This window comes from Cervus elaphus, chromosome 21 (genome assembly GCF_910594005.1).
Source record: "Cervus elaphus chromosome 21, mCerEla1.1, whole genome shotgun sequence".
Classification (NCBI taxonomy): Eukaryota; Metazoa; Chordata; class Mammalia; order Artiodactyla; family Cervidae; genus Cervus; species Cervus elaphus.
The window spans coordinates 46803118-47086489 of record NC_057835.1 but is presented as its reverse complement, the minus strand read 5'-3'; the positions used below and the strand labels follow the sequence as shown (position 1 = coordinate 47086489).

The 283372-nt window shown below is 41.1% G+C and overlaps 1 protein-coding gene across 5 annotated transcripts; it reads left to right on the top strand.

The window, feature by feature from the left end:
• Positions 1–119870: 119870 nt before the first annotated feature.
• PAG1 (phosphoprotein membrane anchor with glycosphingolipid microdomains 1) lies at positions 119871–281426 on the top strand. 5 transcript variants are annotated; one of them, XM_043879129.1, is made up of 10 exons: positions 119871–119992; positions 169538–169608; positions 208858–208928; positions 211177–211274; positions 252912–253119; positions 254729–254780; positions 257922–258018; positions 260116–260717; positions 265501–265560; positions 271932–281426. In XM_043879129.1, exons 5-10 carry the CDS (start codon positions 252995–252997, stop codon positions 272301–272303), a joined length of 1308 nt encoding a protein of 435 aa, XP_043735064.1. In that variant the 5' UTR covers positions 119871–119992; positions 169538–169608; positions 208858–208928; positions 211177–211274; positions 252912–252994; the 3' UTR covers positions 272304–281426. The 5 variants fall into 5 exon arrangements, with proteins under 5 accessions (XP_043735064.1, XP_043735065.1, XP_043735063.1 ...); XM_043879130.1 differs by lacking the exon at positions 208858–208928 and adding an exon at positions 174429–174531; XM_043879128.1 differs by lacking the exon at positions 208858–208928.
• The last annotated feature ends 1946 nt before the right edge of the window (positions 281427–283372 follow it).

Below are 283372 nucleotides of genomic sequence, written 5' to 3'. Positions count from 1 at the left end.
CTCACTATGAAAAGAAAAGCAATAGGGATTTTACTTCTGGGACTCATAAAAGCAAATAATCCTAGCCAAAGAAAACCTTTATGCCCAAAGATATACTTTGTGTTATTACAACTTAACAGCCAAAAAAAAAAAATATATAAACAAGCTAAATGCCTGAAATATTATGATGTTAAGTATACTTTGGCACTTTTATTAAGTGAGATTCTGCTTTTTCAAATGATGATGCCTTTAATGTGCAAATAGTTTAATGGGAAAATATTTTTAATATGCTAAATTTAAAAATCAGGGCATATAAATGCAAATAAACAAGGATCACAGCTACGTAATGAAAGCATTGTATAGGCAAAATATTGAAAAATATATCAAATATTAATAATATTTGGGTAGTAGAGGGTTTTTTTTGCTTTTTGGTAATTTCAAAATGTTGTTTAATAAAAATCTATTATTATTGTTATAAATATTACTTAATTTTTAATCCCAAAGCATATTATGAAGGACTAACCCTGCCAACTCAGACCAATAAGCCAATTTAGTCCAATATACATGAGAAGATTCTAAGAGTCATTCAGTCTTCTCAAAAAGTTGCTCTAAGTATTCACTTGCCAAACTATGATTTCAATTCAGCAACCTTCTTTGGAGCACCTATTGTGTGAAGTCTTTGTGTTACACATTGGGTTGGGCGAGAGAAAATGCAAAGAAAACACATAAGACCTCACAGCAAGCACTTCACACTCTAGTTGTGGGGCTGCATGCGCCCGGTTCCCAGCTCTCCCCAGCAGTTTGTCTGTGTCAAACGCTCTAATAGAGATGAGAATAAAGGGCTGCATGAGATTTAACCCTGCAGCAGCACTAAGGAGTATGTACAGGAAGCTGCCCTTTGAGTTAGTAGTTGTGAAGTGTAAAGATGTGAGAGAGGATAGCCCAGAAAGAGGAAAAAAGGCATTAAAATGTGAGCAGAGTATTGAGTTGTCTGCTGTGATGGAGACATTCAACATGAGATGGATAAAGATTTGGGAATGAGGCTAGAATAATTGCAATAATGCATTTGTTGGCAGTGTACACAAAACACCTAAATAAACTTGATTCTCTTCCAGGCTTCAAATATTATGCATGCATGCTAAGTCGCTTCAATCTTGTCTGATTCTTTGCAACCCTATGGACTATAGCCCACCAAACTTCTCTATCTGTTGCATTCTCCAGGCAAGAACACTGGAGTCGGTTGCTATGCCCTCCTCGGGGGGATCTTCCTGACCCAGGGACCAAACCTGTGTCTCCTTATGTCTTTTGCATTGTCAGACAAGTTCTTTACCACCTAGGAAGCCCGTAAATACTATAGACTTAATGTATTCTGAAATACTCATATATCCATAACTTGATTTCTTATGCTTTGGCATATTTTTGTTTTCATATTTAGACTTGCATAATTTTGATTATAATAATAAGAAATATAATAACAGCATCAAACCTTTATTCAGAATTTACCCTGTGCCTAGGCACTCTGATTGGCATTTTCCATATATTATCTTACATGAATCTCATGAAAATCATAGGAGTAAGCCCTTATCCCCATTCTACAGATGAATAAACTGAGTCTCAGAAATATTAAATAATTTTCCCAAGGTCACACACATAGTAGGTAGAAATGAATAAGCACGAAGGCCCAAACTAATCACATAATTCATTAAATGAAAATTCTCTGGGCTTGAGCAGGCCAGACTTGGCCATGTCCTACCGATGTAGTTTGCCAGGGTGGTCGCTAGATGGCAGAACCGGCCCGGTTTGGACAGATCTTGGACTGGGCACTGTCGAATCTTGGAAGCCTTTATGGGATTTTAGCACTTGTTAGAAGTAACTGTTTCTCTTCAAATTAAGCAGATTGGGGCAGGAATAGTAAGTCTCGCTCCGTAGTTAAGCTGTGAAAGGAAATTTTTTACTTTGCAAAAGGGAGAATCACAATCAAAATCATTTCCCACATATTTGGAAATGCGTAGTCTACAAAATAAAATTTAAAAGGATGCACATCTTCTCAGTTCTTCCTTCACAGAGAAGGGGGATGCTGTGAGCTGACCGTTTTAGACGAAGCTCTCTCTGGTTTCAGGTTACCATGCCTTTGTCTGCTACAGTAAATCTAGATAAACATCTCATTTTAGAGAATGAAGGATCGTGAGGGACTGAGCCAGATCCTTAATATCCCCCGAGGTCTGACTTGGGCACCACGTGTCTACCTGGAGTGGACTTTTGTATATTACTCCACCCGGTCAGATTTGCAACTATAATAGGTACAAGTATTTAACAGGGATGATTAAAGAGAAACAACGTCCAGAAAACGAATTTAAGAGGCCAAACCTAATTTTTATCTTTTGTCATCTGTTTTTCAGGTTGAAATCAAAACTCAAGCGGGCTTTACCCAAAGACCTAAAATAGTCATATCTATGAATGGCACTGACTCTAAGGAAATTCACTCATAGAAGTGCCCAACCTCTTGGTGGGAATAGATCTAGGGACCTCCTACAATCCTTGAGATAACATAGGCTCCACCCAAATCATCATAGTCTGGGGCTTTTATGACAACTAAGGGTTTACAATAGAAATACTCTAAGTACGTGATGGATATATCAGATCAAGTCACATCAAGTTCACATGACAGCTCAGCTACAAACCATGAAAATCCTAGACTACCAATTTCCTGTTTTCTAGAAACAGCACAGGCCTGCAGCCACTCACTCCCCTTCCAGGCCCCCTGTCCAGGCCCCAGGGGGCTTAAAAGAAAAAAATTTTAAAACCTCCTCAGAAAACATGTCACGGAAGAACACAAAGAAGAATTTGTAATTGCCAAATATGAAATGAGAGGAACTATTCAAAGCCATGTTGGGTGAAGCAGAAAGTATGTCTCCCATTGTACTTTTGCTAGAACGAGCCCCAGAGGCATTTCTCATAAATGGGAACAAAAAGTCTACCGTTTTCCCCCTTCTTCAAAAGAAATAAATACTAATATCTTTGTATCAGATTCCAGGGTATTTCTAGGGGCATGTTTTTAGTAGATATTTAATCAACTTTATTGAGGTATGACTCATATAAAATAAAATTCAGAAGTTTTAAAGGTATACTTTGATGAGTTTTAGCAAATGTATACAGCTGTGTATCCACAACCACCACTGTGAACGTTTCTTGTGACCAAAAATTAGATGTTGTCCTGCGCAACCAACCCCTTCCTCCCACCCCTCTCCCAGCTCCTCAGCGCCTACTTTCTGTCCCTCTAGTGTTTCTTTTTCTGAATTATCAGAAGATAAAATCATATAGCATGTAGTCTTTTTTTCCTGGCTTATTTGACTGAATACAATGTTTCTAATATTCATCCATGATATCCTATGTATCAGTGGAGGGTTTCCTATGAAGGCATAGTTGATTTACAAATATTGTGTTAGTTTCGGTGATTTAGTATTTTTGCAGATTGAAGACTCGAGAGTCCCTTGGACAGCAAGGAGATCAAACCAGTCAATCCTAAAGGAAATCAACCCTGAATATTCATTGGAAGGACTGATGCTGAAGCTGAAGCTCCAATACTTTGGCCACCTAGTGCAAAGAGCCATCTCATTAGAGAAGACCCTGATACTGGGAAAGGCTGAGGGCAGGAGGAGAGGAGGGTGACAGAGGATGAGATGGGTGGAGGGCATCACCAACGCAATGGACATTAGTTTGAGCAAACTCCAGGAGATGGTGAAGGACAGGGAAGCCAGGCATGCTGCAGTCAGTCCATGGGATCACAAAGAGTCAGACATGACTTAGTGACCGAGTAGTGAACAAATATTCCGTTACAGGTTATTACAAGATAATGGGTATACTTCCCTCTGCTAAGTAAATCCTTGTTGCTTATCAATTTTGTGTATAATAGTTTATATCTGTTAATGTGTAGTTAGTTGCTCAGTCGTGTCTGACTCTTTGCAACCCTGTGGACTGCACCCCGCCAGGCTCCTCTATCCATGGGATTTTCCCAGCAAGAGTACTGGAATAGGTTGCCATTTCCTCCTCCAGGGGATCTTCCTTACCCATGAATCAAACCTGCTTCTCCTTGTCTCCTGTATTGCAGGCATATTCTTTACAACTGAGCCACTGGGCTCACCCTAATTTATCCCTCCTCACTTCCTTCTCCCCTTTGGTAATCAAAAGTTGTTATGTCTATAAATCTGTTTCTGTTTTGTATATACATTATTTTGTATCTATGTATTCATATATACATACAAATATACATTTGTATTATTCTTTAGATTAATGGGTTTTTTCTTTTTTTTTTTTTAGCTGAGTAACATTACATTGCATACTTTACAGTTTATCTATTTATCAGTGCCAAAATTTCCTGATCTTTAGCTTTCACTGTCATGAATATAGCCACTAGGAACATTCAAATACAAGTCTTTGTGCGAACAGGCTTTTCATTTATCTTGGGTAAATTTTTAGGAGAGGGATTGCTAGGTCTTCTGGTAAATGTATATTTAATTTTTTGGATAGGAATTTATCTACTGTGTGTAGTTCCTTCTACATCCTGTGTCTGGAATAGTAAGGGAGCAAAGGGTCTTTACCATAGCAAAGATGCGGAGACAACATCTTCTCCGGAGTTTCAGATGATCGCTATCGCTTGTATCTTGCTCTTGGACAGGGAGTGATAAAATACCAAGATTTTTATCCTAGCCTGGGAAGATAGAGCTGTCAGGCCAGTGCTGTCTCCCTCACATGTCTTAGGCAGGGGTGGACACTACTTGCTCTAGTGCATTTTACTAGCAACCCTGCATTGGGATCTGAACCACTCATAATAAAGCTGTCCTCAGTTCTTTGTCAGTGTTTCTCTGCGTGTGCTCCTCCCAGGGGAATGCCAAGGGAGAAGAAGAGCTAGTATACTAAATCCCCTGGCCTAATGCTCTCCAGTTGCTCCCCTGTGGACCTTCATAGCCAGCATCTATATATAGAAGTATCTGATGTGTAAATGCTAATGTTGACTGTTGTTCTATTATCAAAAATCAGGTTTTGTAGTAGCTCAGGCTAAGTTTAGAATTTGGAGACCAGAATTTGGAATATCTAGGACTGAAAAGAGAAATTAACAATAAAATAAATGTATAAGACTTCCCCGGTCACGCAGATGGCCAAGAATCTACCTGCAATGCGGAAGACCCAAGTTTGATCCCTGGAGAGGAAAGATCCCCTGGAGAAAGGCATGGCAACCCACTCCAGTAGTCTTGCCTGGAGAATTCCATGCACAGAGGAGCCTGGCAGGCTACGGTCCATGGGGCCGCAAAGAGTTGGGATACAACTGAAGCGGCTGAGCACACACAACGCACAGTGGGTTATCTCAGAACTGGGCACTGGGTATGTACCAGCAAACAAGGAAGACAAGATCTTGTTTTCATGGAGCTTATTTTTTAACGGGATGGGAAGATAACCTGTTCATCAATGAATGGGCAAACACACACACACACAACAAGGAAAACATCAACACCAGGCAAAGAATAAAATCAGGATGATGTGCTAACAGGGATCTGGGGAAGCCTCTCTGAAAAAGCCACACCTATGTGGATCACGAAAAGTGCATGCATAGGTCAAAGAAGCAAGTAATGCAAAGGTTCAGGGTAGAACAACCCTGAGGAACAGAAAGAAAGCTGCTGTGGCAGAGCCTGGTGGGGGTGGAGCGGGGGAAGGGGAGGGCGTGCTTGAGGGAGAGAAGGCAGGAGGTAAAGGCTTGAGATTTTATACAATAGAGAACTCTATACTCTGCCTCCAAGTTGAAGGATTATTTTACCTCACAGATAAGTGACCTAAGAAGAATATTAAGATTAAAGGAATTGAAGTTAAGAATGAATTTATAAAAGTCTAATAGATTTTTTTTTCAGTTCAATGAACAAAAAATAAAACAGATCAAGAACACCTATCCTGTCTTCTAAAGACATCAGCGTTCTTTCTCCCTTCTTTGGCACTACTCCTCAATTTTATTATCCAACCACTTTCTCATAGTCTTAAAGATTTTCCTCCAGGTTTTTAATCTTATTTTATTTACAGTTGTGATGGAGTAGCTCATGAATTTTGGTCTGTGCGCCAATATTATGCAAATTTATGCAAATGAATGATTATGTTTTTGAAAAGTTGTATCCCTGAATGACACACAAAAACAATATGTGCTATTTAAGCACTAAATCACTACAGAAGCAGCATGAAGATCATTTATTTTCATGAGGTAGCAAAACTGTGACAGATTATGTACAGCACAGCCAAGGGGCAGAGAAGTAGAGAAGCCAATTGCTTGTCAGTCTCCCTGACACTGAGCAAAGCAGGCTGCTCGGATGTGGCTGATTTTAGTTTACAATCTGGAACTGCCAGCAACTTGCACATATTTAATACGAAATTGTTATGGTTCACATGTGGTAGGCAAGTGAAGTCACTCAGTCATGTTCAACTCTTTGCAACCCCATGGACTGTACGGTCCATGGAATTCTCCAGGCCAGAAACTAGAGTGGGTAGCCGTCCCCTTCTCCAGGGGATCTTTCCAACCCAGGGATTGAACCCAGGTCTCCTGCAGTGCAGGCCGATTCTTTACCAGCTGAGCCACCCTCATATGTGGTACACTGAAGTAAATCTGCATACTGTAGTAGGGAGTTTTCTGGTTAGAAAGGACTTACTTGGTTGAAATTCTTGGTAAAGAAAATTGAAAGATAGCATTTCAAAAGATTTTGTAATTAAAAGATAATTGAGTCTATAAGATTGTAGTTTATTTCTTATTAATTCCAATTAATTATAATAGTGATTGACTATCAATTTATTTGGTCAAGCACTATACTAGAAATTCGTTGGTTTGCTTATTTATAACCTCATTTAATTCTCCCAACAATCTTATGCAAAAATTGTCACTTAGGAATGTGAATTAACTTGTCCAATCTCACACTTGCCAGTGATTCCATGGCCAGAGTTTTAATCTAAGTCTGTCAAAGTTCAGAGCCTCAACTCTTAACCTCTACATACTATGGTCCCAGAATGAGGAAGAAACAGAAAATCATTCTGGCCATGAAGACCAGATGTCATAAGGACTACTGAAGCTATTTAAAAATAAATTATATCTTTTGAGTGGGCTTCCCTGGTGACTAAGATGGTAAAGAATCTACATGCAATGCAGGAGACCCAAGTTCAACCCCTGGGTCAGGAAAATCCCCTGAAGAAGGGAATGGCTACCCACTCCAGTATTCTTGCCTGGAGAGAATACTCCATGGACAGAGGGGCCTGGTGGGCTACAGTCCATGGGGTTGGCTAGAGATACATTTCCATATTTCTGTTCACTCATTCATTCAGCAAGTATTTGTTGATTACTTATTATTGGCCAGTATGGGATGGGCCCTGTTCTCTGCATGGAAAACTACAGCAATGAACAAAATACAGTCACTTCTCTCCAGGAGTTTACATTTCAGAAGGGAAGATGTGTTGATTTCCTTGGGCCATCATAACAAATTAGCACAAAATGGATGGCTTGCACCCACAGAAATTTATGTTCTCACAGGTCTGGAGACAAGAAATGAAGGTGTTAGCAGAGCCATGCTCCTTCTAAAGGCCCTTGTGGAGAATTCTTGGCTGGCTACATAACCTCAGTCTCTGCCTCCTTCACACGGCCTTTCCTGTGTGTCTTCTTCTTCGTTATCTCTTACAAGGACACTTCTAATTGAGTTAGAACCCACCAAGTTAAACCCACAGTCTCAAAATCCTTAGCTTTTCACCAACTGTACAAGGGTTCCCTTCTCTTCACATCATCACCAACATTTGTTATTTGTGGTCTTTTCGATGATAACCATTCTGAAAGGTGTGAGGTGATGTCTCACTGTGGTTTTGATTTGCATTTCCTTGATTCTCAGTAATTCTGAGCATCTTCTAATATGCTGTTAGCCAGCTGTATATCTTCTTTGGAAAAGTGTCTGTTCCCATCTTCTGCCCATTTTTTGATTGGTTGCTTGGTTTTTATTTTGTTTTGTTTTGATATTAAGTTGTATGAGCTGTTTATATCCTTTGGGTATCAACTCCTTGTCAGTCATACAATTTGCAAATATTTTCTCCCATTCAGTAGATTGACAGTTTCCTTTCCTGTGCAAAAGTTTTTAAGTTTAATTAGGTCCTATTTGCTTATTTTTGCTTTTGTTTTCTTTGCTTTAGGAGACAGACCCCAAAAAATATTGCTGTAGTTTATGTAAAAGAGTGTTCTGCGTATGTTTTCTTCTAGGAGTTTTGTGGTTTCCAGTTTTACATTCAGGTATTTAATACATCTGAGTTTATTTTTTAATATGTTGTGGGTATATCTGAAAGAAACAAAAGTATTAATTTGAAAAGATACATGCATCCCAGTATATATATAGCAGCATTATTTACAATAGCTAAGATATGAAAACAACCTAAGAGTTCATCAACAGATGAATTAATAAAGAAAATGCAGTATATATGCCAAGGAATATTACTCAGCCATAAAAAGGATGAGATTTTGACATTTTCAACATCATGGATTGATTTGGAGGATATTATGCTCCGTGAAGTAAGTCAAACAGGGACAAATACTCTATCTTATTGTTCATATGTACAATCTTAAAAATAAAACAAAAGAATATAATAAAACAGAAACATACTCACAGATATAGAAACAAACGAGTGGCTGCCAGTGGGGAGAGGGGACGAGCAAGGGGCAAGATAGGACTAGAGGATAAAGAAATACAAACTACTATTTGTGAAATGAACAAGCTATAAAGGCATATTGTACAGCACAGGGAAGACAGCCAATTAATTTCTAAGAACTTTAAAAGTAGGATATTCTATAAAAGTATCAAATCACTATGTTGCACATCTAAAATATAATACAATATTGCATAATATTTTAAATATTGTAAACCAACTAAACCTCAATAAATAAAATAAAAATAAGAATAAAATAGATGCCAGTCACACACTAAGAAGGATTACCGATGACAGCTTTTAAATTGTATTTAACTGTATTTACTTGTTTATTTTTGGCTACACTGGGTCTCCGCTGCTGTGCCTGGGCTCTCTCTGGTTGTGGTGAACAGGGGCTACTCTCTAATTGTGTCACATGGGCTTAGCTGCTCCTCTGCATGTGGGATCTTCCGGGACCAGAGATGGAACCCATGTCCCCTGTGTTGGCAAGCAGATTCTTTACCACTGGACCACCAGAGAAGTTCCCGATGACAGTTTTTTCATGTTGATTGCAAACAGAGTGTTTCCTTCCTGATGTGACTAAAGATTAGCTTTCTGGCAAAAAAAAAAAAAAAAAATTCTTAATTACATCTACCCAGATCCTTTATCCAAATAAAGTCACATTCCCAGGTTCTAGAAATTAGAACATGGTAGTGGGGAGATGGAGACTACAGTTCAACTCACTACAGATAAACAATTTTTTAACAAGTAACAGATGTATAGTGACAATAAAGTCCTACAGAGAAAGAGAAAAGAAGGAAGAGGAACAGTGAGTATGAGGATGCGGTGTTGCATTGACAAGGACTGGAAGGTCTCACTGAGGAGGTTATATTTTGGAAGAGACCTAGAGAGTCTGACAGAAATCGGATGGTAACTAGAGTGTGGCAGAGATGTTAGCCACTCACCAGAACCTTTCCCTTCCTGGCTCGCACTGAACATTTCCCAGCCCCCTTCTGTCAGATGTGGCAGTGGGACTGAGCTCTAGTGAAGCCCCAGGAGTGGATGCGTTCACCAGAACATGCAACCTGTCCTGGAAAAGCTCTGCCATGAACTCCTTTGAGCCCTTCTCATCTTCCAGTTCGCTATAAAGGAGTGCCCTCCAGAGCAACTCAGGAAGCCTCATGTCCAACTTGGCAGAACTTCCTTTAGCCTGGGTTCCAGAGTGATAACATGGAAGGACAATAGATGAGAAAGAAAATATTCACAGTGTTTGAGCCACTATAGAATTTTGGATCTGCTCATTGCAGCAGGTGTTCATTAAGAAATACACAGTGGGAAGAGCATTAAAAGAAGAAGGTGAAAATGCCCCGGGCATGGGCATGTTTGATCTGCTTAAAGAGAAGTAAGGCCGCCAGAGTGGCGGGAACAGTGGGCAATGAGGAAACTGTGGAAGATGAGGTCAGAGAGGCCCACCTTGTGTACCACAACAGCCCTCTAGAGAACGCGGTAAATTTGGAAGCCATTGCAGAACCTTACATCACAATGATTCCCATGGCTGCTATAAGGAAAGGAGGGTGCGGCGAGCATGCACCAAAGCAGGGAGCCCAGGTACGAAGCTACTGCAGAAATCAAACTCGGGCTGATGGCGGCTGGGTCTAGGCTTGCAGCCGTCCAGGTGAGAGGAGTAGAGAGGTGATAGATGTGTTTGAAAAGTAAAGTTGTCATGATTTCCTGAGAGGTTGGGTATAGAGTATAAAAGGATGAGAGAACATGTGGATGATGCTAGGACTTTTGGACTGGTCAAGTGAAAGGATGGTTTGCCGTGTGATCTGTTTTGATAAAGACAGCCCTGATGTCAATATCTCATGTACACTGACAGTAATAATGATGCAGTCTGCCCAGAGCCAAGGAAATATCTGATTAAGGATTCTTGAAGAACAATAACAGGGCTCAACAAGGTACTGCATCCCCTCTTTGGAATGCTCTCTGAGTGTGCATCCACCCTCCCACACGAAGGATGCTATTTTCCTTTTAAATGAACCATCTGTTTTATCTTTGATACTTTTGTGATTTTACCGTGTTATTTTCAAGTTCACATTAGCAGCTTCTGTCTACCTAAAGAATAGGTTTACAAAACGTAGGAACCATTTCCATTTGAGTACTTATATACTGTCTACTCAGGTACCTAATACAATAAGTGAGGAACTTAAATATTTTTTTTGAAAACTGAGCACATCACCATCTTGATGTGTTAAAAAAAAGTGTCCTGATATAGATAGCCCACCCAGTCCAAAGAATGGTCCTTCAAGAAACAAAAGGATTCAGAAGGTGATGATGAATTCTTTAGTATGAAAAGATTCTAGAAATAATCATAGAAGATAATTTCCTTTCTATTCCCAGAAAGTGCACATTCTTTGAAGAGAAAGACTAAGTTTCATGTATATTTCATAATTCAAGAATCCTTTTCTCCTGCTTCCTAGCTGGGACTTTCCAGGTGGCAATAGTGATAAAGAATCTGCCTGCCAATTCAGGAGACATAACAGACACTAGTTTGATCCCTGGGTCAGGAAGATCCCACGGAAGAGGGCAAGGCAACCCACTCCAGTTTTCTAATTGGAGAATCCCCATGGACAAGGGAGCCTGGCAGGCTACAGTCCATAGGGTCACAAAGAGTTGGACATGACTGAAGTGACTTAGCATACAAGCAACCTTTTCTTACCACTAAATAACAGCATCTTTTAGACTGCAACAGAAGAAAATTATTCAGAAATGAAATATTGACAGGTGAATTCACTTATGCAAAAGTTCCTTTGCAACAGGAACTTTTTGCAATAGCCAACTACAACTGAAAAGAATTCTTTTTAATGGAATAACTCCAATCATTTTTGGACACAAGTCTGAATGGGGTATGGACTCCTGGTCTATCACTGAAGCAAGCACAGGAGAAGAATCTGGAGAGTAATACCAATTATTTCAGCAAATCTGTACCAAGAACCTAATAATACAAGGCAATCTGCCTAATATTCAAAGACAAAGACCTAGACCCTCTCCTCAATGGAGACAGCAGACCTCAAAACTAGACTTTAATTTCCTGTTTTCCACCTGTGATATTTAGGGTAGGCTTATTGCATTACAAACAAATCCATAAGTGTAATGCCTCCAAACAATAGTTGTGTTTTCTCTAAATTTACAATCCAGTGTTGGGGTTTTTTTCACATCACCCTCTGTACATGGTGAGCCCAATTGTGGGCCAAGCCTCTCCTGTGGCTCCTCCCTTCCCTCTCTTCTCCAGTCGGTCCTGGGAGAGGAAAGAGTGACGGCAAATTTGTGGGTGAGTTTTCATGACAGTCTTAGAGAAAGAACATATCTGTACCCAAATTTCATTAGTTAAAACTCAGTCACATGCCCACAGTTAGCAGCAGAGGGTGTACAAAGTAGCCGCATGCCTAGGAGGAAAAGGAAATGAGTTATAGAGAACACATCACAGTTTCATTTGTTATTTCAAAACATGGAAATTGCCCCTGCTGTTGGTAGAATCTTGGCGATAAGCCTTTACATATTACTGTTGGCTTTGTTGATTTATTTATGAGGAAACGTCACCCAGCCAAAGATAATAAAAAGAAACAGAAAAATATCTTGAGGCAATCAGAAGAATGTTTGAAACGGGATCTTTGAATTCGTTTGTCCATTTCTCATTATTTATTATGTTAAGGAAAAGTTAAGCATCCCTTATATTCTCTTTTAAATATTACTTTTCTGGGGCCTCCCAGTTAGTTTTTCTGGATTTTGTGTACGTTCATCATCTTTAGTCTTTCCTGGCTCTTGACTCTTCATAGGAAATCAGTCATCCTAGAGAACAAAGCAGAAAGAAATCTAAGTGTGTTATAATGAAGTAGGAGGTTCATCAGCCAGATTATCTTAATTGAGTGTCTCCAAAAACGAGACTGCTGGGACAAACCATTGTCTGGAACTTGAGTGAATAATACGCCTTACATAGGTATACTGGCTTTATTTTGTTGAATTTTTCCCTTCAAATTTATGTAGATAATCTTAAGATTAGTTAGAGGCAAATTCAATTCAAAGGTTTGATTATGAATTTTCAGTTGAATAATAAAATTCTTTAATTTATCTTGTATTAAAAAGAAAGTCATTGTATTCAATAAGACTGGAAATGAAAGCTTCATTTCATGTTTTAGGGGCAAAAAAGGAAAGTAAGAAGCCCATTGCAATACAATTCCACTCAGCTCAGGGTGGCGGCCCCCAAGGGCACACAATTAGCATCCTCGCAAAACATGAACAGAGGCTAGCACAACATCACCACCCCTACCCCCGCTGCCCACCGCCTGATAAATCATCCTTTTTGACCATGTCCACAGCACATGGAGGCCTGTACCCTCCTCTGTCACCACCACCCAAAAATATATTTCAAAGTAAAATTGGGACCAGTCATTCTTCAGTCATTCTTCAGCTTAGGAAAGTTCTAGCAGAGGAATAAAAGGCAAACTGGTATATTTTAATCTGGAAGGTGTATTTTGTGTCCCAGTGTTTTGCTCAGTTCCCTTGGGTACAAGGAAGTAGCTCAGGCCTGGAGGATGCCATGGACCTGTGTGCCAACCCATAGCATTAACTCAGACAGTAAAGTGTGATGTAGTGGAGGTCTATAAATATGCTATTCAAAGCATGGTGCCTCCTGCTTGTTAGAAAAACCTCAGTCCCCACCCAAAAGTAATTGTATCAAAATCTGTGTTTTGACAAGTTTTCCAGGTGATCTTCACACACATAAAATATGGGAATCACTGTTCTACAGGGTTCTGTGATCTCTTTGCCACCATTTCATCTCTTATTAATTTCTTAACATGATCATCATGTGAAAGCTCAATTGTGTTTTCTTGATTAGCTCTTTATTAGCTTCACTAAGAGGAGCACATCACTCGTTACACAATCTAGCTTGGTGAAATACGCCTATTAATTAGGGCACAAATGCTTCATCTAGGATTAAACTGTTAATAGTGGATTTCTTTGGGGGAGAAACGTATAATACTTACACACTTTACAAAGGATGAAGGATTGTGACGGTGGGGAGGAGGGGCAAAGCCAGTAATCCTGATTTTCTTCAAATCTACTTGTCCTAAATATTTTTAAATCTTTTATTAATACTACTCAATAATTATAGTCAGCAAAATGAAATTTTATCTTGTTGCTAAAAGTTAACACTCAATTATTAAAGTTATGAAAGCAAAATTATAAACAATTCCAGCATGCATATTTATTTATTTGATTGGGAAATCCTACAGAATGCAGGGTAAATACCATTTCCAAGAAGAATCAATAAAAACTCTACAAGTTACAATCCAATCCAGTGTTCTTGCTTGGAGAAACCCAGGGACAGAGAAGCCTGGTGGGCTGCCGTCTATGGGGTTGCACAGAGTCGGCCACGACTGAAGTGACTTAGCAGTAGCAGCAGCAGCTACAAGTTACATATGCATTTATGCAAACCAATTTATAAATGCCAAGACTAGCAAAACACATTAAAATTTTTTTTAATATTTTGTTGTGACATTTCATAGATAGCATTATTCAAAAATTATTGAATTTTTAAAATTTTAGTTGGCAAAGGTTATAACCACAACTATTGTCCTCTTTTCTACCTCTGGAAGTACAAACCTACAATTAGTATGAATGGATTCTACTCTTTAAAAAATGTGAGAGCAATTATTCTCATGACCGATGAGATCCCGAATGACCTTAAGTATCCCCACAATGTATCAAGGACATTTCATCTGCTGAAAGTGCCAAGAACTTTTCCAAGAATGTCTTATGAAAAAGAGAATTTTCCCACAGTAGAACAGAGGAAATGCATGCTGAAAGGCAAGTACTAATACGCAATATAAAGCATGTGACCTACTTAATTATGTGCCCTTGGGACATGCAATGTGTTTGCAAAGCAACCAAGGCCTTCAAGGTCACATTTGAGGAACACAAATCAGATGTAAGAAGGACGAGGAAGGAATCCCAGTTACGTGGCATCTTAATGAGATGAAACATCCTCACATTTTTATAGTTTATGGCTATTGACTGTGACTACAAACCCCCAAGGGAAGGGACAGAAATGCTTATTAAAACAGTGAGAAGCAGGCTGCAGGCACAAATGAAGTATGCTGCCATTGAGCGATGTTAGCAAAGAATGGAATTGGGCTGTTTTTTCCCCTTAGATTATAAATTTATAAGTAAAATGAAATTACATTTTTCTAATCTAATGTTTTCCGATTACAATCTTCAGGCCCACTTTGTGGAAAAAGACACAAGGATCATAGCTCCTTGACAAATTACATTCTTGAAATAAGTGTTCACAAAATAAAATTCTTAAAAATCTCCTTCATGTAAATAATTATGTGGAGACTCACAGATCCCCAAGGATCCCCCATGGGTACTGATCCTCTCTGTGTCTCTGATGGCACAAAATAATGTGGGCAAAATAGTTGCTTTCTCACAAGTTCAGTGTCTGTATCTCTAACATGGCATTTCCCAAAATGAGTGTGTGCTTTTAATGAATTACAAATGCACATGCACATACGAAAGATGTGTTCTGTGAAGGCAACCCCACAATTATAAATGGAACAAGTATAATGACTGTCAAAGTCAGCCCAAAGCTCATGAAATAATAATACCCTGCACTTTGTATTTTTCTCTGAGGAGCCTAGCATACTTTACATGCCTGGAAATGTTTCTCTTTTTAGTAAAAGAGTCCTTTAAAGGCTATTCCTGAGCATTGAGCGAGATAAATTACACTCATTTCAGCAAACTATTGTGCAATTCTCAGTATTCTATTCACACTGTATCAAACCATTCTTCCAAGTGCATTTTTTTATGAAGATGAAGTGAGAACATTTCCTGTTTTTTTTCCAGGCGGTCTTAATTCATCTTGGACTTCTTATATTTAATTAAAATATTCTTTTGTAAGTTTTACATTGATCAAAGAGACCAGACAAGGAAACAGATGCTACAGTTGAATTTTAATGCATGAAATATAATCGCAAAGATTTACACCTATATGGGATTTCCACTCTTCTATATTAAGAAGCCAAATTTTCTAGAGAAATATTACATTTGCAAAGCTGGACAGACCTTTGTTTAAATCACGTGCTTTGTACTTGTTTGGGGTGGAGGCTTAAATCAGATTCACTTTATACATAATGAAATTTTTCTTTTTAAGATCAATGAATTTTTATTAATGTGTTTGTAGTTATGTCATCACTACCACAAACAAAATATGTAGTACTTTTATTATCCCAGAATGTTCCTTCATGTCCCTATGTAGCCACAGTCCCCCACTCTCAGACCCTGGCAATACTGATCTATTTTCCACTATTATAGTTTTGCATTTTTTAGAATATCATATGAGATCATAAAATATGTGGTCATTTGAATCTGGTTTCTTCCACTGAGCATAATGTTTTTGAAATTTTCTTATATTGTTGCAGGTATCAATTCATTCCTTCTTGAGTGGTATTTCATTGTACATATGTACCACACTTTGTTTCTCCATGCAACAGTTGATGGGTTGTTTTCAATTTGAGTGATTATGAATAAAATTGCTGTAAACATTCATATCCAGATCTTAGTTGTGACACATATATTTATTTTTCTTGGATAAATACATAGGAATGGGATTGCCAGGTCACGTGTTAAGCAGATGTTTAACTTAAAAGTAACTGGTCAACCCATCACCCAGCATGGTTATGCCATTTTGTATTTGCACCAGCAATGTTTGAGAATCACAGTTGCTCCCATTTTTGTTCACACTTAACACTATCAATTTTTTATTAAGACCATTTTAGGTATGTAGTAGGATCTCACTTCACATATTTTATTGATATTTAAGAATTATAGGTAGTCTGAATACAAATCCTTTATCAGACATAGGTTTGTAAATATTTGCTCCCAGTTGGAGGCTTTTTTCAATTTTCCTGATAATTTTTTAGAAGAACAGAAACTTTAATTTGATGAAATTTAATTTATTAATGTTTCCTCTAATGATCTATGCTTTCTGCACTCTTTTTCACTTCCATATGCTCTCAATATTTAAAGACTATCTCCTGAATATTAGCTAAAATAAAACAACCATTATATGTTTCCCTTTCTATTTTCAAGTCATCTCATGTCAGGCATGTATTAGCTTCTTATTGCTGTGATAACATAAACCTATGAATTTTTTTGGCTTATAACACACATTTAATATCATATAATTCTTAATGTATAATTCTCATCACTTAATGGCAAATAGATGGGGAAACAGTGGCAGACTTTATTTTTGGGGGGCTCCAAAATCACTGCAGAGAGTGATTGCAGCCATGAAATTAAAAGATGCTTACTCCTTGGAAGAAAAGTTATGACCAACCTAGATAGCATATTAAAAAGCAGAGCCATTACTTTGCCAACAAATGTCTGTCTAGTCAAGGCTATGGCTTTTCCACTAGTCATGTATGGATGTGAGAGTTAGACTATAAAGAAAGCTGAGTGCCAAAGAATTGATGCTTTTGAACTGTGGTGTTGGAGAAGGCTCTTGAAAGTCCCTTGGACTACAAGGAGATCCAACCTACCATCCTAAAGAAAATCACTCCTGAATATTCATTGGAAGGACTGATGCTGAGGCTGAAACTCCAATACTTTGGCCACCTGATGCAAAGAGCTGACTCATTGGAAAAGACCCTGATGCTGGGAAAGATTGAAGGTGGGAGGAGAAGGGGACAACAGAGGATGAGATGGTTGGACGGCATCACCAACTCAATGGACATGAGTTTGAGTAAACTCCAGGAGTTGGTGATAGACAGGGAAGCCTGGCGTACTGCAGTCCAGGGGTCGCAAAGCGTCGGACATGACTGAACAACTGAACTGAACTGAATTCTTGTCAGAAATCCAAAACAACTAGGCTAAAATCAAGGTGTCAACAGGGCTATGTTCCTTTCTGGAAACTCTAAGAAGGAATCCATTTCATTGTCTTTTACAGCTTCTAGGGACTCTCCACGTGCCTTTGTTGGTGGCCCCTTCCTCCATCGTCAAAGCCAGTAAAAATCTGCCTAGTCCTTTTCACATCGACTCGCTCTGACCTTCTCTTTTATTCCATTTTTAAGGAGCTGTGACTATACTGGTTAGTAATCCTGAATTACCTCCCTGCCTTAAGATCAGCTGATAAACCACCTTAGCTCTGTTCATATCCTTAATTTCCTCTTGCCGTGTAATATAGTCAGAGGTTCTGGAGCTTTTAACAAGACATCTTTGTGGGCCATTATCCTTCCTCCCTCAGGCAACTTGGTAAGAAATCAGACTAAAAGCATCTGTGCTACCATAACTTCTAACCTGTCTTCTTACAGTACTTAAGAGACACATTGCACTGCCCCAATCCATTTGTCTGTCTGCCTTCAATCCTTAAATTGTGAGCTCTTTGAGGAAAGGGACTGGATTTTTTTTTTAATCTCTGCAGCCCTTACAGAGATAGGCCTGCTATATAAAAGATAGTCAAAAAATATTTAATAGTTAATAAATGAGTGAATTAATGAATGAATAAATGAGTGAATGAAATTTCTTCACATTAACCTGCTAGTCTTTCTCCCATCTGTTTTCATCATGAGGCTTTGTGCTGAATGGGTTAAACCTTAGATCTATTGCTTATTTGCTCCATAACTTTGAGTTTCTGGATTCGATTTCTGCTGCAGCTGTAACAGATTACCACAAATTTAGCAACTTAAAAGGACGCCCATTTATTATTCCACAGTTCTGTAGTTCAGAAGTCCGGAGTGGCTCAGTGGGACTCTCGGCTTCAGGTCTCACAAGGCCAAAACCCAGGTGTCGGCCAGGCTCTCATCTGAAGAGGCCGGGGGAATTCATTTCCTCTTGGTTGTTGGATTGAGGTCCTGGTTGCTGGCTCTCCACCAGGGTCCACTCTCTGCTCATCGGGGCTGCCCACACACATGGGGCCCCTCTATCTTTAAAGCTGCAGAAGCAAGCCTGAGTCCTCACCCCTCAATTCTCTCTGGATTTTGGAATCTGCCCTTTGGAGACACATGTGATTAGATCAGGTCCATCTGGATAATCTCCATGTCTTAAGGTCAGCTGACTTGGGGTTTTAATTACAGCTGAGAAATCCCTTCACAGCACTACCTAGATTAGTGTCTGATTAAATAACCAGGGAATTGGAATCACGGATGCGGTGGGGCAAGGTGGGGGAGAATATAAAGATTTCTGTCTACCTGGCTTCTGACTTAACTGAACTATACTTTCCTTCCCTTTTATAAAAAGTGAGGGTAGGACTTACCCCTACCTTGTTTATTGCTATGGGAATTAAATACCATAATCCATGTAATATGCCTCACACAGATCCTAGACCAAAGTTGAAATTTATAATGTATTCATTTTGCAATGTACAACACAATTAACATCATTAGCACTGCTACATGTTATATATGAAAGATGAGTAAATCCTTAATTCACATCACAAGAGAAATGTTTTTCTTTTATTTTGCCTTTATATGAGATGATGTTCGCTAGACTTGTAATTATTTCATGATGTAAGTCAAATCATTATGCTGTACACCTTAAATTTATGCAAAGTGGTTTATCGATTATATATCAATAAAACTGGAAGGAAAATATATATTCATTTTCTTACAAAAGTATATTCATTTCCACAAATATCTACATTATTTTTCTATCATTCTAGAAGCTTTCTGAAAAATGTGTGCAAAAATAAACTTGCCTATTTTTAATCTTTAAAATTGAGTTTATGCTCTGAAAAACTATATTTTGAATGAAAAATAAAGAAGTTTTCCATATAAATTTAGATGTGGTGTTTTACATATCATTTTTTACATATTTGCAAACTTTGAATAAAGTGTTCTAGGCATAATTTTTAAAAAATCAAATAGTCTTACATGTTTTAGCACCAGTAACAGATTTTCTAGGAAACTTCACTGCTCCAATTCATTTTTATCATTTTGTACTTTCATTATAGGGAAACTACTGTTGTGGTATGCATTTTCTTTATACCAGGAACTAATTTGAACTAACTTAATCTCTTTAATAATTCCATAATTTATTGAAGAATCTTTCTAGGTCTTTGATGTGGAAAGACAAATGATCAACAGCTGTTCTCACCAGAGAGTTCCTAACCTCTGACATGGGCTGAGTGAGTTAATCTATAAAGCTGTTGACCTTTTGATAGCTAGTTTGAGGGCTTTTAATAGGTAAAACAGTTCTAAAGGAATGAATCCGTTATTTCCATCTGCAAAAATTGCCTCCTGTTCTCCTTAGGCCTTTGGTTCCTTACTGACTTTGTCTTCCACATAAAATGAGAAGACAGATTTATAACAAGATAGCTGTGGTTTTTGGTTATTCCCAGTATTCTTCCAATGTCCTATTATATGAAATGAGTTTTTCAATAGTAAAAAATTCTACTTACATATTAACAGAGAAAAATTCATTTAACTCTATATTTATGTAAAAATATTCAAGTTAATGCAGAACAAAAATCCTAATATCTCACCTAGAGTCCTTTTTTCCTTTTCTTATTTTCATATTTGTTGTTTTGTTTTTAGAAGGACATTTGGTCTACTTACATTCATACAGTTTTTAAGACAATTTTCCATTATTTCATTTGGTCTTTAACCACAGCCCCTTTGAGAGGTCAGATGACTGTTATTATCCCTCTTTACCAGTGAGGAAATGGGCTTAGAGAGGATAATTGACTTGGTTATTTTCATGTTAGCTGGTAAGAAGCCGAGCTCATTCTCTGATTTTTCATCTTGCATTCTTTCCTTGATGCAGTGCAGCAATTATATTTGAAACATCTCTCAGCTGACAGACTCCCCTTTAGGTGTAAATTATTTAGCCACATGTTAAGCTTTGCTAATTTGTTTCAGCACACTCCATTCTAAAAAACATTAAAAGTTAGGACTCATACTACAGAAAACCTAAAATTTTGTGCATAAAAGTGAAATTTAAAAATTATATTGTGAGATATGTTATCATTAAAAATGCATTCATTGTTATTATCTTCTCATGGTAAACTGCAATAACTGTTCTCTAAATGCTATGTTTTAATTCTAATTTATACAATTCTAATTTTGAAAATCTCATTTTTCACCCAAAGTTCACAGAGCTATCTTAGCTATACTAAGTAGTATCATGTTTTTGTGGGGGAAGTTAATAAAAACTAGACTGACTATATAATTTATCATCCAAACAAAGACACTTTTGAGAGGGAAAGAGATGCTATCAATAATTATGTTGGGAAAAGAGGTATAAACCAGGTTGGGCCCAAGAACACCAGGATATGTGGTCACTCTAATAATAACCCACATAGCCTCCTGATCTCAAAGGTTTTTAGTGTCTTGAGTGCTAACAACCCTTTTCTTCATTACCTTCCTATGTAGGTGCCTACATTCAAAACTGGGCCTTTCACCTTGTCATCACCCAATAGTTTCATTTCCAAAATTTTGAAATCCAAAATTTTCCTTTCCTCCTTCCCCTCTCACTGCCTCACTGTTACTGATTCTGCCTTTTGTCCTCCAATTCCTGGACCACCTCTGCGCTTACCACCCATCCGCCAGACAGCAGACTTGTTTGTCTTCAACCCAGTCATGCCCTATGGGGAGACACTGCAGTGAAGCTCTCACTGGAAACTTTGATCTCTTCTACACTGTGTCCTTCCAATGAACCCAACTTTCCAGTTCTTCATTCTGAATTATGAAGGATGAAGGATAATAACTTCATATTATCTCCTCCCTTCATATCATGAGGCTGGGGGGCATAGCCGAAGAAAGTTCCCAAACCAAACTCATTTGTTTGGGTTTTTGTTTTTCAAATGCATCCTGTCTGTTAGCACTGACCCTTTTCCCCATGTAACAATCCTTTCATTTATCATTAATTAACGTATTTTCTTCCATGCTCCTCAGGAATAAATCAGACATAATTTCTGCCTTCCAGGAGGATAAAAATAGTAGAACAGTCAGTCATAGGTTCAAAAAGTGCAATTAAGAATTACAGACATAAAGATGGCAGTATGTTGGATCATAAAGAAAGAACATAAATAGAGAATAGGATGAAACGAGCCAGGAAAGATTTCACAGAGGGTTTCTGATTGAATTAAGACTTGAAAAGTGAATAGGCATTCTCAAGAGGCAAGGGAGTAAGATGAAAGAATATTCCAGGCAGAAAGAGCTTCATGATCAAAGACAGGAAGATATGAAATTGCCTAATGTACTTAGAGGATGGAAGGCACATCTGAATGGCAAACTGTGGAATTCAGATGAGGCTGGAGAAGAGTGGTCACTATACAGAGGACAGTGGGGTCCACTGACTAAACAGGAGACTGGTGTGGTCAGTTTTACATTAGAGACAGATCACTTGGAGGTGAAGTGACGGATAGACAGGAAGGAAGGATGCAAGACGTGAGCCTGCAGTAGCAAGGAAGTGACTATTGCAGATGTTTAGGTGAGAGATGATATGTCTGCATTAGGACCCTGACCACAAGGTGGGCAAAGAGGAAAAGGAAAAATGAAAAATTAAGAGTGGAGAGAGTTGAGTTTTGGATTAGCTGCTAAGGAGGATTTAGTGGGGAGACTTGATGACCCCTTAGCATCTGATGTGGGTTACTAGACAGAAGAGCAATTAAACAAATGTAAGAAAGGCAAGAGAAGTAAAACATTTATTGAAAAGATAATAGAGTTTTTACCCATTCCAGCATTGTTGCCTGGAGAATTCCATGGGCAGAGGAGCCTGACAGGCTACAGTCCATGGAGTCGCAAAGAGTTGGAGGCTAATGAGCGACTAATGCACATAGGCACATTAGGTGCCTGTATAATGAATTTTGTACTGAGCTGCCCAAATTCCCCTTCAGTGTTGCAGGATTTACCCTCTGCACTGCTGGGTATGAGCGGCTTCTCATCTTAGTCAACATATAGATTCACACATCACAGTGCTGTATTCCTTTTTAGTTACTGCCCTAATGCTGAGGGCAGCCAGCCTTCCATGCTGGTCAGTGCAGGAGTATAGAGGTCCAGCCCCTTCCTCCCAACTAGAGACACTACTGGAAGACCATCTCAGCGTCAGAGCTCCCTGGCTTTCTGAATGCATTACAACGTAACTTCTACTTCCCTCCAAAGTGCTTCTTTCTTTCACCTTCTAACGATATGATTCTCAAGAGAATTTCCTAAATTTCCTAAATGGGTACATGCAAATTTTTAGTGTGAATTGTCAGAGACTCTGACCTACAATATTGCCTTAAATTGATGGGACTAGAAGTGTCCTATAGCGCCTGAGCCAGAACAGATGATGAGTTTGGGAGATGTTAACTGAGCCCATTGGATGGAATGAGCTCACTCAGGAGGCACACCCAGTGAATAAGTAGGAGAGTCAGGGAACCTTGAGGTGTAACAGTTTTTAAATAAGTTGTTAGAAAAAAAGCTAAGAGAGAGAAATGATGCTTTGAGGGGTCATAGAATTAAGAGAGGGTACTATTTAGGAAGTCAAAGGTGGAATAAAGTGGTCCACAGTCTTAGATGCAAAGAAGATCAAATAAAATCAAGGCTTGCAAAGACTCTAGGGGTAGTTACAATTAGGGAACCAGTTGTCACTTGGATGGAGCCATTCACACAATGGTAAGGGCAAACCAGTCTATATTGGCTGCAGAGTGTTCATGATTTAAAAGAGTGAGCTTAATTATGAGGAGAGAAGAATCACAGCAGTAACCAAAAGGTATGCACGTTGTGATGTGTGAATAAGAGAGAGGGTATCTATGGAACTCAAAGGCTGAAACAGAGCCAGGCTTGGGGGTTTGGAAGATGAGGAAGAAAACCTTAAGGCATCACTTGCTCAGGGTTTTAGCCCTCTGGATCCAAGTGATTCTTCTTCCTTGATTCATACTTCCTCCTAAAAGGATTAGCTTTCACTGTTTCTTTATGCACACGAATGCCTCACAACTGTTGGCTTTCTGTGTTCCCAGCTCAAGGGACCAGCCTAGGTTGAGACCAGTACAGGTGGTACAGTGGTAATGAGTCTGCCTGCCAAGGCAGGAGATGCAAGAAACACATTCAATCCCCGCATGGGAAATATCCCCTGGAGTAGTGAATGGCAACTCACTCCAGTATTCTTGCCTGGAAAATCCCATTAACAGAGGAGCCTGGCGGGCTACAGTCTGTGGGGTCAGAAAGAGTCGGACATGACTGAACACACACAAACAGTCTGTTTCAGTACAGGAGACAGTTGCTCTTCACCTTCTCTAGGAAACTGTCTTTAATCTCTCTGCTAATAGGTATTCCTCCCTCCTCTGACTCCTAAGATTTCACCTGTCCTTTTCTCATGTTCTTGTAATTTTCTTGCTTGTATAATGTTCATGAACAGGGCTTTCATGCACTTTATTAGTCTGTAACTCTTTTGGGAAAAAATTCAGGAAGAAATTACCTTGGAATAGGTAAAACTATCTTGAATGCCCTACATAGTAGTACTTAAGAGTGGGTGCACAATACTTTAAAGAAAAGATACCAAATAACAAAATCAAGAGAGCGGGAATGTGCTGAGTCATTGAGGTGCCCTCCATTCTCACTAATATCTCATTTTGGAGAAATAGAAAAAGAAATTATTGTCATCTGCAAATAAAATAAGCTTATGGAACCAAGAGCTAGTTAATATTGAGTCAGATAGGCTTGAGAATGTTGCTTCTAAACTAAACTAGCTCTTTGGGGCAGAAATAAGACATCTAGTTAAGGATGTCAGTTAATCTCCTTAAGGTGCCAATGAATGCAGCAATGTGATATACACTAAAGCATTTCATAGCTTGGTGTCCAACAGTACTAAGAGTTGTCAAGATGTTAGTTTCATTAGGAAATATATTTCCTAATGGGCTTCCCTGGTGACTCAGATGTTAAAGAATGGCCCTGTAATGCAGAAAACCCAGATTTGATCCCTGGGTCAGAAAGATCCCTGGGAGAAGGGAATAGCAACCCACTCCAGTATTCTTGCCTGGAGAATTTCATGGACAGAGGAGCCTCACAGACTACAGTTCACGGAGTCACAAAGAGTTGGACACAACTGAGTGACGAACACACACCCAATGAACTAACACCTGAGAATTCATCCAAGAAGGTTAGATTTATTTACTACAATTTTCCTAAACCACACCAATTCTTTAGTATAGGTTTTGGTTAGAAAAATTATAGGGTGGAACTCAGAGAATAATTGTGACTCTAGCATTCAGTCCAGCCTCTTAATATTTCTTTTCAAAAGTGAGTTCCAAATGACTAGGTAGGAGAAAGTAGAAGAAAGAGAAAATCCATATTCAGTTTCTGAAAGCTGTGAGTGAGTGAACCAGAGCAGGGTTAGATCAGCAGTACCTCTGTTGTTTTACTGAAGTCTTTTCAATTGCTTCATCTCACATACGCACACTCTTACACACACACACACACATACTCTTCAGGGAAATTAACATTTTCTGTAGGTGGGTTTTCCTTTTCACTTTCCTGCTAATGGAAGTACATTTAGGCAGATCTTGCAAATTCTGGAATATTTCACATAGAGTTATCTTATTGGTGTTCAAGTTTCCTTCTAGATTTGATCCTTCTGTGGGAAACAAAAATTTATAAAACCCATTATATGTACATATCTCCTAGCCGGGCTAACCCAAGAGGCTCAGTGGTAAAGAATCTGCCTGCAATGCAGGGGCTGCAGGAGACATGGGTTCAATCCCTGGGTCAGGAAGATCCCCTGGAGGAGGGCATGGCACCCCACTCTAGTATTCTTGCCTGGAGAATCCCATGGACAGAGGAGACTGGTGGGCTACAATCCACGGGGTCGCACAGAGTCGGACATGATTGAAGTGACTTAGCACACACACACGCATCTCCTAGCCAAAACATTTTTTTTAATTTTGAAATTCTCTTATCTGGACCTTTCCCTAAAAGGGATCGTTGGCTTCAGAATCAAAACAAGCATTTCCAATTGGTGAAACAAGAGTAATATTTGAAGTAATCAGTTGTGACAAGCCATAGATATTATAATTTAGGCAGTTAAGATGTGGAAAAGATATTAGGTAGATAGAATACTCAGAGATACACAATTGGAGTGGCAATTTTCAAATAAAATGAACTATTTTGCCAAATAGACTTAGAAAATTTTTAAAGTTCCTTGAATATAAACTAGAGCCATTTTAAGAATAAAGACCAATACAGTATACTAACACATATACATGGAATTTAGAAAGATGGTAACGATAAGCCTATATGCAAAACAGAAAAAGAGACACAGATGTACAGAACAGAATTTTGGACTCTGTGGGAGAAGGCGAGGGTGGGGTGTTTCGAGAGATCAGCATCGAAACGTGTATATTATCAAGGGTGAAAAGGATCACCAGCCCAGGTTGGATGCATGAGACAAGTGCTCGGGGCTGGTGCACTGGGAAGACCCAGAGGGACTGGGTGGAGAGGGAGGTAGGAGGGGGGATCAGGATGGGGAATACATGTAAATCCATGGCTGATTCATGTCAATGTATGACAAAAACCACTACAATATTTTAAAGTAATTATCCTCCAACTAAGAAAAATAAATGGGAAAAAAAAAAGAATTAACAACCTAAACCAAGATTTATAATGTTAATTTTATGATAGAGAACACTAATGAAGTCAGAAATGATTAAAAGTTATGTTTTGGGGTCGGGGGAAAAGTTATACGCTGAAATTTATTTGAATTAAAATATTTATGAAGAGTATAAAGCTTGGAATGCATAAAATTTAGCTGTAAGATATAGCTGCATATTATACAGCAAGAAATATGTAAAAAACATTCAGTAAATTCCAGAAAGAAGATACACTTGGTATTGTTTTATTTATGAGAAGACTTTACTGTAATAAATTAGTTATTTTGAAGACATGTTATCAGTTTATGACAAAATTTCATATGCTCTGAGACTCAGTGCAAACTGAAAGTCACTCAGTCAGGTCTGACTCTTTGCAACCCCATGAACTATACAGTCATGGAATTCTTCAGGCCAGAATACTGGAGTGGGCAGCCTATCCCTTCTCCAGGGGATCTTCCTGACCCAGGATTCAAACTGGGATCTCCTGCATTGCAGGTGGATTCTTTACCAGCTGAGCAGTTAGTTATTCAAAGGACCCTGAGTCACACCTACTTGCTGATTTGGGAGGGCCTTCTGGAGAGGCAGGAAGTAACTGGGACTCCCACTGCAGACATAGACCTTGGCAGCAGCCATTTTTGGAAACTCACCCTAACTCAAGGACACCGGTGCTGGCAAGAACCATTTTGGAGTCCTCTCACTGGGCTTCCCCGGTCACTCAGCTGGTAAAGAATCTGCCTTCAATGCAGGAGACCTGGGTTCAATCCCTAGTTGGGGATGGTTGCCTGGAGCAGGGAATGGCAACCCACTCCAATATTCTTGCTTGGAGAATTCCATGGACAGAGGAAACTGGTGGGCTACTGTCTAAGGGAATCACAAAGAGTCATGCACGCTCACACACACACACACACACACACACACTCCAGCCTATAAGCACTGGGGACATATCTGCCAACCTTAAGCTGTCACACTCCTGGTGCCCCCAAAGCCCCACAACCATCTGTTTGGGTACCTGGACCCACCCACCAGTCGTACTAGCATTACCCTGGGCCCCCTCACACCCCACAGCCAGTTGCCTTGAGACCCAGCTCCACCCATCAGTGGGCCAGGAAACAGTGGACACAAGATAGACCTGGCAGCCCACCAGGCTACGAGCCAGCCCCACCCACCAGCACATCTACAGTACTCAGCCCCACCAGAACAGAAGGGCTCATATAGAACACATAGGGGACACTCCTAGAGCATATAGCTCTGATGAACATAAGGGAATGTGTTGCTGGCCCTACAGGACATCATATAAGGCTACTCCTCAAAGATTGGTAAATATAACTGACCTACCTAATACATAGAACTAAACACAGAGAATTAGATAAAATGAGGAAACAGATGGATATGTTCCAGACATAGGAACAAAACAAAACCTCAGGAAACTGAATGAAGTAAAGAAAAGAAATTCACCTGATAAGTGATCAGGAAGATACTCAGTGAACCTGGGAGAAGAATGGATGAACTTAGTGAAAACTTAAAGAAAATATATAGCAGAAACAGAGCTAAGGAATACAATAACTGAAACATAGAAGTATGCTAAAATAAATCAGTACTATTGAGATGATACAAAGTAACACATCAGTGAAATGGACACAAAGTAGTGGAAACCACTCAAATCAAGCAGGAAAAAAATAATTTTAAAAAATGAGGAAAGTTTAAGAGACCTCTAAGACAGCATCAAGAATACCAACATTCACATTTAAGGAGTCTCAGAAGGAAATAGAGAAAGAAAGGGATGGAAAACATATTTGAAAAAATAATACCTGGAAACTTCCCTAACCTGGGGAATGAAACAGACATCCAGATCCCAGAAGCGTGGAGAGTCCCGAACAAAATGAAAACGAAGTTATCCATACCAAGACATTATAATTAAAATGGTAAAAAATAAAATAAAGAGAGAATATTAAAACCAGCAAGGAAAAAGCAACAAGTTACATACAAGTGAGCTTCTCTTTCTGCAGAAACTTATCAGACCAAAAGAAATTGGCAAGATACATTCAAAGTGATGAAAGAAAAAAACTACATCCAAGAATACTCTACCTGGCAAGGCTATCATTCAGATCTGAAAGAAGAGTTTTACAGACAAGTAAAAACTAAGATTTCAATACCACCAAAACAACTTTATAGGAAACATTAGAGGGACTTATCCTATCAAAAAACAAAAGACTATAACTAGAAATATGAAAATTACAAAAGGAAAAATCTCATTGATCAAGGCAAACATATGATAAATGTAGCAGGTTAACTACTTATATATCTAGTAGAAAGGTTAGAAGATAAAAGTAGCAAAATCATCTATATCCACAATAAGCGACTAAGGAAAACACAAAGGAAAGATGTGAGATAAGATATCAAAGTATAAAATGTTTGCAGGGGTGAAATGCATCCAAATTGAAAAAAATATCCATTTAAGTAAATCATACACACACACCCCTCATGGTAACCACAAACCAAAAACTTATTTTAGATGCACTCAAAAAAGAGATTAAAAAGTGAATACTGAACATGACATTAAAGATAGTCATCAAGTTGCAAAGAAAGATTGCAAAAGAAGAAAGCACAAAAAAGACAAAATAATGAGAAAAAATAATTTTAAAAAATGAGGAAAGCTTAAGAGACCTCTAAGACAGCATCAAGAATACCAACATTCACATTTAAGGAGTCTCAGAAGGAAATAGAGAAAGAAAGGGATGGAAAACATATTTGAAAAAATAATACCTGGAAACTTCCAAACTTCCAAAACATCAAAATGGCAAAAGTATATACCTATCAATATCAATACAGTTGCTTCAAATGGACTAAATGATCTTATGAAAACATAGAATAAGCAAATCAATACAAAAACAAGATCCACATACATGTTGCCTAAACAGATTCACTTCAGATCTAAAGGAACATATAGACTGAAAATGAAAGGATAGGGAAAAGTATTCCATGCAAATAGAAATCAAAAGAAAGCTAGGATAATGTAATTATACCAGACAAAATAAACTTTAAAATAGAAGACTGTGACAAGAAACACAAAAAAGCATTACCTAGTGAAAAAGGATCAATCCAGTAAGAAGATATAACAATTGTAAATGCATGTGAATCCAACATTGGAGCATCTAAATGCATAAAACAAATATTAACAGAAATAAAGTGATAATTTAACAGTAACACAGTAATAGAAAAGAATATTAGCACCTGCATATTATCAATGGAGAGATCATCTGGACATAAAATCAATATAGAAACACTGGGTTAAATAACTTATTAAACAAGATAAACTTAATAGATATATGTAGAACATTCCATTCCAAAGCAGCAGAATATATTCTTTTCAACTGCACGTGGAACATGCTGTTGGATAGATCACTTGTTTTTGTTTTGTGCTAGGCCACAAAACAAGCCTCAGTAAATTTAAGAAAACTGAAATCATTTCAAGTATCTTTGCCTACAATGATATGGGACTAGAAGTTAGCTGTAAGAAAAAAAAAGTGGCAAAACTCACACATGTGTGGAGGCTAAGCAATATGCTACTAAACAACCAATTGTTCACTGAATAAATCAAGGAGGAAATAAAAACATACATGAAAACAAATGAAAATAGAAACACAATGATCCAAAATCTATAAGATGAAACAAAACAGTTCTAAGAAGGAAGTTTATAGCAATACAAAAGTACCTAAGAAAATACAAAAAAAAATTTCATATGAGCAACCTAATCTTATACCTAAAGGAACCAGAAAGAGAAGAACAAAGAAAATCCAAACTTAGGAAAAACAAATCATAAATATAAGAGTAGAAAAAATTAAAATAGAAACTAAAAGAAAAAACTAGTAGAAAAGATTTAGGACCCTAAGAGTCAGTTCTTTGAAAAAGTAAACAAAATTGCTAAACCTTTAGCCAGAACCATCAAGAGAAAAAGAGAAAGCTTGAATAAATAAAATCAGAAATGAAAGGGCAGTTACAACTGGTACAACAGAAATGTTAATACAAAGGATCATAAGACATTGTGATAAATAATTATATACCAATAAATGGGCAACCTGGAGGAAATGGATAACTTCCTGGAAACAGTCTCCCAAGACAGAACTAGAAAGAAACAAAAATATAACAGACAAATTATCAGTAATGGAATTGAATCAGTAATAAGAAAAATTCTGAGCAAACAAACCTCAGAAACAGATGGCTTTAAGAGCAAATTCCACAAAACATTTAAAGAAGAGTTAACATCTATTCATCTCAAACTATGGCAAAAATTTTTAAAGGAAGGGATGGTCCAACTCATCCTATGAGGCTAGCATTACTCTGATACCAAAACCAGACAAAGAGACCACAAAGAGGGAAAATTGCAGACCAACACCACTGAAGAACACAGATGCAAAAATCCTCAGCAAAACATTTCCAAACCAAATTCAGGACTACTTTAAAAAAGGATCATACATCATGATCCAGTGAGATTTTCCCAGGGATTAACGTATGATTCAATATATAAAAATCAATCAATGTGGCACACCATCTTAAAGTGAAGAGTAAAAATCATACTATTATTTCACTAGATGTAGAAATAGACTTAACAAAATACAACATCATTTATGATAAAAATTTTTAATAAAGAGGGTATTGAGGGAATATACCTCAACATAATAAAGGCCATATATGATAAACCCACAGAAAACATTATACTCAATGCTGAAAAGCTAAAAGTATTTCCTAAGATCAGAAACAAAACGAGTATGCTCACTCTCACCACTTCTATTCCCAGAGTATTGAAAATCTTAGCCACAGCAATCAGATAAGAAAAGGAGATTAAAAGAATCCAAATGGGAAAGAAAGAAGTAAAACTGTCACTGTTTGCAAAGGACATGATACTATATATAGAAAATCCTAAAGATGCCTCCCAAAACTTTTAAAACTAATAAATGAATCCTACAAAGTTGCAAATACAAACTTAATATACAAAAATCTGTTGCATTTCTATATACTAACAGCAGGCTATCAGAAAGAGAAGTTAAGAAAATAATCCCATTTACAATCGTATTGAAAAGAATAAAAGACCAAGGAATAAATCTAACCAAAACTATAAGATACTGATGAAAGAAATTGGAGGCAACACAAGCAAATGGTAAGATACACCTTGCTTATAAAGTGAAAGAATTAGTCTTATTAAAATGGCCATACTCTCCAAGGCAATCTAAAGATTAAATGCAATCTCTATCAAAATACCAATGTATTAAAAAAAAACTAGAACAAATAATTCTAAAATTAACTCAGAAACACCAAAGGCTTTGACTAGCCAAAGAAGTCTTGGAAAGAAGAAGAAAGCTGGGGGTATTATGCTCCTTGATTTCAAACTACACTACAAAGCTACAGTAATCAAAGAAGAATGGCAGTGACACAAAAACAGATACATAGATCAATGGAACAGAATATACAGTCCAAAAATAAACCCACACATTTAAGGTCAGTTAATCTATGACAATGGAGGCAAGAAAATACAATGGGGAAAAAACAATCTTTTCAATAAATGGTGCTGAGTAAACTGGACAGCCACATACAAAAGGATCAGAGTGGACCACTTTTCTCACATTATACATAAGGATAAACTCAAAGTGAATTAATGATCTAAATGTAAGACCTGAAACCATAAAATCCTTAGGAGAAAAAATGTAAAGGCAGTATACTCTTTGACATTGGTTTTAGCAATATTTTTTTTTGCATATATCTCCTCAAGCAAAGCAAAAAAAAAAGACTAAACCAAACTGAAAAGATTTTGTACAGCAAATGAAACTATCAATAAAATGAAAAGGCAGCCTACAAAACGGCAGATATTTACAAATGATATATCTGATAAGGGGTTAATATCTAAAATATAAAAATAACTCATTGTACCCATCATCAGAAACCAAACAGCACAATTAAAAAGTGGGCAGAGAAGCTGAGTAGACATTTTTGCAAAGAAGACATAGAGTTAACCAACAGGTACATCAAAGAAAGCTCAACACCATCAATCATCATGGAAATGCAAAGCAAAACCACTGAGACACCATCTCACCATCTCATCATGTCTGAATGGCTATCATCGAAAAGACATCAAATAGCAAGACAAAGGTTGTGGAGAAAAGAGAACCCTCTTGTGATGTTTGTGGGATAATAAATTGTTGGAACTGTTACAGAAAATAACATGGATGTTCCTAAAAAAAAATACTGAAGAACTATCATATGATCCAGTGATTTCACTTCTGGATATTTATACAAAGAAAACAAAAACACTAAGTCAAAAAACTATACGGACTTCGATGTTCATTGCAGCATTCTCTACAACAGCCAGGGAATAGAAGCAACCTAAGTGTCCACTGATAGAGAGATCGATTAAGAAGATGTTCTTTATCACACAATAAAATAGTACTCAGTCATTAAGCAAAATGAAATCCTTCCATTTGTGGCAACGTGGATAGATTGAGAAGGCATTATGCTAAGTGAAATGTCAGATATAGAAAGATGTAAACCACATGATCTCACTTATATACAGAATCTGAAATACTAAACAAACAAACAAATAGAAGAAAGACAGACTCATAGATACAGAGAACAAACAGATGATTGCCAGAAGACAGGGAATTGTCGAGGAAGACAAAATATATGAAGGAGATTAAGATATAAATCTAGAGTTATATAATAAATAAGTCACAAGGATGTAACATATAGTGTAAGGAAAATGTTCTCTAATATTATAATACTTTATTTGGGGACAATGATTACTATTAATAGATTTATTGTGGTGATTATTTTTATTTCATAATATATGCAGAAGTAATATTATATATTGTACATCAACTGTATTTCAATAAAAAATAACATACCAGAGAGAAAACAAAAACATGTGATTTTTTTTCCCAATTCTATCACAATATTTATTTTCTTGACTTTCTATATTCCAGTTGAGTCCATTTAAGCAATATATAGTTTATTCAAAATTAAAATTTCATTAATACTTCAATGTTATTATTATCATCAAAGTTTTTTTTTTCTATATCCAAGCTAGTCACATAATCCTTTTACTTTTATAGGGAATCAAATTATGAATTTATTTATTAATTTGGACAGTTTGTGGTTTTATTAATTTTTTATTATTACTTAACTCTTTCTCAATGCTTCTTAAATTTAAATTCTTTTTTTTTTTCATTCACTATTTTTATTTTATTTTATTTTATTTTATTTTTTTATTATTATTATTTTTTTTCCAGTGGGTTTTGTTATACATTGATATGAATCAGCCATGAATTTACATGTATTCCCAATCCCGATCCCCCCTCCCACCTCCCTCTCCACCTGATTCCTCTGGCTCTTCCCAGTGCACCAGGCCGGAGCACTTGTCTCATGCATCCCACCTGGGCTGGTGATCTGTTTCACCATAGATAGTATACATGCTGTTCTTTTGAAATATCCCACCCTCACATTCTCCCACAGAGTTCAAAAGTCTGTTCTATATTTCTGTGTCTCTTTTTCTGTTTTGCATATAGGGTTATCGTTATCACCTTTCTAAATTCCATATATATGTGTTAGTATGCTGTAATGTTCTTTATCTTTCTGGCTTACTTCACTCTGTATAATGGGCTCCAGCTTCATCCATCTCATTAGAACTGGTTCAAATGAATTCTTTTTAATGGCTGAGTAATATTCCATGGTGTATATGTACCACAGCTTCCTTATCCATTCATCTGCTGATGGGCATCTAGGTTGCTTCCATGTCCTGGCTATTATAAACAGTGCTGCGATGAACATTGGGGTGCATGTGTCTCTTTCAGATCTGGTTTCCTCAGTGTGTATGCCCAGAAGTGGGATTGCTGGGTCATATGGCAGTTCTATTTCCAGTTTTTTAAGAAATCTCCACACTGTTTTCCATAGCGGCTGTACTAGTTTGCATTCCCACCAACAGTGTAAGAGGGTTCCCTTTTCTCCACACCCTCTCCAGCATTTATTGCTTGTAGACTTTTGGATAGCAGCCATCCTGACTGGCGTGTAATGGTACCTCATTGTGGTTTTGATTTGCATTTCTCTAATAATGAGTGATGTTGAGTTTAAATTCTTAAACTGAGTTGAAAGCTAAATTGAGTGTTTCCTAAACCACTCAGAAGTGCATTACTCTGAGATGTTAAGTATAATACAAAAACAGTTTTCTGTGATCAAATAGTAGGGAAACAATGAACACTGTATCTCCTCTTAAGAGTTTTACAGTGCTCATTATCATGTTAAAGACACTGAGGAATTCTCAAGCTAAGAAATGTATAGTGGACTTCCCCAGTGGTAACAGTAGATGGGAACTGCCTCCCAATGTAGGAGATCCAGTGTAGTTCAACCCCTGGTCTGTGTAGATTTCACATGCCGTGAAGCAGCTGAGCCCGCAAGCTATGACTGCCGAGCCTGTGTGCTGCAGCTGCTGAAGGCCATGGGCCTAGAGCCTGCGCTCCCCAGCAAGAGAAGCCGCTGCAATGAGAGGCCCGTGCACCCAACCAAGAGTAGCCCCCTCTTGCTGCAACTGAAGAGTGCCTGCGTGCAGCAACAAAGACCCAGAACAAAAAAAAATAAATAAAAGTTAAAAAAGAAAATATATAGTTTTTAACACAGCCTTTTCCAAATAACTTTGACCACAGAAACACTTTCTATAGTATAGTGTACTGTAGCATAGTGAAGAATAGAATAGTACAGTATAGGGTAGTATGTATATACTTTCCCTAGTTTAGTATAGTTTCTGTAGTACAGTATACTTCCTATTTGTTGTTGTTTAATCGCTAAGTCATGTCCAACTCTAACATTTTGTGACATGATAATGTTCAGGACACCAGTTTGGGAAATTCTAGCCTTAGGTCTTTTAATAAGGGCATTTAATTTTGAGTTGATTATTACAACTAATAGCTTTCATACTACTCTTTTAGTCTAATTCTGTGCCATTGGCTACTTTAAAGCTTTTAAGAACATACTTAACCAAATTCTTCACATTATCAAATCTAAGAATAAAATTTCCCCCATTCCACTCCTACCTCCCTATATTTGTAGTTTTTTTTTTTTTTTCATTTATTTTTATTAGTTGGAGGCTAATTACTTTACAATATTGTAGTGGTTTTTGCCATACATTGACATGAATCAGCCATGGATTTACATGTGTTCCCCATCCTGATCCCCCCTCCCACCTCCCTCTCCACCCGATTCCTCTGGGTCTTCCCAGTGCACCAGGCCCGAGCACTTGTCTCATACCTCCAGCCTGGGCTGGTGATCTGTTTCACCATAGATAATATACATGTTTCAATGCTGTTCTCTTGAAACATCCCACCCTCGCCTTCTCCCACAGAGTCCAAAAGCCTGTTCTGTACATCTGTGTCTCTTTTTCTGTTTTGCATATAGGGTTATCGTTACCATCTTTCTAAATTCCATATATATGCGTTAGTATACTGTATTGGTCTTTATCTTTCTGGCTTACTTCACTCTGCATAATGGGCTCCAGTTTCATCCATATGACCCAGCAATCCCACTTCTGAGCATACACACCGAGGAAACCAGATCTGAAAGAGACACGTGCACCCCAATGTTCATCACAGCACTGTTTATAATAGCCAGGACATGGAAGCAACCTAGATGCCCATCAGCAGATGAATGGATAAGGAAGCTGTGGTACATATACACCACGGAATATTACTCAGCCATTAAAAAGAATACATTTGAATCAGTTCTAATGAGATGGATGAAACTGCAGCCCATTATACAGAGTGAAGTAAGCCAGAAAGATAAAGACCAATACAGTATATTTGTAGTTTTAATAAGTGAAATATGTGATTCTAGACCAATTTTTTTCAATAAATTGTTCTATATGATTCATCGTCTACTTTAATGATTTTTACTATTTTGTACTTGTGCATATCTTTTTGCTTGCTTGAATGAAAAATGAACATTTTGTAAATTGCTCCCAGGAAGAAAATCTACAGCCAATAATAAAGAAGCTAAATCACACTTGTGATAGTCTGGGGAATCCAGAAAGAGAATCAGAGATTGGAGCTTAGACTTGGTTGAAACACCTCTCCTCAGTTGCCAGACTGTTAGCACTAAGGATTGAGATGAGGAAAAAGCTGGAACTCCTCAGTAGTTGTGGCTGGGGGCGGGGGTGGCGTGGGGTAGAGGGCGCGCAGTGTAGGGATTGACCACTCAAATGGCACTTGGCTTTACCTCTTAAAGTGAAGTAGCAGCAAAGGGCTGTCTCCCCAACCACAACACGTGGAGACTTATCAGCCAATATTTACTCTGAACACAGACGCCACACTTAGAAATTGCAGTTAGGAATGCATATTATTAATACATTACATGCTGAAACTCAATCCAAATGCTGCTGATATTTCAAGGTAAGCTGCTCACCCCTCACTGTTTTCCAAGATTCAACAAAAACGTCTCCTTTCTCAGATAAAGCTCTGTCAAGGCTCAGCCGCATAGAGAGGAAGATGGAGCTATTCCAAAAGGAATAACCAAACCATCCTGTTCCCAGGCTGATGCTTCCAGTTCTTGGGGAAAGATTCTTTGCTCTATCCAGATAGTTTCCTATATGGAGGGAGACTTACCTTGTGTTGGGGAGCCTGCCTCAAGACAGAGACCCACGATGGCTAAGCTTAAGACTATATGCCATCATGGCTCATGGAGGAAATTTGGGAGAAAATTTTCTTTCCCAGTTTGTGAAGACTTCTTAGGGGGAAAATAGGACAAGATAACTTGTTCACATATTAATCTTTAAATTAATACACTTTACTTTTTATATGAGAAATTTTCTGTTTCTCATATTGAATTTGCTTTATGATGATCTGACAATAAGCTATGATTAAGTCTAAGGAGCCTAACCCAGACCTAGCATACACAAAGACCTCAATAAATATCATTGACTGATTTTCCAGACTTTCTCAAAGGCTACCTTTTAAGAATTAATTGTTAAAAATTTGATGTCAACCTTACATGTGAAACTGTTATCTCTGGAATTTGTGATCTGCCAGACCTAAGTTTTGCTCCACAGGGATATGATTAACCATCAAGTTCTATTAGGAGCTTGTACCAAATTAGTCTATTATATCCAAATGGAGGCCTGATTTGGCATTTCCATACCACATACCACTCTTCTCTTGACATTATGTCAATACAAATCTTCCTGTATGCTTTCTTTAACTCAGTTGGGTCCTGTGCTGACATTAGCATAATTGACCTAGAAATTATAGATAATAGAAGCAAGAAAAGGTTTTAACAGCTTAGACAGTATTATTTAGTCTTTTTCCACATGCCCTTTTTATTACTGTTATTTCACTCTCTTTTTTCTATTTACCTCCCCTTGTTGAAGCAGTGAGGCCTAAGAGCCTACTGTGAAGCACCCTTTTCCTCAGACTAGCCTTCTTAAGATATCATCAGTCTTAACAACAAACTTCAAGGTCAGTTCCTTACTAATTTAATGTTGTGAAGAGAAATAGGAGACTCTAGGTTAAACAGGGGCTTCCTGGTGGCTCAGGCGGTGAAGCGTCTGTCTGCAATGCTGAAGACCCAGGTTCGACCCCTGGGTCGGGAAGATCCCCTGGAGAAGGGAATGGCAACCCACTTCAGTACTCGTGCCTGGAAAATCCCATGGACAGAGGAGCCTGGTAGGCTACAGTCCATGGGGTCGCAAAGAGTCGGACACGACTGAGTGACTTTACCTTTACCTTTACCTAGGTTAAATGCCCTTCCCAGACTAATCAGGAGCACCACTGTGGTCAAAACTCTTGCCCTCTGGCTCCGGTTAAATCAGCTAGAAAAACAGTGCATTCCCCTGCCACACCCTTGCTGGGACTGCTACCAGGACCACTCAAAAGGTGTAATATAGTGTTCCAATTGTGGGCCTGTATTTTAACTATAAAAAATGTGAACCCACACTCCTTCCCAGGTGGGACCGAAACCCAGATGCACCTCAGACTGGGACTTGAACTCATGATCTCTGACTTCGGAGAGGACTCAATCCCACTGTCTTTTAATTGAAACTGCTCACCGGGTGTCAGGATTTACTGAAGCCCAGGTTCTTTTGTCTCATCACAGGAAGAATTCAGCATGAGCCAAAGTGGCAGGTGAAGAGCAAATTTACTAGCATTGAATGCTTATGAGAGATTTAAGCAAGCCAGTAAGGGAGCATAGACCTGAGAACAAAGAGGGCTACATTTTTATAATCAAAGAAAAAGAAGGAAGGGGAGAAGACCACTCCTTCCTCATTCTTGGTTATACGTCAATGCTAACATCATTAGTTCCTCCTTTGGCCCTATGTGGTCTAACCGGGACTGCAGTGGTACTATTTAAATCACATGTATATTAGCAGGAGTGTGGTAACATATACTAAAATATGGTAATTCATCTCAGGTTTCAGTATAGTGTCCCCTTTTACCTAGTTTCTTTCCCCTTTCACCTATATTCCTGACTTGGCTACATCCGGAAATGCTCCTCTTCAAAGACCATAAATTCCCTGGCTTTGTGGAATAAGATTCAGACTCTATAGCTAGTGTCTTGTATATTAACTATCAGGGTTTTTTGCTTGAATGTGGTGCTTGAATGTTCCTGGTCTTTCTTCAAGGTAGAGTAGATTGTTGCAAGGTTATTGGATTCTTTTCTTGAGTGGTCATTAGCCTACAACAGTCTCCCAAACTCCCTTAAAATTCCCTTTCCATCTTTAATTCCCTATTGGGATTTCTAAACTATTTAATTATCCTACTCTATCCCTATCGAATGAGCTTCCCTGGTGGCTCAGATGGTAAAGTGTCTGCCCGCAATGCGGGAGACCCGGGTTTGATCCCTGGGTTGGGAAGATCTCCTGGAGAAGGAAATCGCAACTCACTCCAGTATTCTTGCCTGGAGAATCCCATCACCTTTTAGGTGACCAATCACTGGGCCTTGATCTTTCAACTTAACTACTAAGGTTTACATCAGGATTGAATCCTGGGCACTGCTTGAAATTGCAATAACAAAAACCTTTTGATCAGAAGCTTTCAATCAGCCTTACTGTTGAAAACTCAAAAAGCACACTTCTTGCCATATACAGAGCGGGATAACCTACTTAATGAACATGGAGCCTGTTCTGCTGGCATATATGCCTCTCTGGCTCTAGTCCCATCAAATCTTAGCAACTATCCAAGGTCAAGTTTTGTCAACACTTAGATGGAAGTCATCCAGAGAACAACCCAGGTGTGGCAGGAGATATGTTGATGATTCAGTAGTTGACATTCTCCCTTCTGAGTCAATAATTTACCCCAGCATGCTATTATTGGCAATCTGAAGACTTCTGTAATTTGCATGGCTTAAAAATTAGACTCAGTAGAAACTATTGTCGGTAACAGTAGTCAAGGAAAGCACCAAGCCTGAGTGTAACTACATTTCAGAACAAATTGACTACATAAGTTTTCTCAAGATCTTCAGGATTTTCTGTAGAGAAATTTTTGCCTTCATTTAACCATAAAGTTATAATTTCCTAGGAAAAGTTACTGTGGAAAAGACAGCCATGAAGTAGCATCCTGACAGAGTTGTGGGAATAGTTTCCTCATGCCAGAGAATTGCTTGAGTTTCCCCAATAAAAGATGGCCCTATGTGAGTTGCTTGCAGTTGAGCAGTGAGACTACAGAGACCCTTCTCTTCAGGAAAAGGTATGTATTTGAAGAAACAGTAGCTGAAATATTCATGCCTTTTTATTCCAGTCATTTTCACTTATATGAAGAATGTAGATACTTAAGTTTCATAATTATATCTTCCTTTCATTGAACCATAAATTCCTGACGTTTCGGAGCAATAGTCTCACTACTCCTCTTACATAAAGGATTAACAGGACAGCCATACTAGCAACAACAGAACATACAGCCTGGATTTCTTCCTGGTTCATAGTCCAGATGATACATTCTAGGTTAACATTTTCATGATGGTAAAATGTTCAAGCAGCTTAAGAAAATCACTTTCAATAAAGACTTCTGAGGAAAAGAGACTAACCTAAAGGAAGCATGAGGAGGTGTAATTGATCCAGACATACTGACTCTACCAAGAAATATTTTTTTATGAAAGGCCACCAGAATTTGACATAGCTGGTAAACAACTAAATTAAGAGGCCACTTAGAAGCCAAAATAGTAAATATATAAATATTAAAATTTCTCTCATAAGCTCAATAATTTTTAAAAATTTCACCTCTATTGAGGGATAACTGACATAAAAAAATTGTAAGATATTTAAAGTGTACAGTGTGGTGATTTGATATTCATATGCATTGTGAAGATTCTAACAATTAAGATTTGGCACACTCATCCCCGAACATTTTATATTTTCTGTTTTTTGGTGGAACCATTTGAGTTCTACTCTCTTAACAAATTTAAGTTACACAATACAGTGCTATTAATGATTGTCACAGTGTTTAACATTAAATATTAGATCCTCACCACTTTCTTGGTGGCTCAGATGGGAAAGAATCTGCCCACAGTGCGGGAGACCTGGGTTCGATCCCTGAGTCGGGAAAATCCCCTGAAGAAGGGAATGACAACCCATCCCAGTATTCTTGCCTGGAAAATTCCATGGACAGAGGAGCCTGGCAGGCTACTGTCCATGGGATTGCAAAGAATCGGACACAACTGAGTGGACGAACACTTTCACTTCCACTTTGATTAGATCCTCAGACCTTATTCGTCTTACAGCTGAAAGTTTGTACAGTTTCAACAACCTCGCACTATTTCCCCAGCCCCAGTCCCTAGAAATTAGTTTTCTACTCTCTTTAACTATGAGTTTAACTTCAGTTTTGGGGTTTGAGGGAGGGGGTTAATTTTTAGATTCCACGTGTAGATGATACCATACTCGTCTGTCTGGCTTACTCACTTAGCGTAATACACTCAAGGTTCATCTAAATTGTCACAAGCAGCAAGGATTTCCTTCTTTTTAAAGGCTGAACAGTAGTCCATTCTCTCTCTCTCTCTCTCTCTATCTATCTATATATGTATATATATATATTTATGTCTATATATATATATTTATATATCTCCATTCATGTATCTATGGACATTTAGACTGTTTCAATATCTTGCCTATTATAAACAATGCTGCAATGAACATGGGATTACAGCTATCTCTTCAATTTCCTGCTTTTACATCCTTTGGGTACATACATAGAAACAGGACTGTTGAATCATATAACAGTACTGTTTTTAAGTTTTTGAGAAACCATCATACTGTTTTCCATAGCCCGTACACATTACTACTAACAGGGCACAAGTATTCTCTTTTCTCCACATCATTGCTAACTCATCATCTTTTATCATTTCAGCAATAGCCATTCTAACAGGTGTGAGTGATATCTCGTTATGCTTTTAATTTGCATTTCCCTGATGATTAGAGATATGGAGCATCTTTTCATGTACCTATTGACCATTTGTGCATCTTCCTTGGAAAAATGTTCAGTTTCTCTGGCTGTTTTTTAATCATATTGTTTGGTTTTTCACTATTGAGTTTTATGAATTCTTTGTATATTTTGGATATTAACCTCTTATCAGATATGTAATTAGCAAACATTTCCTCCCATTTCGTAGGCTGCTTTTTCTCTTTGTTGACAGTTTCCTTTGCTGTGCAGAACCTTTTTAGTTCGATGTATTCCCACTTACTTCTTTTGTTTTTTTGTTTTGCCTTTACTTCTGGTGTCAAACTCAAAAAAATTATTGCCAAGACTAATATCAAGGAGCATATCCTTTGAGTTTTCTCCTAAGAGTTTTACAGTTTCAGGACTTATGTTCAAGGCTTTAACCATTTTGACTTGATTCTTGTGTGTGGTATAGGATAGGGGTTCAATTTTGTGTTTTCACGTGTGGTTATTCAGTTTTCCTGACACCATTTCCTGAAGAAACTACCTTTCTTTATTATATATTAACTGGCTATATATTTATATGTTTGTTATATAATATATGTTTGTTACATATTAACTGACTATATGTTCATAGGCTTATTTCTGGACTCTGTTCCTTTGATCTATGTGCCTGCTTTTGTGTCAATATCACACTGTTTTGATTGCCATACCGATTTAATATAGTTTGAAATCAGAAAGTATGATGCCTCCAACTTTGTTCTTTCACAAGATGGCTTTGGCTACTCAAAGTCTTTCGTGGTTTCACATAAATTTTAAGGTTGTTTGTTCTATTTTTGTGAAAAATGCCATTAGAATTTTCATAGGAATTGCATTGAATCTGTGTGTTGCTTTGGATAGTATAGACTTTTTCACAATATCAGTTCCTCCAATCCATGAGTACGGAATATTTTTCTGTTTGTGTCTCCTTTTTCTTTAATAACTTATAGCTTTCTTATAGTTTTCAGTGTACAAATTTTCATTTCCTTAGGTAAATTTATTCCCTGGTGTCATTCTTTCTGATGTAATTGCAAATGCAATTGCTTTCTCAATTTCTCTTGATAATAGCTTGCTGTTAGTATATAGAAATACAACTTATTTTTATATATTGATTTTGTATTCAGCAACTTTACTGAATTTATTAGTATGAATTCATTGGCTCTAATAGCTTTTTGGTGGAGTCTCTAGGGTGTTTACATATAACATTACATCATCTGCACATTGAGATAGTTTTACTTCTTTTCCAATTTGGATGACTTTTATTTTCCTTATCTTGCTTAATTGCTCTAATTGTTTAATTCCAGTAGTATGTTAAATAAAAGTTGTGAAAGTGGGTATTTTTGTCTTGTTTCTGATCTTAGCTTTCAAAATTAGATATGATGCTAACTGTGGGCATGTCACATATAGACTTTATTCTGTTGAAGTATGTTCCTCCTGTACACAGTTTGTTGAAAGTTTCTATCATAATTGGATGTCAATTTTTATTCAATGATTTTTTCTGCATATATTGAGCTGATCAGACGATTTTCATCCTTTATTTTGAATGTGGTGTATCACATTGGTTCTGGGTGTTACATCTACATCATCCTTGCATTCCTGGAATAAATCCCTCTTTGTAAAAAATATTTATTTGTTTAGGTCTTGGTTGTGGCTCATGGGATCTTCCACTGAAGCGGGTGGAGTCTCTAGTTGTGGTGCACAGGTTCAGTTGTTCTGAGACTTGTGGAATCCTAGTTCCATGACCAAGGATCAAACCTACATCCCCTGCATTGCAAGATAGGTTCTTAACCACTGCACCATGAGGGAAGTCCCTGGAATAAATCCCTTTTGGTCACGGTGTGTGATTATTTTAATGTACCATTGAATTTGGCTAGCTGATATGTTGTTGAAAAAGTTTTTACATCTAAGTTTATCAGGAATATTGAACTGTAATTTTTCTTTTGAAGCACTAGATATTAAGTCCAAACCCTTTGCTACTCAAGGAGAAGCTGGGAGTCATGAATTGCCTCCCAGTAGTCTGTCATTGTGCCAGTGACAGGAATTACAGTGAGACTGTGTCTCGGACTTTCTTATGCATTTTGATGTGGCTGTCTTCTCTTTAACCCAATGTGTAAGAGTCACTCAGCTAGCGTCTGGCTTTCTCTCAGAAGCAATTGCTCCATGTGGAGTTGTAGATTAGGTGCATCCACGGGAGGAAATGAATCCAGGAGTCTCCTACATCACCATCTTGAACCAGAACTAAATTGTTTTTTAAAAAATTTTAATTTAAGAGCTGGAAGGGGTCTTAGAGATTAGTTCATACTTGAAGTATAAAATTAGTAAAGTAGAATGTGTGTATATTCCTGACAACTCTAAGCAAAATGAGGCAGTGAAGGAGATTTATTCAGAGATCATAGCCAGCCTCTTGGTAGTCAGGACTTCTTCCAATTCTAAGGCTCTCTCTTCAACTTTTTCCACTGTAACATCCTTTTCCAGACTATGCTTATCTGAATATTTTACAATGTACCTCCCTGGAAAAGTGCCTGCTTTAGCTCCACTTCCCCTCAGTACTGGATAGAAAGTGGATAATCTAATAGACTCACTATGAAAAAAAAAATCTATCAATTGTCAATAATAATGTAATATGTTATCTTCTTAATGTTATATTTTGAAAACTGCTACCCATGCTCTAACCCACTGCTTTTTAAATTAACTAGAAAATTTTAAAAATGTTTTAATGTTTTCTGATTCATGTCCTTTCGATACATGGGTGATGACTAGTGACAGCATGAAAGGCTTACATTTTACTTCTGTTTTGGGACAAGTGAATTTGAAAAACTGAGGTATTCATTTTAAAACAACCATTTTTAGAAACCATAATGCATTCACTGGTCTTATTTTTTAAAAAAAAGCAAGAGAATTAGGAGGTGGAATAATATGAGTGGAAAGGAGTAAGGAGATTCATTAGGAAGGAAGTACTGAATAAGAACAAGGAACAGTGCCATTAGAAAAGGACAAAATAATTATATATAGTGGAAGCAGAATGCTGTTCTTGTCAAATGAGAAGGAACATATAAATGCTTGCCTGAAATTAAGAGACTTAGTTAAAATTAGTAAAATATTCTTGAAAAAAAATAACCACTTCTGAAATTATGCTGGCAATTTAGTGCTGTTTTATGTGTTACTTGTAGTAACCTAGAAAAAGAATTTTGGCTAAGAAGGGACTCTAAAAAGTGATTAATATAAGTCCCTTGCTTACACGTATAGAAACTGAAGCACAGAGAATTTAAATGACTTGCTCAAGATTGAACAGCAGTAGAATTGACATGTGAGTAAATAGCCCCTAATATAGTGCTCGAGCTTCCCCTGTAATTCAATTGGTAAAGAATCTGCCTGCAATGCAGGAGACCTGGGTTCGATTTCTCGGTCAGGAAGATCGCCTGGAGAAGGAAATGGCAACCCACTCCAGTATTATTGCCTGGAGAATCCCATGAACAGAGGACCCTGGCAGGCTACCGTTCATGGGGCCACAAGAGTCAGACGCGACTTAGAGACTAAACCACCACCATAATGCTCAGTGGTAGGTTGAATAATGGCCACTCAAAGATGTCCACATCATAGTTCCCAGAACCTGTGACGTGTCACCTTAAATGTTGAAAAAAAAACAAAAAACTTTACAGATGTGATTAAGGATTATGAGGATTATGAGCTAGGGAGATTATCCTGGTTTATCTTGGATCCAGTGTAATTACAAGGGTCCTTATAAGGCAAAAACAGATGGGTCAATGGGTCAGAAGCAGAAAAGAGATGTGATTGTGGAAGCAAAGCTCAGAGTGATGTCTTTTGAAAATGGAGGAAGGGGCCACAGTAAAGGAATACAAGTGGCCTTGAGAAGCTGGAAACTCCACTAAAGCCCCCAGCAGGAATGAAGCCCTGCCAACACTGTGATTTTAATCCATAAAACCCAATTCAGATTTCTGACCTCTAGAAATGTAAGATAATAAATTTGTGTTATTTCCAACCACTAGGGTCATGTGAATTTGTTATAACAGCAATAAGAAACTAATAATAGGAAACTAATACACTTTCCATTTAAATAGCTTACTTCCTTCCTTAAAATAATCATGAGTGTTATTGAAAGGAACAGCAAAATGCAGGAACTTTACTGAAAGTTCAAATTTCCGTTACCAGATAAGCTGTGATACAGTCAGATGAACCAACTGGCTAGTTTCCCACAGGCTAACATATGAACTAGACACCATTTTAAATTAAAAAACAGTAATAGCAAAGTTTAAAACAAGGTCCAAAATATGATAAAAGGGTTTTAAAATAACATGGAAGAATCACTTTGTTAAAAATCATTTGGTTACAAGGAAACAAATTAACTCTGGCTAGCCTGAATACAATGGAAACTAGAGGCTGGAAGGGAAGCCAAACGATAGAAGGAACAGGGAATCTTGTAAGAATCATGGTCACCACTTTTTCTATCTTTCTGTCTCTCTCTGCATAGTCCTTTGGTATTTCCTCTCTTTGTGCGCAGGCTTACCAGAAGTCTACCTCTTCTCATTCCAGGCAAGCATGACCACCCAATTTTGACTTTTTCTTATATCCCAATTGCAATCTAACAGATATTGATTGAAGTCACTTCCTTCAAATCTGATCTTCTGATCTTCAAGGAGAGAAAAATCTGATTAGTCCACTTGGTCAGATGCCCATCACTCCAATTAGTTGGGACTGGTTGAGTCCCATGGGGACCAATCATGGAATTGTAGGGTTCTATGTTTCAGCTCATTAGCAAGTTCACGGGCACAGGATCAGAAAAGGGGAATATGCAGCATAGATCAAATGACCAATATGTCAATCACATCTGTAAACAAGTACAGTGGAGCCGGATTCAGACAGAAATTTATAATATTAACCACAATTATTGTTTTAAAAAGAAGATATATATGAATTGAAATTCTCATTAAATATGTAAAAGGATTCACATTCAAACAAAGCAGTGTAAAACAGAACACATCAATAAAAAACAGACAAAATGTAGAATCAATCACCTAAAGTATACGCTCAAAATTTTTTATGGAATGAACCAAATGAAAAGGCAAACCTCATTAAGTCAAATGAAGAAAGAGCAAATGGCCAACAGAAGTACATAACACTACAAATAAGAAATAAAATACAACCACAGATACCCAGAAGAATTAGAAAAATAAGAGCATACCATGTACAACAGATGGAAAAAGGGTGAAATTTATTTAGAAAATGATAAAATATTACTCCAGTTCAAATAGAAAACCAGTATTTCAGAATTTTTTAAATGTAAATGATAGCTCTCTTCCCATATTTTTTCTTGTCTGCTACCCAGTAGACAAAAAATACCTCATAATGTCTTTAGATCAAAGGCCACTATGATTTGACAGAACTTACTCCATATTGTCATTTAGCCATTATCTATTCCCTACTCACTCACTTCCAGCTCACAAAATAAGAAAGCCTTCCTTAATCAATGGTTTGTTTAAGCCCTCTAAAAGAATGATGTTTTCATAAACTACTGTAGAATATACCGGATTCTGCACCCACTTTTTTCCTTTCCTTGAAGTTATTGCTCTTCTGAAATTTTAATGTCTTAACCAGATAAGTTTCCCTGGTACCTCAACAGGGTTGGAAATTGGACTGGACAGAAATCCTTCCCCAAATAACAGAAATCCTTCTAAATAACATCAAAGAAACTGCAGAAAAATTATCAAGGCTGAACAATTAAATAATGATGAGTTCTTTGCTGCTGTCTTCCACTGAGGATTTCCTGGCAAATTCTAGATTTTACCTTGTTTCCTGGAAGGTGCAGAATAGTAAGTCAACAGCACATGTTATCTACATTTAGCAGATGGTAGAGATGAGATTCTGCAGAAAAGCTGATATGCTCAGCTTCTCACATCAGTGGTAGAAAGGAGGAATAGTGTTCAGAACCTCGGAATCCAACTACATGACTCATTACCTGGACTATCCTTTCTCTTTGAGTATTAAAAATATCATATTGCAATTGAATACCAAAAAATTATATTCCTTTAGAAAATCTGACCTCAGTTGGAGTTGGAAAAGTAGGTAACATTATAGTTTTTAAAATATTCAGCCACCTCACTACCTCTGTAGAAACAGTAGCCTCCCCTGTCTCTAGACTTAGGGCTTGCCACACAACTTGCTTTGACCAATGAGCTGTTGGCAGATCTGATGTCAGCAAGAGCTTGAAATGTGTTTGTGCAGTTATCTTCATGTGCCTCTGCACTTCCCATAAAAAGAGATTTCTCTGTGTATGTGTTTGTCCCAAAATAAAGACAAGAGGAGCCAACCAAAGCCAAGCCTGCAGCTCAAAGCAGAGCCATCCAGCTGAGTCTAGATCTGCCAACAAGCAGACCCATAAAAAAATTGTTGAGTGGCACTGGGATTTTATGGTTGCACAGTAAAAAGTGACCAGACGTGAGAGTCGTATGGTCTATAATCTAGGGTCTGGAGAGGGTTGACTGCTTTTCAATTCTGTTGCCTGAGTTACTTTTCCTAATTTTAACTCAGGAGCTTTAATTTCCCCAGGCTAAATTGATTTGCTCCAGCTCCCAGCCATTTCTTTAATTTTGCACTCAGCTTTGTTGTCAATACTACTGCTCCAATATTTACAGCTTCAATGACCATCAGCTCTGGGTTGCTTGTTGATTGACTTTGACTGCTGTTGCTGAGAGCAATTCACAGAATCCCAGGGAACGCTGAAGGTATTTACAGATTTGGTGTCTGCATACTTTGTTTTAATCTTCCACTATAGTTATAAAAAGGGATTCTCTGGTGGCTCAAACAGAATTTGCCTGCAATGTGGAAGACCTGGGTTTGATCCCTGGGTAGGGAAGATATCCTGGAGAATGGGATGGCTACCCACTCCAGGATTCTTGCCTGGAGAATCCCATGGACAAAGGATCCTGGAAAGCTGCAGTTCATGGGGTCGCAAAGAGTTGGACACGAGTGAGAGACTTTCACTTTCTTTCTTAGTTATCAAAAAAGATGGTCCTAAGGTCACTATTTGTTCAGGATGGTTTTCATCACTGTGAAAACCTTCTTTTCACATAACATTTAGAAAGTAAATATTTGTTAAATGATAGAGTCTGGGTAGAACCCCATATGAGTAAAGCCAATAGGATATAAAAATTGCTTTATTATGTTATAGTTCAACTTGTGTAACCATCTATTGAAGTACATAAGAGAATGTAATTCAGACTTTCAAATTGCTGAGTTCTCAATCTCAGCACTATTGACATTTGGGGCCAGACACTCTGTGTTAGGAGTGGCTGTCCTGTGCCTTGTTTAACTGCATCCCTGGCCTCTATCCACCAGATACCAGTAACACCCCCTCCCTAGCTATATCAGCCAAAGACATCTCTGTGTATTTCTAAATGCCCTTGGGAAAAATGATCCCAGTTGAACGTGTGAGTCTCTCAGTTGTGTACAACTCTTTGTGACCCCGTGGACTGTGGCCTCTGTCTATGGAATTCTCCAGGCAAGAATGCTGGAGTGGGTAGCCATTCCCCTCTCCAGGGGATCTTTCTAATCCAGGGATTGAACCCAGATCTCCCACATTGCAAGCAGATTCTTTACCATCTGAGCCACCAGGGAAACCCAGGTGACAGCTGCTGAATTAAAAGATACTCTATTTTCATTTATCAGCTAAAGATACCTAACTCAGAAATTACTCCAATTTCCCACTTCTCCCCCAATGACTGTGCTAATCTGACTGGTCTCTATACTCTCACAAAACGAAAAGGCAGTCAGTCTTTCTTCATACCTGTCAAAGTTTAAAAAAATGTTCCATAGCACTGAAGTCCAGTTACAAGGCCATGATTAATGTCAAAGCAACTTTCATGCAGATAAATTCTTAAATAGGCAGGACCTGGTGAACATAGCATCATTTATGCTAACTTTATATTGAAACCAGATCAACAGAATATTATAACTATGGGTCATATATAAAAAACCTGCACATAGTCTTACTAAAGAGATCTGGGAATTACTATAATATTCATTAAAGTGATATATTACCTGTATTTCATTGTCCTCAATTGTACAAAGTCAAATTTCTCTACTGATTTAAAGCTTTGCACTCCAAAATAGCTACAACTAGTCTGATTCTTATAATTAGACTGTATAAGATTTTTGCATGCAAACACCATAATCATATTTTGCTTTCAATAAAAAGCCATCTGTTTTCTAAAGGATGCACTCCCAGGCATGCAATATTTCATTTAGACATTATAGTGTTGCTGTAGTTTTCCTTGCCATGTGAATCATAGTCATTGCAAGTGTAAAGTCCACAAAGCTTGTTACAATAAGGTTATCTCCTTTTCCAGTGTTAGTTTTGAGGCAGCGTGTCAATATTTTATGCCTAGACTGACATAGCAAATATGGGAGTAATTAAAGCAGTTCAGTGGAGAGCCAGCTACACTGGCAGATGGTGAAAGCCTCTTCACCAACCATTTTTAAGCAGAGGCTATTAAGTCAAGGATGTTTTCTTTGAGAGAGCATTGGCTAATCTAATCTTCACCATTCCCTGAGTCTAATATTATTAAACTATTCTTATTTTTAAACACTTTGATTTCATTCAATGAACCATTGAACTATTCTTGGGAACTAGGTGCTAGGAGAGGTAACGCCTAATATTTATCACATACATTATCTCTTTTTATCCTCTTATAGGATGAGTATTGTTGTCTCCATTTTACAGATGGAAAAATTGAGGCTTAAAAAGATTAAGTGCCTCCTTCCAACTCAGTGTCAAAGTAGAGATTTAAGCCCAGATCCGATCTGGCTATACGACCACTACCCTGAAGTGATAGACTAGAGGTCAGAGTCATGATTGTATGATGAGTCTGTCCAAATCATAATGTACAAGCCACAGATGTTTTCCACACACAGCACTCTCTATATTTCTTAAAATCCTGTGCCTTATATCACTTGTGATAAGGTTCTATACTAAATAAAAACTGATCAGGCGATGAAGAGAAGAGTGTTACTAAGTGTCCTGTGACAAACGAAGCTTTGTTCTCTAGTTTTTAAATAATCATATTGGTTCAAAAATATAATTACATGCTCTGTGCAAAAACTCAGTTAAAAGGGAAGAATAAAACCTTATCATTTTAATTTTGTTATTTCCTTTAAAACTGCATATGCCAATTTAGTGAAATGGTTTGTGTGTGTAATTTGCATGTGTGTATATAATTTTTAAGAAGTTAAGTCTTGAGTCTTAGGTTTCATGTTTATGCCATTCCTTTCCACATCTGTACAAAGACTTGTAAAGAAACACAACTAAAAATAGATCGAGAACCTTGTTTATGGTACAACTTTTTTCCTGAGGGAAGTCAGAAAACTATAAAATGAGACAGTTTATTGTAGTGTATATATTATTTTAGAGTAAGATGAGGAAACATAATGTTAAAACCATGCACTAGAAATGCTATTTCTGTATAAAAATAATGAAATGTCAGGATCAAAAGGAATCCCATAAATCACTATTATTCACTTCTGCTCCTTACTTTATTACATGAAATGCATGCAGCTATGAATCTGAGACCTTTTCTCCTATTAAACTAACAATCAACTAAATTGACACAATTCCACACTCTCATTAATAAAAAAGCCATCCTATCCAAATTACATGATTTAGTTTTATCCATTATTTGACCTCTCCTTATCTCGTATTTCTTGTTTATAGCTTCAAGCTTTGAAAGCTGGCTTGATTTATAAAAATATTTTCCTCACAGCAAAGAAAATAAAGCAAGACAATTCCCACAGAGCACTTTATTGTATTTGTATCTCATCTTGTTCCAAAAGATATTTGAGAGGACTTACAAAGTGATGGTACTAATATGACAACATTAAAAGAGATAAAAAGTCAGAGCCAAATAAGAACAAGAGGGAAAACTTTATAATGTGATTTACATAAAAAGTGAAAGTGGTTGACCACTGAATTGCTATTATTTAATATTATAAACAAACGAACCAACTGCAGGTGTATGTGCTTCACTGGTTGTACTTTGCTTTTCTCTCTTCTTATGGTCCACTCTTGGGGCTTCCCAGGTGGCTCTAGCAGTAAAGTAGCCACCTGCTAATGCAGGAGACATAAGAGACTCAGGTTCGATCCCTGGTTTGGGAAGATCCCCTGAAGGAGGACACGGCAACACACGCCAGTATTCTTGCCTGAGAATCCCGTGGACAGAGGAGCCTGGCAGGCCATGGCCGATGGGGTCGTAGAGAGTCGGACACAGCTGAAGCAACTAAGCGTGCTTCGCAATATCTTTACAATTGTCTGCCTCTCTTCATTCCTATTACCTGACTTACTGCCAGATCCTTGTAGGCTGATAGTTACAATAACCCCAAGAGGTGATAATTGAAGTAACCAGCCTATATACTCTTCTGGTCTCCAGCATTTCTTCACTTCCATCCATCATCCATGCGACTGTCAAATTAATCTTTCTAGACACCACATCCATTCCTCTTGCATGTACAAATTGTTGATGGCAATTCCTTGTCTTTAATTTACCTTCCAACCCCTGGTATAATTACTGCATTACTTTAATACTCCCCAATGAGCTGAAATTTTATTACCATCTTAACATACCAACACAGTTCCTCCTCCATACACTTTGCCCAATCCATTCCTCATTCGCTCATGACCTTCTGAGTCTCTGCATATTTATAATATTCAAATCCTTGTCATGCATCACAACCCAGCTCAAGACTATATTCCTGATATCTTTGATTCACAAAATGTTGCCAGATTAAGATGTTCACAGTACATTGCACAATGAATAAAAAGGCAATATCAGTCTGGAATTAAAAGGAAAAGAAGCTATCCATAAAAGATTTCTGAACTACTATGACATTTAATACTTGTTACATTCATCTAGAAATAAATAGTATATATCTTTGTCTTTTCCACCAATTAGAATATTTCTCTATAGGAATTAGCTGAAATAGAATGCCATTACCAGAAACCTCTGGAAATTCCATCTGGAATTGTGAATGAAGGTGGGTCATTAATAAACCAGCTCTAATCAGATCATGCCAAGATAATTGGGCCAGAGTAAATGTGCTGTAATTTAAAATAGAAAGAGAGTGGCGCTACCTGCAGTTTGTTTTTCTTGCCATTGTTCAATACTATAATGCTTAATTGATTAAGGTATATTTTCAATATAACACTTCACTAATAAGAGCAAGCACAGCTATCTTTCACTTAAAATAATTTTATATGTCCTTGAAAGCTCTTAAATGCTAGCCCTAAGGGCCAAGCCCACATAATGGTACTTTTCTAATTGCACACACATAGAGCAAAGTCCAAAGAGCACCTCATAAAGTCATTTATGATTTGTTCAACCCAAAGACTGGTAACAATATCACGAAACTTTTTCATGTTTATGAGTTTCTTATCCCTCTTTAATTTGATTGCCTCTTGAAGTCAGAAACCAGGTCAAATCACACATTCAATAAGTATTATTCAACATTTGTTCATGAGGATTCATTGGAAGATATGAAGCTAAAATGTATGAAGTATTCAGAGTTTAGAGCTGTAAGCAACAGAAACGAACCCTGGCCAATTTCAGGAGAAAAGGAAAACAATATATTAAAAAGCCATTGGGTGGCACACATACAATCATGTGGAAGACTGGTGAACCAAGAACAGAGAACAGGCAGGAAGGAAAGCCATACAACTGACTGGGCAAGAATATTGATGCCCTACATCTGACCATGGGACATGGCAACTTTGGACTCTGGAGGCCACTCCTAGCACTTTACCTGGGAGACTGGATGTTGCTGTCACTTGTTGATTTAGATTCAGATTCTATAGTAGGCATGTCTGTTTGGACCCATAACCTGGGTTATGGATGTGCACCCAGCTGCAAGAGGCTGGCAAAACCCTGACAATTCTTTTGAGTGTCAATAGCAAGAGGTGAAACAGGCTGATTGTAAGAGTAAGATCCAGATGTCAGAGATCAAAAGTTACTTTTTTTCAAAACAGTATGTATCCACTACCATGTATCTTGATCATTTGCTCTCTAGAAAGATCACCCTAGTGGGAATGTTCAGAACAGATTACAGAAGCAAAACCCAAGTTTCAATTTGAAGTTGCATGCAAAACATTATGAAGCTACGAGGAGACTGAGGAAGAAAGGAATTTGAGAGAAAATGAACCGATCACCTTGACAGAACCTGGAGACCAGTTGAACCTGATAAGCGAAGGATAGTTGTTGATAATTTCTGATTTGGGGAACCAGATGAGTTAAAACAGAAAATTCAAGAATATCAGCAAATTTAGGGAAGATAATAAATATTAGTTGGGGGCAGATCAAGTATAAGATGCATGTGACAGTTTTATTCAGAGGCTGGACTCAGCTGGAATTGTCCACTGAAGTATCTGCACGCTCACAGTGTCTCCATCCAGCTTGGTCTTCCACGATGGGTTTTATATAAGCAAGAAATGAAACTTTGCTGTGCTAAACCACTAACACTTTGGGATTTATTATTGTATCAGATCTGGGCTTACCCTGGCCTGACACAATGATTTCCAAATATATAGCTACATCATGGTTGTTCAGTCGCTAAGTCGTGTCCGACCCTGCAACCCCATGGACTGCAGCATGCCAGGCTTCCCTGTCCTTCACTCAAAGGAGAGGCTCCCAGAGTTTGCTCAAACTCATGTCCATTGAGTCACTGATGCCATCCAATCATCTCACCCTGTGTCACCCCCTTCTCTTCCTGCCAGCAATCTTTCCCATCATCAAGGTCTTTTCCAGTGAGTCAGCTCTTCACATCAAGTGGCCAAAGTATTGGAGCTTCAGCTTCAGCATCAGTCCTTCCAATGAATATTCAGGGTTGATTTCCGTTAGGACTGACAAGTTTGACCTCCTTGCTCCCCAAGGGACTCTCAAGAGTCCCCTCCAGCACCACAATTGGAAAGTATCAATTCTTCGATGCTTAGCCAGTTACATCATATAATGAAATACACCTTCATTTACCTTGTCTTCTTGTACCTGTTAGCCTAGAGGCCAGTCTGAGGGATGTTCTTCTGTTCCACCATTAGCAATCTGGAAAGTGAGCTTCTGCTCAGTGTGGTACATGAAATACACATGATATGGGCCTGGGCGCCAATCCTGTCACACTATCTATGAATAGTGGAGCCTTGGATAAGTTAGAGAATATTTCTGGGCCTCAGTTTTCTCATCTGCATAAAAAGAATAATGATCATAGTACTTGTCTCAGGATTGTCGTGAGAGTTAAACAAGATGAGATATCAATTATGTGGCAGGTGGAAAAAATATGGCCAGAAATTTTCTTAGCAAGACATGGAGCCTATTTCCCCATTCCTTGAAATAAACCTGTTCTAACGATTCAGTTTGACTGATAATAGAATGTGGCAGAAGTGACAATACTGGCAAATCTCAGAGGCAAGCGGTCTTGTAGTTTCTGTTTTCACCCTCTTGGAACATCGTCATCACCTTGTGAAGAAGCTCAAGCTAACCTCCTGAGGACAAGAGATCACATAGAGAAAGATAGATCCAGCCATTCTAGTATTCTCTGCTGAGGTTGCAGATATGTGAATGAGGCCATTCAAGACCAGCCAACTGCAGCCACCTAAGTGATTCCAGGCAAGACTGGAAGAACCACTCAGTTGAAACCTGCCTAGATTGCAGAATCATGAGCAAGTAAATTATCGTTTGTTAAAGATACTACATTTTACAACGGTTTATTATACAGCAAGAGAACTGATATATTGCCCATAGAATATCCAGAGCAAATGTCCATCTGGGAGTGGGATATGAATCTAGAGCACATAGGAGAGATAATATGATCATCATCATGACAGTCAATGCCAAGAACTGCATGCGATAATCCAGCGTGAAGTCATATGGTTTTAGTCATGGGCAAAGGTGATCCTTTAAACTAACATTTAAGATATGAGTAGAGAAAAGAAATTAGTGAAGGAAATTATAAAGAAGCAGCCAGTGATAAGTCAAGCAAATCCATTAGATTAAACAAGTAGGAAGTGACTTCGGTGGAAATAATGTTTTTTGAGTTGGTATGAAAACCAGGTGGAGACAGGTTGAGACATCAATAGGAAGTAAAGAAAGACACACTAACAGATATTTTTTGTAAATATTTTCTTATGACTAATAACAAACAATAGGGTAGAAGTTGAAGTGTTGTTTTTTTTCCCCCAAAGATGAAAAAAGATATTAGCTTGCTTATAAAATGGCATGAAATTTTTTAAAAATATATTCAAATTATTCAAAGGTTTCAACGAGATGTAAGGTCCCCAAGGAAAAAGTAGGAGATGGGAATAGGCACAAGGGTGAAGAGAAGAGCCTTTTTCAGGAAGAAGAGCTATAAATTCGTTGACCCTGGCGTGAAGAGAAAAAGAACAGGTATCAGAAAGGCTGATTCCTGGGAATGGTGCCAAGGCCTGGGGAAGGGGAGGGGACAGACCCTATCTACTGTAAATTAAGTGCCAGGAGGCAGCAGGAAAGAAACATCATTTATGCCTAAGATCCGCTGTTTTCTCTGTAAGGTTAGAGATCATTTACCTTCCAAAAATGGAGATATATGAAGTGCTAAAAGACCCAAGGGACATGGCAAAGATTTGAAGAGGCAATGGGACATAGTGTCTGTGGTAATTTAAATGTGGCTGTGAATTCCTGGCAGTTCTTAGCAAGAGCTGGAGTCTGTCTCCCCAGCCCTTGAAATCCAGTCAATCTTATGACTTGCTTTCACAGACACAGTCCAGTTCAGTTCAGTCACTCAGTTGTGACCAACTCTTTGTGACCCCATGGACTGCAGCACGCCAGGCCTCCCTGTCCATCACCAGCTCCCGGAGTTTACCCAAACTCATAACCATCGAGTTGGTGATGCCATCCAACCATCTCATCCTCTATCATCCCCTTCTCCTCCCACCTTCAATCTTTCCCAGCATCAGGATCTTTTCCAGTGAGTCAGCTCTTCGCATCAGGTGGCCAAAGTATTGGTGTTTCAGCTTTAGCATCAGTCCTTCCAATGAACACCCAGGACTGCTATCCTTTAGGATGGACTGATCTCCTTTAGGATGGACTGGTTGGATCTCCTTGCTATCCAAGGGACTCTCAAGAGTCTTCTCCAGCACCACAGTTCAAAAGCATCAATTCTTCAGCACTCAGTTTTCTTTATAGTCCAACTCTCACATCCATACATGACCACTGGTAAAACAATAACCTTGACTAGATGGACCTTTGTTGGCAAAGTAATGTCTCTGATTTTTAATATGCTGTCTAGGTTGGTCATAACTTTCCTTCCAAGGAGTAAGCTTCTTTTAATTTCATGGTTGCAGTCACCATCTACAGTGATTTGGGAGCCCAAAAAATACAAGGGGGCTGAAATAAATGTGACTGACAAGTTGGTTTAAATGCAAGCTCTGCCACTTTGAGATGTGAGACCCATGGTAAGTGTATTCATTCATTCATTCATTCAGCACATATTTGTTTGATAACAGACTCTCTCATATGTGCCAGGTAGTAGGCAAAGTGTTAGATATATAGCAGTGAAAAAAAAGGCAGGGGTTAACAACAGAGTCACTACCTGCTATGGTCTGAATGATCATGTCCCCTCAAAATTCACTGCTGTATGTGAAAGCCTAATGCCCAATGTGATGGTATGAGTAAGTGTGGCTTTTGGAAGATGCTGACGTCATGAGGGTGGAGCTTTTATGAGTGGGATTAGTGCTCTTTTGAAAGAGTTCCCTAGCTCCGTCCACCATGGGCAGATCCAGAGAGAAACTGACAATGCATAAGCCAGAGGGGTCCTTCACCAGAACCCCATCATGCTGACACCGATTTTGGACTTCCATCCTCCAGAACTGTGAGAAGTAAAGTTTTGTTAATTATGAGCCATTGTTGTAGCCCCGCATTCCGGGAAACAAACTCACTCAGAAGGACAATGTAGATAGTGGAGTGCAGTTTATTACACCAGCGTGCCCAAGGCAGAGTTCCTCTTAGCCAAGGACCCTGACCAGTTTTTGTGAAAACCTTATATACCCTAAGTGTACGTGCTGAAACACACCTCCCCAAATTCTCTGAAACTAGTCTGAACAAAGGAAAAGAAAGATACAATCAAAGTTAACCCATGATTCGTATGCCTTAAGCCTAGGTAGTTAACAGTGGACAATTATCAACAGGCCTGTGGTCATACCCCAATAAGCATAAAAGAGTTTATGATTCTATTTGGTTACACAGATAATTAGGATATTCTTTTAGGTGATGGAGAGTCTAGGTACGAGCCCAGGGGCTCTTCCATGGTGGGGCGGGGGTCTGGTTTTCCAGTTGGTAAGTCGTTTCCATAGATACTGGGCATAAAGCTCAAAGTCCACGGTCCGGCCGAAGATGGAGTCCTGCTTTCAAGATGGAGCCTGTTCTGTCTGTTTCCTCCTTCACCATCCGTTTGTGCTGTTTTGTTATAGCAGCCAGAACAGACTAAGACACTGTCTTTATGCAATTTACAGTCCTTGGAAATTACTTACTCTGTGTCTCATTTGTCTTTTCTGGAAAATGTGTCTTAAAAATGTAACTGATGGTAGCTAGCACTTAGTGACCATTAAACTATGTGTATAACACCACTCTCACCTTTAATTGTGCTATTTTTTTCTATTCTCCCAACAGCACTAAGAATTAGGTACTTTTATTTTTCCCATTTTGTAGATGAAAAAACTGAGATCAAGAGATTAAATAACTTTTCCTAAAGTTAAACATCCGGTAAGTCATGGAGCTGGATTTCAAATGCAAGCAAACTGATTCCAAAATCTCCCTTCCTATCAGGAAATTTCATATAAACTAATCAGTTAATGTTAGTGAAGAAAGGAAAAGAAGAACAAGGGGAAAATGAAAGACTCACCAGAAAGAAATTGCCAAGGAGCAGAAAAAATTGTGACCAAATATTTAAGGGTGCATTAAAGAGGGGGGTAGGAGGGAGGGAGCCTAACAAAACAATCACTACTATGAAACAAATGCATAAGACAGAAATGCAGGAACTCAGAAAAGAGATGGTTGCCTGCTAAGCAGGAGACGCAGGTTCAACCCCTGGGTCAGGAAGATCCCCTGGAGAAGGAAACGTCAACCCACTCCAGCATTCTTGCCTGGGAAATCCCAGCACAGAGGAGTCTAGTGACAGGCTGCAGTCCATGGGGTCGCAAAAAGTCAGACACGACTTAGCAACTAAACAAAACCAAGAAGATGACAGGAAAGGATGAATTATGAGCTAGAGGAACTTAGGAATACAGTAGGAGAAAAATATAATAACAGAAATAAATGTAAAATTTGGAGGGGATTCAAGGGAAATGAATATTGATGGAAGTCCCATGATAAAGGCAGAAATTAAAATTTCACAAATAAGCAAAATGAAACAGAAATAGTTACTCAAGAAAATTTTTTGGAAATAATGATTTTACATATATTGAAAACCAACCATTCCCCAGAGTAGATTTACCCAGAATGATACATGCTGAGAAATACACTCATAAACCTAATAAATTTTAAAAGAAAGAAAATATTCAAGACATGCAGAAAAACCCATCTTAGGTTGGTTTCAGACTTTTTTACACATTTCAACATCAGAACACAAGGGAGGAAAACCTACAAAATCTTCAAGGAAAAATTGTGACTTTAGCATTTTGTATTCAATTTAATTGCCGTTCAGTTGTAAGGACAACAGACAAATTGTCTTGAACGTTCAGGGAATATTGTTCCCAAAATTCCTTATTAAGGAATCAACTAGAGGAAAGACTTCAGCCAACCACTGGCAGTGAGAATTGCAACTAAATGACTAAAACTGAGACTAGAATAAATACAGAAATAGAGCGATAAACTGGAAAATTTTTAATTTCTGACAAATTATAAAAGGCATAATGAAAAAAAGAGTAAGAGGGGAAAGTTTAGATATAGAAAAAGTACCTGAGCCTGGGTTCCCTAGAAAGTGGAACTTGCAACAAAGGCTTTTGTGTGTTTATTGGAGAGTGTGATCTAAAGAGTGGAGAGAGGAATAGAAAAGGAACAGAAGGGGAATGAGCCCATACAGGAGAACAGCATCGAAACATGTGTATTATCTATAGTGAAACAGATCACCAGCCCAGGTTGGATGCATGAGACCAGTGCTCGGGCCTGGTGCACTGGGAAGACCCAGAGGGATTAGGTAGAGAGGGAGGTGGCAGGGGGGATCGGGATGGGGAATACATGTAAATCCATGGCTGATTCATGTCAACGTATGACAAGACCCACTGAGGTATTGTAAAGTGATTAGCCTCCAACTAATAAAAATAAATGAAGAAAAAAAAGTGTGTTACTGTGTTATAGATTGTTACAGATCCCATCAACTGATCCAACATGGTTCATTGAAAAGTCTACCTTCACCCTACCGATGTGGCCTGCTGCCCTTTTAATATGCTAAATCCTTTTATTTTAGACCTATTTCTTGTTTTTCAGCTCAGGAACTTGTACCAAATTGTTTTTATTTTTGATGATGTAAAATATGCTTGAATACGCGGAAGCACTGATCCTTCTCACAACTCCTCCAGATTTTTCTTATCTATTCTTGTCTTACTTTTCAATTTGAACTTTAATACCAGCCTGTCTGACTCCAAAATAAAAATGCTGTTGCTATTTTTATTGAATCACATCTTTATGATGTGGGTTTTTTTTCATCCAAGAAATGATACACCTTTCCATACGTAGTTTCAGTAGCATTTTAAAATCTTAAGTAGATCTTTATATAGACCTCACTCTTATTCCTCAGAGAAGGCAATGGCACCCCACTCCAGTACTCTTGCCTGGAAAATTCCATGGACGGAGGAGCCTGGTAGGCTGCAGTCCATGGGGTAGCTAAGAGTCAGACATGACTGAGCGACTTCGCTTTCACTTTTCACTTTCATACATTGGAGAAAGGAATGGCAACCAACTCCAGTATTCTTGCCTTGAGAATCCCAGGGACGGGGGAGCCTGGTGGGCTGCCATCTATGGGGTTGCACAGAGTCAGACACGACTGAAGCGACTTAGCAGCAGCAGCAGCACTCTTATTTCTAAACATTTTAATTTTTTGTTTTTGAATAGAGTTTTTCTTCCCTTATATCAAATATGTAGACTGTTTATTCACAACCTTGCATGCATGTGTGCTAAGTCGCTTCAGTCATATCTGAATATTTGCAACCCTCTGGACTGTAGCCCCCCAGGCTCTTCTGTCCTTGGGATTCTCCAGGCAAGAATACAGGAGTGGATTGCCATGCCCTCCTCCAGGGTACCTTCCCAACCCAGGTATGGAACCTGAGTCTCCTATGTCTCCTGCATTGGCGGGAAGTTTCTTTATTACTAGTCCCACCTCGGAAGTCCATTCACCACCTTATTAAGCAATCTTAGTTTGACTGGTCTCTGAGTTTTTGTTAAAGAATCCAAACTACGTCTATATTGATTCAACTTTGATAGATATAATGTGTCTTGAAGTCAAGAGCAGCAGCAATCCTTTGTATTTGACAAATGATAGTATTTGAACTCAGATCACATCTTCTATGAAGGCATTATTCATCCTAGTTTAGGTATATAATGTTATGATTGCTATTGATTTGTTTGCTTTTCTTCAAAATTGAAAACAATACTCAGTTGCTATTTTTTATCATCATTAAGTAATCCATGAGTATTCTGGGAACATATTTACTATAATGTAGAACTTTATCTCAAGAGGAAATATGTGGCTTTTACCTTTAAAATGTTTCAATTATTCTGAGCTATGTCTTCTCTCTTATCATGAAACATCCAACTGATTTTCCACACGTGCCTCAAGCTATACCAAATCCTTCTTGAGCAGCAGGAATCAGAAGCATCGACTCTTTGGAGCCGGGAATGTAAAGGATCAAGCAACTATCACTGATCAGAGCTAGGTGAATTGTTGCATGTATAAATCACAATAGTCAGAAACCAAGCAAATAGATAGTAGTCCAGGGTGAAAGGGCAGTATTGAATGGAGAATGAGAAAAATCAATGGCAGAAAGACTAGGCAGAAGCATCATATATAACTCATGAATGAAGAAAAACAAATTGTCCAACAGAAAAGGAAGAACAATCAATAAATGTGATGGGCTGTTATGCAGCTGTTAAAATGACAATTCTGGTAATTGGTTAGAAACACTGAAATGCCGTGATTCTAAATGAATAAAATACAGGACACTGACATGTTCAGTATTGTTGTTTTAATAAAAAAAAAATCAACTACACGTGGACAAAATTTGTAAGTAAATATGAAGAAATAAATATTAGAGAGTTAGAATTATGGTTAGATTAAGAAAATAAACTTTTCGTTGGCTTGACAATAATTTTTAAATTCTGTTACTAATATATGGATTTAAGAGAATGTGAAAAGTGATGGCAGCAAGAAGACCTTTTACCAAGGCAGGCATCTGCCTCAGTCAAGATATTTTATATATTTCCTGTTAGTAAGAATGAATGCTTTTTAACCATCTCCTGTATACTAAGTCTTTCAAGCAAAAGTCAGTTCTTAACCACGGTTAAGTCATATTAAGTATACAAAGAGGAGATCTGACTATGAAAAGCCTTAAAAACAATTCTTGAGAGTTAGGACTAAAAGCTGAAAGTGAAAAGAAAGAAACCATTATAGGACTTTACAGAGAAACATGATAAAAATTGTCTTTTGGGAAAATTGACCTGGCAACAGTATAAAAGATGAATCAGAAAAAGGAGAGAATAAAAAAATGTAGATTAACTAGAAGACTGCCAGTAATTAGATGTGCACTCAAGAGAGGACAATTGTAAGGGGAGAACATGAGGAGATTGAGATTCTTCCAAAGAAAACATGGCAGAACATTTCCTCACTGAAAGCCCTTGGTTGCATGTAACTGAAACTGGCTTAAACAACAATGAAAAATATGGACTCCCATTGCTGGATATCAAAAGAAGTGCACCCTTTCAGAGGAACTTAATCCAGTTTCCTTAACTCCATTTCCTCGAGAATCATTGACTCAGCACTCATCCACATGTTGGATTCACTCCCAAAGTGATATTAACATAATGACCTCCTTTCCAAATGTCACATCCATACATGAATATATCCTGAGAAAAAGCAGGAGAAAAAAAAAAGATAATCACTTTCGAAAGTTCTCCTGGAAGAGTAAGAAAGAATTTCCCCAGAACCCCTAACAAATCTGTCCCTGAATCTCAGGAAACTGAACTGGTTTATATGACAATTGCTGATGCATTTGGGCAAGAGGAAAAAATTCTCCTTAGATCATTCTGGTGCATTCCTGGGCTTGGGGCATGGCAACCCACTCCAGTATTCTTGGCTGAAGAATCCCATGGACAGAGGAGCCTGGCAGACTACAGTCCATGGGGTGGCAAAGAGTTGGACAGGACTGAAGCAACAGCATGCACGCACACATGTGGGCTACCTGGGAGAAGATTAGCTGGTGGGTTAATCAAATGGACAGTCAGCAATGATCCTGGGGCCTAGGGAAAATATCAGAGCTGGAAACAGAAATTTAGCTGTCACCCTTATAGAAGGGAATGAGCTCACCAAGAGAGTAAATATAAAAAAGGAAATATGACAATTCTTGCTCTCATATTAGAGAAAGGAAAAAGAGATACTAGTGGATCTGAAAGAAAAAAGAGCTGTCAGATCAAAGGAGTAGTAAATGCAGTATAATCATAGAAGTTTAAAAGAGAAAAAAAACTCAGGAAGAAAATGTCAAATGGTCCAAAGAAATATGAAGAGGAGGGCTGATAAAGCCAGGCTTGTGGCTAGAGAGGTATGAGGAGTATATGAGGAGGTTATTTAAATATTCATGAAAGATTTCCAAAGAGTATCTAAGGCTGAATTCAAGTTCTCAGTGTAAATTTGCAATAGGTCAGGTAAGTTGGGTTTCTCTCACAAACCGGTATGACTTCTGCACAGACAACAGCAACAAAAGGATGATTCCATCATCAGGGATGTGTTATTGGGTTTGGGGAAAGATAAGTAGTGAGAGAGTTTAGAGTCCTGATAAAGCAATATTAGGGAAGGGCTTCCCAGGTGGCGCTAGTGGTAAAGAACCCACCTGCCAATGCAGGAGACATAACAGACTCAGGTTCGATCCCTGGGTCGGGAAGATCCCCATGGAGGAGGGCATGGTAACCCACTCCAGTCTTCTTGCCTGAAGAATTCCATGGGCAGAGGAGCCTAGTGGCCTACAGTCCAAAGGGTTGCAAAGAGTCAGACACGACTGAAGTGACAGCATGTACTCACGCGAGGCAATATTAAATAGTTGACCATGGGACTTAAAGCGGAAAGGGCATTGTAAGCCAAAGGGTGCTGATGGACAGATTTCCCTTGTTATCAGGTGACACAGACAGTGTTAGGTTCCATTTAATTGAATTTGCACTATAACAGAGTAGACTTGAGAAACCTATATGCAGGTCAGGAAGCAACAGTCAGAACTGGACATGGAACAACAGACTGGTTCCAAATAGGAAAAGGAGTACATCACGGCAGTATATTGTCACCCTGCTTATTTAACTTATATGCAGAGTACATCATGAGAAATGCTGGGCTGGAAGAAGCACAAGCTGGAATCAAGATTGCTGGGAGAAATATCAATAACCTCAGATATGCAGATGACACCACCCTTATGGCAGAAAGTGAAGAAGAACTAAACAGCCTCTTGATGAAAGTGAAAGAAGAGAGTGAAAAAGTTGGCTTAAAGCTCAACATTCAGAAAACTAAGATCATGGCATCTGGTCCCATCACCTCATGGGAAATAGGTGGGGAGACAGTGGAAACAGTGTCAGACTTCATTATTTTGGGCTCCAAAATCACTGTGACTGCAGCCATGAAATTAAAAGACACTTACTCCTTGGAAGGAAAGTTATGACCAACCTACATAGCATATTTAAAAACAGAGACATTACTTTGCCAACAAAGGTCCATCTGGTCAAGGCTATGGTTTTTCCAGTGGTCATGTATGGATGTGAGAGTTGGACTGTGAAGAGAGCTGAGAACCGAAAAATTGATGCTTTTGAACTGTGGTGTTGGAGAAGACTCTTGAGAGTCCCTTGACTGCAAGGAGATCCAACCAGTCCATCCTAAAGGAGATCAGTCCTGGGTGTTCACTGGAAGGACTGATGCTGAAGCTGAAACTCCAATACTTTGGCCACCTCATGTGAAGAGTTGACTCATTGGAAAAGACCCTGATGCTGGGAGGGATTGGGGGCAGGAGGAGAAGGGGGCGACAGAGGATGAGATGGCTGGATGGCATCACCGACTCGATGGGCAAGAGTTTGAGTAAACTCCAGGAGTTGGTGATGGACAGGGAGGCCTGGCGTGCTGCGATTCATGGGGTCGCAAAGAGTCGGACACGACTGAGCAACTGAACTAAACTGAGAGTAGACTCGCTAGCTTTGTGTTTTACTTTGAGTTACTGTGAAAGTACAGCTTGAATAGGAACTTGGGTCCAGGTAGTTTTTTCAGAGGCAAGTCTAGGAAGAAGAGAGAGTCCAAGGAGTGAGACAGAGAAGTGATTCAAAACCCATAGCTTATTGTTACTGATTTCAACCAGCTTTAGCAGACAGTTCAGTATAGATACCAACATCCCACCTCAAGCCTCAGTGGTGCTGTCTCAAAGTTTCTAACCCAAATCTTTCTCTGAAGCCCAGCAACAGAGGTAAAATGGCAGAGGTTTTGGCAAACCTAGGGCAACCCTCAGCCAGCGGGAAGTGGGACTGGGTCAGTCAATACCACTGGGTTGGTCAGGGTCTGTTGTACCCCTTGGTTACCAATGTAGGCAACTGATTTGATCCCTGGGTCGGGAAAGATCCCCTGGAGGAGGGCATGGCAATCCACTCCAGTGTTCTGGCCTGGAGGATCTCACAGACAGAAGAGCCTGGGGGGCTACAGTTCACGGGGTCACCAAGAGTCAGCCATGGGTGAAACGACATGCGGGTAGGCAACTGAGACTCAGTCCATCTGGTTCATGCACAAAAACTCTGTGGAAGGCCCCCAGCTACCCCATCACCCTGCACACTGATAGAGGATTGCCTCCAGATGCTCACTCCTGGCCGTTCGGGCGGCACCTGCACTGGTGATTCAGAGAAAGCCCCAAGGCAGAAAAGCAGAGTCACAACTTCAGGTTCTGGTAGGAGGTTGGCCAAGGCAGACCGCAGTCCACCACAGCTGCGCTGAGATCAGTCACGGGGGGAGCTGTGACACGGCCATCACATGCAGCTGTCACCCTGGGGTGGGGCTTCTTACCCGCATCACTGGTGATACTTTGGACCAGTGAGAATTCTTTGTTATGGGGGCTTCCCTGTGCATTGTAAGATGTTTAGCAGCATCTCTGGCCTTTCCTCCTTAGATACCAGTTCCCCCCTGCCCAGCTGTTACAACTTAAAATGCCTCTAGACATTGCTAAATGTCCCTAGGGAGGCAAAATCCCCTTTTGTGGAGAACCAGTGTGCAACACTGTAATTTTGGGCAAGTTTCTTCACTTCTCTAAGTCTCAGTTTCTCATCTATAAATTGGGGGTAATAGAGGACCAACCTCAGGGGCCCTGTGTGTGCATGTGTTCAGTCGAGTCTGACTGTTGGTAACCCTGTGGACCATAGTCCACCAGGCTCCTCTGTCTGTGGGATTCTCCAGGCAAGAATACTGGAGTGTTTGGGGGAAGGATCAAATGACATGGAGAACATTCATTACAGAGCAGAGTATCTGCTCCACAGTACATGTTAACAACAACAATAATGCAGAAAACTTCTGTACTTGACAGTAGTGAATTTTTATGTCTAGAATTCAAGGTTTATTTTCCCCTTCTCTGATTAAAAATAATGATAATGAAATACTTATTCCTAATATCTGTTTCTGCAAATGGAGCAAAGGCTGAATTTCAATGTGAGTAAATCAGTAAAAAGTCAGGATCACTTTTGATCTTCTTTCATTACCAAACACCAATTAATGCTCCTAAGTTAACATGACTATGTGCCATTTGTTGTGGTTAAGTGAATGCAGGATGTAAAGGAAATAAAAGAACTCGGCTTAAGAAGTGACCAGTCCAAGTTCCGTGAATGAAACAGGGCACTCAAAGCCGGTGCTCTGGGACAACCCAGAGGGATGGGATGGGGAGGGTGGTGGGAGAGGGATTCGGGATGGGGGACACATGTACACCCATGGCTGATTCGTGTCAATGTATGGCAAAAACCGCCACAATATTGTAAAGTAATTAGCCTCCAATTAAAATAAATAAATAAAATTTTTTTCAAAAGAAGTGAATAGAAAATTAGAATATCCTACTCAAGAATCATCTTGCAGTGTTTACACCTCAGTATTTTGCAAAATGCAGATTTAAAATGTACATTTACTGAAACCAATTTTTCTAACAGAGTCGGCAACCTCAGGCTTAAAGGCATGAATATTTCAGGTTTATTAGCATAAACTGAATACCAGCATACAAACACTGAAATGAATTTATGGAAATTGTTAATGATTCATTACATAGAATAATTAGATTTTTGTATGATCTGAGCAAATGCATTAGCAAAAACAATTATGCACTGATACAATGAAAAACCACTCTCAGGGAAAAAGCCATTAGTGTAACAAAAAGGACATTTTGCAGGGGCTCCTCCTGTACTTTCTTTGACTCAGTCCCAGGCAGCTGTTGCCATCTGCCAGGAAGAGCCCTTGGCAGAGATATCTGACCAACTTCTGCTAAATCCTTCTCTGTTGAAAACGTCTACCCCAAAACTCTCAGAGGCCCAAGATCTATGAGAAGTAGTGAACGAATACCCAATGAGCTGACTTATCTCATTCTAAAGGATTGTAAAAGAAAAACGAAACAACGTAAGAATGAAAAGTATATTCATGGGAAATTGCTTGTGGTTTCTGAGTCTGTCTCTCTCAAACTTTTAGCGGGTGTGTCTTTTTGCCCACAGTGGACTCACTGTTCAAACTTGTTGCTTCATTTTGTAACTCTTTTTTTTCTTTTATTTTATAGGTTATTACAAAAATTGAGTATAGTTCCCTGTACTATACAGTAAGTCCTTGTTGATTATCTATTTTATATATAGTAGTTTGTATTTTAAAACCCAAACTGCTAATTTGTCCTTCCCCAACACTTTCTCCTTTGGTAACTATTTGTTTTCTATGTCGGTGGGTCTATTTCTGTTGTTTGCATAAGTTCATTTGTATCATTTTTTAAATATTTCACATGTAAGTGATATTATCTGATATTTGTCTTTGGCCTACTTCACTTAGCGTGATAATCTCTGGGTGCATTCATGTTGCTGCAAATGGCATTATTTCGTTCTTTTTTATGGCTGAATAATATTCTATTGTATATATACACCACATCTTCTGATCTATCCCTTTGTTGATGATATTAAGTTTATGTCCATGTTTTGGTTATTGTATATAGTGCTGCAATGAACATTGGGGTGCACATATCTTTTCAAATTATGGTTTTCTCTGAATATATCCCCAGGAGTGGGATTGCTGAATCATATGGTAGCTCTATTTTTAGTTTTTTGTAGTAGCAGTTTTCTAGCTGTATGTTGCCACCCTGTTTGTTTAATCTATACGCTGAGTACATCATGAGAAATGCCGGGCTGGATCAGTTACAAGCTGGAATCAAGATAGGTGGGAGAAACATCAATAACCTCAGATATGTGGATGCTGCTACTAAGTCACGTCAGTCGTGTCCAACTCTGTGCGACCCCATAGATGGCAGCCCACCAGGCTCCTGTCCCTGGGATTCTCCAGGCAAGAATATTGGAGTGGGTTGCCATTTCCTTCTCTGATATGTGGATGCTACCACCCTAATGGCAGAAAGCGAAGAGGAACTAAAGAGCCTCTTGATGAGGGTGAAGGAGCAGAGTGAGAGAGCAGGCTTAAAACTAAATATTAAAAAAACTAAGATCTGGCCCCATTACTGCATGACAACTAGAGGGGGGAAAGGTGGAAGTAGTGACGAATTTCCTCTTCTTGGGCTCTAAAATCACTGTTGTTGGTGGCTGCAGCCATGAAATCAGAAGATATTTGCTTCCTGGCAGGAAAGCTATGACAAACCTAGATGGTGTGTTAAAAAGCATCTGCCAACAAAGATCCACATAGTCAAGGTTATGGTCTTCCCAGTGGTCATGTATGATTGTGAGAACTGGACCATAAAGAAGGCAGGGCACTGAAAAATTGATGCCTTTGAACTGTGGTGCTGGAGAAGACTCCTGAGAGTCCCTTGGACTGCAAGGAGATCCAACCAGTCAATCTTAAGAGAAATCAACCCTGAATACTCATTGCAAGGACTGATGCTGAAGTTGAAACTCCAGTATTTTGGTCACCTAATGCGAACAGCTGACTCATTGGAAAGGTCCCTGTTGCTGGGAAAGATTGAGGGCAGGAGAAGAGGGCATGAGAGGTTGAGATGGCTTGATGGCATCACCAGCACAATGGACATGAATTTGGGCAAACTTCGGGAGATGGTGAGGGACAGAGAGGCCTGGCATGCTGCAGTCCATGGGGTCACAAAGAGTCAGACAGGACTGGATGACTAAACAACAAGTTTTCTATTAGTAGTTTGTAACCACTTTCTAATGTGACTTCAAACAAAGTGCTGGCATCTAGAGATTGTCCTATTTATATTCTGGGGCCCTGGCACAGAGCACTCAGTAGATAATGAATAAGTGAATGAATGAATAAAAATGTCAGTTAGTCCAACTCACCATGACTGGTGAAACAGGCCCTAACATCAGTTAAGAACTTAAAATATCTAAGTGTTCACAGGGATATCTCTGTAAGTACTATACCTCAGAACCACCCAGCCTTCCTATCATGGCTTATCCTTCCTAGAATAGATACAGTCTGGGGCAGCAGGAAATGAGGCAATCATGTGTAGACACTGAACGCTCAGAGCCCTGTGACATGAACGAGATCTACACCCCTCCACCCCTGCCAAGAAAAGAAGTTAGGCGATCTTCCCGATCACTGAAACAGACAAAGATGTCTGCCAGGAATTGCCAGTTAACTCAGGCTAAGTAGGTTTTTTTTTTTTTTCTGCTCAAATTAATAGTATAATTGCCTTAATTCTCCATTTGTCTATTCATGTGCAGGCATAGCTTCAGATAAAATAATTTGAGGTGGCGAGTCCTGGGGGAATAAAAGGGAAGGAGCCCAGAGACAAAGGAGGAACTTTCAAAACTAGCTCAGCTGTGTCACAGAAGAGGCTGACTGCATCCAGGTGGCAGTCTGGAAATTATGAAGCGAAACTGGATCTACACAAATGATTAGGAAAGGCTTTTTTGAATTTTACAAGTAAGAATTATAGCGATTTTCATACTGTGAACCATTTGATTTTACCTGAATCTATCAACATTTCAAAAGTAAATCCCTGTGTCAGTTGTTTCTATCTGACTGCAAGGAACCTTTCCTGTAAGAATTCAACCTGGAAAGCTTCAAACAAACAGTGGTAAGGATAAGATGGTTTGAAAAACTAAACTTAAATAATTCTACCTGTTTCCCAGGAAGTAACTCTGAATAATAAAAAATCAAATTAAGTACAGTAGAGTCTCACATTGATGTCATCTTGGAAGTCTTGGCTCTGAGACTGTGCTAGAGATGGACAAGTATTTTAACGAGCGTTCTGGCTTTTCATTACTAATCCTGGTTATATTTCATCCAAGGTAATGCACCCTCTACTGCCTTCGTTGTGTTGATAACCAGTCACGAACTTCAGACTGTGAACAATCACAGCATAGTTTAAAATCTGACAGAAAAATAAGCAGGCACCATATAAATTACAATGAGATAATCTATGAGAAAACTTTGTGAACCGCAGCACACCATGCAAATCTGAGTTATTATGGCATGGAAGGCTCACTGGAGTATTTTTTTTCTTTTAGTAAAATGATGTGACTAATTAGAAGGACAAAACCTCATTAAATTGTTTAACCTGATTTTCCTTTTTAATTATTGGAAGCTTATCTACTTTCTTCGAGCAGATTTCTTTTCTGAATGGAGATCTCTCCTGCTGTGATTAGATTTCACAGAGACCATGAGATACATCACCTCTGGAACTGTTTGAGTCAAAGGAATATAGGATTAGTCTACCTGTATTAATTTTAATTCACCGTGGAGACTGTAGACCAGGAAAAAAGTGAATGAGAAAAAGGTAAATCCAAATTACTGACTCTTAAACCCAGGTAGTTCAAATTATGGCTAAGATCTCCTTGCTTATTTGAGATTCTATTCCTGGGCCTTGAAAAGAATTCACAGACATACTGTAGTCAGATTTGGGGCATAACATGAAATGACTGTTATTGTCAGCTAAATGATCTGAAAAAGTATTTTTTTTCCTGAAGCCTCAATAATTTCTTTTCCAGACCTAATGGTTTAAAAATGATTTGTGAAGTTGACATATATTTTAAAGCAAAATACATAAATGTTCATGCATTTAAAAAAATAGACTTAAGGAATCATAAGACCTTGGTGAATAACATTATAAACCAAATAGTGATTTTCTTTGTTTTAACTTTCTTTTTCATTCTTTAGGACATTTTTTTTTTTCTCTGCAAAGTTTTCTACTCTGAGAGGGAAGAGTATGCTTTTAAATGTCTCATCAGATTAAATATGTTTAATGGGAAATTCTTTTGAAAAATTTGTCCACATACTTTTGAATTCTCTCACCAGTTTTTTTTAAATGAACCTGTCCCCAATTGACCTATGTTAAAACATTCATAAAAATAGATATTTTAAAGATGTTTTAACAAAAATATTTCATCCTAAGAAGAGATAATTAACCATTACCTTGCTATTTATTTTCTTTTCCTTCACTGTGCCCTGGGCCTTACATTGCTTCTTAAATTGCTTCTGGTTGCCTCTGTTGCTACTCTGAGTCCCAGCTGGGAGATACTGATACTCAGAACACATTATGATACAGTTTGCAGCAATGCTGTTTCAGTAGAGTTCAGTTTTTCTAAGACCTAGTTCAAATTCAGTTCAAATAACATCTCATGGGTTAATCAAATTATCTTAACTAAAATTTTTTAGAATTAATATTCTGTAAAATGACTGGTCTCTTATCATACATTTAAATTGCTTTGTTCAGAAATTTGGGTCACAATATTGGTCCGGTAAAGTATACTTGGGAATATCTATTTTTATTCTTACCAGTTTCACTTTCTTTTAGGTTTTGAAGAAAATAAACAGGAAGATTTAAAAAAAAAAACAAAAAACTCGCTGTGGTGTTGACTCTGATGCTACCGTTCCCTATATGTGGCATCTTAAAAAAAAAAAAAAATGATACAAATGCACTTATTTACAAAACAGAAACAGACTCACAGACATAGAAAACAAACTTATGGTTACCAAAAGGGAAAGGAGGCAAGGGGGAATAAATTTGGGGTTTGGGATTAACAGATACACATTCCTATATATATAAAGTAGATAACAACAAGGACCTACTGTAAAGTACAGGAAGTTATATTCAGTACCTTATAATAACCTAAAATGGAAAAGAATCTGAATCCCTTTGCTATACACTTGAAGCTAACACAACATTGTAAATCAACTATACTTCAAAAATTAAAAAATAAAATTAAATAAGAAATAAAATACTTGAAATCATACTTAATAAAAAAGTTTACTCAGATATGTCTAAATACGTAGATATTATATGTTACTACAGGAGGAAATAGTAAGGGAAAATTACATTTCCAAATGATTCTGAATGATCACACAGGCACACACATCCATGACTTTTTTCCAAAGCCTAACCAAGAGCCTATAGTAGACTGAGGCCCTAAAATTAAATTATCTTAATAAGTGCAGAGGATTAGAATGAGCTCTTCCAGTCACACTGATTCAAACCCAAGTGCAGTCTGACAATGGATTCTATTCTTGCACTCAAAATTCAGACTATGAGTTTAAAAATCAAATAAAAATAGTGTTTAGAATCATATAGTCATTACCATGTAATCCACATCAGACATGGTTTTCCTTTCCGTAGATAATCAAGAGTTGGACATGTATTCTATTTTTGACCATATTTCTGATCCAGTTAAGTTGGTCATAATAGAGGAAAATTCAATTAATGCTTTTCAAGGCTTAGCCCTTTTTATTTAATGGATTATCAATGCTTGAGTAACAGCTGAATGAGGAAGGGGCCTTGGATACTAGTGTCCTAATGAGAGGAAGGAAATACATTCTATCGAATGTTCAGATGTACCTATTCTTAGGTTTTATTCTAATTCAGTAATATTAAAAATTAATCTTTTCCACTCTTTAGAAAAGTGAAAATTTTAGATGGGAGATTAGAGAAAAGATTTATGAACATATTATAATTATTTATGCCTGTAGATGCTCCTAGAGTTATAAATCAGTGCACACAGAGCTTGGTGCTTTGTGATAGTGAAGAAGAGGTTTTAAGAATCTGCAATGGGGTGCTGTAAAGCATAGGTATTACCCAACATCTTTATGGTAAGCAGTTTCCTAGGGCAAAGGGAAGCCATTCTTCTAAGGGTGGGTACCGTATTTCACAAATTTTTGCTACAGCCAGTTTCATAATTTATTGCACCAGCTTTGTTCCTAACACACCAAATATTTCCCACCCTCCTTGCTAAGCAACCCCCACAGACTGAGAAAGAAATAATCAAGGGAGATATGTCTCTTCTTTGATTTCATCTGCTCCTCACCTGCCTGCTTCCCCAGCTCACCTCCTCTTTGAAGACCACTTACTACTGACACCTAACTGCTGGTATCCTTTATGACCTTAGAAAGACCCCATGGCAAAGCAGAAGGCTCTCAAAAGTACAGACAGGTCTGAGAACCTTGAATATGGCCTTCACCTACTGAGCTTCAGAAAACCCCCATATACACCATGATCACAGCTTAACTCCCAGAGGTTCCATGATAGTATTTTATCTTTCTGAAAATCTTTTCAGGATTTAAGTGAATTTCTCACAGGCAAGTAAAGAAATTGACATGAGGGTAACCAACTGGGGACTAGAAACCAGAAGTACGTTTGGATTAGGAAGATTCTAGCCACTGACAGGAGCCAAACTGAATTCTCAACTGTTCTAAGAAAATGACGAAAAAGAAAGGTCATCGAGATGAATGATTTGTGAGCATGAAGTAGGTGCTCTCTTTATTGGCAGACAGACACTTGTATCATGCTTTCTCTTTCTCCCTTCCTCCACGTTCCTCTTTAGGAGTGAAGACTGAGGCGGCGGAAAAGGCAGAGATCGAGTGGCAAAGGGGCAGAGCCTGGGACTCCACATGAAAATGCTAAGATTTCAGGTCTCCAGGAGTCAACTTCCTGTGTTTCAGTCATCTTACCTCCCAACATACTTCTCTATTTTCTATAAGGCTGAATGAACTGGAACACTCTCTGGAGGAGCTTTGCCTATTTCACAGGTTCTCTCTATTAACAGAAAACCACTTCATCATCATCAAAGAAAGAAATCACCAAATGATTATGCTCTGACTCTCCTTAATTTAAGTGTTGTCAGTTTCTAGCGGGCATTGTAACACCTCCTCCAGTTGCCTCCCTGGATTTCATTTGCTTTCTTTGTAGTAGTTGCTGTTTTTCATCAGGCCACAGGGAGATCATCCTCCCTATTCATGATCCAAAGAAAAAACTAACTGATGGCCTATTTATAGCTGACAATTGGTGCCCTGTAGAAGAATGAGGAGGGAGGGTGTCTTAGGCCAAGGCCTTGCATCCAAGCAGGAGAGAACGGTGTGTCAGTGATTCCAAGGCGGCGTTGCTCCATCTCTAATTACCCTGATTCACCAGCTGTTAATTCTATCAGGAATTTTTGACAGAAAACCAACATATCAGAGACAAAACTGAAGGCATTAATTCTGGTCTTTTAAGCCTAAGAATATTAACATAGCAACCAATCTGATGGAGGGGACCTTGCTGAGGGGGAGGGGAGGGAACCACAGCTGCACAATTGTGTGTTGTAATCACTGCCGTTATCTTCTGGGCTTTATATTCAACAGTTCTCTGATAGTTCTCTGTGCTGATCACTGCACACTGATTTGGAGAAAAAGAAATGAGTTTCTGAACACATAAGGCCTTTCTGGTATACTTAGAACAATTCACTTCCCTTTTTTTCTTTTCTGATGCATTTTCTGACTTCAAAGATCACGTGACTTGCTTATTTTTAACTTTTTTTTTTAACATAATTTACCAGGCAGGACGTTGGATGGGGTAAAGCATGCAAAATAAATTTTAAATTGAATTAGAAATGAATTTCTTCTTAATAAGAGCCCCATTCAAAGGTTCACATTTAAATGTTCTGAGATGGTGTGCGGGATATTTATGTAAATCATCCTACTCAGACATCTAAAAGGTACATGAGGGCATAGATTATGTTAAAAAGGCAGCACTTTGACTCCAACATGAGGCTGTATAGCTGGAAGCCTCAATGGTCTCCAACAGGAGATCTCAGGTTGTCAGCAGGCCCTGCTGACTGTCACTCATGCCCCCCTGGCATTTCTGTCCCTGGTTGCAGACACAGGAAATGTATGCTTTAATGAGGGTGACTGGGATGCTCACTGTCCATGGAGAGGGCCCGCGAGCAAGGAGCACCTGTCTTGAGGGCAGCATCACAGAGCCCGGCCCTCCGTCTAATATAACCGAGCTTAAAAAGAGCGCCCTAAGTGCTAAATTCTCTCCTCTGAGATGATGAAAGTTAGCTTGCATTGTTGAGTGCTAAGTGTACCAGGCATAATGTCATACACTTGACTTAAGAAGCTAATTTAATCCTGAAACAACCCTGAGAGGTGGGTTTTAATATTAGCCCCATTTTAGAGATGAGGAACCTGAGGCTTAGGAAGATAAAATTACTAACCCAAACTCCCTGGGCCAGAAAGAAGTAACAATGAGATTCTAACTGATGCTCCTAACCAGACATAACCATCACTGCTCTGGACTCTTCCCCTGGCTGTCTCCCAACATGCTGCCATTGTGCTGAGCAGGAGTTCATGTCTCGAGAGATGACCCCAGGATCTGTGGTCAGACAACCTTCATTCACACACCTGTGCTGCCTCTTTCTAGTGCATGTCCAGGGTGTGGGGCTGTTCCCTACCCCTTGCCAGTAGCATGGGGGAAATTAGACCTATTGCAAAGGACTGCTGTAAGAATTAAATTCCTTTTCCAATTTGATAGGGGCTCAATTAATGGTTATTGAGTCTGATTCTTTAATTCTATAAAGAAAAATATATTTGTATATTTTATGTAGCTTCTCATTACATAGCAACCAGATAACCATCTCAGTTCCTCTCTCACGGTAACTTGATAAACCCTCTGTTTATCTTTGAGAACATAATTCTCCACTTTATTCTTATCTGTACATGGAGAACCATACATTTGCCCAGGCTTCAGCTTCCACATTTAGAGCTCACTTTCTCAGCAAAACGTTCACGCATATGTCAGGAAGATGCAAGCACTTGGCTCAGAGCCCCACAGAAGGGACTCAGGGACATGTTGTTGAACCGAATCTCAAGCTTGTCAGTGAACTCTGCCCAAGCTTGTATTTACACACACCCATTTCCTGACCTGATCTCTTTGACCACGCAGGGTTCCTGCTCTTGATTGTTTGCACCTCCTCCCAGCTTACAGCCCACAGAACTTCACTGTCCCCACCTCAAGAAGGAGGAGGTGTTCCTAGCAGTGTAGCTGGGGTAAGAAGAAAAGTTGCACAGGGTGACAGAAAGAGAGACCAAGAGCCAAGGAGCAAGAGGAGATGCAGCATACAAGGATGACTGCCTTCCTGGAGATGATGACATGGCTTAGACGGGATGGAGGGAGGGGTGCCGGCGTGCTGTGAGATAGAGTGATCATGAGAATACTCCCAGCCTTTGTGACAACGGAAAGATCGGCACAGAACTGTAGATCTCAGGACCTTTGCACAAGTTCTCTGGAAATCCTTTCACTCCAGGCTATGCAGCCAGTGTCTTCTCCACAGGAGCCTACTGTGACTTCTCTATTGAAAGCAGTCATTAACACCCCCATGATATTGTGTCATCTTTGTAGCTCCTTATCATGATGTGAAATTAAAGTGTTTATTGAGTTATTTGTTTTCTGATTTGTCTCCCTCTTCTAGAGCGCAAACTTCTTACTGCTGCCTCCCCAATGTCTAGAATGACTCAGTGCATATTTGTACAATGAATGGGTTTTACCGCTGACTTTTCATCCCCTTTAAAGCTATTGATTTCCTTTATTTTAGGAGATCTCCACTCAGATATCCCATTTTTATTCAAAACCAAGCCTCAAAATTGAGCTATAAATCCTCCTTTCAGTCACCCAAAGAACCAAGATGTGTTCTGTCTCAGCTTTTGCTTGTTGTTCCCTGTGCCTGCAACCTCCTCACTTCTTTTCTTCCCACAGAAAATGCTCTGCCCTGAGGATGGTTGTCTTTGATTTTCATCAAATTCAATGCTATTTCTCAGAAGTGGGTGAGTGAGTAAAGTCGCTCAGTCGTGTCTGACTCTTTGCGACAACATGGACTGTAGCCTACAAGGCTCCTCTGTCCATGGAATTTTCCAGGCAAGAGTACTGGAGTGGGTTGCCATTTCCTTCTCCAATTTCTCAGAAAGAGCTTCCCAATTCACCGTGATCAACCAGTCTGTCATTATTTTCTGTCAGAACAATCTGGATTTTTTTTTTTATTAGTTTCAGATGTACAACATAATGTATCAATATATGTATATACTGTGAAATGATCCCAGTAAGTCTAGTTAACAATCATAATAGCCTAGTTACAAACTTTTTCTAACAAAAGGTGCAAACTTCCAGTTATAAAATAAATAAATCCTGGGGATGTAATGTACAGCATGATAATTATAGTTAATAATACTGTATTGGATATTTGAAAGTCCCTAAAAGAAATAGGTCTTAAAAGTTCTCATCACAAGAAAAAAATGGATTTCTTTTGTTTATTTTTTTTAATTCAATTGCTTATTTATTTGTTTGTTTCTTATCTATGTCCCTCACTGGGCTTTAAGTTTTACCAGGGCAGAAACTGTGAATATTTCATTTTATAATTCATGCTTAAAATATAGCACAATGCCTAGAACAGAGTGGATACTAAGCCAATTGTTGAATGTATGAATAATCTTAAGTCTGTCCACTTTTGAATTAGAAGGCAAACCTTACTTCCAAATTTACTAATACTTGAACCCCTTACTTCTTTCAATGTCTACATAAACTATTCCTTTGCAAAAGTGAAGTCGCTCAGTTGTGTTCGGCTCTTTGCAACCCCACGGACTGTAGCCTACCAGGCTCCTCAGTCTATGGAATTCTCCAGGCAAGAGTACTGGAGTGGGTTGCCATTGAAAGGACAAGTTAAAATTCTACTTTGTCCATGGAACTTCACTGAATTATTCCAGCTGCTCTCACCTTTCCCTTAGCCAGACTCGATTTAATTTATAAACTGGTGCTCAGGTCTGTAAGGGATAGAAAGATACATCCGATAGGGTTCCTGACCTCAAAGAGGTTTAAATATTTATCACACACTTTTGGACTTCAGTGTAATGCGTATGTGTCGAATGAATAAATAGATGAGCTTAATTATAGCTTTGTTGACCTCTTAAATCATTTTTCATGATACTGAACACAAAGACTCAGCTTCTTCCCATAATTTTTGTAGGAAGGCTCAAGAAAGATCATACTTACAGAAGAATTGAGAAAGTGGCCTATTTGCAGTGAAGAATCAGTGGTAGAAAATAAAGTAGCTTTCTAGCATCTCCTAAGTCCTATTTATACCCTTTTAATTCATTATATTTAAATGAACTTCCTGGAAACCACACCCTCATGTGCCAAGTGCCAAGTCACTTCAGTTGTGTCCAACTCTTTGCAATCCCATGGACTCTAGCCCACCAGGCTCCTCTGTCCATGGGATTCTCCAGGCAAGAATACTGGAGCCCTCCTCCAAGGGATCTACCCCACCCAGGCACAACCTCATATTTAAATGCAAACTTGAAAACATTTTCCAAGCCAAAGGTAAAGATTTTTAATTATTAATATATTTGCTGTGCCCACCGATTTGAAACCAAGTTTGAAATCAAATCCAGATTTTTTTCCCCTTGCTTCATCCATTACATCCAATCCTTGAAGAAAGTTTTCTATCTGTAATATTAAAAAAAACTAGCTAAAATGTGTGTGTGTGCACGCACTCAGTCTTGTCCAACTCTTTGTGACCCCATGGATTGTAGCCCACCAGACTCCTCTATCCATGGAATTTTCCAAGCAAGAATATTGGAATGGGCTGCCATTTCCTCCTCCAGGGGATCTTCTCGACCCAAGGATGGAATCCTTGTTTCTATGTCTCCTGCATTGGCAGATGGCTTCTTTACCACTAGTGCCACCTGGGAAGCTCTAAAATGTGGGAAATGCAGTCAGTCTGTTGGCTACTTTGTCTATGTGAAGCTCCACTCATGGGTAAATGACTTTTCTCTGCATTTGATTAATGGAGCAGTTGTTTCGGCAGCGTCTTGGCACGATTGTTGGGCTACCAATTTCCTTTAACGTTTCTCGGGGTTTTTTTCTTTCCAGTGTCATTTTTTAAAATCACTCTCAACTGCAGGCTGCTTGGGCTTCCCTCATAGCTCAGTTGGTAAAGAATTTGCCTGCAATGCAGAAGACCTGAGTTCGATTCCTGGGTCGGGAAGATCCCTTGGAGAAGGAAATGGCAATCCACTCCAGTATTCTTGCCTGGAAAATCCCATGGACCGAGGAGCCTGGCGGTACAGTCCATGGGGTCGCAAGAGTCAGACACGACTTAGCGGGCTGCTTAAATGACCTCTCGTCCTAGTTTCTCTTACTCCTTTCTGCCCCACCCATCTCAGCCACAGTGATCAAATTCCAGTATCCTATCTGTGTAACTTCCAGATTACTCCTCCTCACTAGCTCATCGATTCAAACTTCCAAAGACCAGACCTTGGGAAGCTCATCGTTAGTCCTTACCTCCTATAATGTCCTGGTGATATTTTCTACTTAACTAAAACCAACCCGTTTGGTACGCTCTGCTGTCCACTCAGTGTTAATCTCCTCATTAAATGCTTCTTCAAGGCCTGTCCGTTCCCCCCACCAGTACAGCCTTAGTCAAAGCTGCTATCACTTCTCTCCTCCACTTGGACAAGGCCTTCCTGGCCCTCCTTCATCACCACCTTCTGCAGAATAAACGTGAACAACTCTGCAAACTCACTTTCTGAGACATAAATCAGGTTATGTCATTCCCCTGCTGTAAGTGTGCTAGTGTCTTCCCCTTGTATCCAGGATAAAAGTTGGCCTTTTCAGTCCTTCACCCCTTGCTCTGTAAATTCATTCTGGACATACTGGCCTGTTTGACTCTCGACAATTCCCTTCTTAGGACCTGAACTTGCTCTTTCTTCCCCTTGATGATCTCTTTCATTGTATCAGCATGTGGCTTCCTGGGCCTCACAATCTCATATCAATTCCAATGTCACCATCTCAGAGAGGTCTTTCCTGTCCTCTTAGTTAAGCAACATCCCTCTTCTCCCTCTATGACATCTCCTCTTCTGTTGTATCATTAGCACCCATCTGTGTGTGAAATCATCACACTTCTTTGTGTATTGTCTACCTCTCCCCTCTTAGAAGGCAAGCTGCCTATGGTCAGGTTGACTGTGAGTATTATTCACCATTGTTTGTCTAGCATCTAACACAGAATCTGGCACATAGCTGCCATGCCTTTCATTCACTCAACAAAGGCTTATTTGGCAATGCCTATATGACAACTATGGTCCCAGGCACTAGGATATAGCTGTGAATAAAATTGAAAAGTGCCTATTCTCAGAGGGTCTATGTAATATTTTGATGTGGCTAATGCACACGGTCAAAAAAAAAAAACCAGTTAATAAACAACATGTACTATATCACGTGATAGGCAGTACTCTAAAGAAAGTGAGTAGGAAAGGGAAGTAGGGGGTATCTTAGGGAACATCCCCCACTCCAAAATAAACAGGGTGAATTTCTCCTGCCTTTATTTCCATAGCATCTTTGATACAGTTTTTTCCCCACATTTATCACATTCATCCTAGTTACATGCTTACATTGACTTTCTTCATGTTAACTCATCTGACCGTGTGTTCTAAAGTTAGTAATGACGTTATACCTATAATTCTTTCTGCCTGGCATATAAGTAAGTAAGTGAAGTCGCTCAGTCGTGTCCGACTCTTTGCAACCCCATGGACTGTAGCCCACCAGGTTCCTCATCCATGGGATTTTCCAGGCAAGAGTACTGGAGTGGGTGGCTATTTCCTTCTCCAGGGGATCTTCCCAACCCAGCGATCAAACCTGGGTCTCCAGCATTGCAGACAGATGCTTTACCATCTGAGACACCAGGGAAGTCCCATAGGAAGACTCAATTCAGACTTCAGTTCAGTTGCTCAGTCATGTCCAACTCTTTGTGACACCATGGACTGCAGCACACCAGGCTTCCCTGTCCATCACCAATGCCTGGAGCCTGCTCAAACTCATGTCCATCAGGTCAGTGATGCCATCCAACCATCTCATCCTCTGTCATCCCCTTCTTCTCCTGCCTTCAATTTTTGCCAGAATCAGGGTTGGTGCTGACAAGAGCTGATGCAAAGAGCTGACTCTTCACATCAGGTGCCCAAAGTATTGGAGTTTCAGCTTCAACATCAGTCCTTCCAATGAATATTCAGGACTGATTTCCTTTAGGATTGACTGGTTTGATCTCCTCGCAGTCCAAGGGACTCTCAAGAGTCTTCTTCAACACCACAGTTCAAAAGCATCAATTCTTTGGCACTCAGCTTTCTTTATGATCCAACTTTCACATCCATACATGACACTGAAAAAACCATAGCTTTGATTATACAGACCTTTGTTGGCAAAGTAATGTCTCTGCTTTTAATATACTATCTAGGTTGGTCATAGCTTTTCTTCCAAGGAGCAAGTGTCTTTTAATTTCATGGATGCAATCACCATCTGCAGTGATTTTGGAGCCCAAGAAAATAAAGTCTGACACTGTTTCCACTGCTTCCCCATCTATTTGCCATGAAGTGATGAGACTGGATGCCATGATCTTAGTTTTTTGAATGCTGAGTTTTAAGGAAGACTCATAAATGCAATTATATAAAAGAATTAAAGAATTGCTGTTTATGTTTTCTTCTCTTACCCTCTAGAATATCTTCCATGTACAACTTCATGAAACAGCATCCCTAGGAGACCTGGAGAAAATATTTATGATATTCAAGCACACAGTCAGTGCCACATGTGCGGCCTCTGTGTTTCATCTACTGTCTCTGTGTTTCATTTATTTACTGTCTCTGTGGATCAGTGAATGGAAGGAAAACCTTGTAACTGCTGTGTATTTTTTTTCAATTTTTTCCCATTTTCTTTTTTGTAATTAGTTTATCTTAATTGGAGGATAATTACTTTACAATATCGTGATGGTTTTTTCCATACATCAACCAACATGAATCAGCCACAGGTATACATCTGTCCCTTCGTCCTGAACCCCACTCCACCTCCCTCCCCATCCTATTGTTAAAGCATTCTCTGATCACGGATGGACAAAGGTCCATCCTCCTTTCCTTCAGGCCATAGTGCTAGGGCTCATGTTCATTTACCCTTTATATGGCACAGACTGAATGTGTGCCCATATGGATTTCCCTTGTGGTCCAGGGGCTAAGAATCAGCCTGCCAATGAAGGGACATAGGTTCGATCCCTGGTCTGGGAAGATTCCACATGCCACAGGGTATCTTCTAAGCCATGCACTGCAACTACTGAGGCTGTGTGCCGCAATCACTGAAGGCCCTGTGCTCTGCAACAAGAGAAGTCACCAAAATGAGAAGCCTGCGCACTGCAGCTAGAGAGTGGCCCCTGCTCGACCTAACTAGGGGAAGTCTACAAGCAGCAGTCAAGTCTCAGCACAGCCAAAAATAAAGAAATAAAATTTAAAGATAAATAAATAAATGTGCGCCCATTAAGGACATACATAATACATATCATGCGCTCATTTGGCTTCCTTTGTTGCAGAGAAATTCATCACAGAGCAGAAACTGTGTATTTTGTACTTCTAATCTAGGTCCTTGGCACACAGCCACGCATCAAGGATAAGTCCAATTTTCCTGCAGAAATGTTGTGATGGATCCAAGGTCCTTCTTCAATGACATTACACTGCTTTCCTAGACAAGCAAAAGCAAATGTCTTTTTTCTGTGCTTCCAATGTATTTTAATATTAGAAGCAATCAAAGGCCTCAAGCCCTTTTTTATTTTTCGAGAATTGGTTCCCAGGTTGCCTCTTTGATATGGCTAAGGAAACTATATATAAAAAAATAATGAAATCTGACTCTATATCCAATGAGGGATAATAAAAGGAAAATTGAGTTTTCTCTAAGAATCTGAGTGGTTGGAAAGCACATCAGGAAAGCAAATGCTTCATTACCAGCCAAGCAGTTCATTTCATTATAAAGACTCCTCATATACCCCTATGAACAAGAGAAAATCAGCCTATTTCTCTTGTAAAAGAATATAGTAGTCACTATATGGTGTGGGATAGAGAAGAGGAAGAGATAATTTTGATGCATATTATACCGGATTTCAAAATACATGTGGTTTCCTGCTAGAAACTTAATTTCTAGCCCTGTCTCCAAGCAGTTTAGGCTGAGTTGTTTCAGATTTCCTGTGTCCCTCTCTGATAATATATTTATAAAAATAGAAAATGAGAAGTAAACATTTCTCAGCCAATATATATCATATCGTGTTTCAAGTGTCAGGTAAGAGACTAAAAGACTACACTGTTAGTTAAATCTCTTGTACACATTCAGCTTTTATGCCCTTCAGACTATCTTCCTAACAGCAATTGGTATGAAATACCAGAGACTCTTGGATTGAGAACCTATTTGGCAAGTGTGATCCAAGCATCTGGAGAAGATCTGTGTTTTACCAAATAGCCAGGGAAAAATCAATGCAAGTATGCATGCAATCTCTATGGAAAATAGTATGGAATCATTTTTGTTTCAGGTGCTATAAATGAATGACCATTTCATGAAGCCTGGAAATGTGGGTCTTTCATGCCAGTCTGCCACTGGTATGAACCACTAATAGATCCAACTAATCATCTTCTAGCTGGCTCATGGATGGGATCCTTAGGAATACTCAGCAAATAAAGCTTCCTTTATTCATCCATCTTTGACTAGCCATTCTACACAGTTCACATCTTGTTTGCTAGGCCTGTGAAAAGAAGTTCTGAATGATGAACACTATTGTCAAGGATTTTCCATATATTTAGAGTTTTAATTACTACAGGTATTGGGTGAAAGAACTTCTCAGATGCGGTCAATTATTCTGCCACTCTGTAGGTTAGAGAGGGATGCACACATGTTAAATAAAATTGCTTCAACTCAGATTGGGATGTTTTGACAGCAAGAGACAGCAAAAGGTTATGCTGGTATTACAAAGCAGTGAAGCATAACAAGTGATTTACGATGGCAGCACAGGCACAAACAGAATCACAATGAATAGAGCAAGCTGGTGGTTAAAAATATAGAGTAGTTAATAAAACTGCATTTCATTAAATGAAAATGCGGGGGATCCTCTCTAATGGATCATGGATAATGGTTCTAATAAAGTCAAGTGGATTTTTAAATTTTTATTTATAATACCCGCTCTTTGATGAACCTTCCAGGAATATGTACAGTAGTTCAGCAGAATTCAAATATGTCAAATTGTGAAGAGAATCCAAGTCCATTTTTATCAGAAAAATCCTGATTTAACAGATGTGCTTCGTGTAATGCCATGAAGGACAACATTTTCTGAGTCTAAAGAAAGCAGAATTCCAGAGACTTTCATTTCCTTATAAAACTCTTCTATTCCCAATCCTTAACTAAAAGACAGTTCAGTAAATTCTCAATTTTGACTTTAGAACAATACATCTTTTCCCTAAGCCTAAAGATAATTGAATGGCATCCAGGAGAATGGCAAATATATGTGATTTTTGCTATTTAAAAAAACTTTATACAAGACCCAGGAAAGGAGTATGTGGGTGGATATGAAATGGGTTAGATCAGATTAAGAGGATGTCATGGATGAAACAAAAAATAAATAAACAGAATCTGTGATCAGACTGTGGGGTAATAATGTTTTCTAGTTTTTTTAACATTATGTTCAGGAAGCATGAACTAATTTACGGAGGACAAAGAGAGTGATGGATCCTATTTTGGAAAATGTGTTTATTTTTTAGTACGTGTTTTAAAATTTTTAGCGCAGCAGTTGCACCATTAGCACACAAAACTGAAATCTCCCAGTTGTTGCAGCCCAACATTGCAACATTAAGAATTAATAGGAATCGCTATGCTTCATCTTTTTTTATACATCCTCTTAAAAATATTTATTAATTTATGTGGCTGTGTCGGGTCTCAGTTGTAGCATGAGGGGACGCCGTTGCATCATTCGGGATCTTTCATTGTGGTGCACAGACTCTCTAGTTCAGTGCCGGCTTAGTTGCTCCAAGGCGCGTGGAATCTTAGTTCCCAGACCAGGGGGAGAACTCATGTCCCCTGCACTGCAAAGCAAATTTTAAACCACTGGACCACTAGGGAAGCCCTGAAACCACTATTCTTCTTGATGCTACATGTAGACATTCCATTCTAAGAGTCAAGTGGGAAATATTAGGAATAAGCCTTTTTATTGTTTTTATTGAAGTTTAGTGAATTTATAACGTTGCATTAGTTTCAGATGCACAGCATGATGACTCGGTATTTTGTAGATTACATTCCATTATAGGTTATTAAAAGATATTGTGTATAATTCCCTATGCTCTGCAGTAAATCTGGTTGCTTATCTATTTTATGTATAGTGGTTTGTATCTGTTAATCCCATACCGCGAATTTGTCCTTTCCCCACCCTCCCCTTTGGTAAGCATACATTTGTTTTCTATGTCTGTGAGTCTGTTTCTGTTCTGTGTATAAATTCATTTGTATTATTTTTTTAGATTCCACATGTAAGTAATACCATATAAGATGTCTTTGTCTGATTTATTTTACTAAGCATAATATTATCTAAGTCCATCCATGTTGCTATAAATGGCAATATTTCATTCTTTTTATGGCTGAGTAGTATTTCTGTGTCTGTGTCTGTGTATGACATCTTCTTAAGCCAATCTCTGTTTCTTTTTTAATTAGTATCTTTGTTTTTTCTGGATATATAGCCAGGTGTGGAATTGTTAAATCATACAGTAGTTCTATTTTTAGTTTTCTGAGAAATCTGCATACCATTGTCCATGGTGGCTGCACCAATTTACATTTCCACCAACAGTGTACCAGCACTCTCTTTCTCCACATCCTCTCCAGCATTTGTTATTTTTAGACTCTTTGATGATAGCCATTCTGACTGATGTGTGGTGCTATCCCACTGAGGTTTTGGTTTGCATTTCCCTATTCAAGTCGAATAAGTGCTTTTTTAAAGTGGCAGAAATTTTCATTCTTTTTTTTTCCTGAACAAGCAATATGTTATATGATTGTTCAAGCAATATTTCTCTCAGAAGCACATGAGTTTTGTTAATTTTCTTGGGAGTTAGTAACCATGTGATACTCTCAATTGCAGCAAAAAAAAAAAAATAATCTCCAGATATAATGAAATAGTCCATCTTATTGCAATAAAAAGCAAGAAAACCAGGGCACTGAGACTTGCTTTCTGTAGTTTATGTCCCTGAAGACCTCTGGAGGTAATAATCATTCCATCTTCCATTTCCATAGTGCCTGATGTTTTGCAAAGTACTTTCATATGTATTATTTCATTCAAGGAAAAAATGCATATTCTATAAGGTCCATTCCTGAAAGAAAATAAAATGTCAAGAAAATGAAAACTACTCTTTGACTGAATAATTCAGGGAGCTGCTCTGTCAACACAGTGAACCACTTCATGCGAAATAGGGGAGCCAAAAAATAAAATCAAATCATCATCATGAGTATAACTATGAAATATATGGGCCTTGTTAAATGTTTCTCATTTTGTTCATGATTCATGGGCTGTAATTTTTCCAGATTTGTTGAAATTAGGAAAAAGATGATAGACATCCTAGATCTTAGTTGCATTGTGGAATTGTAATGCTTTGCCCCCTGAGGCAAAATGTATATGTATTGTTTAGTGGTAATGACCTTCCTTCCTGTCCCTCTGATTCCATCCAGAGTCCACTCTCTGATGTGATACATGCTCCACCCTCACCTCTGTGTACCTTCTGCTCCATCCAGGCCAGAATGTTCCCTTTGACAAAAATGTGCACATTCCAGCCCCACACAATTCTTCACATCTAAAACCATCTTTCTCCCTCCAAGAATGTTCCCATGCTACTCTGAGCTACACTCTCCTTTTTTTGTCTTCCAGTAGTTCATATTTTTCATTCATTCAAAGAACTATTTAAAGAGGACCCACCACACAAAAGGCATAAACTAGGAAATGGAATAATGAATGAAAAAGAAAAGGACAAATAAGATCTCTACTCAGGGAGCTGACATTCTCTTCGAGAAGAACAGACAACAAACATATACACAATAAAAGATTATTTTAGATGCTTTTAAGTGTTATGAAGATCCACATTGGGGTGGTACGAGACAGTGGCTGAAGGAGTTGGCTCAAACCGTAAAGAGTCTGTCTGTGACGTAGGAGACCTGGGTTCAATCCCTGGGTCGGGAAGATCCCTTGGAGAAGGAAATGGCAACCCACTCCATAAATCTTTCCTGGAGAATCCCATGGACAGAAGAGCCTGACAGGCTACAGTCCATTGGGTCACAAAGAGTTGGACACAACTGAGCGACTAACACACACACACACTAAATGGAATGAAAGGAGCCAGCCCTTCAAAGTTAGGGTGCAAAGTTTTCCAGGCAAAATGGATATCTGCAAAGGCCCCAAGAGGGACCGAACATGGAAGTTTCCAGAAGGAAAAAAGAAGGGAGGTATGGTCAGAGTAGCGAATGATGGGAAGCTTGGCAGAGATGGAGCTGAGAGGCAGGCTAGTGCTGGATCACGTAGGAACTTAGCGTTTCAACTGAATGCATCCAGAAACCATGAAGAGGGCTTTAGGCAGGAGATGACAAGACAGGATTTGTGTTTTTTGAAAGCTCTCCATGGCTACTGTGCAGAGTGGACCCCAAGAGAAAAAATTCGAGTGAGGGTCATTAGTAAGGAGATTGTTGCAGGTCCAAGGGGTACAAGTGAGGTAGACTAAGATTGTATGTGAAGATGGAGAAAAGTTGACAGACTTGAAATCTATTTTGCAGCTTAAGCCATCAGGACTTATGAGTAAATTAAATGCAGAAGGAAAAAGAAACTCAAATTCATACCCTACCATGTCTTAATTAAGCTATTTAATGTGTTTGTACATGTGTTCAAAACAAGACTATGAATACTTTGCAGCCAGAAATTACTTCTATCCTTCTTTTTGTCTCAATCACAGAAATGAGGATGGCTCTGTGTAAAGAGGAGCACCCGAGAAAGGCTTAACTTGGATCCAATGAATATTTTTATCTCTTCTGTGGGCCCAAAATAATCCGATCCAACTGACCACTGCAAAGCAAAGTGTCTGCCTCCATTTTTTTTCTGCATGCTGCCATCCATACCTTCACCTCATGCTACATTTTCGGTATCTGTAATTCTCTCTGTGATTTCTTGGCACCCACTGTCTACTGATGAGATCTCTGCCTTAGTCAGAGTGCCCACTTCCTTGCTTACTGCACACAGCTCTGATGCGGCTCACTGCAGCCAGTGACTCTGCACTCACTCTCTGCCATGCCCTCGGCAGGTGATGGGAACCCAAAGATAACCAAGAAGAGGCATGAGAAACCTTGCCATCTAGTCGTCGCTAAGAACTAAGTGGGAGAATTCTGGACTACACGGGTACATATAAGAAAGAAAGAATTATATAAGAAAATACAAACATGAGTCTCTCTAAGGGTCGCATGACATCATCAAGTGACTCAGCGGTAAAGAATCCACCTGCCAATGCAGGAGACACAGGTTCGACTCCTGGGTCAGGAAGATCCCCTGGAGAAGGAAATGGCAACCCACTCCCGCATTCTTGTCTGGGAAATCCCACAGAGTAGCCTGGAGGGCTATAGTCCACCGGGTCACAGAGAGTCAGACGTGACTGAGCAAGCAAGCAAGCAAGCAAGGGCTGCATAAAAAGGAAGCTCCAAGTGCTTCCCCATCCCTTAGCTCTTTTGTAAACACAACATGATTTTAGTTCCAGGAAATGGAATCTTGAATCTCTCCACAAGAGGTAAAGAGGATGCAGTGAACCTGTGTGCAGAATTGTCTTTGAGGTTGCTGAGATAACTCCATTCATTCCCCCATCCTCTCTTCTCAAAAACAAGTGTCCTTTCTTGTATTGGAGTTAGTTTCTTTTCAATATATATTTATCAAATTACAAATAACATACACAAGACCCCAGAAGGGTCCTAGAAACATAGTCCTTGTCCACTAAACCTTTGAAGAAAATACGTAAAACAAAGTATAAAAGAAATGTATGGCAAGTAAGCAACTGCATAGATGTTTGGCACAAGGGAAAGGTGTAAAAGACCACAGACTGCTCAATACAGACAGGGCAGAAGGGGGAGGTATAAAAGAAGAGAAGGGAACACTTGATGACAAAGAACATGTTTGCTTGATCATCTACATCCTGAATGGATGATTCAAGAAAGATGCTTCAGAGGAGAAGGAGTCGGTGTGGATGTGGAAAGGTGAGTACTATTGTGAGCAGTTGAGAAGAAGAGTATGCAGGTAGAAGACCAGCTGGAGCAAATCTCAGAGACATCACACTGCTTTGGAACACCGAGGAATGGTGTGGAGTTGTCTGACTGGAGAACAGGAATCAGGGTGAGGTATGCTAAAAGTAGACAAGGTGAATGAATCCCATACCAGGGTTGCATGTTGGACATTATTCTGTAGCCCACAGGGAGTTCTCACTGACTTTCAGATTGGGACGCACCATGAGCTGGTCCAGAATAAGGATGATAATTCTGGGGCAGCCACAGGAATGCCCCTCTCAGGTCTCCACTTAAGAAAATTTCTTAGGCATAGAAGATAATTTTATGGTTATCAAAGGGAAAAGGGGGAAGGATTATTGAGAGTATGGGATTAAGAGGTGCACACTACCAGGTGTAAAAAAAAATAACAAGGATTTACTGTATAGTGCAGGGAGCTATATTTATATTACAGCTATAGTCCTGTAATAAACTATAATGAAAAAGAATTGAGAATAAAGACTATATGTAACTGAATCACTGCTGTACATTTGAAACTAACAAAATACTGTAAACTATGAAAAGTAAGTGAAAGTGTTAGTCTCTCTGTGGTATCCAACTCTTTGAGACCCCATGGACTGTAGCTCGTCAGGCTCCTCTGTCCAGGGGATTTTTCAGGCAAGAGTACTAGAGTGGATTGCCAATCCCTTCTCCAAGAGATCTTCCTGACCCAGGGATAGAACCCAGTCTCCCACATTGCAGGCAGATTCTTTATCATCTGAACTAGCCAGGAAGCCCCACCAGTATAGTTGATTAAAGTCAACTATACATCAACTTTAAAAAAATAAGAGAAAGAAAATCTCCTGGGGAGCAGAGATGAATGATAGTCTCCAGAAGTCACTCCTTTGAGCTCACCCCAGTGGTGAACACCCTAAAGCTGCCCATCCTGATCACAAGGAAGCTCTTCAATGGGAAACTTTGTCTCAGCTATTTCGCATCATTCTGACGGAGACTGTCTCCGTGCTGGCTGTTCTCTGGTTCTGGGTACCAATTCTTCCTCCTCCTTTTCCATTCACAGCTGTCAGGGCTGCATGGCAGTTAGAGGCTCCCCCACCCTGCATCTGTTCCCACTCTGTCTCCTTGTTTTCCCCACAGACAACACCCCAAATAAACCTCTTGCACCCTTGCCATTGGCTCCCCAGAAGACCAAGCTGACACAGCTGCTGACATATGAAGGATGAGCAATACTGATCCACACATTTTGGGGGTAATAGCTAAAGGACCACAGATAGGTCGGTACTGACAGGGCAGAAGGGAGAAGTAGAAGCGAAGTGAAAGAGAAGGGAATACTTGATAACAAAGAAGAACGTGGGTGCTTGATCATCTCCAATGACCTTGTGGGAGGGAGATCGCTATTTTGAAATCACTCAGTCGTCGATGTATTTTTCAACTATGGTGGGAATGGATAAATATTTGTATTTTTGTCACTGGTGAGTCACTGCCTGTTCCCTCTCCACCATTTATGTCCCTGACCCTGTAACTCCGCCTTTAGTGTGGGATTGACTTAGTAACTTGGATCGAATGTAAGTAAGAAAATGTTTGTTATCGAAAGCTTTAACATTTATGCTCTTTTTATTAATATCAATAGCAACACGAACTAACAATTTAGATAATAAAATTTTCCTAATTAAAGAATACTACTACCATTTATTCATATGCTATGGGGCATAATCCTGAAGAGGGTTTATAAAGAATACAGTTAGACTTTCTACTTTCACAGAAGAAATCATAGCTTTACAAAAGTGTTTAGTTGAAAAAAGAAATAGCCTATTTAAGAAACGAATTTTATTTTCTTATTCCAAACTATTTTTAATGTTTAACAAGAGAAGACTAATTATAATACATAAAGCCAATTTAGTGATTTCCAAACATTTTCTTTAAGTTTTTACCAGATTACTTTTCAAATTTAATTAGGTAGATTTCATTGTGGACTTTCTATTTCATTTTCTATGTTTCCATTTGTTTCTCTACTAAATAGATACATATCAATATTCAGAGTGAAAAAATTTGAACGTATTGAAAAACTAAATGGAGTAGTAGTTCTCAACTACTCTGATTTGATGAGAACAAAGATTACTTCACAATTAAGAAACACTATGTAGGACCATGAAAACTATGGAATATTTGAGCTGACCATATGACCACCTAATTAAAGATGTTTTAAAATCCAAAACAACTTGACAGTAATTGTACAGTCAGTCAGTCAGTTCAGTAGCACAGTCATGTCCAGCTCTTTGCAACCCCATGGACTGCAGCACGCCAGGCTTCCCTGTCCATCACCAACTCCCGGAGCTTGCTCAAATGCATGTCCATCGAGTCGGTGATGCCATCCAACCATCTCATCTTCTGTCATCCCTTTCTTCTCCTGCCTTCAATCTTTCCCAGCATCAGGGTCTTTTCCAGTGAGTCAGCTCTTCGCATCAGGTGGCCAAAGTATTGGAGCTTCAGCATCAGTCCTTCCAGTGAATATTCAGGACTGATTTCCTTTAGGATTGACTGATTTGATCGCCTTGCAGTCCAAGGGACTCTCAAGAGTCTTAACCAACACCGCAGTTCAAAAGCATCAATTCTTCGGCGCTCAGCTTTCTTTATGGTCCAATTCTCACATCCATACATGACTACTGGAAAAACCATAGCTTTGACTAGACTGACCTTTGTTGGCAAAGTAATCTTTCTGCTTTTTAACATGCTGTCTAGGTTGGTCATAACTTTTCTTCCAAGGAGCAAGCATGTTTTCATTTCATGGCAGCAGTCACCATCTGCGGTGATTTTGGAGCCCAAGAAAATAAAGTCTCTCACTGTTTTCATTGTTTCCCCATTTATACTCGTGTGTAAATATGGAATTTTTAACTAAAAGAGAATTATTTGTTCACCCCATATGATTCTTCCTAAATTGTCACATATAAACTGGTTTAATAACTTGTTTTCATCTCCACATCCTGTGAAGTACTTTTGTTTATAATATTCTTTTTGAAGTAAAGGAAAGCCTTGCAGATGAAAAGAGATAAAACAAGCTCGTACTTTCATATCATAAAGTAAATAAGTTGAGTTGTTCATCTGATCAGTAGCTGTCACTTTGAAATAATTTTCCACTGAGTCCAAAGTCTTGGAATTCTTTGGGAGAGAGGAGTCACTCCTAGCAACCTTTATAAACCACAGGGACAACTGAGTGGTTGACTGCCTTTGGCATATGAAGAAATTCATATTTCAATAGTATGTCAACATTTAACCTTCAAAATCTAATCCACATGGATTATACTGCATTTATAGTTAATACGAAATATTGGCTATATTCCCTATGTTGAATGATATAGTCTCTCCGTTTATTTATTTTATACATAGCACTGTGTATCTCTAAATCCCACACCCCTATCTTCCTCCCCCACCTTCCCTTTCCCATTGGTAACCCCTAGTTTGTTCTCTGTACCTGTAAATCTGTTTCTGTTTTGCTATATACGTGTGTTTGTTTTATTTTTTAGATTCCACATATAAGCGATGTCATACAGTATTTGTCTTTCTCTGTCTGATTTATTTCACAGAGTATAATATTCTCTAGATTCATCCTCATTGCTGCAAATGGCAAAATTTCATTTTTTTTTTTATGACTGGGTACTACCCCACAAGAATTTTTTCCTCCAAAAGTCTGCTCATCAAAATGGCTCAGCTCAAATGAGAAAATTTCCCTGAACTCATCAGTCCCCCACCATGTCCCCTTAATGCTTTGCACTAGTCTCATGTTAACTGAGCAGGCCAAGGGATCCTTGAGGAAAGGACTCAATTACTATTATTTGAATTATTCCAATATCATTATACTGTCCCCAGTAGATAACACAGTACCAGAAGCACTGGGACAAATGTTTCGTATTTGTTAAATCTTACATTTTCAAAACCACTTTAGGAGATAATCTTGATCCGATCTCAGTTTTCTTCATTGAAAGGATTTTTCCTTTTGTTTTAACTGAAGTCATAGTCCTTCTCCACCTGACACTCCCAGATTAAGCTATATATAGATATAGCAACAGTCTTTCTGAAGGACAGTTTACAGCAACAGCTATAACTTTAAATGTATATAATTAAAATTTTAAACATACATAATTTTTATTCTAAGAATTCCAATTCTAGAAAGTTAGCCTAGAGATATATCATATAACTGGCCAAAGACATCTGCACCTAGATATGGATTAGAGCATTGCTTATAACAGCAAACTGGACGCTCTATAAAGTGACATGTTAAATAAATTATGGCACATCCACTTAAAAAGAGAATACTGTGCTACTCTTTAAACAAACAAGAAAATCTATGTATGGTGACACGTAAGGACTGCCAACATATATCACTAAGTAAGATAATTCAGTTGTACAAGAGTACATTTTTATCTCTTTTCAGTAAAAAATACATACATTGAAATAATCAAGATAAATAAACTGTAACTTATAAATCATGATTAGTTCTAAGGTTGGGATGTACTATCTTAGATTTAGATGTTGGTATTGAATGGATTTCTGTAAGCCATATGTATACATTATCTATGATCAGAAACACATTACTAGAGAAACAGATCTTCGGTATTTGTTCTCAATAATGGGAGGAGGCCAAGAGCATTTGCAAGGGAGCTGTCTCTATGCAGAAAAGAATAAGCAGGGTGAGTTTGAAATGCAGGATAGAGAAGGGCTGGAAATGGGCAGTAAGGTTGGAGGTCCAGGGAAGGAGAATATATGATGAGAACTGTCCAAAAATGGAGCAAATTGCATTGTTAAGTAGTGAGCTCCCCAGCCATCCAACTCTGTAAGCAAGAAAGACCTCACAATGTTCCTTTATGCCTTTCTCTCCCTTCTTTCTCAAGATTCACTTAACACAGACACTTCTCCCCATAGCTTTCAACATTACTTTTGTCCTGATAATCAACTTCTCTTGCATGAACTATTAGAATAACTTTCTAACTGGTATCCCTATATCAAGTGTAGAGATTACAGTACTCAGTCTCTAAGCTGTGTCCAACCCTTTGCAACCCCATGAACTGTAGTTCCACCAGGCTCCTCTGTCCATGGGATTTCCCAGGCAAGAATACTGGAGAGAGTTGCCACTTCCTCCTCCAGGGGATCTTCCCAACCGAGGGATCAAACTTGTGTCTCCTGCATTGGCAGGAGGATTCTTTACCACTGAGCTACCTGAAAATATCAAGTGTAGTAGGCAGAATTTGGGCCATGACCTTTGTCCCAATGTCATGACTGTAAATAACTTTTGTGCTCAGTTGTATCCGACTCTGCAACCCCATGGACTGTATAGTCTGCCAGGCTCCTCTGTTCTTGGGGATTCAATTTATATTACATGGCAAATGGCCTCTGCAAATGTAATGAAAGTTATTAATGAGCTTGGCTTTAAAATAGAGAGAGTATCCTGGATTATCCAAGTGAACTCAACATCATCACATGCACCCTTTCAAGTGGAGCTTCCCACCAGCCCAAGACAGAGGAGGAAATAAGAGAGAGGTAGAGGAAGGGGAAGTTGGAAAGATTGGACTTGACCTGGGGGAATTATTGGCTCAAAGACCAGAGGGGTTTGGAGGTGAGAAAGAGACAAATTCCAACAACCTGTGAGCTTGCGATGAGAACCTCAGCCGCGCCGAAACTTTGATCCCTATCTGGTGAGATCCTGAACAGAGAACTCCTCTAAACCTTGCTGGGCCCAACCTCCAACCTACAAAAAATGTGATACAGTTTTAAATGCCTAATTTGTGATCATTTCTTTCAGCAGCCATAGAAAACTAATACACCAACCCTGGCCCATCTCTGGTCAATTCTTCTGAATGCAATGAGACTGATTTCTTTTTTCTCAAAGTACAGCGCTGGTCATGACATGCTCATTTACAATCATTATTTGCTCTTCAGAAACCCTGTGAATCCTAATTCAAACCTTAATCCCTCACACAGCCTTCAAGACTTGTGTGGTTTTTAGCTCACATGAACCTCTCCAGCCTCATATTCTATCAGCCCCAACTCTGAGATTCAGCCATTCACAGACTGAATGCATGCAGGGCCTTCACAAAAGCTGTTCCCTCTGCCTAGAATGTTTTTCTCTCTTCTCTCTCTATTCATCTTCTGGCCACTACAACTCATTCTTTGTTTTTTGTTAGGCTTTTCTTCATTTTGATATTTGAAAATATTCATTTTTTTTCCTTTTTGAATACAACTAAAATGCTTTTGAACTGTGGTGTTGGTGAAGACTCTTGAGAGTCCCTTGGACTGCAAGGAGATCCAACCAGTCCATCCTAAAGGAGGTCAGTCCTGGATGTTCATTGGAAGGACTGATGTTGAAGCTGAAACTCCAATGCTTTGGCCACCTGATGTGAAGAGCTGACTCATTGGAAAAGACCCTGATACTGGGAGGGATTGGGGGCAGGAGGAGAAGGGGATAATAGAGGATGAGATGGCTGGATGGCATCACCGATTCGATGGACATGAGTTTGAGTAAACTCCGAGAGTTGGTGACGGACAGAGAGGCCTGGCATGCTGCGATTCACGGGGTCACAAAGAGACACGACTGAGCGACTGAACTGAACTGAATACCTTTTTATTTTGGAATAGTTTAAGATTCACAGAAGTTGCAAAAACAGCAGTTATTACATTACCTTCCCCTCTAGCGATAATAGCATATTCTTTTTGAATTGCCAAAAAAGAACTACTTAACATATTCTGCCGCTGCTGCTGCTGCTAAGTCACTTCAGTCGTGTCCGACTCTGTGCGACCCCATAGATGGCAGCCCACCAGGCTCCCCCGTCCCTGGGATTCTCCAGGCAAGAACACTGGAGTGGGTTGCCATTGCCTTCTCCAGTGCATGAAAGTGAAAAGTGAAAATGAAGTTGTTCAGTCGTGCCCGACTCTCAGCGACCCCATGGACTGAAGCCCACCAGGCTCCTCCATCCATGGGATTTTCCAGGCAAGAGTACTGGAGTGAGTTGCCATTGCCTTCTCCTACTTAACATATTCATTACTTTTAAATACTTTTTACCTATCCAAGTTCACAGCCAATTCAGAAGGTAATCATATCACAATTGTATTTTTTTGTGTGGTTTAATGTTTTATTTTTTAATTTATTTTAAAATTTTTATTGGAGTATAGTAGCTTTACAAAGTTGTGCTAATTTCTACTGTACAGCATTCGTCCTTTGAATTTAAGTCCACACACCTTCTGCTCAGAGAAGTCTCTCATGACCTCTCTGACTAAACCAAACACAGAAGTTACAGGCTCCTGTAGAATTACATATCTTTTCTTCCCAGCAATTATCATAATTACAATAGTTTGTGTGATTATGTGACAATTTGTTGTTGTTGTTTAATAGCTAAGTCGTGTCCAACTCTTTGCAACCCCATGGACTGCAGCATGCCAGGCCTCCCTGTCCATCACCAACTCCCGGAGTTTGCTCAAACTCATGTCCATTGAGTCAGTGATGCCGTCCAACCATCTCATCCTCTGTTGTCCCCTTGTCCTCCTGCCTTCAATCTTTCCCAACATCAGGGTCTTTTCAAATGAGTCAGTTCTTTGCATCAGGTGGCCAAAGTACTGGAGCTTTGGCTTCAGAATCAGTCTTTCCAATGATATTCATGGTTGATTTCCTTTAGGATTGACTGGTGATCTCTTTGCAGTCCAAGGGACTCTCAAGAGTCTTCTCCAGCACCACAGTTTGAAAGTATCACCACACTGTAAACTCCAAAAGGACAGGGAGTGGTTTGTCTTTCCTTACCATAATCAACAACTCTTAGTAGAGTGTCCGAAGCATAGTCAGTTCTCAAACTATATTTCCCACCTGAATTACTGAATCAATGAGGCACACTGAATCGATGAATTGGTGTTCTAGGATAGAATATGAGAACATAAACACCAGCCACAAGTAGAAGGTTGAATCAGTGACCACATATTATCCTACTGACTCTAAGACTGCACGATATTTAGTACTTTGTGGCTGTGCAAAGTGTAACTGCCATTTAATTTTACCTTTCACAGGGAACCTTGGTTTTTCTAATGAAAATAGCTGTCAAAACATCACTTTATCACCAGTGTATGTCCTGACTCACCAAATAAACTTAACAAATATTTAATGGGGAATGACCAAGTAAAAGACACAATATGTGTCCCAAATGATGTAACATGCCCTTGACTATTGATGTGTTCATCTTATTTATTGAATTTCAAATTCATAAAATACAATTTTGCAAATAGCATCTCCTTTAATCCTCACAATAACTTTGTAAAGGCTTAGCTTGTGGGGTTTTTTTGTTTGTTTGTTTTAAGCTTTTTTCAGTTCAGCACAGATCAAATCAGAGATTCACCGCTCAGAGGTTAATTGACATGTTCAAGTTTAGTAAAACCAGAATTCCATCTCAGGTCTTCCTGCTCCATGGCCAGGTTTTAACAGCATAGATTTTCCATTTAGGATCTAAAGCCTTGCATTTTCCTGTGTGTTTCATTTCTCTCCGTCACCACTTGCTGGTGCTCAGCCCAAGTGCCTCAGAAGTGGTCTGGGCATCCATCGACCACACCTGGTGTTATTTCTATTTACATCTGCCCCTGCACTTCCCAGAAATGAGAAGAGGAACCATAGTGGGCAATCAATAGTGTTTACCAAATGGATTGTCTGCTTTATCCTCACAATTCACACTCACACAGTAAGCAATTATTCAAGCTTTAAGCTTCTTAGTGAATATAAATTTTTTACACAGGAAGCATTCTCATTATTGATTATTTTTGGGTTGACTTTAGAGCATGCCTCTTCTTAAACAGCTATATTAATTTCTGAGGGGTGTGTTTTTTTTTCCTATGAATTTATATCATGATATCATAGATCAATGTGGAGTGGGCCTTACCTAGAATGACTGGAACTGGAACATAGAAATGAGCTCAAAGATAAACTTCTACTTTACTGAAGTGGATAGAAGATTTCAATAGTCCTGTTGAATGCACAGAAAAATCCAAAAATAAGTTACAGAAAAACAGTTTTAAATAATTCTGAAATAAGGGTATAGTGTTACCTCATATTTACTTTTTAAAAGAAATTATTCTTATTTGGATTCTCCTCATATGTTCTATTTTCAGCAAGAAACTTAAGATTGGAATTAAGTCATAGGGCACAAACATCTGCTGCTGCTGTTGCTGCTAAGTCACTTCAGTTTTGTCCGACACTATGTGACCCCATAGACAGCAGCCCACTAGGCTCCTCTGTCCCTGGGATTTTCCAGGCAAGAATATTAGAGTGGGTTGCCATTTCCTTCTCCAAAGCATGAAAGTGAAAAGTGAAAGTGAAGTCGCTCAGTTGTGCCCGACTCTTCGCGACCCCATGGACTGCAGCCTACCAGGCTCCTCCGCCCATGGGATTTTCCAGGCAAGAGTACTGGAAAATGGGGTGCCATTGCCTTCTCCGAAACATCTTCTATATAATTGCATTTCTTTCTGATTGTTACATTAATGCATGTTTCTGTAGAAAATATAGAAAATATATAATAGTGTGCAGAGGGAGAGAAAATCTTACTTATAATGATCATTATTCTATCCTGAGGCAAATAAATCCTATTTATTTTTCTTAGTCTAGATGTAGTCTATTTTTTTTCCTACTTAACATTGCTTTTTCACAATATTTTTTCAATGTTTTTCATTTGGGTCAATGCTTTTAATTAAAACTGCTACTCCTCTGAATTACAACTCAAAAGTTTGCCCAGCTGATGTGTTAAAAATTTGGTATGCACATCCCTTACTTGGGCTTCCTAGTTGACGCAGCTGGTGAAGAATCTGCCTGCCAGTGCAAGAGACATGGGTTTGATCACTGGGTTGGGAAGATGCTCTGGAGAAGGAAATGGCAACCACTCCAGTATTCTTGCCTGGAGAATTCCATGGACAGAGAAGCCTGGCAGACTACAGTCCATGGGGGTCGCAAAGAGTTGGACACAACTGAGCACACACTTCTTCTTTACTTATTTCTTTGTTAAACTATTAATAACATGTACAATAGACATATGAATACCACTGGTCCCACTGTTTTAATTTTAGAAAAATGGAATTGTACATATAACTAATTTTTCTTAATATCATTACATTTTTCCAATCTCTTCAAATACATCTATCTCATTCCATCAAATAACTGCACAATATTCCATAGAGTAAAAGTATAATAATTTATGAAACCATTTCCTGTTGATGAAAGCTCATGATTTTTTTCTTATTTTTTTCCTATTGTAAGAAACAAAGCAATAAAAATCATAGCACATATATTTAAATAATGGCACTTTTAATTTTAGAAAATATTTCTTTGCTAACAATTACAAATTTTACTAACAAGTGTAGTTGGGTTCTTTCCATTGTTTTCCATGATGCTATGACCCATATTTATTCAGTTCATTACTCTTTTGCCCAAACAGAACATAGAGCATATAGAACATATAGAAGCTTGAGTCAAGTAAATATTTGCCCAATTGAACTGAACAGATGATATTATTGTGGGAGTCCTGAATTTAAAAGTGGTCAAGATGTGAGCGGTGCTGTATGATGTTTAGGTAGGACATTGTGGGCTTACCCAGTACATTCAAAACCCCCATCTACATCCAACTTGGCCATCAATGGGCAGTATGTCTTTGAACTTGGTCTCCATCCACTTCATCTTTTCTTTATTATAAATTGGTTAACTGGCATGTATCTCTTGTTGCATAGACTTGTTCTACTTTAATACTCATTTTATTCTTATCAGATGTCTGATGACAATGTAATGTAACAAGTTCCTTTAGCATTAAAGTAATAAGTTAAAATAATACATTTGTAGTTATGAGCATACTCAATGACATCTCTTTATAGCACATTTCACATGCAGAGGATGAAATGATGATTAAATTAAATTCTTCCCACTCATTGACTGAGCTTTAACATATTCAAAGTCTATGTGAGAGTCAGCTCCTTTAGTCCACAATCACCCTGAAAAATGGAGAAGGCAACCCACTCCAGTACTCTTGCCTGGGAAATCCCATGGACAGAGGAGCCTGGTAGGCTACAGTCCATGGGGTCTCGAAGAGTTGGACACGACTGAGCGACTTCACTTTCATTTTTCACTTTCATGCACTGGAGAAGGAAATGGCAACCCACTCCAGTGTTCATGCCTGGAGAATCCCAGGGACGGGAGCCTGGTGGGCTGCCGTCTATGGGGTCACACAGAGTCAGACACGACTGAAGCAACTTAGCAGCAGCAGCACCCTGAAAAATAATGGACCATTAGAGGATGATGAGAGAATGATGTGAATGAATCAGTATAAACTCATCAATTTCAGCAGGAAAATCAGAGGGCCCTTGGGGAAGAGTTAACATCTTCTTGAAAGTCAGAAATCAGAGGTACTCAATAATGAATGTCTTTTTTTTCCTCACTTGAAGTGCAAATAAACTAAGACATAGATAGAGAAGTTAGGGAGATAGAGGCCACAAGAAAGATTCCCTGGAGGAGGGCACAGCACTCCAGTATTCCTGCCTGGAGAATCCTATGGACAGAGGAAGGACATCACAGTCAGATATGGACTGGTGGGCTACAGTCCATGGGGTCACAAACAGTCGGACAAGACTGAAGCAACTTAGCATGCACCAATAAGGATGTTAACAGAGGAGGTGACTTAACAGCAGTGTGACGGAAGGCATTCTGACATAGCAGGTTTGCCATCTCCAGAATTAGAAGCATCTCTGCCCTGTTGCAGGTGTGGGGGTGGGGGGAGGGGTAGACTCCCAGAGCAGATCTGTCTCATCATACAACCCAGAGAGGAGGACCGAAGAGGGCTCACTTCTCAGCAGCTTCCACCTAAAAGAGAAGAAGAAGAGGTAGGCTATACACTTCCTGTTTCTTCTTCCAACCTCACCAGTTAGAAAGCCACTGAGCTCTTCTGGCTACTATTTTTCCTTGACCTTGAGAATCATACAAATGAAAAGTGACTTGTCATGGATTACCCTGGTTTACCAATAGGGAGGGATAACTGCTGCTTCTCCTCAAACAAAAGAGCTGAGACAATGGAGGTCATGTGTCATGGAGTTGGAAAGACTTACAGGAAGGAAAATAACAATAATAAGGCATCGCATTTATTTATTAGATAAGCAGCAGAAAATCGTGGTTGAATTCATGGACTCTGGAGCCATAGGACTTGGCTTAAAATGAGTGGTGGTGATCTGCTGCTTACCAGCTGTGTGATCTTGAACAAACCACTTAGTCTGTACTTGCCTCAGTTTCTTCATCTATAAGATGGGAATGCAGTAATTCATACAGGAAAATTAAATGAGTTACATATATAAAATGCACAGACCTCACCCAGCAACACCAGTACTTTCTGGTTGTTATCTGAGCACTTCCTAGGTTTCAGAGACTGCCAGAAGTTTAAAAACCATTATTTCATTGATCATGTAATTAAATAGTAATTAAGAAAAGCCATTGCTACATTTTGCAAATGAGAAATCTTGAGAGAGTGAGAGTAAAAGCAACTTGAAGAGTCTAGTACATGTCAGTGGGGACTTCCCAGTTGGTTCAGCGGTAAAGAATCCACCTGCTAATGCAGGAGATGCAGGTTCAATCCCTGGGTTAGGAAGATCATCTAGAGAAGGAAATGGCAATCCACTCCAGTATCCTTGCCTGGAGAATCCCATGGACAGAGGAGCCTGGTGGGCCACCGTGTGTGGGGTTGCAAAGAGTCAGACACGACTAAGCAACTGAGCATGCACACACATGTCAGTGGAGGCCTACAAATCAGGGTTACCTACCCCCAGAGCCCACCCTCCTAACCACTGTGCTGGTGGCTGAATTACTGGTTCTCTCTTTCCCACAAAAAAAGAGAAAAACTGCTTTGGGGTCCACACTGCCACAGGCACAAGGATGCCTTTTTTCTACAACAGATCACTTTTTTTCTAACCAAGCTTCCATCATTTCTCCTGTGGCTCCAGGAGGGTGGACCTACAGCAGGCCATATCATTCCTGAATTAGAAGAGTCTAGATTGGTCTAGACAGTGAATTCTGGAATTTTGGAATGGCTCTAAGTGGGTCTCAAAAGATAACTGTACTAAACTCCCCTGGAATTAAATACTGTTGATGTAATCAAAATCAGGCCAATCTCTGAGGCCTTCTCTTAAACACTCAAGTTTCCAAGTCCTCCATACCAAAGCTTACATGGAACAGACATCCCTTCTTATCCAGGAGCCTTCTGGAAAGGAAGGACCATGGACTTTCTCTTAATTGCAATGTCCATGCTTAGTCACTCAATCATGCCCAACTGTTTGCCACCCTTTAGACTGAGAAGGCAAGAGACCCTTCCCAGGCAAGAATACTGGAGTGGGTTGCCATTTCCTCCTCCAGGAAATCTTCCCAACCCAAGGATCAAACCCAAATCTCCTGGGTCTCTTGCATTGCAGATGGATTCTCCACCCACTGAGCCATCAGTTGCTTAACTGCAAAATTTTCACAAAAATCATCTGCTTTGACTCAAAGAAAGCCTCACAAGTATGTCTAAACTTGAGACTCCAGGAAACAATCCTTTCTGTCCATGTTTGCCATTTTAGATAAAACTCTTAGGGAAATGTGCTGAGAATCAGCCTGTTCATGCAAGTTTATTATCAAGCTTGTAAGTTCTCAGCACTAGGTTAAATAAACCTTGATGCTTCCTACCACACTTTTGAGGGCAATTTAAAGCTCTTAATGGACATAATTGCATGTTGTCAAATGGAATGTTACAGTAATGACTATTCCTTAACTCCAGTTGCTGTCATTTTCAGAGATTCTGTTAGTAATAAAGTAAAAGTTTGGTGTATTAGAAAAGCAAGTGATTAATTCTGAAGAGTAACATTAAATCAGATAAATTAAAGCAGTATGTCTTTTCTCTTTCCTGAAATAAATTGTTAGTTGGTATCCCTCAAAGTCATTAGAAACTCCTCTGGCTTCAAAGTTATTGTTTCAGTTCTGATATAAAATATGAAGAAGACTCAAAGAGTGAGTCTAGCTACAATTCAATAGAGCTAACTAAATTTTAACCTGCTAGAGAGGCAATACAGTTATTTCTATATACACAAGATTTTTTTTGAAGTGTTTCTGTTTTGTCAATGCTTGAAGTCTATTTCTTTTCCTTTTTAAAAGTGTATGTCTTAAGTTAGATTCTTAACATTTCCTATCAGTATAAGTGACTCACCAACTTAATTTGGCAAAATGAGTTTAATTACTAGCATAAACATAAGGCTAAATGAACAATTCAAAAATGAATAACAAGCTCACTATGAATAGTAGAATCTGTTTCTGAACTTCAATGGCTATATCACTGTCTATTATCATTCATAGAATTATTGGAACTAAGAAAGACCAATAGCTTTTAATACTTAAGGAGGCTGTGATAAGCTAAGTCACAAATGAAGCCCAAATGGGGTGGACTTTTAATTTCAGGTCTGGTCCTGACTTACTCTGAGATTTTAGGAAAGAGGCTTATCTAGGGATTATCTTTTCCTATTTGTGAAATAAGGAAAGGAAAAAAAAATAAAAGTAATATCTGTAGAAACAAGATTGTTAAGTAGGCATGAAATGAAAAATGAATATTATAATTAATAAGCACTTATTTGTACATCATCATATCAACCATAAAGTGTGTCATTAGCACTTAGAATTTTTTAAGATAATTCACGAAGCATGGTTTGAAATATAAAGATAAAGGTGATGTGGACTTGACTTCCACAAGCACACAATCCAGCTGGGGAGACAGAATGCTCATACTAAAACGTATTGATTACTTCACTGACCACCAATCAACTTGATCAGATTGACTGGTGTGGACATGAACATACTGCTATAATTGCTCTCTTCCTCATCTTGAGATGCTGATGTCATTTCTGCTCGATGATAATCAACACTATAAATAAGACAACACAAAAATATTGTGTGTATTTTAATTACACAGGGTAATTCTGTGTTCTGACGACAATTCCCTGACACCAACTGGGAGTCCTACAGTTCAATTCAATTCTAATAATAACTGCAGTTAGCATCAGATACTATAAGCTAAAGTGCAAAGTCCCTAACAGATTTCCCTTACATCAGATGCCAGCTGCCAATGGGGTCTCCAGGCTACCTACACCCTGTCTGACTTGGCTACAAATTCAGAGGTTCCTACGATGCTACTTCAGATTCAATAATTGGCTAGGATGACTCAGAGAACTTAGGAAAATATATTTAAGATTATCAGTTTAGTATCACCTTTTTAAGGTTCTGAGATTATTCTCATTATATTTTGGTTAAAACCCAAAATAAGCATAAAATAGGACAGAACAACCAGGGCAAGGTATTCAATATGGTAATGTATAGGAACACCTATCCCTGTGAGGTCAGGTGCATGACCCTCTGAGGCATCAGTATATGTACCAACCAGGAAGTTCCTCAAGCCTTGCTGCCTTGAACTTTTCTTTTTTTTAATTGAGGTTTCATTGCACAGACATGCCTGGTTAAATCATTGGTCATTTTATAGAACTCAATCTCCACCTCTTCTCCCTCCCCTTGCCAGGGTCAGGGAGTGGGGCTGAGAGTTCCAACTTCTAAGCACATGGCTGTTTTTTCTCCATATCTTACTGCCATAAACTCAAGCATGGCCCAAAGAGGTTCATTCTGTATATCATAAGGCACTCTTATCACTCAAGAAAGTCTAAGGGTTTTTGAAGGTCTGTGCTAGGAACCAGGGAGAATTTGGAATTAGTGCCATGTGGATGATATAGACAGTAGGTATTATAGATGCCCACAGGAGTAGAGATATCTCCAGCAAGCAAGCCAGGATGATCAAGGTCAACTACATGGACATGCGGAGACATGTATTAGGCATTCAAGTATGGCTAGTATTTGAAAGACAAGAGGTTGGAAAGGAGAACTTGAGTAAACCACAATAGTAAAGAAATAAAATATATTTAAAAAAACTCAAAACACATGTGAAGGTTAAGCATTATGCTGGTAAATAAATGGGTCACTGAAGGAATCAAGGAAGAAATTTTTTAAAAAAATTAAAAAAAAAAAAAAATGGAGACAAATGAAAGTGGAAACACAATGACTCAAAACCCATAGTAAACAGCAAAAGCAGTTCTATAAGGGAAAAGTGAAAGTGAAAGTCACTCATTCAGATCTGACTCTTTGTGACCCTATGGATTATACAGCCCATGAAACTCTCCAGGCCAGAATACTAGAGTGGGTAGCCTTTCCCTTCTTCAGGGGACCTTCCCAACACAAGGACCGAACCCAGGTCTCCCACACTGCAGGCAGATTCTTTTTCAGCTAAGCCACAAAGGAAGCCCAAGAATACTGGAGTGGGTAGCCTATCCCTTCTCCAGCAGATCTTCCTGACCCAGGAATCAAACTGGGGTCTCTGCATTGCAGGTGGATTCTTTACCAACTGAGCTATCAGTTTACGCAAAAAAGCTACCTCGGGAAAGAAGAAAAATCTCAAAAACAACCTAAGCTTAAGCTTACACCTAAAGGAACTAGAAAAAGAAGAACTGACAAAACTCAAACTTAGTATAAAGCAAAGAAATCATAAAGATCAGAGCAGAAAAAAATGAAATAAAGACTTTAAAAAGTAGTGCAAAAGATGAGTAAAATCAAGAGCTTGTTCTTTTAAAAGATAAACAAAATTGATAAAACTTTAGCCAGATTCACCAAGAAGAAAAAGAGAAAGCTCATATAAGTAAAATCAGAAATGAAGGAGAAGTTACACCCCTAACCACAGAAATACAAAGGATCATAAAAGATTATTATAAAATGAGCAACTTAGAAGAAATGGATAAATTCTTAAAAATGTACAATCACCCAAGATTGAATCAGAAAACTAGAAAATATAAACAGATTGATTAAATTGAGTCAACATTTTTTTAAAAATTCCTAAAAAACAAAAGTCCAGAACCAGAGAGCTTTAATGGTGAATTCCACCAAACATTTAAGGAGCTAATACCACCTTTCTCAAATCATCCCCCAAAATTGCAGAGGAAATAACATTTTTGAACTTATTCTATGAGGTCAGTATCATCCTGGTGCCAAAGTCAGTCAACAATCACACAAAGAAAAAAGGAAAACTATAGGACAGTATCACTGATGGACATAGAGGCAAAAACCCTTAACAAGATATTAACAAACCAAATTTAAGAATACATTAAAAGAATCATACACCATGATTAAGTGGGATTTATTCCAAGGATACAAGGAGGGTTCAATTCCTGCAAATTAATCAGTGTGGTATACCCATTAGTAAATTGAATAAAAAAAATCGTATGATCATCTCAATAGATGCAGAAAAAGATTATGACAAAATTCAACATTATTTATGATAAAAAAAAAACTTCTAACAAAAGTGGGTACTGAGAGATTATACCTCAACATAACAAAGGCCATATATGACAAACCTAGTCAACATTAAACTCAATGGTGGAAAGCTGAAAGCATTTCTCCTAAGATCAGGAAACAAAACAAATGTGCCCACTGTTGCCACTTTTATTCAATGACAACCAGATAAGAAAAAATTAAATAAAAAGAGTCCAAATTGGAAAGGAACAAGTAAAACCATCACTGTTTTCAGACTACATGACAGTAAAGAAAACACTATCACCAAAAAACTATTGCAAGATACAAAAGTAATACACAGAAATCTGTTGCATTTCTATACTCTAACAACTAATGTACTCAGAGATTATAAGACATTGATGAAAGAAGTTGAAGACAAGAAAACAAATGGAAAGATGTTCGTAGACTGGAAGAATTAATAGTTAAAACAATCATACTCCCTAAGGCAATCCACAGATTCAATGCAATCCTTATTTTAAAACTAGAGGCATTTCTCAGAACTAGAACAAATAATTCTAAACTCTGTGTGTGTGCTTAGTCACTCAGTCATGTCCAACTCTCTGCGACCCTATGGACTGCCAGGCTTCTCTGTCTGTGGGGATTCTCCAGGCAAGAATAATGGAGTGGGTTCCCATGCCCTCCTCCAGGAGATCTTCCCAACCCAGTGGTCAAACCCAGGTCTCCCACATTGCAGGCAAATTCTCCACCTTCTGAGCCACCAGGCAAGCCCCAAAAATTTGTGTGGAAACTCAAGATTTCAAATAGCCAAAGTGATCTTCAGAAAGAAGAGCAAAGTTGGAGGTATCAAGCTCCCTGATTTCAAATTATACTACAAAGTTACAGTGGTCAAAACAATATGATACTGGCACAAAAACAGATATATAGCTCAATGGAACAGAATAGAGAGCCCTCAAATGAAGCTACACTCTATGGATGATTAATCTATGACAAAGGAAGTCAGGAATTACAATGGGGAAGAGACTGCCTTTTCAATAACGATACTGGGAAAATTGGGCAGCTACATGCAAAAGAATCAAACCAGACCACTATCCCACACCATGTACAAAAATAAACTAAAAAAGAATAAAGATTTAAATGTAAGACTTGAATCCAAAAAATACATAGGAAAAAAACATAGCCAGTACATTATCAACATAGGTCTTAGCAATATTTTTTTTTTTTGGATATGCGTCCTCAGGCAAGGAAAACAAAAGCAAAATAAACAAATAGGACTACATCAAACTAAAAATTTTTTGCACAGCAAATGAAACTCTCAACAAAATGAAAAGACAGCCTAATGAATGGGAGAGGTATTTGCAAATGATATCTCTGATAGGGGATTAGTACCCAAAATATACAAAGAACCCATAAAAATAAACATCAAGAAACACACACACAAAAAAAAACAGATTAAAAAATGAGCAGAGGACCTGAATAGACAATTATTAACATGATAACAAATAAAAAGTGTTTGCAAGGATGTAGAGAAAAAGGAACTCTTGTGTGACATTTGTGGGAATGCAAATTGATATGACTACTGTGAAAAACAATATGGAGTTTCCTGAAAAAATTTTAAATAGAACTATCATATGATCCAGCAATTTCACTCTGAGTGTTTTTCCAAAAAGATTAAAAACATTAATTCAAAAAATATATGTGCCCCTTTGTTCATTGAAGCATTATCTACAATTAGTCAAGATAAGAAAGCAATCTAATTGTCCACTGATAAATAAACGGAAAAGAAGGAAAAGAAACAAAATATTAGCCATAGAGAAAAATGAATCTTGTCATTTGTAACAACATGAATGGACCTAGAGAGTATTATGCTAAGTGAAATAAATCACACAGAGAAAGATAAATATGATTTCACTTACATGGGAATCTAAAAAACAAAACAAATGAATAAACATAACAACAGAAACAAACTCATAGACACAGAAAACAAACAGGTAGTTGCCAGAGGAATGAGGGTGGAGGGATAAATGAAATAGGTGAGGAAGATTAATAGGTATAAACACCCAGCTACAAAATAAATGATTCGTGGGGATGAACTAAACAGCACTGGGAGCACAGTCAATAGTATTGTAACAACTTTGTATGGTGATGTGGGAACTACACATATCCCGGTGATTATTTCGGAATGTACAGAAATATTGAATCACTATGTTGTACACCTGCAATTAATATAGTGTTCTAGGTCAATTATATTACACGTTTTTTAAAGAGGGGAAACAAATAGTTAACATGGGAAAATTTTATCCACATAAAAGTCAGACTGAATATAATTGAATAATGCAAGGAATCAAAAAACTACACAGGGAAACACACTAAAGCAATAAAGCTCAAAGGACGTGAAGCAATGAAGAAGAGCAAACCAGTTTGACCAAAGCAGAAGAATCTGGGTGGGGTAAAATAAAAGATAAAGTAGGTTTTAATCACCGCTGTATAGCCAAGGCTCTTTTTATCAAGAAGCCCAATCGTGTATTTTCAGAACAAAATTCTAATTACTAATATAGACAAAGCAAACCACTATCAAATTGCTTATAATTGGTTTTTAAAATCTAATAGTCCAGCATTTTCTGGAGAAAAGAAATCACTTTAGAATGGCATTTTAGTTGGTTGGATACTGAACATTCCTTGAATAAGTGATTTGGATCAAGTTCGTCAAAGGAATATAAATAATATTTAAAATCGTTGTTACTGGCTCTACAAACCAAAACCATGTCTCTTGGGCTCAGCTGTCCATTGTATATATAAACAACACAGCCTGTACACTTTGTTTCTTTTCTAGCCAAGAGAAATTAGGCTCCCATGGCTTCAGACAGCTGTCATGTATTTCCCGGACTGCTGCCACATGAGCGTCAGGCTCTGCAGATCATTACCAACACCAACATCTGGCTCTGCCTTCTTTTTTTCAAGCAGAGCTTAATTTTCTTCTGTTTCCAGAAACAGGAAATGCCATGTGCACTTCAGTGGAATTTGGGATTAAATATTTCTGAAACCAACTGCTGTTTTTACAAGATGTCTTGGAGTGATGGTTTATTTTATGGCTTTTGCCTCTGGGAATTCTGTGTGAATTTCTGTGAAATCTCCAAGGTCTACTTTTCTATCAGGCTACGTGCTTGTGCTTTTTTTCATCCCTCAAAGAATACGGTTGGATTCCACTAAGAAGGTGACCACCAACCGTACAAGTAACATCTCAGGTTCTGAGTTTCAGTCACTTGCTCAGAATAGTAGGTTTGACCACCAAATATGTGGAAACTTTGGGGGGCCCTCATTCTCCCTAGTCTTTCCTAGCACCCCTCTCTAGAAGGTGTTTTCCTCTTTGGGCATAAGGAAGGAGAGAGAGTTCAGCAGAAACTAAATGCTCCTTCTTCGTGGGGAAGAAGGAATAGGTAAATCGCTGACTCTTTCCGAGAAAAATAACAGACACCTTTAACATTCTCATTTTGCAGATAATAAGCTTAGGCAGACTGAGGAAGAAATTCAAGTAAACAGCACATATCCCTCTAGTCCTAAATGGACTTCTGACTGAAAAGAAAAGGCCACAGTATACTGAATTTCCACTCCTTGTCATCTTGTGTCCCTCCATAGCAAGATACGGCTGCATGCCAAGGACGATGCAAGACTGAGAGCAGGAAAGTCTATTTGCTGACAAAACATTGAAGGGGTGGGAATGGAGAAGGAAATGACCACCGTGTTTTAGCCCCTGAAAGCTTTTCATACCTTTCTGACTTTGGAGAGCAACCAATTAGCTCCTCCTGGAAGTAAAACTCTCGACAACTTTATACATCTTCCTTCCTCAATCTTGAATTTTTGTTTGTTGGCTGATAATGAAACACATGGTTTTCTCTGGTGCTTACTTCCAACTGGAGTGTATGAGAATTATATTCTATGGAAGTGATGAAGGCAGAACAAGTAAAAAATGAACAAAGGAATCTCTGTCAACATTATGAGTAACACATTCTCACATAACTTTTAAAACCACAAATCGTAAGCAGTGACATCAAGATAGAAATTTAAGGAATATGTAAGGTCAGGATGACAAACGGTGATGGGAACACCCATTCTTTAATCTGTAGTATAAAGACACCTCTTTAAGGCACTCTCTGCTCTCACTTTCACAAGTACTGTCTCTTTTCCCACCGTAATTTCTTTCTCCCGGTAGAACGATCTGGAAGTGTCAAGTCCTAAGCCCTGCCTTTACCTTTGCAGTACGTGTGAGACCACAGAGTAACATTAGCAGGCTTTGTCTTGATCTTCCCTGAAAGCCTTTTCTACAAGGTTTCCCTATTCTCAGAGGAGCCCTAAAGTCACTCCTAAGTCTTCTGTCAAAAAGGGAAAGCACTCTCTGATGAACCACAGTTAATCACTGCTTACAATAAAATGATACAACAGGCATTAGGAGACATCTAGTTACAGATTTTGACTCTAGGAGGGGGAAAAAAAGTTAATTCTAATATCTGGCATTCATTAGGAACTTACTATGGGCTCTCCAGGTGGCTCAGTGGTAACAAATCTGCCTGCCAATGATGGAGATGTAGGTTCAATCCCTGGATCTGGAAGATCCCCTAGAGTAGGAAATGGCAATCTGCTTTAGTGTGCTTGCCTGGAAAATATCATGGACAGAGGAGCATGGCGGGCTACAGTCTATGGAATCACAAAGAATCAGACATGACTGAACAGACATGCATGTGCTGAAAACTATTGTTATTCCATGTTAGGTAATCAAAGATGGTAGTCATGTGATTGTAGCTGACAGATGGGGATACGAGAAGCCAGGGTCAGCCAACTATGTGTGGTTCTAACTGTGCACACAACCTCCCCACTGGCCGCCTTCTCCTTCTATTAGTGGGTAACATGTCTGGGAGAGAGGGGTAGGTAATTCTTAGATATTAAAATGGAATGTACATTTCTGTATCAGTTCTTCAAAGTATTTATCCATCTGTAAGGGATTTATAACCTATTTAGTAATCTCTGATCATTCTTTCCTATAGATTAAGACAAATGTGAGGCCCTTTACACTTTTAGTAGATACAAGCTCTAAGCTGCAGGTCCAGTTTCAACTGCTATTTCTCTTCTTGGTCACAGGCCAATACTTATCCCAAGTTTATCTCAGAGGCTACTGATAAACAATCTTTATCAGTCTCTGCTTCTCAGCCACCAAGACCACAGTCAGTCTTCCTCTTTGACCCCTAAATTCCATTCTGTCCTGCCCCAGACCCCACTGTTATCATTGGGCCAGAACCTTCACCCGGCACCTATTTTCTTTCAGGCTCAGAGTTGCAATTGAACACTGTATTAACTTATTTTAAAGAAATATTTTGGAGCTAGCCTGGAAATCAGGCTGCTCTAAGTTCTAAAGAAATTATTTAGCACAAACAATTGAGAAGTAAGCATTTGAAATTCAGGCACTTCTTAATTTTCCTGTGTCAGAGAAAGAGGAATTGAGCTTTTGAATAGTCTCCATAAGTTGTTCCAGATAAAAAACAAAACAAAACAGAATGTTCACCTAACTATCCCCAGACCCACCTCCTCTCACCCCCATATCCCACCAGGGATTCAGTTATGATTTCTAGGGAATTTACTAGCAGCTACATGTGTTCAAACAAGGCAAACTTGGTAATAAGCCATGTCCAGAAATCAAGCACAACTTGTATTAACCTTTTATGGCAACCTCATTCTTTCCAAGTGAAATCTAATTCTATGTTCCCATTTTTGTCTCAGCTTTGCCAGTCACCTGGACTCCCCACAGTTCTCTGAGCTGGACTGTAACTATGAAGCAGGCAGAAGGTAGAAGATTTTCATGTCGAAGAATCTCTTTGAGTGAAATGGATAAAGAAATGTAATTAACAAATACAAAAAATTTGGGGGCCAGAACCTCTCAGCTCAACAGTCAACCTGTGATTCTTAGCAGAAAGAACTGGATAAGAATCTATTCTAGGTACAGTTTCTTGAATGAGCAGAAAATAGGTTCAATGGAGTTACTAGTAGCTGTATAATTGAAATCCTTACCATTGGGACTTTTAGAGGCATTGAATGAAGAAATTCTCAGCCAAAGAGCAGGCTTTGCTGACCCATAAGGAATGCAAACCTCAGAGGGAAAAAAAAACCAACAAAACATTGCTGCTATTCGTGCCAGACAACAACAGAAGCTAATGAGAAACAAGTTCTAAATCAGACACAATCAATATTAAGACACGGTTAATATTAAAGCAATGTTATATATCTCATGTATTTAATGCCAGTGATAGTGGCTCAAAATACAATGGCAGTGGGTCAAACTAATTAACTTTTTATAAAATTAAATCCTGGTTCTCAAAAAGTCAATATTTAAATGAATTCACACACTCTACAGATAGATATTTTTGACTGAAGTTTCTAACACTTCAGAAAACAGAATCACAACTTGGGACACCTCTCCTAAAAATCCCAACATGACTATTATGCTGACTTTTTTTTTTTTCTTTAAAATATTTTCTTATTAAAAACTGAACTAACAGAGTGCCACAATCAACTCCCTAATTTACAGAGAATTCTCTTTTAATTAGCATGTTCATTTATTAATTTTTTCATAATCACACAGAAGAGTAGCTCTAATTGAAGTAAAGATGTTACATTGTCTTTACATTGGGAGTAAAATGGACTGGAATGGGTGAATTTAACTCAGATGACCATTAGCTCTATTACTGTGGACAAGAATCCCTTAGAAGAAATGGAGTAGCCATCATAGTCAACAAGAGTCCAAAATGCAGTACTTGGATGCAATCTCAAAAACAACAGAATGATCTCTGTTCATTTCCAAGGCAAACATTCAATATCACTGTGATTCAAGTCTATGCCCCTACCAGTAATGCTGAAGAAGCTGAAGTTGAACGGTTCTATCAAGACCTACAAGACCGTCTAGAACTAACACCCAAAAAAGATGCCCTTTTCACTATAGGGGACTGGAATGCAAAAGTAGAAAGTCAAGAGATACCTGGAGTAACATGCAAATTTGGCCTTGGAGTACAAAACAAAGCAGGTCAAAAGCCAACAGAGTTTTGCCAAGAGAACGCACTGGTCATAGCAAACACACTTTTCCAACAACACAAGAGAAGACTCTACACATGGACATCACCAGATGGTCAATACCAAAATCAGACTGATTATATTCTTTGCAGCCAAAGATGGAGAAGTTCTACACAGTCAGCAAAAATAAGAGTGGGAGCTGACCGTGGCTCAGATCATGAACTCCTTATTGTCAAATTCAGATTTAAATTGAAGAAAGTAGGGAAAACCACTAGACCATTCAGGTATGACCTAAATCAAATCCCTTAGGATTATACGGTGGTGACAAATAGATTCAAGGGATTAGATCTGATAGAGTGCCTGAAGAACTACGGACGGAGGTTTGTCACATTGTACAGGAGACAGGAATCAAGACCTGTGGAAAAGAAATGCAAAAAGGCAAAATGGTTGTCTGAGGAGGCCTTACAAATAGCTGAGAAAAGACAAGAAATGAAAGGCAAAGGAGAAAAGGAAAGATATACTAGTTTGAATGCAGAGTTCCAGAGAATAGCAAGGCAAGATAAGAAAGCCTTCCTCAGTGATCAATGCAAAGAAATAGAGGAAAACAATAGAATGGGAAAGACTAGAGATTTCTTCAAGAAAATTAGAGATATCAAGGGAACATTTCATGCAAAGATGAGCACAATAAAGGACAGAAATGGTATGGACCTAACAGAAGCAGAAGATATTAAGAAGAGGTGGCAAGAATACACAGAAGAACTATACAAAAAACATCTTCATGACCCAGATAACCATGATGGTGTGATCACTCACCTACAGCCAGACATCCTGGAATGCGAAGTCAAATGGGCCTTAGGAAGCATCACTATGAACAAAGCTAGTGGAGGTGATGGAATTCCACTTGAGCTATTTCAAATCCTAAAAGATGATGCTGTGAAAGGGCCGCACTCAACATGCCAGCAAATTTGGAAAACTCAGCAATGGCCATAGGACTGGAAAAGGTTAGTTTTCATTTCAATCCCCAAAAAAGGCAATCCCAAAGAATGTTCAAACTATTGCACAATTGCACTCATCTCACATGCTAGCAAAGTAATGCTCAAAATTCTCCAAGCCAGGCTTCAACAGTACATGAACCATGAACTTCCAGATGTTCAAGCTGGATTTAGAAAAGGCAGAGGAGCCAGAGATCAAATTGTCAACATCTGTTGGATCATAGAAAAAGCAAGAAGAGAGTTCCAGTAAAACATCTATTTCTGGTTTATTGACTACACCAAAGCCTTTGAATGTGTGGATCACCACAAACTGTGGAAAATTCTTCAAGAGATGGGAATACCAGACCACTTGACCTGCCTCTTAAGAAATCTGTATGCAGGTCAAGAAGCAATAGTTAGAACTTGACAAAGAACAACAGACTGGTTTCAAATTGGGAAAGGAGTACATCAAGGCTGTATATTGTCACTCTGCTTATTTAACTTATATGCAGAGTATATCATGAGAAATGCTGGGCTGGATGAAGCACAAGCTGGAATCAAGATTGCTGGGAGAAATATCAATAACCTCAGATATGCCGATGACACCACCCTTACGGCAGAAAGCGAACAAGAACTAAAGAGCCTATTGATGAAAGTGAAGGAGGAGAGTGAAAAAGTTGTCTTAAAACTCAACATTCAGAAAACTGAGATCATGGCATCTGGTCCCATCACTTCATGGCAAACAGATGGGGAAACAGTGGAAATGGTGACAGACTTTATTTTTTTTGGGCTCCAAAATCACTGCAGATGGTGACTGCAGCCATGAAATTAAGACACTTACTCCCTTGGAAGAAAAGCTATGACCAACCTAGACAGCATATTAAAAAGCAGAGACATTACTTTACCAACAAAGGTCTGTCTAATCAAAGCTATGGTTTTTCCAGTAGTCATGTATGGATGACAGAGTTGAGCTATAAAGAAAGCTGAGTGCCAAAGAATTGATGCTTTTGAACTGTGTGTGTTGGAGCAGACTCTTGAGAGTCCCTTGGACTGCGAGGAGATCCAACCAGTCCATCCTAAAAGAAATCAGTCCTGAATATTCATTGGAAGGATTGATGTTGAAGCTGAAACTCCAATACTTTGGCCACCTGATGCGAAGAACTGACTCATTGGAAAAGACGCTGCTGCTGGGAAAGATTGAAGGCCAGAGAAGAAGGGGACAGAAGAGGATGAGGTGGTTGGATGGCATCACTGACTCGCTGGACATGAGTTTGAGCAAGCTCCAGGAGTTGGTGATGGACAGGGAAGCCTGGCGTGCCATAGTCCATAGGGTTACAATTGGTCGAACATGACTGGTTGAGAGACTGAACTGAACTGAACTGAACTGAAAGACAAGGGTGGGTCAGACGTAGTTTACAATACAGCATTCTGAAGCAAACTTCTGGATTGGTAGATTGTGTATAAACATCCCACCCTCTGTTCACAGAATTCTCCAGGCAAGAATACTGGAGTTGGTTGCCATTCCCTTCTCCAGGGGAACTTCCTGACCCAGGGATCCAACCCTGGCCTCTCACTTTGCAGGCAGATTCTTTACCATCTGAGTCATCAGGGAAGCCCATATATCACACACTTTCTTCCAAAACTTTACTCTACATTGGAAGTATAGTCCAGAACACTTACAACAATAATTGTTCCCTACACTTCTGGTTTTATATCAAGGAGTGACTCTGGGATATCTTTGGGTTCTAATTTACTGATGGAAAATCAGTAAAAATTTGGAAATGAAAAACAATATTCAGGAGGTCATTTGGTAACAGGAGAGCAGAGAAGAAGGACCAAGGCCTGAGACTGGCTCTTGCCTAGATTTTGTCTAAACCACTTAGTTTCTTTAGCCCTGGCTAAAATGAGGGTGGTAATCATGCTAGTCACCAGAAAATGTGAGTGTTGCTCTTTGAAGCTCTCAGTGAAGCCTGCACTATGCAACTGTAATGTCCTAAAACTGAGATGATCTTGAGTGAGTGTGTTAGTCACTCAATCATGTCAAACTCTTTTTGATCCCATGGACTGTAGGCCACCAGGCTCCTCTGTCCATGGGATTCTCCAGGCAAGAATACTGGAATGGGTTGCCATTTCCTTCTCCAGGGCATCTTCCCAACCCAGGAATCAAACTAGGGTCTCCTGCACTGCAGACAGATTCTTTACCATTTAAGCCACCAGGGAACGCAAAGTCAATGGGGTGTGGCTGCGGGGGACGGAGGCTCAAGGGGAAGGTGCTATTCTTTTCGAGTCCATGGACTGTAGCTCGTCAGGCTCCTCTATCCATGAAATTTTCCAGGTAAGACTACTGGAGTGGGTTGCCATGCCCTTCTCCAGAGGATCTTTCTGATCCAAGAACTGAACCCAGGTCTCTTGCATTGCAGGTGGATTCTTTACCATCTGAGCCACCAGGGAAGCCCCTGAGATGCTGTTAGGACAAAATTTTGCATCCCAGTTTGTGCAACTGCAAAACTGGGGTGAAGATGCAAAATGGATTTCTTCTCTCCAAAAATGAAAGATTTGCTAACTCAGAACTTAGGCACAACCTTAATCAGATGTGAATAATAAACAGAAATCTTTTTCCTTATAAGAGCTTACTTGTTTTTCTTAGATTATAGAAGCTGCATCTAACACTCAGATCTGTAGTCTCATTCAAGTTCCATTGTGTGAGCAAGGCAATTTTTTAAAATTAGTAAAATGAGCATAAATCTTTTTTTATATTCAATTAACAAGACCATTGTGATATTTCAGTGAGGTAATGTACACGACTTGTCATACATTCATATGTTTTGGAACACTGAGCTTCACCTGATGGTACCGATCAGGAGACCAAGTCTGGTCCTTGGTCCAGGAGACTAAGTCTTCTCCAAGTCACTTTTCCAGGACCTAGGTTGAGTCCAAGGTTTGCTTCTTCCCATGTATCCTTTCCTCTATGTGCACTATGAAACAAGCCATCTAACATTTCTTACTCCATAACTTTGCTCTCTACACCCACACCTCCCCTCCTAATAAACCTTCTTCCCAGGCCATATTTAAGCCTCCATTAATTATATGTGTAAGCTTCCCAGGTGGCACAGTTGATAAAGATCCCATCTGCCAATGCAGGGGACACATGAGATGTGGGTCCGATCCCTGGGTCAGGAAGATCCCCTGGAGTAGGAAATGGCAACCCACTCCAGTATTCTTGCTTGGAAAATTCTATGTCCATGGTGTTGCAAATAGTCGGACACACATACACTCACACACACACAAATGATATGTGCAAGGAATACAGCATGTGTGTTGTGTATGTAACGTGATTTATATATTTTCCCTAAGTAAAGTAATGCATAATAATTACAGAAAATTTGGACTAATCAGATAAAGCTTCAGTGGGAGTTGGGCTTGGAGCTGAACTCGGACTTGGGATTCAGACTTGGACTTGGATGTCCTGAGTTCAACACCAGGCTTGGTGCTTCCCACTTCAAAGGTCTATTCCCAACTCCTAATTGCTGGTCTAATAATCTGAAGTTTGGTTCAAACACCACCTATATCGGACTCATCAGAGTGCTCCTTAGGAATGAAATTCCAAGGTCCCACCTTTGCCCGGGGCTGAGCCATAACCACTGAAGATAAGGCCTGGAGATATTTTCAGATAGCTACAAAAGTGATTCTCATGCAGAAGGAAAACTCTGCTCTAGATTCTAGACCGCACTTGAGTAGCAAAGATGGGGTGGTCCAGACCTGCAGCACTGACATCAAGAGTGCTTGTTAGAAATGAAGAACCTTCCCACAGTGCCCAAACTCACTGAATAAGAACCTGCACTTTAAGAAAATCTCCAAAAGATTCTATCACACATTAAAGGTTTAAGAAGCTCTACTGTACCTCGATCTCAACTGGGAAGCTTTACAGCCTAATAATAGCTGGGCCCCATCCAGAGATTCTCATGTACGTTCTATTCTGGATACTGGGGTGTGGCCGGGGCAAAAGGGCTCCTATTAGCTCAGTAAGTTATTTTAATGTACAGCCAAGGTACATTGTCCCCTAAATCCCAGCTCTTTAAGGTTAAACCATAACATGAGTTAAACTGACTTTTGCAGGTTTGCCCAGAGCCTTAAAGGATCACTTAGGGTAAACAGTAGTTTTTAAGGGACAATGGACTCTGGAGACAAACAAGTTCAACCACAACAGCTTTAGGTTCACAAAACCCCAGGCGGCTGACTTCCTGTACCTTCCCGCGGGGTAGCTGGGCGTCTCGCTCCCACCCGGCCCCGCCCGGCTCACCCCCTCCCCGCCCCTCCTCGTCCCGCCCCCTCCCTCCACTCCTCGTCCCGCCCCCCCCCCCCACTCCTCGTCCCGCCCCCCCCTCCTCGTCCCGCCCCCCCCCCACTCTTCGTCCCGTTCCCCCCGCCCCGTCCTCGTCCCGCCCCCCCCCTCCTCGTCCCGCCCCCCCCACTCCTCGTCCCGTTCCCCCCCCGTCCTCGTCCCGCCCCCCCCCGTCCTCGTCCCGCCCCCCCCGTCCTCGTCCCGCCCCCCCCCCACTCCTCGTCCCGCCCCCCCGTGACGTGCCGCAGCCAGCCGGGCTCATGCGCAGTGGCACCTCGCGCCCCGCACGGCTGCACCGCCTCGGAGCTTGTCATTCTCCGCGGCGCGGCTGCGAGTGCAAGCTGCGGTGCCTGCTCGCCTGCTCGCTTCCCGGCGCGCCCCCGATGTGACCGACTGCTTGGGAGCGGGCTGGCGGCGCTCCTGGCAGCAGCGCCTCGGCTTTTCCCCGGCTGCCTTTCTTGTAGAGCCGCAATTCCCTCGGAGCCGGAGACACGCACCAGGGGCTCGGAGCGCCGCACTCCGGGGCGGGCGGCTGCTGCAGCGCTCGGGACCACGCGGACCCGTGTAGCTTTCGTCGTCGCCGCAGCCGCCAGGAGGTGCGCCCCGGCGATTGCCGGGCTCCGGGCACCGCGGAGCCAGGCGGCTGGTGCAGAACGGCAGCGCCTCGCCCCGCACCCGCCGCCGCCGCAGCCGGGTCAGTGCGGGGCCAGCGGGGCTCTGCGCAGCCGGAGAGCTGTCCCCCTTGAAGGCTCCCTGTCGCCTGCATTCCAGTAAGTTGACTGTAGTTTATAAAGTTGGAGGGTGGCGCCGCGGGAAGGAGAGGTTCGTTTTTATTATCTTCACGTCGTGGGAAGCACCTTTTGTTAGCGGGGCTCCAGCTTGGGGAGTTGAGAAAGCGAAGCCGCGGACAGGGCACGCCGGGAGAGGCAGTCCCGGGCGGGCTGGCTCCAGTCTCTGCTGAACGTGCCAGTTGGAAATGTGCTGTGAGAGGACAGGTGCTCCGAGGGCATTTCGCCTGCTGCTGATTGCTCATTCCGAGCTCCTTGACTGTATATGTGTTGTGTGTGTGTGTGCGCGCGCGCGCACAGGAGGTAGGGGGGTCTTGTCACCTCCGTCCCAGGTCCTCAGGGAAGTGACTCCAGTAATATTCCTGGATGCGCTAGGTCTTCAGGGATGGAGGCTATATCATTCTTTCTCTGGCCTCCAGGCTTCCCGCGCATCCCACTTTCCCTCTAGGCAGAAGTTCCCAACGTTTCCCTAATTAGAGCCCAATCCTTTAGGGGAAAACAACTTAATATGTCAACCTACAGTTTTGTGCTATAGGGCAAATAAAATGAGAAATCCGCTCAGTGTTGTGTGATTCCATTTATGTAAAGAATGTGAGCAAATCTCAAAGCAGTCGTGTTCAGATGATGACACTTGGGTTTCACCCTGACTGTCCTGCACCTCTTATGTAAGCCTCCCTGCCGGATAAGTCTGTCTGCAGTGGCTGCAGCTGTGGTTCTCCATTCCATTTGTTTAAGGTCCAGCTTGAACGTATTTAATGAAAATGCTGACATGATATAGCGCCCTGCAGTCTGAAACAGAGTGCACTCTTCAGATGAGTGTCTTCTCCTAATAGGGTGCATGAGAGGAAAAACCCAGTATATTTTTCAAGGCAGCTCCAGGAATTAGACACATAAATCATGTTTTAAAATAGCATGCATTGTGCAGGGAGCTTGCAGAGGACACCTTTGAATACAACCCCTTTGTTTTAGAAAAGTGGAAATTGTTCATGCCAGACAATTGTTGAGTCTGAAAGTTAAGTGTACTGTTAGGCTTAATTATCTTAATAAACAAAGAGCATGATTTATAGGTAGCTGCCCTGTCCTACTTTGATGGATAGAATTCCAGAATTCTTTAACCTTTCTCTCTCATCTGTTCCCCCAGAGATTCCTCTTAAGCAGAGAAATAGATTATCATCATTGATGTTTAATATTTGAGTTGATTAAATTTGTAAAAGGATAGTTTGAAATACCATACAGTACTGCAATGACTGTGAAGACATGAATATTAGAGATAAGGAGAATATTCAGATTTTTTTGGTATGGAAGTCATTAGTTTAGTAAAACAAATAACATTCAGACTGCCCCAATTTATCTTCTTTTGATTTGGACAAAACTCAGGATTGTGGTTTAATGTGAGATTTCTTTAGGTGCTCCTTAGAAAAAGAAGCACATTTATTTATAGTATTCTGGCACATGGAACAAGATGAACTAGTTGTAGGCATCTCATTTAAAAGGCATCTCATTTAAAATCATAGTATTTTAAGGAATTCTAAGAAAATACACAAAATGTTATTTCAGAAGTTGATAAGTTATTCAACACATTGTAGTTGGTGAGAACATCCATTGCTTATCTCAAGATATACATCCAAGTATAGAAGCTGGAACAGATTGACCTCCGTATAGGCTGTCACATCAAGGTTGGGAGGACAGACTATGGCGACGTGCTGCTGACTCAGGTACCGTCTGTCTGAGCCTGGGCGTGTTACCTGAACTCTGCGCCTCAGTGTATTTGTCTGTAAGATGGGGATTACAGTACCCGCCTCCCTGGATTGTAATGATGATTAAATGAGTTCATAGATGTAAAGCTGTTAAAACAGTGTCCGACTTATTAAACTGGGTAAAAGTATGATTGTTACTAAAGGAAGTGCTTCTGTGGGTACTCTTGACATTGAGTGATTGAACGACTGCCGACAGAGGTTAACAGAAGCTGTTCGCATGTATCACAGGATACAGGGTATAAGCGTTTATTGAACACCTCCTGGTAATGTAGACACCAGCTGGTATTTGACCTATCGTCTCTTTCGATTCCTTTTCAAGGTGGTGGCTTCATCTCCACTTTGGAGAAGAGGAAACTGGAACTCAGCAAGATCAAACCATAGAAATCGCATTTGGGCTTTTAACCCATGTCTGTCTCTTTCAAACCCTATCCTTTTTGGCCCTGCTGCCTCAACTTCCAGAATGCTTTTTTCTTCTCTTCTCCTCAAATCTGCATAATAACATAAAATAGGTACTGTTCTTATCTTTCACTTACAGATGAGGAAATTTACATTTAGCTGTGAAGTATGCAGAGTGCTTAACTCACAACATAGTTCTCCTTGACTGGGAGCTGTTATTATTCTCATAATTATTGTTAAAAGGCTTGTCTACCTTAGCACATGATAGAGACACCAGCAGGTGAAATGGGTTTTATGCTTTGGTTTGAAGTGGATTCCATTGCTTTTTCCTTTCCTGCTCATATATTCAGAGAATTGAGAGAAAGAGAGTGGTGTGTGACGGTTCCTGCTGGAGGCCGCCCCTCCTGGGTTTGTCTGCTGCCAGCAGATGAAGCTGCGGGATCCGCACGGCCTAGCGAACCACCGCAAGCAGGTCATTCATCTGCAATTGGCGTCATCTGTGAGCATGAGTTCAGTCCTGGCTGGAGAGTACTCCTGGGGCAGAGAGAGAGAGAGAGTGTACACTTTGCTGCATATTGTACTGTTTGTTCAGAAATGGCAATAATTTATATTTCATGTTAAATAAGCATGCTTCCTCTGGGCCTTAATACAGTGTGGTCGGAAGCAGTTTCAGGGGTCATGTGTGAGCTGCCCAGTCAGCCTTCCGTATCCATAGGTTCCACATCTGTAGATTCAACTGACCAAGTGTTGAAAATATATTTTTAAAATTCCAGAAAGTTCCAAGAGGCAAAACTTGAACTTACTTTGCTCCAGCAGCTATTTATATAGCATTTACATATTTAATGTTAACATGGCATTTAAACATTATATTAAGTGTTATAAGAGCTCTAGAGATGAAGTGTGTGAGAGAATGTACTTTAAGGTTATATGCAGATATAATGCTATTTTATATAAAGAACTTGAGCATCCACTGATTTTGGTATCCTCGAGGGTTCTAGAACCAATTGCCCATGGACTGGTGGACTGCACTTCATTAAAACTCTGGTCCACAGCCTGTTGAGCATCTTACTTGACTTCCAGAAGTTGAGAATGATTGAAAAGGTACTTTTTTTCCTGTGGCTTCCTTAGAGTATCATCCAGATCTACATAGTTTTCTGGCCCTTGGTAAATATTAACTCATTTTCTAGATATTAAAATGTAATTGCTATCAAGGGCACATAGGCCACAGGCAGTTTACAGACTTATTTAATATTTAATTAAACCTGGTATCCTGCCACTGAAAGGTGCTTCAAGACAGATATTCTGCCTTGGCTTTTTTAAATAAAAAATTCTCTGTACAGCATGGTGATTAAGGTTAATAATACTGTATTGCCTATTTGAAGGTTGCTAAGAGTATATTTTAAAAGTTCTCATATGAGATTATTTTTAACTATGTGTGGTGATGGATGTTAACTAGACTCATCTCGACCATTTTGCAATATATACAAATGTTGATTCATTATGTTGTATGCCTGAAATTAACATGATTTTGCATGTTAATTATATCTCAATTAAAAAATTTAAAAGTCCGTGGGTGCAAGGTTCCTGGAGGGTGTCAGAAAGGGTCCTTGCCATCAGCTGAGGCTTTCTTCATCTCTCTGAAATACTTTCTTTTCTTCAGTTTTAGCCCTCCTGCCAGAGCACAAATATTCCCTTTACTCTTTTAAGTGCTTTTACATTTCAAATGTTCCTCTGCTCTGGGTGATTTGATAGTAAAAGTCTTCCTCAGTCACTTCTGTGACTCAACTTGGGGCCAGAAGTTACTTTCAACTAATTCTTTAGAATTTGCATAGTGTTATTTCTTGTTAACTGTTTGTTGGCTTATCTGTGACCATCTCTGTTTCCAGACAACTTTCTTCCAACATCCAGCTGTCAGAAGATATAAGTACCAGAAATGCAGGCTAATTATGGTATGAATAAAATGAATGAAGACCATTTACTCTTCCCCAGTCATCTCTCCTGTTTTGAATTATCTTCCCTGTAGGCTTGGGGAGTTGGGGGCTGATTGTACTTCTAAAGCTCTTGCCTCAGACATCTGGGAGAAACACGTGGAAGGTGATAGCAGTCCTCCAAACAAGCAGTGCATGTGCAACACGGTAGAGACAGCCCCTCAAGGCTGGGATGCTGCTGAATTTGAGGGTGGGGGTGATTGTGGGGACAGACAGCTCCATGATTTGTCTGCCACATCCTTACTGGATGGAACAAATAACTAACACAGAACCCTTCATGTGTGCTGGCTGCCCTACTAGGAACTACATACTCGATTTACGTGAATCCCCACAGTGACCTTATGTGGTTACTTTGTTATCGTTTTTTTTGCACAAGCAGAAAGATCAGAGCACTTGTCTAAGAGCACATTAGTGAGTTTCTGGCCCAGGAGTGGAGTCCAGGAGTCTATGAGGCCTAGTGTTCTACTGTGTAATTTGGGAGCCTTCATTATCATCCAGCTTTGTTGCATAGATGTCTTGTGTTGTGCTTCTCGAAATAATCCTATTCAGTCTCACTCCATCCCCATAGTGACCCTGGGATAGAACTGAAGGGATGGTTGAAGGTCTGTGCCCACAATCTTCTAGATCTTTGTGGAGGAGGAGTTTAAAGCTTAGTTCACTCAATGATCTCAGAAAAGAGACCCATATGTTAGCATTGTGAAATAGGAAGCATATAGCCATCCACTGATAACGGGATGCAGTGAAGAAGCTTGCAAACTTTATCTGTGTTTGATGTCACGGAGTTGCGTCATTCTCATTCAAAAAAGAACAATCTGAGATTTTCTCAGGTGATTTCTAAAAAAGTGAATCAAAATTGATTTAATCAGCAGTGAACATTACTGTAGTGATGTCATGTATCACAGTGAGACTATGGTTTTTAAGTAAATGAACATGTATGTCTCACAAGGTACAAACATGTTGTCTCAGAAAATGAACATTGTGTCACATCTTCTGTGTCTGCATCCTAGTCTCTCTAACTGCACTCGAAGTACAGAGGGAAAGGGCTGAATTTAAAACCAATGTCTAATATTTTCAAAACCCTTTACTGTGAGTGGCACCTCCTCTATTTTCTCACGATTTCACACTGGAGCCAATATTTGTTGCAGAGTGTCTGTAATTTTCAGTGACCCTTTTGTAAGGAGCACTTTATTCCCCAAATAAAACAATTTTAAAAATCAATTAAAAAATTAAAAATCCCTTAAAAAGTTCTTCATATCCCTTGGGTTTTGAGTTATTATATTTGTTGTTGTCATTGTTATAATATTTGGTATGTTAATGTCTAACCTACTCCCCCTTCTTGGTTTTATAGGACTGTATAATTTCCAAGTCTGTGAGTGATTAAAAATTTAAGAAAAGTTCAATTTTCTCAGTGTGGGTTTTATGGTAGAGAACAGGGAAACTTGGCCTGTTTCGGGTGCATGCGTGCTAAACTACAGAGCACTTGAAACCCTATGAACCTCATGGAGTAGGCAAGTTTTTTTTTTTAAGTGTTTTATTTGACCAACAGTAGCTTTGTGCTTTGTTTTAATTTCATGGGACCCAGTCCCTGTATCATGTGTTCTAGTGTTCATTTGTAAGTGATCAACTTCAGTTGATTTTCTAAAAGGACCAAAAGCTGTGACTAGTCAACACTGCTACATCTGTCATTTCGGTCTTAAGGGAGCTCCAGGGTTGCATGTGGAAGCTCTCCTGTGAATTTGTTCCCTAAGGAATAAAGGGCATTCAGATGGGTTGTTAAGGTTCAGGTCTCGAGGTATTTGTGACTCAGTCATTGCTGTTAATGTTGCTTCCACTCACTCTGGCCTTTCACCCTGACCCATACTCATTTTTTCCATCACCCCTGTGTGGTTGAACTTGCTGAAGCTTTTGGGAGACTTTAATGTTGAAGCAGTGCATGTTATAGATCACAGGCAATAAAACCATACAAGACAATTAAAAAAAAAAAAACTGTAAAAGAGCCAATCTGTAACATGGCCACACAGGGGAACACCACGACTTCTGTATTCAACACTTGGGAATTGCAGCCAGAGTGGCTTTATGGTATTTTCCGTGACCCCTTCTAAAAAGAGCTGTGAGCCTCTCATTCACACATAATCAGCCGCTAGCAGCTTGGCAGTGTTTGAGTCAAACTTAATTGGACTGGTTTTTACTCATTTATGCATTCACCAGATAAATATTGATATACAAGGCATAGTGTTAGATAATGAAACCTCAGACGTAAGAGGATTCCTTTCACATCTCTCAAAACTCTCCGTCTTGGGAGGGGAAATGATGCTTAACTCCAGTTTTAACCAGTGCATAAAAGATGCTGGGCTCTGTTAGGGGTACCTGACTCCAAAGAGGTGACTTACCCCTAGGGAATAGGGCAGGGTCTGAGTCTGAAAGAGTGAGTTGGAAGGGACCGGGCAGCTGAGGATAGGAGTGGGATGGCAAAAATCTTTCTGAGGAGAGAGACCAGGGAGAAGGGTGCAGTGAAGGCATGGAAGAGTGTGGTGTGTCTGTGAGACAGCTGGTTTTTCCCTGCGGCAGGTGCACGTGAGGGGCAGTAGGTGGGGCTGGAAATGGAGAGTGGAGGCTGGAGCCACTTTGGAAAGGGTCTTGTAGGGCGTATTGGGTCCAGATGAATTTGAGCATTTCAGGCCGTTCTTTTACAGGGATCAGTCTGGTGTGTTGTAGAGAATGGATGGGATGTGAGGATGGCTGTGTGGAAAAGAGCAGTTGTGTGCAAAAGCTGTTGAATCCTAGTATGGATTTAAGGTCTGAACTTGGACTGATGGGGAGGTGGGGGAGGGACAGAGAAGGAGAAGAGAAGCAGGAAGGGATGGTGACTTTAGGGATGACTCCCAGAGCTCTGGCTTGGATGACTGAAAGGACAGAGTTGTTCTTGATAGTGAATACAAAAGTCATGATAGTGAATACAAAGAATGATGTTGTTTGTAGGGAGAGAGAATGCATTCAGGTGTGGATTTGTGTAATGATACAGGGAACCAGGGCAACATTCAGGGCTTGGGATTCTATTCACAGTTGCACAGGCTTGTGGTTCTGGAATTTAAGACAGAGGCTGAGCTGGAGATACAGGTTTGCAAGTCTTCTGTGTATTTGGAGTTGTTGTTGAGGTTGTAATCTGACTGAGAAGGTGCATTGTTGTCATTGTTCAGTTGCTCAGTCGTATTTGACTCTTTGCAACCCCATGGACTGCAGCACGCCAAGCTTCCCTGTCCTTCAGTATCTCCCGGAGCTTGCTCAAACTCACGTCCATTGAGTCAGTGATGCCATCCAACCATCTCATCCTCCGTCGTTCCCTTCTCCTCCTGCCTTCAGTCTTTCCCAGCATCAGGGTCTTTTCTAATGAGTCAGCTCTTCACATCAGGTGGCCAAAGTATTGGAGCTTCAGCTTCAGCATCAGTCCTTCCAATGAATATTTAGGATGGATTTCCTTTAGGATTGACTGACTTGATCTCCTTGCAGTCCAAGGGACTCTTAAGAGTCTTCTCCAACACCACAGTTCAAAAGCATCAATTCTTCAAAGTTCAGCCGTCTTTATGGTCCAACTCTCACATCCATACATGACTACTTTAAAAACCATAGCTTTGACTAGACGGACCTTTGTCAGCAAAGTAGTCTCTGCTTTTTAATACACTGTCTAGGTTTGTCATAGCTTTTCCAAGGAACCGGAAGGCCAAGGTGGTAGGCAGAGGGAAAGGAGATGGGGGAATAGTATGATTAAGTGAGGGAAGTTATCGACAAGTGCTTGGACACAAAGTGGCAGAAGCCAGAGGCAAAGTGGAATGAGGTGCTTGATGGAATGGGAGCCAAGTGACAAAAGGAGTGAAGTACCAAGCAAAGGCAGAGAGCAGAGGAACAGTCTGACTGTTAACGCGCTTGTAACCACACACAGGACAGTGACTATGTCTCATATAGCTTTCAAGGCTTGTGAAGAAGTATTAAGAATCTACTGTGTGGAAAAGGGACAGGGAGTGGGGTCAAGGAAAGAAATAAATAAAATCATGAATAAAGCACAATCCTTGATCTCAAGCTGCTTATAGCATAGAAGTGTCATTTCTTGTTTTCCCTTTTCATTCATTTTTCTCCTTCATTGACAGCAGGACACGGGCACTTGGGAAAGTGGGAAGAATGAAAGAATTACTTTCTTGGCACAAAATTCTTGGTTTTCATAACAGGCACATCTTGTTGTGCCCATGAATGAGCACGCCGAAAGGGACAGTGATGATGACCCATTATTTGGTGGTTTACAAAAATAAGCTTTTCTCATGGCTGCAGCATCTTTGGAGGGTTGAACCTTTGAACCAATCTTGCTAGAGTTATTAATGAGCCTTTTGGCTCACTGGATTATTTGAGATATATTAGGTACAGTTTCCTGTAATTTTCACTTGTCTTATAAGAGACAGGCAACATTAAGTCATAGACAAGCTGCTGTATTGGGGGGATGATGAAAATAATTACCATGTGTTTTAGTTAAAATCATGCATATCAGTCCTTGCTCCTTTCATTTTGACCTAAAGATGGAATTATTCCCATTTCAGAGATGAGGGAACTGAGGTGACTGTGTGGAGATAACATAGCTAGTTAATGGTAGAGCTCCTAGGACCCCAAATAAAGCATTCTGACTTCAAATTCTGGCTTCTTGCCATTCCATTATGTTGCCTGTGTCTTCATGACTAGCTACTAAAGAAAAATTAGGGGGTAGCTACTTTAAAAAAAAATTTAAGAGTGTTTTTTTTATCATTAGTCTGCTCAAAGCACCAGTAGTGGAAGCTATATTGACTGCAGTCTTTATATTTGATGAACCACAGATTCTTTATGCAAATGTATGCAATCAAGTCCGACTGGGGGAAAGCTTTTTTTAGAGACAAACATCTTTTTCTTTCAGTATCTTAAAAATCTTTTAAAAAGCATCTAAATTTAAAAAGAAAAGCATTCAACATTTTAAACTGTAAAATTGTTGTAGTTAAACTTGCTCTCTGGTATAATGGAAATTTGTTTTTCAATTGTTACAATGGCCTTTGTAGGTGAGAAGTGTGTGTGTGTGTGGTATGATTTAGTCAAATTAAGTTTAAACTATTGGTTTTCCTTTTAGAATATCATTCCTGAATTCTCCAAATGCATTAAGTGATGTAGCTTGCTTTATCTTGCCAAAGCAGCTATCATGTTCCCCTTTTAATGCCAAAGCATTAAAACATTTGTCTTTTTCTTAAGCAGTGTAAAATTATGCAGGATAAATCGAAAGGGCTTATTTTAGTTTTACAACTTGTATTTTAGCTTCAGATATTCTGAAATTTACCTAATTTTGCTACTGGTAAGGCAGATATTAACTATTAGTATATAGAAATGTTTAGAATCATGAAATGTTCATGGAGTCTTACAGCTGTTTGAAAAGTTTATGATGCTACATTTATTTCATAAAAAATATCTGTGGGCCTTACTAAATAGCAATTTTCAGATGAAAGCAATTTCTAGCAAGTAGCAAAATGCTGGTACTAGTGCTTATCTTTAAATCTCAATTTCAAGCTTCATGGTGCCAATTTTACATTTTAGCTTTAGTGGAAAAAAATTGAATCCAAAAGCGTTTATGCATTTGTGGCACTTGGTGGGTTGATCTTTTATTATTAGTGCTGATTTCTTAAAATCACCATACACTTATAAATTTTTTTAAAGTTTTATAAAAATGTTAGGCAACTATATTAGTTCTAGTAATTATCACTATACATGGTGTTGTTATAGTAGACTTAGTCCATTGCAGTTGAGAAATTACAATATAGGCATATGAGAATTTAAATAATAATATCAAATAACATTGTATTTTATGTGTGATTTTAGTGCATTTTATAATAATATGTGAGGAAATTCAAACGAGGTAAAATGAAACTTAGTTTGGCCATTTCATGCCTCATGTGTCCCAGTTTCATCCAAATGCAAATATGATAATCCAGGGCACAGAGGTAGTATCCTGTAGAGGTGATTTGCCAATACTGTGTTTATTACTCACCACCAAGATGAGTAATTAAGCTGCATTCCCACTAATCTTTCCATAAGTATGTATTTTAATACTATGTACTAGGAGTTTTCATTTTCTGAAGAGAGTAATTAAATTTTCCTTACCTCGTTTTTCTTCCTGTTGAATTTTATTCTGACATTTTTTTTATGTTAGTGTCTACTTGACATAATAGAACATGTCTAAATTAGTAATCTAATTTGAATGCCATAGTTATGTATACAGTCACAGCTTGTTTGAATAGAGGGCTTTTTGTGTATTGTGTATGCTCTTTCTCTTAGCAGATTGAGGAATTATATGCTTAATGTTTCAGAATCCTAAACCTACTTATGTTTGCCAATAGACATGCAGAGATACAAATATTTTTACAAACATAATCTTAAAAGATATGCTTCCTTTTCAGATATTAGGAATTGACAGGTAAACTGTCTGCTATAACCTTTTCTCATACGCGATAGACTGCTAAATCCAGAAGTGGCTGAAACCAACGATGTCATTTGTAGGGCCTAAATTGTTAGTGTTGAGGTTAGGAGTGTATTTCTCTGTTTTCCTAAATAAAAAATAATGCTTTGCAGTAAAGTATTATGAATCTTGATAACAAAACACAGTCAAGTAATATAAGATAACTTTTTCTTTGCTGTGCTATATTATAGTCATTTTGCCCAAAATATACATCTTAAGCTTCTAACATCAGCATGAAATTCCCAATATCTCCAAAGTAAGAGTCGAAACTGACATGTTCAGGGACTCATTTAAAGCATACAATATGCATAACAGCTTTTCAGATCTTATGCCAGGGTGTATGGAAGAGGATTGCTAAACACTATGGTGGTTGAGAAAAAAGAAAATGCCAAAGGATCAAACTTGCACTTAATGGTTTTTGCCACCACAGTTCTTAACCTTTCCAACTGGTTGAGTGGTTTACTAATAGCAGCTGGTCAGGACCTGCATTATTGTAGATCTTTTCTTTTAATAAATATTCAATAGCATTTTCAAAATTGTTCCCCTAGCCACAGTTCATAATAAACAGCCCAGTGCTGGCAAAGAGCATGCTGCTTTTATACTGTTTTATAGCCATAGGCCATTTGACATTTGGACCCTTCTCATATGGATTTTTCTAGCTCCACATATCCTGAAAACTGTCAGCCTTGGATCAGAACAAGCCTTTTGCATCTTCACAGTTATAAGGAAATTAAAAAGAACTTTTCTTCTCCCCATAAAATGCCAAGGCCCGTGGTCAGAGAATTATCATTTGCTAGTCACATTCATTTTCCTTTTGATGTTCTCACTGGCTTTAGGAAGTGATAACATGAAAAGCACTGCTGAAACGTGAACACAACAGTTTGATTTGATCTTCATTATACTCTTTCTGTTTAAAGCTGTGGTTCTCAAGGAAGGGTGACTTTGCCACCCAGAGGACATTTTGGTTGTCACAGCTGTTGGGTGAGGGTGGGGGTTGGGGGGCCGGGAGGGGGATGCTGGGCCTACTGCTGGCATCTAATAAACAAGTAGAAGCCACGGATGCTATTATACATCCCACCGTGAACCAAACAGCCTTCCTCCACAGGGAAGAATTATCGGGGCCAATATGTCAACAGTGCTGTGGTTGGGAAACCCTGGTCTAGAAAGTAGGGAATGTCTTTCTAATTTGCTTTATATTGTTCAAGCAAATGGAAGTGTGTTCAGTGGTTCTGATGAAGAGATCCTTCCATTCAATAAACTCATATACTGAACACCTGCTAGGTCCTGAAAATGTGGGGAAGACCATGACATCGTCCTCAGGAGTTTCCGCCGTCTTTGCAGGATGAGTGGTAAACAAAATACTACCGTTTGATGTGATGTACGGTAGTTAGAAGAGGTACACATGGCATGTTAAACTTGAAATAATTTTGATTTCATTTGCTACATGTGGGGGAATATCTAGAAGAACTCATCTCCTCTGTCTGGATGTAAAATTAGTCATTTGGGAGCAAAATTTCTCCTTTTCCCTTAACGATCAGGAATGGATCTCATTTACTGCATCCTTCTTCCCCTGTTTGAACTGGTGTTAATTTAAAACATCAGGACAAAAGAGGAGGTGTGGACATAAACAGTGTTACTTCCAACATTTAGGGTTAGTTTTTCCACTTCTTCATTGAGGTATAATTTCCATGACATAAAACTCTCCCATTTTAAGTGTACAATTCATAGATTTGTAGAAAACTGAAAGTTACGGGACTTCCATCACAGTTTAGTTTTAGGGCTTTTCCATCACCCCAGAAACATCCCTTGCGCCCCTTTGTGTTCATTCTGCATTCTCACTGCCAGTCCCAGGCAAGAGCTAATCTTTATGTCTTTTTTCTCTTTTCTGTCTCACTTTCTGTCTCCATTTGCTAAGAGGCAAATCTATGGACATGTTATTTGGAATATTAATTTTTGAAATTTATTTTTTTAATGTGTTTTCTTTTGGTTGCGCCAGGTCTCTGTTGCGGCACGCAGGCTTCAGTAGTTGTAGCACACAGGCTTAATTGGTCCACGGCTTTTGGGATCTTCCTGGACCAGGGATCAAACCCATGTCCCCTGCATTGGCAGGTGGATTCCTATCCACTGCACCACCAGGCATGCCCTGGAATATTAATTTTTTGCATAAAATTTTAAAAGAATTAAAAATTCTTACAAACATTAAAACATAGTTTGATAGCTTCTTTTTGAAAATCAGCATCATGTTTCTGCTTTTCATACTGCCTGCATAATACACCTGCTGTAGCACAGACTGGGTATGCTCGGTGTCAGAACTCCCAGACTGATACAGTGAAAAAGGTGACAGAGGAAAAGATGAGCGCGTGTGTTTAAGACAGCATGTTTGAAATCGTACATGGTATGCCTGTTTCTTAGCTTTGCTCTGTTTAGTTCCCTGTAAATGTGTCTACTAAAATAATATTGTAGAAATCATTAAAAAACTGAGGTCTGGTAAACCCTTGCATGATGTGGGAAAACAATGCAAGGCTTACATGTGGAGAACTCACCTGTCTGGGGAGTTGTATGCAGGTCAGCAGTTCTTTAGCCCAACACTCTGGGGCCAAATGTCTTTTAGAATCCATCCAGCTTTCAGAGAGGGAATGCAGTTTGCATCCTGTAGGTTAGGTAATACTCCCGTGGCATACGGGAGACACAGTCATTTCTCCAGCAAAGTAGATGAATATTCTCATTTAGTTGGACAGAAAAAGACTTGTCAGCTCAGGTCAGGGTTTGGAACAAATTCATTTGGTAGCAAAATAACAAAGACACTCTGTTTTCACAAAATTTTGCATTTTAAAATTGTGGCTAAAGGTTTATGAACCTGTCCAGGATATTACATTCAAAAATAATTGTCCCATCCTCCTTCAGCCCCGCCCCCAACATCTCCTCTGCCACATACGTGCTTCATACAGCTTAGCCATGGGTATACTTGTCTTTCTTTCACATCATTAACTTCCCATCAGACTTGACAAAATGCCAGATTAGCTGTTCAGTTTTGGTGAATGAGGGCCAGGTATGGATGTGTTATGGCCAGCCAGACCCACATTCTCTTATGTCTGTGGTTTCACCTCCTTGCTTTAGGCCTGGATTATAGCCATGTTCATCTAGCCCATCCCCCCTCCACCCCCCCCCCCCCGCCCCCGGCCCAGGGCCCCAGATGATGAAGATAGCTTTTAAGGGTCAGAAAAGATGGCCTTGAAGAAAATCAAAAGGTAACAATGGTAGACATCATTGCAGTAACCCCAGACTCATGCTTGGTAACCTTCACGCCTGTCACAAAATTGTGGGCTGTGGGACTGAACAGCTAAAGGAAAAGAGAAAAGTCAGTTCTCTTGAAGTAAAGATATTTAGAATTTAAGAAAGATAGACATGAAGAAAATGACATAAGGGTCTTTACTGGGATCACAGCTTAGAAGGAGAACACTCATCAAGGCAAGATATTTCAGACTTATTCCAGAATGCTTAAAATCCTGCATAATCATCTTATATATTTGCCTAATGGCATTTAGCAAACCTTGTTAGTCTTTTAATCATAAATTTCACATCTCTGTTAATTTCCAGATTCCAGTGGTGAAATTGTAGCTGAGATGGCAGTGGGTTTCAGCTGGCCTTCTCCTAGGGAGCTGTAGAATGAGCACTGAGTATTTTGATCAACATGTACACTTGCTTTTGTGGCATGTGAGCAAGCATGCCCTTACCGTGGTGTTACTTAGAATTGTACTCTAGGCTGTGGGACCCATTTATAAACAAGGGAATCCATTTCTGCAAATGAGAAAAAAAGAGGAGAGTTTAGTGTTGGATTAGCATCAGAGAAAAACTGCACATTTATAGAAACATCCAAGAATTTTGCTTTTCTAAGACTCAAAACATCATCAAGGCAGTACTAAGTTCTTAAAGAGCAATGTAAGCCAAAGTTAGTGGGCACTTGCACACATGCTGTGATTTGCTGCCTCTTTTTTTTTTTTTTTTTCCTTTTACAGTTCTTAATTACTTCAAGGGTGACACCAAAATTTCTGTCTAAAGGGGAACCGTCCGTGTGTACAGCTGTTGAGTCATCACTGTTTGGCAGTCAAAGTGCACGCCCCGCCTTTTCTAGCATAGACTTCTTTCTGGGGCATCTTAGTTGACACCTCCTTCTCCAGCTTCAGCCAACACTTTCCTCACAGGTTTTACAACCTCTTCCCAAGATTCGTTTTCTCTCTTATCTCCCAGCTTTAAATAGCTCCTCTCGTCCTGTCTTGGTTTTGCCAGGACAAGTTTGTCTTCTCGTGCCAAGCGTCTTCCTTTCTTGAGTTTTCAAACATTGCTTGTTGTTACCACACTTCCTGTTGTCAAAGGGCTGACAGCGCACAAGGGCCCCACCTTGTTACCACTGCACCTTCTTCCTCGTTTAAATATGCCCCCCACCTTCTTTGTGCTGTGAGGATGCTGCCCCCTACTGCTGGAATGGACCCTCTGATCCCTCTCGTGTGTCTCTCTCCCTCTCTCCAGCTGCTTTTAGAGCCGTGGTTCTCCACACTGGCTGCAAAAAGCATCGCCTGGGGAATTCGCCTGCAGTGTTGGAGACCTGGTTCGATCCCTGGGTTGGGAAGATCCCCTGGAGGAGGGAATGGCAACCCACTCCAGAATTCTTGCCTGGAGAATCTCCGTGGACAGAGGAGTCCACGGGGTCACAGAGAATCGGACACAACTGAGTGACTGAGCACCTGGAGAGGTTTAACACTTGGTGATGTCCAGGGCTCCCTCTAGTAGTTGTGAGTCCTGATTACCATACTGTGGTGGGGGGGGAGTGCCAGGGGGAGGGCGCAGCTTTGCCAGGCTGGTGCTGGAAAGCTCCCCCAAGTGATGTAGCCATCAATGAGAACCACCTGTGTAGAGGGGCAGCACCTGTGTATTGTTATTGGTAACAAGCCATCGAATCACTAGAAGGACCAGCAGGGAAGTCTGGTTGCCAAGGGGGAGGAGTTGGGGGGAAATGGAGGGAGAAGTTGGGGTGAGCAGTTATAGGCTTTTATATTTAGAATGGGTGAACAACAAGGTCCTACTGTATAGCACAGGGAACAATGTTCAGTATCCTGTGATAAATCATAATGGAAAAGAGTATTTAAAAAGGATGTGTGTGTATGTGTGTGTGTGTGTATGTACATACTGGAGAAGGCAATGGCAACCCACTCCAGTATTCTTGCCTGGAGAATCCTATGGGCAGAGGAGCCTGATGGGCTATAATCCATGGGGTTGCAAAGACTCGGACACGACTAAAGCAACTTAGCGTGCACAAATACATATATATGTGTGTGTGTGTGTGTGTGTGTGTGTGTGTGTGTAACTAAATCACTTTGATGTATAGTAAAAATTAAGAAATTAACAGCATTGTAAATCAACTATACTTCAGTTTGAAAACTAATGCTTTTTGAAAAAGGGCAGGAAGAGACGAAACAATAGCAACATCCCCCAGTTTATGTTGAGTTTCAGCTCAGGGGTGCGGGTGTCTATACGGGGCAGCTGCACACGCCCAGCTGGTGTGACCACTTCCCCCCCCTTGAACCGTGTTCCCATGAGTAAATCCCGGGTGGCCCCGTAGCCTCAGCGGGACAGAAACCATTTGGGGCGAAGCCTGTGCTTATCTCATGTGGCTGGCACCCAGGGGCCTGATTTTCCTTTCAGAACTTTCGCTTCCAGCCTTGCAACCAACCGTTTTCCTTTTTTCTCTGTGTAACTCTGTAAACCGAAGCTGGGCGCCCTCCCCCCTCATCTGCCACCAGTTCACTTGCAACTCACTCCCCACGACGACACACACAGGAGAACCAATTAAAGTTCCCAAGTGGAGACTTTCACTTTGCCTTTCCTTTACGAGAAAGGTGGGCGGCAGGGTCTTTGCTGGAAAACTATTGTAGAGAATGTAATTTTTCTGAATTAGTGGGAGAGGGGAAGCTAGTACTAAAATGGAGCTGTCATCTATTCATAGTTTGCTTTTATTCTTAATGCACCTATGGGTCTCGGAAATCTTTCCTTACACATTAATGAGTCCCAGAGTCAGACAGAAATGCATTCGAATAGGCTTCTTTATAAAAGTCTCTTTATCCAGCCTCTTCTGTAGACGTGCTGTGGTCAGAATGCACGTCCATTTTCTGAGAGCAGCACACAGGACCCTTTGGACAGGCTCCATTGTCCCGCGGTGTCTAAAGGAGCTGAGAACAGTTACAACAGGAGTGGGCCTACCATACCCTCTGGACCCTACTGCTTCCCCTTGTTAAGGGATATTTTGTTCCAAAGACGGTGACAATACTTTTATTTGTGTTGGCAAGTAGAAAGTTGTAAGTGAGGTGATTTTGGCATTAATGATGCACAGCTAACTGTTTTAAGGGCGTCTCATGTGAAATTTTTGGAAAATTCAGCTGTGCAAAGAAAGAAAAGAAAAGGAATATTTCACTTTATGAGCTACTGTAAAGATATAGGAACGACTTAAATGCCAGCTTTCTTTAACAGGATCAGTTTCCAGAAATTGTATTTCTGTAACACTTTCCCCTGAGCACAGATATCGTGTAATTCAAACTTTGTCCCACACTTGTTGGCTTGCATGGAAAAATGCACTTCTTCTGCCTCCTGCATACAGAGTGAGAGCCTTGCCAAGGCTGGCACTGCAGGCCAATGATTAATTAACGTGTTCATCCATTCAGTATGCATTTATTGAGTTCTTTCTGTGTTCTGCACACCATGATGGAGCAACAAACAAGCTCTACCTACTCTGACTTTCTCGTGGGAGGAGATAGTCACATAAACAAGAGAATATCAGCAGGTACTAGGTTCTAGGAAAGTAAAACATGTTAATGTTACTGGGAGTGACTGGGCAGTTAGGGAGGGCACCCTGGAGGAGGTGACATTTAGGCCTACATGTGACCAAAACAGGCAAGGCTGACCTGAATTCAGAGACCAGCCTGGCCAGAGCAGACTCAGGCAGTCGGAGAAGGGCAGAGAGCAGCCTGACCAGGTTTGTATTTTAGAAAGATCACTTCAGAGCAGGACACAAGGGGAACCTGAACCAGAACAGGGATTCTAGCGCCTCAGGCTGGAGTCCGGATCTGGAACCAGGGGACCTGCTGGGAGCAGAACGGGCAGCCTGCTGACTTGATGCTAGACTGCTGATCTTGGGCTCTTCCTCTGCCCTCTGTCCTGACTCACAGCACCTCGTGGCCTTTTGACATCACCAGCCTCCATCCACTTGTTAAAATGCTTGTTCAGAGTGCTGACTTCCAGACCCCAACCTGGTCTAGTGACAGAGAGTGGGACCCAAGACTTCATTAAGCCTCCGGTGTCTGATGTGTGGAGTCCATGGACCTGGTTTTGGAGAAATACTATGTCTAAGGGCTCTGCTTCCTCGGCTATCCCATGTAATTCTTACAACAGCTCTGTAAAAGGAATGTATGCTCCCTGGGTTACAGATTGGGAAACAGACTCGATGTGATTAAGCCTCTGGCCCAAGGTCACACTGCTCATGCATGTTGTGACTGGCAAAGTAGGCTGCCCCTTATTTGTAGCCATTGCTGCCTGCGTGAAGATGGGAAAACAGCTCTGCAAAATTTCAGAAATCTTTTGCGGGTTAATCCATCTCATGAATGAACATGGTCCTTCTTGCAAATCCAGTACATCCCATCTTGGGACAGAATCAGAAATGTCCATTTTTGCTGGCTTTTCTGGAGGAAAAGTTTAATGTTCTTTCTTAAAGATAGAATTTTAAGTCCTGGAATTGGGAGGGGGGTGTATATTACAAAGGAGAGATTTGATCTCCATTGGTCTTTTTCTTTTTGCCTTTTTTTTTTTTTTCCCCATAAAAGAAGCCAAGAGGTTTAAGGAGTAGCATTTTTTTTTTAATCACCATAAACCTAGAAACCCAACCATCATGCCTCACAGAAAATTATCGTGCTTTCAGTTGCCATGAATCATTTATTTCTTAAGTGGCTCTTGAACCAAGAGTTGTGCAAATGATGTTGACGAGCTGGAGGAGGTTGCTGTGTGGAAAGCACACTGATAATTAGAAATCTTGTGTAAAAGCTGGCTTGAAAACACATTGATGTCAATGACCCACCTGCCTCCATTCGAGAGTGTGAGGGAGGTTCCAGCTTTATTTTCTTCTGATGATGGGATATTGGATATATTTATCTGGATATTTAACTTCATAATAAAGTTTGGGTGGGCCTGACTTTAGGGACTTAGCATGCATGCATGCACTGGAAAAGGAAATGGCAGCCCACTCCAGTGTTCTTGCCTGGAGAATCCCAGGGACAGAGGAGCCTGGTGGGCTGCCGTCTGTGGGGTTGCACAGGGTTGGACACACCTGACGTGACTTAGCAGCAGCAGCAGACTTTGGGGAAGGAAGGCATCCTGTATTATTAGTCTGTTAGGGCTCCCATCACAGAGTACTGCAGACTGGATGGCTTGAACAACAGAAATGTGTATCCTCACAGCTCTTGAGGCTGGAAGACCAATGTGCCAGCAGAGCTGGTTTCCTCTGAGGAGTCTTCTTGGCTCCCTGCCTCTTCACGTCATTGTCCCTCTGGCACATGGATCCCTGATATCTGTGTGTCCTCTCCTCTTCATATAAGGACACTCTTCAGATTAGATTAGGCCCCACTCTAGTGACCTGATTTTTAACTTAATTGCCTCTTCAAAGGCCATATAACTCCAAATACAGTCATGCTCTGGGCCACTGGGAGTTAGGACTTTAACATAGGAATTTTGGGGAAGTATCACTCAGCTCCTAGCACACCTTTGCCCCTGGGGAATATGTAGAGATGAAGAGCATGAACAAAGCAAGAAAAAATTCTCTCAGAGCAGGGTGCCCGCCCCCACACCCTGCGCTGCCACACCCCCTCTGTTGGGTGCCCTGGTCAGGCAGGCCAAGCGGGGGACCAGCATCCTCTAGGTTGTTGGCCTCCACCCCAGTTGTGAATGGCCTGCCTCAGGCATGAACCCAGGTTGAATGAGCTTCCAGGAAGATTGAGGGGCTCTGTCTTCCTTGAAGCCTGACTGTTGGGTCCTGCAGAATTGCCAGGGGAAAGGCAGGCCCTTCCAGACCCCAGCATGATAGTCACAGGTTTTCCCAGTGTGGCATTTTGTTGCTTATTGTTGGGGATCAGCCTCATTTCCATCATTAGTGCTGGGACGTGGGCTTAGGGCCACGTCTGGAGGTCTGACATACAAGACAAGCAATTGTATTGTGAAAGCAAAATGTCCCCTACCCCCCTACCTGCCAGCATGTGTCTGTAAGGAAAAGAGGAACTTCAGCCACAGTCCTGAAATAAAAAGCAAAGCAAAGGTTTAACTGCAGTTTAAAGAACGTCGATTTATGAAGCAGGAAGAGACTTCGACTTTTTAATTGCAGTGAAAGCATTTTGTGTTGATTATGTAGAGTGGCTGTAAAGTCTGGAAATAGACATATATGTCCTAGAACATATTGTGTATTGTAAAGTAATATAGTAGTATTACTTCCCAGGTGACTCAGTGGTAAAGAATCTGCCTGCCACCGCAGGAGATGCAGATTCAATCCCTGGCTTGGAAAGATCCCCTGGAGGAGGAAATGGTAACCCACCCCAGTATTATTGCTGGAAAATACCATGGACAGAGCAGCCTGGCGGGCTACAAAGAGTTGGACATGGCTGAGCGTACCTGTACACGAAATAATATTAATATACCGTATGTTATGTGTGTTCACCAATTCTTAGACTTTATGACCACCTTCGAGTTAAAATTAATTATGCTAGGTTATTACCCCCAAACGCTAGCTGCACCCTTGATTCCTGGCTTTGCCAGTGAAGGTAAGATGACTTACCTGGGCAGGCTCGGGTCAGATACCTACTTCTGTTTTTGTACAGCTAGTTTTGATGGTGCCAAAAAGATTGCATATTATTAGCATATTATTTTCTTCATTTTATAGTTTTTTTGTTCAGTATATATCTTGGAGGCTTCAGTCATTAAACATTAGTTGAAAACCAAGTGTTTTTCAAGCACATTCATGTGTATCATTCAGTTCAGTTCAGTTCAATCACTCAGTCGTGTCCGACTCTTCGCCACCCCATGAATCACCAACTCCCAGAGTTTACTCAAACTCATGCCCATCGAGTCGGTGATGCCACCCAGCCATCTCATCCTCTGTCTTCCCCTTCTCCTCCTGCCTCCAACCACTCCCAGCCTCAGGGTCTTTTCCAACGAGTCAACTCTTCGCATGAGGTGGCCAAAGTATTGGCGTTTCAGCTTCAGCATCAGTCCTTCCAATGAACACCCAGGACTGATCTCCTTCAGGATGGACTGGTTGGATCTCCTTGCAGTCCAAGGGACTCTCAAGAGTCTTCTCCAACACCACAGTTCAAAAGCATCAATTCTTCGGCGCTCAGCTTTCTTCACAGTCCAACTCTCACATCCATACATGACCACTGGAAAAACCATAGCCTTCATTAAGGCCTCACAATTCCCACTCTGTAGGAGAGGAGATCAAGTTGAAGTGGTAGCATGACTCACCTGTGTCATGAATTGAAGAGCTCTATGCTTAGTCACTCAGTCATGTCTGACTCTTCTTGATCCCATGAACTGTAGCCCACAAGGCTCCTCTGGTCCATGGGATTTTTCAGCTAAGAATACCAGAGTGGATTGCCATTTCCTCCTCCAGGGGATCTTCCTGACTCAGGGATCAAACCAGAGTCTTCTGCATTGGCAGGTGAATTCTTTACCACTGAGCCACCTCGGAAGCTCTCTCTTGGATTTAAGGGAGATTTGATGAAAGTTGTGTTCTATGCTTTACTCCCTCTGTTTCCCTGTGATTTCTTTATTGGAGCTCAACACCACAAGAAATTGACACTATTTTTGAGATCACTTAGGGATTAAAGAATGAATTGTTGGATCAGATTACACATCCTTCTAATTTAGGTAAAATGGTATACAATACCATTGACTTGACAAATAATTTTCTTGGTTGTTTCTTCTGTATTATCTTGGCAAACACATGCTGTTAAATAGTGAACTTAATTTACAAAGCAGTTATCAGATCAGTTTACTGACAAGGGATAAAATTTTGGACCGAGCTAATATTATTGAATCTCTGCAGATACATCAACATTTGATGATGAGTTGATTGACATTTCAAAACCTCTTTGCTCTCAGATAGGGCTTCCCTGGTAGCTCAGATGGTAAAGAATCTGCCTGCAATGCTAGAGGCCTTGGTTTGATCCCTGGGCCGGGAAGATCCCCTGGAGAAGGAAATGGCTACCCTCTCCCAGTATTCTTGCCTGGAGAATTCTATGGACAGAAAAGCCTGGTGGACTACAGTCCATGGGGTCCCAAAGAGTCGGACATGACTGAGTGACTAACATTTGCTCTGAGAGGCAATGGATTTGTCATATTTGACAAAGGTGAAATCATATTCAGAATAAATGTTTTCTCTGAAGCCTCATTGTAGAAAGTAATGTCATTTTAATATTCATAAATGGATTTATCTTTATTCAGACAGATGTCCAAACTAATATTGTCAGGGTCTTTTGGTTTACCCCATGATCTTGGATACAACTACTGTGGTAAATACAACTCATTGTTAAAATTGGCCACTCACTGTTGAAGTGACCCTAGTGTTTATCAGTTATTTTTATGAATAGTTTATTCATATATGTATATTCTTTTTTTAATTGTAAAATAACTGCTTTAGGATGTCCTGTTAGTTTGTGCATACAGCAAAGTGAATCAGCCATACATATACATATATTGCCTCATATATGTGTATTCTTAACCAGACCATAGAGGAAAAGAATTGTGGTTTTAGTGCTTCTTTTGGAGTTCCTCTTGGTGCCTGACACAACATGAGTATTTGCTGTATGATATTCTAACTGAATGTGTTCAAATACCCAGCTGATCGGTCTGCTCCCATCGGCTATCCTCTGCCACATTTGATCTCTTCCTGTAGTCTTTCCATCACCCATTCAGTAGACCTGGCAAATAAAACAGGAAGTCCCTCTGATGCCTCTGTATCCTTCACTCTCCATAGTGCCTGGTCACCCAGGTTTATACACTGTGTCTGTTAAATACTGAATCTGCCTTTGAATTTCAAATCCCTCTGCTGTTCTCTTAGAGTCTTACCATCTGGATGACGTATAGCCCAATGTGATTTTTAAGGTTTTCTAACTGGTCTCCATTCGGCCATACTTAGCCAGAACTATGCTATTTTCTACCCTGGTACTGGGGAGAATTATCTAAGGAGCACAGTTATTCATGCCATTCTTTAAAATTCTTCATTAGTTTTCTAAAAGTGGTCTCCAGCAAAGCACACTAACTCCTTAGCATGGATACAAAGTCTTTAGTGATCTGGCCCCTGATTGTCTATCCAGCCTCATTTGTTACACTTCCCTGTGTGTTCTGTGTTCCAATTATACATCAACTCAAAGTTTCTTAAATTTTGCATAAACTATTCCCTGAATCCTTCAACTGACTTAACTCCTATTTCTCGCTTCAACTGCCCCTTTCTCTGAGCACCTAGCCCTACCCCAGTCGAATCTGGTTTAGATGTCCTTTATTTGCATTCCCATAATGCTTCATTAGAGTATCCCTTATCAAGAGAAGCTCACACTATATCATAATCGCCTGGTTAGTGGTCTCTCTTTTCCAGTTGGACTATGAGTTCCTTAAAGGTGGACATCACAACATATTAATGTTTATTTCCCCAGTGTCTAGGATTGGGGCTTCCCTGGTGGCTCATCGATAAAGAATCCACCTGCCAATGCAGGACACACAGGTTTGATCCCTGGGTCAGGAAGATCCCCTGGAGGAGAAAATGGCAACTCACTCCAGTATTCTTGCTGGGAGAATACTATGGACAGAGGAGCCTGGCAGGCTATATGGCCCATGGAGTCTGAAAGAGTTGGATATGAATAAGTGTCTGAGCACTAGCACTGAAACTGGTTTATAGTTCAGTTCAGTTGCTCGGTCATGTCTAACTCTTTGTGACCGCATGAACTTCAGCACGCCAGGCTTCCCTGTCCATCACCAACTCCCGGAGCTTGTTCAAACTCATCCCCATTGAGTTGGTGGTATCATCCAACCATCTCGTCTTCTGTCATCCCCTTCTCCTCGGGCCTTCAGTCTTTCCCAGCATCAGGGTCTTTTCCAATGAGTCAGTTCTTTGCATCAGGTGGCCAAAGTATTGGAGTTTCATCTTTAGCATCAGTCCTTTCAATGAATATTCAGGACTGATTTCCTTTAGGATGGACTGGTTGGATCTCCTTGCAGTCCAAGGGACTCTCAAGAGTCCTCTCCAGCACCACAGTTCAAAAACATCAATTCTTCAGCACTCAGCTTTCTTTATAATCCAACTCTCACATCCATACTTGACTGCTGATAAAACCATAGCTTTGACTAGACAGAACTTTGTTGGCAAAGTAATGTCTCTGCTTTTTAATATGTTGTCTAGGTTGGTCATAGCTTTTCTTCCAAGGAGCAAGCGTCTTTTGATTTCATGGCTACAGTCACCATCTGCAGTGATTTTGGAGCCCAAGAAAATAAAGTCTCTCACTATTTCCATTGTTTCCCCATCTATTTGCCATGAAGTGATGGGACCGGATGCCATGATCTTAGTTTTCTGAATGTTTAGTTTTAAGCCAACTTTTTCACAGTCTTTCACTTTCATCAAGAGGCTCTTTAGTTCTTCTTCGATTTCTGCCATAAGGGTGGTGTCATCTGGTGGTGGTGAAACTGGTTTATAGTAACTAATCAAACATTTGCTGGATTGATTCTGAAATGAACTGAAGGTAAAATCACGATGACTGTTAATAAACACTGCCAAATCAGAGTAAGGATCAATACCTGCATTTTTAGAACAATTTGCACTTCATCTACATTTTATGACATTTTACACAATTTGCTGTTATCCTCTTGCTTTTCTTTCAAAGCCTGTGAAACTGATAGAACAAGCAGCATTTTCACTGTGGTGTTGAAAACAGACTTAAGCAGGTCCGTTACTTGCCTGCACTCATCGAAAAGCCAGAGGTGATGCTGACTTGAGATCCAGAGCGACATTTCAGCCAATCCTGAAAACTCCCAACTGGAGAGGAAAATCACTGTTATTCAGGAATTGAAATTTTCACACCTGCATAAATCTTAAAGCTGGACTGATAGGAAATCATTTAGATCCCAAGATCTATTTACCAACGTGTGATCTCAGGCAAGTGACATATTCTATTTCGTTGACTTCATCTAAATAATAGAATTTATCTTAGGATGTTTTGAGAAATAAGAAAACTACTATATACCCAGCATATACCAAGAGCTCCATAAATGCTTAGCTGTGTTTATAGTCTGCCCCAAGGACATGTATTAAGGCACCTGCTGCATATTTGCAGAATGCTGTTGACTGATTGATAAAACAAAGAGGGAGTTCCAGAATTTACCTGGGGACAAGTTCAGAAAGTTGTAGGATATATCATCATTGTGTCCCTGTATACCAGGGAGAATTACACAATTGTTTTAAATAATATAAAAATATCATTTGTGTTAGCAATAGAAAACTACAGAGGACTCAAGAATGACCTCACCTTTAGGAAGAGAAGTATGAATTTGTTTGTTGTTCAGTCGCCCATTCGTGTCCAACTCTTTGCGACCCCATGGACTGCAACACGCCACACCACATGTTAAGAACTCAGTAAATGGAAAGACATACAGTGTTCACAGATTGGGAACCTCAGTATAGGAAAGATGTGGTCCTTCCCCAAGTTAATCTGTAACTAGAATGCAATTTCAACCAGTCTTCACAGAGTTTGTTGTTTGTCTTTGTTTGTTTTCAGTGAGAGTGTTGGGAAAGGTCTCACATTTCCGCGTGTCTTACAAATAGAAGCACTATTTTTTCAAGGATGTTTGTGATGTGAACAGCGTTAGAGGACAGGGATCCTGTCTATATTCAGAGCAACGGATAGGTTTATTTACTATCCGATATAAAAATGCCTCCATTCAGGGCAAGGTTTTGTGATGAATAATTCATGTTTCCCAGACTCAGGTTTCTCTAGGTGTGGTGCAGAGGCACGCTGAAGGCAGAGCAGCCACCTAAGCCCCCACCCCCAGCACCCCTGGGACCTGAGCACCAAGCAGAAGTGACTGAACAGGAAACCCATGCTGCTTGCTTGCCGGACCCTAAGTAATACAACCCTTTGTCTCTGACTCAGGAGTCTTGTGTCTTCTTACAGCATCCATGAAACTGTGGCGGGCAACTTGTTAGCTTCCAAGTTGGATATCATCTCAGAGCCTTCACAGTTCTGTCTTCTTACAGCATCCATGAAATGTGGCAGGCAACTTGTTAGCTTCCAAGTTGGATATCATCTCGGAGCCTTCACAGTTCTTGACAGAGTTGTGATAAGGCTCCACTTGTAAAATAATTTAGCAAATTGAATTTCAAGAGGAAACAGTAAGAATTTCATACTGTGATTTCTCAGAAAGCTAAAAAACAAACAGACCAGTTCGTATTGCCAAGAAAGAAACTGTTCTTTGCTGATTTAACTTTTTGCCCCTAAGGATGGTAAATGAACCTATTCATTTTGTCCAAAGCCTCTCATTTTGACATTTTTGATAATGACTTTCCCTTGCCCTTGTTAGAGCTTAGCACCTCTACTTCTTTCTACTGGCATGTTAAGCTAGTTTTTTTTTTTACCCCTGGATGTGTGCATTGTAATTTGGTTTAAATGTTGGTTTGGCAAGGCAGATTTATTTGGCTTCTTTTTAAAGGCTTAGCACCTTTCCAACTATTTTTCAAGATCTCCTTACCCAGTTTTCTCTAATTACATCTAAAGATATCATAATCATTTTGCTATTTACTCATAGCAAAGATAAACACAGGGTTATATGCATTAGAGAAAAAAATGCCTGCATGCATTTTTTCACTTCAGTTGTGTCCGACTCTTTGCAACTCTATGGGCTGTAGCCCGCCAGGCTCCTCTGTCCATGGGATTCCCCAGGCAAGAATACTGAAGTGGGTTGCCATGCCCTCCTCCAGGGGATCGTCCCAACCCAGGGATAGAACCAGCATCTCCTGAAGCTCCTGCCTTGGCAGGCAGGTTTTTTTTTTTTATCTCTAGCACCACCAACAGAGAGGAGAAAAGAAAAGTCCCTGACTAATAATGGTAATAGGATGTTTATTTTAGTACTCTGGTCTCTTCCTTTGGAGAGAAATGCACTTTGGGTGATTAAAGATCATAAATGTAAGATTTACATCTAGTTTTGATTTTAGTGAGCTTCTGTTACAATACATGCGCTTGGGTTTAGTACATTTTTCCCATAAACTGATAGATCATTTAGACAGCTTCTAATCCTTTTAGGAGGGAGTTGGCATGTAAATAATACATTGTCAAAGACTCCTACCCAAATCTGAAGCTCTCAAGATAATAGACATTAAAGAGTTACTTTTTTGATAAAACGAGGTACTTAGGCAACATTAAAAATATCTTAAACTTAGAGTAAATGGGTAGTCCTAAAGAACCTTAAGTTTTAAATCAATTTTTTGTTTTTTTTTTTTTCCTGATCCTTGACATATCTTGGGAAGAGCCCAATGGCATTAAAATGCCTCCCCTTCCTATAACTGAAGTCTTCAAACCATGGTGGGCAGCAGACAGAATTGCCCACCTTCTGTGTCTTCAGCTGCCTGGCCCGTCCAAGTGACCACCTACCTGCAGGGCAGCTCCCTGGCTGAGGGTTCCTTCTGCTACTGCTCACCTCCGCTCTGTAAGGACATCTCACTTGTCCTTTCCAGATAAAGGGGTAATAGGTCTCTCCACTAGCCTATGTGTTCCTTTCTTCTGTGGAGATAGGAAGGGGAATGTACTATTTATTTCCTAAGCAGATTTTATAGTGGCCAGTGGACTGTTTTGGACTAGCTTATTGAGTACAGGGGTTTCCCTGGTGGCTCAATCGGTAAAAAATCTGCCTGCAATGCAGGTTCACTCCCTGGGTTGGGAAGACCCCTGAAGGAGGGCATGGCAACCCACTCCAGTATTCTTGCCTGGAGAATTCCGTGGACAGAGGAGCCTGGTGGGCCACAGTCCATAGGGTCATAAAGACTCAATGCAACTAAGCACATTGGGTACAGAATTGTTGTTCAGTCTCTAAGTTGTGTCTGACTCTTTTCAACCCCATGAACTGCAGCACTCCAGGCTTCCCTGTCCTTCAGTATCTTCCAGTATTTGCTCCAGCTCATGTCCATAGAGTAGGTGATGCTATCCAGCCATGTCATCCTCTGTCGCCCTCTTCTCCTCTTGCCCTCAGTCTTTCCCAGCATCAGGGTCTTTTCCAAGGAGTTAACTCTTCAGGTGGCCAGAATATTGGAGCTTCAGCTTCAGCATCAGTCCTTCCAATGAATATTCAGGATTGATTTCCTTTAAGATTGACTGGTTTGATCTCCTTGCAGTCCAAGGGACTCTCAAGAGTCTTCTGCAACACCACAGTTCAAAAGCATCCATTCTTCAGCGCTCAGCCTTCTTTAGGGTCCAACTCTCACATTCATACATGACTGCTGGAAAAACCATAGTTTTGACTATACAGACCTTTGTCAGCCTTTTGTTATTCTAGTAATGGACTTGGCTGATCACAAACACAATACATCTTTTCATGATTTTAATGCTTCTGTGGGTTATTTCATTTTTTTGTGCTGCTTGTCACTTCACTGTTTGTTTGCTTTCTAGGGTGCTTTTTTTGCCAGATTGGCTGTGAGTCAAGCTGGTCAATGAAGCTTAATTTTTGCTAACTCTCCAGAATGGCTTGTTAATCCTTATTTTACATCTCACTGAGTACTGTACCATGCAGTTTCCTTCTGTTCACCCAAGGAACAGAAACCAGCTCCATGAAGAAGTAATGTGGTGAATTTAGAGTCTACCCTGAGGAGTCGCCATTTGCTTCTGATTAAAAGTAGAACATAAAATTCAAACCCTAATTTTTGCAGAAATGTTCTGAGTAAATGCCAAATCGTCCTAACTCAGAGGTCCTCTTAGGCTCTTTTCAAGTGCCTTTATCTACTTGAGAGTTCTTTTGAATTACACATTTCTTGCTACTTGCTATATCTTATTTGGTTTGGGTACTTTTTAAACCTAAAGAGTAACCTTTCACATTGATCTGCAAAAAAAAAAAAAGGAAATTCTGTTGAAAACAGACCTCATCTCATTGTATTTTCAGCAGACTTTTACTTACTTTTAGCCGGGCTTTTGCCACTCTGTCTGTTCCATCTAAAAATAAAGGGCTGATTAAAGGAAAATAGATGTAATATTGGAACTGTGTCTGCTCTTTATTAATGACTGGCATCCTGGAGCATGCACGCATCTCGTTCTCTTAAATTCTATAAAGATGTCACATGGGAGAAAAGCTTTCAAATAATATAAATACAATCCCACATAATATCCATGCTGCCAGTTCTTACAGAGAGCTGAGGAAAGAAAAATGCCTTCAGAGACCAACTGAAGGAGGGGGAAAAAAAAAAACTACTAAAAACCTCAGTATTGTAGGTAACTGATTGCAAAACATTGCCGAAGGAAAAGTCCCTTTCTTTTTCTAAAATTATCTTTAAATTAAAAGTTAACTAAAATCTTGATGGGTATATTTTTTGAAAACACAGTTAAAAGATATTCTTTCTAAACTTAGTTCTCTTATGGGTTAAATGCCATGGCACATTTTTTAAGTTTTCCTTAAATTATTTGCTAAGTATTTGAAATTGATTTGATGCATTCTTTTGCCCTTACTTGATGTAGGGTCCTCAGCATAGTTAAGTGCAATTTCCTTGCTTGATGACGTTTCTAATTTTAACCTCAAAATGAAAAGAAGGACTACTTATGCTTCTGGAAAGGTGGGGTGGCCATACTTTCCCCTGTTATTCTGACAAAGTACAAGTGAAACCCCTAGATACTCTGTAAAACAGATATAATCAGACTGAAAGGTGGAGGGAAAAAGGCAGATTATCTTTGGACCTTAAGACCCAAGGAATGACATGACAATTTGTTACATGGGTTTTCTTTTTGCCTCATATATTTGGCAAAATATATCAAATTTAGATGCTGGGAAAGATTGAGGACATGAGGAGAAGAGGACAACAGAGGATGAGATGGTGGAACAGCATCATCAACTCAGTGGAGATGAGTTTGAGCAAAGTCCAGGAGACAGTGCAGGACAGGGAAGCCTGGCGTGCTGCCGTCCATGGGGTCGCAAAGAGTCGGACACGACTAAGTGACTGAACAGCAATCAAATGTAGAGTCAGAGAAGCCAGCAGTCAGGAAACACTAACAGGAGCAGACAAAACAACAGTGACAACAACGAAAGCCTGTTCCCTTTAGCCTAAGGACCAGAAAAGGGACAGAAAACTTTTTAACAATTGCTGTCTTCCAGCCAAACATCACAGAAGAAACTATGGCCCCACCCTGCCAGCAAAGGCTGACTGGGAGGCTGGAACTTCCACCCTTGCCAGGCTCCAAGGAGGCACCCCAGCCCCCTCCCTCACTGGGTGGTGTTAGCAGAAAGCTGAGCGGTAGGGAGCCAAGACTTTGATTTCTGCTGGGTAGTACCAAAACCTGCCACCTCCACCCTTGTGCAAGTGGAAACCACACGAGGAGTCGAGTTGCACACCTCCCAACCACTAGGGTGGTGTCAGTAGAGACCACATAGGAAGCAGTAACACTGCTCCTCCCAGCCAGGATGACATGGGTGGGGGCCAGCACTCCCCCTGCCCAGTGGTAGAGGGGAGCCCCTCTCTCAGATGTCAGTGGAGGTGTAGTGGGGAACCTGTTCTCTCTCATGGGGCAATAATGTCACAGTCTTGCCTTTTCCTTTGCCGGAGTGGTGTCAGAGGAAAGCAGCTAAAACACAAGGTTTAAATAAGATCCAAAAAAATAATAATAATAAATAAATAAATAAGATCCAGAGTCTCATAACATAATATCCCACATGTCCAGATTTCAATGAAAAAAATCACATGTCCTTCCAAGAGCCAGGAAGATCTCAAACTGAGTGAAAAAAGGGCCTTCGGTAGAGGCCAACACTGAGCTAGATGACATAGACGTTAGAATTATCTGAGAAAGAATTTAAAGCAGCCGTCCTCCACATGCTTCACTGAGCAGTTGTGAACAGTGAACAGGAAGCTTCAGCAAATAAATAGGACGTATAATTTCGAGCATGGTGGATATTTTAGGCTGGAAAAATAGAACAACCAAAACAAAACTCTCAGTGGATGGGATGAACAGCAAAATGGAGGGGACAGAGGGAGTGAGTTCCCCGAACAATAGAACAATGCAAATTGCCCAGATCTTAGCAAACAGAGAAACAGACTAAAGAAAACATAAAAGCAGAGGCTTGGGGACCTGTGGGACTGTGACTACAGATCTAATGTTTGTAGTGTTGGAGTCCCAGGAGAAGATGAAGAAGAGAGAGGGGCTGAAAAAGTACTGGAAGAACTAAGGGCTACAAACTTGCCAATTTGGCAAGAGATAAAAATGTTCAGTCACAGGAAGCTAAGTGTGGTAAGCTGAATAATGGTCCTCTTAAGATAGGGATTTCCCTGGTGGCTCGGACGGCAAAGAATCTGCCTGCAATGCGGGAGACCCAGGTTGGATCCCTGGGTCAGGAAGATCCCCTGGAAAAGGAAATGGCAACCCACTCCAGTGTTCTTATCTGAAAAACCCCATGGAGAGAGGATCCTGGTGGGCCACAGGCCATGGGATCACAGAGTACAGACACAACCGAGTGACCAACACGGTGAATAATGGTCCCCTTAAGATACCAACATCATAATTCCAAGGGCCTGTTAAATCGGTTACTTTACATGGTCACGGGATTTTACAGAGGTAAATTACAGATTGCTAGATGGAGAGACTCTCCTGGATTATCTGGGTGGTCCCAGTGTATTCACAAGAGTTCTTATAAGAGTGAAATAGGAGGGCCAGGCAAAGAGATGTAAGGATGGAAGCAGGAGAAAAGGTGATGTGATGCAAGGTCACAGGACTAGATTTACAGACAGCCTCTAGAAGCTGGAAAAAGTGAGAAAAACGATTCTAACCCTTAGCACCACCAGAGGGAATGCAGTGGGTCTTCTGACTTCCAGATCTATTTTATAAAGTTGAGGTATTTTTAACTACTGCCTTAGTCCATTTGAGCTTGTCTAGCAGAATACTGGAGACTATATGGCTTATAAACAACACGAAGGGATTCTGATTTTTAACAAAAATGCAAAAGCAATGCAGTGAAGGAAAGTTAGCCTTTTCAATAAATACCCTTGGAACAGCTGGGCATCCAAATGTTAAAAAGAAATGAACTTTGACCTGCCTTACAGCTACAAAAATTAATTCAAAATGGATCATGGACTTAAATGTAAAACACAAAGCTATAAATCTCTTGGGAAAAACTATAAAAACAAATCTTTAAGGTATAACTAGGTAAAAAGTTTTGAGACTCAACACCAAAAGGAAAATTTGATAAATTGGATGTAACCAAAATTTAAAATTTTGCTCTGCAGAAGACTGCTAAGAGGATGAAAAGGCGAGGTACAGGGTGGGAAAAAATATTTGCAAACCATGTGTCTAACAAAGGACTAGTAAAATTCAACAATAAAAAGAAACAAACAAGGCAATTATGAAATAGACATTTCACTGAAGAGGATACACAGATGGCAAATAAACCCATGAAAAGATGTTCAACATCATTAGCCATTAGAAAACTGCAAATTAAAACAACATTGAAATGGCTCTGCACGCTTACCAGAATGACTAAAATATAAAATAGTGACAAAACCAAATGCTGGTGAGGATATGGAAAAACTAGATCACTCACATTGCTGTAGGAATATAAAATGTTGTACCACTCTGGAAATGAGTTTCGATATTTCTTCAAAAACTTAAACATGGGCATTTATCCAAGAGAAATTAGTAAGTATGTTCTCACCAAAATCTTTACTCAGATATTTGTAGTAGCTTTATTTGTAACAGCCAAACCTGGCTCAGATGTCCTTCAGCTGATGAATGGTTAAACAAATGTGGTATATCCATACCATGGAATATATATATAATCAGTTCAGTTCATTTGCTCAGTTGTGTCCAACTCTTTGTGACCCCATGAATTGCAGCACACCAGGCCTCCCTGTCCATCACCAACTCCTGGAGTTTACTCAAACTCATGTCCATCGAGTCGGTAATGCCATCCAGCCATCTCATCCTCTGTCGTCCCCTTCTCCTCCTGGCCCCAATTCCTCCCAGCATCAGGGTCTTTTCCAATGAGTCAACTCTTCGCATGAGGTGGCCAAAGTATTATATATATACTCAGCAATAAAAAGGAGCCAGCTACTGATAAATGAAGCAACTTGAATGAGTCTCCAGGGAATTATGCTGAGTGAATAAGGTCAATCAAACATGGTAACATACAGTATTGTGCTATTTACATAATGTTCTTTAAAATGACAAAATGATAGAAATAGAGACCAGATTTGTGGTTTACAGGGGTTAAGGATGTGCTAGGGGCAGAAGGGAAGTGGGTGTAGCTGTAGAAGGGCAACCTGTGTAATCCTGGTGGCGATGAAAATGTCTTGTGTCTTCACTGCATAGTTGTCAGTTTCCTGCTTGTAATGTTGTACTATAGTGTTTCCAGAAATTACATTGGGAGGAACTGAGCAGTGGACGCATGAGATCTCCCTGTGTTACAAGCAACTGCATATGAATCTACGATCATCTAAAAATAAAAGCTGAATTAAAAAAATAAAGTCAAGGGACTTCCCTCATGGTTCGGTGGTTAAGAATCTGCCTTCCCAGCAATGAAGATGCAGACATGGGCGGGAGGAGGAAGGAGAGGCTGAGAAGAATGGAGAGAGTAGCATGGAAGCATATACACTACCATATATAAGATAGATAGCTAATGGAAATTTCCTATATGACTCAGGGAACTCAGACCAGGGCTCTGTAACAACCTAGAAGGGTGGGAAAGGGTGGGACATGGGAGGAAGCTTCCAGAGGGAGGGGACATATGTATACCTATGGGTGATTCATGATGATGTATGGCAGAAACAAAGCAATATTGTAAAGTAACTATCCTTCAGTTGAAAAAAAAAAAAAAATCTGCCTTCCCATGCAGGAGACAAGGGTTCCATCCCTGGTCAGGGAACCAGGATCCCACATGGCCACAGGGCAACTAAGCCCATACGCTCTGAACTCCACTCACCATAATTATAGAGCCCACATGGGGCAACTAAGACCCAATACAGTTCAGTCGTGTCCGACTCTTCGCGACCCCATGGACTGCAGCACGCCAGGCTTCCCTGTCCATCACCAACTCCTGGAGCTTGCTCAAACTCATATCCATCGAGTCGGTGATGCCATCCAACCATCTCGTCTTCTGTCATCCCCTTCTCCTGCCCTCAATCTTTCCCAGCATCAGGGTCTTCTCCATTTGGAGTTTCAGCTTCAGCATCAGTCCTTCCAATGATTATTCAGGGCTGATCTCCTTTAGAATGGACTGGTTGGATCTTGTTGCAGTCCACGGGTCTCTCAAGAGTCTTCTCCAACACCACAGTTCCAAAGCATCAATTCTTTGGTGCTCAACTTTCTTTATAGTCCACCTCTCACATCCATATGTGACTACTGGAAAACCAAGGCCTGACACAAACATAAATAAATAAATTTTTTTTTTTTTTTGAGTGAAGAACTTTTAAAATGTCCAGTAGATCATTTCAGTTTGAAAAGTTGGGTCAGTATCATACTACACAGAACTTTCTCTATCCAAATTCAGAAAGTTATTACGATGAAATTGCCTCTTAAAGTATAGTTATTCTTTTGTTTGGTGGGGGTTGAGAAGGAAAGCAGGGGATTCTGTTTTATTGATCATATATGTCCAAAAATAGTTAATACTTGTTGAATCCCCAACACTCTGCGATGTCAACAGCATTTTAAAGAAGAGGACACTATGACACAGAGAGATGAAATACTTTGCCCTGATGAGTAATGAGGCCGCGTCTGAACTAGTTCTGAAACCTGCATTTTCTCTTAGTGACTACACTCTTCTACCTGTGCACACTAGCTGCTTATTTTGCCTCCAAGCATCTTTGTGGTGCATGACACTGACTTTAGGAAGTTTAAGCACTTTTCCTAGGCCCCACAGTAGTACATCTGAGATTGAAATTCCAGGCCTTTGCTATCCAAATTCCATCCTGCTCCCACCTCAGCAGAAGCTATATGTCAGATGACCCTCAAACCTGATCCTCAAGCCTGTTTTGTGGGCCTGCTTAGTGATGGAAGGTAGAGCATTATTTTTCAAAGCATATTAGTAGTAGCATGTATTTAAACATAGTGACATATCATGTGAAAATCCATGTTTCCACATTCTCTTAACAAAAAAAAGAAGGAAAGCAAAACATTTGCCAACACTGGGTTCACATTCCCAAGTTCCCCCAAAGGAGTTAGATGTTAATACATGTGCTTTCTGACTGCCCATCTACACAAGGCATGTCTGCCACAGTCCTTACCACTCCTTATTGCCTCCCAGATAAATGCAGCCAGCCATCAGCTGCCTTTTTATCATGGCATGACACTTGTTTTCCTTAAAATAAAGGAAGGCAACATTGTTCACCTGCCTTTCTACCAAATCATAGACCGTCTGAGACGGCTTTATGTTCTTCTGACACACTTCACTCATATATGGTCATTTACGGTATCTGATCCTGCCTGACCCTGGTCAGCACTTGAATTTATGACTCACCCTTCATGACAGGGCAAAGCTGTGACTACTGCTGACACCGTGGTATCCTTCCCTTCCTCACCTGCCCGCAGGGGCCTCTTTCTTCCAAGTTTATGCAGCCTTTCTTATCTCTTCACTAAGAATCTATTGCTGCCGTTTTTTTTTTTAGCATACAAGTCACATTTCTTTCTCATGGCTTTAATATTCTACCTTCTATATTAGCAATTTGTCTAGATGTATCATCCCTAATTATAAACTATTTAAAGTTATATTTCTAAAAACCTCCATTATTAGAGAATTTACAGTTGTCATACTTAAGACTCCCATAGAATTGGAGGAGTTGAAATCATTAGTCCAACTAAGAAAGATAGTCACTGAAATAAAATAGGCACATACAAAATAAAGTGTCTTCTTTGGCATTTCTCAAATTAGTAATAAAGAGTATTGTGCAATTACTTCATTGCTATGGTTACTTTAATATTTCTTGCTAAAGACTTTCTGGTAATTCTGTCAGAGTTTCAATGAGGTACTCATCAGTTGAATTAATTTCATGACACTTAATATGTGTAATAAGTAGTAATATTTCTTCTTCAGGATTCCCAGGTGGCACAGTTGGTGAAGAATCTGCCTGCCAGTTGGGGAGATGTAAGAGATGCAGGTTCGATTCCTGGGTCAGGAAGGTCCCCTGGAGAAGGGAATGGCAACCCACTCCAGTATTCCTGCCTGGAGAATCTCATGGACAGAGGAGACTGGTGGGCTGCAGTCCATGGGGTCACAAAGAGTTAGACAGGACTGAAGTGACTTAGCACACACACATTTCTTCTGCTTCCACACATGCATTTCTTCTTCATCTGGCTTTCTAACAAAGTATTCAAGGTGTTTTCAATTTTATGACTCAAAGGTCCCATCTCTCTACAAAGAAGCCCAATTCTGAGTGTCTCTACTGATTCTCAGATTTGTTGTTGTTGTTTAGTCACTAAGTCATGTCTGACTCTTGTGATCCCATGGACTGTAGCCCACCAGGTTCCTCTGACCATGGGATTCCCCAGGCAAGCACAATGGAGTGGGCTGCCATTTTCTTCTCCAGAGGATCTTCCCAACCCAGGGTTTGAACCCAGGTCCCCTGCGCTGGCAAGCAGATTCTTTACCACTGAGCCACCAGGGAAATGCAGTTCTTAGATACTCAATCTGAAATAGTTGATCTATTAGGCAATGGAAGTAAAGAGTTTCACAGAAGGGGAAGTTACCACAAGGGAAGGGTTAGGGTTAATCAGTTATTCATATTGATATACTTTGTAGCACTTAGTACACTGTTGTTATAGAACAGACATTCAGAAGGAGCTGATAATATTCCATATGGAACTCATAAGTAATTCACTACTGTATTAAACTTAGAAATGTTTTTTTTTTTTTCCTGTCCAAACTGTAAATGACAAGGGGCTGCCTTGTTTGTAGCCATTGTGTTAGGATTGAGGGATGATGGAAAGTTCCAGGAAGATGATAACCTTTTAAGCTGGGCATGTGACTAGTGCTGATAGAAGATGGGGGGGTGGGGTGGGGGGGGGGATTGCGGGAATGGAAAGGCAGCTTGGGATCTAAGCTGTGGGCTCTACACCCATCTTGCTGCCAATCTCTGTTATCTTTATTTGCAGGGAAGGTCTGAGAAGGCTGAGATGTGGCTCGGTTCTCACCAGACCCAGACATCAGACTTCTTAACTCATAATGTCACTGTAGGAAAACCTCGAGCATTTGCAGGAGAGAAGGAAGGTGATAAAGTGAGTGAAAGGGTGTGGAACAGAGTCAAGTTTGAGAGGATAAGAGCTAGTACTGTGGAGCCAGACTATTTGTTGCTATGTGCCTGCCTCCCTGCCCCTCCCCCATCAGCTCTGTGACCTCGAGCAGATAATTAACCTCTCTAAATGTCAATTTCCACGTCTGTAAAATGGGGATAATAATTGTATTTCCCTCATAAGGCTGTTGTCACATGAAAGGTACATAGAACATGCCTGGCATAAGATGTCAGCCACTGTTAGTGTTTCTGTTACAGAAGGGGAGGCTCCCAGAGCCGGGACCAGAAGACAGGCTTGTTCTGTCCTGTACCAGACAGCCAATGTTTCCTTTCATAAGTAGCAACATCTCTTCACTGTACAATTTTTTTTTCCCCTTCTTTGTCAACTGCTCTTTTTATTCTGTACCTGCAAGGTCATCTGAAACAGCCTGTCTTTTAATGTAATAAGTCTGGAGCCTAGAAGATAACTTAGATAAAATAAGGCAGGATAAAGAATGGCAAGTCAAAGCTCTGAATGCTTTTGGGACGCTTAGCATTGTATGTTTTCAGACGTCTCTTTGGAAAACCTATTTCCAGCTTTAGATGTTTTTTCAGGCTTGGTCTTTGCACTAAACCCAAATATCTTCTCATTTCCGAAATAAGTCCATCTGTGACTTATAAAATATTATAGAAATCTTTGACTCTGTTGGAAAAGGCCTTAGTTCTTATCTCTACTTCATTAAGGACTAGAGAAGAAAAACCTTCATATTATAATAGAATTGATTGTCCCCAGTTCTTTTCAAGACACTTGTTTTTAAAGATATTTTTCATACTAGATTCAAATCACTTTTTATGTTGATTTTATTAAACAGATTAAAAGTTTATCACTTTATCTCAAGAAATGAAAGAGTGAAAGCGCTAGTCATTCAGTTGTGTCTGACTCTTCCCAACCCCATGAACTGTAGCCCACCAGACTCCTCTGTCCATGGAATTCTCCAGGCAAGAATACTGGAGTGGGTCGCCCTTCCCTTCTCCAGGGGATCGTCCCAACCCAGGGATTGAACCTGGGTCTCTTATGTCTCCTGCATTGGCAGGCAGTTTTGGGTTTTTTCCCCCACAGTCCCGCCTATGAAGCCCTATCTCAAGAAACAAGTACATAATAAATAATATGAAACTGAGTATGTAATTTGAATCCAGAAACTCTGACATTGAAAGAAATAAACTAGCAGACACTTGCTGTATTTTTCCTAGTTCCATGTGTCAGGAGTTTTGCTGAATACATTTATAACAATGCTCCTGTAAGGAAAACTATTCTTGAGTTCAGAGATTTCATGAACCAGTACCATGCACTGGGCTTGATTCCTATGGGCCAGACCAGTAGGCATGGTTCTCTCCAGGTGGACAAGGTGGGAGTCCTGTCTTCAAGGAGCTGCTCTTCCAGCCCCCGGTGTGGCTCCTTAGAGTAGACTTAGGGATGGAGGAGAAGGAGCAGAGAGAATTATACGATAGGTAGTCATGTTGCCATGGAGACAGTTGGGACTGAGAAGTGGACATAGGAGTGAAGGAGATTGAAAGACTTTTGAGATGGCAGGGAAGGGTGACTTGAGCTCTGACTGCCCTTTATTATCCAATATCTTCTCTCTTTCCTGTTCTTTCAGCAGCAGAGTCTTTATCTCTGACATGGAGGATTATGGAGAACGGGTTATGAAGTTGTGAGGAGTAAAAGTGGGGTTGTTTCTTTCCCTGTCTCTTGCCCACTCTTCCTCCTCACTCTTGATCCCACCTTGTCACATAGAACTGACATCCCCACTGGGTTGCAGAGTGGAAGCCTGGGAAGGGAGTTCCAGAAGAAAATGAAGCAACTTTGTTTTCTTCATCTCCTCCGGTCTCCTTTACCACTTCATTTCTTGCTAGGTCTCATGGGAATGGGAGATCCAAACAAGGAAACACAGGAATGCCTCCTCTGCCCTTTTTACCTCCCCTCTTCCTCCTGGCCTCGATGCCAGCAGTTACCCCCTTGCCACACAGAAACACACACAGTCACATACATACACACTTACAATGTAGGTCCATTGTGAGGTGTGCATGTGTGTGTAGGATGGGGGTAATTAGGGCTCCAATAGGAAGTTTGAGAACATATAGCTGGGTGTTGTGAGCAAAACAGGACCTTAAAATTGTGAGGGGAAAGATCAGATGATTCAGCTATTGGCCTAAAATGGAGTCCAGAGAACTAGTTCTAAAATTTTAGTGAAAATATTAGTCGTTCAGTTGTGTCCAACTCTTTTCAACCCTATGGACTATAGCCCACCAGGTTCCTCTGTCCATGGGATCTTCCAGGCAAGAATACTGGAGTGGGTTGCCATGTCCTTTCTCCAGGGAATCTTCACAACCCAGGGATCGAACCCAAGTCTCCTGCACTGCAGGCAGATTCTTTACCATCTGAGCCACCAGGGAAACCAACAATAAAGCAGAAGATTCCAACTGACTGGGTCAAAAAGACGGCAAAAGCCTTGAAAACCGAATTCTAATTGGGCAGATGGGAAAGGAGGGCCAAGGAGCAGAGCAGGTTCCTGGCAGAGGTAGCAGCTTTATGGAGGTAATAGCATTAGCTAGGGCAAGAAACTCAGAGGGGTACCAGAAGTGAATGAGCCAGAGGGTCTCAGAGCCCTCTCAGGAGGTCAGCAGATGGTACAGAGATGGGTAAAACTCCATCCCTTTCCTTTTATTCTACTTTAGCAACAGCACTACCATGCAGTGTTCAAAAGCAACTGGTCCTTGGCTGCAGTATCTGGGGGACCATAGGGAGTGGTGAGCACTGTGCCCGCAGAGAGCACGTGCCTCATCTAAAGGGCAGCAGTTCAAGAGCTTCACTCAGTTGCTGCTTTGAGGGAATTTGAGAATACAAGTCCAACGCTGAGAGATTTTATATTCCACATGATATACACTAGGCCCTGTTCTGTGAGTGCTAAGTCGCTTCAGTCGTGTCCAACTCTTTGTGACCCTTTGGACCGTAGCCTGCCAGGCTCCTCCATCCATGGGATTCTCCAGGCAAGAATACTGGAGTGAGTTGCCATTTCCTCCTCCAAGGGATCTTCCCAACCCAGGGATTGAACCCATGTCTCCTGTGGCTCCTGCATTGCAAGTGAATTCTTTACTGCTGAGCCACTGGGAAAGCCCAGGCCCTGTTCTAAGTGTTTAATATACTTATTTAACACATCTCCAAAAATGTAGTGAAGGTTTCCCCAAACCTGTTGCCTCAACCAGTTCATGACAGACTTCCTGGGATGTGCAGTTCAGCAGTATCTTCTCTTTGTACTTTTTCCCCTTCATGTACTAGTATTTCCTGGAATGCTTTGTACCCCAGATGACAGAATGATATTCTCTTATGAAGGATGTTGCCTTGAGAGAGAGGAGAGTGCTTCCAAGGTAGGATTGGGTACTTCTGGCTCTCTTTGATTAGCAGTCCCTCTCAAGGTTTATTTAGGAATTGCTGCCCACAACAATGTCAGTCTATCCTGGTCTCCCACTAATCTAATGTTTGACTTTCAGCAAAGTGTTCATATTGTTTCCAAACTTCTACACCAAACTTGGAATTTTGATTCAGTTAATCTTTTGTGTTTTTATAACATGCCTTCTTCAATGCAATACTTTTCTTTATTATCGAACAAACTGTTTCTGATTTCTAAATGCATAGAAAGAAACTGAAACTTGTGGGAAAAAGTAGAGCCAATCTTTTAATACCTGGAGAAATTTTTTTCCAGAAAAGTCACTGCAGTGAGAGGGTGCCAGTTGGTATTCAAATGTGAGTCAGGACAGGTGTTTGCCACGTAGTGATGAAAGTGTATGCCAGTGCTTATTAATCTTTTGGAAAATAGTGGCCCAAAAGGGATGGGATTTGAATATTATTGAATATTCCTCACTAACTACTTTTTGTGGCTGGAATCCTGAGGAAAAACTCATAGTAAAGTTTCCCTGATGCTGGGAAAGATTGAAGGCAAAAGGAGAAGAGGGTGGCAAAAGATGAGATGGTTAAATAGCATCACCTTCTCAATGGATGTGAATTTGAGCAAACTCTGGGAGATGATTGAGGACAGAGGAGCCTGGCATGCTGCTGTCCATGGAGTCACAAAGAGTCAGACAAGACTTAGTGACTGAACAACCAAATAGAAATGAATGGCTCCCAGCTGAAATAGGAAGAATGAAATACGGCTGGACAGAGAAGGTGTGGAGGAAACTGGTTTAAGAGATGCAGTGACAGATCAGCAGATCAAGAGGGACTCAGAGTTTTTACAAGTTTTCACATGGTTCTAGCTTTGTTTTGTTTTTCTGGGAAGGCATATCCTTGAGGGTTTGAATAATATTCATTTGGTTGGTCTCCAGAACTCCAAGGCAGGGCCACGTGTAGCTGGGACTTAGGGGCAGTTAGTGAAGTAGGGACCAGAGGTTGAAGGCAAAACACTGGACCCAAAAGGTACCACAAATGTGAGATCCAGATCCCGACCACGAAGCCTCGTGGCTAGTTCCACACACCATCACGATGTGGGCCGTGTGTAACCAGCAAGCCTTCTACTCTGGGACAGTCTTCTAGATTTCCATTTCCAGCATCTCTAAGTGTATTCACAATATTGAAAGATGAAAGGAATCGGTTACAAACACAAACAACCAGCGTTCTCAGCAGCAAGCTGTAGACACACAGAAGAGTAATTTAAAGAGGAAGAGTCCTGAAGAGCAGGACGGGTTGGAAGGGATGAGACCTAGTTAGGTATCTGCAAGTGCAGACATTTCAGCCTTTCCTCGTCTGTAGAAGGAAGCCGCTGAACTAGATGGTCCTCTTGCCTGTGGGTCTCAGACCTGAATGTGCATGCAGATGGCCCGGGCATCCTGTGACTGTACCTTCTCAGTTCCTAAGCCTCGGGTGGGGCCGAGGTTCGCCTTTCTGACGGGCTTCCGGCGCTGCTGCTAGGCCACAGACCACATGGTGTTCAGCTCGCTCGCCGTGATCTCTCAGCCCAGGCTTCCACGAGCTCTGCATGTCTGTGAGCGTGTGATCATCTGGCATTTCAGAGAGACAGGAAGGTGGCAGGAAACGTGCCTGCCGTGGCAGAGTCACTGTTCTCATTCTTCGTAATCAACTTCATCAAAAACCCTTTATGTGCCTAATTATGCATGACAATTTCACATGCTTTACAAAGAGAACTGACTCGATTTGGCCCCCGCGTTATCAGACTTGACAGCCTAAGACAGCTGGAGAAATATGCACAGAGACAGTAATAAATATTGAGGCAGTAATAAATATGGAGTGGTAAATATTCATCCATATATTAATATAAAACATTAAAATAAAAAAGGTTATGTATTTAGTATGGGCCTGAGGATATTTATTTTTCTTACAGTGTTTGTACCTTTTCAAAATCTGAGAAACTAAAAATGTTGACTGTAATTTTTATTTAAAGAAAAAGAGTTTTCTGTTTTACAGATGGTGGCTGGGGAAGGGGAGGGTCCCTTTGTAAGATTTCTTGTTATTGTTGTTTTATTTATTTTTAGCTTCACTAACGTCAAAAGAAATATTCTATGAGCCCCATGTGCCTAACCCTGATTGCCGTGTATGTGTGTCTTGGCCTGAGGTTGTGCTGCTCAATGCTGAGTGTGTGGACACAGTTTCATTAACCTCAGGTCTTTCTACCTAAGGGCCTTAAGCCCGTCAAGTCATTCTCACACAGTCCTTAGGAAGCAAAAGAGGCAGGACCAGACATTGTTATCCCTGAATCGTGGGTGCTTCTGGTGTATCCAGAGTCTCGTGGTAATTAACTCACATGGGAAGGCTTATTAGATTCCATTCTATTTCGTCTGTACATGTGCTAAACTCACCCAAGGTCTTGGCTGCCGTGGTGGAGAAAGGGATCCAACGAGTGGCCATTGCCAGCATTCTCTCCTGAGAGCAGAACAAATTTTGTTCCTGATGGGTCACCCACCCACTGGAGATTGCATTCAGGTCCCCACGGTGCTGAGCAGGTTTGTTATAACTTATCACAGTTTAACAGAGTGATTTCAGATTCACCCTTTTCATTTATCTCTTCTAGCCGAGAAACGGCTGAAAGAATTATCACAGAGCTAGAAAATGGTCACATCTCACCAAGGATGCCTGTGTCAGATATTAGTCATCATGGGATTAGAGACGGTTGGTTTATTGGTTTATACTTTCTTGATTCAAGTAATATAATATTTAGCGGTGACTATGTATGTGCTTGGGCTTCCCAGTGGCGCTAGTGGTAAAGAACCTGCTTGCCAGTGCAGGAGACAGAAGAGATGTGGGTTCGATCCTGGCTCGGGAGGATCCCCTGGAGGAAAGCATGGCAACCCACTACAGTAGAATCCCATGGACAGAGGAGCCTGGCAGGCTACTACGATCCATAGGATCGAAAAGAGTCAGACACGACTGAAGTGACTTAGCACTCATGCATGTGTGTATGTGCTTAGGAATGCAGAGGTGCAGAGAAACTTTATCTGGCCACACCGGTAGGCGACAGCTGTGTGTTATCCAAAATGATTTGAGTGAGGTGTTCCTCTGGAGTCAGGTACCCTTGCATTTGAAACTTGGCTTCACCACTCACTGGCTGTGTCACTTAACCTTTTCCAAGCCTCCATTTCCCCATCTGTAGAATCAGCATAACAATAGAACAGAATCTGTGGAACTCCCAGGAGATCCCATGAGATGTGGGTATATGAAATGTGCAGCACAGGGCCTGCAAATATTAATAGGAAGCCTTGTAACTGGTAATTTTTAGTAATCATAATAAAACTATTACAAATGACAGCATCTGAAATCATTTGAGTCTTGAAAGGGAGCAGAGATTCTAAATTCAGCATTTTCATATTATTTCCTGAGTGAGTATTAGTGTGGGAGTTTGTATCTAGGTTAATGAGAATGTCACACTCTGTTTATTAGGAATAAAGCTGTTATTGGAGCAAAGCTTGCATTAATTAGGCTCAACTTCATCGTTCATTCAGTTATGTCACATACAGCTGTTGTTTCCCTCGTTTTGTAAAATTAACTAGAAAGAGTGAAGGCAGTCTGCTCAGATTAAAGAAGACATAAAAACCCTGAGTAATTATTAGAGCTGGAAGCTAAACCTTTATGAAGCCACAGTGGCAACACTATGTATTTTGCATTAGTGCCTGGTAATAGACCTCTGTGGGCACCGGCAACTGTGCAGGCCAGATTGAGGGCACGGAGTAGCTGGTTGCCCCTCAAAGCTAATTGACAGCAGAAGGGCAGGGGTATTTGGAACTTGGTCTCAGGAAGGGAGGCAATGCCATTTGCTGCAGACAGGGTGGGAATTCGGGTGAGGCGCTCCAAGGGCCCCATGCTTTCCATAAATGGAATCCAAAGCCTGTCAACCGTATATTGTAAGAGTGAAAGGCAGGAGCAGGCAAGGGCAGGAGGCAGCTGAGTGGAAACCCACAAAGCCAAAATGAGCCATTTAAGGTGGAAGAAGGGAAGCAGAGCCCCAGGAAAGTCCCTCGGCTCAGAAACCCGTTCAGTAACACTTTTTATAGGGTGCCTGTGGCTTCTGGGCAAGTGGAGGTTGACCCAGCTTGGCACAAACGGAGGCCAGTTCTTCCCCAAACTCAATGAGCACATGGCTCACCTGTTCAAACATAGATTCTAATTCAGTAGGTCTGAGATTCTGCATTTCACACAAGCCACAGATGTGCGATGCTCGGCTGGGGATTACACTTTTGAGTGGGTGCATGCGTGATAAGTCGCTTCAGTTGTGTCTGACTCTTTGCGACCCCATGGACTGTAGCCCACCAGGCTCCTCTTTCCATAGGATTCTCCAGGCAAGAATACTGGAGTGGGTTGCCATGCCTTCCTCCAGGGGATCTTCCCAACCCAGGGATCAAACCCAAGTCCCTTGTGTCTCCTGCATTGGCTGGCAGGTTCTTTACCACTCACGCCACCTGGCAAGCCCATATTTTGAGTGGCAAGGGCTTACCCCACTCTCTCTACCCGCATTCCATTCTTGGTCACCAGCTGTTTCTAGTTAACCCTGCTCTTGTACCGTAACGCCAGCCACTGTTGCACTCCACCTACACCTGCAATCCATGTGCCCTGCTAACCTCCAAGGCATAACTCATCTCTCTACCTCCTCCGCGTCTTCACCTGTGCTGTGACGTGGCTGAAGAAACATACACTGCTGCACGAGGAGGTCTCACTTTCATCTCCGTGGGCCCTTCTTCCTTGTCGGTTTACTCTTTCCCTCTCCTGGAGGACTTCTTCCTCCTCCCTTCTCCCCTGTCAGACCTCCACTGCTTCCTTCCCCACCCTTAGTGTCAGCTAATATCTCTGCCTCCACTTTTCTTCTTTGTATCATGACTTAGAAGAGAACTTCCTCCTGTTTCCTCTGCTGGATCTGCATGTTTGTGTGTGGGTCACTGGCCCAGGCCTTCTCTGCAGCGGCCATGGGAACACTAGGCATGCTCCGATTCATCGTGCATTATGGTGGCCACTTCGGGGCCGAGGGTGACCAGCCCCTCTCTGACTTGCCTCCCCACCACTCTCCAGGGAGTGGCAATGTCCACAGTTGGCCCCTGATGGTCCTCCAACCTCTAGCCTATCCTGCACCATGAGCCCCGCCCCCCTACCCAGCCACGCCCACCTCCCCTCCCAGCCCCACCCAGCCACGCCCACTCCCTCCAGGCCACGCCCACCTCCACTCCAAGCCACGCCCACTCCCTCACCCAGCCCCTCCCACCACCTTCAGGGCTCTGCATTTTACCCCCTGAGGTCTTTCCCAACTCCCTACTTAAAGTAGTGCCTACCCCAGGGCAGCACTCGGCCCCAAACTGGTTTCTGTTATTTTCCTCAGTGATTATTATAACTCTTTCGTCAGAAGGCTGGTTTGTCTCCCGCCTGCACCAGAAAGCCCCAGAGGGCTGGGAATTGTGTGTCTCCATCAGTATTGAAACTCCACCTGGAATAGTGGCCAGCACATGACAACTCCCCTTGAATAGCTGAACAGATGCTAGAGTGGAAGTGAAAGTGTTAGTTGCTCAGTCCTGTGCGACTCTTTGCGACCCCATGGGCTGTAGCCTGCCAGGTTCCTCTGCCTGTGGGGTTCTGCAGGCATGAATACTGGAGTGGATTGCCATGCCCTCCTCCAGGGGATCTTCACGACCCAGGGATCCAACCCAGGTCTCCCACATTGCAGGCAGATTCTTTACCATCTCAGCCACCAGGAACATGTGGTTAAACTAGAACAGAATCAGAAAAAGCCAGTTAGTAAAAACTACATGCCAACATATGTATTCATAAAGCCACTCTGTTGTTGTTCAGTTGCTCAGTTGTGTCTGATTCTTTGTGACCCCGTGGACTGCAGCGCACCAGATTTCCCTGTTCTTCACTGTCTCCAGGAGTTTGCAGTTCATGTTCATTGAGTCGGTGATGCCATCCATTCACTCTGGATCATTTGAATTGACATGGCTACCTGTTTTGGGACTCTTTTTCACCTGACTGTGCTGAATGTAATAGAAATCATTGAGCCTTCCAAGCCCTTGGGGGATCAGGAGGGAGAATGACTAGCATTAAATTCTTTCCAGAAATTCCTGTCCTTCCTTCTCTCTTTAATTGCTTTCAGGGAGGTCAGTAGTTAAGTCAGGATTTAACCCACCAGCTGCTCAGGGCTGTGGGGCTTCCTATCTTCATGTGGGACATGGACAAAGAGCTGTAACCTTTTAGCACTTAACAACAGTTCCTCAGGCCACACGCCCACTTCCCTTAGGGCTGATGGTAAAGAATCCACCTGCAATGCAGGATACCGGAGTTCGTCCCTGGGTCAGGAAGATCCCCTTGGAGAAGGGAATGGCAACCCACTCCAGTATTCTTGCCTGGAGAATCCCATGGACTGAGAAGCGTGGTGGGCTGTAGTCCATAGGGTCACAGAGCGTCAAACATGACTGAGCAACTGGCACTTTCACGCTTTTACACACTTCAGCCTGTATGCACTTTTTATTACTTGTGTCTCTCTGTATTTTATGTGTTGGTAACTTGGTTTCCTGAACTGGGCCTCTTTGCTTTTGTATAACATAGAGGTCTGTCAGTGTAGACTCATTAGAAAAGACCCTGATGCTGGCAAAGATTGAAGGCAGGAGGAGAAAGGGATGACAGAGGACGAAATGGTTGGATGGCATCACCGACTCAATGGACATGAGTTTGAGCAAGCTCCTGGAGATGGTGAAGGACAGGGAAGCCTGGTGTGCTGCAGTCCATGGGGTCGCAAAGAGTCAGACACGACTGAGCGACTGAACAACAACTATCAGTATTTAACTCAAATAGTTATTGCTCTACTTAGGAACAGGTGCTTTTCCCAAACACTTGTTTCTGTTGCAGTTGTTTAGAGCTTGAAATGCAGCTTCGTGGTTTCATAAACAATGGGTGTGGCTGGTGTGGAAACCTTCCAGAGCTCACGGCCTTGCTGAGCTGTCTTGCTTCGTATTTGAGAATGGGGAATTCCCCACAGAAGGGCAAAGAGGAGAGAATTTCCATTGCTTTTCTGTGTTGAAAGCAAACCCTTTGCCAATGTGATCTTTTACCCTTTTCTCCTAACCAGACACTCTCCCTCATCTTCTGCTGCACCTTTCTCTCACAGCTCCATTCAGGGGGCTCTTAGCTCACATGGTTAGGGGCCCTAGGACATGGGATGGGGGCTGGGGAGCTCCTGTCTTGCTGACCTCTGGATAGTCTGAGCTGGCAGGCCATAGAGGGACCACCACCTTGCTCACCATTTCCCTTTGCTTTTTCTTGAATTGCTTTGCATTTCATTTCTTTCTAATAAATAGCTCTTTCTTTTCTCTTTTAAACTCTTATCAAAAAGGGAAAAAAAATTGCATTGGTTTACCTTATTGGGTACTTTTTCTAAGACTATTCAATCTAGTTATTGGATCATTCTTTTTCACTCAATGCTTTTTACTTCCGCCTAATGGTTTAAGATACCTTCTTAGATCCGCAGTCTACAAAAACAGAATACTAAATTTGTGATTACATTCCTCAAGCTTGAATCACGCATCCTCTTGGAGGAAGTGATCTTTATAAGTGATACAGATTTATCTTAACCATAGGAAACCATGCTAACAAAAATAAGGCATGTTTCAAGATGAAGACATAAAATAGTATGGCTAAATCTATTATAACAATTATCACACAGTTCTGTGTATTTGGGGAAGGTCCCCTGGAGAAGAAAATGGCAACCCGCTCCAGTATTTTTGCCTGGGAAATCTCATGGACAGAGAAGCCTGTCGGGCTACAGTCCACGGGGTCACAGAGTCAGACATGACTGCACAACTGAGCGCACAGACAGACTTTTGTTCCAGTCTGTTCCAGATAAGATATATATTTATTCTGATACGACTGTCACCTTCTTGAGGCATGAAACTGTTTTTGTTTTTGTTTTAATCTCTAAGTACCTTGCATCCTGGAAGGTACACATGTCTGTGATGTGAATTGCTAACCCATAGTTACTGTTAGTGTCTGTGAGAAGAGATGGAATGAAGTTATGAGTAAGACATAAAGCATGGGTGTAATTAGTAATCATTGACAGCGCATGTGATTAATGCAATCATTTTTACGTTCCCACTGGTATAAAATTTGTGATAATACATAGATCTGTGAATATTGGCAGAGCAAGTTTTAGCTTTTGTTTTTCAGTGTTATTTTTTACCTTACTAGAGGTTAATTAAGTAATTATTTCTTAGTTACTTTCTTTATTGCTCAGAACTTGAATAAGTAAATGAAAAGATTATCATCTTACCCTTCATTGTGATGTGCTTAGTCACTTAGTAGTATCTCTTTGCAACACTACTGGCTCTTTGAGACTCTAACTCTGACACTTTCTGACTCTTTGCGACTCCATGGATGATATAGCCTGCCAGGCCCCTCTGTCCATGCGGATTCTGCAGGCAAGAATACTGGAGTGTGTTAGCCATGCCCTCCTCCAGGGAATCTTCCCAACCCAGGGACTGAACCCAGGTCTCCCACATTGCAGGCAGATTCTTTACCGTCTGAGCCACCAGGGAAGCCCAAAGAGTAAATATGACAGAAAACAATGAGAAGATGGCCTGATTTGAGCAGTGAACACATAAGTAGCTTGCATGCATATTCATGGGATTCTCTAGGCAAGAATATTAGAGTGGATTGCCATGCCCTCCTCCAGGGTCCTTCCCTGCCCAGGGGTCAAACCCACATCTCTTGTGTCTCCTGCATTGGCAGGCAGGTTCTTTACCCTTAGAGCCATCTGGGAAGCCCTTTATTACTGCAGTTTAATCCAGTTCAGAGTTTTGAAATTGTTTCCTGTTGTGTTTCCTTTCCAGAAAACCCCGAGGTCATTCTCTTATTTCAACAGTTGAATGCAACTTCAGAGCTGGGAGAGAGTGATTGTGAGGTATTCGTTTTTCTGGTTTATTCTACACTGTTTATCCATGCTTGCTTACAGTTTCACTTTGTACAGGCATCAAGGGTATATCTGGGGACTCTGAGATGTGGGACTGGAGACACACAGCTTTGAAGCTGAAAAATCTCAAGGGTATTTGCTAATTCCATTTTGAAGTTAGCACCAAGGGGCTTCTGCCCCAGCCTCTAAGACACCATCCACCATGTTTCCTACAACATGGTGTTTCCCTTTGGTCAGTGATGGGCATGAGCTTGGTTCTCCCTTTTAATGCCTATGTGAAATTAGACAAAGTGCCTAACCTCATTCAAGCTCTGTGTTCATCTTTGAGATGGAGACTATAATTGGATACCTTTATGAGTTTCCAGTTCCAAACAGTGCTCACCACCACCACCAATACCAGCAACAAAATATATATTAGACTGTGTTTTTACTGTTATTATTATCAGTAGTATTGGTCATCTCATTTAGTGCTGATAATAAAGTTATATAAAAATTCTTTAATGACTTTAGGTCATCTATGAACAGAACTGAAACCAGAAAAAAATCAGCCAGCCTAAACGAACAAGTTAACGCAAAGGCATTCTTTATTTGATGTTAGCAATTAGTTCGCTACATGGTTATCTGCTTTTCTAATGAATCCTGGACTTTGAAGTGCTCTGCCCACCCATTTAAAAGATTTACAAACCTCCAGCACAGTGACCTGACTGACCTCTGTCCATTATACATCATTATCCAATTCCTCTTATGGGCCAGAAAGGAAGGAGTCCATCTGGTCTGAATCTCTTCACAGAAGCAATCTTGTAAAATAGGCCACTGTCTTTCAATCACATCTTTCCTTTAACTTGTTGAGAAGCTCTTTCTTTTGCTAGAGGAACCCTTTCCTCTTAGGAGAGCAGGGTGCTATTTCAGGGTCACTGGGGTTCCCCTCAGAGGTCTTTCTAAATATAACGGCAGATCCTGGAAAACAGCCTGCCTTTTGTTAGTTAAGTTCAGCTTAAGAGTCAGTGCATTAGGAGCTTCGATTATCCATGCTCCAAAAATGCCTTCCTCTGATCTCCTGGCATTTGACAAGAATCTCAAATCAGGGATTAAATATTGTTTTCTCTAATGCATTTCCATTTTCACTATAGCTGTTTGCCTTACACATTTTATTTGTAGGCCTGAACTATAGAGCATTTTCTAGTTAGGGGGCATTAAGATTTAGCTTAAGAATCTATGTATTTTAGAATAGGGCTCAGATGTTTCTGTGGAGGCATCACACGGTCCTCTTAAGATTCTAGAAACCATTTTTTTTTTTTTTTGGTAGGTGGTAGATTGCTTCAGTCTTACTGTGGGGATGTTTTTCTGCCTTTTTTTTTTTTTTTTTAATTCATCTGGAATTTGCAGTTTGCTCTCTGCCAAATTCCTGACCCCAGCTTTTGGTTATCATCATTTGTATATCCCAAGCAGTTTTCAAAACTAATCTGTGTACAGTGAAACCTTCTTCCCCACCCCTCCTCACTTGTCTGCTACTCACAACTGATACCTTCTCCTGGAATCAATATTTTATTAAAGGCATCACTGTCGACCTCGTAACTCAAGCCAGCAATCTCCATCCTGACATTGCTTCACTCTTTGCATTCAGTACACACTGGATCCCGGATTTAAGAGAACATATGAAAGTTCCCCCAAACAGTGGTGCTTGGTGAGGTCAAATATTAATTGCCAGCTGTCACAAATGTTAATTGTAAATAGCCTTCCAGTTCAGCTATCCTCTGCCTCCCACTGTCACTACATCAGTTCTGGTTCTCATCAGCTCCACTCCAGTCTGTTGCTGGAGCTCACTTAGTGTGGCTGTCTTTCAACAGATTGTCCCTACTCTAGGGACCCTGCTCCCCACTATATAGTGTGATTTCTTGTTCGGTGACTTCCGTGGGCCCTTGCAACCTTGGGAATAGACCCAGACATCTTGGTGTATACCTCCACCATCAGCCCTGCGCAGCCCTCTAGCACACTGCCTGCCTTCCCCTGCTTTGCTCTCTGTGCTTCATTAGGACTGAGTTTCTTCAGCTGTTTCAACACATCGTGTCCTTACAGGCTTTGTACGTGCTGGTCTCACTCCTGATAATGCCCTTGCTCAGTTTTTCTCGATAAATCCCTATGCATCCTTCAAAGTCCACGTCAATTTCCATCTCCTCTGAGAAGCTGCTCCCACCCCCACGTTTCCCTCCTGTGAACTGGGTTTCCATGATTCTTCAGCTGTATCTCTGGTCAGACTACACTTGATTATCCATTAATATATCTGACCCTCCTATGGACACTAAGCTTGAGGGTAAGATTCAGATATTATTATTTTTGTATCTACAGCATTTAATAAATGCCTTGCACATAGTAACACAAAGTGGACGCTCTAATTTAAATGAGTGTATCTCTGACACTGTAATAAAAAGGAAGGTATGTGTGTAGTCACTCAGTCGTGTCCAACCTTTTGCGACCATTTGGACTGTAGCCCGGTAGGTTCCTTTGTCCATGGGATTCTCTAGGCAAGAATACTGCAGTGGGTTGCCATTCCCTTCTCCAGGGGCTCTTCCCAACCCAGGAACTGAACCCATGCCTCCTGTGTTTCCTGCATTGCAGGCAAATTCTTTACCCACTGAGACGTTGGGGAATCCCAAAAAAGGAAGATAGTGTTTGTAAAAAGGAATCTCAAGCTGTGCTTATTCTCTATGTACAAGCATTTTTCTCAACAATAATGTTTTGCTTTTCTGTTAGACTTTAAGTATCTATGGATTAAAGAAGAGCTGCCAAGACCCATTTACAGCCCCTTTCCCTCTTCTACAGGCTTCCCTAGTGGCTCAGACAGTAAAGAATCCGCCTGCAATTAAGGAGACTTGGGTTTAATCCCTGGGTCAGGACGATCCCCTGGAGACGGAAAAGGCAACTCACTCTAGTATTCTTGCCTGGGAAATCCCGTGGACAGAGGAGCCTGGGGGGCTACAGTTTATGGGATCACAAAGAGTCGGACACAACTGAGCAACCAAACCAGAGAGGGGGCATGGCTGTCAGAACTAAAATGGTGGCTGCGTGTTCTTGGAACTGGCAACTGTGTAGGCATTTCCACCTAGAGAGTAGATTTAGTCAGTGCATTCACCAGTCTGGGTGAGGATAGTAGTTACTTGTATAATGTTTGAATTTGAGATTCAAAACCTAAAGTACCCTAACTCATTTTCAGGCTTCTCGTGTGCCCATGTCTTGGAAGTGTGTTTCAGATCACCAGAGTTGTTCTTTCCACACATGAGAAAGACAAGCTATGAGAACAGCATCAGGAACTGTCCGCTGGGACAGGAGCCCTAATCCCAAAACAAGAAGGCTGCAGTTAACACAGTTAGCAATGGATTGTGTCTTTGAGGGAAACATAATGGGATTCATTTTTAATTCCAGCCAATTCGAGAAACAAAGCAAAAGCCTTGGCCTCTGGAGTGGCTTTGTAATCAGAGGTTACCACGGGCCCATCAGAACTCTGAAAAGCTGTCTCCACTGTGAAAATAGGCTTAGGTTGTACGGTGATTCCAGAACTGAGGAAATGATGACTTTAGCCAGGTTTTGTCTCCCATGTGAACTCTGACTCGCAAAGATGAGGTTAATTTCAGTGTACAGTGTTTGGTTTATTTTTCAAACCAATTTTAATAGCAACCTCCTTGCACTCTGAAGCAGTTAAAAAAGAGTTGATATAAAAAAAAAAAAAAGAGTTGATATAGATAAACATTACAATGTATATCTTAGCTGTCTCTAGGTCAGTAGTCAACAAAATACTTTGCAGTCAATTAATTAATCCTGTTTTTTCTCTTTTTTGCTATCCTGCCTTGCATTTATTATGTGAGTATTTTCTGAACTATAAAAGCAGTATACATATTCACTATAGAAAGTTGGAAAATATGAAATTCCAAAGAAAGAAAAAAGCTTTCCTACAAGGCTGTACCCTAAAAAGAACCATTGTCAACATCTTGGTTGATATTAGCCTTAAATAGAGTTTCTTCCAGGCAGGGATGCATACTTTTCAAATTCTTACTATGAAAAATTTTACATCCATGAGAGAATGAATAATACAGTGAGTTCTCGTATACTCACTATTTAAATTCACAGATTACCAAGATTTTTCCAGTATTGGTTTGTCATCCTTTTTTTTCTTTTTTTATGTTCTTTTCTTTTTTTTTTTTTCTTCATTAGTTGGAGGCTAATTACTTCACAACATTTCAATGGGTTATGTCATACATTGACATGAATCAGCCATGGAGTTACATGTATTCCCCATCCCAATCCCCTCTCCCACCTCCCTGTCATCCTCTTTTTAATCTTTCCCTTCCTCTTTTCTTTTGGAAGTATTGGCTAACTACCTTGAAAAGGAAAGAGGAATCCTGATTTTGGAAAGAGGGCTATGGAAGGCAATCATTTGCCTGCCAATTTCATACACCTTCACCCAGCTTTTACTTAGGAAGCAGAAAGTATGGTTTTCCATTTAGTATTGTACTTGGAGGATAAGTAGCCTTAATGCTCAGGTCTATCACATGCTAGATGGGTATTGATTTTTCTTCTTAAATCAATGTTTCCCTAGAGCATAGTTTTATTTATTCATAAAGCCAAGATGATGTCTGACAGGAGTTATGGCAGTGTAAATCTGTGATGCAGGCACAATGCGAAGAGCTTTTGTAAGACTCAAAAATCAATGATGCTGGAGGGTTACTTCATCAGCTTGAGAGAGTGCATTTTCTGTGCTTCCAAGTGTAAAAGGAGAATTTCAGCCTCTAGTTAAGTTTCATTCTTCTGTTTTCTAGGCTGCTGTTCAAAGGAAGTTCAGTTAACCCTTGAATAACGTGGATTTGAACTGTGCAGGTTCACTTATATGTGGATTTTTTCCAATAGGGAATACTATATATAGTAAGTACTAAATGATTTGCGGTTGGTTGAATCCATGGAAGAAGAACAATGGGTAGAGCAACCATGGTTACATACGGCCCACTATAAATTATACACAGAGTTGCTACTGTCTGGAGGGTTGGCCTCAGCTATATAGCATCAGACTGGATAGAACCATGCTGCAGCACTGGTCCCTTTTTGACACCAATCTGTTGACTTACTCTCAAAAGCTTTGCTGGCCCTACTGATCATAACACTGTCATTTGGCTTCATGGTGTAGAATACATTCTAAGAGTATTCACTTTTTGCACTATATTTACTCTTTAGAATGTGAGTATATCCTGACAGTATTCACTTTTTGTGTGTGTTCTATTTTCTTTTTAGAAGTTTTTAATATATAAAAATTACTATTAGAATTTTTTAACTTAAAATATGTCTCAAATGGTTTCCCCGACCTTAACTGATTTTTCTAGTGGTTAAAATTGCATCTAATCACTAGATTGTCCTCATCTAAAGTTGTAAATATCAGTTTTCTATTAGGTATGTGATCTCAACAAGGTAGAACTTGGTTGGGAAGTCAGATGACCTAGATACTGCTTTCATTATTTACTCTGGCTTCTGTGTGACCCCAGGTAAGTTCCAGAACTTCTCTAGGACTGCTTTTACTTATTTTGTTTTGAATTTTTCATTTAAGTAAAGTTGAGTGAAGGTGCATGAAATTGGCAGGCATTTATTTGACTTCCATAGTTTTCTGTATATCAGGACTCTTTTTTTTTTTCTTTTAAAATAACTAGTTGCTATTAAAAAAATGAAAAGAAGGAAAGAGGAAATGAAAGAGCAAAAAAGGGACAGATGAAGTGAGGATTATTTCTTCATGAAGAATAAACTTTCTTCCAGTGTGAAAATACTGTGATTTTCTGTGAAAAGATTTCACATGCCGAGCTGTTATCAGTAGTTATGATTTTCTTAGAAATTTCTGAGCCATCAAGGATGTACCTTGAGTTCAGAATCTGAGATCCCCAGCACCTGCTCCTGAGAGCAGAGAGGGGCTCTGGCCAGACCTATGGTTCCCTGGAACCCCAGTTCCCCACACAGGCTTCTCTGATGGCTCAGAGGGTAAAGAATCTGCCTGCAGTGCAGGAGACCCAGGTTTGATTCCTGGGTTGGGAAGATCCCCTGGAGAAGGGAGTGGCTACCCACTCCAGTATTCTTGCCTGGAGAATTCCATTGGCTAAGGAGCCTGGTGGTCTACAGTTCATAGGGGCACAAAGAGTCAGACGCAACTGAGTGACTAACACACGTCTCACCAAATCAACCCCAATCATTAATGGAGTGACATCATCGCAAGATGGCCCCACATCCAAGTAGTTAACACATGGTAATTTTGAATGGTGGGCTTCTGAGATCAACCATAATTTCCTGTAATTTTGCTGTGTTACTGGGTAGTGCTAGGGTCCCTCCTTCTGCATGAGCCTTACTCATTCTCTGCAGGTTTCAGGCAAGCTGTTCTGCTGGCCGTTTTCTGATGGTTTTTAACTATGAAGAATCACAGAACAAGGTAGGAGGGGGAATAAAATAAATAAAACTTTCCCTGTCACATCATGTAAGGGAAGAACCAAAAATGGAGGATTCTGTGAAAATGAATATTTCCTATGGGACAACCAGAAAATGTAAACACTCAAAAATGGCAAGCCAGGCTTTGCCATTTCATGACCACAATCATCTGCCATTGTCCAGAAAATGACCCAAAGCACAAAGGCGTGCTGTCCAATGTTGGTATCTAAAATTGATTTTTCCAGGGACTTCCCTGGTGGGCCAGTGGTTAAGACTTTGCCTTCCAGTGTAAAGGGTATGGGTTTGAACCCTGGTTGGAGAGGGGGCTAAGATCCCACATGCCTCATGACCATAAAACCAAAGCATAAAACAGAAGCAATATTGTAACAAATTCAGTAAAGAGCTTTAAAAATTTTTTTAATAAAATTTATTTTTCCACATTTGAGTATGTATAGTTTATAAAATGTGTATATACAATTACAGGTGTTGTTAGGCAGTTATGAAGCTAAACAGGTATGTTCACATAGGATGAAAGTGAAAGTGAAGTCGCTCAGTTGTGTCCGACTCTTTGCGACCCCCTGGACTGTAGCCCACCAGGCTCCTCCGCCCATGGGATTCTCCAGGCAAGAATACTGCAGTGGGTTGCCATTTCCTTCTCCAAAAGGGAAGTTTAATTTTTAGTTGAGTGTATTCTTGAGTGTCTGCTATAGAAGGATCTCCTTGTACTGGAGACGAGTTTGCCTCCTGGGTGTATAAGAGTGTGGTGTGGGCTGCAAACAGCAGCTCAGAATTGCGTCTTCAAGACGACCATGGGGAAAAGGGGTGTTTTCGTGGACACCTGAGGCACTGTTAGTGGAGCTGCTGTGAGTGACAGGATTGAATTCCTGTTGACTGATTTCAAATTGCTTTGTTTTATAATCCCTTCTTATAATCTAATACATATTATGACATTTGAAAATGTGCCTCGAACAAACACGGAAAAGTGATGAAAACCCCTGAATTATAAGACAGGGTCACAGCCCTTCAGTTTGCCATTTGATGCCCTTTTCCCGTCAAAGACAGTTTATATAAGCTGCAGGAATAGGGAGGATGGTTCCTTCTTGTATTCAGATCTCAGCTTAAATGTTCCTTTCTCAAAAAGGGCTTCCTCAGACTGCCAGGGCTCCGGAACCCCTCATAACACTCTGTCCTTCTTCTCTCACTTACCTCTTAAAAATAATTAGCCTCCAACTAAAATAAATAAATTAACTTTTAAAAAATTAAAAAAGTTAAAACCTTGAAAAAAAATTTAAAAATTAAAAAAAAAAATTACTTTCCCTCCCTGATACTCTAGTGTTAATCGGTGTTTCGTGAGTCTTCACCTGTGGGGAGGTCAGCTGAGACGCTGAGACGTCGTCTGTTTTGTTCACCTTATATCCTCAGTGCCTAGAGCAGTGCCGGGCGTTGTATAAGCTCTCAAAGGTTCTTCCCATTCGCCTGTTTTCTTCTACGGATCATCTCTTTCCATCCCTGAGGCTGTTTCTTTATCACTGCAGGAATCAGGCTTTCCTGTCTGTTCCCCTTGCTGTGGAGTCTGTGGCACTTAACACTTTACATTTCTGTCATTACCCAGCGATTCCTTCCTGGTGGTAGCATCTGATAGGCAGGGACAACGATAGCACATTGGCTGTTACCATGATAGGCACTTGAGTCAAGTGGTTCCTGTTAAATTTTCCAACCACAAGATAGTTACATATAAAATAGATAAACAGCAAGGACTGTAAAGCACAGGGAATGATATTCAATATTTTGTAATAACCTATAATGGAAAAGAATCTGAAAAAGTATATATATGTGTGTGTGTGTGTACATATAATTGAATCACTTTGCTGTACATGTGAAACTAACACAATGCTATAAAACAGCTATACTTCAGTTAATAAAGTGAAGTCGCTCAGTCGTGTCCGCCTCTTTGCGACCCCATGGACTAATGTAGCTCACCAGGCTCCTCCGTCCATGGGATTCTCCAGGCAAGAATACTGGAGTGGGTTGCCATTTTCCTCTCCAGGGGATCTTCCCGACCCAGGGATTGAACCCAGGTCTCCCACATTGCTGGCATACGCTTTAACCTCTGAGCCACCAGGGAAGCCCCTGTAATAGAGGGTAAGGAGAGCTTTAAGATTGAGTACAAAAATTCCTGCATGTGGGCCTCTCCCAGGTCTCACTTTATGTACCTTTTTATCTGGCTGTTTATATGCATCCTTTAACATGTGTGCATGTGTGCTAAGTCTCTTCAGTCGTGTCCAACTCTTTGCAATCCCATGGTCAGTAGCCTGCCAGGCTATGCTGCCCATAGGATTTTCCAGGCAAGAATACTGGAGTGGGTTGCCATGCCTTCCTCCAGGGGATCTTCCTGACCCAGGGATCAAACCCTCGGTTCCAGCATTGCAGAAGGATTCTTTACCCAGGAGCCACTGGGGAAGCCCATTCTTTGACGTATCCTTTAATAAATTGGTGAATGTGGGGAAAAAAAGAAGATTCTGAAAGAGAAATAAAACAGATACAAGTTTTATGACTTACCTCTACACCAGTATTAACACTAAAGGTCAGTTGGATAGAATGTTCTGCTTTGATGGTGGACTTAAGGAATGGCCTGTGGTGGCTTCCATTTTTTAAGGAACTGTAAAATTCCTTTAATTTACCACTGTGAATACCTCTTTCAGAAGGAAGACTTTCTTTTTTTAGAAACACTCCACATCTCTTTCCCCAGCTCAGTCCAAAAGCCTGAGAGTCTGATCTTGTTATGTCTCAGAAAGTGGTTACTACATTTTCTCCTAATGGCTGTATTTTACATGATAATGAATCAGTCTTTTCTACGAGCCTGCTTCATTTATGCAAAACAGATAGAAATTGAAATGGGTATGAATCATACTCTTCTTTCAGGGAGCAGCAAAGCTACTGTAGAGCCTGAATATAATGTTATGATCCCTTATGTCAAGTTAAGCAAAGAAACATTGGTTCTGTGGTTAGTAAGGATAAGCTTATTGGACAGTTTCAGGAAAACAGAAAGTAGCTTTTGAATCTCAGGCCTTGGCTACTTAATTCTTACTTTAGGAAGGTCAACTCATTTTCGATCATCTTTTGTACTTTGAAGTAATAACCTCTTGTACATTAGTGGCCTGAAAGCATTAATGACATTACTGCCCACTGATTTTCAATAATATGGAAAAGGTATTCCAAATTGGTCCCAGCTATCAACAAGGAAAAAGGCAGAAAATTAAATTAGCAGGAGGATATTGCAAAAAGCCTTTTGTACATGCTATAGAATCTCTCGAATCTAATCCTTGAGAGAACTTTATTTTGTTATGGAAAGAATAGGTTTCTCTCCCAAGAGATACTGAAGCATCTTTCATTTATAAGAGATGGATTACAGCCTATGGATGGAATAGTGTGTGCACACTGAGTTGTTCAGTTGTGTCTGACTCTTTACAATCCCATGGACTATAGCCCACCAGATTCTTCTGTCCACGGGATTCTCCAGGCGAGAAGACTGGAGTGGGTTGCCATGCCATGCCCTCCTTCAGGGGATCTTCCCATCCCAGGGATTGAACCCAGGTCTCCTGCATTGGCAGGCAGATTGTTTGCCACTAGTGCCACCTCTGAAGCCCATTAAATAGAATTAACTCCACAGATTAATTAGAAAATAAAGCATGCCAATTAACACTCAAGCATTTCAGAACTGCTCGGCTCTTGGAGTATTTATTGATTTTTGTCTGCAAGCTTTATAAACAGACACCTCAGATCCCTGAAAACACTGAACTATTTAAAATTTTTAAGGTTAAGTTTCTGTGGGTTAATGGAGAAAAATTTGGCTTCTCACTAATAGACAAAATATTGACTTTAGATCTAATGTCAGTGAGCTGAGGCAGAGACACACATTTACTCACTTAATTTGACCAATAAGCTAATCCTCTGTTCTTTTCAAAAGTAGGAAGTTAACAAAAAAGACTTTTTAAGTAAGATAAATGTGCTTCGGGGAGTCTTGTCTGCAGATGCTGACAAGGGAGGTAATAGACTTTTTCAGGAATTTCATGACAGTTCTAGACGAGTTCTCTGAAGAAGGACACAGGCGTGGAGAGCTTTGCACATAATTGCAAGTTGTGTACAGAACCTCCAAAGTTGGTCCAGGACCCTTTGGGATCTATCCTCGTGGGCCCAGGTTAAAACAAAACAAACCTGACTCATACCTTCCAAGTAGAGGCCGTGCTTAATTTTTTGTCCTGTAAATGCTAGTTCTTTAATCCCTGGCATTAACATATCAGCCAAGACATATTTGAATTTTTTGCTGGATTGTACTTAAACAGAAACAATATTTATTTATTTATTTTGCAATAAAGTTTATATTTAAGATGTTGACAGTTATTAAATACTTAATATCTTGTATAACCATATATTAACTTTATTATAGAAATAAACATTTTTAAATGTTACAATTGCTGTTTGCCCTTATATAGTATCATTATATTTTCTCTTGCCTTCCATGGTTTGTCTTTAGTATGTAAAAATTTCATCCACTTCATGGGTAGGGGTAATTCATCCTAAGGTTCTTTCGGAAAAGTGAAAGTGGCTTAGTTGTGTCTGACTTTCTGTGACCCCATGGGCTATACAGTCCATGGAATTCTCTAGGCCAGAATATTGGAGTGGGTAGCCTTTCCCTTCTCTAGACGATCCTCCCCACCCAGGGATCAACCCAGGTCTCCCACATTGCAGGCAGATTCTTATCAGCTGAGCCACAAGGGAAGCCCAAGAATACTGGAGTGGGTAGCCTATCCCTTCTCTAGTGGATCTTTCTGACCCAGGAATCAAACCAGGATCTCCTGCATTGCAGGCGGATTCTTTACTAACTGAGCTATCAGGGAAGCCCCTGGAAAAGTTAAAAACTGATCTTAATTCCGTTTCAGCAACAATTAATAGTTAAATAAATTTAAATAATAATGGGGTATGTTTCCTGTGATGCTTAAACTTTTAAAAAATGTTTGGAAAGATAGTATCACTTAAATTAGAATATGGAAAGCCATAATTTTTACTTATGACTTACATTCCTTTTTCTTTGGGGATTAATGGCTTTTCTTGTACTCCTTACTTTTATATATGTAAATTCCTATGCTAGCCTTTATTCCACATATCAAGAAAAGAAGTAAAAGTAACTAATACCATCAGTCAAGGAATTCCTCTTTCAGCAGAAGGTACCAAATAAACTGCTAACCGTGGTCACTGCCCTAAGAGAGATGTCAGAAACTTGCCAAGAGAAATGGAGCATAAGGGAACAGGGAATTCTGCAGAGGAGGGAGAATTTGAGCTGGACCTTACTGTGTAAATAGGAGTTGGTTGGTCAAAAGTGTCTTTGTGGGGGCTCATTAGTTCCTGCCAAAATGAAATGCTTGTTAAAACATAATCTACCATGGACCCAAAAATAGGGACCTGTAGATCCTTACAGCAGGTTGGAACACAAGGAAAAGAAACTATCCTTCTGGAACTTTCTGTGTATGAACACTTAAGAATAAACCAAACTTGACTAGGAACACTTGGTAGAAACTGAAAACAAAGATGCCAGGCAAGTGGTAAGAAAGGATGATATGATTTTCTTTCCCAATACAGCCTGAAAATTGTCAGTGGAGTTGATTTGAGGGCCTTTTTCAAGTTGGTGTTAGAAATTTAGTGAAAGTAAGTGTCTTGGACAAGACTGACCTTATCTAATTCATCTTTGTGTCCTTAGTCTATTTACCTCACTCTGGATTATAATGATAATAATGACCACCACCTACCAGGTTCTTTCTACATACAATGATAAAAGGCTTCACTTTTATCTGATCATCATCATGACTTTTTGTGATTTCTGTAAGGTTAAGAGTGGGAGTCTAGGGCCAGCTGCCTGGGCTGGAACCAGACCTCTCCCACCACTTACACGGTGAGTCACATAGGTGTGCTGTTTAGTCTTCCTGTGCTTCAGTACCCACATTAAAGGGAGAGATAACATCTCACAGAAAAACCCAAACAAGCTTTTTGGCCAGCCCAGTACTTAATTCTGAGGATCGTTCACAAATATTAAGGTATTCTTTAGCACCGTGCCTGGTATTGGCTGTTAGTATCATTATCGTCATCCTCATTTTGCCGTCAAGGGGACTAAACTCAAACTTAGAAAACTTGCCCAATTTCACATACAGTTAGTATGAACTGGAGCCATTCTGGGCTCTTCTTGTGGCTCAGATGGTAAAGAATCTATCTGCCCACAATGTGGGATTCCTGGGTTTGATTCCTGGGTCGGGAAGATCTCCTGGAGTAGGAAACTAGACAACACAATCTAGTATTCTTACTTGGGAAATCTTATGGACAGAGGAGCCTGGCAGGCTACAGTCTGTGGGGTCACAAAGAGTCAGACTTGACTGATCGACTAACACTTTCACTTTCATTTGACTACAAGCCTTGTCTGTATCCTTACTGGACTCAAGAGAAGTGAAGAGTTCTGTGTTTTCAGATTTCATGTCATACTACTTTGCCTTACTTATGTTCTTCCTGAGTGAGCTTATCCCTTCCTAGGACTTTACTGGTCATCAAACTCAGGGCTTGGTGAACTGTGTCCTGTAGCCAAATACATCTGACACCTGTTTTTATAAATAAAGTTTTATTGGAACATAGGCACACTCATTCTTTAGCTATTGCTTATGGTTGCTTTTCTGCTGCAGTCACAAAAGTGAGTAGTTGGGATAGATCGTAAGGCCCTCAAAGCCTGAAATATTTATTCTCTGGCCTGTTACAGAAAATGTTTGCATATCCTGATCTTGCTCACTACTTTCAACCTTTCTCCTAAGATGTTAATTCCTAAGTTTAACCACCCACAAGATTTCCCTACCTCTATGCCCCGTATCCACCTTAAAATCAGCCTTTCAGTCATTAGCTCAGTTGTGTCCAACTCTGTGACCCAATGGACTGAGTCTGCCAGGCTCCTTTGTCTGTGGAATTTTCCAGGCAAGAACGTTGGAGTGGGTTATCACTTCCTACTCCAGAGGATCTTCCCAACACAGTGATCAAACCCGAGTCTCCCTTACACCTTCTGCATTGGCAGGTGGATTCTTGACCACTCGTGCCACCTGGGAAGCCCCAAAATCAGTCAGTTCAGTCGCTCAGTCTTGTCCAACTCTTTTCGACCCTATGGCCCAAAATCAATCTTTACCAAACTAAATTCTTTCTGTTTATTTCTCTTTCTTTATCAGTTCCTCCTCATTTCCTAAACCAGCTAAGGGCACCGCCATATGCCCAAGGGGCTTCCCTTCTTTATATTTCTCATGCCTGATCTGTCAAAAAATGTTACCAAAAAAAAAAAAGTTACAGATGAGCTTGTTTTCAAAACAGAAACAGACTTAGAGACTAGAGAATTTACCGGCGGGAAAAGGTTGCAGGGAGGGGGTAGTTAGGAGTTTGAGATTGACATGCACACAGGGCTATATTTAAAATGGGTAACCAAAAATAAACAAATACATAAAATGGGTAATCAAGAAGGATCTACTGTATAGCACAGAGAACTCTGCTTAATATTATATAACAGCCTATATGGGGAAATAATTTGAATAAGAATAGATACATGTATATGTAGAACGGTATCACTTGGCTGAAACTCATACCACATGTGCTCCAAATATAAAGTGACAAGTTAAAAATGAACACCGTAAAGACAATAATCGAGGTTTTTAGTACTTTCTCATTTTGGTATTCTCAGGTCCCAGCTGCATTCAGTCAGAAATTCCCGTTAACAGTTCCCTAGAAATCATCATAAACTACATTCCCTGAGAAATAACTATTAGGATGTCTTCATCAAATAAGCCATGGAGACATTGGTCTGTGTCTTAACTTCAGATACTGCCTCACAAGAATTTAGCAGTGCTAGGAAGTCAGAATATTGTAAAATTTGTACATTTATTATTAAAATACACTGAAGAGAGCATTACTATTTGACTTATTGTTATTTTAAAACTATTCATCACTGGCATTTTAAAATTAAATCTCTGTTCTGTATGCCGAGCCTCACTGACCAGATCATGAGGAGTCAAAACTCCAACATTAGATTATCCTTTTTACTGGTTCATCCAAAGAGCATATTCAGATAACAAATGGATTTCCATCCTTTTTAGTATTACTTGAATATTATTGTAAAGCTCATGATATTATTAACTCTGCATTATCTTTTATGAATTTAAAATTACTATGCTATAATAACTGATGAAAGAGCATAGAAGAGCCGAGTAAAAATAAATAAACTTTGCAATACGAAAGGATTAGTGGGGATAATAAATATCCACTCATTGTCTTAACATTTTCGATCTGGCATTTGTTTTATCCAGTAAATATTTTCATAGTACTTTAATTTCAGTTTCTCTGTTTGAAAAATTATGCAGGAACAGCCTTTGTTTTCAGGAACAAGAGAGATGTTTATAGCATTTAAGTCAAAAGCAGAGGTTGTAAATTAATTCAGATCTCTGAGCAAAGACATTAGCTTTTGTGTAACATAAGGATTTGGACTTGTTTACACAAAATAATCCCAAGAATAATAGTTCCCCATGCTCAACAGGGATCTTAAAGATTAATATTTTTCTTCGGTTGATGATTATGTAATACATTAATAGGCTTCTCTAAATACTCCCTAAAATTTCAATTGTCTGTAGACTTTCAAAGCTGTATTTTGATCAGACATGTAAAGAAATGATGTAGCTCAATTACTGTCAAATTAAGGATGATTTTTACATTATGGAGGTGGCTGCTGCTGCCACTGTTAAAATGCCACTAGTCCATCTGCTGGTGACTGGTCCTCCCAGCAGACCTCCCACCTAAGCTCAGAGCTGACACATGAAGGCTCACTACAGAGTCTCACGTAAAAATCACTTTCGACTAGTGAATGCGTATTAGCAGGTTGATAGTTCCTTTCAATGACCTTTTTCTAAGAACAGGCAGTTTGGGGCAGAACAAAGAGGGACTTCTGTTAGAAGCACAGCTGTTAATGGAGATTTCGTAGCCTTAGATGAGTCCCCTAACTCCTTTCCATGTTTAAACTGGCACTAATAATCCCTACATTATAAAAGATGGGAATGATGCTTACCAAGCACCTAGCAGGTGGGAGCTGCTTAGGCAACTGTGGTGAACTGCTTGATGATGTTACAATAATAATAATAATCAGCAGTGTATTTGAGGCCTTACGCTCATTAATTATTCAACATCTCCATTCGGTTTTCTGATGTTGTCCTTGTCACTCACTGGTGCTCCAGTTACCGGAGTGAAAGAAGTTTAATCTCGATAAATAGATGACTCTTCTCTGATGCTGTGTTTCTGTCATATGAGATCATAACTTCATTTCGTGGGGAAAAATGTGCAGAAGTCACTGTGCAGCCATTCATAATGGCATGTTTTTTAAAAGAACTAGTTGCCTTAACAATGAGGAAGTGACTCAGCATATAAAAAGTATACAATATTTTGTAATTTTTAAATGACATATTCAGGCTATTTTGAAATGTGAAAGTACATATTTGACCTACTAACAGAAATCGACACATAACAGTATTTCTTTGCTGGCAACTTGGTAAATGTTTCTCTAAAATCAAAGATCAAGGAGACTTCAGACTACAATAAATAGGGTTTTAATGATCATTGATTGCTTTACACAAAATTCAGTTCAGTTTAGTTGCTCAGTTGTGTCCGACTCTTTGCGACCCTATGAACCGCAGCATGCCAGGCCTCCCTGTCCATCACCAACTCCCGGAGTCCACCCAAACCCACATCCATCAAGTCAGTGATGCCATCCAACCATCTCATCCTCTGTAGTCCCCTTCTCCTCCTGCCCTCAATCTTTCCAAGCATCAGGGTCTTTTCCAATGAACACCCAGGACTGATCTCCTTTAGGATGGACTGGTTGGATCTCCTTGCAGTCCAAGGAACTCTCAAGAGTCAAAGTTGTTTAACATGATAAAAATTGCTATTACCTATTTTTCTTAATAATGTAATAACTTCCTTTACTCATTCTAATGTAACAGTGTATTCGGTATTCGTAATGGCAGGCTAAGATGAACTTTTGGAATATAATTTTATTTGTAAATTAGGCCTCTTTAGCTATCTCTGTTTTCTTCCTAGGTTGCCAAAATCTTGTGTATGTTCAATAAATCAGAGAAGGTAGAACGTTTGAACAGGGATTTAGATGCTTAGTTAATCCCATACCAATAAAGAAATGCATGAGTCAGTGTATCATTCTATAGAAATTTATGTGGCAGTTTGGGACCTGAGGGTTTAAAAAAGCTTAAGTCTTTTTTAAAAGGCATCTGACAGGTGATTTATATAAATTAGAGCCTGTGTCTCATTTTTCTATTTCCTCTTATCACATCTAACAGGACTCTAATTAAAGTTAGGGCTAGTTTTACACGAGAGTAGTGCCTCCAGGCCCTGTGGATGACCCTGGACTTGGGCATGTGATACAGTTGACATCACAGTTATCTACCCTAAGGTAGCCGACAGACTGACACAGAAATGTATGCACATAAGAAATAATGCTACACTGAGTAAGACTTTAAAAAAAAATGCATATATAGACTTATCTCAAAAAAAGAAAAATATGAGATAAACATCAAGTAACAATCCTTTAGCGACAGAGAGAGTGGAGGAAGGAGACAGAAAACTGAAACGCACTTTTGCACTCTTCTCTACTTGCTCAATTCCAAAAGACTGATGGCTCTTAGAGGGTGAAGTGGTGGGTTTGGGTTTCATTTGTAATGAGCACATGTTCTACTGTGTTCCACTCGCTTATCAGCAAGAGTGTGAGGCCGAGGTTGTGAAATCAACTCTCTGACTGATTGAATCTGCCACCTATTAATACATTTCTTCTTTCAGTGCCTCGTTGAGTTTCTTTACAGCAGGACTGCTGGTTTCTCTGAGTCATATCTGTCTGTCTTGTCTGTCTATCTGTGTTCCTACCTGAAAGGAAACCTGCCTTAAATGTAAATGCCTTTACTACTGATGAATTAATTCATGGGCAAAAGTAGAGAAAAGGCCAGGTGGGTGCCATGCCTTTTCGTTTCAGGACTCAGTATGGATTGTCTCTCTCATATTTTATGACATTTTATGACAACTGCACTTAAGTAAGGGGCAACCTCATATTAAAATTGTGGCTCAAGAACTGCGCAGTGGTACCAGGAATGCAGATCCCTGTGATTTGAAATATGTGAACCCCAAAACCGAATTTCAAGAAGGGTCTTCTCCAGCAGTATTCTCAGCACTGTTCCTGAGAATGTTTGTGTCTAAGATTGTCTCCTTAGATAAATTCTGACATTTTGGTATATGAATGAGGTAGACTAATTCATGGGATTAAATTCTCATTCATTTGATAGAAGATTAAATGCTTCTTAGAAAAATGCCAAAGGGTATTTTTAATTTGGAGTCTCAGTTTTCATGGAAACACTAGCTAATTGGAGCCTTGAGGAGTAACAATGAAGTATATTCTTAATTTCTAAAGTAAATGATTAATTGTATTAACTTTAAGGAAGTCTTCCAAAGTTTTGTTTTTACAGGAGAAATATTAACAAATTTATTTTTGGTTTTGTCCATGTATAAAATAAAAATCTTATGTGGACTGTATAATGTGCATGTTGATTTGATGAATGTGTTTGACTGGTGATGACTGGTCCTGTGTCAAATAGGATAACCCAGGGAGAGACTGGGAGGGCAGGCACCGCCTCTGTCCCCAGCTACAACACAGGATTTGCTGCTTAGTAGGTGCTGAATAACTGTTTATTGAATCTCCAAACAACTGATTAACTACTTCATGTCAGCAGTCTAGACTGTAAATAACAGCCCTGCCAGTGCTCAAGACCTCTCTAAGCCTCAGTTTCCCCACTGGCAAAGTGGGTATGACAATGTTTGCTCTGTTGTTTTAAAAGGAGACTGTGATTGTCTAGGAAAAGTACGTGACATCTTTGAAAACTGGAAAGTGCTTTATATAGGCAATCATTTTGAGAATTATTGTGTTGCTAGGTACTGCTTATTAGTACCATTTACTAGTTAGTACTAGTGTCCTGTTAGCATTCAAAAAATGCATACTTAAATAAAGGAAAAAAAAAGATTGCATTTAAACTCCTATGTATAAAATAAATAAGATACAAGGATGTAATGTACAACATAGTGAATATAGCCAATATTTTCCCTGGTGGCTCAGACAGTAAAGAATCCACCTGCAATGTGGGAGACCCCGGGTTGATCCCTGCATCAGGAAGATCCCCTGGAGAAGGAAATGGTAACCCAATCCAGTACTTTGGCATGGAGAATTCCATGGACAGAGGAGCCTGGCAGGCCACAGTCTATGGGATCAAAAAGAGTCAGACATGACCGAGCAACTTTCACTGTATATAATCTATAAAAATATTGAATCACTGTTGTATATCTGAAACTAATAGAATATTGTTGACTGTACTTTGACTACAAGTAAATAAACAGACTTGGAAACAAAAAAAATGTACTAAAACTAAAATTGAAGGGAAATTAGTGGTTTAATCACTTTAATTGACCTCTAAAGTTTTTTTGAAACACTGTCTTTATTTTGACATAATTGTAAATCCTTTATGTATTTAATCTACTTTTGTTGTTTCTTTGGGGAAGGAAACTCAAAAGCATATACTTGGACATCTGAACTATTGTTTCTCAGCAGCATTGCCCATTAATAGGTTTTTAAATACATGAGAAGCTTCTTATGTAAGAGCAAGAAAAGGATAATGGAAGCCACAATATGAAGGTTTAAGATGTGGATAACTGAAAACCTGGCTCATGATAGATTGCCGCCACTGCTTTGGAAATTAGGTTCAGATATATATCACATAAAATTTACTGTTAGATATGCTGGAAATTTAATGACAGGGTTTTGTTGAAATGAGATCTTGTGGGTTTTGATGAAGAAAATCAATCAGGATATGCCTTATCTTTTATTCTCTCTTCTGGCTGCTCAGTGTGCAATTAAATTGACTCTGCAGGACCACAGAGTGTCGCATATATTAATTTTATACTCACCCAGCCTATATTAACTTTATGCTAGCACTTGCTGATAAGGGACACCAAAAAGGCATTAATAAACTTATAACTGTGAGCTGGAATAACAAATACTGTGGTCCTAAGTTTTGTTTTCAGTCTTCTCTCTATATGTTTTTAATTAAATGGTGTATTCATGATTGAACGTATCTGAGTTTATTTCTGCTGTACATTGGGCATTGTGATGAAGCCCTGGGTGGCAAAGATTTATGACCCCAAATTATGTCCAGGCAGGGAGATGGGACATGATCTCACATCAATTTTGAAGGCCAGCTAATCAATATATGTAAACTTACATACATGAATGATTCTGGAGTCCTTGATGAAAACCACAGTCACCCCTGTGACCCTCCCAAGTTCTGGGAAAAAAATCAAGAGCGAGGATAAAATAATTGGCAGATAAGGTTCAACTGTCATCATTATTACTGGTATAGGCCAGATGGGAGGGTGAAGTTTATTTATTGTAGTGATGCAGAACCTGAGAGGTGAGCACAAGTCACAGTAGCTGGGACAGGCCTGTGGGCCAGAAGGATCAGGTTATGGCATGGAGGGTCAGAGGCCAGTTCCCAGGGGGCAGCTCCATCCCTAAAGAAGATAGAGAGGAGCTAAAATAGCCACCCGGGCTTCCCAGGTGGCATTATTGGTAAAGAACCCGCCTGCCAGTGCAGGAGATGTAAGAGACATGGATTCAGTCCCTGGGGTGGGAAGATCTGGAAGAGGGAATGGCAACTCACTCCAGTATTCTTGCCTGGAGAATCCCATAGACAGAGGAGCCTGGTGGGCTACAGTCCATGGGATCACAGAAGAGTTGGACACGACTCAGTGACTGAACGACAATAAAACCAGGGTACCTAGTTTATGCTGCCTGGAATCACACACTGATCCACCTCCCTCCCCCTAAATGAAGAAGTCAAAAGAGCCAGAAGTGTTATCTGCTTAACCTGCTTGATCAGGGAAAAAGGGATGTAACCCCAGTACAGGACAGGTAAGAATATTTGATGCCAGATGAACTGGGCAGAAAGTAAGGACAGAGGGAAAAGAGAAAAGCCTTACCAAGAAGGATGGTCAGGAGTTAGAGATGAGGGGAGAAGGAGTGGAACATTCCAGACAAGAATAATAGCAGCAAAGACAGGGGAAGGTGAATTTGTTCTGGAAAGGAGCTGGGCTGGCCAGTCAAGTCACAGAGAGGTTTTAGAGTCCCTGCCACAGGAATTTGGGAGCTCCCTCCTTAACCAAGGAGCTTTCAGAAGTGGAACACTAGAGTATTTCTTTCTGAATGTGTGTTAAGAGAGAGTTTTTTTTCTTTTTTCCTTTGTTGCTTCCTAGCACACTGAACTCAGAATGTTTTCATGTGTTTGCATGGTTCTCTCTGTAATTTATCCTGGCTAATTACATTTAACTATAGGCTTTTAAGTATATATTGAACTCAGTGACTAATCATTAGATTTCAATAGCAAAGAGTGTAATTTTTTGAAGTTATATGACCTATGTAAGGATATGTTGCAGAGAGAAATGATTCCTTCTCTTTCTGTGATAAAAATCTTGTCTGTAGTTACATTGAAAGCTACCTTTAACACATGGCTGTTGTTCAGTCGCCAAGGCCAGTCCGACTCTTTGCAACCCCATGGACTGCAGCACTCCATGTGGAGAGGACAGGCTCCTCTGTCCTCCACTATCTTCCAAAGTTTGCTCAAATTCACATCCATTGAGTTGATGATGCCATCTAACCTCTTATCCTCTGCCATCCCATTCTCCTTTTGCCATCAGTCTTTGCCAGCATCGGAGTCAACTATAAATAAAATAGATAATCTTACTATATGGCACAGGAAATTATTCTGTAGTGATCTATGTGGGAAAAGAATCTGAGAAAGGATGAATGTATGTGTGACTGAACCACTTTACTCTACACCTGAAATTAATACAATGTGTGTGCATGCTTAGTTGCTCAGTCATGTCCAATTCCCTGTGTCCCTATGGACAGAAGCCCGTCAGGTTCGTCTGTCCATGGGATTCTCCAGGCAAGAACACTGGAGTGGATTGCCATGCCCTCCTCCAGAGGATCTTTCCAACCCAGGGATCGAACCTGTGTCTCCTGCGTCTCCTGCATTGGCACGCAGGCTCTTTACCACTAGCACCACCTGGAAAGCCCTAAATTAACACAACATTGTAAATCAACTACACTCTAGTACATCTTTTAAAAAGGCACCTTTAAAAAAGATTTAGTTCTGAAGACAGTTTTTAAAACTGAAGTTTGTAGTTTATGTCAGTCTGGGTGGACCCAGTAGAATCCTGCTTGTAAAGACATTCTCTAATACATTCAGGAGCCAGCAGCCTGTTGATACTTGAAGACTTCTTCTGTTGTTTATGGATCATAGTAAACATTTCTCCAAATTAAAGTCCTTAGAAACTGGGCTTCAAGGAACAATAACAATCAATTATGAAATTATTTATTACATAGATTTTGTGGATATTCCATTCATTAAATTATGTTTGCTCCAAAACAGCATTATTAAAAAGGAAAAAAAAAATGTCTTTGGTACTGTAAGACTCTAAGATGGGTGTATCCTGTACCCCATAAAGCAGTTTTAACTCTTTGCTGAATACTTTGAGTATGGAATGGTGGGTGAGAGGAGAGAAAACCCATGGGATTCTTTCCCTGTCTTTGGGGTGTTTGGAATTTCACTGGGGAGATATGACAAGCAGTTGCATGGCTTTATTAGCGCAAAAGGTATATTTTATTTTATCTCTGTGGCTGTTTGGCTTCTAAGGAGTTGACTTGTTTTAACAGCAATTCTTGTGGACTAGATTGGATTAAATGAACTCTGCCTTAAAAAAAAAATACAGCTTTATCGAACTATAATTCTCATATCATGCAATTCACTCATTTAAAGTGTACTTACAGTTCAGTGGCTTCCCCAGTGGCTCAAGCAGTAAGGAATCTGCCTGCAGTGCAGGAGACACGGGCGATGTGGGTTCAATCCCTGGGTCAGGAAGAGTCCCTGAAGAAGGAAATGGCAACCCACTCCAGTGTTCTTGCCTGGAAAATCCTATGAACAGAGGAGCCTGGCAAACTGCACTCCATAAAGTCACAGAGTCAGATACAATGGAGTGTGCGTGCAGTTCACCTAATTAATCAATAAATCAGTGGTTTTCAGTATATTCACAGAGTCTTGCAACCATCGTCACGATCCATTTTAGAACATTCTTACGACTCTAAAGGGAAGTCCCTCACCCCTTAGCTGTCACCACCCACTTCGATTTCCCCATCTCCTGCACTCTTCCCAGCCCTAGGCAACCACAGGTCAACTTTATGCCTCTAATAAACCATTCTAATGAAGAAAGCAGTCAGAGGATATCAGGTGATGGACTTATTTTTGATGATGGGAACTGCTACTTTATAATATCTGAAAGAATAGTGTGATGTTCCTAAGTGTGACTGGTTAGAAGAATGAGTCTCATCAAAAATAATAATAAGCTGAAAGTAGCCACAAACTCACTGTGTAGAAAAGTACTTTTCAGCCAGTGTCATCTGTGTGCATCAATCTTTGTCATCATCCCAGACCTACTTTACTCCACCTCTGTGCATGAGAGACATTTAACAGAATAAAGTCAAAAGGTACACACTGCTATATATAAAATAGATAATTAGCAAGGGCCTACTGGATAGCACATACTAGAAAGTGCATTAAAAAGCAGAGCCATCACTTTGCCAACAAAGGTCCGTATAGTCAAAGTTATGATATTTCCAGTAGTCATGGACAGATGTGAGACTTGGACCTTAAAGAAGACTGAGCAACAAAGAATTGATGCTTTTGAACTGTGGTGCTGGAGAAGACTCTTGAGAGTCCGTTGGACTGCACAGAGATGAAACCAGTCAATCCTAAATGAAATCAACCCTGAATATTCATTGGAAGGGCTGATGCTGAAACTGAAGCTCTAATACTTTGGCCATCTGATGCAAAGAGCTGACTCATTGGAAAAGACCCTGATACTAGGAAAGATTGAGGGCAGGAGGAGAAGGGGGCGACAGAGGGATGAGACGGTTGGATGGCATCACTGATCACTGACTCAATGGACATGTGTTTGAGCAAACTCTGGGAGATAGTGAAGGATGGAAAACCTGGCATGCTGCAGTCCGTGGGGTCACAAAGGGTTGGACACGACTTAGTGACTGAACAACAACTATAAAGCACAGGGAACTCTTCTCAGTACTCTGTAGCTATATGGGAAAAGAATCTGAAAAATAATAGCTATATGTATATGTATAACTGATCCACTTTGCTGTACGCCTGAAACTAACACAACATTGTAAATCAGCTATACTCCAATGTAAAACAGAAACTAAAAAAAAAACATTAAGTTGCATACAACTTTTATATTTTCATAGCATTGTTCACTGAGCCAAATCCCATTTCAGCATGTTATATGCAGGGATTTTTGCTAGAATACTTTGAATGGCTCTTCCTTTAAGGAACTCAACAGCGTAGAAGAGAAGGATGGATGTATATAAACAAGCAAGTGCAAAATAATGTCTGAGTACTCTAGAGCCAGCACAGAGGGGACTCAGGAGAACAGGTAGTTGTATCTGGGGACTCTGGTGGAGAAGGGAAATGTCAGAAACAGCTCATAACAGAGGTGACCCTGGAGATTAGCTGAGGCACATTAGTAATTCTTGTGGAGTGGAGAAGGGAATTTAGGTAGAGGGAGCAGGGTGTTCAAAAGCATGGCTCTGGGAAGCATCCTAGAGCTTTGGGACGTGAGCAGATAAGGAAGTAGGGCGTTGGTAGGAAAAGCAGTGAGTGGGTTGCAGAGGGCCCTGAGCCGCTGCAGGAAAGGTACTGTGTGAGTTGCCTAAGAGGTTGGACTTTAGTCCCTGATTTAATTTCCCGTGGCTGCTATAGCATAGGTACTGCACACTGGGTGGCTTAGAACAACTGAGATTCCTTTTCTCACAGTTCTGGAGGCTGGAATTCCAAATCATAGTGTCTGCAGGGCCATGTCGTTGTTTAGTTGCTCAGTCGTGTCTGACTCTTTTGTGACCCCATAGACTGTAGCCTCTCAGGCTCTTCTGTCCATGGGATTTCCCAGGCAAGAATACTGGAGTGGGTTGCCATTTCCTCTTACAGGGCATCTTCCCCACCCAGGGATCAAATTTTCATCTCCTGCATTGTAGGGAAGATTCTTTACCCCTGAGCCACCGGGGCAACCCTGCAGGACCACACTTCCTCTAAAACCTATGGGTCAGATCATTCCTCGCCTCTTTCAGCCTCTGGTAGCCCCAGAAGTTCCTTGACTTGGGGCAACATAATTCCAACTTCTGCCTCCATCTTTGCTTGGTTCTCCATGTGTTTCTTGCCTTCATCTTCCTTCCATGCATGTCTATCTCTCTGTCCAACTTCCCCCTTTTTATAAGAACACCAGTACTATTGGCTTCGCTGGTGGCTCGGACGGTAAAGAATCTGCCTGCATAGTGGGAGACTAGGGTTCGATCCCTGGGTCAGGAAGATCTCCGAGAGGAGGAAATGGCAACCCAACTCCGGTACTCTTGCCTAGAGAATTCCACAGACAGAGGAGCCTGGCAGGTTACAGTCCACAGGATCACAAAGAGTTAGACACAACTGAGCAACTAATGCACACAGTCCTATTGGATTAAGGTCTACCCTCATGGCTTCATCTTAAGTAAATACATCTGTAACGATCCTGTTTCCACACATGGTCACGTTCTGAGATACTGGGGGCCAGGATTTCAACATATATTTTTAAGGGACAAAATCCAACCCATAATACCCACCAAGCATCAGGGTGTTATTGACCAAGTTTAAGAAGGAGAGTCAGGTGATTATTTTTGCATTTCAGAGGGTGACGTGGACAGCTGTGAAGGAGGAATGCACACGGGGTAAGAGGTTGGGCAAGAGGTTTTATGGCAGTTACATAGCTGACCAAGTATGTGGGGTGCTGCTTTATCCTTCATGCACCAAATTTTAAAAAAGAAGAAGAAATGAAGACAGACACGAATCCACATCAGCACTGAAAAACCGGGAAGAAACACCATCCGCAGACAAGGATCCCAAGAATCACAGAAGTTGTTAAGAGAAATGAATATGATTGGTGGTGAAGCCCCACAGAACTGAGAGGTACACTGTCTTTTACAGTTAAATAGACTGTATATTAATGCAACTTTAGTTTTCTGTCAAGGAGGACAGAGGATTAAACAAGAAGTACACACGCTCTGTGACCATCAATTCCATGTCTGGGAGTCAGTCCCATCCATGTGCTCCCATGCTTACACTGAGATATACCTGCAAGAGTAATTTTTGTCACGTTGTTTCTAACTTAGGAAAATCAGAAATAACCTAAATATCCATTGGCCTGGAAATGTCTAAATATAGTATATCTGTAATACCATTGAAGGCTCTGTAGTTTAAAGAAATGAGATAACTCAGTGTTTACTAACACAGAAAGTTCTCTAAGGTATAGTAACTGGACATGAAGAAACAGTGGAACCATGCCTTGTGTAGAAAACCATAACAAATATGTAACAAAGAAAAAAAAATACCTTTAGATTTTTATATCTTTTAAGGCCTTTTTAAGGTGTTTTCCCCTCAACTCTAACAAAAATGTAAAGAGGTCGAATTCATGGGTGTCTCAGTCAGCAGTTGAATGTGATGACCAGCAGGCTTTAAGGAAAGCGGAAGATGGGAGACAGAATGGGAGGGATGAGGTGGGGACCAGGAATTCAAAACACTCAGAAGTAAAAGGACATTTTAAAGAGGGAGCTGGTCTTTTTGTTTGTGTTTTAGTAAAACAAGCACACAAAAAAGAAGTTTGTGTATCTTCCTGTAAAAGAGATCTAGGGTTTTAGTTGAGAGACAGAAGGATTCGTGCATCTTGAACTACAATCGGCGAAGCCATTTGGCATAAAAATGGAGAAACAGCATGGTGAGAGGAGAGTCAGTGGCAGGCATCGGTGTCATCAGCAGAGTAGAATTGCTTCTGCTACACACTGGGTAAGGCCACCAAGAAGGTATGCTTAGGGATCCACAGATAGTACATAAAGTAACAAATACCATCAGGGATGGCTACATATGTGAGGAACTGGAATGAAAGCTCTTTCTCACTTTGGTAACTCATTTGTTCCTCTCATTTTTCCTTCCTTTCTCTCTTCCCTCCCTTGCCCCTTCTTCCTCTTTTACACACGCACACACACACGTGTGTCTCATGATACGCATCTGCCAGCCTGCAAACAAGCCGCATCTGCCAGCCTGCAAACAAGAAAGAACAGGAACTAGTAGAAGACAGTGACGTCCAGAGAGATAAGCACCTCCAACTAATCACAAGAGCTTTTCTGCCAAAAACATCATGTGAAAATTTTGTGGCCTGCTTTATCCTCAAAACTGTGAACCAGGTGGCACCAGATTTGTAGATAGCTTGAGAAACAAAGCGACAACCTCAGCTTTTAATTTGCCTAGTGGTTAATGTTTATGAACAACATGATGCTTTCGTAGATAGGCGTTATTTCATTTGAGCCTCACATCAGCCCTTTGCAGGAGCTTCTGTCTCTTTCGGGAGCAGGACTCTGAGTCCCAGAAATGGGCAAGAGAAGAAAAGGCAGGTCTCACACCTCGGTTTCTCAGCTGTTGTTATTTTGCCCAGCACCCTGATGCTTGCTTGGCCTTAGCTTAGTGTCCTTGATACCACACTGATTTGTCTCTCAAGTTAAACCTTTCAAATGTTAACAAGCTTGTTTCATCAGCTGTCCTAACTAATTTTAAAGGATCACAGAAGTCAGCAAACTGTATTTATCCATGTTATTTATTTATAAAATGGAGTGGTCCTTTGAGCAACAACAAAAAGCTGGGTAAATAAGGGGGATAGGTTGTGCTTTTTCAGGGGGTCACCAACAATAGCTTACAAAATAAAAATGCAGTATTTCAGAATATTATTTTATCATTTGTGATACTAGTGTATTTGGGATGCTAAAGGTATGAAATGCTATCATTAGCTGTGAGTAATGAAAGAGGGGGCTTCCCCGGTGGCTCAGCTTTAAAGAATCTGTTGGAGATGCTGGACATGCAGGTTCGATCACTGAATCAGGAAAATACCCTGGAGGAGGGCCATGGCAACCCACTCCAGTATTCTTGCCTAGAAAATGCCATGGGCAGAGGAGCCTGGTGGGGCTACAGTCCATGGAGTCACCCAGAGTCGTACACGGCTGAAGTGACTGAGCACACACGCACGCAATGGAGGAAGGACTGTAGAGATGGGCTTCGAATCCCAGGCAGCCTCTGAGGTATGACCCTGATACCAGGGCTACACATATTGGCTGTAGTTGTTCACAGGAAGAAATAGCTGTTATTATTTCACTAATTCATTGCATGCAAACCCTAGCTTCTCCATTTGGAGGGAGAAAGCCAAGACATTGTCACCATCACACTACCTGAGGGAAGTAGGCGGACGATAAGGAAGTTGTTCAGTGATATATGTTCCCTCTTTAGAAGTTTCCAGACATACATTGCAAAACTGTTACCTTCCCCGCAAGGCATCACAGAGCTATAAAGAGTGCTCGTGGAGTGGGGATGTAAATTAGCATCTAAGGTAAACTGAGGGCCACAAAGCTGCCCCGAGAGTCCCCTGGCTCTTCAGGGACCACACCAGGGCTGAGCCCTGTCCCAGCCACACAGGGACCTGCCGAACAGGAGAGCGAGCCTCTGGTGGCTCATCCTGCGAGGTCTGAGGTGAGTGTGTCTACAGCACACCTTTCTTCTTTTCCCCTTCATGTGGGTCTGTATAGATTTTCTTACCTCTACTACTTCTTTACTACAGGACAGTTACCATGGCAACACCTGTTGATGGCAGACGAAAAAAAAAAATGTAATTCTGCAGTGAGGAGGCTGCTCCTGTTTGTCTGTTTCCCTCTCTCACAGTTGGATTCGGGGGATGTCTTTGTTTCTTCTTCTTTCCAGGCTTGAGAGTGACCCCAGTTTTCTCCGTTTGGACAGATTGATATGGAAACTGCTCTCAGCTGTTTCACTTGGGAAGATGCAGCTGTGTTGGCTCCTAGAGCATCTGTTGTCTAATGATTTTTACTAACTGTGATAAAAATCATATCTTTGTCTAAGGGAATTCAAAATCTTTACTTTTTCTAAACCTTTAAAACTTATTTTTCCTTTCTCCTTTTCTCTTTTTTTCTGTTTTCATTTATTAGTGTATAATTATGAAAGCTAATTTTATAATTAGTTTCTGCTGTACAACAATGTGAATCAGCTCTGTTTACATATCCCCTCCCTCTTGGACCTCTCTCCATCCCCACTCCTACCCGTCCCTCCTACCCCTCTAGGTCATCACAGAGCCCTGAGCTGAGCCCCAGGGCTATACTGCAGGCTCCCACTAGCAATCTGTTTACACCTAGTAGTGTGTTAATGTCAAACCTAATCTTTTCTCTTACTGCCTTCTTCTCTTTTCCCTTCCCACCTTACTTAACCAAGTAGATGGGCTTACATTCCTTCTTTGACCAGACAAAGGGCCACAGTAAGTAAAGCCCAGATTTCACATCTCACTTAAAATGCCATTAGCCTAGAGATCAAAACAGAGAAGAGAAAAAACCTGGGTTATATATAATGCCAATTAGTTCTGTGGTCAGATTAAAGGAGATATGTTCTAGATTGTAAATAAATTGAAGAGACTTAAAACAAAAATAGGTGGCCCTAGTTGTAAAGAACCTGCCTGCCAGTGCAGGAGATATAAGAGACGTGGGTTCGATCCTTGGGTTGGGAAGATCCCCCGGAGGAGGGAATGGCAACCCACTCCAGTAGTCTTGCCAAGATAATCCCGAGGACAGAGGAGCCTGGCGGGCTACAGTCCATATGGTTTCAAAGAGTCAGACATGACTGAAGCGACACAGCACTCTAACCTTAAAAAATAGCAGTGTACTGAAGAGCGGTCATGTATGATCAGTTGCTGGTATCTTCATACAGAAACTTACCTCGATCATCAGTAGTCCATATTTAAATGGGCATTTTGGTATGCCTGCTCTGAATGCATCATTGCAGGAGAATCTTTGGATGAGATGTGAAAAACAAAAGGCACCAACCCTAGAGCCAGATTTATATGATGAGGGAGACATGCACAGATAGCTTCTGTGAAACATGGTGAGGACAGGGCCACAGATCTGGAGGTAATGAAAAGTGGTTCTGGTTCAGCCTCTACCTTAACCAGCTGTGTGATCACAGCTGGGCATCAGCTTCCTTGTGGCTAAAATTAGTTGAGCTGAAATATTACAGCTTCCTTTCACTCTAAAATTACATTAATCTAACTCTGAAATATGTACAAGTGCTAAACAATAAAGCAGGGCAGACCTAAGGAGGAATTCAAGGAAAAACATGAATGACCCAAGAGTCAAAGAAAATAAGCTGAGCTATGCCATCAGTCTAAAGAGATGTCCCAATAAAGCAAAAGAAAAAAAATCCCTAAGAATTTTGTTAAGTGAGATTCTTAGAGAATTCTCTCAGAAGTTTCCTCAAGATTAAAGAAATTATTGAAAGTTTCCTCTAATTCTTCTTCATGATGTTGGAGTAATCAGTTCCTCAAACTATTATTGACAACAATGTCTAAATATACAAATTCCTTCCTTGAAGCTGTATCATGAATTATGTGAACCTGCTTGTGAGTGGAATGTTCACTTGAATCATATTCTTAGGGAATCCTCTCAGAACTTTCCTCAAGATTAAAGAAATGACTGAAACTTTTCTCTAACTCTGCTTCATGATGTTTGAGTAATCAGTCTCTCAATCTATTATTGACAACACCATCTAAAAAATACAAATTCCTCCTTTGAAGTTGTATCATGAATTATGTGAACCTGCTTGTTATTTCAATGTTCACCTGAATTCATATAATGAAGAAATGGGCTTCCCTGGTGGCTCAGATAGTAAAGAATCTGCCGATAATGTGGGATACCTGGGTTCGATCCCTGGGTAGGGAAGATCCCCTGGAGAAGGGAATGGCAATCCACTCCAGTATTCTTGCCTGGGGAATTCCGTGGACAGAGGAGCCTGGTGAGCTACAGTCCATGGGGTTGCAAAAAGTCAGACTCAACTAAGTGACTAACGCACATACACAGTGAAGAAATAACTCCAGTGTAGCTGCTGGGTTGCTGTGTAAACTTCTTGATATGAGAAGCCAAAGTGATGAATGCTGCCTTGGTAACACTCATCTCTAGTCCTATTTATTATTTTTTTCAAATTTCATATTGGAGTATAGTTGATTTACAGAGTTATGTTAGTTTCAGATATATAGCAAAGTGATTCATATGTGTATATATGGGTGTGTATATATATATTATATGTGTGTATATGTGTGTGTATGTGTGTTCGTGTGCTAAGTTGCTTCAGTAATGTCTGATTCTTTGCTACCCCATAGACTGTAGCCTGCCAGGCTGCTCTGTCCATGGGATTCTCCATGCAAGAATACTGGAGCGGGTTGCCATTTCCTTCTCCAGAGGATCTTCTCAACCCAGGGATCAAACCCATGTCTCATGTCTTCTGCATTGGCAGACGGCTTCTTTGCCAGTAGTACCACCTGAGAAGTCCATATGTCTGTGTGTGTGTGTGTATATATATATTTTTCATATACTAGTTCTTTTGATTTCCTGGAATCACCATAATAAAGTCCTATAGACTGCATAGCTTCATGCATTTGTGCTCAATTGTTCAACCATGTCTGACTCTTTTCAACCCCATGGGCTGTAGTCCACCATGCTCCTCTGTCCATGGAATTTTCCAAGCAAGAATATTGGAGCTGGTTGCCATTCCCTTCTCCAGGAGATCTTCCCCAACCATATGGAAACTGATTCTCCTGCATCTCCCGCATTGGCAGGTGGATTCTTAACCACTGAGCCACCTGGGAAGCCTGGGTAGCTTAAACATCAGAAATGTATTCTAGATCTAGAAATGTATCCTGGATCAGAGTGTCAGCAGGGCCATTTCCCTCCTGAAGATACGAGGACAGGACCTGTTGCAGACCTCTCTCCAGCTCTTGGTACATCTTTGGATGGTGGTAACATACCTCCAGGCTTCCCAGGGTGCTCTTCCTGTGTGCACCTCTCAAATTTCCCCTTTATAAGGACCAAGTCACACCCCTGCACACCCCTCTGAAACTCAGAGACTTTACAGACAACAATTTTTCAATAATGGGGTAAATAGCCAGAGCTCAAGTGTGACCTGTGCTCTGACCCCACAGAGCTGTTCCTTCAGGTCAACACAGACCACACAGCCAGCTCTTTAGAACCTTAAGAAGAGAGGGAAGGGCCCTTTCTGTCTTGAATTACTCAGAGGCTGGGACTCCTAGCAGTAAGTATTTTTCTGTGAATTTTTGAATCTTGAATGTACAGATGGGCAAACCTCAGGTCTCCTTCTTCAGCTTCCTACGTAAGAAGTCTTCTTACATCCCCCCCCCCCACCTCACTCCTGCCCACCACCAAACACGTATACACCCATTTGCACAACTTCTTCCCAAAAAGATCGGTGATCAGCAACCCTCCACCTTCACCACCCCTTCAGTGGTCCCAGGATGAGTTAAAACAGTGGTTATTCCTCATCAGGACATGTCCAGAGGCTGATCTTGGGCTCTGGGATAAACAACAGCAGTGGGCCTGCTGGCTACCCAGTTAAATATCCGTCATTAGGCAGAACCTAGCCAAAGCCATAGGCTAAATATATGGCGGCCTAAGTCCCAGTCCAAAAGACAGCTTCCCAGATACAGAGTGGAAGGGAATGGAGTCATATTTACTTTTTGTTTTTGTTTTTGTTTTAGCAAAGAAATACCATTGAAAGGTAAATAAGGAAATGAATGAATGAATGACCTTTTTGGTTGCCTGGGTTATTATTCCCTGTTTATTTACTTTGGCTACGATGTCTTTAAATATTTTTTTAAGTTCCCATTCATAAACTAACCTTTAGAGGAGTCAGTTTATTTTCTGTTTGCTGAAGCAAGATGTAAGTTCTGAAATTAAGCTTTTTAATGTTAGTATTTATGCTACCTTGCTTTTTGTTCAGATATCTGAAAGGCGTGCAGCTTTCCTCAAATACATTAAATTTGCATAACATAAAGTATTCTGATTTTTGCCATCAAGGAAGGATTTTTTTAACTGTTGAGTGCTTTGGTCATTTTTATTTTTTCTCTGTTAATATTGAAACTGCAGGAAATTCATGCCCAAGCCTTGCTCACTTGGGATGCAGGCTGACAGATAAGACTTATAGTAAAAGGTGTCATTTTAAGCCTCTTTCCAAGTGACGATACTAACGAAAAAGAAGTTTTGTTAATAATAATGTCATTTATTAATGTCTAATAAAATGTCATTTAATGACTCAGTATATGTATTATTACTGTATCTATGCTTCCCTGGGTTCCATATATTGTAGATAGTATAAGGATCTGTGTTGAAGGATTTTCATCTTCCGTTTCCTCGAATATAGTCTTCTTGGAAAGGGGATTATTTTCATTAAGCCACACCAGTGAAGGGGATTTTCAGAGGGAATTATTTTCCCAGTGTCATAAATTTTTGATGCTTTAAAAAAATCCTTTTTTTCCCCCTTCATCTTATCTTCAGAGTGGTCTCTCTTTGACACCTCTGTGAACCACTCTTTCTTGCCTTTTCCATTTTTTTTGTTCTCAGTAAGGAAAACAAAATCCCAAAAAACACTCTTTTCTTAATGGACTGTTGCTTTGCATACACTAGGGACTTCAGCTGTTAGATTGTGTGAAAATGAAGCAAGAGACATCAGATGGTGTGAGGACTAGAAGTGTTAACTTGGTAAATACCAAGAAGGCTGGAAGTGTGAGCTAAAGCAGTCTGAGGGAGGGGGGTGGGGTGGAAAAGATGAGACAGCTGGGAGAACCAGCAAGAAAAATGGCCAGAAAACATGAGGGAGCTTAACAAGAGAAGTGCAGCCCAAGGAAAATAAGAATGCAGGAGAAGGAAGCATCATAAGTCATGTTTTTCCAATATTCACAGTATGTGTGCATGCTCAGTCGTGTCTGACTCTTTGTGACCCCATGGACTGTAGCCCGCCAGGCTCTCCTGTCCACGGGATTCTCCAGGCAAGAACACTGGAGTGGGTTGCCATTTCCTTCTCCAGGATTCACAGTATACCTTAGCCCATATAATTGCTGTACCATTGAGCATATGTAGTTTTGAGTACTATGTACACATACCATTGAATACTATGTAGTTTTCTTGGATGACTATAGTGAAAGGCTCAATATTGAAATTTTAACAGAAGAATACGGCTTTGTTTTGAGGTTGATATCTATTATACTGACAGTTTTTTAAACCCATTATAGAATTCAGCAGGATTAATAACAAATAGCACATATTTGTTTAGAGATATATTTGTTTCTTTAACCAAAAGGGTATCACATTGCTAACATTTAATATTTGGATAAAGACAGGGTATGTATAATGAACTTGATTAATAACTGGTTTTTTAAGTCTGTCGAGTGGAAACTAGTAAATTGCTCTCTTCCTGGAAAAAGGTTTCTGTTATTTGAACCTAGGGCTTCCCCGATGGCTCAGTAGTAAAGAGCCTGTCTGCAAAGCAGGAGACACAGGTTCAATCCCTGGGTCAGAAAGATCCCCCGGAGAAGGAAGTGGCAACCCACTCCAGTATTCTTGCCTGGGAAACCCCATGGACAAAGGAGCCTTGCAGGCTAGAGTCCATGGGGTTGCAAAGATTCAGATACAACTTAGCAGCTAAACAACAACAGCAATTTGAACCTAATCCTGTTCTAGGAAACATGAGGACTCACTTGGGTAAAACACTAGAAATATGCATGGCCCAAAACTGGGCGAGATGGCTAGTATAATAACAAATGAAGGAAACAGAATTGGAGAACATCTCGACATTTAACACAGTGACCCAGATCTAAGGCAGATATAGCACAGGGATGTCAAGAGCACCTCACTACCACTGCCGCCAATTAAATTGCAAAAAGGCAGTGAAGAGAGATGTTTAGTTCCCCTGGGGCGGGGGAGATGATACATGAAGAGGACCAAGTTGGGAGGAAACAGAGAAGGTAGGAGGAGACTTGCTGGGTGCTGACGCTTTCATTTTTTGACGTTCTCTTATTCGAAGGCAGTTCTCCAGATGAATTAACACTGCACCCGTGAAGAGGAGCACAGGACTCTTACATGTGTCAGTCCAGATACTACACTTTTACTTAGAAAACGTGGGTGTTCATTGGGAGGACTGATGTTGAAGCTGAAACTCCAATACTTTGGCCACCTAATGCAAAGAGCTGACTCATTGGAAAAGACCCTGATGCTGGGAAAGATTGAGGGCAGGAGGAGAAGGGGAAGACAGAGGATGAGATGGTTGGATGACATCACCAACTTGATGGACATGGGTTTGGGTGAACTTCAGGTGTTGGTGATGGACAGGGAGGCCTGGTGTGCTTCGGTTCATGGGGTCGCAAAGAGTTGGACACGACTGAGCGACTGAACTGAACTGAATCTGTCAAAGCTATGGTTTTTCTAGTAGTCTTGTATTGATGTGAAAGTTGGACCATAAAAGAGGCTGAGTGCCAAAGATTTGATGCTTTCGAATTGTTCTCTCTAAAGCAGGAAATACTTAAGATGTTTAAGCCTACCCACAGTGTGTAGGGCATCCAGCCATCACGTTCTAAGTCTTGCCCACAGTCGTCTTGCTCAGTGCTGACTGAGTGTTGGTTGAATTTTGATCTCCCATGCTGAGAATGGTATTGCCTCAATGCTGACCGCTGGGATGACCACCGCTGCATTCCAAGTAGCCTTCTTTTTTTTTTTTCCAAGTAGCCTTCTTTACCATCCAGATGTAAGATCTGGTATCCCAGGCTTGATCCAGTTTCCCAGGAAACTCACTGCTGGACCTTCTAAGTTTAACTCTTTCTCTTCCCATCTGTCTCAGTGTCTGGAACTCATAATCTACTTTGAGTACCATGATCTATCATGATCTTGCCAAGAATTGTGCCTCTTACCCTGCCTCCTTGCCCAGTGGCAAGATTCTGTAGCCATGACTGGACCTCAAGGACGGTAGCAGGCACCTTCCTGATTCACCAGCTTGTTGCTCCTTGCTGAGAGCTCTGCCCTCCCTGTGATAGCTGGGCCCTGAGAATTCCCCTCCCACTATCCCTGAAACCCAGATGAGGGTGATTTCCTAAATCAGATCGAGGTTACCTTGTCCATCAGATGTTGTGTTTGGTTCCTGGGTTAGGTTTTGCAGCTGGATTGGGCTCTCTGCCTACTCTGCTCTCATGAGCAGGCCTGGCCAGGACTCAGCTCCTTTCTCCTTGCAGCCTTTGTTCTCTTTGAGTCATGCTAACGAGTGAAAGGGTTAGTCACTCAGTCATGTCCAACTCTTTGCGATCCCATGAACTGTAACCAGCCAGGCTCCTCTATCCATGGGATTCTCTGAGCAAGAGTACTGGAGTGGGTTGCCATGCCCTCTTCCAGGGGACCCAGGGATCGAACCCAGGTTCCCTGTATTGTCGGCAGATTCTTTACTGTCTGAGCCTCCAAGGGAATGAGTCATGCTAAAAACGAAAGTGTTAGTCACTCAGTCATGTCCAACTCTTTGCAACGCTATAGACTGTAGCCCACCACGCTCCTCTCCATGGAATTCTCTAGGCAAGAATCCTGGAGTGGGTAGCCATTCCCTTCTCCAGGGAGCGAACCAGGGGAGTGAGTCATGCTAGATGATACTCAAAACTACACTCTTTGAAATGGAGAAGGGGACAGTCAAAGTCAGGGAAACAGGGATCTCTTTAAATATGTGTCTTTAAGTATTTTAGATGTTGCCCTGTAGAACAGTACTGTGTAGAACAGTACTGGACTTGTCCTGCATAACCCTAGAAATTAGAACCAGGACTCAAACTAGTCTACAGCCACAAGCCTTCCTTACCCCTAGCTCAAACCTGACAGTGCTTCCCAGAGACAGAAAGGGATTCCTTCTCAAAGCCTTTCGTGTTTTTTTTGTTTGTTTGTTTTTAATTTATTTTTTGGCTGTGCTGTGTCTTTGTTGTTGTGCGGGATTTTCTCTAGTTGCAGCAAGTGGGGGCTACTCCTTATTGCAGTGTGTGGGCTTCTCATTGCAGTGGTTTCTCTTGTCGAGGGGCACGGGCTCTAGGCTGTGTGGGCTCAGTAGTTGGGGTGCAAGGGCTTAGTTGCTCCAGGGCACATGGGATCTTCCCCGACTAGGGATCGAACCCAAGTCTCCTGCATTAGCAGATGGATGCTTCACCACTGAGCCACCAGGGAAGCCCCTAGAAGCCTTTCAGTATGGGAGGGAATCCATGATAAGCTGGAACAGCATGTTGAAGTTTTGTTTATCAGTTTGTTTCCATTTTGCTGCCGCTGTTTAATCACTAAGTCGTGTCCAACTCTTTGGGACCCCATAGACTGTAGCCCACCAGACTCCTTTGTCCATGGGATTTCCTAGGTAAGAATACTGGAGTGGGTTGCCATTTTTTTCACCAGGGGATCTTACTGACCCAGGGATCAAATCCACATCTCCTTAATTGGCAGGCAGATTCTTTACCATTGAGACACCAGGGAAGCCCTTATTTCCACTAAAACATGGATAGGATAGGGTTTACTTAGCTGGCATTTGCACATGAGATATATTGCCATGGTAATACGTCCATCATGAGCAAACCTACAGTCCTACTCCTTTTTCTGTCTTCAGGGACTGCAAGTGAGAGCAGCTTCATTATTGCAATATCCTGGAGTCTGCTCTGATTTTTTAAAATTCACTCAAACAGTGAATAAATATTGAGTGATTATTGTATCTTAGGCACTGTGATTCATTGCTTAGAGCATTTAACTGCTATTTTAAGCTGAGTATTTTTGACATTGTACTCACGAGCTAGAAATTACAGACATTGGAGAAAGGGTTCAAGTATCAAGTGAGGTTGGATTTATAGGTCACCTTTAAATTTCTTTTAAATTTGAGAATTATTCATTGAACTCCTTGAGTAAATGTCTCCTTATAAAGGAGCTCCTTGTGTCTAGTCTCATATTGACTAGATGTCTGGCCTGTCAAGCATGCATTTGGAGTCGAGTTGCTCAAATCTGTACTACCAGATCCCAGTATTTATCTACCCAGATTGCAGGGAGGTGTGCTAACAGCGTCATCACTGCTGCCCTAGGAGGGGCTGTAGGGCATAGTTTTCAAGTGCTCCTCTCCCTAAACTTCTCTTCACCAATGGCAGCTGGGCCAGGCCATCTGTCAAGTGTGTAACCAATCCCTTGGGGTCCCAGTGGCCCAGAATTCAAATTCTATTTTAGCTCTTCTAAGAGAGTTTTCATGCCCAGAAAATCCCATGGACCGAGGAGCCTGGTGGGGCTACAGTCCACAGGGTCGCAAAGAGTTGTACACGACTGAGCGACTTCAGCTCAGCTCTTAAGAGGCTTTAGCTAGAGTGACCCTTCAGGTTAGTCACCAAAATTCAAGTCAGTCCTAATGAGGTGGGTGAACCGAGAACCCATTATACAGAGTGAACTAAGTCAGAGAGAGAAAGACAAATGTTGTGTATTAACGCATGCATATGTAATCTAGAAAGATGGTACTGATGAACCTATTTGCAGGGCAACAATGGAGATGCAGACCTAGAGAACAGACTTGTGGACACAGTGGGGAAAAGAGAGGGTAGGACGAGCTGAGAGAAGAGTGGACATGTGTACATTTTGCCATATGTAAAATAGATAGCAAGTGGGAATTTGCCACGTGACACAGGGAGCTCAAACCAGTGCTCAGTGACAACCTAGAGGGGTGGGATGGGGTGGGAGATGGGAGGGCGTTCAGGAGGGAGGGAACATATGTATACCTGTGGCTGATTCATGTTGATGTATGGTAGAGGCCAACACAATATTGTAGAGCAATTATCCTCCAATTTAAAAAAAAAAAAAAAAGGAAAAAAAACCCCAACATGAATTCCCAGAGTCCATTTGTTGGAGCCTCTTATGAATGACCTCATCCATGTTAAGAACCTGGTTTGAGTCCCCATGAGAACTGTCTGTCAGAGAAGCTGGTGGAGAAGAAGCAGTGCTGAGCTTGGCTTCTGCTGATTTAGTGTATGTGATGGGGGGCAGTCATAGTTGAGTAGATACCTGGTTTCAGAAACCCTGAAATTCCATTTAGCAGAAAAAAGAAGTCATCGTGGGTAAGTCATCATTTGCGGTAATTAGCTGCTGTCCACACTCAGAGATAGTCACGGTCTGAGATGGGACCTGAAGGAAAACTTGGTCCACACTGAATTATATTCAGCTTGTCTCAGTCAGACTGTGGTAGTTTTCAGTGGAGCTGGGTGATCCAGCTTTAGTGCAGCAACTCCAGTGATTCCAGCAAAAATTACCCTTGGGTTTGCCATATGCTGTGTTCAGTCGCTTCAGACATGTCTGACTCTTTGCAGTCCCATGGACTGTAGCCCCTCAGACTCCTCTGACCAAGAGATTTTTCAGGCAAGAATATTGGAGCAGGGTGCCATTTCCTCCTCCAGGGGATCTTCCCGACCCTGGGATTGGACCTGCATTTCTTATATTGGCAGGTAGATTCTTTACTACTGAGCCACCAGGGAAGCCCCATTTGGAGACATATCTACTCAAATCCTTTGCCTGTTTTTTGGGGTTATTTGTCTTTTCATCATTGAGTTATAAGAGTTCTTTGTATATTCTAGATAAAAGGTCCCCAACCTCCGGGCCACAGACCAGACCTTCGCAGGTTAGGAAGCAGGTCACACAGCAGGAGGTGAGCAATGGGAACAATGAAGCCTCATCTGCTGCTCGCCATCACTCAGTTACTGCTTGAACCATCCCCCCTCCCGCATCTGTGGAAATACTGTCTTTCATAAAACCTGTCCATGGTGCCAGAAAGAGGTTGGGGACTGCTGCTTTATCAGATATGATTTGCACATATATTTTTTCATTCTTTGGGTCGTCTTTTCACTTTCTTGATAGTATCCTTTAAAACATAAAAAATGTTTTTAATTTAGATGAAGCTTAAATTATCTATTTTTCTTTAATTACTTGTGCTTTTGGTATTACATCTAAAATACCAGTGCCAAATCTGAGCTCATTAAAGACTTACCCTTATGTCTTCTAAAAGTTTTGTAGTTTTAGCTGTTAAATTTAGGCATTTGATCCATTTTGAGTTAACTTTTCTATGCAGTCTGAGTTGAGGATCCAACTTCATTCTTTGGCATGGAGCTATCCAGTTGCCCCAGAATCTTTCATTGGAAAGACTGTTCTTTCCTCATTGAATAGTCTTGGCATCTTTGTGAAAAATCAATTGGCCATAGATTTGCGGGTTTATTTTTGGATGCTGAATTCTGTTCCATTGATCTAGATGTCTATCCTGTGCCAGTACCACACTGTCTTGATTACCTTATTTCCCTGGAATGTTTCTAACTGGTGAAATGCATGTTCTGAAGATGCAAAATTATGTACCACTTTTATGTTATTAAATTAGCAGTCAAATAATGTGTTCAGTTTTAAAATCAGACTCCTTACCCCTATCTAGTAATACAGATAGCATACGCAAGCAAGTTAATTCCCATACATATTGGTAAGATTTGGCTCTTTAAGAAGCATGTTTATTCTTTTCATTTTATTTTTTTAACGTAGCAGTTTGCTCTAGATAGTAAATTTTGCTCATATCACTAATGAACTCAAGAGAGTTCTCTGGGATTGACAGTGACAACGTGGGAGAGTGGAGAGGTTTGCAGTTGTAATCTGTATCTAAATATATCTGAATGGCAGGAGCTCAGGAGGAGGGTTTGATTTGAAATCTAATGAAAGATTGAAAGATGGCTCTTTTCTGTCAAGCCCTTCACCCAGTGAAGCCCTGCCCTCTCTGCTTGCTTGATTGACAGTGGAAAGACCTGGAGTTGAGTTGGAGAACAACAGCCCTTGACTGTGTGACTTATTCTAATCTTTTTAGACTTTTTTTTTTTAAGGAAAAAAATAATGTAGCTAAATGCAGCGGCAAACAAAAGTCAGCCGCTTCTTACTTGGTAACTATCAGGGAAACAATAGCTGTACCTAAAGATAGTATAAATAATCTGCTGATTCTGCTATGGAAAATAGAAACTCTCAGTCTAAGCGATCATGCGTGGTTCTGATAAAAGAACATCACCGGACGCAAATCTAGAAGGCTCGTGTTGTATTCAGTTTTTTAGATTTTAAATCAGGAATTATACGTTAGTCTGTTAAATAATCAAGCTGTTCTGAATCTTAGTCAACTTCCAGGATATTCTCCTTGGAGATTCATTTATTCATTCATTTCATCCTTCTCCCCTCCCCCCTCTCTTATATTACATTTATCATGGTGTCTTATGTAAAAATAGAGGTTCAGCGCAGGAGATGTTTATTAGAGGGTGGGAAGAGAATTAGAGAGGAAAGTAGGGTGGAGGAAAAGTATGGCCATAGAGCAAAGCCATGGATGTGAGATGAACTGAAGTCATCCCTGTGGTCTCCTCCATTCCTGCACATCTTCCCCATTTCACAGTGGAACAGATGAAAGAACACTCCGGATTAGATCTGCATGTCATTCGGCCTGCCCTGTTCATGCTGCACCAAAGATTCTGCTTTTAATAAGACATTTTCACAATTAAATCACAGCTTACCTTACCTAGAAGCATAAATACTCTCTTCAAATAAATCACCTGTTTTATCTCAAATTCAGACAACAGTTGTTTGAATTTTAATATCACTCCAATAACACATAGATGGCTTTGTTGTAAAATGGGGACACATCAGGAAAGAGCAAGGACATTGGTGTGTATTTGATTACACATTGACTTGGCTGCTATTTTGAGACTTTTTTTTTGTTCATTCACTACTATGTGTAGTTTTGCCTCTTCTTTGTAGTTTGCTTTGTTCAAGAAGGAATATGAAGCTCTATGTTTGGATTTTTACCGTGAACTAGACCAGTATCTGTCACAGTCTTTATCCATCTTTTTTTTTTTTTTCCTAACTTTCTTTCTCTTTGGTTATAGGCCAAGAAGGAAGAGAAAACATTCAACACCACAACATTTCAAAAGGAATACATTTTGCCAGTGTTTTGAATACTTATTTGGACAGACATTTCTCCAAGGTAAATATTACCATTGTACCAGCAATGGGGGCACATCATTAGAATTTGCAGATTGCAGTGGGAGTGCACAAAGGCTTAATTGTTTAGTCTAGTACAAACCTAGAGTGATAGGAGAGAGAGAAGGAGAGGGGGCCAGAGGAAAGAAAGTCGTGCTGTTGGGATCTCCTGCAGTCTCTTCTGAATGTGTTACCAGGAGAACGCCAGCAGAGTCTGGGAGCCCATTGAGCTGGACTCAGAATGTGTGGGAGAAAGGGGAGAAAGGGGAAGCTGTATTTTTTTTTCTTCTTTTCAGTGTCTCTCAGATATTCATGAGAGCAGAAGAAAATGTGGTCTGATTGTAAAAATAGCATTTCTTCTTTTAAGAGGGAAGAGTTGGGTAATTCCTTTTAGGGGTTAAAATAAGACATACGCTGTTTCACATCACGAGGCAGGGGAAAACCTGAATCATGGTATTTTTAACCAGCTAAGACTTATAAATATGGAAGATTTTAAAGAAATCCATGTTCTTCTTTTATGAAAATACCTACTAAGTAAATTGTTGGCTGCTGGTAAATGCCTCATGAATGAATGCTCTTGTTGGGAAGATTATATTCTTAATGCCTCTTTTGGGGAGGGGAAGCAGTGTTTGTGTGTGTGTGTGAGAGAGAGAGAGAGAGAGAAATAGAGAGAGTGAATATGAAAGACACACTAAAGAGAAATCTGTCAGCATCATACAGTACATTTTAGGAAGTAACTCTAGGCATTTTCTTTGTGAATCATGAGCTTAGTGGGAATAAAGATCTTCACAGAGGTAGCTAAATTTCCTAGTTAGCTTCAGCATTTATGAATTAGCTGCCAATATTTTAACACAAATTGCTGTGTCATTTCTCTGAAGTTCCCCTGTTGTTGCTGAGTCTGTAGCTAAAAGCTGTTTTTGGCCAAGCCCTGAGATTATAGCTGATGAACTGCCTCCTTCCTTCGAGAAAGATGTTCATGAGCATGCACACACAGAAATGCAAAAATCTACGATCCAATTTAAAAAAAAATAAACTTGTCAACCTTCTCTGTTTAGCAGTTGATAGAGAGTTGACATTACTTCGTCTCGAGCCAGCTAGAATGCCGTTCCAGATTGACAGGGTGAGAAGAATGCCTTCCTCCCCAGTCCTTATTCTGCCTGTTCTCTTCTGAAGGGGCTGGATCGAGGAAGTGGAGGCTGTACATTAGAGGAGAATTGTGTGATACTATTCATTCTCTGATCTGACAGAGAAGACATTGTTTATTCACTGTAATAGGGTTGCCAGGAATCTGTGCTGTGCATACAGAATGGAACAGCACAGAGCAGTGGGAAATCTCAAAATCCTGAGCAGTATATCAGCTTAGAGCTTTTTAAAATATATATATATATAAATTCTAATAGCCTCCATGACTGTAGATGCAAGTCATAAAGTGGGGAGATAGTTTTCCTTGAAGTGACTGCTTTCTTCACATTACATTTCGCATGTCTCACTTGGAAGAAGTCATTAAGATAGCAGCCTGCCTTTCTAGATACTGTAGTAACAGAAATTAAAATCATGAAAGGTGAGAATTACCTTCTAAACACACTAGACCTGCTTTGAGATTGCTCCCTGCATATTAGCATTCAGATGTCGGAATCAATGGAAAATAACCCGTGTGTGTCATGGGATGACTCACAGAAACAAGTGGGGGCTACCTGAGATAAGAGAAAAAAAGACAAATTCAAAGATGTGCCTTGAGGTAAGATGTGCCCTGCCAGAGACAGTGCGAGAAGACGCCATGCTCAGAATGCTCCAGAACTTTAAAGGCAACAACTGTAAAAGCCAAGGTTCAAAGCAGTGTGCAAACGCTGCACTGGAGACGGAGCTGGCGGAAACATAAACCCAGACCGAGGCTTGGGGTTTGTGCCTCTTACAGGCTCTGCATTCGCCCCGCTCCCCCGCCTCCTGAGCACAGCCCCAGGTGTGTGGGGACTCAGGGTGTGTATGTATGTGCGTGTGTGTTTCTTACCAGAACAGAGAGTGGTGTTGCCAGGCTGCAGGCTATGTGTTCACACACACAGCACGCGAGCTGGTCCAGGGCAGTGCTGAGAGCAGGTGTGCGCGGCCACCCCAGCCATGTTCATGGCCCCGTGTTCCTATGCTCAGAGAGAGATTTGTCATATTCTCCAGTCTCAGCTGGTATCTATAAGAAGAACTCCCTGTATCTTTTTAGATAAAAACTGTGTGTGTGAGTGTGCATGCTCAGTCGTGTCTGACTCTTTGAGACCCCATGGACTGTAGCCCACCAGGCTCCTCTGTCCATGGGATTTTCCAGGCAAGAAATACCGGAATGGGTTGCCATTTCCTTCATGATATAAACTACACCATTTCTAAAATTATGGTTATGATGACATCAGTATACAATCAGCTATTAGATGACTGTCATCTAATGACTATTAAATGACATACCCATCTCGGCATTTTATGCTACTTATATGAGGTTAGTCTTACACACCTCATGGAGCTCTTTTACTCTACCACTTAGGACATCATTCATGTACATTATCTGCTTTGGTTTTTTTCTAAAGAAATATACATTCCCTTAAAACGTATTTGACAATCTTTATAAAGATGAATTCATTAACCGTTTAAAAATATGTAAAATATATTTGTATGATGCTGTTTTCAAGGAAATGCCAGAGACATCAAGGAAAATTAATCAAGGTGTTACTAAACTATTTCCCTCCATTGTGTCAAGGGTACTTTTATTTTGTCTGTTTTTAAAGTAGTTTCTATTTTATTATTATCTGTTTGTTTATTTTTTGGTTGCCCTGGTCTTCATGGCTGCTCTCAGCTTTCTCTAGTCGCGGCGAGTGGGGGCTACTCTTCGTTGTGGTGTGCAGGCTTCTCATTGAGGTGACTTCTCGGATTGTAGAGCACAGGTCAGTAGTTGTGAGCATGGGCTCGGCTGTCCAGGTCATGTGGGATCTTCCCAGACCAGGGATCAAACCCGTGTGTCCTGCATTGGCAGGTGGATTCCTATCCGGTGGACCCCCAGGGAAGTCCTGTTTTATTGTTTTTCCAGCTGAGTTCAGGACTCTGAAGGGAAGTAAGGCAGAGACAGGACTATTTCTTACTGCTCCCGCTTCCAGGGGCTCCTGGAAGGCGCTGCTAGCCGGGAGGCCTGGGCAAGCCCTGAAAGATGCCAAAGATGCAGTTTGTAGGGCAGTTGCTGGCTCACCTGTGATTCTGGCAGCCCTGCCTCTCGTTCTGCCTCCTTGTTCCTTTCCTGCTGGAATCCCTGGTAACGGTACACGAGGCCTGATCATAAGCGTGCGTGAGTGACAGCCAGGCTTCCATCACAGGTGACCCCAGCCACCCAGAAGTCGGTGTCCGCACCTCCAAAGAGCACAGCCCGGCCTGGCCTCGTCTGTATCCTTGTAGGGAGTCAGTCCTGGCGTCTCACAGCGAGGCACACGGGAATCTTGTTCTCACCAACGTTATGTGTCATCTTTGTCTGTTACGAAAGGAGAACTATACCAATAGAAGGAAGTGAAGTAAGCACTTAATGATTCTATTTAACAAGCACTGTATTGTATGTACAGTGAGGCAGGTGCTGGTCTTATAGCTCTTTGCAAATATTAAATCATTTGATCTGCCCGACTCCTCTACTACTATTAGGATGATTCCCATGTTACTGAAGAGGAAACTGAGGCTCAGAGAGGGTGAGTAGCTGCAAGGTCCCACAGGCAGTGAGGGCCGGCAGCACTGGTGGGAGGGCCACCTGCAGGAGGCTAGGCCTTAGGGCTCCGCGCGCCGCCCCAGGCGGCTTCTGTGTCCCAGCAGAGCTTGCTGTGGCCAGGACCGTCAGGGACTGTCACGTCCCTTTGGGGTCTCTGAACACACAGGCCAGGACCGTCAGGGACTGTCACGTCCCTTTGGGGTCTCTGAACACACAGGCCAGCCAGCAGAACTACGCGCGGTGCGTGTGACGTTGCTGGTTTGGGAACTGTCCACCCTTTGGCTCTTGGTGTTTATGTCGGGGGAAGAAGAATTTGTAAGGTCTGTCCTTGCAGAATTCAAAGCAGGTGTGATTAATGCCGCACAGTAAACCCAGGCTTCCAGGCCCCACGTCCCCAGGCTGTCGGATGAGCTGTCCTGCACATGGCTGCTGTCCTTCTTCCTCTGCATTTCTTCACTGGGTGGATCCTGCACCTTGACCGATGGTGGCTCTTATACATCTCCCGGGTGGCTGATTAGTGAGATAAGAAGCATAAGGGGCGTTGATGTGATGTTATAAGCCGTAGTCATCTGGTCAAAATTCTTATATGCTTCTTGCAGTGTTGGCCACATTTTGTTTTCAACTGGGTAATGGTTACCTGGGTGTCTGTTGAATTCTGGTGGTGGTGGTGGTTTAGTCGCTAAGTCGTGTCTGACTCTTTTGTGACCCCAGGGACTGTAGCCCACCAGGCTTCTTTGTCCATGGGGTTTCCCAGGCAAGAATACTGGAGTGGGTTGCCGTTTCATTCTCCAGGGGATCTTCCCAACCTGGAGATCAAACCTGCATCTCTTGCATTGCAGGCAGTCTCCTGCATTGCAGGTGGATTCTTTACCCACTGAGCCACCTGGGAAGCCTGTCTGTTGAATTACACTTATTGTAAATCTTAAATATCTTAATGTATTTGGTAAGTTTTATGTTAGTCTATTAGGATATCTGTCTGATATAAAGTTCAGTGTTAAAAAAAAGAAAAAGTAGTGACAATCGCATACAATTTGGCTTTTTATTTATTAGAAACAAACATTATTTATATCCTTTTATATATCCTCACACTCCTTCAGATAAACTGGTGACACAGACAAGGTAAAATATGTATTGATTGCAGAGAAATGCTTACAAACTGCCACCTAAGACATTTTGTCTTATCTCATTGTTTTATAAGTAAACACAAAAATTATCATATTTTGATTGTTTTTGTTCAAAATGTAAGATACCCAGATATATGTTAATGAAAACAATTATTTTCTAGTTTGATATAAGAATATATTATAGTTTTAAACTCATATATTTGGTTCCAAATCAGTTATACACCAGTATGCTTTTTCAAATATTTGTCTTCAAGTCATGTATTTTATTAGATACTGAATGTGAAGTTAGTTAAATAGAACATCACTTAATAAATAGGAAAAGTCAAAATAGGATTTTTAAAGTTTGTATTTAAATGAATATGACATATAGTCTTGAATAATAACTTAACCTAAAATTGAGTAATTTTGTTTAAGTCACTTCTTTCTTGTGTACCATAAAATGTTTAATTAAGATATCTCCCAGAGAACTTTGCTAAAGTATCACTAGACAAGTCAAAACAGGTGAAAAAGCCTTTAATAAACCCAGGAAAAGAGGTTGCAATAATTATTTGTATTCAGTTTAAAGGGAATCTAGCCATCCTCCAGTAAATGACTGGTAATTGGATAATATGAGGTCTAGTGAGATGCAGAAGGAAGATTAAAGTCCAGTGGTACAGTCAGTTGATTAGAAGAAAGTGTGAATCCACTCTTGGCCTGCCTTACTCCACCCACATCAAATGAGCATCTCCTATAGTTTTTTGTTCCAGCTCTCAGTAAAAATCAGCAGTTACCTCTTCAACCTAACCTCAAGTGTGCTACACAAATCCCTATACTATTTATGTTCTCTTTGCTTATTGTAAGATATATATAGAGACATACACTGTCTTGAAATACCCATCATAAATCAGTGGGACCTTCCTGATTTATTATTTTCTTTACAACAAAGGATTTTTTTTCCCAAGAGTCCTACTTTTCTTAATCAAGTAAAATTTCTTAGAGTTTAATTTCCTTGTATTCTTGGACATCAGGGCTTCATTTGTACCATCTTGTTTGGTGAATTTATTAGTTTTCATGTTATGACTTCATTATTAACCTATTTTATTACAGTTAATACATTTTACATCTACTATATCCAAATGAAGCTAACACATTTCAAAATTATTTAAGTCAGCATTATTATTTTCTAATAATATTCATGTTACTTGGCTACTCTAATTGCTAATTTAAAAATCCGGTTCTCATGGGAGTAACTACACTTTAATAAAACCTCTTAAAATTCTGAAGAAAGATTTCAATAGATATGATCTAAGGAAAAAGAAATACACATAAATGAAGTATCTTTGTCTTTTTATTAGCATATGCTACACCGTTACTCTGTGAATTGTAACTAGCTTTCATTTTCAAACTTTGGAAGGATGAGTCATTTGTAGTAGGAAGTCGATGCTAAAGATCTATGTTTGGCAACTGGAAGAACATTTTTAGCATTTGGATTTCCCTATTTATAGTACAGCGTCAGGCAGAGTGAATGTTTGGCATTTCTATAAGGGATGCAAACTCTTTAACATGCTCTGTTGTGATCTAACAATTCATTTCAGAGTAAGATGAATCATTCTTGTTTGGAAAACGTTTTATACAAATATTGGCAAGAAGATTGTGACTGCGCTTCTATGGATTTTACAAATGCAGACTTCCCTAAAGTAAAGGATAGTATATTTCACAATATTCCTTTCTTCTGCATTAGTATAATTCTATATGAACTGTCTTTTATTACTCTGAACTCACACTCCCCTGTCCTATTCCTTATGTTTTAGACTCTGTTAATCCATGTTGAAGTCAGAGATCATGTTTCTAGGTCCCTCCAAGTGTCAAAAATGTTTAACCTAAACTTCCTCTTAACGGCAGTATTTTTCTCATAGTTAAAACTCCAGATTACTTCATTAACATATGCCCTTTTCTTTTAGATTAAGGCATTTGTGAACAGTAATTTGTAGGATTTTGCCCTTAATTGGCTAAATAGGAGAGATATTCTATTCCACACACACATATCCCAACACACAGTTGAACTAATGAAAAATAGAAAACTAAATGTAATGTGGGATCCTGGATCGGATGCTGTTCAGTTCAGTTCAGTCACTCAGTTGTGTCCAGCTCTTTGTGACCCCATGGACTGCAGCACGCCAGGCCTCCCTGTCCCTCACCAACTCCCGGAGTTTACTCAAACTCATGTCCATTGAGTCCGTGATGCCATCCAACCATCTCATCCTCTGTCGTCCCCTTCTCCTCCTGCCTTCAATCTTCCCCAGCATAAGGGTCTTTTCAAATGAGTCAGTTCTGCGCATCAGGTGGCCAACGTATTGCAGTTTCAGCTTCAGCATCAGTCCTTCCAATGAATATTCTGGACTGATTTCCTTTAGGATGGACTGGTTGCATCTCCTTGCGTCCAAGGGACTCTCAAGAGTCTTCCCAAACACCACAGTTCAAAAGCATCAATTCTTCAGCACTCAGCTTTATTTATAGTCCAACTAGAAAAACCATAGCCTTGACTAGACAGACCTTTTTTGACAAAGTAATGTCTCTGTTTTTTAATATGCTGTCTAGGTTGGTCATAACTTTCCTTCCAAGGAGTAAGCATCTTTTAATATCATGGCTGCAATCACCATCTGCAGTGATTTTGGAGCCCAAAAAATAGTCTGTCACTGTTTTCACTGTTTCCCCATCTATTTGCCATGAAGTGATGGGACCAATACCATGATCTTAGTTTTCTCAATGTTGAACTTTAAGTCAACTTTTCACTCTCCTCTTTCACTTTAATCAAGAAACTCTTTAGTTCTTCTTTGCTTTCTGCCATAAGGGTGGTGTCATCTGCATATCTGAGGTTATTGATATTTCTCCTGGCAATCTTGATTCCAGCTTGTGTTTCATCCAGCCCAGCATTTCTCATGATGTACTCTGCATATAAGTTAAATAAGCAGGGTGACAATATACAGCCTTGACATACTCCTTTCCCTATTTGGAACCAGTCTGTTGTTCCAGGTCCAGTTCTAACTGTTGCTTCCTGACCTGCATACAGATTTCTCAAGAGGCAGGTTAGGTGGTCTGGTATTCCCATCTCTTGAAGAATTTTCAAAAGTTTTTTTTTTTTTTCAAGAATTTTCAAGAGTTTGTGGTGATCCACACAGTCAAAAGTTTTGGCATAGTCAATAAAGCAGAAATAAATGTTTTTCTGGAACTGTCTTGCTTTTTCAATAATCCATTGGATCCTGAAACAAACCCAAAAAAGGGACATTAGGTAAAAAACTAAGGAAATCTGAACTAAGTATTGTTGTTGTTTAGCTAAGTCATGTCTGACTCTTTTGTGATCCCATGGACTGTAGCCTGCCAGACTCCTCTGCCCATGGGATTTCTCAGGCAAGAATACTGGAGTGGGTTGCCATTTCCTTCTCCAGGGGATCTTTCTGAGAATTAAATATGGACTTTAGTTTATAATAGTGTACCAACATTTGTTTATTAATTATAACACATATACCATGGTAACATAAGAATTTAATAATAGAATAGAAAAAGTATAGTAACTATATTTATACCTAATGTAGTAAATGGCTAGAGTTGACCCCAGCCTTTTTGTATAAGAGGAAATGGGATAGAAAGTGATAACTAATTCTCCTGTTGCCAAGGTCCTCTAGCGACACAGCCACCTGTTACCAGAGGCCAATCCCAGCCTCAGTGACCATGGGGCTGTTATCTTCACTGTGCCTGTCTCCGGCAACGTGAGAGGTTGGTAGCTCAGACTTTCTGGGCTCGAGTTCCAGCCATTGGGTACTGGGGACTTTGCTTGACTTGTTAACCTCTCTGGACCTCATTTTCCGTTTCTGGGAAATCAGAGAGTCAAGCCGGATTTTTCTGTCCTGAAAACCATGGCTTAGAAAAATTCTGACTCTCTGAATATGTGCTAGAGGTTTATTTGTAATTACAACTATGGAATTTATTGAGGATAAAATTTTGGTGCTGAAGCAGTTTGCACATATTGTATAGTTTATAGCATAAGTTATTATTTCTCATTTTCTAGCACTTTTGTGCCCTGCACCCCACCCTCAAAAAAGTCCTTAAAAATAATGCTGTTGTCATGTCAGAGCCACTTACACATTAAGAAGATAAGACCACAGTTTTTTGAAATACCACATTGAATCTGAACTCAAAATCATATTAAACATTAAATTGTACCTTAATTTGTGATAAATTGTTATTCATATAAGGTACATTTTCAAACAAAGATTTTAGGTTAATATGCTTGCTTCCCAGATGGCGCTAGTGGTAAAGAATCTGCCTGCCAATGCAGGAGACAGGAGATTCAGGTTTGATCCCTTGGGTCAGGAAGATCTCCTGGAGGAGGAGATGGCAACCCACTCCAGTATTCTTGCCTGGAGAATCCCATGGACAGAGGATGCTGGCAGGCTGCAGTCCCTGGTATTGAAAAGAGTCAGACATGACTGAGCTACTGAGCATGCATGCATGCTTCAATGTAATTTAGTTTGAATTTTTTATTTAATATAATTTATAGTGTTATGCGGTGCTTTAATTTAGGGCAATAAAATTTTGAATACCCAATTATACTTAAGGCCTTAGAGACGTTTAAGACCATGCCAAGTGTTCATATTATGCTTGTTGAGTTCATCATCAGGAAGTTACTCATCCAATAATTATTCCTTAATTCCTTTTGAGTCAGTCATTGTCCATTATAAGAAATTATTATTTTCTAGCTATGGGTCTCAGTGCTGTGTTTTGATTAGAGGCATATAGAAAAGAAAGTTTACTTAGGTCTTCCTTGAAAGTTAAATCCAGAGGCTTCCCTAGTGGTCCTGTGGTTAAGAAGCTGCCTGCCAATGCAGGGGACACTGGTTCAATTCCTGCTCCAGAAAGATTCCACATGCCACGGGGCAGCTGAACCCATGCGCCACAACCACTGAGCCCTTGTGCTCTGGAGACCATGCTACACAACAGGAGAAGCCACTGCAGTGAGAAGCTCTGCAACTGAAGAGTAGCCTCCACTCAGACTGTAACTAGAACAAGCCTGTGTGCATCAACAAAGACCCAGTGCAGCCATAAATAAAGAAATAAAAATTCAGATGGGGGGGTGCATGTATACCTGTGGCCGATTCATGTTGATGTATGGCAAAAACCATCAAAATGTTGTAATTATCCTCCAATTAAAATAAATAAATTATTATTTTTTTAATCCAATTACCACTGGGCCAGTAGAAGCACCCTGGGGAGGGATTGAATAGTGGTTCTCAACTTTGACTAATTCAATAAAGTCAATCCAGGACTTTTAAAAGTCCCTGTGTGCAGAATGTACCCCAAACTAATTAAACCTATTGTCTAGAGGCATTTTTAAAAATTTCCCAGGTGTTTCCACTGTGCAACCAAAGAAGAACCATTAGCCTTAAGGGAGTGGGGAGTGCCTCTTGTGATGGTCTCTCTATCACATAATTCTCCCACTCTTTGAAACTGGGTGACTTGAGTAGCTCTGATCATTTTTAAAGTGTCTACTTTCAAAGAGAAAGAAGCTTGCCAATATTCAGGGGGAAAAAAGAATGTCCCTTGCCCTAGATCTCCACCTCACAAACACCAGGAGAGTTTGTCCTGATTTTGAAAGGTTTCAGGAAAAAAATCTCCTGCGTGCCTCAGTGTACAGTGTTTGCTTTGCCTTCTGTTTTGTTTGGCATTTCAGTTCACATCAGGATCAATGAGAGCTAACATTTATTGAGCACCCCTGGTAAGTATCAAGCCCTGTAAATATGGCTCTGTCTCACAACCAGGGGAGATAGGAGTTAAAAATAGACTGCTATTTTGTTAGAAAAATCTTATCTCAGTGTAATTGAATATTTAATCATTTATTCATTAATTGATTGAACTCATCAAATACCTGTGCTATTCTAAAAATAAGGTTAAAATGCTAGAAAAGTACAAAGGGATCTGTATCTATCATCTTTTTTCTTCATAACAAATTTAGTGGCTTAATATGACCTGATTTATTTAGTTTTTGATTCTGCAGCAATTTAGGCTGGATTCAGCTGAGCAGTTCCTCTGGTCTCAGCTAGCCACCACATACAGCAGTGTTCACTGTGGTTTGGCTTTGCTGACCTTTGCTGGGTCCTCATATGTCTAGGGGCCTCAGTGGGACAACCTAGCTGATGGAGTGCTGGTCAGTATGGTTTCTCACCCTTCAGCAGGGCTAGCCTAGTCTTGTTCACATGATGCAGTTAGGGTCACCTATAAAATGAATGCAAGTAAGCAAGGCCTCTAAGGCTTCATCTCAGAACTGGCACCCTATCACGGCTGCCGCATTTCTTGCCCAAAGTTAGTCACAAGTCCAATCTAGATTCAAGGGATAGGGAAGTAGATTTTATCTCCTAATAGATAGTACTGAAAAGTCATATTACAAAGTGTGAGGATAAAGGAAGGAGTGAGTAATTGTGGTTATTTTTGCAATAAACCACAGGTGGGAAACTCTAATTCTGTCTTGGGACACAAGGAAGGTTTCTGAGAGGTGGTTACATTTGCTCTGGTTTAAAAGGTGAAAAATAAATTTAAAGTATATTTTAGATGAAAGCACTAGAATGGACAAAACTATCACATTGCAGTTTCCTTAGTGAAAAACAAAATGGAGATTGTAAATTTCCTAAATGTAGGAAATATACCTAGCCCAACACAGAGCATGTAGGAGGCACTTAACATAGACTTTTTCATTTGCATCAAAGAGTCAGAACAGTGGAACCATGAGACAGATGTAATACTTGATAGCTTTACCACTTTACTGGTTAACTGACCTTGCACAAGTTACTAACCTTTCTCTGCCTCTCTTTAGTACAATGATGAGAATAATGCCTTTTGTATCGGTTAGCTTTGCTGCATAACAAAGCACCCCCCGTTTAGCAACTTAAAACAACCACCATTTACTTAGCTCCTGAACTCTCTGGGTTTATGTTTGGGCTGACTCAGTTCTTTTGGTTTCAGTTGGGTTCATGTATTTGTCTATAGTCAACTCCCAGTCTTAGCTCCTGGCAGTTGACTGACCACTGGGGGACAGTGAGGACACCTGGGCCTCGTGTCTCTTCTTCAACAGCCTGGTCTGGACTTATTCACAGGGAGGATCAGCAAAGCTCCAAGTGTGAGAGCCGGGAACATACAAAGCTGTAGTCTTGATTCAGAACTGATACTCAGTTGCTTGCACTGCATTCCATGAGACAAAGGCCAGCCCAAACCTAACCCAAAGGCTAAGGGTTTAGAAATACACATTTTTCATCTCTGGAAGGAGCTACAAAAGTCACAGTGCAAAGAGTAAGGATACTGGGAGGGATAGATTTGTGGCCACTGATACAATCTCCTACACCAACCTGTAGCTCACAACAATCCTATGAAGAATAAGTGAAATGTAAGAATCTTTCTAGGTAAATAATTGTTGTCCAGCTCTTGTGAACCCATGAACTGTAGCACTCCAGGCTCCCCTGTCCTTCCCTAACTCCCAGAGTTTACCCAGATTCATGTCCACTGAGTCAGTGATGCTGTTTCATCCTCTGCTGCCCCCTTCTCCTCCTGCCCTCAATCTTTCCCAGCATCGGGGTCTTTTCCAGTGGGTCAGCTCTTCCCATCAGGTGGCCAAAGTTTTGGAGATTCAGCTTCAGCATCAGTCCTTCCAGTGGATATTCAGGATTGAATTTCCTTTGGGATTGACTGGTTTGATCTCCTTGTAGTCCAAGGGACTCTCAAAGAGTCTTCTCAGCACCACCATTTGAAAGCATCAATTCTTCAGCTATCTAGGTGAGGCTCCAAATTAAAAAGAATCTGGCAAGCAGTGGATGTTGAATAAGTAGAAGCTGTTAATTTTTCCTTACATATATTAAAAATCAGATTTTTCAGGCAAGTTCTTTAATTGCCTACTTGTAAAGAGTATCAGATGAGCCTCCAAATGGTATTCAAAAAGCTTAAATGTTATATATTTTTTTCTCTGTTGCAGAAAGATAATATAAGTAGGGGAAAGCACATTGTCTATGAGAGCATGTATACCTTGGCCCAGAATTCAGGTGTCATCACCTGAAGAACCAAACAAAGCCTGGCAGCCGAAGCCAGACAAAGTCACAGCTGTTGAGAAGAAAGACATACGATGTGAAGGGTCACCTCAGGAAGAGAATCACAGACAGTAAAGTGTGATATTTCAACTCCAAAAATATTAAAGGCCTTTTTAATTGGTCAGAACTCATTTTTAAACCTATGCAAAGAAAGCAAAACCTTAATAATTCTTTATTGATTTCTTCACTGTTGTGTTATAACTATTTTCACAAAACCAGCCAAGCCCCATATCATTCCAGATTGACCCACAAATTGCTCTTGGATCCCACAAACTGGACTCAATGGAGATTTATTTGTCTGGTAGCTAGAATATCCATAATCAGTGTTATGAACTGGGTCAAAAAAAAAAAAAAACTATCTCCTTTGAAATATATAGAGCGTCAAAGGTTATTCAGGAATGTACAGTATAGAAATAGGGCAAATGTTCATTGAGGATGATGTCTGCTTTTTATAACTGTGGAACTTGAAGCTCTTTAAGGTAAAGAATTGCCTGCTAATGCAGGAGACGCAGGTTTGATCCCTGGGTCGGGAAGATCCCCTGGAGAAGAAAATGGCAGCCTACTTCCATATTCTTGCCTGGAGAATCCCATGGACAGAGGAGCCTGGAAGGTTATAGTCCATTGGGTAGCAAAAGAGTCAGACACAACTTAGCAACTCAACAACAACAGCAACAAAAAACATATGTTACGTGATCACTGGGCCCTGCAGCCTGAGCCCAGCTTGCATCACCCAGCCCCCCACTCTCCAGGAGCACCAAGACCTTCAAAAAGCTGTCTATCTGCTTACACTTAGCTTTCAAGCCCTGAGTCTCCACTCTATTGCAGTTCCTTTTATGATTTTAGAAAGTCCTGATGGTGGAGTGATCGAGACCCATGTCTCTCATCCTCATCTCTCTCACTTTCTCTCTGAGTGATGGGGAGTCAAGGGTGGGGATAGGGATGATGGGGAACTCAATATGGCTCAGTTCCTACTCTATCAACCATGATCCTATGAAGACACTTATATTTCCATGGTGGTTCTGTCACATTCGTAGTCCCAAATATTGAATCCCAGAAATGCAAGTTAAAGGAAAGTGAAGTGAAAGTACTAGTCACTCAGTCGTGTCCAATTCTTTGTGACCCCATGGACTGTAGTCTGCCAGGCTCCTCTGTCCATGGAATTCTCCAGACAAGAATACTGGAGTGGGTTGCCATTCCCTTCTCCAGGGGATCTTTCCAACCTAGAGATCGAACCCACGTCTCCTGCATTGCAGGTAGATTCTTTCCCACCTGAGCTACCAAGGAAGTCTGTAGGTTAAACAGATTATCAGAAAGAAAAAGGCAATAGAAGGTAAAAAGTCCAAAGCTACACAATCCAGACAGGTTTGCTGATAGCCTTGCTGTGCTTTCAAATTCTACCCATCATGTGTGTACTCACCACCATCTCTCCCTCTAAAACACAAGAGCATGGGTCTCTCATTCCATAACAGCTAAACAGTGTTCATTCTGAACACTCAGTGTTTGTTTTTAAAGTAATGTTTTATGGGCTGTGTAATAAAGTACCTAACCTGGAACTGAGCATATGGCCTCCAGTATTTGTGGACTTGATGTCTGTCTCTGTATGCCTGAGAATGATTTCTGCTTTCTGAAATTCATGTTGGCAAGGAAAGTGGTTTCGTTGCTGCTGGTAGACCATCTGGGGCTTGCTATTCTAAATTTGATAACTTTATTTATATATAATATCTTTAAGGGGAATTCCCTATTTTTGACATTTGTTTGAAAAACTAGAAGTTGTAGAAAGGTTAAGAAAAAAAAGGATAAGAAAAATTTACCCTTGCAAACCCTACAAGTATCTTAAATTCCTGCAACTTTATTTTTTACAAATTAAAATGTAATGCAGATATGTTGGACTCAATCTCAAAAGATCTGTGGACAGTCTCGGGTTTTTAATGTTACTACGGTAAAGGATTTATGATATGTTAAACATTTTATATTAAGTATATGCCTTAAGAGTTGTTGGAACCCCTATTTAATTGAAAGCCATCCACAAATTTAGTAAACAATCTATTTAATCCTTCAGATTTTAGAAGGTGATTAATAAAACTTGAATACTAGTTCTGTTTCACATATAGGCTTCCCAGGTGGTAAAGAACCTGCCTGCCAAAGCAGGAGACACGAGACACAGGTTCGAGCCCTGGGTCGGGAAGATCCCCTGGAGGAGGAAGTGGCAACCCACTCCAGTATCTTTGCTTGGAGAATCCCATGGACACAGGGACATGGGAGCCTATCGGGCTACAGTCCATGGGGTTACAAAGAGTTGGACAAGACTGAAGTGATTTAGTACGCAGGCACACGTATATACATTCTATATTTTAAAACTAGAGAACTTTGTTCCTTTTGTCTCTTGAAAGAATGGCAGCCCACACCCAACTTGGAGGGTGTAGAATAATAATATGCCCCAGCCCCACCCCACTTTGTTATTCCCCAACCATCAAATTGAGTAGTGATCACCATTTCCCATTAGTTTTGTCCTGTGGTTTTCTTAAAGTAAAGAAGAAATGAAAGTTAGAATGAGCAGATCATATCTTTAAAGAAAAATGAGAAACCCCATGCTTCCTTGAGAAGGAGAAAAATATTTCCACATGGTTAACCTGGCCTGCCTCAGTGTTTACATTACCTGCCAGGCCCTGTGCACGTGGGGCCTCTTTTAAATCTGACCTCGTACATCACAACTAACTATGGAAACAAAAACCAATACAGACTAGCATCTCTGGATTCAGCAAGATTACCCAAGCATGACTGGAGGAGAGATTGCCAAGTACTCCTCGATGACAAAGTACAGTATCTACTGACTAGTACTTCAGGTGCAATTTCATAATAGGGTTCCCATACGATCTGGAAGGTATGGCAAGTATTAGTCAAACCTGTGGCACGAATACGTGGGCATAGGAAAAAGAGGCATTGCGAAAGAGAAATGCACATAGCAATGAGCAGTGGCCTTTTGCATGGGAGGGCCTTCCTGGCGTCTGATGGGGGGTGGAACTTAACTAGGAGAAGGGCTCGGGTGGGGTTGAAGAGGTTCTGGATAAGGACTAAGTGAGTGAGATGGAGACAGTTAGACAGTAGACTGAGAAGAAGGAGGGAGGCCACATCCAGAACTTGCAGAAAGTGGCAGCTACTTGATGTGAATTCTTTTCCTGTATGCTTTGATCAGTGGAAAACTATTAAAGGGTTTTAAGCAGAGGACTTGGTGTGATCAGATTTTCTTTTTGGAAAGATCCTCCTGGCTGGAGTTTGAAGAAGGAACAGGAAGGCAGCAGGATGAATCCAGTAGCCAAGACAAGAGATTCTGTAGCTTGAGGAAGGGGCTGACCCTGGGGTGCAGAGACAAGGACCAGTTAAAGAGAGGGATTTGAAAGGCATCTTGGAGATGAAACCAAGAGGGCTTGCTGTGTTGGATTGGACATGGCAGAGAACTGAGAGGGTGGTAAAAGGGAGGACCCTGGAAGGCGAGCTTGCACAGTGAGCTGAAGGTAACACCATTCACAGAGGGATGGGAGTGGAAAGGGGGGGTCAGGCAGGCACATGTGCAGAAGCCGGGGACCTGAAAACATGCTGGTGGGGTGGGCCCATGGCAGCTGGGTCTGGACTTCAGAGCTCAGCACAGAGGTTTCAGCTGGAGGTACAAAAGAGTCAGACATGACTTAGCAACTAAACAACAGAACAACAAATAGGGAATCAAGGAAACACAAAGGGAATTGAACTTATGGGTATGGCTAAAATATCAAGAAGAAAATATGAGGCAAAATAAGGAATAAAGCCTAAGACTGAACTCCAAAGAACAAAGATCACAGTACAGTACGTCTCCTACATACAAATCTTTAAGTTGCATCTTTCGAAGATGCGGATGTGTGTTCCGTCAAGTCAGGTGTGACTGACATTGCAGCCTGCCCTGCATCACCTATTGTTGACAATCCTTCAGCTCTACCATCTTCCACCTCCACTCCCTCCTCCAGTCAGTAACTCTTCTTGCCTGTTCACTCGATGCCAGCCCCTATGTGCCAGCTGCAGTACTGTATTACTGTAATTTTCAAGGTATTGTACTGTAAGACTTAAACTGTTTGCTTAATTTTTTTGTGTTTTTTTTAATGTATTATTTGTGTGAAAAGTTTTGTAAACCTACTAAGTCTAATACTATATAGCCAATTGTGTTAGTTGGGTACCTAGGCTTTGTTGAACTTACGAACAAATTGAACTTATGAACTCATTCCTGAAAGGGAACTCATTAGTGTGTAGGAGACTTACTGTGTTTCACAGCCAGGGAGAGGAGGGAGGCTCTGGGAGTATCTTCTCAAATGTGTGCTAAGCTGCTAAGTCACTTCAGTCGTGTCCGACTCTGTGCGACCCCATAGACGGCAGCCCACCAGGCTCCCCCGTCCCTGGGATTCTCCAGGCAAGAACACTGGAGTGGGTTGCCATTTCCTTTTCCAATGCGTGAGAGTGAAAAGTGAAAGTGAAGTCGCTCAGTCATGTCCAACTCTTAGCGACCCCACGGACTGCAGCCTACCAGGCTCCTCTGTCCATGGGATTTTCCAGGCAGGAGTACTGGAGTGGGTGCCATTGCCTTCTCCATCTCCAGTGTGTAGTTACCACCAAACTGTCATTCTCATTTCCTTCCATTCAATATGATGGCATTCTTATGGACACATTGAGGACAGTAATTATGGGTGGTTACTCAAGTTGCACGTATAGAATTTGTTGATTTTTTTAAATAAATATAGTCATGTATAGAAGCTTACGCACAAACCTCACAATCCTATGAATGTGAGTTAAAGGACAGGAGTAGACACAACCCTTGATTATTCTTTGGTTTCTTAAAGGATAATAGAGAAGCAAATGGCAACCCACTCCAGTATTCTTGCCTGGAAAATCCCATGGACAGAGGAGCCTGGCTGGCTACAGTTTATAGGGTCACAAAGAGTCAGACATGACTGAATGACTGAGCACATTTAAGTGATAGAATTAAAAAATAAATAGGGACTTCCCTGTTGGTCCAGTGGTTAAGACTCCAAGCTCCCAATGCAAGGGGCCAGGGTTCAAAACCTGGTCAGGGAACTAGATCCCATATGCTGCCACTAATGATCCTGTGTGCCACAACTAAGACCCAGCACAGACAAATAATTTTTTAAAAAACATAAATAAGTGAAAATAAAAATAAGTAGAAGCCTGGTGGCAAGTCAGGAGGCTTAATCAGTTCAGGTCCACATTTTTGGCAGGATGGCTTCATAGTTCCCACCTCCTCTTACATCACACAACCCTGTATCCGGCTGTGCCTCTTTGCATGGCTTAAAGATTCATCGGGGGTTCAGGTGTGGTCATCCCGACTCCCTCACTACAGTTTCCCATCAGCCCCAGCCCTGTAGTTTGAACAGCCTTGTATCACTGCTGAGAAGCAATCATTAGTTTCTGGGTTGGTTTTTTTGTCTGTTCATGGCATTTTGTCCTCTATGGCATTACATAGGTTCCTGTATGTTTCTATGAAAGGCTATTTGAAATCACGTTATATCTTAAAGAAATTTGAATCAATCATCATTTAAAATAGTATCTGTGAAAAATATTCATATTATTTCATAATACCACTCTTATGAATACAAATTTGAATACAAATACATTGGATTTGGTTAAAGCAAGATCTCTTAGAACTTTATGCTGTCATTGGACGTCTTGCATTGAAGCAGCTTTTTCTGATACTTACAATGATTACAATTTATAGTTTGACTTTAACATAACTCTAGTTAGCTGACAAAGAAAAATAACCAGACGCTGGGTGTACATTTGAATACTTTAGGTACATTGAGTTTTTAACAGACGCAGATTCTTCTTTAAGTATATCTTTGAATAAAATAAGTTGTTAAAATAGCCAGGAAAGCAACAGAAGGAACGAATATTTATTTATCCGGTGCCTTTTCTGAGCAAGGGCACCAAACTATGCATGTTTCACAAGATACAAATGTAACTGACTTTGTTAGTGACAGCAAATAGAATTTTCTACACTGAATGTAAAACGGAAATGCTGAAGATGCTGAATGGAACTGACATGCAAACCTAGGTGCCTGTTTGGAAGGCTGGCAGAGTGTGGTATCAATATGGCTTAAAGTGCTAACCCAGACCAAACAGAAGCGCCTCGAAATAGAGGCAGTTTCCAACTGTCGATTCCATATGTCAAGAGAATTTGTCCTGGAGACATGACAGCTGACTTCCTGGCCAGTGCTGTTCGTATCACGTGGTTGTAATGGAAGGATAAGATTACTGACAAAAGATCCCAGGCTGTAACACACCCACCAACATTAAGTGGATGCTGTTTGCAATGTAACATCCATCCCAAGCCAGACATGTGTGGGGATGAACAATAGCAAGAAACCCCAAAACCTTTGCATGGTAGACTGAGGACCCTACGCTAAGTAAACACAGTTACCCCCAGTAAAGTGGTCTAAGGAAACCTCTACAGACCATTGGAAGTGCAGTTTCAGGCATTAACGTCTAGCCGCTTTCTGCTGGGAAGTGAAAGGAACAGCCAAGATTGCAAAAAGAGAAGCTCTCTCTGGCAGAAACTGAGAGCCAACAAAGCCACAGGGTACAAATCGCCTTCTGTGCAGACGTGGCTGCCACTGTGGGTCCAATTAAAATCCTAACACGTGCATATTGTGAGGGGAGCTATAGGTTAACTGGCAGCTGTACCCACTCATGTATTATCTGTTCAGTAGTTTCAGTCTTAAAAAGTACAGGACTGTTTCGGGGAACTGTTCTTGGTGAGACTGCAAAGGCATGCATTCGTTCACGCCATTGGTACTTACTGAGTGCGTGTGACTGTGGTCGGTGCTGCAGTCACTGCTGTCAAGACACAGATCCTATGCTCAGGGAGGCTATGTGTTCTAGAGTGCGTCCTCCAACCATGGACGCTAAGACCAGTACATGAGATGCTTTCAGATGAAGTATCAAGAAAGGCTTCCCAGGTGGCACTAGTGGTCAAGAACCTGTGTGCCAGTGCAGGAAACGTAAGAGACATGGGCACTATCCCTGGGTCGGGAATATCCCCCTGGAGGAGCGCATCACAGCCCACTCTAGTATTCTTGCCTGGAGAATCCCATGGACAGAGGAGCTTGGCAGGCTATAATCCATAGGGTCGCAAAGAGTTGGACATGACTGAAGTGACTCAGCACACACACACGTCAGGAAAGGAAGAGGGGGTGATGGGATAAGGCTGAGCTGGGGATGCACAAGAGGGCTGTGGGATGGTTGGTCAGAGAAGACTTCTCTGAGAACATGATACTTGAACAGGATGAAGAAAAGGAAGGCGAAATCAGTAGTATGATGGCCCAAAATATGATTGTTCCAGTAGATAAACAGCTAGTATAAAAGGATGGGGCTTCCCCGGTGGCTCAGACAGTAAAGAATCCGCCTGCAATGCGGGAGACCTGGGTTTGATCCCTGGGTTGGGAAGATTCCCTGAAGAAGGGAATGGCTATCCACTCCAGTATTCTGGACTGGAGAATTCCATGGACAGAAGAGCCTGGCAGGCTACAGTCCATAGAATCAACCGAGAGTCAGCCACAACTGAGCAACTTTCACTTTACTCAATATGTCCAAGAGCTAGAAAGAAATAGCCCAGAGGTTTGAAACGTCATGGCCTAGGAGACTAAGGAACCAGCTGAAGCTGGGAGGGCTTGGGCCTGCCTGACGCATGGTCATCTTTCAGTAAGTTGCTTGTTAAAATGACCTGAACAGTGTGTTGTGTCTGTTTAAGTAATGAAGATCAAGAGAAAAATTCAAGTAGCTGAAAACATAAAGAAAGGTATTGTCATAATAATCTACTGGTTTCTAGTACATTCTTTACCTCTGAGAATTATGGATCATTGTGTAAATGGACAGATAATTTTAATGAGTGTTCAGATCAACTTTGGCATGCAACCTACAAACAGCATGTGAGAACCAGTAACAGACCAGAATTTCTTGTTGAAATCTTTACATTTGAAAATACTTTGAAATAATGCTATTTTAATTTAGCCAATGAATTATGTTCAGTCTTACAACTTTTAGATCCATATTTGAGAGATGCACAGATAAACATGTAGGCATAATCTAGCAGACAATCAACATAGCTCAACGCACTTCTGAGTCTGTGTCTTTATGTTGCAAGGTCAGATTCTACCTTCTGGAATAGACTACACATGCTATGTTTGGGTCTGGGTATTGAGGTTATACAAGTGCTGCAAAAAACTTGCTTTGCGTGGTTCCCAGTGTGGACTTGTATGGGAAGAGGAAAGATGAACTATATCTGTTTTATATTGTCATATCCTGACTATGCTATGTTCCAATAATGCAGGAAATTAGATGAAGTAGCATTTGTCAATTAAGAGCTTACAAGTATGAATGAATAGTCTAGGTGAGTGATTCTCAGCCAAAATTATATTCAGATGTTCTGGGGACACATTTACAACTATAAATATCCAGACCAAATCTCTACTTAATTAAGTCAATTTCTGGGCTTAGACCTGGGCATTAGGATGTTGTAAAAGTTTTCCCAAGTGATTCTAATGTATAGCCAGGGTTGAATATTCTAGTCTAATTTATAAGAATTTAATAATTCTCTGTAGCCTTTAGGATAAAGGTAGTTTGATTTTAATCATCTTAGTCTGCATCTCATATATCATCTGAATACTCCTTTCATTATTCTCTGAGTAGAGATCAGAACTTATGATCCCAAAGATTAATTTAGTGAGATCTTCTTTCTTTCCTTCCTTCCTTCTTTCATCCTTTGCTTTTTAAAAATGCATCTGGACATTGAAAGTTTTTTAAATCTATAAAGGAATAGTACATGGCAATTAAATTTAAAGCTTCATATATACAATATTTAGAAATTTAAGATCTGCTTCTAAGAAATATTGAGGTTATTATAATAAAAACACCTCTATAAGACTGCAAAATGTGTGAAATCAAAAACTTATAATTGGGGTTGGTGATAGAGGAAAGAAAGAGCTAGACTAAGGTAATTGCTATAATTGAAGGATAATTACAGCATTTAGCTTCCAGCCAGAGAAAAGGAAATATGATTTTTATATGTATATTAGTTTTTATAAGAAAAAGAAAAACTTACCAGGATTAAAAAAAAAGAACACCTTCTAAGCACTGAAATCTCTGAGTTTATCACACAAAGCTTTATACACTACACAATAGAACAATATAATTCATAGTTTTACAGAAAAAATACAGATAAATCATGGCAGTTCCCTCTGTTAATATTTGATAATAGCCACCTTTTATGACATTAATTAGTCAATGGGTTCAGCTGCTTTCCAATCTACCCACTAGCTCGTGACAGTGGACAATGTCAGCCACAAGATAGAGGATATTTGTCTTCCAGTTTGCATTGGCAAGAAGGTAGCCTTCAGTTCATCTAAAAGCCATACCTGGTGATAAATTAGGGGAAAAGGCATCTGATTACAACTTGGTTAATAATGTGAAAGATTGGAATTTGATTTTTCAGCCTATCTCTACCCTGCCTAATCTTACAGTGGTAGCTACTATGACACAATCTGGGAGACTAGCTGGGGACTGTGCTGGAATCGTACACCTTGGCATCTTGGATCCTGGCTACGGAGTCAAAGACGTGTGGTAGTGAGTGTCACAGAATGTCTAAAGTTGTTCTTTTTTTTCTGTTTTTTTTTTTAATTGGAGTATAGTTGATAAACAATGTTGTGTCAGTTTCAGGTGTATAGCAGAATGATTCAGTTATACAAACACAAACATTCATTCTTTTCCAGATTCTTACTATTTTGTAATAATCTATATGGGTAAAGAATCTGGTTTCTTTCTGCTTTGATTACTTCCTTCTGTTTTTAAGGCTGAATAATATTCCACCACATACATATACCAGATTTTCTTTATGAATTCATCCTGTGATGAACTTCAGGTTCCTATTTCAAAATACATTACAAAGCAAACATAATTAAAACTGTGCGGCACTGGCATAAAACAGGCATATATACCAGTGAAACACAGTAAAAATCCCCCAAATTAACCTGCACATATATGGCTAATTGATTTTCAACAAATCTGCCAATACTACAGTAGGAAGAGGATAGTCTCTTCAACAAATAGTGCTGGGGAAAAATGGATATCCACATGCGAAAAAATAAAATTCCACCCTTATCTTACACCATACCCACACATCCAGTCAAAATGGATTGAAATCTTTATTATGTAAGACCTGACACTGTAAATCTATCAGAAGAAATCGAAGAAATCATGTCCTTGGTCTAGGAAATGATTTCTTGAATATGACACCAAAAGCACAGCCACAAAAGTAAAAAGAGACAAGTGAAATTACATCAAGCTCAAAAAAATCTTCTGCATAACAAAGAAAACAAGCCACAGAGTCAAAGGCAACCTGTGGAAAGGGAGGAAATATTACCAACTTTATATCTGGAAAGGAGCTCCAGAATACATTATATTCCATATTATATTATATTATTCCATATTACACTATATTATATTCCAGAATATACAGAATATATTATATTGCAGAATATACAGGAATTATATTATATTCCACAATATACAGGGATTCCAGAATAAACAGAATATACAGGAACTCCTATAACTCAATAGTAAAAGAACTCAATTAAAAAATGGACGAAAAACCTGAACAGAAATTTCTCCAACAAAGACATACAGATGACCACAGGTATATGAAAGAGTGCTTGACATCATTAATCATGAAAGAAATGCAAATAAAGACCATAATTAAACACACATATATATGTATACATTAATAAATATTAATGTATTCTATATATGATTATCATATATATCATACATATGATTATTCTCAGTCATATTCTCAGTAAGATGAAGCACAGTGTGTCAGTGGCTGCCAGTGGACCAGTTGTCACTAAAATTTGCTTGTTCTTAATATAATAATATGACAATGTATTAAAAAAACTATGACAATGTATTAAAAAAACTGGATGAGTTAGGATTTCAGAGAGTTTGGAGAAAGGCTTAAGAAAAATAATGTAAAAAAGACTCTCTTAAATTTAAAGTATAATAATGTACTGTTTTATAATTAGTATTGAGAAATCACATAACCATTAGAAATAATTGTTTACCAAAAGAACTGGAATGAAGCCACTTGGCTTAAATTTTTTTAATCTAATGAACTAAAATGATAACTGCTAACTTATTTTCCCAATAGCAATAAATAGGTGTGACTACTTTGATTTTTCTAAGCGAGTTTTCCTTTTGTCCAGAAAACACACCTTATTGTTTGATTTTCTAAGTATATTTTTCTTGAAGTTTTCCTGTAGTAGAAGCATGAGAAATAAACAGTGACCTTCTCAGGATCAAAGTCCACTGTTCTATTTCCACAATCCGCATCTACAGAGCTGCTATTATGCCTACGCAATGCACACCCCACACCTCTAGGGAGACACCACTCACATGCTAAGGTCTGCGCTGTTAGCACAATCAGAGCTACTCACAGTCTCCGTGGTGGAGAAGAGTGAATGCAAATTTTTGACTCCAGGTGCAACATTTCTTAGAGTTCCCATATTCCATTTTTTAGGCTCTGAATAGTTTTATCTGGGCTTCCCAGGTGGCACTAGGGGTAAAGAACCTGTCTGCTAATGCAGAAGCCATAAGAGACATGGGTTTGATTCCTGGGTCGGGAAGATGCCCTACAGGAGGGCATGGCAGCCCATTCCAGTATTACCTGGAGAATCCCTGTGGACAGAGGAGCCTGGTAGACTATAGTCCATAGGGTCGCAAAGAGTTAGACACAACTGAAGCCACTAATCATGCACGCATACTCCATAAATATCTGTGTTTCTTTTATTAACAAATAAAAGTTAAAATTGAGTAACTTGGCAGTTGGGTAGAGGTGGCTGGCACCTTTTCTTGAATTTACCACAATATGTCTCAAAGGTGTACCTCTCCCAACCTACCGTTTCACCATAGCCCACTCCTCTGCTTCTCAATTTCATGCCTTTGAAATGTTCCTTCCCCAGAAAGGGTAAAAACATAGGACAGAGCAGTGTGGAGTAGGGGGTTGGGTGAGGTCAAAGCCATACCCTGATATTAGCTGATATTAGCCATACCCTGATATTAGCTGATATTAGCCATACCCTGATATTAGCCCTCATTTTATTGCTCTCTAACTTCAAGGGGAAAAAAATGAAAATTGGGGCAGAGTGACGACATTGACACCGTGACCTACAAAATTCTTTGAACTAGCAGGAGAAACAACTCTCTTTTAAATATCAGTGTTATAAATCCATATTCTAGATCTCTCTGAAAAGTTTACATTTTATTGGCATCTAATGTAAATTCCAAATGTGACCCTTCCACTTGGAGACCACTGTGACATGTAAAATGTCAAAGTCTACAAATTATAAAAGACTTTTCCTAAACACAGCCTTAACCCATTACTTCATTTCATTCATGATTTACAAACAGGAAAAAAAATGGGGGTGGGGGGGCGAATCTTAAGGGAGAAGATGTGATTTTCATTAGCTATGAAGATTTTCAAAATTGCATTAGTCTCAGTTCATTAGGTCTTATAATCACATTAGCTACGTGGCATTGTAAGGAAGAAAATGCCCTGCAGAGGTCTCCCAGTGGATTTCAGAATTCCACTACCCCTGCCTGCTGGGACTCCAGCACGGGAATAGATTTTACCTTTTCTAGGATGAACCAATGAAAATGATACAGCTTGTAGACGCTGTATTCATACAGATGTTCCTCTCACTCTTTCCTAATTCCGTCTACGATGATTCCCCTGGCCAAATGCTATGTCAGTTTTCAGTAATTCTAAGTGTCTAAAGACTTGAAGAGTAACTCCACCTCACTGGGATTCCCTTAGGGCTTGTAACAAATTTTGAGCCCAGGGATTTCAGTAGACTGCTTACTTCAGGATCACTTTAGGACACACGTTAAAAACACAGATTCTTGGACCTCAAGTATCTGTCAAAATATCTGAGGGTCAGACCTGGGCGTCAGTAGTGTAACACTTGTCCCAGGGGTTGTGAGCGGGATTGAGGAGTTCTGAGGGGAATCTGTACAATGGTTGATGCTCTCACGGGGCCTGAGGAGGCCTGGCTTCTTCTCAGGCCCCGTGAGACCAATGGGCTGATGGATGGAGGGGGCCTGGAGGCCACGCCCGCTGATACCGGCAAGGCTAGTTGTTCATTAGGGCCCTAGTCAGAACGCTCAGCCATCAAAGTTGAGAAAATATTCTCGTGCTCACGAGTGAGATACTGTTCTACTTGTCATGTCTACTCAGGACCCTACAGTTTCCCCCATATTGCCTTTTATTTTGAAACAGCATTTTTCAATTGAATTATAGTCAATATACAATATTATGTTAGTTTCAGGGGTACAGCAAAGTGATTCCGTTATATATGGGATTTTTTTCCAGATTATTTCCTGCTTCTCTGTGCTATGCAGTAAATCTTTGTTGCTAATCTATTTTACACTTAGCAGTATGTCTTTGTTAATCCCAAACTCCTAATTTATTCCCCCTCAACCCCTGCTTTCCATTTTGGTAATTGTAAGTTTGTTGTCTGTCTGTGAGCCTGACTCTATTCTGTATATAGGTTCATTTGTGTTATTTTTTAGATTCCACATGTAAGCGATCGCATGTATTTGTCTTTCTCTGAGTTACTTAGCCTGATACTATCTAGGTCCATCCATGTAGCTGCAAATGGCATTATTTCATTCTTGTTTGTGGCTGAGTAATATTCCATTGTGTGTGGGTGTGTATGTTGTGTGTGACATCTTAAATCTTGCCACATCTTCTCAAATACTCCATATTGCCTTTTGTATCTGGTTTGAAATGTGTTTGGCTGTCATGATATTAATGGCCTTTTTAAAGAACAGGGACCTCATCCAAAGAAGGTGACAGTTTCCATGTTTAGTCACTTTGTAAGAACAGAATCTCCACAGGGGTTTCTGTTCTCTTACACTCACCTCCCCGACCTGCATCCACCGAGTGTTATCTTCCCTAAATTGGTCTAAGGAGAAGAAGAAAATAGATATACTAAAGTATGTAGACATGTACATACACATGTCATTCTTAAATTCCCAAAGTACCCCGTGGAGTGAGGCCAGCTGTGGACAAAGTGGTAAACCAGAAAAAAATTCCCAGAAAAGTCCTGAGTCCATTCCCCTGGCCTCGCTCCACACACGGTGTGTCTGCAATCTGCCCGCAGCCCTCTCACCTTCTTCCTTCGTCCTTTTTCCTCCCCAGGTAACTTGCTCTGTTCCATCACTTATGCCTTAATGGGATTTTAAATGCATGCGCCACTTCTTTCCTGAACATCTCTTTTTTTTTTTTTAAAGCTTTGCTTTAACTGTAAAATGAAAGCAGTTTTCTTGCATTCCGGGTGGGGGGTCGGCAGAATGGGGGGTACTCTTTACAGGTGCCCTCCTGGGTCCTTGAATCTGACCCATCCTCAGTGGCTGGCTGACCCTGACTGTGATGAGTGCATGCGTGGGCGCCCAGAGGCGGTCCTGTCCACCCTGTGAACATGCAAAGGCTGTCCTTGGAATCCTCCAGACACAATGAGGGCAGTTCTCAGCTTGAAACAACATCAGTCCAAGGGCATTGCAGCTGTGTCGATTCCATGGCGCCTCAGCTGTCAAGTCGAACAGAATCACGCTACAATTATTGCAACTAGATGTGGCTTCTCATGCAACATGGTGGAAGTGAAAGGACTTCTGGCTCTTGTTTTTTCCTAACTTCCCATGCTTGGAATTCAATGGTAAATTGCTTTTCATCTTTGATCAAAATATATCTCTGTATTAAGAAAAATGGAAGTGTTAGTTGCTCAGTCATGTCCAACTCTTTGCAACCCCACAGACCATAGCCCGCCAGGCTTCTCTGTCCATGGGATTTTCCAGGCAAGAATACTGGAGTAGGTAGCCATTTCCTTCTCCAGGGAATCTTCCCAACCAGGGATCCAACCTGGGTATCCTGCATTGTAGGCAGATTCTTTACCATCTGAGCCACTAGGGAAGCCCTATGTATTAGGGACTTAATTCTAGAGATTTTTCACCTCTTGCTAGTTGAATTTTACAACTGAATTGCATCAGACCAGTGTCATCTCATAGTCAAGGTGTGATTAGAAGATGAAGCAGTGCTTGTCACACAGTAGATATTTACCAATTATTCATTCAGTGAATTACGGAGTATCAAAGAGTAAGATACAGGTTGTGCCTTAGAGTCAAAGAGTAAGAACTGTTGGCTGTCAAGAGACCAATGAAACAAACTTGAAGAGCTGAGCATCTTTAATAATGGAGACAGAGAAAGTCTCCGGGATGTTCTGTCACCTTTGGAATCACCTCAGGCTTATCAAGTACTGAGATTGGAAAGTAGATGGATCACTTTCAAACTTTTCTCTGTAAAATTTTCCTGATTCGGGGCAAATGCCTTAAAAAGCCTCTGCAGCTTCCAGCAGCAGCATCTTCTCTTTCCATACCTGTGTGCGCCCATCTTCACATTTTGATTTGATCCTCGCATTTTGTTGAAAGACTTTTATAAATATGAATTGTAAATGTGCAAATATATCAACTGGACATGAATGAGAAAATGAAGAGACTTAGGTCAGCCCTACAGCCAGAGTGCAGTGCTGGTGTTTCCAAGCACGCATGCCGCACTGAGTCATGTCCAACTCTTTGTGACCCCATGGACTGTACCCCGCCAGGCTCCTCTGTCCGTGGGGTTCTCCAGGCAAGAATACTGGAGTGGGTGGCCGTTTCCTCCCCCAGAGGATCTTCCTGACCCAAGGATCGAACCCACCCCTCTTGCTTCTCCTGCGTTGGCAGGCGGATTCTTTACCTGCCCTGCCACCCGGGAAGCCCCGTGTTGTCAGAAGTTCTATTGATGTTTCAGGGGTTGTCGGGATTGACTTCTGATACTGGACACTGACCGTAAAGACCTCCCATGAGGGGCTTCCCTGGTGGTCCAGTGGTTAAGAACCCACCATCCATGTGCTCTCACAGTGACTGTTTACAACTGGCTGTGACTCAGTCAAGTGGTTTTTTTTTGTTTGTTTGTTTTCTGCTGAAAAAGAGAGTCCACCATCCAATGCATGGGACACAGGTTCCATCCCCGGTCAGGGGACTAAGATCCCACATGCTGTGGGACAGCTAAGCCTGTGCACCACAGCTTCAGAGCCATTCTAGAGCCCTCGCCCCCACCACAAGGGAAGCCGCTGCATACTGAAACCAGAGAAGGGACGCACCACAACCAAGACTCGGGGCAGCCAAGAAAAAGTCCGCCCGTGGTGTCCCCTCCAGACACGTGTGACCTCATCATGGTTTCCATGAGTCACTAAGACTGTGCTTCCCGGGGAGTTGACGCTATTGATCCCGCTGAGGATTTGTGTCTCAGCACTTAGGATTCAGCAACTTCTTTTATAAAAGGATCTCAGAGATAGTGGAGAAGGAAATGGCAACCCACTCCAGTATTCTTGCCTGGAGAATCCCATAGACGGAGGAGCCTGGTGGGCTACAGTCCACGGGGTCTCGAAGAGTCGGACACGACTGAACAACTTCACTTCACTTCACCACTTCTCAGAGATGGAAAGAAACCTTATAAGTGACCTCACTTTTCAGAAGGAGCAACGGAGGCACAGGAGGCTTGAGCTCATTTCGGGCTTCGCGGCGATGCTGTGGGAAGGGATGGAGCGGGAGCTGGGCCTGTGACTCCACACAGCCGCGACTCGTCCACTCACTGCCATCTCCTTAGACTCTGGAGAGGGCGGCCTTGTGTGTGGGTGCTTCTGTGGGAATCAAGAAGGCTCCAGAGACACGGAAGCTCTGACCGCATTTCACATAACTCTGGGTTAGATGAAGGTCAAGTTTCAGCACAGGGATCTGGCTGGATGGCCCTTCAACCCTAGTTAAGGAAGAGGAAATCTGCAGTAGAATTACTCATCCACGGCCCTCAGACCAGCAGCCTAGACCTTGCCTGTGGGCCAGGTAGGAATGCAGGATTCACAGGAACATATAAGAGAACAGACGGGTGGTTACCAAGGGAGAGAGGGACGGGGGGTGGGGGTGGGAGGTCGGGGTTAACAGGTGCAAGCTTCTACACATAGATTGGATAAACAAGGCCCTACTGTATAGTGCAGAGAACTATATTCAGTATCCTGAGATGAGCCATAATGGAAAAGAATAGGAAAAATGTATATATATAAAAAACTGAGTCACTTTGCTATATAACAGAAATTAACACAACATTGTAAATCAACTGTACTTCAATCGCGTGTGCTGTGTGTGTGCTAAGCGGCTTTAGTCATGTCCAGCTCTTTGCGACCCCATGGACTGTAGCCCACCAGGCTCCTCTTCATGGGATTCTCCAGGCAAGAACACTGCAGTGAGTTGCCCTGCCCTCCTCCAGGGGCTCTTCCCAACCGAAAAGCAGGATCTTTACCACTAGCGCCATCTGTTGTTCAGTCGCTCAGTCGTGTCCGACGCTGCGACTCCATGGACGGCAGCACTCCAGGCTTCCCGGTCCGTGGGATTTCCCAGGCAAGAATACTGGAGTGGGTTGCCATTTCCTTCTCCAAGCACCACCTAGGAAGCCCAAGTTAAAAAATATTAAAAATAAAATAATAATAGCCTACAGGATTCAGAATCTGCAGCTTAACAAGATCCCCAGGTGTTCTGCAGAGGCTGTAGGTACTGTCCCAGAACTGTCTTCTCCAGTTTCAGCAAGCATCACCTCACCTGGAGGGCTTGTGAAAGCAGAGCTCGCCCAACCTCACCCCAGACTTTCTGATTCATAAGCCCCAGGGAAGGTCCAGAATTCTGCATTTTTAACGAGCTCCCAGATGATGACGAGGCTTCTGCTCCGGGACCCCCCATCTGAGAAGCTCTGCTCGGCAAAGACCATGACCTTGTCGCATCTTCCACAAGGGGCTTGGGGAGCCATACTCCTTGCGTAGTCTGCACCCACTGCCCACACCCTTCCAGCAGGAAGCCTTGATGATGAGCCCCAAGAACATCCATTTTCAAATAACGAGTTCTGACTCATTCTGATTAAGCCGTCGCTCTGTCTCCCGAGCCCTAAGTAGTTTCTGGGAACGCTGACAAGTAACCTGCAGGGATGTTTTTTGCAGATTTTGCTTTCTAGCAGTCTGTGAAACATATTTTGTGGACCAGTTTTATAATCTAAAGAATGCTTAATGTTTCTAAAACGTAGGGAAGATGAGGGCTTCTCTGGTGGCTCGGTGGGAAAGAATCTGCCTGCCAATGCAGGAGACAGAGGTGCGATTCCTGGTCCGGGAAGATCCCGTGGGCCACAGCTGCTGAGCCTCTGCTCCAGAGCCCGGGGGCCACAGCTGCCGAGTCCGCGTGTCACACCTCCTGAAGCCTGAATGCCCCAGAGCCCCCGCTCCGCAGTAAGAGCAGCCGCCACAAGGAGAAGCGTGCACCCCGCAACTGGAGCGTAGCCCCCGCTCTCCGCAACTAGACAAAAGCCCGCACGTCAGCAAAGACCCAGCATGGCCAAAAATAAACAAAATTATTATTATTTTTTTTTTTTAATGCGAGAAGCATGAGAGTAAAAGATGGCCTTGATGTGTTAACCGCTGAGGAGGAAGTCGAGCTGTCTTCTTGCTAGTGCCTGGGCATAATGTTAAGTCAGCGCCCTTACATCCGGGTACATCAGAGGGTGTGGTGGATCTAACGCACAAGGAAGCCAGCGCTGTGAACTAGGATTCCTCTGGGACGTGGCTTAAAGGCAGTCTAATCTCTGAAATTCTACTTCTTCCATCCTGAAGTGTTCCTTTTCCCAGGGTAAGCATCCTTTGTTGTCCAGTCTGCATGAGGTAGCCGGGTTAGGTGAGGGCTTGGTAAAAGCTAATTGGGATGTGACAGATACTAGAGCGTCTATAATTAGCTGTCCAACCTCAGTCCAAGTGTTACAGTGAATCTGATCTTTTAAATATCATGATCCATGAGTGGAGGCTTTGAGAGGCATTTATGTCACATGGTGAATTTCTGAACCTCTTGAACAAAGAGGTTGAGGGGGTTTTCTTGGTTAAGTCTTTTACTGTTATGAAAAACAGCGGCTGAATCACCTGAGCATCTGAAACCAAATAAAAAGTGCAATGTGGTGCTTAACAGAGTGAGATCTAAAAGTCCTGACCTCATATAGAGAACAGTCTTGTGGCTGCCAAGGGGGAGGAGGGGATGGGGAAGGGTGGATTAGGAGTTTGGGATTCGTAGATACAAATTATGATATAGAGAATGGATAAACCACAAGGTCCTAGTGTGGAGTACAAGGAACTATATTCAACATCCTGGGATAGACCATAATGGAAAAGAATATGAAAAAGAATGTATGTGTGTGTGTGTGTGTGTGTGTATCTGTATCACTTCGTTGTACAGTAGAAATTCACACTGTAAATCAACTATACTTTAGCAAAATAAATTTAAAAAATAGAAATAAATAAAAGTCCTCATCTCTGTAAACCAGCCTTTGTGTGAACACCACATCCCCACCGGGCTCCAGCAAAGCGGATGGTGCCAGGGCTGCAAAGTGCTCTAGTTCCCTTGGAAGGAAGGCCCATGATGACGAGGCTGGGAGTGAGCAGTGGGCAAACCAGCGGAGAATGAGTGTTCTCTCTGGTACTGAAAACCAGTCACCACAGCGTGAAGCTGAACTTGCCGGGAGGATGCCAGGGCTCCCATGCCCGCACCTGTCTGTGCGTGTCCCAGCCACGTGGACACCTGAGGATTATGAACACGCTGGAGATGGCTGTGTTTTTTATTTCAAGCCTGGCCCCTTCAGGGCCCTGAGGAGGCATGCGGGGAGAAGCCAGCTGCTCGTGTGTAGGATGGAAGCTGCACCATGGAGATTCCCCACCACGTAGGCAGGCAGGCCGACCAGCTTCTGAACTCTTATCCTCAGTTTCATTTGAGAAGACTGAGAAAAAGAATTTCTTCTTCTAATTCTTACTGTCTCTGAAGGCCTGTCAAGAACCATCCGGGTGCTTCAGTGAGAGTACAAAGAAGGCAGGTGTCTGTGTTCGTTCCAGAACTAAGGGTTTGCCAGTTAAACCCTTGGCTTATTTAATTGTTTGCTTGATGTGCTCATCTCTTTTAATTCTTCTTTTCTTCCTGACCTGATAAATTATTCATTAAACTTGCCTTTTGAGAGTCAGGGGGGGAATCTTCCTTTCACAGAAATGTAAAAATTTCTGGACTGGGTCCTATATTCCAGCTCATGGAGGCGTTGAGAATATGATGGGATGTGAGGTGGATATGTGTCTGCCCTCAGGGAACTTTTAATTCAGATCAGAAGAGCAAACATGCAAGGCAGGAAGAAATAGAGCTGAAAGGTCCAACTGCACACTTTGTAAAAAGACCATTCAGACTTGCTTATGCAAATTGAAGACCCCTTACCTGGGCTCCTCACCCAGTCTGTCAAAATCATTCTCTCTCCCTCTCCCCCTTCCTCCTCTCCTGTTTTCCCATGAGATTTACGTTTAAAAATAAAAAGTGAACCTTGGAAATTGGTTTTCAAGTCAGGATATGAAGAACAATAACCTTAGAAGGCATTCCTTACCCACCAAAGTCACTCGCCTTTTGGCTTTTCTCAAGGCAAAACCAAAATGGTTCCAGGACTTTGATAAGCAGTAAACTATATTCTGTAATATAAGTTTAGTGTATTTTGGAAATGAGAGCCCGCCCCCCCTCGCCCCCCCCCCGCGCCCCCCCCACACCCTCAGAGGGTCAGATTTCCCATTTCCTGTGGGGATCAATAGGGTTGGTGTGTACAAGATGAAATCAGGTTAGGCTGACAGATGGCCTGAAGGATTGATAACCTGCCCTGGGGATGAACGCTCGGCTCTTTCTGCAGCAGCGGTAGCAGCCGCACTGAACCGTGAGGGCAGGGCCAGTTTGCTGACGTCAAGTGTTTCTCTTGTGCTCCAAGTTGCCGAAGGAAGAAATGTCAAGATTGCTGCTCCAGAGTGATGGTGAAATGATTTGGGAAACCATCAAGAAAATCTCACCTTGGAGACCTTTGCTGTCTTCTGCTCTTTGGGTGGATTTCTCCCTGACTCAGGGAAAGAGAGGAGTGGGGTGATTTTTACAGCAACCGGTTTGGCAGAGACCCTTGGGTCTTAGCAGGGCCCCCATGGACAGTAGATGTTGCCTGAGGTCACTCGGTGTTCACAGCAGTCCTGCTTGACTCTCCCGTGGAGTTCAGTGTACATAGCATACCAACAGCAGGGCCCCTTTAGTTTGAAGAGAAAGTGACCTGAATTCAGATACTTTAGCTTAAGAGTCAGGAAACAGGAGAATTCCGTGGAGGGGTTCTTGCCACTGTAGCCTGCGCACCTCTACCTGCTTCATGGGACAGAAACCCAGCAGAGAATTTCGGTCCTCAGCCCTTGTTAAATGTGTCTGGTTAATCTGTTGCTTGTAAAGTGTCATTTTACTGCGTGGTTCCCACACCTGGTGACAACCAGGAAGGAGGCGTATCCACGGGGATGGGTCCTCGCCCTCCTTATTTCAGCATCAGTGAGGGGTCATGCGTGGAGGTGGCTTCCATCATGTGTAATTATGAGTCAACTAGGACAGCTGTAAAATGATAATGACCATCATTACAGACCTCAACCGGCTTCAAAGGAGCCATAGCTAATCTCACAGGCCATCCCCAAATTGACACAGTTATTAGTTACAGGATTTGCAGGTATCAGAATCTACCTGTTAAATGTGTTTGGCTAAAGAAATAAATAGCTGATATTTGGGCTCCTCAGGTGGCACAGTGGTAAAGAATCCACCTGCATTGCAAGAGATGCAAGAGATGTGGGTTTGATCCCTGGATCGGGAAGATCCCCTGGAGTAGGAAATGGCAGCCCACTCCAGTATTCTTGCCTGGAGAATCCACTGGTCACAGAGTCGGACATGGCTGAGCATGCACTTGTTATTATTTGGGCTGCAACTTTCATTCATTTTACCCAGTTTTTGTTTTTCTTTCTTGTTGGACTTGATTGGGGTGGCTGATGATCTAGGCTGATGAAGACAATTAAAGTGCTCAGCAGAAGCACTAACAGCAAGAATAGCAGGTCTCTCCTCGAGAAGCCTGCTGATTAGGGCTGAGGATAGAGTTACACTGCCCCCTTGTGGTTGAAAGTGGCATGTGCTTTTAAAGTAAAAGGCTTTGGGTTTTTCTCAAGATCGAATCGCTTGTTGATTAAACCATGAAATGAATGGATATAAAAGTATGAGAAATTTTGGAGTTTTCAGTCCAAAAGAGTTATCCAGCACAACTTCTAAAAAAATCCCCAACAGAAGTCCTGTAAACTCAAGTACCCACCTTTCTTAAGGCCAAGTGACAAGTTCTCATAATAGTCTGAAATTGAGGGGTAGGAAGATACCAGTACCTCTTATAGAGCAGCGTGTGGGTGGTTGGGTGGGTGGGTATGTGCGTACGCACGTGTGTGCTGTGTCCCTAAGTCGTGTTCAATTCTTTCTGACCCTGTGGACCGTAGACCTCCAGGCCCCTCTGTCCATGGGATTCTCCAGGCAAGAATACTGGAGTGGGTTGCCATTTCTTTCTGCAGGGGGATCTTCCCAATCCAGAGATCAAAACCTGCATCTCCTGCATTGGCATCTCCCACTAAGCCACCTGGGAAGCTCATAAAGAGCAATACTATAATTATTGCTCGTCATGAATGGTGTATCAATGCAGCAAACAGTAAAGCCTATTCTAAAAAAGAAAGAGTTGATGTACAACTATTAGGCTAAACCTGCTATTTCACTAATATGATCTTTTGTAGCACATCTTAGTGACACATTCAGGTGTCTTAATAAATGTTCACTGAGGTCAGTGAATGGTCCTGCTTTGCCCTATGTTGAAAAGCTCATAAAATATGTACACATGAGATCTGACAATGGGATGCTGTTTGAAGAAACAGCATTCTATAATTGAATGTAATTTTATTGTGATAGGTAGGAAGAGAATTGGAGAAATAGGCTTAAGTATCTCCTTGAAAAAATCATGAGAGAGCGCCCCAAACTGTTCATGTATTTGTGCTGATATGGCTTGATTCAGGATGCTTAGAAGACATCTTACTTGATGAAGGAATTAGGAGAGAGTAAACTGATCCCATTTGAATGCAGAGTCCCAAAGAATAGCTAGGAGAGATAAGAAAGCATTCCTCAGCGATCAATGCAAAGAAATAGAGGAAAACAACAGAATAGGAAAGACTAGAGATCTCTTCAAGAAAATTAGAGATATCAAGGGAACATTTCAGGCAAAGATGGGTTTGATAAAGGACAGAAATGGTATGGACCTAACAGAAGCAGAAGAAATTAAGAAGAGGTGGCAAGGATACACAGAAGAACTGTACAAAAAAGATCTTCACGACCCAGATAATCACAATGGTATGATCACTCACCTAGAGCCAGACATCCTGGAATGTGAAGTCAAGTGGGCCTTAGAAAGCATCACTACGAACAAAGCTAGTGGATGTGATGGAATTCCAGTTGAGCTATTTCAAATCCTGAAAGATGATGCTGTGAAAGGGCTGCACTCAATATGCCAGCAAATTTGGAAAACTCAGCAGTGGCCACAGGACTGGAAAAGGTCAGTTTTCATTCCAATCCCTAAGAAAGGCAATCCCAAAGAATGCTCAAACTACCGCACAATTGCACTCATCTCACACGCTAGTAAAGTAATGCTCAAAATTCTCCAAGCCAGGCTTCAGCAATACGTGAACCGAGAACTTCGAGATGTTCAAGCTGGATTTAGAAAAGGCAGAGGAACCAGAGATCAAATTGCCAATATCTGCTGGATCATTGAAAAAGCAAGAGAGTTCCAGAAAAACATCTATTTCTGCTTTACTGACTACACCAAAGCCTTCGACTGTGTGGATCACAATAAACTGTGGAAAATTGTGAAAGAGATGGGAATACCAGACCATCTGTCCTGCCTCTTGAGAAACCTGTATGCAGGTCAGGAAGCAACAGTTAGAACTGGACATGGAACAACAGACTGGTTCCAAATAGGAAAAGGAGTACGTCAAGGCTATATATTGTTACCCTGCTTATTTAACTTATGTGCAGAGTACATCATGAGAAACGCTGGGCTGGAAGAAACACAAGCTGGAACCAAGATTGCCAGGAGAAATATCAATAACCTCAGATATGCAGATGACACCACCCTTATGGCAGAGAGTGAAGAGGAACTAAAAAGCCTCTTAATGAAAGTGAAAGAGGAGAGTGAAAAAGTTGGCTTAAAGCTTAACATTCAGAAAACTAAGATCATGGCATCTGGTCCCTTCACCTCATGGGAAATAGATAGGGAGACAGTGGAAACAGTGTCAGAGTTTATTTTGGGGGGCTCCAAAATCACTGCAGAGAGTGACTGCAGCCATGAAATTAAAAGATGTTTAACTCCTTGAAAGGAAAGTTATGACCAACCTAGACAGCATATTAAAAAGCAGAGACATTACTTTGCCAACAAAGGTCCATCTGGTCAAGGCTATTTTTTTTCCAGTGGTCATGTATGGATGTGAGAGTTGGACTGTGAAGAAAGCTGAGCACCGAAAAATTGATGCTTTTGAACTGTGGTGTTGGAGAAGACACTTGAGAGTCCCTTGGACTGCAAGGAGATCCAACCAGTCCGTCCTAAAGGAGATCAGTCCTGGGTGTTCATTGGAAGGACTAATGCTGAAGCTGAAACTCCAGTACTTTGGCCACCTCATGTGAAGAGTTGCCTCATTGGAAAAGACCCTGATGCTGGGAGGGATTGGGGGCAGGAGGAGAAGGGGATGACAGAGGATGAGATGGCTGGATGGCATCACCGACTTGATGGGCACGAGTTTGAGTAAACTCCTGGAGTTTGTGATGGACATGGAGGCCTGGCGTGAGGCGATTCATGGGGTCGCAAAGAGTCGGACATGACTGAGCGACTGAACTGAACTGAAACTGATCCCCATGGACTTCCCTGGTGGATCAAATGGTAAAGAATCCACCTTCAGTGCAGGACACTTGGGTCCAACCCCTGGGTCAGGAAGGTCCCTGGATGAAGGGAATGGCAACCCACTCCAGTATTCTTGCCTTGAGAATTCCATGGACAGAGGAGCCTGGCAGGCTACAGCCTATGAGAATGCAAAGAGTCAGGCACAACTGAGCGACTAAACACACACGCACAAAAGCTGGTCCCCAAGACCAGTGACAACATCAACCTTGGACTATCTTTTCCACGTGGACCCTGGCGAAGAGTGTAAGGTATAGGAAACCCTCACTCCTTGGGGGGCCCTTCCTTTTCAGGGTGACTCCTTACTTCCCGGACACTGTGCCTTGTTTTCTTTCCCCCTGTTGCTACTCTTGAGAGAAATCTTCAACCTTTGGTAAGGATGTGGATGGCTCCACTGCTCAAGATGAACTATATGAAGGACCCCTGCGCACTGCATTTAAGCTCGGTGAAACCAGTGTGTGAGGGCCCAGCCTTGGGCAGGAAAGTCCATTCCGCTTCTTGGAAAGCCCCGGACCATTAGCACAGGGCTTCCCCTCTCGTCCCCACTGGGAAAGAGGAACATGGAAGCCAAACATGTGCATCTACACATACGGGGAATGAATGGGCCATCTACACACACTGGGAGGGGTAGAGGTAGTCTGTCTACACACCGGGGAGCGTGCAGTCCATGAACACCCATGGGGGGAAGGCAATCATGTCTGAATAGTAGATAGGCCACCAGACTTTAAGGAGATGGCCAGAGAAGAAATGGGCAGAATTATGGAAACAAAAAACCAGAAAGAGACTAGGAGACAAGAGTTAACAGTGGTAAAAAAATAAAAAAATTAAAAAAAAAAAAAAAAGAGTTAACAGTGGTGTGGATTTTTTCTAAAACAAGAATAATCCCACCTGGAAGTCTATGTGTGTAGACACCTCCCACACACACTGCTGGCCCCTGCAAGGGTAGGAACTCCCGCCACACTCCCAACCAGGGCTGTGACCTGTGTAGCTCCTTCAGTTGCTCGCAGAAGTTTCCGAGAGGTGAAAGCTGCCCACACAATCGGAGCCCTTGCCCTGGGGGATTACAGTGTATTATAATATCTGACTCAGAAACACACCAGATCATTCTTTTCACTGTGCCTTTTTGTGTGTGTGTACCAGAACTTTTGGAAAAAGTGTTACTTTCAGTAGCTTTCCTGCAGATTCTAGTGGAAGAGGAGTGAGCCAGGAGTTTTGACACATTTTCTGTGAGTTACATCCTTTATTCAGTCGCTGGTAATAATCTGCTTTCATCCTTCTCCTCCCCACACTGCTCTGCGAGGTGGAGCACCATGTTATGTTCTATTGCCTCCCCCTGTTGAGAGAAGGAGAAACAGAGATGAGAGAGGGGCTTGCTGGATAGATGGGCTTTTGAATAATTCACTAAGGAAACTATTTTCTAAGGACCTAGCTCTTTATAAATAGACACTGATTAATCATTGTACGAATGAGTGAGCAAATGAAAGAAGGAACACACAAATGCCCGCACAACAGATCTCCTTTGTTTGTGCCTGTTAAAATGTGCTGCACATGGACCTGGATATAAACATTTATTGATTTATATGCTTGCTTGAATGTATTTTAATAACTTACTCTGGTGCCAATTTGTAGCCTAAGTTTAAAGTGAATTATTCATTGTTGCCACGAATCATAAGAGAAGCGCTCTTCAGTTATAGCTGTCCAGGGGCAAACAGGCAAAGGCAACGTGACCGTCCATGACAGTATGCATGCAGTGTTCACAGGTATAATGTATAACCAACACAGGAAGAATGCAGTTCTTTATTGCCCAGGAAGTTGTATGTTTATGTATTTATGGAGCTTTAGGACGTGTTCGTGTTGGTTTAAGGCCATATAGAAAGCAGTCAGCTTCATCTCCTAGAATTCTCTCTGCATACTTAACAGATACAATTTCTTTTTCTCCAGCTTTTTAAAAAATTATTATTTTTCACCTTTGACTATTTAAATAAATGCAAAATGTTTCACCTGGAGAAAATTTTCTCCCATTGAACCACAGTGCACTCCCTAAGCTGCCCAGGTGCAGGCTTGATGTAGGTGCTCAGTGGTTGGCTACATAGGCCCAGCTCTGTCAAGGAGCAAATGGAAATGCAAATATCAACCAGCCTTTTTATTAAAAAGTGTTTTGAGTTCTGATGTATTGTCATGACACAAATATTTATTAGCTGACTTTATTCACGTAACTTGAGAATGAAGCTAAGGCTGTGTAAGTGAGAAATGTTCTAGAATTGAACAAAGCAAAATGTTCGTTAAACAAGGCATCTCTGATGAGAAAGCAAATCATTCATTTGAAATAGTGCTCTGTTTTTCAAAATCTAAATCTTAAAATATTTCACAAAGCTCATTGGCTGTTTTCATTTAGAAGCCTTGTAACTCTCTGGACCTGGGAGCAATAGCCCCCAGTGAGAAGGAGCGCCCTCTAGGGGCAGAGGCCACAAGTGCCGGAGTCAGAGCTGGCGGACTCCGCTCCTCCGCTGCCGCTGGGCCTGACGACACGGCGGGGGAACTTAGTGCCTGACCTTCAGCTTCCTTGTCTGAAAAATGGGAGTTGGGCATGCTTTCCTCATAGGCTAGTGTCAGCGATTGAATGAGGAAAGCACTTGACTGCGTGTGTGCTAAGTCACTTCGGTTGTGTCCGACTCTTTGCGACCCTATGGACTGTAGCCCACCAGGCTTCTCTGTACATGGGATTCTCCGGGCAAGAATACTGGACTGGGTTGCCATGCCCGCCTCCAGGGGATCTTCCTGACCCTGGGATCGAACCTGAGTTTCCTACATCTCCTGCCTTGGCAGATGGGCTCTTTACCACTAGCGCCACCTAGGGATCCCCCATGTGCTCGGTACTACGATGTCCTGGCAACAGCTCTTAGGTTCAGTTTGTAGTTGTTTATCACTACGCTTCTTTGCTGCTGGTGATGTGTTCTCAGCACAGACTTTCCTCCAGTGTCTTGAAAGTAGACTTACTGAATGCTTACAAACTTTCATGAAAGCCAGCCCTGAAAATAAAGTCATAGGCTCAGAACAGATAACTGTTTCTCATGGTGAATATAAAGACTATCTATGTCATTAATTGTATTGACCTTAAACCTTCTCGGAGAGAAGCAGGCTTGGGGAGTTGAGGATTCAAGTGGGGAAGTTGCAAACTACGTTTTTGTGAAAGCGGTAATAAATGGTTTACAGTGTTCTGTGGAAAAAAAGGAATCCAAATAAACGTGTATTTATTTTTTGTTTATTTTTAAGCAGATTTTCTCCAGGTGAAACATTTTGCATTTATTTAAATATTTAAAGGTGAAAAATAATAATTAGAAAGACTTGGAGTCTTACTTGAAAAGATTAAGAATCTATCCCCCAAACACACAAAAATAACATCTGTGGCCTCAAACACAGAGCTAGGCACTGCACACTCCTGCTTTGCATTTTGGGTGAGAAAACAAAAGCCTGGACCACAGAGCGGTACTTGTTCCAGGCCGAGTCCAGTGCATTCTGTACACACCTCCCTGCTCTGCTCAGACTCGCCCCCACCCCCACTCCCATCTAGCCCCTCCCCCACAGGAACTTGCTACCAGATTCTAGCACCTCTCCTGAGAAGTTGTCAAAACACTCCCTGTTCTCTCTGCAGGAGGACGCCACCCTCTGCCCCCATGTCGCCACCTTGGAAGGACTGACTGACCCCAGCAGCCCGTGCCACTCCCCGCGCCCACCATGGGATCCGAGGGAAGCTTGCTGATCGAGGGACAAACACAGATCATCCTCTTGGGGAGCCTGGCATCTGTGGCCACCTTCTTCCTCATCACCTTCCTCATCTTTCTGTGTTCCAGTTGCGACAGGTGAGAGTGACGTGTGTCTACTGGAGCCTTAAAATAACACGTTCCTGGGACCCAGGAGACTTTCTGTATTAAAAAGCCTGTGATGGATGGCATCCCACTGCATAGACGTTCACAGACACTCCTGTGATTAACTGCCTTCTCTCCTGCAAAGGGGCCGGCCCGGGACACTTTTTATTAGCTCAATGAAGCCATATTTGGTTTTCCTGGGGAGCAACTGGAAGAGACCTTATATATGAAAGACCTTATATATGAAACTTCCCAGAAGGAACTTTTTGCTGTTCTCATGAGCACACCCATGTCTAAATTTATATTGTCTTTTTCCATCTGTGGACATTTGGAAATCTAAGTATGATGTATATTAAACACACTCTTTTTTGCTACCATTTGAGAGTTACTGAGAATTTTTGCTGCTCTGTAGCTGTGGAGGGGTCATTTTATTAAAGATTTGTAATCTAGAACTGCAGTTTCTTAAGAAACAGATTTTTCTAAAAGGGAAATATTCTGTGTATGAAATAACCATCTTGTCGTATTTTAGAATTGTACTTCTCTCTCTCTCAACTCCTTCATATAAAATGTGTAACCCTCCCACCAAAAAAAAGAAAAAAAAGGAGATCTTAGGTTGGAGAGAAGCAGAGTCCTTCCGAAGCCAGAGTGATTTTCCAGGTGTTCAGCATTATTATGACATATGCCGCTCTCTGGCGAGTTGGCTGCTCCTGGAGCAGCCAGGGAAGACCAGCTGGCAGCCAACCCTCTCCTCAATAACCTTGGAAGAGAGTCGCCAAGTGTCATTTAAAAGTCCGTATATGGCTTCCTGCGCTGAATGTCGAAAAGAGAAAATCTGGAGTCCCTGAACTCAAGTAGTGCCAGTTCGGACCCAGGTCTCCTGAGCTGGGAGAGAGACCAGCTGGCCAGGAAGATGAAGAAATAAGACCCAAGAGGAGAGGAGTGTCTCCTGGGCCTGGGAGGGCCTACCTCTGTAATTATTTACGCTCCCGCTAGGTGTCACTGTTGCCTTATACATCTATGGGAAAGGTAACCTCTAGTACTGATGGCTTTCTTTAGCCTGTCCTGGGTAAAAATAAATTCTATTTTTACTGGATGGACTTTTCCATAGTCTGGAAGTACGCATGACTCATCCTGAGAGCATGTACCCTTCCCAACAAGCCAAAAGTTGTATTTTCTTTATTTTCTCAATCCCCTGGCAGTGTGTGACTTTGCAAAGACTGAATTAAGAAAAATGAAGATGTGAGAATTGTCTGGACTTCCTTAAAAATTAAAAAAAAAAAAAAGAAAGAAATCATCCCAGTAATCTAGATATAAACAACTCCTACTCAGGAGACTGCCCCAGTCCTCTTGTTAACTTGTATTTTCTACTCCTGGAGGAAGTGGGGGCAAGAGAGCTGGCCAGCCCCTTGCTAGGACTTGACCCCTTCAGACCCTGCTGCCTGCAGAGGAGGGGTAAGTTGTCTGGCTTCTGGTTTCTCAGTAAAATAAACTTGGTTCTTTATCCAAAGAGAGATTTAAGTGTTGATACAGTTTGGATATTTGATCTTATTTGATTTTAGGTGGCATGTTGGATATTACAGCCATGTTTCCTTTTCTGTTTCAGAGAAAAGAAGCCAAGACCGCACAGCGGGGACCATGAGAACCTGATGAACGTGGTGAGTGTGCATGCACGTGTGTGTGTGTGCACACACATGTGCACTTTAAGGCATCAGCCACTTGTCTAAGCAGGTCCCTGCAAGCTCACAAGCTGAGGGAAGCAACTCAGCCAGAGTTAACTGGCTGCCTGGGCTGTGTCCTCATGCTGCAGATTCATTTTCCCCGTGGCTAGCGTGTGTGCGTGCTCAGTCACTTCAGTTGTGTCCGGCTCCTTGCAACCACTGCGCAAAAGATCCTCAGATAGCTCCAGCTTACCGCAGAGGTGTTTCTGTTTCGCCTCTGCCCGGCTCCAGCCGGTTTATTAGTTGGCCACAGCTGTCGTAACAAAGGACCGCAAGCTGAGTGGCTTAAATAATAAGTTTATCATCTCAGTTCTGGAGGCTAGAAATTCAAGATCACAGTAGCAGCAGGCTTTGAGGGTGAGTGTGTTCCAGGCTGCTCTCCTAGCTTCCAGTGGTGGAAGCACCTGCCTTTGGCGATGCTTGGTTTGAAGACTCTGCCCTCACTGTCTTTTCTGTCCCTGTGACTCTTCACACCATCTTCCCTCTGTGTGTGTTTGTGTCTGTCCAAGTTCCCCTTTTAGAAGTCCTGTGATGTGACCTCATCCCTCATCTTAACCTGTTTCATCCGCAGTGACCCTGAGTCCATAGGTCAGTTCTGAGGTATTGAGGGTTAGGACTTCCCTACAGGAATTTGGGGAGGATGAAAATTCAACCCATGACAGCTGATCAGTAAGCTCATAGGAGCCTGAGACCCAGCATCCTAGATGGCCTGGCCAAGTTTTCTTGCTCTGTGTCCTATAGGGCCCTGACAAGCCCTAAGGGCCTCTGGGATCCACCCAGGTGGGGAGCAGCTTGAGCGTCCTGGTCCCACCTTGTTCCCCTCAGGCCTCTGCCCTTAACTGGCCGAACAACACTAACAGCTGGGCATGGGCCACCCTCGAGTTGTCGTTGAGTCACTAAGTTGTTGTTGAGTCACTCAGTCGTGTCTGACTCTTTGCGACCCCGTGGACTGTAGCCCACCAGGCTCCTCTGTTTATAGGATTCTCCAGGCAAGGATACCGGAGTGGGTTGCCATGCCCTCCTCCAGGGGATCTTCCCAACCCAGGGACTGAACCCATATCTCCTGCTTGGCAGGTGGATTCTATTCTGCTGAGTCACCAGGGAAGCCCCTGCCTTCATATACACAGGATAAAACTGTGAAGATGCTTCCTCTCCTAGATGTAATTTCTCAAGAACAACTGTAAATCTGTCAGAGGAAGAAGGGGCAAAGAGGAAGGATGGATGAGTGAGGGATGTCACATGAGGTCTGGAATGAGAAAAGCAGCCAGCAGTCAGCTTCCGAGCCCTTCCCCCGCAGCAAGCGTCTCCAGTCCCGGGCGCCTTGCCCCGTGAATGTGGAAACTCTTCCAGCCCAGGCAACAAAGTGGTCAGATGGCCTCTCCTAGGAGCCCCTGGGGATCCTTCCTTTTGTCTCCGTGTGCAGACGGCTCACCCACCACCTCTTCCGGCTTCTCATCACCACCCCCCTCTCACCCTCACTTTGTTACCCCCACTGCAGTCTCTGGTTGTCTGTGTCCCCACTTCTCACCTGTCCCCAGCACCTCTGTTAGACTGTACCCAGAAGGTAGGTGGGGGAGAAGGTGGTGCCTCTGCTATAGCTTCACCCACACGTAGGTCCAAGGGTGACCCAGGGCAAAGCGGGTCCCCTTTCATGCGATTGAAACAGTTGACTCCCTGTAAGCTTCTGGAGCATGATGAGCGTGAGCTCCATACTCTGTTATTATTTTTGTGGTTTAGTCACCAAGTCGTGTCCAACTCTTTGCGACCCCGTGGACTATAGCCCACCAGGCTCCTCTGTCCATGGGATTTCCCAGACAAGAATACTAGAGTGGGTTGTCATTTCCTCCTCCACAGGATCTTCCCAGATTAGTGGTCAAACCCGTGTCTCCTGCTTGGCAGGTGTATTCTTTACCACTGAGCCACCTGGGAGGCCCCCTCTGTTATTTTTACTTGGTTGCCAGTCAGGAGTCAGAGAATTTGAGAAGCCAGGTAGCCAAGGTTGTGGTGCTGTTTACATCAGAACTTCCTGTGTGGACTTCTGGAGCCTGGCCAGTGTGGCCACCTGGGTCCTGCATGAACTCTATGAGCAGGATCGGGGCGCAGATCATATCAGCAGTGATTCAGCTGCTACATGAGACAGGTGGCATATTTCAAGAAATACGTGATCTAGCAACTTACTTCCAACTGTAGCTCAGCCTTATGTATTATGCCCTGTATTGTCCACTCATGCTGATAAGCCCAGTGGAAAATGATCAATGCCATTCTTCCCCCCAAGGGTCCTGAATTTGTTTGTGAGAATAATGAAGGTTTGCAGACCTAAGTTTTAGCATACAACAGTTTTTGTGAACCTTCAAGCAGAGACTTGGCTGATTATGAACATCTCAGATGTCAGTGACATTTATCTTTGATCAGATTTAAGTCTCTTCCCTTCAGATGACAAAGGTGATGTTTTCCCTTGTTTTCTTCAGCATGACACACCTTTGAAAAGGGTAACATTTCCAGCATCTCTGGGAGAAAGATGAGGCTGTCTGCTGGAGCTGATTCTGATCAGCCCTGGGGCTTCCCTGTCCTGCCTTGCCTTGAGCTAGGAGACTGACTCTCCACGACCTACTATACCCCATTTGTGATCTGGGAAGGGAAGCTCTGTGGGTGGCAACCTCGGAAGATTCTCAGGACAGCTCTGTCCAATAGAACCTTCCACCAAGATGGCTCAGCTGCACTGACAGAATGGCCGCTACCCACGTGTGGCTGTTGAGCCCTTGACATGCAGCTGGTCCAACTGAGGAACTCCATTTCATTTCATTTCACTTAATTTGCATCTAAGTAGCAGATTTGAGTTTTGTTGCTGCTGTTTTAATTTTTAGAAAAAGCCATGGAGGGAATGCCCTGGTGGTCCAGCGGTTAGGACTCCACGCTCTCACTGCCAAGGGCTGGGATTCAATCCCTGTTGGGGAACTAGGATCCCACAGGCTGTGCAGTTTGACCAAACGAATAAATATAAATAAAACAACAACAAAAAGGCGGGGCTATTCCCCTCTGCCCCGCAGTCTGACTCGCTTGGCGCCTTTGTTCTTGTAGCCTTCTGACAAGGAGATGTTCAGCCGCTCTGTCACCAGCCTGGCCACAGACGCGCCCCCCAGCAGCGAGCAGAACGGAGCTCTCACCAACGGAGACAGTAAGTGCTGCCACAGCTCCAGCTGTGGGCAGGCCTCATTACCTGCGAAAGGACTAGAAATGTAGCTCAGAGAGGTCAGAAAATGTCGCTCGGAACACCACCGCAGTTACCATCATCATTTCTTTATAACACCAGCTCCTGCTCCTGCCGGCAAAACTGCTAAAACCCCACTTGCCTGCATGACCTGGACGGAAGTACCTGGGAATTAATATCTTCCCCAAGGCAGTCCTTCACCGATGAGTGGTACAAGGAGGGGTCCCTTGTCCCTTGGCTGAGATAACTCGTAGGCCTGTTTATTGCTCTGTTTTTCCAGACTTTTCCTGCAGGATTTGGCTCCAGTCACGTATTTGAAGCTGGTTTATCAATGCAGGCTTTATTGGCTACCTTATCCACTGTATTTCTTATACTTTTCAATAAGCCGTTCACACCTGAAGAAAGAAAATGTAGCTTGAAAAAACTAGGAAATGTGTTCTTGCTCTCCTTTTGTATTGCTGCCAGTTTTAGCAAAAATAATCTCATTGGGATGAAAAGTTAGCATCTATGAGTTGGCTGCTGTGTGCCATCACTCTAAGATCTGTATGTTTATGAACTCATGTATGCTAACAACTCTAAGATTACTGTTACCCATAAGATTACTATTACTAGTATTGGTCCTGCCCTGTAAGATGGGAATTATTACTGTCCTCAGTTTACAGATGAGGACGTTAATTGCTGCTGCAGCAAATTACCACACAGTTAGTGTCTGAGAACAGCACAGATTAATTTACAGTCTGGGTATCAGAGTCTGAACCCAGTCTCCCTGGGCTAACATCTGTAAGTATTGTCCAGCCCAGTAGCAGCAGGGCAGCATTTCTTCCCCAGGCTCTAGGGCCGAATCTGGTTCCTCGCCTGCTTCAGCTTCTAGAAGTCGCCCACATTCGTTGGTCCAGGCCTTTCTCTCCATCGTCAAAGCCCCTCTCAGGCTCTCCTGCCCCTTTCACTCACAGGTGTTAGCCGCTCAGTCCTGTCTGACTCTTTGCAACCCCATGGACTGTAGCCCACCAGGCTCCTCTGTCCATGGAATTTTCCAGGCAAAAATACTACACTGGGTTACCATTTCCTTCTCCAGGGGATCTTCCCCACCCATGGATCAAACCCATGTCTTCCATATTGCAGGCGGATTCTTGACTGTGTAAGCCACCAGGGAAGCCCCTTTCACTTATAAGGACCCTCCTAGTTACACTGGGCCCACCTGGATGCCCAGGTTCCTCCCCATCTCAAGGTCAACAGGTAGTTAGTTTATCCTTGTCCTTAATTCCTCCCTTGCCACGTAACGAGACACATTCACGGAATCTAGGGATTAGGATGCAGACACCTAGGGGTGCATTATTCCGCCTGGCACAGAGAAGTTGTTAATTTGCCTAAGATCTTATGATCTATGCACTAAGGATCTGTAATGTGAACCTTTGATCTGAGTCCTAGGCACCCCGTCTACACACTCACTGCCTGATGTGAATGCTGACAGAAGTCACAACTACATTTGCATGATGCAGTTTATAGAATGCTTTCACCTGAAATAGCAAATCCTCTTCTTACTTCGATTTATAGACCAGGAAACTGTGGGGCAATCAGGATTGACACCATGTCTTCAGACGCCAGTGCTGGTTCTCTGTCTACCAGGACGCAGATGTCTAAATCCAGAGGGCAAAACACAGTGGGTGGTGGTGATAACTTCACAGATCAAGAGATCCATTATCAGTTTCCCCAGATGTTGTGTCCAGTTCTTTCCAACCCCATGGACTGTAGCCCGCCAGGCTCCTCTGTCCATGGAATTCTCCAGGCAAGAATACTGTTGTGGGTGGCCATTCCCTTCTCCAGGGGATCTTCCCAACCCAGGGATTGAACCCACATCTCCTGCATTGGCAGGCGGATTCTATACCGTCTGAGCCACCAGGGAAGCCCAGATTTCCACTAACAGTTACATCATGTACAATTTGCAACCTCAAGTCAAATAAAAAGTCAGTAGCTTAATTTCACCTCACTTGACATTATCCGAGTCACTGTAATGATTCTATAAGGAAGCATCTTTCTCCATTTTTAATACTCCTGCTGCTTTAGTTCTTTCAGAAGACAGCACAGGGACCTGCATGCAACATTATGAGGAAGTCCAGACCTCAGCTTCGGATCTGCTGGACTCCCAGGACAGCACAGGGAAACCAAAATGTCATCAAAGCCGAGAGTTGCCCAGAATTCCCCCTGAGAGCTCGGTGGACACGATGCACAATGGCAGAAGTGCGGATGGGGACCAGGGTCTGGGGATGGAAGGACCCTATGAAGTGCTCAAGGATAGTTCCTCGCAAGAAAACATGGTGGAAGACTGCTTGTATGAAACCGTGAATGAAATTAAGGAGGTGACGGCAGCTGCCCAGCCGAGTCGAGGCCACAGTGGCAGGTCGAAATTGACTTCTGGTGTGAAAGAGCTTCCAGGGCCGCAGGCCAACAGCAGAACAGACTTTGCTGAGTATGCCTCCGTGGACAGAAACAAAAAGTGTCGACAAAGTGTCAACGCGGAGATTCTTCTTGGAAATTCGTGTGATCCAGAAGAGGAGGCCCCGCCTCCTGTGCCTGTGAAACTCCTAGACGAAAATGAAAACCTTCAGAAGGAAGAGAGTCAAGCAGGAGAAGAGGGAGCCGCGGAGGGGACCAGTGAAACCAACAAGGTGGGCTCCTGCACTTTCGTTTCAGAGTTTTTGTCCCAGTTGGGAATCTAGCTAAACCTGGGGCATTTGTTTGCACGGTATTTTAAGAAATACACACTGACACCTTCACGTGCATTAAATGATAAAGGCTGTTTGCATGTAAGCTGTGTTTGAATTTTTTTACCCCTCCAAGTAATAAAATACTGAAAACTCATGTTTACAAACTATTTCTTTCCTGGCACCTTGAATATTTTCCAGTTTTTGCATCATGTCTAATTGGGGCCAAGTATTATTTTCTTCATTTTGAAGACCAAGAACTAGAAAGAGGAGACTTAGCTGCCCATTTAGCCTCTTCTGCTTGTCGCCATCCCAAGCAGTAGGGTGATCCCCGCCCCTCCGCCTGGGGTCCCAGAAATCAGAGCCCAGGAACAAGCCCGCAGGTGCTGCCGGGCATATCTGGTAATGGATATAGACTTTTATAGGAGTCAAGTAAGAGATTTTATTTTATGACAATTTCTAAACAATAACATGTGTGACTCTTTAAGTTTAGATGTTCAATCGAGCTCTAAAATGCAGTAAGAATCCCTGAGCCTTCTCTGTGTGTGTCCCATGAGCTGACATCTGAGCCACAGTAGCTTGGAATTCTCATCTCCAGCTGTCAGCATTACCTTGGGATTTTCCATTCTCTGCAGAGACAACAGTAGGTTTCTCTTCTCAGGTTTTGGTGAAGTGAAGTGAAGTCGCTCAGTCATGTCCGACTCTTTGTGACCCCGTGGACTGTAGCCTACCAGGCTCCTCCGTCCATGGGATTCTCCAGGCAAGAGTACTGGAGTGGGTTGCCATTTTCTTCTCCAGGGGATCTTCCCAACCCAGGGATTAGACCCGGGTCCCCCACATTGTAGGCAGACGCTTTACCATCTGAGCCACCAGGAAAGTCCAGCTTTCGGTAGGAAGGCCAAGTAGGGGCTAGTCAGTCAATAGCAGCCTTACAAAGCCTGTGGAGTTCCTGATCAAAACAGGAACCCTGGCTAGGGTTATATGTGCGTGCTAAGTCGCTTCAGTCATGTCTGACTCTGCGACCCCATAGACTGTAGCCCGCTAGGCTCTCCTGTCTGTGGGATTCTCCAGGCAAAGATACTGGAGTGGGTTGCCATGCCCTCCTCTAGGGGATCTTCCCGACCCAGGGATGGAATCTGCGTCTCTTCTGTCTCCTCCATTGGCAGGTGGGTTCTTTGCCACTAGCGTCACTTGGGAAGCCCTTATTCCAAGGGGTCATTCTGAATAGTGTCTCTGAATGTATTTCAGTTTTTCATGTTACCCATGAAGTAAGCTGTTGATAGCACCAGTGAAGTGTTTATGAGCATGTTCGTTAAAGGCAAAAATGCAGCTCAATTTTTTGACCTTTGTATAACCAAAGATAATAAAACTAATGTGAAATTTATGCTGCTTAAAACAGTTAAACCTTTTTTAACTTACAAGCAGTTGATAGATAAGTGAGTTGATTGTCTAACCACTGCCAAGTAAGCAATTCTCCAGATGTCACATTAGAAACTGGAAATATCCATCTGGGAAACCAGATTACCTTTCTGTAGGAATATAAGGATGAATGATCCATCGTTTCCATATAAACCATTCTCATTTTAGTGATTGGGAGAACTTGAAATGCTTAATATTCATGCATTCATTTGCAAAAAGATTTTAATGGGCTTTTCCACCGTAAGCTGCAAGATCTAGGTGCTGGGAATGCACTAGTGAACAAACATATAAATGAACAAAAATCTCTGCCCCTGTGGAGCTTACATTTTAGTTAGGAGATAAAGACATAAATAGGTATGTAAGTAAGGTATATTTTTTATATATATACCTATATATAAAGTGAAGTCGCTCAGTCGTGTCCGACTCTTTGCGACCCCATGGATTGTAGGCCACCAGGCTTCTCTGTCCATGGAATTCTCCAGGCAAGAATGCTGGAGTGGGTTGCCATTTCCTTCTCCAGGGGCTCTTCCCAACCCAAACATCAAAACCGGGTCTCCAGCATTGTAGGCAGACTCTACCGTCCGAGCAGCCAGGAAAGCCCCATATATACATATGTATTATATAGATAACGTCGCTGACTCAATGGACATGAGTTTGAGCAAACTCCAGGAGATAATGAAGGACAGGGAACCCTAGCATGCTGCAGTCCATGGGTTCAAAAAGAGTCAGACACGACTTAGTGACTAAACATAAAAGTATATCTTAGAAGGCTTTAAAATATAAAGGAAAAAAATCAGAACAGAATCTGGGGGACTGAGAAAGTTGGGTAGGAGCACAGTTGTGAGGAGAGTGATCAGGGCATGCTGCCTTTGTTCAAAGGGGCATTTGAACAAAAAATTAAAAGGAGTTGAGAGAGTGAGTTGGCTCCTGTTTTGGGGGAAGAGCAAATGAAGTAGAGGGAACGGCCAGTATGAAGGCCCAGCCTCTCCAGGGACGAGGAGGGTATAGGTGTGGCTGGAGAGGAGAGAGCAAGGCTAAGAGCAGTTGGAAGAGAAATAACTGGGGGCCCAACCCTGCATGGCCTTGGCTTATAATCTGAATAAAATGGGTTGCTTGAAAGCCTCAAGCAGAAGGATGACTTCTTCTGGCTTTGAGAAGGATCCCTCTGATGGAGCTGACGTTCACCTGTGAAGAATGGAAGCAAGGAGACCAGTTGGGTAGCCATTCTAATAAGCAAGACAAAAAACTCTTATTGGATCAGGGTAGGGGCAGCAGAAGTAATGGGAGACACTAAACTAGAACCAGGAGATTTGTCAATGGGCCAGATGTGGATGAAAGGATGAGGAAACAGTGATGAATCCAGGGTGTGGCCTGAGTCCCTGAAAGTGTGGGACTGCCATGAACTGAAGTAGAAGGACCATGGGCCAAGCAAATTTGGGAGTTCGGGGCTGGACATATCGGTTTGAGATAGGTATTGGTCATCCAAGTAGCAACATCAGAGAACAGCTGGATGGAGGAGCAGACTTTTGAGGATAGGCCCAGGCTGGGCTTGTACATTTGGAAGTCAGCAGCAGAAATTAGTTTTTTCAAGCTGACATTGGGTGAGATCACTGCATGAGTGTGTGTGAATGGGGACTTTAAGAGTTCCAAGGACACAGGTCCAGGAAAGAAAGGAGCCAGCAGGAGAGAGGAAAATAGGAGAGAAAAACAGGAAAATTCAGTGTCCTGGAAGCCAAGGAGTGAATGTTGAGGGAAGAAGGGGTGACCCTGCAGCACACACGGCAGGTGGGTCAGGAGAGATCAGGGACACGGTGGGCATCAGTGTCCTTGGCGAGAGCAGTTTCTTTGGAGTCTAGGAGGCAGAAACTGGACTGAAATGGGTTTAGAGAGAGAATAGCAAGAGAAAAATTGAATGTTTTTTTTTTTTTAGACAACTCTTTTAAGAGGTTTTGCTGTAATGGAATTAGTAATAGAGCTAGAAGGGTAGGTTGGTTTGGTTTGGGTTTTAGAATAGATAAATTATAGCCTGTTTTTATGTGGATGAGGATGACTCCATAGAGGTGAAAGTTGATGTAGACAGAATGGAGCATTGCTGGCGCTTATATCCATGAGTAGGTGTAAGGCGTCAGGGTCTCCCACACAGGAGGAAGGGATCGCCTTAAGGTGGAGCCTGGAAAGTTCACCTGTGGCAACGGGCAGGAAGGAAGACGCGTGAATGCAGAGACTGGGAGTGTAATGGGGAGGCAGAAGTTTATAGAAATTTCGTTTGATTCCTTCAGTTTTCTCAAGGTCCTTAGCTAGGGATGAGGTGTTGGGGGTTCGGGGAAAGAGGAGAAGACGTGAAGAAGGCAGCTAGGAGAGCAGGGTCTGGGGTTACTAGCAGGTGTAGGAAGATTGAGAGCAGCATTAAGGACTCACTTGAGGGGTGAGTTCTCCCGTGACCAGGACGGGAGTGGAGTACTTAAAGGATGACAATGATGGCTGGCCATGGCGCTGGAGTTTGACAGGGTAGGAAGGAAGGACCCTGAGGAGAAGTGAGACATGGGAAAAAATGGTTGGGGGCCCCACAGTTTTGCAGGCTTGTTGGAACTGGGTTATGGGAGGAGTAGGCGTGAACAGTGAGTGCTGGTCTGAAGGGGCCTGCAGGGAGATGGGATGGTGGGGCTGCTGTGGTTTAGGGTAAGAGGGGTGTGAGGTGCAGACGGAGCAGGGAGGTGGGGCAAGGACACAGGGTCAGTGCAGGGAGGTCAAGGAGTGGGGGCAGGTTTGGAAGGATACAGGTTGGTTGAAATCAGCAAGAATTCAGGCAGGAGAGGTGCTAAAGATTCAATGAACCCGGAGCCAAAATCATCAAGAAATGAGGCCAGAAAATGTGAGTTGATTTCTCCACTAGTTGTTTAAAGTTTCCAGATGACTTAAGAATCTTCCTGATGACTCATGCAAACTGTAGAAATAAAAAATTCAGGGATTTGACAAACACTGTGGTATTTTTTCAGTCAGTTTTTCAATCTTTCATTGATGATCAGTCCTTCAGTGATAATTAGGAATTGAAACAGTAATCTTCATAATCATTTGGTTTTTCTGTACCTACAGATTCAAATTAAAAAATTAGAAGAAATTTATCTAATGTAATACTGGTGGGTATATGAAATCATACTTATGTGTTTATTCCTGAGGTCCTTTATATAATTTCTTTGTAGAAAATAGTTTCTTCTCTAAAAATCATTTAAAAACATTTTTGTAGATAGATGCCTCAAAGCATATGCCCCAAAAAAGGTTAAATTATTGACTTTAAACTCCCTTCTCTTGATTTATTTTGTTCTAACAGAGACTTAGTTCATTGTCATACAAGTCCCGGGAAGAAGACCCAAATCTTACAGAAGAAGAGGTGAGTTTTGTTACTTTTAAATAATCAAAAATCTCTTTTAATAGAGAATAGCACTTCCTTCCTTAAGTAAATGCAGTGTCATGTTACCCTTCATCTGAGAAAGCTGAAGTAGACTCTTAGGCCTATGGTTGGAGATCAGAGTTGGCGATATTGGCATTATCGTGGTTCAGAGAGAGTAACTGGGGGATGGGAAGACAAGAAAGAGGACAAGATGAGCAAGGAAACTCAATAGGGAAGAAGGAGAAGACAAAAATAGAAAGGGGAGAGGAGGAAAAAGGAATGAGAAGAGAGAAATGTAAGTGTGTGAGCTTTAATCAGGGAGGAAGTTCCCATTAGAAGGAAGTTAATAGTGGTTTGGAATATGCAGAGAATTGGAACAGGTGGGTGTAGAGAATTTGCTCCAGGCTAGGAGACAGGGGAAGAAGGGCTTAGGCTTCTGGGAGACAGAGAGCAGGGAACTTCAAAAACATTTCCAGACTTTAAGTAGGGTTAGACATGGCCACCAACAAGAAAGGGTGATGTATTCTCCCAAGGACCGGGGCTAAAGAGTCATGGTTAAACTTTCAATGAAGCATTAAAATTGTAAAAGCCAGTATTTATGGGATTTAGCAAGCTAGATGACGAACACCTTAATTTACCTAGCTATATAAAGACTCTTTCTGGCATGCCTGCTGCTGCTAAGTCACTTCAGTCGTGTCCGACTCTGTGCGATCCCATAGACGGCAGCCCACTAGGCTCCCCCGTCCCTGGGATTCTCTAGGCAAGAACACTGGAGTGGGTTGCCATTTCCTTCTCCAATGCAGGAAAGTGAAAAGTGAGAGTGAAGTCGCTCAGTCGTGTCCGACCCTTCGCGACCCCATGGACGGCAGCCTACCAGGCTCCTCCGTCCATGGGATTTTCCAGGCAAGAGTAAATGGAGTGGGGTGCCATTGCCTTCTCCATTCTGGCATGCCTAGCTTAGTAAATTGTGTACGTGTACAAAAGCAATGTGGGCTTTCCAGGTGGCGCTAGTAGTAAAGAACTCACATGCCAATGCAGGAGACAGAAGAGACACAAGTTCAATCCCTGGGTCATGAAGATCCCCTGGAGGAGGGCACGACAACCCACTCCAATATTCTTGCCTGGAGAATCCCATGGACAGAGGAGCCTGGCGGGCTACAGTCCATAGGGTCACACAGAGTCAGACACAACTAAAGTGACTTGGCACACACATACACGCAAAAGCAACATGCATATGTGATGTTGCCCAGCCCCCACCGTGTTTCCTGCTCCAGGGAATGGAACTGCCATCTATCCACCTGGTTGCAGAAGCCAAAACCCTGGGGCCCTCCTGAACACCCTGTTTTCCTCACTGTCTTCAGATGCAGCCAGTAATCAGGCCCTTCAGTTCCACCTCAGAAGTTAACTTTCATGTTCCCCCACTCATGTCCATCTCCACTGGGCCCACCCCTCACCAGGCTAATGCAGGGCCCTCCTACCAGGGCCCGAAGTGGCTCCTGTGCCTCCTCCAGCATTTTTCACTGTCCTGGAGCCATCCCATTGGGGTAAGAAAATATTTTAATTCCCTGGCAGTCCAGTTTTTAGGACTTGGTGCTTTCACTGCTGAGGCCTGAGTGCAGTCCCCGGTTAAGGAATTAAGATTCTACAAGCCAGGCTGAAAAAAAAAAAAATATATATATATATATACACATATATACATATATATGTGTGTATATATATATATATAAGAGATCTGGAAACTAATTCTTTAAAATAAATTGAGACTATGTGAAATTTTTAATTACTTTTCCTCTTATCTTACATTTGTTTGTGGCTTTTGAAAATAGGACCCTGTTAATACTGTTGAATGTTTAACATAGAATAAAGAACTGTGACTCCCATGTATTCATTCTAGGAAGAAGATTTAGGAAAAGTAAATATGGAGATCATTTATTTTTATATTCATGTGATATAATGTTAGTCCAGACTGAAACTGAGACCTGAATTTTAAGTACTATTATCCTAATTTAACAGAATGATGGGGGAAGGGTTGAGTATAAAAAGAAGAGAAATGAGGAAAAGAGGGTAATTTATGAGAACATAATAACAATTTACAGACTGAATAATAATGATGAAAGATGTTAAAGAGAAAAATTGCAAAGCTAAATAGTAAGAGGGCTTGAAGAGAAACCTTTTATTTATACAAAATAAAAATAATAGTCATAGGAGACATATATTCAAAAAGAATATTAGAAGGCTTGAGAAACGTTAATAAGATTTCAAATTTACAATGACACCCTCCCGCACATTTGGTTCATGCCCAGGGATAATATTAAGTTGCAAGTTAATGGAAGAGCCTGCAATTTAAAAAAGAAAAGACTGTAAAAGCCAAGAAGGCCCAAGTACTTACAAGGAGTGGAGGCCATCATGACAGAACCACGGGGAGGAGAGGAGGAAGAGAAACAGAAATGGTGGGGGGCCCGGCTCTCACTGTTACTCTCACAGATAAAGTTGTGTTTGTCTTCCTGATGTTACCGCTGAAGGTGAGGAATAAATATCCAGGACACCAGCTCCCTTCATTACTATCCATGCATGCATGCTTAGTGGCTCAGTCCTGTCCAACTCTTTGTGACCCATGGACCGTAGCCTGCCAGCCTCCTCTGTCGATGGGATTCTCCAGGCAGGAATAATGGAGTGGGTTGCCATTTCCTCCTCCTCCAGGGGATCTTCCCAACCCAGGGATCGAACCCTGGTCTCCTGCATTGCAGGCAGATTCTTTATCCTCTGAGCCACCAGGGAAGCCCTATCATGCATGACTCACCCCTTTATAATCTGTCCATATTTTTGGCTTGGCCCACCTTTTAAACAGTGTCAGACTTTATTTTGGGGGGGCTCCAAAATCACTGCAGATGGTGATTGCAGCCATGAAATTAAAAGATGCTTACTCCTTGGAAGGAAAGTTATGACCAACCCAGATAGCATATTAAAAAGCAGAGACATTACTTTGCCAACAAAGGTCTGTCTAGTCAAGGCTATGGTTTTTCCAGTGGTCATGTATGGATGTGAGAGTTGGACTGTGAAGAAAGCTGAGGGTCGAAAAATTGATGCTTTTGAACTATGGTGTTGGAGAAGACTCTTGAGAGTCCCTTGGACTGCAAGGAGATCCAGCTAGTCCATCCTAAAGGAGATCAGTCCTGGGTGTTCATTGGAAGGACTGATGCTGAAGCTGCAACTCCAATACTTTGGCTACCTCATGCAAAGAGTTGACTCATTGGAAAAGACCCTGATGCTGGGAGGGATTGGGGGCAGGAGGAGAAGGGGACGACAGGGGATGAGATGGCTGGATGGCGTCACCAACTCGATGGACATGAGTTTGAGTAAACTCCGGGAGTTTGTGATGGACAGGGAGGCCTGGCATGCTGCGATTCATGGGGTCGCGAAGAGTCGGACATGACTGAGCAACTGAACTGAACTGAACCCTTTAAATAAAGAGTTTCATATGTTGGCAACTTGCTACAAAAAGCAGATGCCTTGTTTTTTATTCTTCTGAAATGGAAAGATACTCTTAATTCCTCATTTTGAAAGGAATTTTTTAGTTAAAACCCCTCAGGTGAGAATGTTAATTTAATATGCATGAAAATGGTTAAATCAACAGGGCAGGAGTTTCACAAAAATTATTTCTCTGACAATCCCTTTGGATTGTCAAGGCCTGGGAAATGCCAGCCACCAGCCTGTAGGGAAAGTTCTCATGCAAATGACAGTTAGCGTGCGCCAGGCGTGTCTTAAGAAGCTTTGGAGGCCAGCTGGAAGCTTTCTGCCCAGCATGTGGATATGTGAGAGTAGGACATCTCCCTCTGCACTTGCAAAGCCAAGCATCTGTCAGAAAGTATGTTCCCTTATTTCCTGGGTGTTTTAATACATCAATTGCTGTGGCATAGATAACTGCAGGTAATGAAGGATATTTTTACTTATTTCCAACCATGATTTCTAACAATAAAACAATACCCTCCCTCCCAAATTTCCTAGTCAGTCCATTTTTGTATCAAAGAAAATGAAACCTCTCCCGATATTGGTGGCTTTGTTGTTGTTCAGTTGCTCAGTTATGTCTTACTCTTTGCAACCCCATGGACTGCAGCACGCCAGGCTTCCCTGTCCTTCGTCTCCCGGAGTTTGCGCAAACTCATGTCCATTGAGTCGGTGATGCCATCCAACCATGTCATCTTCTGTCATCCCCTTCTCCCCCTGCCTTCTGTATTTGTGGCTAGATGAGGTATATTAGTGAGACTGAGTGGGTTTGCTTGGAAAACAGTCTGTTCTTCCCAAAGGAAAGAGTGACCTCTAAGTTTTTGACTTCGGTGCATGAGAGGTGCAGTCATATCTGACTCTCTGCGACCCCATGAACTGTAGTCCACCAGGCTCCTCTGCCCATGGGATTTCCCAGGCATGAATACTGGAGTGGGTAGCCATTTCCTTCTCCAGGGAATCTTCCTGACCCAGGGTTTGAACCCATGTCTCCTGCTTCTCCTGCACTGGCAGGCAAGTTCTTCACTACTGAGACACCTGGGAAGCCCATCCCCTAAGTTGATTGTCTCCCAATATCATTTCTCTGTTGATGACATATAAGAACGAATTTTCCTACTGAAGAAAACTTAGCCCCATCTCTGAATGTCTATTTAACCAATAGACTTCCCTGGTGGCTCAGATGGTAATGCATCTGCCTACAATGCGGGAAAACCAGGTTCAATCCCTGGATCGGGAAGGTCTCCTGAAGAAGAAAACGGCAACCCATTCCAGTATTCTTGCCTAGAAAACCCATGGACAGAGGAGCATGGTCGTCTACAGTCCATGGGGTCGCAAAGAGTCGGATATGACTGAGGGACTTCACTTAGTATGCAATGAAGTATTAATTTAAAAAATAATGGAGGGGTGGGATGGTAAGCAAGATGGGAGGGAGGTTCAAGAGGGAGAGGTATACCTATGGCTGATTCATGTTGATATTTGGCAGAAAACAACAAAATTCTGTAAAGCAATTATCCTTCAATAAAATTAATAAAATCAGAAAAAAAATAGTGGAAAGTGATCCTCTGACAGATATATGTATACTGCCAACCAGCATCCAGAAGCTATTGTTTAGACCTTTGTGATGCGGGAAGAGTGGTTTAAACAGTCTGGTTCAGTGGTTCTCGAACTTAGTGGACATCAGAATCAACCCACCCCCAGAGTTTGTGACTCAGTGGATCTGGGGTGGGGCCCCAGGGTTTGCCTTTCCAAAAAATGTCCAGATCCTGCTGCTGCTGACTTGAAGCCCAGCCTTTTGAGTATCACCAGTATGATATATGTTTTCTACCCTTTTTTGTAAAGCAGTCAAAACTTTCCTCTGGTGAAATATCATTGTGATAAAGAAATCGAATAAAACCCGATGCTGAGGTCAGGTCCTGGGGGTCTTGAGCTGCCCACTCTACCTGCTTTCCTCAAATCCTCAGCAGACCTAGAGAGAACCTGGATTTCATAGAATTATGCTATTTACAAAGTTATAGACGACACATATAATTGTTCTGTTGTTATGTACTCCAGGATTAGCGTAGATTGTGAAGAATCGGCTTCTGGGTGTGTATTCAAAAGAAATGAAAACACTATCTACAAGAGATAGCTCTACTTCCCTGTTTATTGCAGCATTATTCACAATAGCTAAGTCATGAAAACAACCTGTCTATCAACAGATGAATGGATAAAGAAAATGTAATTACACACACACACACACACACACACACACGCTTGTATACATAATGGAATATTATTCATCCATAAAAAAGAAGAAAATCTTGCCATTTGCAACAGCACAGATGGATCTTGAGGGCATTGTGGTAAGTGAAATGAGTCAGATAGAGAAAGACAAATACTGTGTATTCTCACATAGATATGAAATCTAGAAAAGCCAAGCAGAAATAGAGTAGAATGGTGGTTGCCTCATGCTGGGGTCTGGGGGAAATAGGGAGATGTTGGTCAAAGGGTCAAACTTCCATCTATAGTAAGCTCTGGAAATATAACACGGCATGGTGGCTAGAACTAACAATACTGTGTGTATACTCGTAAGAGAATAGAGCTTAAATGTTATCACCACACACCAAAAATATGGTAATTACAGTAAAGAAGTTGTTAACTAACTTTATTGTGATAGTCATTTCACAATATATGTATCAAATCATCATGCTGCACACCTTAAACTTACATGTATTGTATGTGAATAATATCTCTGTAAAGTTTGGGAATCAGAAAAAAATTTTTAAAGGGACACACAGCCCCATAGTCCCAAGAATCTAGCTTGTCACTAAAAGGGGGAGGGAGGAATCAAGCTTGAAGCTTGTTTATTCACTTTCCCCTTTGTTTTCTAGATCTCGGCCATGTATTCATCAGTGCATAAAAAAGGACAGCCAGGGAACAAATCAGGACAGTCACTTAAAGTACCCGAGGCCTCCTACACCTCCATGCAAGGAGCTGCTCCGAGGTCCCCCTCTTCCTGTAACGATCTCTATGCCACCGTTAAAGACTTTGAAAAGATGCCGAATAGTGTCAGCACACTTCCAGCAGCAGGCAGGCCCAGCGAGGAGCCTGAGCCAGATTACGAAGCAATACAGACTCTAAACAGAGAGGAAGAGAAGGCTGCCTCAGAGACCAACAGTCACCATGGCCTTTGCCCAAAGGAGAATGATTACGAGAGCATCGGGGACTTGCAGCAGCAATGCCGAGACATCACCAGGCTCTAGCAGCCTGGAAAGGACCCAGCTAGCCTAGGACCAGCCGGCAAAGCCAGGGCTGCTGCAGAAGACAAGAAGCGACGTCAGCCACGCTTCATATGCTGCTTTAGGAAAGGGAAGCCGATTGGAGATGCCAGGACTGCTTCTCAGTTTGGGGAGAAATGAGGGAGGCCCCCTGCTGCCAGAGCCCTGGCAGACCCAGGCACGCCTGCGTCAAGTACCCACACCCTCTAGAAGGATCCCGGCTGTCAGCCGTCTCACCCTCTTCATGAAGAAAGCCACTCGGTGAGAAAGAATGACATTCAAAAACCACAGCTCACCTGCCTGCAACACTGCCATTCACAGGAGCTGGGTTTCTCTCCCTCTATCCTCTTCGCTGCCTGCTACTGATAGTAAGATGAATGGCATTTTTCTCTTTGACATCTTCCAATTTTTAATGGCTCGTTCCAAGGATTTTCTCCCACCAGGCTGGGCCTTTGCCTTCAAGTGGGTGTTTTCCGTTGCTGAGAAATTGTGGTTGCTATTTCCGGTCCGCTCCCCAGCCCCTTCAAAGAGCTGCACCTGGAAACCCGAGCCCCAACCAGTGGGGACCCCCCTTGGGTTTCCTAGCTCTTCATTCCTTCTGATTTGTCACTCCATGTCAGCAGCCTCTTCCAAAGTACTTGAAGTCATTGTTAGATGCTTTATTTTATTTTTATAGTCAACATGTTTTTTTTTCCCCCCAGTGTTTGAAACTCTTCAGAGTCTTTTCAGTATTTTCAAAGAATATCATGGTACTTCTATACTTGTTTTAGTCCAGCTCATTCTTCCAAAACAGAGAGCCTTAATCTCCACGTTGGGACACAGACCACGTGTTTGGGTGGCAGCCCCTGCATCTATCTCTTCCCAAGGGCTGTGGACTTGAATGTGTATTTCTGATGATCTCTGCTGCCACACTGACGGTGCAGGAGTTCATACATGAACTGCTCCCCTAAGGTAATCTATCTGAGATTAAAATATAAACATTTATTTTTGTTATATAAATTTATAAGGTATTTTATGTTTAATGCCTAATTTCTAGAAAGTGCCAGATAAAATATATATTAACTATTTTGATTTGATGTACAATGATTTATATTCTCATTTTGAAAAGACACCATAAAGCACATAAGCTTGTACCAGTAGTTGTTATCTTTTTTCTAACCAAGTGTTTAAAACATGGAAGGTTTTTAAAGACGTGACTTTTCAAATGGTACTTGGAGCTCTTGGTCAAAAATCAGCTGACTCACTGGAGAAATAAGTGGAATAAACATAAATGATCATTTTCAATGGTTTGTGGTAGGCAATAGTGAAATATTTGAAATGGTAAAAATGGAAAGAGGAATAAGATATGACTAGGGATGACTGACGATTAACCTTATGAAAGTATTATGATTCCATTAAGGTTTAGCTATGTTTTTAAAGAAATAGGTGATGAATTCTGTAGCCTGGTGCTTGCAAATGTAAATTGCCTGTTGGGATTTTTTTTTTCCCCTTCATTTTATAAAAATCAGTGGCTGAAATAAGTCAGATTGAGAGCTCAGCCTGGTTTGAATTTAATCATCTCTTTAGATTTTATAAGGCCGACATTGGGAAACTTGTTCACTTTTCATTTTAAAAGGAACCTGGTTGAAGTGCTATTATGTAGTGTAGGCTACAGAAAAGAAGCTTTTCCTACACTGTAAAGAAAAAAAAAAAGAAGCAATTATTCTGTACCTCTGTGACATCTGCGACTTTTCAGATTGAATAATCTTACTGTTTTCACTCATTAGGACAAAGAATGCAGTTGGGAGGATGAAGCATCTTGAAAATTGTAGGGACCAGCTCCCGGGCATGTTTTTTTCCATTCCTTGCATTCATGGCTTGATTTTTTGACTGCTCTGTAATACGTTTCTGCAATTGTAAAGTAGCTCAGTTGGGGTAAATGGTTTGCTTGTTATTTTCCAATCAGCCTGGTCTCTCCCATGAAGACTTTATGTGCATAAAAGCACAATCATCATTGATCAAAAGATCATGGGAGAATAACCTTGGATCAGGGAGAAGTTTATCAGAAAGGTGCAAGGCCCATACTCTCTGAATTCATCTCCTTTGTAAGCACTGGTTTGCCCGGTGATTCTCATTGCTTATTATGAATGTGTCTGACCCAGCAACCTCAGTATCATGGGGTTGCTTTGGTACTTGCTGACAGCCACATCACACTGCTCACCCAGCCTTGTGCATGCTGCAGTCACGTCGTTTATGAGCACCTGATTGCTCAAAAGTTGTAGTTCATGATGTCTCACTTACGACCAAGGAAATGGGTATGTTCTCTAAAGAGTAAAGCTGTTTCTAGATAGGGAAGCTCTTTATAAATAGTCATATCATCTTGAAATTTCATTATCGGAATTCCCCCAGAAGTTTCAAAATAAGGGCTATTCCTTATGGCCGTAAAGTGTGCAGTGAAATCTCTCTCTCGATTGGAGAACCTGTGCTAAGAATAAGTTGTGATGTAAAGTATTAAAAGGGAACTGTAAGGGCCTCCAGAACACATCCTGAAAGAGTAAGTAATAGCACAATCCCTGAGGGCTAGGGGGTGAGAGAAGCAGAGTGAGCTTTGGGAGATGGCTCTGCTCTTTAGACCATTAGGTACCTTACTGAAGTATTTTTATTGATGTAGCATCACTGTTTTAACCCTATAGTACAGTATTTCATAAATTTCATCACTTTTTAAAAGTTTTATTTGTTGAAACTTCATGCTAGAATCTTTAGGTTGAAAGCCTATGGTTTCTTTAAAAAAGTTTTCATCTTAAAAGCTACATAGTTTAAATGTATGAAAGGTAATTATCAAGAAAGAATGAGTTTACTGTATCTTTAAAATTCAATTTGACATCCATATTATGTATGCATTGAACCAGAATAACCTAGGTTATTATAATCTTGCCTAGGATCTTTGCTTTTATTCATGTATTTTGAAAGTTTCAAAGAATTTTTTACTGATTCTCAGATATTGTCTGCCAGCAGGGAAGTGTAACCTGTTTTATGTGAAATGTTTGAGAAGATTTTAAATTCTAGGAGGAAGTAATTTTTGCACATATCTTTGCACAAATATTTTTTTTCCTGCCCTTCACTAAATTATATCATTAGGATTATTAAAGCTTTTGAAGGTGCCACTCTCCTTTGTAGGAAAAAGGCTAATTACTGATTTATCTGCCCTTAAAATCTGAGCATTGATTCTAATTGAGTGCTAGATTAACAATAGGTAGCTAGCAAAAAGAACTGAAATTTAACCTCAGCATGTTACTAGATCTAGCTCTCATATTTGATTTTAATTTTTCAAATTAGAGCATTTACTTACTTTTACCAGTAACTATATATATAGGGCTTCCCTGGTGGTTCAGACTGTAAAGAATATGCCTGCAATGAGGGAGACCCAAGTTTGATCCCTGGGTTGGGAAGATCCCTTGGAGAAGGGAATGGCAACCCTCTCCAGTATTCTTTCCTGGAGAATGCCATGGACAGAGGAGCCTGGCAGGCTACGTAAACACACGTACATATATGCACATGTATATATATAAAGTCACTCTGGTGCTTAATTAATTAGCATACATCCTGTCATGTATTTTGAATGTTTATCCTACTAGTGTGATGACTATTGTCATAAAAGCAGAACAGAAGAAACAGTTGTCCAGTCATTTTCTTTTTTCCCCAATCATTTTCATTTGACAGTTAGCGGAAAACCTTTTTAACTGGCCCTCAGTGAATTTCTCTAGTTAACGAATTCTGATTTTAAACTATGCCCATCATTCTCTTAGCTGAAAAACAGTGGTGTGTTTAAACAGTTTTATTCATGCAGCTCCCTAAATATTCAACCTGACAGAAGGAAATGAAAGTAGGTGTCCTTCTCAGACAGGTATTTGAGGAGAGATTTGGCCAAAGGCAGCAAGGGCCATGTGAGCCAGGATAGTGACCCCCCAACACACAACCAGGTGGCAAAAGCAGGGCCCATTATCACCTGCAGGTATTGACTTCACTGGCTCCAGAAACAGTGAGATTTTAGCACAGAAGGAACAGCAGTGGTGGAGGATCACGTGCTACTCTGAGATGGTGACATATCACGGCTAGAATCTCAGAGCCTCAGTTCAAGACTGATTTAGGACTTTGTAAATGAGTAAATGCTCCTGGTAATAGTTGCTCTGAGTCCATGTGGTCTAGTGATGCCATTCTGAAAGTGTTGATTTCTGGTACCAACCAGCTTAGCTTTGGTTGCTGGAAGCACAGTAGGTACTGATGGTTATTTCCTGGAAATCTTGACAGGCTTATTGTACTGTGTAACTGGGAAAAGTTAAAGTGTAATGTTTGGTGTTAATAAGTGACTAATGTGAAAATAGGAACATGTGTCTATAATATCAAATATGGCTTTATTTGCAGTGAAGTCTAAATTCTTTGTCCTGTAGTAGTATTTTCTTGCTCTGTGTTGTAGCTTTTCTTAAATATATTATTTCTGACAATATCACTAGACAAGTTTTACACACTTAGAATATGTTTGACTTTAAAAGATCAATCCAGAAACTGTGTTAGAGTCGTCATCTGGAATTACCAAAGTAAATTAAATAAAATCATGGTCTAGAAGAGAACATACATTCATAAATGGTTTTTTACCCCTACTACTCATTTTGAAGCTGTATTTACATGCAGTCTCCAATACTTATAAAGTATTTCATTGTTTTTCTAGGTTCTTCTTTTATTTAACTAGGAAATTGTAGTTCAGATTTTTCTTAATGACAGATGACATGAGAGATACATTTTTTGCTTTAAAAACGATTTTTTAAAAGCATTATTTTGGTTATCATCTATCTTAATGCAGTTAGATTCAACTTTTCTTTGCTCACCACTTCCATATTGTGAGTATTTTTTAAAAATGTGGCTCAGATGGTAAAGAATCTGCCTACAATGCAGGAGACCCAGGTTCGATCCCTGGGTTGGGAAGACCCCCTGGAGAAGGGCATGGCTACTCACTCCAGTGTTCTTGCCTGGAGAATCCCATGAACAGAGGAGCCTGGTGGGCTACAGTCTATGTGGTCGCAAAGAGTTGGACACAACTGAGGGACTAACACTTTCACTTTCACTTTTAAAAATGTATTGTGCTCTATCTCAGATCACTTCCTGTAACTTATTATAAAGGTTGGTAATTTTCATTCCTCAGACTTCTATATGTTAAATTGGCAACAGTAAATTGTTTTAATGTTACCTTTAAAATTTTGTGCTGTATTAACGTGCCTCATGTTTTCAGGGGAAGTTTGAAATATCGCTAAACAATAGGAATTTGCATTTCACTGTGCATGCATTTTTTTCCCTCATAAAAATGGTTTCCAAAAAAAGTAACATATTGTCTGTTAGATGGTCCCAATCAGTTTCAAAGTACTCCTCTTACTCAAAACTACTCAAAAATAATTCATGACAGCATCATTGTAACTCGTCTCAAAAGGTCTTTGTAATGGTCAAATTTGTCCAATTCACAAAAGAGTGGGAGAGTTGTTTTCAATATTGTTATTGTTGAGTCGCTACGTCGTGTCTAACTCTTTGTGACCCCATGAACTGCAGTACCCCAGACTCTTCTGTCCTCCACTGTCTCCCAGAATTTGCTAAAACTCATGTCCATTGAGTCCGTGATGCCATCCAACCATCTCATCCTCTGTTGTTCACTTCTCCTCCTACCCTGAATCTTTCCCAGCATCAGGGTCTTTGCCAATAAGTCAGCTCTTCGCATCAGGTGGCCAAAGTATTGAAGCTTCAGCATCAGTCCTTCCAATGAATATTCAGGATTGATTTCCTTTAGGATTGACTGGTTTGATCTTGTTGCAATCCAAGGGACTCCCAAGAGTCTTCTCCAGCTTCACAGTTCAAAACCATCAATTCTTTGGCACTCAGCCTTCTTTATTCTCAATATTTGGAATTTTAAAACCTTCTGTCACTTTGCATGGCACCATCTTGGCCCCTGTGTGTCTGCTACTCCCAGAATATTCCATGCCTTCTTTTCCAATAGCAGTTACAATCTTCAGTATCACAGACCTGCCTGGCAGCTTGGAACCATTCCCCAGCTCTGCCCAGTTCCCATTTTACAGCATCAGGGGCTGCCTGGATAAGCCTCAGGCCCACTTGGGGCAGCAAATGCTAGGTGTTATTTGTCAGGAACTTTGCTAACCATGTAAACCATTGCTTCTCAGCCTTTTCCCTGATGGCTCAGTGGTAAAGAACCTGCTGCCAATGCAGGAGACACAAGAGATGCAGGTTCGACCCCCAGATCCAGAAGATCCCCTGAGTAGGACATGGCAACCCACCCCAATGTTCTTGCCTGAAAAATTCCATGGACAGAGGAACCTGGTCAACTCCAGTCCATGGGGTTGCAAAGAGTCAGACATGGTTTAATAAGCACAGTACACCAATCATGTATACTCTTGCCCACGTCTTTTGTGAGATGTGGTTGGCACTAAAGGGCCAATGAAAAAGAATTTTTAAAACATTCTATTGAGGATTCAGACTCACAAATGTAAAAAAAGGAGCACTGTGCCCTCACCGGGTAAGTTCACAGCCCCTACAATGTACGGATCCTGAAGGTAAATCCTGGAACAGCAGACCCGTAGCTACCCGTAAAGTAGAAGGACACTGATTGTTTTAGGAGGGAGGTGGGGAAAACCCTTTCCTATAAGAAAGAATCATTTCTAAAGTATATTGAGTGTAACATTTTTTTAAATCCCGTAGCTATTACACCCCACCCCTGGGAAACAGAGCTTATGAGTTACGTTGCTGTAACGAGTTTGAGCTGCTCTCCTAGGTCTCAAGGAAATGAGGATGGTGTTCAAGCATCTGAAGTTACCAGATGTTGAAAATAACTTGGCCATTTATAGATGAAATCTCCAACATTTGGAGTCAATGGGTGATTCAGTGACTGAGGGCCTCTGTTTCTATACATCTGAGGATCCAGGCCGGGTTTAGTTTTCATTTTTTTTTAAAACTTCACTCTCATCATGCTAAGGTAGTGTTTGACTTAAAAGAGATCATTCCAGAAACTGTGTTAAATTGGAGTCTTCATCTGGAATTACCAAAGTAAATGAAATAAAATCATGGTCTAAAATATGTATTCCAGTGTAATTATTTTCCAAATTAACAGAACAGGTATCTCTTCATTTTCATTATACATTTAATTGTTGAAAGCCTACCTGCTATACCCATTAGGCACCCTTCACAGGATAATTAAGGCTAAAAGAGAGAGACCAGTTTTGGCCCCTGGAGCCTGCATTTCAGAACCGGCTTGTTGTAATGTCTGGTTTAATTTTGTTTTGTTTGTTTTTTCACTCAGCAAGTGGGAAACCATGAGTGTAAACAGACTCTTTCCTTCTCCTTTTTTACGCTTAAGGAAAAAAAGAAATGTAATTTTAGCTCCCATTTAGGTAGTAAAGGCTTCCCTGACAGACAGCAGTGCCTTTCCCTAGGCGAAGAGACTAGAACCAAAGGCTTTAGTCTGTCTTTGAACATTCCTTTGACAAGTTTTTATGTATTTTTAATGTGAAACCCATAAATGAACCTGGCATGATGATCGTGACCCGAGCTTGCTTGCTTTTTTCGCATTCATCTTTTTAAATATAAGCTTCCCTTGTTTTACCTGGAGCCGTACGAGAAACTGAATTCCTGTGGGCCACGCCACGGCTGCCTGTTGATGTCCTGGAAGCTTGGCAGCCCCGTTGGCAGTGCTTGCCTCAGAGGGAGAAGTTCGTGGAATGTGTTGGGAAAGTTGGATTTTACATCCAAGTCAACAAACGTTTGAAAGAGTCCTGTATGCCTCAGATTTTGACACTTTTTTTAATTATTTTTTTCTGAGTACTAACTACATATTTGATTTGGGGTGGGGTGGAGTGGGGGGCTGGCAGAGCAGGGATGAGAAGTAAAGTCTGAACTAATGATGTGGGCATGACTTCCGGCCCCTGTGTATGTGACCCTGGAAACTGTCTAATTCCAACGCACTACCTACCACTCTGAGTCTCTTAAGGAGCACACTGTAAATGTGTATAAGACTGAGAAAGGTGATGTTAAAGACATAAATTATTGTTTAGGTATTTTCTTCTTTGTAAACTCAGAAATAAGCCTGTGGCTAGCATGAGATGGCTAGTAAAGACATAATTTGTAGGTTACTAGGAACAACCTTTCAAATATGTTGCATTCCAACTTTTTGTAAAACTGGGGAAACAACCTCCTAGTAATGAAAAAACAAAACCAATAAGAAACTTCCATAAACACTTTCTAAAAGAGCATGAGTGCTAAGTCATTCTCCAGGCCAGAATACTGGAGTGGGTAGCCTTTCCCTTCTCCGGGGAATCTTGGCATCAGTCTCACATCTGCCCTAGAGTGTTTGCTTATTGCCTATAGTATTTCAACAATTTTTATGGGAGAAAAAAATGCACATTTTTTATTTCTTGGAAAAATGAATTGAAGTATTGAATTAAATTCTCAGAGGGTCCAATTTAGTTTAAAGAGAAGCATTGGTTTTGAGCCAAGCTCATGGCTCTGTGGTCCGTTTCAGCATTGATTTTACTGTGTGACCTTGAGCAAGTGATTAATTACTCTGTGCCTCAGTTTCTCCAAAATGGGGATAATGATACCAACCATTGCCTACCTCATAGGGACGTTATGGGGACAATTGAGATAATATAGATAAATACAAATGCTTTGAACTCTGGAAGAAAGGTGCTATATAAATTGAACTTGTGTTGTTTTTAATGATCCAATTGTTATGTTTAGAGTTTAAATAATAGCAATACTGTTAGTCATGTTAAGAATAAGTTTCAATTTGATGCATATTTACAATTCTCTTCTGTGGCCAGATAGCGATCATCATCCAGCAATGGTACTGAAATTGTATTTGTTTTCTGTGTGTTTCTGCCCGTAGTATTTCTATTCTGAATGTTCCCAAAAGGCTGGAGTTTAACTTGTCATATCTTGTAGTTTACATGTAATGAATCTTATTCAAGCTGTATATAGAAGTATAATTACATGTAAATAGCAGGTACGTTGTAATTAAAGGCACTTATCAAATTGTCTTTGTTCTTTTTTAATTGCAATAAAGATCAGTTTTATATAAAAGCTTGTTTAAGTTCATTTGATATTTGGGAAGATCAAGGATGGCTAATTTATATGCGCTGAGGGCATCACCAGGGTTGGGAGTTTTAACAATCAGCTCACCGCCTGGCAGGAAGAAGGTCATGCCTGAGAAGCAGGCAGTGGAGCTGAGTGGTTAGAGCTGCCACTGCAGAAAAGAACCTGAGTTTGAGTCCCAGCTCCAGGGTGACTTTGAGGAAGCCATGGGACTACTCTGTGCCTCTGTTTCCACTTAAGAAATGAGGAATCATAGATAGCCAATGGGAATTTGCTGTATGGCTCAGGAAACTAAAACAGGGTCTCTGTATCAACCTAGAGGGGTGGGATGGGGAGGGAGATGGGAGGGAGCTTCAAAAAGGAGGGGCTATATGTATACCTATGGCTGATTCATGTTGAGGTTTGACAGAAAACAGCAAAATTCTATAAAGCAATTATCCTTCAATAAAAAATTAATTAAAAAACACAGATTAAAAAAAACACAGATAATACAATCTAACACTGTTGATAAAAGGTACTCTTGGTAAAAATTAACATTTTTGGGGAAATTTCTCTAATAAAAGTCCGTCAAAGTTAAAAAAAAAAAAAAAAAAGTGAGGAATCATAGTAGAGAATCTATTAATGGGCTTCCCTGGTGGCTCAGTGGTAAAGAAAATGCCTGCCAATGCAAGAGAAATGAATTCGATCCCTGATCTGGGAAGATCCCACTTGCCACTGAGGAGCTAAACCCCCGTACACCGCAGCAGTTGAGCCCATGTGCCCTAGGGCCGTAGAGCCTGCACTCCACGACAGGGGAAACCCACACACAACAACTAGAGAGTCGCCCCTGCTCACCACAACTAGAGAAAAGCTCGCGTGCAGAAGCAAAGACCCAGCACAGCCAAAAATAAATAAACAAAATTATACATAAAAAAAAAAAAAAAAAACACCTACAAACAAGGTTGTCTCAACCACCCCATGTAAGGTACTGAACTCGGCACATGAAGATGCTGTTTCGTCTCTAAGTCGTGTCTGACTGTTGGTGACCCCTTGGACTGCAGTCCACCAGGTTCCCTGTCCGTCACCATCTCCCAGAGTTTGCTCAAACTTAAGTCCATTGAGTCAATGATGCCACCCAACCATCTCATCCTCTGTCATCCCCTTCTCCTCCTGCCTTCAATCTTTCCCAGCATCAGGATGAGGGTCTTTTCCAGTATGTCAGCTCTTTGCATCAAATGGCCAAAGTATTGGAGCTTCAGCTTCAGCAGCAGTCCTTCCAATGAATATTCAGGACCGATTTCCTTTAGGACTGAAAGGTTTGATCTCTTTGCTGTCCAAGGGATGCTAGTGTGTGTCAGTGGCTCAGTCATGTCCAGCTCTCTGCAACCCTATGGACTGTAGCCCACCAGGCTCCTCTGTCCATGGAATTCTCCAGGCAAGAATACTGGAGTGGATTGCCATCTCCTCCTCCAGGGGATCTTCTGGACCCAGGTAACGAGCCTAGATCTCCCACATTGCAGGCAGATTCTTTACTGTAAGCCACCAGGGAAGCCCTTTGAAGATGCTAAATGCTCTGTAAATGCTCACAGACCCTCTTCACAAGAAGCCTGGGGAAATGTTAATGGCATTTACCCACGTGGCCAGGCATTCCTGTGAAGAAATGCAAACTGAGAGCAAAGAATGCCCCTGGCCATGAGGAAAGCCCACCTGCTTGAGGGCAGGGGAGTGTTACCCTGCAGGAAGTCTCAAGGCAAATAGCTTTAGCCAGCACCTGACCCTAGCTGCCTCTCTCCTAATCTCCAAAGACAGACCTGGGGGCCAAAAGGTGAATCAAGGGAGGGTTCTCTTAGGTATGCTGTCTCCTTTGTGTGTGTGCCCCTGACTCTAGGGTACCCCCAAACCCACAAATTGCCTCTTATAAGACCCCTTTGACCTTAGCCCCGCCTTTTCCATCT

Excerpts from the sequence above, each read along its gene's own strand:
- PAG1 (XM_043879128.1), top strand. The coding sequence starts at position 252,995 with ATGGGATCCGAGGGAAGCTTGCTGATCGAGGGACAAACACAGATCATC. Across the intron at positions 254,781-257,921 it reads ATGAGAACCTGATGAACGTG|CCTTCTGACAAGGAGATGTT; the intron begins GTGAGTGTGCAT and ends TTGTTCTTGTAG. Across the intron at positions 258,019-260,115 it reads AGCTCTCACCAACGGAGACA|TTCTTTCAGAAGACAGCACA; the intron begins GTAAGTGCTGCC and ends CTGCTGCTTTAG.